The 288,358-nt window shown below is 45.3% G+C and overlaps 1 protein-coding gene across 1 annotated transcript; it reads left to right on the top strand.

Annotated features, from left to right (window-relative positions):
- Positions 1-92,758: 92,758 nt before the first annotated feature.
- IGF1 (insulin like growth factor 1) lies at positions 92,759-262,511 on the top strand. Its single transcript, XM_075344715.1, has 4 exons — positions 92,759-93,282; positions 105,068-105,224; positions 242,119-242,300; positions 254,939-262,511. The coding sequence occupies exons 1-4, from the start codon at positions 93,220-93,222 to the stop codon at positions 254,996-254,998; spliced, it is 462 nt and encodes a 153-aa protein (XP_075200830.1). The 5' UTR covers positions 92,759-93,219; the 3' UTR covers positions 254,999-262,511.
- The last annotated feature ends 25,847 nt before the right edge of the window (positions 262,512-288,358 follow it).

Genomic DNA, 288,358 nt, shown 5'->3' with positions numbered 1-288,358 from the left:
ATAAAGGATCCATTCAAAAGCAAATACAATAGGCCACAGATCTCTGCAACAATATGGAAGGGGAATATGCCAATGAGCAGGGCACCCAACAGAGGATTCAAATAAACAAAAGTCCCCATTAAATCCATATAATGGTGAAAGTCACAGAAAGGGGAAATATGAAATCCACAGAGGTTATGTCCACAGAAAAAAGACCTCCCAGAACAAGGATTGACTCAGAAGAGCCCTGGGGAGAAGATCAGGGTACACAAAGGAATAAAAGTGTGACGCCCCTGGACTATTCAGGTTGTCACAGGGTACTGCACGCTCTTTCTCTTCAGTGCAGTATTCAACCCCCCATGGTTCTGGGTCTCTATTCTGCAGTGTTGCCTCCATCAGCATTCACAAATCCTAGATACACTTTGCGCCACACCTGTCAGGCACACCAGTGGGCTGCTTAAGCAGGAATAGGGCCGCCCACCTAGGGGTCAGACAGGGAGGTGGGAGGTGTCAAGGTCAGTCAGTGGAGGAGAGTTGTTGAGTAGCCCTCGAGCTGTGAGGAGCTCTGATGAAGCTGGGAGTTGGAGCTCCCAGGGGAGAGGAAAACTAGGTTTCAGACGGGGGTCTGGACCTCCCCCAGTCGCAGGGGATTGAGCCTAGGTGCCTGGGACCTTTCAAAGAGGATGGTCAGCAGCCTGGTCCTATCACTGGTCTGGGACCGAAGGCACAACGGGGTATACGGACCCTAGGTTGGGGAGAAGCTTCAGGCAACCTGGCAATTAACCTGAGGAAAACAGGGCCTTTATGGACTGTTCCCACTAGCTCCAGAATTGAGGCACTAGCGCAAGGAGGGGGTTAGGGCTTTCCTAGCAAGCAGCCAACTGAAATCCCAAGAGTGAGCCCATAAAGCAGGCTCCTTCACTTAGCCACAGTGGGGAGCTCCAAGCTACCGGACCACAATGGACACTCAAAAATCTAGTGCCAGTAGACAGGTTACAGACCACCAGCAGCACTGCAGGGGACGGGACCCGGACGAGCTCCCCTTGAGAGGCAGCGGCATTCAGAGACTTGGTTTACCCTGTTGTCAGCACCTGCTTCATTGCTGAGTGAGTACTCGACTGACCCTTGCACTGTGTCCCCGCAACACCATCCAGAGTCCCGGGGCATACCCCTAGCCGTGGAGGGCAACATCACCTAGCTGCCACACTCCATCACCCCGGGTACTCCCAATGGCAGCGGCGGTACTCCCAATTACCGCACATCACGGGTGGTGTCATGAACTATACCAAATTCCCTGTAAATATGCCCTTTACATTTGAGTGTGCCCCCTAAGCCCCCGGGTCCGGAGACCCTCGAGCCATGAACGGACACTACCACCGGATCCGAGCAGTTCATTCCGCTGCTGGGGCAGCACAAAAGAACACACAACCAATTGAGAGACAATCTGAAGATCAAAGGTAGTACCCCTATGCACGTTTCGCGTTTGCTTCTTCCCCCTTTCTTTAGCCTTGGCAGCTAAACATCTCAAGCAAGGAAACACCATTTCCACACTGGCACAGCACTATCTTACCCATCATGGCAGCAAAATTGGTGATACAACTGTGGTGGGATTGGATAGAGTTTTGAGCAACATTAGGGTGTACCCCCATCCCGGCCCTTTTAAGAACTGAATCGTGGTGGATCTTCCAATTGGATTCTGTAATGCCCAATGGTATTATTGAAAATCTGCTCTTTACAGGCCACTATAAAACCTGATGCTGTGGTGGCCTGGAACGAAACTTGGGGTCACTATGTGGTCCATAATTACATTATGTATATATTAATGCGAGTTTGTAAACTTGTCATTTTCACTTTTCCATTGCTCTTTCTCTCTGTTTTGTGCCTTGTTGTATTGTATATTTAATATGACTATTTCAATATGTGATATGTTGTAATTGCAGAGCTATTCAAATATTGTGACCATGTTTGTTATTGTTCTAACCAGAGCCCTGAGTACATTAAAATATATTTTTAGATCTTATTTGGCAGTGAGGAACCCAATTGATGTGCACATCTCCTTGCTGGCTTTCTGACCTACCGGTATGTGTCCATGGAGATGCTGAACGCTAAATGACGCTGATAATTGCCTTGCACTCCCTGAATTGCAGGATGGGGCTTGACGTAATTTTCGGTCAGATGATCGAATGTGACAGCGGTGCGCTCCATTATGGTATGCACGCTGTGAATTATGGTTCCAGGATGAGAGTTCTAGGTTACGTCATTTCCGTTCACATGACCAGATCAATGCGTTCCATTGTGGAGCGCACACTACAGCATGATTTCAATAGGACATGGGATTTGCAGGTGACGTTAATATTTCCATCTGGACCTCTGAGTGGTTCCTCACAGCATGTGTATGTAATTAATGAGTAGTTTACCACATATATATATGCCTGGATACTTGGTTTATGTTAGTACATTCCTGATGAAGCCACATAAGGTGGCGTAACGCGTGAGGAGGGCATGCGCATCCACATCACCTCCTGAGCAATTTAGATTATGGTATTTTTGATATGACTGCATTCAATACTGTCATTTATGTGTACCCTTTGGCTGTACTATCTTGTTAGCCTGTACCTTTTATTACTTGTTACTGAGGTTTAGGTGTTTATGTGCATTTTGATCACCTTTTGCATTCAACAAGGTTTCTGTTGTCCTCTATTTATATTCTGGATTTCCAGTGCATTTATGGTTAAGCTGTGCCCTATTGTCCCATAAATTCTGCGTGTTTGTTTCACATGTGTATGGGTGGGGGCACACTTCCATTTAATCAGGGTGGTGCCGTATCTAACAGGTTGTGTTTCACTGGGTTACTCACATCACCGCAGGGGAGAAATTTTAGACCAGGACTGACCTATTGAGTCTCGTTTTCTCAACAAAGCTCCATAGGTTAGATTTCTGATTCAGGGGACGTCGTGGCACCAGTACACCATGGATTATGTTGGAGCTTCGTGGAGTTTTAAAAAATAATAAATTGGTGAATGAGGCATTGTTTGTGGGAGACTTTATGTTGCTATTTTTCAGGGTGGAAATGGCCAAATAAACATGGACCTTCTCAGCCTCATATTATCAGCATACAGTTGTCTGATTTACCTTGGCTTATGATCAAAACTAGGAGGGGGACACCACAGTATTTTGGGGGTTGATGTCAGCTGTGTCAAGCCCAGTGAATAGTAATGGAGAGGTGTCTATCAGACACCCCTATTACTAACCCAGTAGGTGTAAAGTGAAAAAACTCACACACTGGAAAAAAATAGTTTATTTGAATAAAGACTCCCCCACACTATCCCTCAGTTACCAATTTATTATCAAAAATGTTAACACAAAGTTCTACCATATACCAAATACAGCGCCAGGACTTGTGATCAGTAATGCGGGTGTCTGATAAATGTCGCTCCATTACTAACCCTGGGATTGATGTCTGCTGACTTTACAGAGCTAACATCAACCCCCCAAAATATTACCCCGATTGCCACGGCAGCAGGGCAATCAGGAAGAGCCAGAATTGCTGCATATAATATGATGTGCCAATTCTCGGGCAGCTGTAGGCTGATATTTTTAGGCTGGGAAGGACCAAATGACCATGGAGCTTCTCCATCTCATAATATCAGCTCCCAGCTGTCTGATTTACCTTGGCTGGTGATCAAAAATAGGGGGGACTCCATGTCAATTTTTATATTAATTATATATTTACACACTATGAAGAAAAAGACATGGATCGCACATCCCAAAAATACAATGATCTAAAGCCGCTAGGCAAAAAATTAAATAGAACATGAGGTTCTTTTGTTACCATTCAGATCAGATTGTATTAAGCCCACTGCCACGTCACGGCAAACCTCTTGAGTGGGTCCCTAACCTGACCTTTTTGTGCGGCACTGTGCACTGACCACCGACGCAGCGACAAAGCGCCAGCAGGGCGGGCGACCTGGTGCCTCACAGCACCCATGCTGCAAGGCGAAGCCCCCAAGGCTCCAGGCCGCGCCGCCCCACTGATGCGACACCACCACAACAGCAGCCACCACACAGCACCAACACACAGTGAGAGGAGCTGTGCACTCACCTCCCACTGGCTCCCATATGTGGACTGGGAGCAAAAAGAAGGCTGACCCCTCTTGCAGTCTCCTGCTGATTAAAATCACCTGTGCCAAATGGGGAGAGTGCAGATTCAAGCAAAAAAAGAGAGGGATAGAATGTTGTATAACACACTATGAAGAAAAAGACATGGATCACACATCCCAAAAATACAATGATCTAAAGCCGCTAGGCAAAAAATTAAATAGAACATGAGGTTCTTTTGTTACCATTCTGATCAGATTGCATTAAGCCCACTGCCACGTCACGGCAAACCTCTTGAGTGGGTCCCTAACCTGACCTTTTTGTGCGGCACTGTGCACTGACCACGGCCGCAGCGACAAAGCGCCAGCAGGGTGGGCGACCTGGTGCCTCACAGCACCCATGCTGCAAGGCGAAGCCCCCAAGGCTCCAGGCCGCGCCGCCTCACTGACACGACACCACCACAACAGCAGCCACCACACAGCACCAGCACACAGTGAGAGGAGCTGTGCACTTGTCGCGGGCGGGGAGGAGGGTGTCGGCACACTACGCTCACCCCTTCTGCTCGGGTCCGGCGGCTGCCGCTCAGTGGTGGCTCGAGCTGTGGGCCGGATCCCGGGGGTTCTCGAGCGGCACTCCTCGCCCGTGAGTGAAAGGGGGGTTGTTGGGTGTGGGGATAGTTTATTGTCCGTGACGCCACCCACGGTTGTGGTGATTTCACCACCGCTGCTCAATATGGGGATCCCGGGGATGGTGATGCGGAGCAGCCAGGTGTTGCGTTGCCCCTCCGTGGGTACTGGTTGGTGATCCCGGGGCCCAGTGATGAGATGGGAGATGCAGGGCCTGGTGGGCGCAGGGACGCGGGGGCAGCGCTGTGCCTTGCGGCACTGTGGTACTCACTCAGCCTGAGACGTTGACACAGTTTTACGGTAAACCACACGGCTGGAAAGATGGTTCCCACGGACGGCTGCACTTGCTCTCCCAGTAGGTAACGGTGATGTCCCTCTGACCTGCACCTGATGTTTCTAAGTTGGTAGCGATGGGTCCCCACCGGTAACCCGCTCCCCGGCTTCAAGCTGGACCGGAGGAGCTCTACTTTGCCCGCAGACGCTGGCCCTGAGGAACTGGTGCCTTGGCGGTGGCGGTGTTCCTCCTTAATGGTTGGACTGTTGCCTTCAATCGGGACTTGGTTGTTGGGGGATCTACGTCCCCTTCACTGACGGATTCGGCAAATTATGGTGACTCCTAGCCTTGCCGGGGTCCGAGAGGCCCCTGCCCTGGTGCTGACTGTCCTTTGCACGCTGCTCCAGACCGCCGGGTCACTACCCGTCCGCGGTCTTTCCAGGAACTCCCGAACAGTCACCCCTCTGGACAGTCACCGTCGTTGCTGACCTTGCTGACCCGGTCCTGCACACAGCTGGACTAACTTCAGGCTTTCGACTCTCTTTCTTTCCTGTCACCACTCTTGCTTTCCTCCTTTACCACTTTACTTCCTTCACTTCAATCAAGCCCTGCCTGGGCTAAACTAGCTGTTTACTCAAGCTCTTCCCTGAGCTTTCTCTCCTTCCACTTCTCCCTCCAAACTCTAACTGCCTGGTTTCTCCCGCCTCCAGAGCTGTGAACTCCTCGGTGGGCGGAGCCAACCACCTGGCCCACCCCCTGGTGTGAATCATCAGCCTCTGGAGGAAGGCAACAAGGATTTTTGGTTAGCTTTGGTGTTCCTGACTGGGATGTAGGGTGTGTTGGTGTGTGACCTGTGACCCCTGGCTTGCCCAGGGCGTCACACACTCACCTCCCACTGGCTCCCATATGTGGACTGGGAGCAAAAAGAAGGCTGACCCCTCTTGCAGTCTCCTGCTGATTAAAATCACCTGTGCCAAATGGGGAGAGTGCAGATCCAAGCAAAAAAAGAGAGGGATAGAATGTTGTATAACACACAATGAAGAAAAAGACATGAATCGCATATCCCAAAAATACAATGATCTAAAGCCGCTAGGCAAAAAATTAAATAGAACATTAGGTTCTTTTGTTACCATTCTGATCAGATTGTATTAAGCCCACTGCCACGTCACGGTAAACCTCTTGAGTGGGTCCCTAACCTGACCTTTTTGTGCGGCACTGTGCACTGACCACCGCCACAGCGACAAAGCGCCAGCAGGGCGGGCGACCTGGTGCCTCACAGCACCCATGCTGCAAGGCGAAGCCCCCAAGGCTCCAGGCCGCGCCGCCCTACTGACACGACACCACCACAACAGCAGCCACCACACAGCACCAGCACACAGTGAGAGGAGCTGTGCACTCACCTCCCACTGGCTCCCATATGTGGACTGGGAGCAAAAAGAAGGCTGACCCCTCTTGCAGTCTCCTGCTGATTAAAATCACCTGTGCCAAATGGAGAGAGTGCAGATCCAAGCAAAAAAAGAGAGGGATAGAATGTTGTATAACACACAATGAAGAAAAAGACATGAATCGCACATCCCAAAAATACAATGATCTAAAGCCGTTAGGCAAAAAATTAAATAGAACATGAGGTTCTTTTGTTACCATTCTGATCAGATTGTATTAAGCCCACTGCCACGTCACGGCAAACCTCTTGAGTGGGTCCCTAACCTGACCTTTTTGTGCGGCACTGTGCACTGACCACCGCCGCAGCGACAAAGCGCCAGCAGGGCGGGCGACCTGGTGCCTCACAGCACCCATGCTGCAAGGCGAAGCCCCCAAGGCTCCAGGCCGCGCCGCCCTACTGACACGACACCACCACAACAGCAGCCACCACACAGCACCAGCACACAGTGAGAGGAGCTGTGCACTCACCTCCCACTGGCTCCCATATGTGGACTGGGAGCAAAAAGAAGGCTGACCCCTCTTGCAGTCTCCTGCTGATTAAAATCACCTGTGCCAAATGGAGAGAGTGCAGATCCAAGCAAAAAAAGAGAGGGATAGAATGTTGTATAACACACAATGAAGAAAAAGACATGAATCGCACATCCCAAAAATACAATGATCTAAAGCCGTTAGGCAAAAAATTAAATAGAACATGAGGTTCTTTTGTTACCATTCTGATCAGATTGTATTAAGCCCACTGCCACGTCACGGCAAACCTCTTGAGTGGGTCCCTAACCTGACCTTTTTGTGCGGCACTGTGCACTGACCACCGCCGCAGCGACAAAGCGCCAGCAGGGCGGGCGACCTGGTGCCTCACAGCACCCATGCTGCAAGGCGAAGCCCCCAAGGCTCCAGGCCGTGCCGCCCCACTGACACGACACCACCACAACAGCAGCCACCACACAGCACCAGCACACAGTGAGAGGAGCTGTGCACTCACCTCCCACTGGCTCCCATATGTGGACTGGGAGCAAAAAGAAGGCTGACCCCTCTTGCAGTCTCCTACTGATTAAAATCACCTGTGCCAAATGGGGAGAGTGCAGATCCAAGCAAAAAAAGAGAGGGATAGAATGTTGTATAACACACTATGAAGAAAAAGACATGGATCGCACATCCCAAAAATACAATCATCTAAAGCCGCTAGGCAAAAAATTAAATAGAACATGAGGTTCGTTTGTTACCATTCTGATCAGATTGTATTAAGCCCACTGCCACGTCACGGCAAACCTCTTGAGTGGGAAGAGCCAGAATTGCTGCATATAATATGATGTGCCAATTCTCGGGCAGCTGTAGGCTGATATTTTTAGGCTGGGAAGGACCAAATGACCATGGAGCTTCTCCATCTCATAATATCAGCTCCCAGCTGCCTGATTTACCTTGGCTGGTGATCAAAAATAGGGGGGACTCCATGTCAATTTTTATATTAATTATATATTTATTTACTTCCCATCAGCAACCTGGAAGTCCATGCATCTTCCCCATGCTGTTCCTATTAAATTTAAATGTTGTTTTAATTAATTTCAGTGAAGCTAAGTCTGCCGGAAAAATGTGTTCCCCATTGACTTCCATTATACTCGTTACTCAAGTCGAGCCCATACTAGCTTCCGACCTACTTGATTCAAGTAATGAGCATTCGAGCAGTTTAGTACTCACTCATCACTATTGATGAAAATGCACCAGAAATTTTTAACTTTCAAACCTGTGCCATTGTTTTGTCTCCAAAAATAAGGGTATAATTTTTGGATGGCTAAAACAGTATAGAACTCCTGCTTAATGATCAGCGAACCCCCCGATGTTCGTGTTCGGGAGCCTGGCCTGAACGTTTCGTAAAGTTCGAGTTCGGGTGCAGAGATAACGCAAATGTTTACCGAATGTGGACTTTACAATTATGTGAAGGGGTGGGGGAACTGTAAAATAAAGAATACAGTTAATAATAAACATTGTCATTATACTTACAGGTCTCGTAAGACGTCCTGCAGACTCTGTCTCCCGTCCACTTCTGCTTCCGAGTCAATCATCGCTGTGCCCTCCCGGTAACCACCGCTGACGATAGGACCTTCCATGACGTAATAGCCATGTGACCAGTTACGTGTGAATGTTATATTATCTTATTGGCTACAGACTGGTCACATGACTATGACATCATATAAGGTCCTGCAGTGTCAGTGTCTCGGTGCTCGCTGGTACTCTGTGCTCAACCGAGCATCTCAGTACTCGGTATACTCGCCGAGCGATGAATACCGCCGAGATGCTCAGACACATTCTTGACTCCCCCTCCCTGTATGTTGGTTCTCTTGACAGAGTCAGCCCACATGCAGGGATTGGCTGCCACACACTAATGCCACAGCCGGTGAATAGCGGCACCGGGAATCAGGTGATCGGAGATCACCGTTGTTATAGTAACCCGCTCGTTAGGCTACTATAGCAGCGGTGGGAGCGGTGACATCACCGCTTAGCAACCCGCAGCCTCTGATCACTCATTGAGTGATTAGACAGTGTGGAGAGCAGAAGCGTTCTTCCTCCCCCTGTGCTATGTGATAGAACAGAGCTGCATAGGTTGAAAAAGACAGAAGACAGAAGACCAGGATCATGGAGATGTTGAGAGGGAGTAATAAAGATGGAGTCCCTAAGTGTATCTGTGTATTTATTTCTAATAAATATTTTTCTCTGTGTGCTATCTTTTTTATCCCTTTATTGGAGATTCTTAATGGCTGGTCAAACTTGGCCTGACATTAAAATCTCTGGCTTAATACTAGCTGGTAAAACAAAGCTCGTATTAACCCCTTATTATCCAGCCAGGGCCGCTGAAGAGTTGGATACAGCGACAGAAGATGGCGCTTCTATGAAAGCACCATTTTCTGTGGTGACTACAGACTGCAATTCGCAGAGGGGGTGCCTAGAAAGCTTGGGCCAACCTGCACTAGGATTCCAATCCCCAGCTGCCTAGTTGTACCTGGCTGGACACAAAAATTGGGTGAAGCTCACATCGTTTTTTTTTTTTAATTATTTCATGAAATTCATGAAATAATTAAAAAAAGGCTTCCCTATGTTTTGGTTCCCAGCCAGGTACAAATAGGCAGCTGGGGGTTGGGGGCAGCCTATCCCTGCCTGCTGTACCTGGCTAGTATACAAAAACATGACGAAGCCTACGTCATTTTTTTTTTTTTTTTTTCGTTTTTTTGCACGAAGCTTAAAAAAAAAGGCTTCCCGGGATTTTCCATTACCAGTGAAGGTAACACCAAGCACTGGGGATTAGCAGCCAGTAGCTGCTTGGATTACCCTTAGCTAGCAATAGAAAATGCAGCGGGAGCCCACACATTTTCTGTGTTGGGTCTGTGATTGCCTGACATCACAGTACTGTAAAAATAAATAAATCATTTAAAAAAAAAGACATTGTGCTCGATGGTATTTTTGATTCTCAGCGCAGATAAAGCGGACGGCTACGGGCTGCCACCCCCACCCCCATCTGCCTGGCTTTACCTGACTGCCGATCAAAATACAGGGAAGCCCATTATTTTTTTTCTATTTAAGATAATAATTTAAAAAAAATGCATGGGCTCCTGCCATAATTTGATCGCCAGTCAGGTAAAGCTAGGTAGCTGGGGGATGGGAATCTCGGCAGCCCGCAGCTGCCCCTGGAATTTGCGCATTATTTCTTAGCGCCATTTACAGGCGCATTACCCAGCTCGTCCAGTGGCCCTAATGCGGTGGCACGCTGGGTAATAAAGGGGTTAATACCAGCTTTGTGTTCTCAGAGGGTACTAAACCCGAAATTCATGGTGTCGCGCCAAATGAGACATGACCACCATGAATTTCTGGTAATCAGTAAAAAACACAATACAGAGAATTTTTTTTTATTAGAAATAAAACAAAAGAGATATTTAGAGACTCAATCTTTATTATAAAAAATCCTTAGTCCGACGTAATCCACTGGGACAGCAATGTCAACTCTGCTTCATCACTGTGCACAGACACAGTCTATACAGAATGAGAATCAAAGAGACCCATGTCAGCTCTGCTACATCACTCTGCACAGAGCGATGAAGCAGGCTGACAGTGAGGGAATGATTTCACTTGCGTCTCGCATTGCATCACCCCAGTCTCCCGACAGCAGTGCCTCAGCTGCATGGAAATAAATGCAGGAGATTGTGCGCCGCGATGCAATGCGATAGCATCATGGCGCATCAGGATCTTTGATGACGTCATAGTCGTGTGACCAGTCTGTAGCCAATGAGGAAATACAACATTCACACGTGACTGGTCACATGGATATGACGTCACGGAAGGTCCTGTAACTCAATGCTGGGTACCGGATGGTACAGCAATGATTGGACAGACGCGGAAGCGGTCAGAAGACAGAGTCTCCAGGACGCGTCACTAGACTTGTAAGTGTAACGCCCTGCAACTGGGTCGTTACAGGGTATTAAATGTTACCCCATTTTTTCCCGGGCAGGAGGAGTGAAGTCCACACACTCACTCACATCACACTGGCAGGAAGGAGTTAATAGCTTTTGCAGCATGTAGTTTTTAGCCTCATGACTCATTTTGTTTCCTTAATGAGCAGGTGGCTGCACAGGGCAGGTTTCCATGACAACCCAAGGGGAGGGGGGCCTGAATAGGAGTGAGTTTAGTGCAGAACACACAGAAAGTTTAGCAGAACGTTAGAGGCTGCAAGAGAGTGCAGACTTACACTAGACAGCTCCTGTTGAGGAGATGCCATGAGACCAGGGCTGATAACATCTGAGGAAGGGAATGGAGCTGAGGACTGGGGATCTCTGGAGAATGTTGTACCCAGTGGCGGTTTGGTGTTACACTACCGGGATGAGAGAGACAGAGAGGCGGCGAGTTCCCAAAATGCTCTATGCCACGGGGACTGCACTAACGCACACGGAAGGCAGAGACCCCCAGATCACCTCACCGGACCCCCCTTTCCTCCTACCTGCCCGGGACCGACCAAAGGCCACAGGCGGCGAGGACTAGCACCTGGGTGCAATGTGGAACGGACTGTAAATAAAGAGAAACTGGATCCCGCACTCCGTGACTGGTGTGAGTAGATGCCGCCACCCTGTGCCCCCGGTGTCCCTGAGGACTGTTGCCCTGGGTCTCACTAACCTCCCGGGGCTGCCCCGCTCCACCCGTGGGGAGCGATTTCATCCAGCTGCCTGTAACACCTGCCCCGGAGAGAGACTGTGCAGTGGCGGCTGAACATCTGGTCGCAAACCACGGGTGGCGCTGCAAGCATACCCCATCCCTGTTCCGTACCGTTTCCTGAGGGAGAGTGGTGGCAGAGGAGGCCGAGACCGCAGTGGCCGCCGTGAACGATGGCGTGATCCCCAGGAACCCCGTCACCCTCCTTCCTTCCCCCCTTGTCACACCGGACTGACTGTAGGACTTTTCCCTTTTATTGAAACCCGCCGGGGTGACGGAAGCCGGGTCGGGCCACTCACAGCCTGATCCCGAATACCAGTGGCCCGGTGACCGTGCCAGCCCTGCAGGCCCTGGCGCGGGCGTTTCATAAGTATGGTCATAATGTTTTTTAATAATTTGCTTTTTTTACAGCCCCTGGACCCGAACTGGACCTGAACTGTAACATGAGCTTCCCAGGAAACCTCATGATCTGGATCGTGTGCACAAACACCATGTGTTCGGTACAAAACCCGAACTTTACAGTTTTTGTTTGCCAATCCCTACGTTACCTGCTTAGTCTCTTTATTAAATGGATAATTTTTGGACAGCTTATGAAAAAGTGATCGCTTCTTCATTTAGCACAGTGCAAAAGCTCTTTATATTCCGTGAACAGGGATAATGTTTGTATCCAACTATGTAAAAATGCCATGGCTTCTTCTGCGCCTCCAAAAGGATAATTTTTAGTCACTTTATACAATTTATTTATAGTCTTAAAAGTCTGATACTGCAGTATTTGTTAAGTATACTCTTTGTTACCTTTTATTTTTATTGCCAACTGTTTTTAAAATAAGGAAAGAAGTCGAGATTAGCAACAGGATTCTTGTTTGGATAGTGAAGAACAAAAATCTCTTTAACAACCTGTCCAAAAAGGATACCTTTTTGAGAGCAGCAAGATGTATGCTGTTTGGAAAGTGAAAAAGCAATGGCTGGTTTATTTACTCTGTATAGGGTAAGATTTCTATCAGCAGTCCGGTACTATTGTAGAACACAGTGGATAGTCAGGGGGTATGTGAAAGTCTATCAGCAGCAGCCGCTCAAGCAATAGCTCTGAAAATAGGACTCTTTTTTGGCCTAAAACACACTTCCGCAAAAAAAACGTCTGTGTGACACGGTCCGTTTTTCGGGTCTGTGTTCCGTTTTTTTGGGGCGTTTCTCCGGTACGTATGGCATCCGTGTGATGGCGTATGCGAGCCGTGTGAACGTGTAAAATGCCCGTGTTTGTGTCTAAAATGCCCGTGTATGTGTACGTGGAATGTCCGTGTGGAATGTCCGTTTGTGTGTTGCACAATGTCGTTGATACATGTCGGCTGACAGCAGACAGAGTTGCGCGATGAGAATGAACTCGGGTGAACTTCACCCGACTTCATTGTCATGCCGCGGCTCTGTCTGTGTGTTGCGCACTGATTAGCGGTCACCTGTGAAGGATTCACCAGTGACCGCTAATCCCCCGAGTGACTGAAGTGAGCAGCCCTCTCTCATACTTACCGCTCCCCGATCACCAGCGCGGCGAGGAACAGCTGTGCAGAGAATACGCGGAAACAATTACTTTGAATATGCCGGCCGCTCATTAATCAATCTCGTATTCCCTGCTTTCCCCACCCACAGACGCCTGTGATTGGTTGCAGTCAGACACGCCCCCCACGCTGAGTGACAGCTGTCTCACTGCACCCAATCACAGCAGCCGGTGGGCGTGTCTATACGGTGGGCCGCTCCTGTCACCTCCACGCAGCTAATGAAGGGAATAGCGCGATCAGCTGTATTCAGCGTTGGCCGCGAGTAACCTCAGTGGCAGCTCAGCTGATCCCGCTATTCCCTTCATTAGCTGCGTGGAGGTGACAGGAGCGGCTGTGTCTTCTGCAGCTCCGGTCACCGTCATGCAGCACAGCTGGAAGCGACGCTGGACCATCCTGGAGTACGCCGGACATGGAGGGCTTTTTCGGGCTTATTAAAGTGGTGAACAAGGGTATATGTTTGTGTTTTTTTTTTCTAATAAAGGATTGTTCGGGTGTGTGTGTTTATTTACTGTAATTTACAGATTAATCATAGAAGGTATCTCGGGGAGACGCCTGACATGATTAATCTAGGACTTATTGGCAGCTATGGGCTGCCAAAAACTCCTTATTACCCCGATTTGCCAACGCACCAGGGCAAATCGGGAAGAGCCGGGTACAGTCCCAGAACTGTCGCATCTAATGTATGCACAGCTGTTCCTCGCCGCGCTGGTGATCGGGGAGCAGTATGAGCCGGGGGAAGAGAAAAACCGAGCGCCAATGTAAGTATGACTGAGAACAGCAGGAAAAAAGGTAAGTATACTGACTTTAATTTAAAAAAAACAAAAAATAAGATCGCTAGTGTAAAAACGCACACGCACGAAACGTGCTGAACACGGACATACTCCGTGTGCGGTACGTACAGGCACGGACCCATAGACTAAAGCGGGTCCGTGCCTGCGTGCTGCCGGCCAAAAATGGACATGTCATCCGTGTAGAAAAGCGCACACACGTACTTACCACACGGTCACACTTTCCGTGTGATTTTACGTGTGTGTGGTGTGCCATCTACCATTGAATAACATGGGTCTCCGTGTGTTCGTGTCTCCGGTACGTGCAAATACATACCGCACACGTACAAATTAAACGGATGTGTGTTGCGGGTCTTTAAAAGACTTGATGACAACACACCCTTCTACCCGTTCAAAATTGTGCCACTATGTTATCTCGAAAAATGAGTGTATAATTTTTGGATGGCTAAAGAGATCATTACTTCTTCACATTCAAAACAATATAGCTTACCTGTTTGTTTTCTCCTTATTAAAGGGATAATTTTGGACAACTTATAAAAAGTGATCACTTCTTCATTTAGCAAAGTTCTTTCTACTCTCCAAACATCAATAATTGTTGCACCTAACCATGTGAAAGTGCTATGTCTTCTTCTGTTTACATCACATGCAACAAATTCATCTGCACCCCAAAAAGCGATAATTTTTAGACAGCTTATACAATTTATTTAGCCTAAAATTCTGATATTGCAGTGTGCTGTTAAGTATACTGTTGGTTACCTATGGTTGCCATCTGATTTTCCCTTGCCTGATTTGTGGATGCTATGTGGCTGAGTCTGCTTTACAGAGCTCAAAAAATAGTTAAATTGGCTCCAAGGGGAACTCACAGTGTTCTACACCTATTTTCAAGGCAAATAGGGTTTTTTTAGTTAGGTAATTTGTGCACATTTTTTTTGCCGTGTATCAAAGATTTTGGAGAAGTATGGCAACATTGACAAAATTGAATTTTTTTCTTTTTTTTTAAACACAAACTTTATTCCAGTTTTTATAATCATTACATCAGGTTAAACAATATTACATTAAATGGTTCATCTTTCCATTACGCCCACATTCAGCTAGACCCCTCCTTTCTTTAATCCCAATTTATCCCCATTTCAGACTTGAGAAAACACATAACTCCTCTACCTTTTGTCCCCATATATTCGCCACCTTTCTCTGAAACGATCATCCCACCCTGCCAACGTGACTCTGCTGTAGATTCAATCGCAACATACCCAATGTACCCTGAATATCTTCCAGTAGATACCATTCCGTGTTGATGAAGGGAGATACTATTTTTCTTATTTCTGCGACCCCACATTGTCGTACTATGAATTCCTCCATTTGTTAAAAAATGTTCTCGTCAGCTCATCCTTATTCCTTTTTGCTTCCAGCTGCTCAATTCTGAGCAGCACTTTAATCTGCCCCAGCACATCCTCCTCCGTTGGGACACTACCCTCGAGCCATTTGCGCAGTAGGGCCTTTTTACCGATCATAACTATGCTGTGAAACAATCTTGGTATTGTGGTCCCCTGTTTATCTCCTCCTTCCTCCCTTCCATATATATCGTATAATGGAAAATCCATATCAATGGATCCATTTTCATTTCTACTCCACAGGTATGCATTGTAAGTGCCCGCATCCTTTCCCAGAATTTTTGGCTTTCTGGGCACTGCCAGATCCCATGAAATAGATCAGTTTTTGGCCTTTTACATTTAGGGCAATGATCCAGATTGTTCACCTTCTGTCTGTTTGGGATGTTATAACCATATACTGCTCTATGTATTAACCTAAATTGTGTGTCCCTCCATCCCTCATTGACCACTTCTTTCCTCATTTTCATCCACCCCTGCAGTATATTATCCCCTGCTTCTGCGTCTTCCAGTGACAAAATTGAATTTTAAAAAATCCTCTTAAATCTATTGACTACTAAAACGAGCATTTCTCATCATCATCTTTGACATGTGTGAGTATCCCTTGAAAAACAAAATTGCTTTGAATTATTCATGTGTGCTTTCTTTATTCTATGTAACTTTAAAAGTCTATTGACAACCTACCATACTCAGGTTGGAGTGCACAGGCCGTCGGAGTCAGGAGGTGGGCACAGAAGCTGGTAGAAGAGCTGGGTGGCAGAGCGATGAGTATGTCTGTGTCCCTGCCGGTTAGTGCAGGAATGCCAGTTTTACACATGTCCTCATCATTTCCTGGCTCAACAACTGCAATATCCTCCATTGAGGCCTCCCAACTAAAGGCCACTTTACACCTGTGGTTGCAGTGAAATCATCTGTCAGTGCCGGCTCCCTGCTCTCTGCACACATAGCCAGACTACACATCGGGTAATTAACCCGATGTGTACTGTGGCTAGGAGTGCAGGGAACAGGGAGTCGGCACTGGCAGCGTGAGAGTGGCGGATGCTGGTAACGAAGGTAAATATCGGGTAACCAAGGTAAGGGCTTCTTGGTTACCCGATGTTTACCGTGGTTACCAGCGTCCGCAGAAGCTGGCTCCTGCTGCCTGCACACGTACAGTTAGGTCCAGAAATATTTGGACAGTGACACAATTTTCGCGAGTTGGGCTCTGCATGCCACCACATTGGATTTGAAATGAAACCTCTACAACAGAATTCAAGTGCAGATTGTAACGTTTAATTTGAAGGTTTGAACAAAAATATCTGATAGAAATTGTAGGAATTGTACACATTTCTTTACAAACGCTCCACATTTTAGGAGGTCAAAAGTAATTGGACAAATAAACCAAACCCAAAAAAAATTTTTAGTTTCAATATTTTGTTGCGAATCCTTTGGAGGCAATCACTGCCTTAAGTCTGGAACCCATGGACATCACCAAACGCTGGGTTTCCTCCTTCTTAATGCTTTGCCAGGCCTTTACAGCCGCAGCCTTCAGGTCTTGCTTGTTTGTGGGTCTTTCCGTCTTAAGTCTGGATTTGAGCAAGTGAAATGTATGCTCAATTGGGTTAAGATCTGGTGATTGACTTGGCCATTGCAGAATGTTCCACTTTTTTGCACTCATGAACTCTTGGGTAGCTTTGGCTGTATGCTTTGGGTCATTGTCCATCTGTACTATGAAGCGCCGTCCGATCAACTTTGCGGCATTTGGCTGAATCTGGGCTGAAAGTATATCCCTGTACACTTCAGAATTCATCCGGCTACTCTTGTCTGCTGTTATGTCATCAATAAACACAAGTGACCCAGTGCCATTGAAAGCCATGCATGCCCATGCCATCATGTTGCCTCCACCATGTTTTACAGAGGATGTGGTGTGCCTTGGATCATGTGCCGTTCCCTTTCTTCTCCAAACTTTTTTCTTCCCATCATTCTGGTACAGGTTGATCTTGGTCTCATCTGTCCATAGAATACCTTTCCAGAACTGAGCTGGCTTCATGAGGTGTTTTTCAGCAAATTTAACTCTGGCCTGTCTATTTTTGGAATTGATGAATGGTTTGCATCTAGATGTGAACCCTTTGTATTTACTTTCATGGAGTCTTCTCTTTACTGTTGACTTAGAGACAGATACACCTACTTCACTGAGAGTGTTCTGGACTTCAGTTGATGTTGTGAACGGGTTCTTCTTCACCAAAGAAAGTATGCGGCGATCATCCACCACTGTTGTCATCCGTGGACGCCCAGGCCTTTTTGAGTTCCCAAGCTCACCAGTCAATTCCTTTTTTCTCAGAATGTACCCGACTGTTGATTTTGCTACTCCAAGCATGTCTGCTATCTCTCTGATGGATTTTTTCTTTTTTTTCAGCCTCAGGATGTTCTGCTTCACCTCAATTGAGAGTTCCTTAGACCGCATGTTGTCTGGTCACAGCAACGGCTTCCAAATGCAAAACCACACACCTGTAATCAACCCCAGACCTTTTAACTACTTCATTGATTACAGGTTAACGAGGGAGACGCCTTCAGAGTTAATTGCAGCCCTTAGAGTCCCTTGTCCAATTACTTTTGGTCCCTTGAAAAAGAGGAGGCTATGCATTACAGAGCTATGATTCCTAAACCCTTTCTCCGATTTAGATGTGAAAACTCTCATATTGCAGCTGGGAGTGTGCACTTTCAGCCTATATTATATATATATAATTGTATTTCTGAACATGTTTTTGTAAACAGCTAAAATAACAAAACTTGTGTCACTGTCCAAATATTTCTGGACCTAAGTGTAGCAGAGTACACATCGGGTAATTAACCCGATGTGTACAGTCATGGCCAAAAGTTTTGAGAATGCTACAAATATTAATTTTTACAAAGTCTACTGCTTAAGTTTTTCTAATGGCAATTTGCATATACTCCAGAATGTCATAAAGACTGATCAGCTTAACAGCAATTACTTGCAAAGTCAATATTGGCTAAGAAAATGAACTTTAACCTCCAAAACACATTTCAACATCATTGCATTCCTGCCTTAAAAGGAGCAGCTAACATTGTTTTAGTGATTGTTCCATTAATAACAGGTGTAGGTGTTGATGAGGACAGGGCTGGCGATCAATTAGTCATGACTAAGAAAGATTGACACCACTGGACACTTTAAAAGGAGGCTGGTGCTTGGTATCATTGTTTCTCTTCAGTTAACCATGGTTATCTCTAAAGAAACACGTGCAGCCATCATTGCTCTGCACAAAAATGGCCCAACAGGGAAGAGTATCGCAGCTACAAAGATTGCACCTCAGTCAACAATCTATCGCATCATCAAGAACTTCAAGGAGAGAGCTTCCATAGTTGCCAAAAAGGCTCCTGAGCGCCCAAGAAGGACCAGCAAACGCCAGGACCATATCTTAAAACTGTTTCAGCTGCGGGATCGGACTACCAGCAGTGCCGAGCTAGCTCAGCAATGGCAGCAGGCTGGTGTGAGTGCTTCTGCACACACTGTGAGGTGGAGACTCTTTGAGCAAGGCCTGGTTTAAAGGAGGGCAGCAAAGAAGCCACTTCTCTCCAGAAAAAACATCAGGGACCGACTGATATTCTGCAAAAGGTACAGGGAGTGGACTGCTGAGGACTGGGGTAAAGTCATTTTCTCAGATGAATCCCCTTTTCGATTGTTTGGGACATCTGGAAAACAGCTTATTAGGAGAAGAAGAGGTGAGCGCTACCACCAGTCTTGTCTCATGCCAACTGTTAAGCATCCTGAAACGATTCATGTGTGGGGTTGCTTCTCAGCCAAGGGAATCGGCTCACTCACAGTCGTGCCTAAAAAAACAGCCATGAATAAAGAATGGTACCAGAATGTCCTCCAAGAGCAACTTCTCCCAACTGTCCAAGAGCAGTTTGGTGCCCAAAAATGCCTTTTCCAGCATGATGGAGCATGTTGCCATAAAGCAAAGGTGATCACTAAATGGCTCATGGAACAAAACATAGAGATTTTGGGTCCATGGCCTGGAAACTCCCCAGATCTTAATCCCATTGAGAACTTGTGGGCAATCATCAAGAGACGGGTGGACAAACAAAAACCAACAAATTCTGGCAAAATGCAAGCATTGCTTATGCAAGAATGGACAGCTATCAGTCAGGATTTGGTCCAGAAGTTGATTGAGAGCATGCCAGGGAGAATTGCAGAGGTCCTGAAGAAGAAGGGTCAACACTGCAAATATTGACTTGCTGCATTAACTCATTCTAATTGTCAATATAACCTTTGGGTACTCATAATATGATTGCAATTATATTTCTGTATGTGATGTAAACATCAGACAAACACAATTAAAAACCAGAGGGCAACAGATCATGTGAAAATATAATTTTGGTGTCATTCTCAAAACTTTTGTCCATGACTGTACTGTGGCTAGGTGTGCAGGGAGCCAGCGCTAAGCATGTGCGCTGGTAACCAAGGTAAATATCGGGTTGGTTACCCGATATTTACCTTAGTTACCAAGCGCAGCATTACTTCCACGCGGCGCTGCTGGCTGGGGGCTGGTCACTGGTGAGATCTGCCTGTGTGACAGCTCACCAGCAACCCGTGTAGCGACGCTCCAGCGATCCCTGCCAGGTCAGGTTACTGGTGTGATTGCTGGAGCGTCGCTTAGTATGACATCTCACCAGCAACCTCCTAGCAACTTACCAGCGATCCCTATCAGGTTGTATCGTTGTTGGGATCGCTGGTAAGTTGTTTAGTGTGACTGGGCCTTTACAGACCGTGCTGTTGATACCTAAAAAATCTATTCTCTTTTAGAGAAATACTGCTCTTAGCTGCTTATGTAGTGCCCCATGGGGCCTAAGGGGTTACTCGTTACTGGGCTAGTGGTTTTGTGGGGTTGCTGCTGTGACTGGCCTGACCCAGCTCTGTGGCCCCGTCGGCTACATGTAAAACAACAGGCGCAAGATGTCCGGTGTAAAGGGGGATGGAAGGAGGGTGAAGGGTCCTTGGGAAGCGTGTCACCGGTTGCAGTGGCGACAGGGATCTCGGCCTCCTCTGATGCCAACACTTCCTGCGACTTTTCCTCTCCCAGGAGCAGTATTGGATGGGGATGGGGGATGCTTTGCTTGGATGTGGTGCGCATCAAGGGATTAGCTGCCACTGCGAAATGTTGCTCTCTCTGGGGCTGGTGTTGACGCAGCTCAGGTAGTCCAGCTCCCCACAGGTGAAGGACAGTGGCGACCGGGGAATGGGGCTGTTGGCGCCGAAGCGGTAATAACAGGTCTAGGCAGCAGCTGTGGGTCCATGTCTTTTACTTACAGTTCGTTAAAAGGCTGCCCTCGGGGTAGCGGTCACCACCATGCTGGGCCCCTGCCGATCCACCTCTGCCCTAGTTTCAGTGTGAAAGCACCTGGTTTCCTGATTGTGTAACTTGATATGAACACAGGATGTTAGGCAAGTGTAAAGCTCAAAACACCAGTGGTTAACTCCCTCTTTCCTGGATAAGTACAGCATTCTAAATCAGATGCAGTACCCTGTGGCGACTGAGGCCTCAGGAGTGTCACATTTAGATAATTTAAAATGTGCAAGGCCTGCAGTAAGGTACATGGAAGTGGATGTACTGCTGATGATAGTGCACACAGACGCCATGGTCACGAGCCAAGGCAAACTGTGCCTGCTGTGAGAGCACAATGAACATACTTGTCATCTAGACCTGTCTTACTTTGCAGGGAGGTGCGGATACCAATGTTCAAGTTAGAACAGTGCGAGCTGGTTGTGGGCTGAATGGCAGATGATGCTTCAACTCTTCCAGTTTACTAGCACCACCATGTCTTCCCCATGATCCAGGCTGACTTGTCAAGAGTCTGGACCACCTAATCCTCACCCTGATCCTCATTACTCCCACCACGGTGAGTCCCAGGAGACAAAGTGATCCCACAGTTGGACACTCTGAGGAGCTCTTTACCTTTCCATTGGATTCTTCTGGTCTCTCATTGTGTAGGTGTTAAGAGGCACATGAGGAGATCATGTGCGTGATACCCAAATATTTTAGGAGCCACAGTCTGAAGAATCAACAGTGGGGAAAGGCAATTACTGTCTCAAGAGGTAGTTAATGATAAGACACAGTTGCCAACAAGTCATATTAAGTCTACAAGTCAGGAGGAAGACCGAAGTTTGAAAGTGGAAGACAAGGTGGTGGACCAATAAGTCACTGATCCAACCTGGCAAAGTATTCAGAGTGAGGACAGCAGTGCAGAGGGGTAGGGATCTGTAGCACTGCAACAAGTGGCAAGAGGCAGTGGGGGGGGCTAAAGGAATAAGGCGAACAACTGTTCCCCAGAGCACCCGCACACTGCAAGATCCCAGGTTAAGGATTAGGTGTTCCCCAGTCTGCCATTTTTTTTCCAGAAAGTACAGAAGACAAGATAATGGTTGTCACGCTTCCCGGTCCTCTGGTCCCGTTCTCCGGTCCCCGTGGCCCGCTCCCCGCTCCCCGGCGGCGTCCCCTGCTCACCACTCCGGTCCAGGCCTCCTCTTCCCCGCCTGCGGCCTCCATGCGTCCAGCTCCCCGCTCCCGGCGCTCCTCTGCGACGTGGGACTCCCAGCCGGGCGCTCCTGCTTCCTCCTCACCGCTTCCTGGACTGGCTTCTGCCACACGGGCCTCGCGCATGCGCATTAGGGCGCGCGCGCGGTCATTGACCCTTTCTTAAAGGGCCAGCATCCAGAAACAGGATATTGCATAGACAGGTACAGGGTATATTAGGTTTCTCTTTCCTGGTGGGCGGGGCCTGTTCTACGTGTTTAGCAAGCTAGTGTTCAGGTCCCCATATTGCTTTGCCCTGTGCTTTGCCTTGTATTAACCCTGTCCTGTCTCATAGAGCCTGTCCTGCCACGCCAGTCGCTCCGAACCAAGTCCATCCCTGGACCCTGACGGTGACTTCGGCGGATGTCCCACCACCTCTGCAGCTCCGCCAGTCTCCAGTCTCTGGCTCCGTTCGGTGACCCGTTCCATCGCTCAGCAGGTTCCGGATCCCGCCTGACCCTACAACCCGGCCTCGGACCCTGAGCCTCGTCACCCGGACTACCGTCCAGAACTCCGTGGGTTCAGCATCATCCACCTTTCCTGCTCCTCTACGGACTGTCCAGCTACCTATAGTGCTTCGGCTGCAATGCATCAGGACCCTCTGGCGGGGGTGACCGGCCTGGCTGCCTCCTCAGGGGAAATCGGTGTACGGTACAGTGCTTCCACCACCCGGACGTAACAGGCCATGGATCCCGCCAAAGCACTAGCGGCCTTGCAGCAGGAACTCACACGCCAGCGCGAGACCCAGACCCGCATGCTGAACTTCATGTCTTCTGTGGATACCCGCCTGAACACGCTACAAGCGACGGCCACATCCTTGGCATCTCAGGTTTCCACTGTACAATCCACGGCCACAGCTCCCGTGGCAGCCTCCTCGGATGCTTCCAGACTTCGTTTGGCCTCACCACCCCGGTACGCCGGAGATCCCAAGACCTGCAGGGGATTCATCAATCAATGCTCTCTCCATTTCAAGCTGCTGCCGCACCTTTTTGCCTCTGACCAAGCCAAGGTCGCGTTCATGATGTCCCATCTAGAGGGAGAGGCACTGGCCTGGATGAACCCCTTGTGGGAGAAGGAGGATCCGGTAACCACCAACATCCAGGAATTCCTGCAGGCATTTCGTGGCACCTTTGACGAGCCCGGACACACCTCCGCGTCTGCCTCATCCCTCCTCCGGCTACGTCAGGGGACTCTGACGGTGGGCCAATATGCCATTCGTTTTCGCACCTTGGCTTCGGAACTCGGGTGGAACAATGAGCCCCTAACCGCCGCCTTCTGGGAGGGACTCTCGGGTCGTATTAAAGATGAGCTGGCTGGTCGTGACGTGCCGTCCACCCTGGATGCCCTGATTGCCCTAGCGACTCGAGTGGATCTTCGCTTTCAGGAACGATCCAAAGAAGTGTCCCGCGAGAGGCGTCCGATACGGCACTCCTCCCCACCACAGAAGTCCATCGCTCCCCAGTTGGCGTCACCTGGCGCGTCTACCTCCGAGCCCATGCAGATTGACCGCCTGAAGCAGTCGGAACAACGCCGAGCAGAACGACTAGCAAAGGGTCTCTGCTTCTACTGCGGTGATGGCACACACCTGCTACGCTCTTGTCCCGAGAAGCCGGGAAACTCCAAAGCCTAGGCTTGGTAGGAGAGGCCACCCTAGGTGCTGGGACTCCGACTCCGTTACCTGGACTATTCAAATCACTACAGAAGAGACCCGGTTCACGGCAGAGGCGTATCTCGATTCCGGAGCAGCAGGCAACTTCATCCAGTAGACCACGGTGGATAAGTACCAGGTGCCTGTCCTCCCACTAGAGAAACCGCTGGTGATCGCCTCTGTTGATGGGAAACCCCTCTCTGACACCGTCTCACTGATCACCAAGCCTGTGGAAGTACGGATCGGTGCTCTGCACACCGAGAAGATCACCTTCTACGTCCTCCCGCGCATGTCTCATCAGATCCTGCTGGGACTTCCATGGTTACGGACACACGAACCATCGGTCAGCTGGAGTACAGGTGAAATCACCCGATGGGGCTCCTCGTGTCACGAGAGATGTCTGAAATCCATCCAGCCCGTCCGACGCCCTCCGGTTCCAGAGTCTTGTGAGGTAGCGCGGTCGGCTGCGCAGCAGAAGACACGGGATCCAGGCATTAAAGTTCATAGCACACGGTGTTTAATCTCCAAACAAAAGTTCACAGCAATATACATGTCCCTCCAGCAGAGAACCCAGGGAGTTGTGAGGCCTCCCCCACACCCGACACACCTGCCTCTCGTTCCTGTTCCCATTTAACCCTTCCTTCAGCCTGTAGGGAAACAGCATTAACCCTAGAGTGGATTTACTTTCTATCATGGAGTGAGCACAACCGGGGCGAGACATACCGGCCGTCATAGATAACCCCGGTCACAGTCTCACATACCCCCCCCCTCAGTTCAAGCGTGCGGGGTTGAACTCCCGCCATCAAACACGGGCCGCGGGACAAGGCATCGGCGTTGCCCTGCAACCTACCGGCCCGGTGTTCAACCGTAAACCGGAAGTTCTGCAGAGAAAGGAACCACCGGGTAACCCGGGCATTCCGTTCCTTGGCGGACCTCATCCAGACCAGTGGAGAGTGATCCGTCACCAAGCGAAACTGCCGTCCCAGCAGGTAATAGCGTAGGGACTCCAAGGCCCACTTGATCGCCAGGCACTCCTTCTCCACTACGCTATAATTCCGCTCGGGAGGGGTGAGCTTCCTACTTAAGAAGGTGACGGGGTGTTCCTCCCCCTGAACCACCTGAGACAGCACTGCCCCCAGGCCGACCTCAGAGGCGTCAGTCTGTACTATGAACTCCTTCCGGAAATCAGGGTTTACAAGAACGGGCTGTCCACACAGGACCCCCTTCAGGGCCCGGAAGGAATCCTCGGCCTGCGGAGTCCAGCGCACCATGACGGACTTCTTGCCTTTGAGAAGGTCCGTCAAGGGGGCTGATAGGCCCGCAAAATCCTTTACAAACCTCCTGTAGTACCCCACGATACCCAGGAAGGCCCTAACCTGCTTCGTGGTCAGGGGTCTAGGCCACTTCTGGATCGCCTCAACCTTGTTAATTTGGGGCTTAATCACTCCTTGGCCTATCACGTAGCCCAAGTAGCGGGCTTCCGTGAGTCCCAACGCACATTTCTTGGGATTGGCTGTCAATCCGGCTATTCGAAGCGCGTCGACCACCGCTTGTACCTGTTCCAAGTGGGTCTGCCAATCGGAGCTGTAAATAATGATGTCATCCAGGTACGCTGATGCATACGCCTGGTGGGGTTCCAGCACCAAGTCCATCAACCTCTGGAACGTGGCCGGAGCGCCATGTAACCCAAAAGGCAAGACAACATAGTGGAAGAGACCCTCCGGCGTAACAAAAGCGGTTTTCTCCTTGGCGGACTCCGTCAGTGGCACCTGCCAGTACCCCTTGGTCAGGTCGAGCGTGGTAAAATATCGCGCCTGTCCCAGCCTATCAATCAGCTCATCCACCCGCGGCATGGGGTAGAGATCGAACTTGGATATTTCGTTCAATCTCCTAAAGTCATTGCAGAACCTTAAGGAGCCATCGGGTTTTGGTATTAGGACAATCGGACTAGCCCATTCACTCCGGGATTTTTCGATGACCCCCAGGCGTAACATTGTCTTTACTTCCTCCGATATGGCTTGTCGTCGAGCCTCCGGTACCCGGTATGACTTCAGGCGTACCTTCAGGTGGGGCTCGGTGACAATATCATGTCGTATCAGACTGGTCCTACCGGGCAGCTCGGAGAAGACGTCGGGGTTCTGCTGAACCAACCGTCTGGCCTCTCGCCTCTGAGTCTTGGTGAGGGCTTCTCCAATCCTTACTTCCGGTTCGTCCTCTCCGGAGGTCACTGGAGCCGGAGGTGAACGACCCGAAGAGGAGGGAGATGGGGAAAAAACAGCCATCAGGCTTTCCCGTTCCTGCCACGGTTTTAATAGGTTGACATGGTATATTTGTTCAGGTTTCCGCCTACCGGGCTGCAATACTTTATAGTTGACCACCCCGACTCTTTCCTTTATCTCGTAGGGGCCTTGCCACTGAGCCAGGAATTTACTCTCCGCCGTGGGGATTAATACCAACACCCGATCCCCGGGTTTAAAGGTCCGCACGGTGGCTTGTCTATTGTAGCGGCCGCTTTGCGCGGCCTGAGCCTCCTGTAAATGCTCCTTCACAATTGGCATGACCGCGCTTATGCGGTTCTGCATTCCTAAAATGTGCTCAATCACACTTTTATGGGGGGTGGGTTCTTGCTCCCATGTTTCCTTTGCCAGGTCCAACAATCCCCGGGGATGTCGCCCGTATAACAATTCAAAAGGCGAAAACCCCGTGGATGCCTGTGGCACCTCTCGTATGGCAAACATCAAATAGGGAAGCATCATATCCCAGTCTTTTCCGTCTCTGGAGATCACCCTTTTTAGCATGGTTTTCAGGGTTTTATTGAATCGTTCTACTAACCCATCCGTCTGAGGATGATACACAGACGTACGCAACTGCTTGATCTGGAGTAGCCGGCATAGTTCTTTGGTCACTTTAGACATGAATGGAGTCCCCTGATCCGTAAGGATCTCCTTGGGCAACCCCACCCGGCAGAACACAGCAAACAACTCCCGAGCTATAAGCTTTGCTGCAGTATGTCTGAGAGGTATCGCCTCTGGATACCGGGTGGCATAGTCAACGATCACTAGGATGTGTTGGTGCCCTCGAGCAGACTTTACGAGGGGCCCCACCAGATCCATCCCTATCCGTTCAAAAGGGACTTCTATAATGGGTAACGGCACCAACGGACTGCGAAAGTGGGCCAGGGGTGCGGTAAGCTGACACTCCGGGCAGGTTTCGCAGAACCGTTTTACCTCCCCAAAGACCCCGGGCCAATAGAACCTTTGCAATATTCGCTCCTGCGTTTTCTTGACCCCTAAGTGGCCACTCATCAGGTGTTTATGAGCCAAGTCGAGGACCCGCCGGCGATACGGCTGGGGCACCACCAACTGCTCTACCCCCACGCCCCGTATTTCATCTACCCGGTAGAGTAAATCCTGTTTAAGAGCGAAATGGGGGTACCTTACCTGGGCACCGGGCAGCTGTGCCACCCCGTCAACTACTGTCACCTGACTCCGGGCATGTATTAATGTAGGGTCCTGGAGTTGGGCTGTCCCAAACGTATCCGGGGACGCTTCCAACTCCGGGATGGGCTCGACCATTTCAGCCTCTCCTGCCAATACCTCTAGGGGTGACCTATCGGGTTCACACTCTGTCCCTATCATGGGGACCCCTACGGCAGGCGTCCCGGATTCAGGATTGTAGGGCTCAGGTCCCGGACTGTCCAATACCTGAAGAGACTTAGGAGGCCCCTTCCATAGAGTCCAAAAATACGGTAGATCCCTTCCTAGGATCACATCATAGGGAAGAGAGTTCATAAGTCCCACCTCATGCTGCAACTGACCGCAAGGTGCTGTGATGGTGACAATCCCCGTGGGATAGTCTCGGCGGTCCCCATGTATGCAAACCACCCCCACGGTACGTCCTGTGGCCTTTACTTTAGCCCTCAAGGTGGACCGCACAAGGGTCACTAAGCTCCCGGAATCCAACAATCCTGTAACCGGACATCCATTCACCTGTATTTGGCACAAGTGGGGCTCAGTCTCTGGGGGAACCAGGTCAGCGGTATACACCACCTGAGCATACATTGAACCCCGCCGGGTAACCCCACAATCCATGGGCTCCGTGGTGAGTGGACACTGGGCTTCCATATGTCCCACCCGCTGGCACCGCCAACATCTAATGGGGACGGAAACCCCCTTGACGGGTTGTCGTTTAGGGTACAGAACTTTCCGGACCTCCGGGACGGCGGCCACGGCCTCAGACGGGACGGTAGTGGACTCCTGCACCGGTGTCGGCGGTGGGTCCTTGGCCCTAGGTTTGGAGGGGCCGGACCGACGGGCGGCACGCAAAGTCTCAGTGTCCCGTATCAAGTCCTGCGTAGCCACATGCCGCTCTACCAGGGACACTAATTGGTCCAGGGTACTCGGGTCACCCTGTCCCACCCACCGTTGAACGGTGACGGGTAAAGTGCGCACAAAACGATCAACTACTACCCTTTCCACCATTTGCGCCGGGCTCAGAGTGTCAGGCTGCAACCACTTTTTTACAAGATGTAATAAGTCATAGGCTTGGGAGCGTACGGGTTTGGCTTCCTCATAGAACCACTGATTTACCCGCTGAGCCCGTACATAGGTATTCACCCCCAACCGAGCCAGTATTTCGGCTTTCAGGGTCACATAGTCAATGGCGTCCTCGGTACAGAGGTCCAGGTACGCTTTTTGGGGTTCCCCCGTCAGATAGGGCGACAATACCTCAGCCCACTGGGGGATCGGCAGCTTTTCCCACTCGGCCACCCGCTCAAACACTGCCAGGAACGCTTCCACATCATCCCCCGGAGTCATTTTTTGTAACGCTTGTCTCACCGCTTTCCGGACGCTGCCGTCGTCACCCGATCCCGGGGTTGTTGCTGCCGGTCCGGCACGGATTGACTTGGCCAGGAGAACCATCTGTTCTTGGTGCCTTTTTTCCTGCAATTTCAAGGATTGCTGGTGCTGTTGCCGCTGTTCATCAGCTTGTTGCCGCTGTGCATCAACTTGTTGCTGCTGTTGCTCCAACGTCTGGAGCAGGTGGGTATTCACCTGTTGTTGCTGTGCAGTAGCCTGAGCCAAATGCTTTAGTATTTCCTCCATGGCGTCGCTGGGTTTGGGCCGTAGTATAGCTGCTTGAATCCAGGACATGTGCTACCGGGTCACCAGACAAGGAAGCTACACCTCACCGGGCTGGCATGCCCGCCGATTCTCCACCATATGTGAGGTAGCGCGGTCGGCTGCGCAGCAGAAGACACGGGATCCAGGCATTAAAGTTCATAGCACACGGTGTTTAATCTCCAAACAAAAGTTCACAGCAATATACATGTCCCTCCAGCAGAGAACCCAGGGAGTTGTGAGGCCTCCCCCACACCCGACACACCTGCCTCTCGTTCCTGTTCCCATTTAACCCTTCCTTCAGCCTGTAGGGAAACAGCATTAACCCTAGAGTGGATTTACTTTCTATCATGGAGTGAGCACAACCGGGGCGAGACATACCGGCCGTCATAGATAACCCCGGTCACAGTCTCACAGTCTCTACCAGGACTGCCTTCTGCCTACAGGTCCTTCACGGACGTGTTTGATAAAAAGGAGTCAGAGGTACTACCGCCTCATCGTCCCTACGACTGTGCCATCGAGTTACTGCCAGGAACTACGCCTCCTCGAGGACGGATATACCCCTTGTCCCCTGCTGAAACACGAGCTATGTCTGCCTATATCACCGAGAGCCTAGCTAAGGGGTTCATTCGGAGGTCCTCGTCCCCTGCCGGAGCAGGGTTTTTCTTCGTCAAGAAGAAGGAAGGTGATCTGCGCCCTTGCATTGACTACCGGGGATTAAACCAGATCACCGTAAAGAACAAATACCCTCTGCCGCTTATCCCCGAACTATTCGATCGGCTCCGAGGAGCCCGTGTATTCACCAAGTTGGACCTCCATTGGGGCCTATAACCTGGTTCGCATTCGCTCTGGAGACGAATGGAAAACCGCATTCAACACTCGGGATGGGCACTACGAGTATTGTGTCATGCCCTTTGGTCTGTGTAATGCTCCGGCAGTCTTCCAAGAACTGGTGAACGACGTGTTCAGAGATCTCCTCTATGTCTGTGTCGTGGTGTATCTGGACGACATCCTGGTCTTCTCTTCGGATCTACAAACCCACCGAGAGAACGTGCAGCTAGTCCTCCAGAGGCTTAGAGAGAATCGTCTGTACGCCAAGTACGAGAAATGCATCTTTAAAAAATCGTCTCTTCCCTTCCTGGGTTATGTAATCTCGGACACTGGCCTGCAGATGGACCCAGAGAAAGTGTCTGCCATCATCAACTGGCCTCCTCTTTCCGGACTGAAGGCTATCCAACGCTTTCTCGGCTTTGCGAACTACTACTGTCAATTCATCCCGCATTTCTCTGCCTTGGCTGCACCTATCTCTGCCTTGACTAAGAAAGGAGCTAATCCTAAGGACTGGTCCCCGGCGGCCGATGCCGCGTTCTGCTCCTTGAAACAGGCGTTTGCTTCTTCCCCGGTTCTCCATCGCCCTGAATTGAACCGACAGTTCACCTTAGAGGTGGATGCCTCCTCCTCAGGAGCCGGGGCAGTGTTGATGCAGAACTCCCCCTCCGGAAAGATGGTCACTTGTGGATTCTTCTCCAAGAGCTTCTCGGCACCCGAACGCAACTACACCATTGGGGATCGGGAGCTACTGGCCGTGAAGCTGGCCTTGGAGGAATGGCGCTACCTCTTGGAGGGAGCTGTATACCCTGTAATCATATACACGGACCACAAGAATCTGGAGTACCTGCGGTCTGCCCAAAGACTGAATCCACGACAAGCCCGCTGGTCCTTGTTCTTTGCTCGATTTGATTTCCAACTCCATTTTCGTCCTGCGGATAAGAACGTGCGGGCAGACGCTCTGTCCAGATCCTTCGTGCCCGTGGAGTTGGAGGAGGAGACATACCAGCCCATCATCAACCCCAGTAAAGTCGTTCCGGTGACTCCTGTCGCTCTAACTCAGATACCCCCTGGGAAAACCTATGTCTCAGATACTGACAGACAGAGAGTTCTGCACTGGGGTCATGCTTCTAAGATCGCCGGCCATGCTGGTCAGAAGAAGACTTGGAGTACGATTGTCCATCACTACTGGTGGCCGTCCCTCCGTAAAGACGTCGCAACCTTCGTCTCAGCCTATCCATCCTGTGCCCGGAACAAGATACCCAAGCACCTACCCTATGGACGTCTTCTGCCTTTGCCCATTCCTTCCATTCCGTGGCAACATATCGCAATGGACTTCATTACGGACTTACCCTTATCCTCCGGACATACGGTCATATGGGTTGTGGTGGATCGCTTCTCAAAGATGGCCCACTTCGTTCCCATGGCAGGGCTGCCCTCTGCCCAGGAGCTAGCTGACTCCTTCATACAGCACATATTCCGATTGCATGGCTTCCCCGCACACATTGTGTCTGACAGAGGAACTCAGTTTACCTTGCGCTTCTGGAGGGCTCTCTGCAAATATCTGGGAGTGACTCTGGACTTTTCTTCAGCCTACCATCCTCAGTCGAATGGCCAAGTGGAACGGGTCAATCAGATCCTGACCTCCTTCCTGCGCCACTACGTCAACATCCATCATGACGATTGGTCCACGCTCCTACCTTGGGCTGAATTCTCTCATAACCAGCACATCAGTGAGTCCACCTCCAGCTCTCCCTTTCAGATCGTTTACGCACTGCAGCCTTCTGTCCCGTTGCCAGTATCCTCGGCTTCCGACGTCCCCGCAGCAGATGCTCTGGTTTGGGACTTTTCAGCTATATGGAACTCTGTCAAGTCGTCCCTAGAACGTGCTTCATTGCGGATGAAGAGACATGCGGACAAGAGGCGCCTGGATCCCCCGTGTTTCTCCCCAGGTGATCTGGTCTGGCTTTCATCCAGATATGTCCGATTGAAGTTACCCTCGTACAAGTTGGGTCCTCGCTACATCGGGCCGTTTAAGATCATCAGCAAGATCAATGCAGTCTCCTACAAGCTGCAGCTCCTGGCCACGATGCGGATACCCAACTCCTTCCATGTCTCCTTACTCAAGCCTGTTGTCCTTGGTCCCTTCTCCGCTGAGGTCGGTACTGCTCCCCCTCCTATTGCTGACGATGACATCTATGCGGTAAGGGATATCGTGGCCATGAAGACCGTGCGAGGTCGGCAATACTTCCTGGTAGACTGGGCGGGTTATGGTCCTGAGGAGCGGTCCTGGGAGCCCCGGGAGAATGTTGGCACTCCTCTGATTCGTGCCTTCCTGTCCCGCTTGCGGGGAGGGGGGCGTGGGGGAGGGGGTACTGTCACGCTTCCCGGTCCTCTGGTCCCATTCTCCGGTCCCCGTGGCCCGCTCCCCGCTCCCCGGCGGCGTCCCCTGCTCACCACTCCGGTCCAGGCCTCCTCTTCCCCGCCTGCGGCCTCCATGCGTCCAGCTCCCCGCTCCCGGCGCTCCTCTGCGACGTGGGACTCCCAGCCGGGCGCTCCTGCTTCCTCCTCACCGCTTCCTGGACTGGCTTCTGGCACACGGGCCTCGCGCATGCGCATTAGGGCGCGCGCGTGGTCATTGACCCTTTCTTAAAGGGCCAGCACCCAGAAACAGGATATTGCATAGACAGGTACAGGGTATATTAGGTTTCTCTTTCCTGGTGGGCGGGGCCTGTTCTATGTGTTTAGCAAGCTAGTGTTCAGGTCCCCATATTGCTTTGCCCTGTGCTTTGCCTTGTATTATCCCTGTCCTGTCTCATAGAGCCTGTCCTGCCACGCCAGTCGCTCCGAACCAAGTCCATCCCTGGACCCTGACGGTGACTTCGGCGGATGTCCCACCACCTCTGCAGCTCCGCCAGTCTCCAGTCTCTGGCTCCGTTCGGTGACCCGTTCCATCGCTCAGCAGGTTCCGGATCCCGCCTGACCCTACAACCCGGCCTCGGACCCTGAGCCTCGTCACCCGGACTACCGTCCAGAACTCCGTGGGTTCAGCATCATCCACCTTTCCTGCTCCTCTACGGACTGTCCAGCTACCTATAGTGCTTCGGCTGCCGTGCATCAGGACCCTCTGGCGGGGTGACCGGCCTGGCTGCCTCCTCAGGGGAAATCGGTGTACGGTCCAGTGCTTCCACCACCCGGACGTAACAATGGTCATATGCAAACTTGTGCCATATGAAGCTCAGCAGGGAAGAGACAAAAACAAGCTTGAACACAACCAGCATGTTCAGGCACATGTCTTTCAAGCACTCAACTAAGTGGACTGGGTCCACAATCGTCTGTAGGTGACCCCACTGCCTCTTTCCCTGTGCTATGTGCTGATCAATCCCTTGTCCAGGACGCAGGCATGGATGGCTCCCGCCATGAAACTGTCTTTGCAAATTCACAAATACCATCATGTCCACTTCCTTGTCCCAGCATAGTGTCAAGCTGTCTCTACCCCAGTCATTGGAAAGCAAGCAGAATAACGCAGCCACCATCCCACAGGCCGAAATAGTAAACAGCCACATTTCCAGACTGCTTGCTCTGGAAATTTTGCCATTTAGGCTTGCAGATACTGAGGATTTCTGCAAGCTGATGGTAGCTTTGTACTCAGTCCCCAGCTGCCACTATTTCTTTCAGTGTGCCATCCTCGCTTTATGCAAGCATGTGTTACATAACATCACCCGTACCCTCTGAAACACAGTTACTGGGAAGGTAAACTTAACCACTGATACATGCCTAAATACGTGTGGCCAGGAAATCTATATTTCACTGACGGCACACTGGATGAACCTTGTAGAGGCGGGAAACAAGTTGGAGCCTGAGACGGCACACACTTTACCAACACCTTGAATTGCAGGCCATCAGGGTTTCATCCACCTCCTACACCTGTTCCTGCACCCCCCTCCTCCTCTTCCATCTTTTCCTCATCCATCATCTCCTAATTGTCATTCCTATCAGTAGCAAGGTAGAAGCACTGCAGTACTGTCTTAGTGAAGTGCAAGAGACTCTGCTGAAACTCATATCTTTAAGTGACAACCATCACACTGCTGCAGAGTTGCTGAAAGGTCTCATAGACTAGACAGATCTGTGACTCTTTCTGCTGAATCTCCAATCAGGAATAATAGTCGACGGCCATGCTGAACTAATTGTGCCTGCCCTCGTCAGATCACAGACGTTACTTAGTTAGAGACCTGGCAAGTACCAGCATGGGAGTCAGGCTGAGAATCCCCGATTCCATCGACTCGTCGACGGCCATGCTGAACTCATTTTGTGTGATAATAGCTTTAACCTGGTGGTGGCTCTGAAGCTTAGGAAACTGACACACATACCTTGTCTGGCACACGTGTTCAACTTAGTGGTTCAGCACTTTCTGAAAACTTGCCCAGATTTGCCTGACTTACTTGTGAAGGTGCGCCACATGTGTGCCCACTCCACAAGTCAGTTACAGTTCTGGCATTTCTGCAGCAATGCTTGGAAGTGCCCGTGCACTGACTGATTTGCGACCTGCCCACACTCTGGAACTCAACATTACATACTTTATGTTGGCAAGGCTTTTTGAGCAGTAGAGACCCGTAGTTGAATATCAGCTTCAACATGCCCAATGGTATTCTGGAATCAACCAAGATGGTGAGCGGTGATGACGCTGTAATCAGAGTAACCATCTTACGTCTGTGTCTACTGAAACCCATGCTGTTCACAATGAAAAAAAGCAATACTACACGAAGATGCCCTCAGTTGTCTGTCAGTAGTTCAATATCAATCATTAGTGATATAAAAGGTCTCATTATAGTCAGCCTAGCACAGAATGTGGTATTTATACACATATTATTTACAAGCTCAATGCAAAATTTCTTTTGTCCTGTATACATGGTGGGCCATAAGTATGGATACACCCTGATAAAAATGGAAGTGGTTGCTGATATCACCTTATTGTTTGTGGGATATTAGTACATGGGAGGGGACAAACATTTGAGGCCGAGTGACTCCCATGGCGGCCATCTGCAAAGCTGCCATTTTGAATTCAACTTTACTTTTTTCAATGGGAAGGGGGTCATGTGACAAATCAAACACAGAGAATTGCACAAGAAAAACAGTGGTGCGCTCATTTTTAATGTGAAACAAACCTAACAAGGATGGCACCACCTTTAAATGATTATGATGATAGAAGCATTCTCCCACCCATGGAAAACCATGAAGACAAAAAACCAAAGCATGGGAGTATATGGGCACAGCTTATCCATTCATCCACTGGAAAAATCCAAAATATATAAAAGAGGACAATGGAAATCCTAGTTGTATGCAAATTGTGAGCAAATTTTAATAGCGCAGAATAATGTTAAAAACACATACAAATGAGAGAGACCTAAAAAGAGAGGTCCACCCATGTACAAAAATTGCACAAAACCCCTGAACCTCAAAAAGTGAAAATGTAGAAATATAACACAGGCTCATAGAATTGCAATACCAAAAAACATTACATGAGCGCATAATAAAGTCACAATTATATGACTAACAATCATATTAAAAGGTACAAAGCAATAAAAGCCTGTATATAATACCCAAAAGTATAAATTATGGAGGAGGTAATGTAGGTGCGCCTGCCCTTGACACAACTAGAGCAATACCACAGATCCATGATCCAGGATATGGGGCACCTGAAACAACGGATACAGGAGGCCTGTGGTAGCATTTATTCTGCAGTATTGTGCTCGGTGTGTCAAGAGTGGGAGAAGAGAATCACGTTGACAATTCAACACAATGGACAGCTGTCAGGGCAGGGAGGACTGGTAGGCCCAGGAGGTGGATCCACTGGACCATGCACCCCACCGGAAGTCAGGGTACACGGCAGCCGGAGCACTGGCGAGGCAGGGACAGGTATAACCAGGTCACCAGGGTCACGGAGTACTTTAAGACGGTACAGAATGCTGGTACAGGTAACAGGACACGGTACAAGGGGACCTGAGCACCTAGCTCAAAAGACAAGCTTCAGGACACGTTGATCAGGCGCCGCCCACATGGAAAGGCAAGTCTTATATACCCAGCACAGTCTCATGTCATTTCCTGCTTCAGGTGTGCTGGGCCTATAAGACCAGGAGAATGGGCGCGGCCTGATCCTATACAGAGGCACTAGTCAGAGTCAGAATCCTGAGACCAGGAACAGAACACAGGAGAGCACGAGCGGGGGCGGTAGCTGTGACCGGAGGACACGTGGACCGGATCAGTGGGTACGGAGCGGTGGTGCGATGCAGGTACGACTGGATCAGTGTGTACGGAGCGGTGGTGCGATGCAGGAACCGGGTCAGTGGGTAAGGAGGGCTGCCGGGACACCGGGAGCGTGACAGTACCCCCCCTTGAAGCCCCCCTCCCCGCGGCCGGGACATGTAGGCGCGCCGAAGAGGGGCAGCAACGTACTTCCGGGACAACCAGGACCGGGCCTCAGGACCGCAATCCACCCAATCGACCAGGAAGGACTGCTTACCCCAGACCATTTTCATGGCCACTATGTCCCGTATCGGAGAACCCAAGTCAGCGGCAATGGAGGCAACGGAAAGGGGAGGACAGTCAGAAGCAGGACTGGAGTCTTGGACGGCCGGATCGGGCGTCTCGGACTGGGTACAGGACATTGTCTCATCCTCAGTAGCCGGTGACATCGAAGTCTCAATAGCCAGGGACGGTGGATCGATGCTAGACTGCGTCGTTTCTTCTTCAGGACCCGGTGGTACCAAAGACTCAGGCAACAGGAGTTGTGGTACGACGCTGGACTGCGTCGTCTCCTCTTCTTGTTCTGGTGGCACCACAGGTACAAGAGACAGGAGTTGTGGTACGGCGCTGGACTGCGTCGTCGCCTCTTCTTCCTGCGGCATAACAGGCTCAGGTGCCAGGGGCCGAGGAACAGACTGTAGACAGTTATCATGGCACAAGGGACTCCAGCGAGTGATTGCGCCAGAGCGCCAACTGATGTCAGGGTCATGGAGTTGTAGCCAGGGCAGACCCAGCAGGAGTGCGGGAGTCATTCTCGGGATGACGTACAAAGCAATAGTCTCAGTGTGCAGGGCACCAACACAGAGTCTCACGGGTTCGGTGGTGTACCGGTCGGGTTCGTATAGCGGTTTTCCGTCCACGGAGGCGAACCAAAGGGGTTTAGCAAGCAGGGTGACCGGTATTCGATAACGGTCCACTGTAGCTTGTAGAATGAAATTACCCGCTGCTCCCGAATCAATGTGAGCCTCTGCCGTGAACTGGGTCTTCTTGGTCGTGACCTGGACAGTCTGTGTAACCGGGACTGAAGGGATTCCGGTACCAAGGGTGGCGGTTCCCACCATCCCTTGGACTTGGGGTCTACCTGGTCTCTCCGGGCAAGAACGAAGCAGATGTGTACCGCTTCCACAATAGAAACACAGGCCCCGGGCAAGTCGCTCTGCTCGGCGTTGTTCAGCTTGGCTCAGTCGGTCGATTTGCATGGGTTCGGAAGCAGAATCGCAGGACGGCAATGGCGGGGGAACGGTAGACCTCTGCGGAAGGAAGATGTGACGGATTGGTTGTTTCTCCCGGGATACTTCCTTGGTTCGCTCTTGAAAACGGAGATCAATCCGGGTAGCCAGTGATACCAAAGCATCCAAGGTACGGGGAACATCACGACCGGCTAATTCGTCCTTGATGCGACCGGAGAGCCCCTCCCAAAAGGCGGCAGTCAATGCCTCGTTGTTCCAGCCTAGCTCAGAGGCAAGCGTGCGGAACTGGATGGCGTACTGGCCCACCGTCAGGGTTCCTTGGCGTAGCCGGAGGAGCGAGGAGGTAACCACGGTGGTGCGTCCCGGTTCATCAAAGGTACTTCGAAAAGCCTGAAGGAATTCCCGGATGTCGGTCGTCACCGGATCCTCGTTCTCCCACAACGGATTTATCCAGGCCAACGCTTCGTCTTCCAGGTGTGACATAACAAAGGCTATCTTGGCTTGGTCGGAAGCAAAGAGGTGCGGGAGTAATATGAAGTGCAGCGAGCACTGGTTCAGGAAACCGCGGCAGGACTTGGGATCCCCTGCATAGCGAGGCGGAGCAGCGAGGCAAAGTTGCGAGGCCGTGGAGGAAACTGGTTCAGACCTGAAGACTGGTTGCTGCGTGGACTCAGACGAGGCGGCGGTCTGCAGCGTATATAACCGGTGGTCCACGGACGCCAGGAATTTCAGCATCCGGTTCAGGGTTTCACGCTGTTGTGCCAGCTCCTGGCGCAGCTCAGCCAGCTCGGATGTTTGCGCTCCAGCGGGATCCATGGCCTGATCAATCTGTCAGGGCAGGGAGGACTGGTAGGCCCAGGAGGTGGATCCACTGGACCATGCACCCCACCGGAAGGCAGGGTACACGGCAGCCGGAGCACTGGCGAGGCAGGGACAGGTATAACCAGGTCACCAGGGTCACGGAGTACTTTAAGACGGTACAGAATGCTGGTACAGGTAACAGGACACGGTACAAGGGGACCTGAGCACCTAGCTCAAAAGACAAGCTTCAGGACACGTTGATCAGGCGCCGCCCACATGGAAAGGCAAGTCTTATATACCCAGCACAGCCTCATGTCATTTCCTGCTTCAGGTGTGCTGGGCCTATAAGACCAGGAGAATGGGTGCGGCCTGGTCCTATACAGAGGCACTAGTCAGAGTCAGAATCCTGAGACCAGGAACAGAACACAGGAGAGCACGAGCGGGGGCGGTAGCCGTGACCGGAGGACACGTGGACCGGATCAGTGAGTACGGAGCGGTGGTGCGATGCAGGTACAACTGCATCAGTGGGTACGGAGTGGTGGTGCGATGCAGGTACGACTGGATCAGTGTGTATGGAGCGGTGGTGCGATGCAGGAACCGGGTCAGTGGGTAAGGAGGGCTGCCGGGACACCGGGAGCGTGACAACAGCACATTGAGCAGATCCTTTAGTGGGTTACTGTAACTCCATGTCACGAATGTGTCAATAACTCAATAATGAATGAAGCTATGTTAAAAATGAGCACACCATTGTTTATCTTGTGCAATTCTCTATATGTTTGATGTGTCACATGACCCCCTTCCCATTGAAAAAAATTGAAGTTGAATTCAAAATGGCGGCTTTGCAGATGACCGTCACCCAGCCTCAAATGTTTTATCCCTCCCATGTACTAATATGCCACAAACGGTAAGGTGATATCAGCAACCACTTCCATTTTATCAGTGTATCGATACTTATGGCCCACCCTGTATTATAAAAATGATATGCTGTATAGAATATACTGTAAAAATCTCTACCACAACTAAATGATCAGATTGTGATGATGTTTGTGTGAAATATATGTAAAAACTTTGCCCTGAACTTTAGAGGGGACGAACTGCGTCCCAACTGAATCAACATAAAGACTGTGTTTCTGCCCAGTATTGCATTAAATAAACGTTTAACGTATTTCACAAAATGTTCATGTTCCGTAGAAACAAATATCTCATGTCATTAAAGCAAATACCAGCCTCTAATTCAGTTGCATTTCAAAACATAATTCTTTTCCTTCTGAAATGTGTCAAAATGGTTGTTGCATCGTTCAATAATAAAACCCCCAGGAAATGTTTTTCCAAGGACAAGGAAGCAAACCAGATGAAAAAGAAAATAAAGGAAATTTGCAAAGGTTTGCAGTATTTGGCCTTTTGTTAATGTAGACTGTGTTTTTATGTCTGATGTGTCTTTCCACAGTCTTATATGGCTTATGAAATAGCCAGTCTGCATAAACATCCATAGTGAGTGTCACAATAGAAGTCCAAGCATCTTGAATATTCACCTTCTGTAAACTCTACTAGACAAATGCCTAATCTTCCCTACAACTTTAAGCTTGAAGGGGTTATCCGGGACTTTTCTTTTTTTCCAATATGCCTAATCACTAACGGGCAGGTAGCCGCTATCTACCCACCTATTGTGCCTGGTGCCCTTCTCGTCCGGTACAGAGCGGTCTAACAGCGATTCAATACCTTCTGTTGAAGTCACGTAGACAGAGCGGCAGCTTCTTTTTTGCATGGTTCAGTTGACGGGATGGCTGAATGGCAGATGATGCTTCAACTCTTCCAGCACCACCATGTCTTCCCCATGATCCAGGCTGACTTGTCAAGAGTCTGGACCACCTAATCCTCACCCTGATCCTCATTACTCCCACCACGGTGAGTCATAGGAGACAAAGTGATCCCACAGTTGGACACTCTGAGGAGCTCTTTACCTTTCCATTGGATTCTTCTGGTCTCTCATTGTGTAGGTGTTAAGAGGCACATGAGGAGATCATGTGCGTGATACCCAAATATTTTAGGAGCCACAGTCTGAAGAATCAACAGTGGGGAAAGGCAATTACTGTCTCAAGAGGTGGATAATGATAAGACACAGTTGCCAACAAGTCATATTAAGTCTACAAGTCAGGAGGAAGACCGAAGTTTGAAAGTGGAAGACAAGGTGGTGGACCAATAATGACCACTGATCCAACCTGGCAAAGTATTCAGAGTGAGGACAGCAGTGCAGAGGGGTAGGGATCTGTAGCACCGCAACAAGTGGCAAGAGGCAGTGGGGGGGCGCTAAAGGAATAAGGCGGACAACTGTTCCCCAGAGCACCCGCACACTGCAAGATCCCAGGTTAAGGATTAGGTGTTCCCCAGTCTGCCATTTTTTATCCAGAAAGTACAGAAGACAAGATAATGGTCATATTCAAACTTGTGCCATATGAAGCTCAGCAGGGAAGAGACAAAAACAAGCTTGAACACAACCAGCATGTTCAAGCACATGTCTTTCAAGCACTCAACTAAGTGGACTGAAGACATGGGTCCACAATCGTCTGTAGGTGACCCCACTGCCTCTATCCCTGTGCTATGTGCTGATCAATCCCTTGTCCAGGAGGCAGGCATGGATGGCTCCCGCCATGAAACTGTCTTTGCAAATTCACAAATACCATCATGTCCACTTCCTTGTCCCAGCATAGTGTCAAGCTGTCTCTACCCCAGTCGTTGGAAAGCAAGCAGAAAAACGCAGCCACCATCCCACAGGCCGAAATAGTAAACAGCCACATTTCCAGACTGCTTGCTCTGGAAATTTTGCCACTATTTCTCTCAGTGTGTCATCCTCGCTTTATGCAAGCATGTGTTACATAACATCACCTTCCCTGAAACACAGTTACTGGGAAGGTAAACTTAACCACTGATACATGCCTAAATACGTGTGGCCAGGAAATCTATATTTCACTGATGGCACACTGGATGAACCTTGTAGAGGCGGGAAACAAGTTGGAGCCTGAGACGGCACACACTTTACCAACACCTAGAATTGCAGGCCATTCAATACCTTCTGTTGAAGTCACGTATATGGGAGAGAAAAGGCGCAATAGGGTCTTACCCGATATATTGGGCAAAATCATAAAGAAGTGATGCACTCACCTGATCGGGTTGTGCCAGTCACAACTCCTTTAACAGCAAAAGTGAGCGCCCAAGCGGTCCAGCAGCAGCCCTGTTACACAAGTGGAACATCAAAGGAAAAACTGGAGAAAACAGGTTTTTTGCCGCGCTTGAAGACCACAGACATTGATGTCAGAACAGATGATTCTTTTATTATTTCATTCCTACGCGTTTCGGAGACCCCAACTGTCTCCTTCTTCAGGGTAAAGAACTTTACAGAGGCCAAGGAAGAGTCCTTTTAAGAAGCAATGAAAAGGGGAGGGAAGACAAAGAAAGGAAATCCCTGCCTATGACGTCAGCTCACCATGTGCTGCAGAGCGATGACTCACAGCCACATGGAGTTGAGCCTCATCATAGTCACATTGAAAGAAACATATATTACATATAAATCTAAAGTAGCATCAAAAAGACTGTCAAAAAGTGCCAAAAATAGCTTATAAAAATAATGGAAATAATGAAAATATTCATATTCATATGAATCTATGCAAATACATATACACATAAAAATGCAAGGAAACTAAGACATATATTAATATAAACCCAAAAAGGAACTGTGAAAATCACTAGCTGCTTTACAGTCATTACCATGACTGAAAAGACATGCACTGTATATGGTGACAGTGTGTATACCTGCAGGCTAAATTATTATAATCTCCATTTGTTAATATTATTATTCTTATTATTATTTTTATTATTTTAATCGTAGGATTTTGATAAGACAAAGAAGCATTTACAAAAAAGGGTGATAAAGTGTGTATTTCGGACATTACTAGATGAATCTTAAAGATCAAAAAAGAAGAAATCAAAAAATAGTATTGTGCGCATGCGTGAAGATAGAGAAGATTGCCATGGAAGGTGAAGTGAGTTCAAGCCGTGGGAAAAAAGGCAGGGCGCAAGCGCGCTGCACATGGAAAGAAGCAGTATCTTCACAAGGAGGTCAGATGAGTTCAGAAGCGTGGGAACTGCCTGTAGCGCGCGTGCGCACACATATCGTAGTTCCACAGCAAACTGAAGGGAAAAAAAGGGGGGGTTTACACATAATCGTGCCATAAAAATCGTGCCATAAAAAAAGTGAATAACATAATGGTAGGGAATAATTGGAACGGGCCCTTGCCCGACCGTGCTGAAAGTAGAACAATTAGAAAAAAAGAGAAGAGAGAGAGGGTGCATTTGAACTTTGAACAAGGGAAAGAACATTACAAGTGACAAAAAAAGAAGATGAATATACAAAGAATCAATCTTTGTTTAACAAACACAGTGGGAGGATGACAAGAAGGGGAGGGGGTATAAAAATAGGAACGCGCGGTGATGCCTAAAGAAACCCGATGCTGAAAACCAGTAGAATAACATGAAAAAATATATATATATACATTTACCAGTATATGGAACTATAAAATAAGGTATTTATAACATTGATGTCTGCATTTATGAGCAAAGGGGGAAGGGACGCGGATTAAAAACCATATATATTTTGTTAAAAACATCTGAAATAGAAATATATATTAAAAAATATATTAAAAAATATATAAAAATATATATAAAAAATATATAAATATATATAATAAAATATAGAAAAAATTTCCAATAAACATATATACCGTATATAAATTTATAAAATATTTATTTATTTAGAAAAATAAAAATAAAAATATAAAACACTGAATTGCAGACATAAAAGTTACCGGACAACATACAACAAATTCGCCTAAAAATTAATAAAATTAAAAAAATTAAAAAAATTAATTAATAAAATAAATCAGTGACTTCATTAAGACCAAAGGGTTTAAGAGTATTCAACCTGTGTATCCAATAGGACTCCTTTCTGCTGAGAGTTTCTGCCCTATTGTTAGTACTAGAAGGGACTTGCTCTATGGGTGTAATTTTAAAATCTAAATTTTTATTATGTACAAGCGTGCAGTGTTTGGACAACCCATGTTTTAGGAAGCCAGTTCTGATATTAAAACGATGGGAATTTAATCTGTTGTGGAGCTCCTGACTGGTTCTACCCACGTACTGCTTCCCGCAAACACAATCCACCAGATACACTACATGATCAGACTGACATGTTAAATGGTCTTTTATTTGAAAGAACTCAGTGATTCCTGGAGCACTAACCTGTTTTCTCCAGTTTTTCCTTTGTTGAAGTCACGTAGACAGAGCGGCAGCTTCTTTTTTGCATGGTTCAGTTGACGGGATGTGAATGCCAAAGTCATACTGACTTACAGCTGCATAACTGCAGGAAGCCGACTGTCAAGCAGTATGATGGCAGCATCCACACCCTATTCACAGAGCACCTGAAAGAAGAAGAGGTGCTCTGTTGACATAGAGCAGCTGAGTCGCCAACAGGAGCGGTCCGTGACCACTCTGAACCGGCCCAAGCCCAACAGGCAGGTAGTTGCCTCTATTAGCTACCAACTGCCTCTTATTTGTTAGAAACATTAGAAAAATGATAATAACAATGGAAAACCTCTTTAAAGGCAATGCATAAGATATAGGATTCCTTTCTACAAAGTATTGTAGGACACAGTATATAAAGGCAAATACAAGGTAAAGCCTAGACATTACAATATATACACAAAAAGGCAAATATACACATTATCAATTGATAAGACAGGGCATGTGAGGTCAATACATAGCGCTGGGAATGAAAGGCACATTGGACAGAAGGCAGGCACCTGACAAAGTGCAAGTACAACAGCAGTAAGTAGAGACATTTTTGTTAAATTAGACATTAATGCTAGAAAAAGAAGACCCTGTCACCTCTGATCAGTAAAATGCAATGTAGTTATTACTGCTATACTTAGGCAACTAGACAAGATTTCACAGAGTAGCTCAGAATTGGGTAGAGTGCTATGTCGCCTGTGGACAGGTGAGATTGAGTACAACTATTAAGGGGAAAGGTAACAGGTCAACAGAAATGTCTCTATACCCTCACCTATGTACAGTAACAAGAGTTTAAAACGCTCTACTCTCCAGTGGGAAGTCATGAGATTACTGTTTCTCCAATCCATCTGAGCAGAAACTCCATAGATTGACCTATGACAAGCTTATTGCATGTAGCACTCTCCTGTACCAATCAATCTCTGTTAGCTAACAAATGATGGTACAGAAAGCAGAGAACAATACTTTTTCTGACCATCAATCAAGGCTTGTTAAATAATGACCAAAAACCAGGAAAATTAATGTGTTTTCTTCATAAATGGTCAATATTCTTTGGTTTTCCTTGTATGTAATTTTTCATTTTAAATGATAAAGTTGTCACCTACATGGCCATTTATCTGCAAACTAAAAAAGTGATGAGGACCATGGCATAAAAACTCTAAATTCCATGAGCTTCAGCACTTATAGCTAAATATATTTTTGGTTGATAAACAATAAACATGCAACAGTACACTAAATTCTATATAGATTAACAGGTTGGTACTTCAGCCACTGCCTACTAAACACTACTATATTTGACCTATGTAGGATGAGCAAACCCAAATCATAAAGTTTGGTGCTCATACCAGACACCAGGTGTCCGCAGCTCAAACTCAAACACATTTTTTTAAAAAGTCTTTGTTCGAGTTTGGAGTGTTGTTCGTATGCTAATAAAGTTTGTTGAAAGGCTACAGAGTAGTCAATTATCAAGCTTTATTGCATGGAGAAGAAGCCTGTATGCTGCAGTGATCAAAATAAAGACATTTAAAAAAAATTACTTGGGGGCCTGCCTATTTATTGATAACCAACACAGGTAAAGAAGGCAACTGAGGGCTGCAGCCATCAGTTGTCTGCTTTACCTTGGCTGGTTATAAAAATTAGAGCGGATCCCACTCCATTTTTTAAAATTATTTATTTAAATTATTTTTAAAAACAGCTTGGTTCCGTGTCCCCTAATTTTGATAACCAATCAAGGTACAACAGACAATTGGGGTCTGATTTTATCAGGCTGGGAAGGTCCATGGTTATTTGGCCCTTCCCAGTCTAAAAATAGCAGCGTGCAGCCGTCCCAAAAGTGCTGCATCCATTAGATGCACCAATTCTGGCGATTAGCCCCACTTTTCCTGGTTGCTCTGGTGCAGTGGCAATAAGGTTAATACTTTTGGGGTTGATGTCAGCTGTGAACTGACATCTGGCATCATGCTCAGGGGTTAGTAATGGATAGGCATTAGTGATGAGCGAGCATGCTTGTCACTACTCGGTACTCGCACGAGTATCACTGTACTCGGGCTGCTCGGCGGGGACCGAGTAATCTCGCGATACTCGTGCTTTACTCGTGGTCTTCATTTCTGCATGTTGGCGCTCTTTTGAGAGCCAGCCCTCATGCAGGGATTGGCTGGCAGACCACTGCAATGCCACAGCCCTGTTAGTTGTGGAATTGCAGTGATTGGCCGGCCTGCACAGCGTCACCGAGCCTTTATATAGGCCGGCGCGCTGTGCTCTGCTCACAGCTATTCTGACAGTGAGTGTAGGGAGAGTGTCGCTGATTCAGGGAAAGCTTTGCGGCCCTTTATAGCTTTTTCAGTTGCAGGGCTGCAAACAGTGTGACCAAAAGTCCTTCTCAGGACTATTCTAGTTGTATACAGGCAGGCAGGGTATAGCCAGGTCGGCGTACAGTAGCAGAGTCCTTCTCAGGACTATTGTTGCTATATACAGGCAGGGTATAGCCAGGTCTGAATACAGGCTAGTGACCAAAAGAGTCCTTGTCAGGACTATTGTAGCAGTATACAGGCAGGCAGGCAGGCAGGGTAGTGGTGACCGTATACCAGCCTTCATATCTGGGGCTGGTGTACACAGTGTAAAACAGTCCAGATAGTGTCTGACTTGTCTGTACTGTAATTGTCGCTCCCCAAAAAAACCTGTTAGGTTATTATTGCGTCCGTGCTTGGTTTTTAAAACCGCACGTGTGTGCCTGTTGGTGGCAGCGTACAGGTGCACTGGTGTGCGTTTTTACCAAACTATTATATAACGCACAAGTGTAGTGTATAATACACGTCAGTCAGCAGTGGCTGATAGTGTCAGAGTTCTTAATTTTTGCTCCTAAAACCTGTGTTAGGTTATTATTGCGTCCGTGCTTGGTTTTTAAAACCGCACGTGTGTGCCTGTTGGTGGCAGCGTACAGGTGCACTGGTGTGCGTTTTTACCAAACTATTATATAACGCACAAGTGTAGTGTATAATACACGTCAGTCAGCAGTGGCTGATAGTGTCAGAGTTCTTAATTTTTGCTCCTAAAACCTGTGTTAGGTTATTATTGCGTCCGTGCTTGGTTTTTAAAACCGCACGTGTGTGCCTGTTGGTGGCAGCGTACAGGTGCACTGGTGTGCGTTTTTACCAAACTATTATATAACGTACAAGTGTAGTGTATAATACACGTCAGTCAGCAGTGGCTGATAGTGTCAGAGTTCTTAATTTTTGCTCCTAAAACCTGTGTTAGGTTCTTAGTGCGTCCGTGCTTGCATTTAAAAACCGCACGTGTGTGCCTGTCGGTGGCAGCGTACAGGTGCACTTGTGTGCAATTTCCAGAAACTTTGATATAACGCACAAGTAGTGAATATACACGTCAGCAGTGCACAGCATTGCAAAATGCGCAAGGGCATTGGCAAGGAACAAGGAAGTGGACGTGATGGTGGTGCAGGCAGAGGCCGAGGTCGTGGGCAAGCTCTAATTTCGCCACAACAAAGGGCCACATCTAGTCGCTCGCACGTCCTGTCCCAAATTCTTGGGGACCGCAGCAGTACACCGCTCTTGAACCAAGACCAGTGTCAACAGGTTGTTAGTTGGATAGCGGATAATGCTTCCAGTCAGATTGGCACCACCACAAACACTCTGTCTTCCACACGGTCAAGTGTCAGTAGCCGTGATACTGCACCGCACATTTCTGAACCTGATCCTCCTTCCTACCACCAGGCTGAGTACACGTCCTCCTCGGACATTAATGATCCCACACTTGGACACTCGGAAGAGCTGTTCACGTTTCCATTCACACATTCTGGCCTCTCGCCAGCTCATATTGAAGTGGGTCATGAGGAGATCGTCTGTACAGATGGCCAAATATTTGAGCAGCCACGTTCTCACGAAGTTGGCAACGTGTCTCAACAAGTGGTGGACGATGATGAGACACAATTGTCAGCAAGTCAGGAGGAGGAGCAGGGTGCGGAAGAGGAAGACGACGTGGTGGATGATCCAGTAACTGACCCAACCTGGCAGGAGGATATGCAGAGCGAGGACAGCAGTGCACAGGGGGAGGGAGGCGTAGCATCACAACAGGCAGTAAGAAGCAGGGTGGTGGCCCCAGGCAGAAGTCAGGCAACCGTTCCCCGGAACAACACGACGACACAAGGTGCCTGTACAAATGTTAGGTCTTCACGAGTCTGGCAGTTTTTTAAGTTGGATCCAGATGATTCAAAAAAGGCCATTTGCAACACCTGCCGTGCCAGCATCAGCAGGGGTACCAAAACTAGCAGCCTGACCACCACCAGCATGATCAGGCACATGTCAGCCAAGCACCCGACTTTGTGGGAAGTACAACAGAGTCGAGGAGCAGTGCTTGCTGATGTCACTGCTACGTCTTCGCTGGTTGTGCATGCGAGCCAATCCTCTGTCCATGCTGCCTGCGAACAAGCCTCCTCCACTCCTGCACCTGCAGTTGCCTACGCAGAAAGAACACCATCATCAAGCACGTCCTTGTCCCAGCGCAGCGTTCAGTTATCCATTCAGCAAACCTTTGAACGCAGGCGCAAATACACTGCCAACACCCCACATGCCACAGTTCTAAATGCTAACATTTCGCGACTGCTTGCGCTGGAAATGTTGCCTTTTAGGCTGGTGGAGACAGAAGCATTCCGTGACCTGATGGCGGCAGCTGTCCCACGTTACTCGGTCCCCAGCCGCCACTATTTCTCCCGGTGTGCCGTCCCCGCGTTGCATAACCACGTGTCACAAAACATCACACGTGCCCTGAACAACGCTGTTTCACCCAAGGTCCACCTAACCACAGACACGTGGACAAGTGCTTGTGGGCAAGGCCGCTACATCTCGTTGACGGCACACTGGGTTAATATTGTGGAAGCTGGGACCCAGTCTGAGCGAGGGACGGAACACGTCCTTCCCACACCAAGGTTTGCAGGCCCTACCTCAGTCAGTGTTTCACCCACACTCTACAGCTCCGGAATGTCATGCTCTTCAGCCTCCTCCTCCTCCTGCGCATCCTCATCCACTGTGCCCTCCACACCAGTCACAAGCTGGAAGCACTGCAGCACTGCCTCGGCGAAGCGGCAACAGGCTGTGCTGAAGCTAATCTGCATAGGTGACAAACCCCACAATGCAGAAGAGCTGTGGACAGCTCTGAAACAGCAGGCAGATCACTGGCTCACACCTCTGAACCTAAAGCCAGGAAAGGTCGTTTGTGACAATGGCCGGAACCTGGTGGCGGCTTTGAGGCGAGGCCAGCTGACACATGTTCCATGCGTGGCCCATGTGCTCAACCTCGTGGTTCAGCGGTTTATAAAGTCATACCCAGAGCTGTCTGATCTGCTGGTAAAAGTTCGCCGCCTGTCTGCACATTTTCGAAAGTCACCTACTGCTTCAGCCGGCCTTGCCGGCTTTCAGCGCCGTTTGCATCTTCCGGCTCACAGACTGGTGTGTGATGTCCCCACGCGTTGGAATTCAACTCTGCACATGTTGGTCAGGATATGTGAGCAGAAGAGGGCAGTTGTTGAGTACCTGCATCACCTAAGCCGTCGGGAAATGGGTCAAACTCCACACATAACACCTGAGGAGTGGAGATGGATGTCAGACCTATGTACCATCCTCCAAAACTTTGAGGACTCCACCAAGATGGTGAGTGGTGATGACGCCATTATTAGCGTCACCATACCGCTACTCTGCCTTCTAAAACGGTCCCTGCTGAAAAACAAACATGATGCATTGCAGGCGGAGCGCGATGAGTTGCAGCAAGAAACAGTAGTGGGTGTGGGTGATAACACACAGCCCAGCCTCGTCTCATCACAACGTGCAGTGGAGGACTATGACGAGGAGGAGGATGAAGACATGGAGCAACTCTCCGGCCAAATTGAGGATATGACATGCACACCAGTCATATCCTCGATTCAGCGTGGCTGGCCAGAGGACAGGGTAGATGAGGAGGAGGAGGAGGAGGAGGAGGAGGAGGAGGACAGCATGTTCAGTCATCTTGTTGGTCAGGCTACTGAAGTCCTGGCTGTTAAGAGTCTGGCGCACATGGCTGACTTTATGGTAAGCTGCCTGTCTCGTGACCCTCGCGTTAAGAACATCTTGGCCGACAATCATTACTGGTTGGTAACACTGTTAGACCCACGCTACAAGGAGAACTTTTTGTCTCTTATTCCCGTGGAGGAGAGGTCAACCAAAATGCAGCAGTTTCGGAAGGCCATACTCACGGAAGTAGGCAAAGCATTCCCCTCACAAAACGCTAGCGGCATAGGTCAGGAATCAGTGGACAACCGAGGCGTACAGCCGAGAGAGGCACAAGTCCAATCCGCCAGAGGTAGGGGAACAGTCTTTAAGATGTGGGACAGTTTTCTCAGCCCCTCACGTACCACAGCCCCTGAGGTGCGGGGTAGTGCCACAAGAAATCCTAAGTTTGCCCAGATGCTGAAGGAGTACCTTGCAGATCGAACAACTGTACTCCGACATTCCTCTGTGCCTTACAATTATTGGGTATCCAAGCTGGACACGTGGCATGAATTGGCTCTCTACGCCTTGGAAGTCCTGGCCTGCCCTGCTGCTAGCGTTTTGTCAGAGCGTGTTTTTAGTGCCGCAGGTGGAATCATTACAGATAAACGCACCCGCCTGTCAACTGAAAATGCTGACAGGCTGACTCTGATAAAGATGAACAAGGGTTGGATTGGGCCAGACTTCACCACACCACCAGCAAATGAGAGCGGAATTTAAAGTTTGCCATGTACCTCCACTCACCCATGGGTACACTTCTCGACTTTGGATAATCGCTGGACTGCTCCTCCTTCTCCTCATGCGCCATCATGATGACCGTTACAATAGTTAGGTCTTTGTTTCAGGTATACCCCCAGTGGTAAATTTTTTCGCCCATTCTTTGCAGAATGGACATTACAACGACAGGAGACCCGCTCCTTTGCAATGGGAACAATGTTTTGAGGCCCTCATGCACGTCTCTACCCAGGGACAACGTGGAGCCTCCCAATTTTTGGCTGCCCTGCCTAAGGGCTATACTGAAATACACCCACTTCCTTAAAATGGACACTTAATGTTTTGAGGCCCTCATGCACGTCTCTACCCAGGGACAATGTGGAGCCTCCCAATTTTTGGCTGCCCTGCCTAAGGGCTATACTGAAATAGACCCACTTCCTTAAAATGGACACTTAATGTTTTGAGGCCCTCATGCACGTCTCTACCCAGGGACAATGTGGAGCCTCCCAATTTTTGGCTGCCCTGCCTAAGGGCTATACTGAAATACACCCACTTCCTTAAAATGGACACTTAATGTTTTGAGGCCATCATGCACGTCTCTACCCAGGGACAACGTGGAGCCTCCCAATTTTTGGCTGCCCTGGCAAAGGGCTATACTGAAATAGACCCACTTCCTTACAATGGGCACTTCAGGTTTAAAGGCCATCATGCACGTCTCTATCCAGGGACAATGTGGAGCCTCCCAATTTTTGGCTGCCCTGCCTAAGGGCTATACTATAATACACCCACTTCCTGACAATGGACACTTAATGTTTTGAGGCCCTCATGCACGTCTGTATGCAGGGGCATTGGTGAACCTCACAATTTTGGACTGCCCTGGCAAAGGAAAATACTACAAAGACTCACTTCCTCAAAATGGGCACATTAGACTCAAGAGGCCTTCATGTACGTCTCTTCTCAGGGACATCGGAGTGCCACACAATGTTTTCACTTAAAATCTTTCATGTATTAATCTCAAAAAGTAACATACACCAGATCTATCTCACTATTGGGTATGTGCCCTTAACATTTCCGCCATGAAAAATCATTTTGGGGTCATTTTGGAAGGTTTTCTGGTGAGTCCGTAAAAATGGCGTAAAACGCGGACAAAATTGTTCACAGCTGTGACTTTTGAGTGATAAATGCTTCAAGGGGTCTTCCCCATGCTGTTGCCATGTCATTTGAGCACTCTTCTGAGACTTTTGTGCCATTTTTAGGGTTTCTCCATGCTGCCGGGAGGTCATTTCACAAAAATACTCGGGTCTCCCATAGGATAACATTGGGCTCGTTGCTCGGGCCGAGTACACGAGTATCTTGGGAGGCTCGGCCCGAGCTTTTTAGTACTCGCTCACCACTAATAGGCATCTATCAGACACCCTCAATACTAACCCAGCAAGTATACAGTTAAAAAACACACATACCGAAAAAATAGTTTATGTAAATAAAGATTCCATACATGCACAATTACACCATTGGATTAAGTCAGAACTTTGAGAAATTATTTTCAGTTAATACATTGGTGAATGAGGGAGTGTGGGGGAGTCTATATTCATGAATGGATTACATTGAAACTTTGAGGATTTCTTTTTCATGAACAAATTGGTGAACAAGGAGTGTGGGGGAGTTTTTATTCAAAAACTATATTTTTCCAGTGTGTGTGTTTTTTAACTCTACACTTGCTGAGTTAGCAATCGGGGTGTCAGATAAATGCCTATCCATAGTAATACCCCGATTGCCACCACACCAGGCTAATTGGGAATGACGAGCAGAGTGCTAGAATTGGCGCATCTTATGGATGCACTACTTCTGGGACGGCTGTGAACTGTTATTTTTAAGCTGAGAAGGGCAAAATAACCATGACCCTTCCCAGCCTGATAATCGCAGCCCCCAGCTGGCTGCTTTACCTTGGCTGGTTATCAAAAATAGGGGAGACCTCACACCATTTTTTAAAATTATTTAAATAAATATTTAAAAAAACAAACGGTGTGGGGCTCCCTCTATATTTCACAACCAGCCAAGGTAAAGCAGACAGTTGATGGCTACAGCCCACAGTTCTCTGCTTTACCTGTGTTGGTTATCAAAAATAGGTGGGTCCCCACATGATATTTTTTATGTTATTTTTTTCTTTATTTATTCCCTATTCAAATTTCATTGCAGGGCAATTGTCCTGCTCTTACCTCCATTCGGTTCCTTTTGCAGCACTCTAGCCCTTATTATGACTATTGTACAGCACCAAAGTTCAAGTTCTCATTGACTTATATGGGGTTAGGGTCCAGGGTCAAGTTCAGGTCAGGTTCAGGTCTCAAACTGAGCTTTAACTAAACTCTGTTTAAAACCGGGGAACCAAACTTCCACAGGTCTGCTCAGCCCTAGAAATGAGCAAACTTTAAAGTTCAGTGTTAGTACTGAATACATACTGTACAAAAAAAAACAGTGTTCAAGTTTAGAGTTAGGTTGCTTTTTCAATGCTAACCACTCAATCGAGCATTGGTGTGCTCATATATGTGCAGTGCTTGGCCCATTGCTAGCCGCTTGCAGTGTTTGAATGGCTCTCACTGGGGATAAAATCAGCAATATCGATTTAGTGAACAATGAAAAACTCCACCTTCCCTCCCCTGGAAGTGCTCTGTTTATGGCTGGCTGGCTATATGTGGGTGGAGAGCCAAACTGCCCAATCAATAACTTCCATTGATGTTCAGGTCAAGTCCGAGTCTGGAACAGAACTTGATCTAAAGTCTAGCTGAACCTGCCAAACCAAATTTTCATGGCTCCGCTCACCTCTACTCATTTTTATACCTCACCTCAGTAATAACCAACTTTGATTTCTATTAGATTGTGTCACACGCAGTTTTGCTCAAAACTCGTTATGACGGCATCAGACTCTGTGCACACTACAGATTCCAACCCTCCACCCTATGGTTTCTCCGGTGTTTCTGTTACACAGACAGGCTCGGGCATCGACCAGCTGTGTGCTCATTCATGGTCAGACTAGCAATAATTAACCTTTGTTAGCCTGCTGTTTACCTCTGGGATCACATGTTGCTGGAAACCTATCACATTTTTGCTCTTCATCTTTTTAATATGGTGGAATCTGTCTTCCCACGCTGACTATATTTTACTGCTGTGTTGGTCTATATGCTGTTGTGTCCCAGGCCTGCTGGTGACTATATGGCTTGGTACTTGGAGTTGTGGAGATCTCCCATCATCTTGTTGTTTCCCCCCTGCTCTTATTTTCCTTTTTCCCTATTTTTCTTACCTCTTATTGTCTTATACCTCTGTGTGAGCATTATGTGAGGTTTGGTTCCCCTGTTTGTCTATCTCTGTTGGTTTAATCACACTCCTGTTCCAGCTCTCCCCTGTGGTAGAGGGGAGGGGGTATAACATCACGACTGGTCAGGAGAAGGACCAGGAAGGCGGTTCAGAAATCCTCACCTTCAGAGGTAACTCTGAGATCAGGGCTAGCTAGAGTCCCCTTAGCCTAAGGGCCAGTCTAGGAGCCCCTGTCCTCAGCTTTCTCCATAACATCCATGACCGTTTGATGCTCAAGTCAAATCCAATAGTGCCACAGTGAGTGTTTATATAGAGATCTCTTTTTTTCTTATACTTAGAAACTTTTCTATATAATATATAAAATGTACAATACACAACTGGAACTAAATTTTTTCCATATCTGAACACAGCCTTAAAATAAATGGAAGAAAAAGTCTTAAAAAAGTATTTCTTAGATAGTCACTGTTGCTGTGTTTTATTCGCAAACCATGTTTCTACCTCTATACGATTTAGTAGGAAACTCTGGTTTCAGCCCTTTTAGTTCCTGAAGTTTTGCACTACATTAGCAGGAAACAGCCACAAAAAGCAACTATGATTAATCAAATTTATCCCATTTGCTGCTTAGATTTGCAATTAACATTACTCGAGCTCTACCCATGCTATTACATATTACATTTCCAGAGTTCAAAGTTATGTTTTAGCCATTTGGAAGTGAATATTAAATAAGTGATTCAAACTGAATAATGCACTTTAGCTCCTCCGAGAGACAGAAAACATAAGTGGTTTTCCAGTGACAATGCTAAAGTTGAACATGCCAGTATGTGTTGATTAAGAATTCACTGCCTAGATCCCGAAAGATTGAGATGTGAGAAATCTTTACAGTTAGTCTGAAAAACAGCATGTTTCATATCTGTCTGAAGTTTGTAATGAGTCAATAGTCAGCAGGGGTGCCAGACTATGGACTTAATCCAACATTCTTCCAGTAGACATATGTCCAGTCTGCACAGCTCTTTTTCATGGTCAAAGAATTCTGTTACGTTAGCTTCTTCCTTGTGATACAGTTTATTAGGCTATGTGCCCACAGGACAATGTACCCGTGGATATATCCGCAGGTACGCCCGCAGGTTTCCCGCAGCAGCTCCCCGGAATCTGCAGCTATTCATAGCTGCAGATTCCAGCAAAATATCTGCAATTAGCCCTTCATATTCCACAGTTAACAACTAGGTTGCCAAATTTAAAACAGGCCACTTCATCACCAATGATGAGGAACGTCCTGCACGACCGAGAGTGGTTGTTGTTCCGGAGATCGTCGATGCTGTGCACAACCTCATACTGGAGAATCGACAAATTTCAGCTAAAGCAATAGCAGACATCATGGGGCTTTCCCATGAACGTGTTTGTGTCATTATCCATGAAGCTATCTGCAAAGTGGGTCCCCAAATGTTTGACAACAGATCAGAGAAGCATGCAATTGAAAACTTCCCAGTCCATTTGTCAGGGTTTCCAGACTAATAAGAACTTAATGGATCGACTAGTCACTATGGATGATACCTGATTTATTTGTATGACCCTGAAAACAAGTAGCAGTCAAAGGAATGGAGCCACAGTGGTTCTCCTCATCCAAAGAAGTTCAGGGTGCAAAAATCAGCCAATAAGGTGATGGCATCTGTGTTCTGGGATAAGGAGGGCATGCTGCAAGTGGACTACCTTAAAAAAGGTTCCACCATCAATGCAAGGCATTACATTGAACTTTTGGACCAACTGAGGTCAGCTCTGAAGGCCAAAAGGTGCGGAAAGCTGCCCAAAGGATTCTTGTTCCTGCAAGACAACGCCTCTGCTCACACTGCACAAGTCACCACAGCAAAACTGGCAGAGATGGGCTTCCAATTTGTTGACCACCCACCTTATTTACCAGATCTAGCTCCCTCCAACTATCATCTGTTTACAAACCTGAAGAAATACCTCAAGGGTACAAAATTTCACACCATTTCTGATGCCATGGCTGCTACGGATGAAGGAGTTTGAGTCACAGCCGAAATCCTTCTTTTTGCTAGGCTTACAGAGCTTGGAATACCAATGTAAGAAGTGTGTTGACATCAGTGGAGAGTATATGGAATAAATTTAAAGTTTCATCATCCTATCTCATTTCTTTCTGGGTAAAGCCAAAGACTTATCAGCAGGCCCTTGTAGAGTACACAGAATGTATATTGGAAAGCATACGGTAAATTCCTAAAGAAGAGCCTGTCTGTATGAATGTCACAAAATATCAGAATTCTGCCAACAGAGGTTGAAAAGCCACTGTAATGGATATCTAAAGCCAATTGGCTAAAAGGTATATAGAATACAAATACTTTAGATTTTGATGAATGCATATCCAGTATTGGCCACGATTGATTGTCTGTAGGAAAAATAACAATAAGGGCTTGTTCAGGAAAAATAAATCTTAAACGTCCACTTGCTGTCCATACACAAAACTGATAGCATACAGACAGCACACTGACCAATGCAGGTCAATGGGGTAATTCAAATGCAGTGGCATAACTAGAGTCTGATGGACCCCAGTGCAAAATTTAGACCTTGTCCCCCACTTCCTCCACATGTTTGTCAGATGTATGAGCTCTTATAGTCTTCTTAATCTTATAAAGACATGTATCGCCTCCCACTTCATTATGTAGTAATATCCCCCACCCTGAATTAATGTCCTCCATCCTGGGCCCCTTCCTGGTAAATATGTTCCCCTTTCTGCCTCTAAGGCATAAAGAAATTCTTCTTATCTTCCACTCCCACACGCATATGTGATGCCCTGGACTAGCCAGGTAGTCACATACTTAACAACATACACACACCCCCACCCTAGGCAGTTACAAAAGTCAGACGAAAACCCTTGTTGCCTCCTTCCAGGGTCTGATGTCCACACCAGGTGGGGCGGAGCCAGGCAGTTGGCCCCACCCACCGAGGAGTTCACAGGCCTGGAGGCGGGAAAAGTGTCAATCAGTTCTGGAGGTGAAAGTGAGAGGAGTAAACACTTGAGGTGTCTGGGTAAGAGCCCAGGCACTGACAGCAAGGTTGGCAGACGGTGGTGGCCATCTGCAGGAGTTGGTGGAACTCCGCAGAGCCGTAAGGACCGGGGTCGGGCGTAGGCCCACCGGTACCGGACCGGTGAACGGAGTGAAGCTAAGCACACAGGCAGGGCCATCGGACCCCGACCAGGCTTGGAGCCGCCGTCAATAGTCAAATCCAAAAGGGACAGGAACCCCAGGGGTTTCCTAACAACCAAGTCCCGATTGAAGGCAACAGTCCACCCAGAGAGGATATACAGAAACTGCCACAGGCTAGAGATCCAAGGGCCAGCGCCTGCGGGCAAAATGGGCTCCTACGGCACCAATACACTACCGAATTCGGACTACCGAACCACAGGAGTCAGAACATTCTAAAAGGTGCAGGGAAAGACAGCCACCATCAGCCGTCCGGGGAGAGCACAACAACAACACTGCAGCCGGCTGCGGGACCCATCCATCCGGCTGCTTTTGGTTTACCAATGACTCTGTCAGTGATTGTCTGAGTGAGTACACCAGTGCCGTCCGGCACCGCGCCACGCTGTCCCTGCAACCCTGCACCCCAGCCATCCAGCCTCCCCGTTACACCACCGGGCCCCGGGATCACCAACCCCCCTACCCACGGAGGGGACAACATCCTAGCTGCACCCTACCATCTCTCCCGGGATCCCCGTTACCAGCAGCGGTGGTTCCATCATCACCACGTCCCGTGGGTGGCGTCACGAACAATCTCCCTAAACATACCACCCCCCTTTTCACTCACGGGTGAGGAGCGCTGCTCGAGTCCCCGGGTTCGGTCCACCGCTCGAGCCACCAAGCAGCAGCAGCAGAAGCCCCGGACCCGAGCGTGGCGAGTGCGTCCCCTCCGCCCACGACAACTTGGCCTCACGAACAGGAGAGAACCAATCTACTTACCAGTAGAAGTGCGCCTTGCAGTCCCCGCCGGCGGCGTCCGGCCGAAAAATTTGAAGCGCCGCCATCTTTGGCGCGATGATTTCCCGCTCAAGCGTCTTCCCCGAGCAGGGAAGGCGCGAAAGCGACGCCCCGCCCCCAAAGAGGAAGTGCTAGAAAGAACCAAGGCTGGACGGGAAAAAGATGTCTGCGCCCGTTGGAGGAGTGGCGGTCGCAGCCGCAGCAGCGCCCGCAGATGGAAACGAGGTAGCCCGTGCTCCGGCCGCAAGAGCGGGGGAGGCCACGGGTCCAGCGGTCGCCCATTATCGTTCTCCCTGCCCTACGTGCCCGGTACTACCTGGCTGCCGCAGTACGATGGGAAGCCTGATTCTTTGCAGGTGTTCCGGAAAAAGATTAGCCCGGTCCTCGATTTATATCCCTTGACTGACAGGCAACCAGCATCAGTAGTGCTAGGGCAGCTAACCGGCGCGGCTGAGCAGGAGACGGAGACCTGGACCGACGCGGACCGAGCCTCAATGACTACCATTTGTGAGAAACTCCAAATCGCTTTTGAGACCCGCACGGAAGCGGAATTGCGGATGCAGTTTTATCAGTGTCGACAGCGGCCTGCGGATAATATAAGAGACTATGCCCTGCGCCTGCAAACAGCCCTCCGTACGCTGAAGCGGTTGGACACTATTAACGATGCGGACAGCAATAAGATGCTAGTAGAACAATTCCTGCAAGGGCTGGGGTCTGTGGAAGACCGCAAGCAGCTACGGCTGTGGGCCCTGGAACACCCCGATCTGGACTTTGCAGTATTGAAGGAGCGGGCCATCAAGGCCCTGCAGGCCCCAACGCCAGATGCTCTTGAAGCGGCCCCATGGCCGGCTGAAACCGCTCCCATCACGGTGGCACCTCCTCTCCCGCCTCTACCGGCCCCTGCAGCGCCCGTCGGGATGATGGAGGAGCTAGCTGCCCAGGTCCGCCGCATGGATGGAGACCTAGCCAAGATCCTCGCCGCACTCCAGCTTCCGACGAGAGTCAAGCCCCCAGGGAGGATCCAGCTTGCCGACAGCCCAGAGGACGTCCCCTGGATACAGCGGAGAAGGACCAATGACTCACGGTATGGGCCTCCTATTTGTTACAGGTGCAGCAAGCCTGGCCACTACCCTAGGCGATGCCCGTTAAACGAGCAACCCCTGGGGCCAAGGGCCAATCCTCAGGAGTAGACACCAACGGCCCCCCCGATTGGCAAGACCGGTACGTCGGAGCTCGCCCCATCATCCCTCTGGCAGTGGATGGCATCCCGCTCATGGCCCTCTTGGACACTGGATCACAGGTAACCACTATACCATACACACTGTACCAGCAGTATTTGGACACTGGATCACAGGTAACCACTATACCATATACACTGTACCAGCAGTATTGGGGTACTGATGAACTTGCCCCCTCTGATGATAGCCTGAACCTTGTCGCAGCCAATGGACTCCCTCTAACCCAAGTGGGATACAAACAAGTGACCCTGACCGTGGGACGTGCGGAGTTAAAGGATCAAGGGATGATTGTGGTGATGAATGAACCCAGTGAGCATACCCCGAAAGTAATCTTAGGGACCAATGTGATGGAGCATTGTATGAGTGAGGTGCTGAGTCTGTTGCAGCAGTTGGCCGCCACAGCAGGAGGAGGCCGACAGAGAGCTGTGCAGCGTGAGATCCGGGCCCTTCTATATTGGCAGCAAATGAACTCGACTGGTGGAGAGATTGGTGGAGTAAGGGTGATGGATGTGACCCCCTTGGTAGTGCCACCCCGAAGTGAGATGATGATTTGGTTCAGGGCAGCAGTAGGCCCCCAGGGGCGCGACTACTCGGAGTTGGTGGAACCCACGCCTTCTGAACACTGGCCCACGGTGATGGCGGCCCGAGGGGTGGTTGACGTCAAAAAGGGGAGAGTGCCTGTAAGAGTGCTTAATTGTGGAGAGGAGGAAGTTAGGCTTCCCTGTTACGCTACCCTTGCCAAGTTTCCTACCCTAGACCCTAACACCATTCACGAAACCGCCCCTCCTACCTCAGCATCCCCTGCCAGTAGCCATATACCCCCTGAACAGTTAGAGGAGTGGTGCCAGCAGGGGCGGACTGGCCCACCAGGAGGTCAGGAGAACCCCCGGTGGGCCCCTGCTATTGATGGCCACGCCCCTTAGGCCCCGCCCCCCTATACCACCTGGGCCCCTATGGATATGTGTGAGAGCCCCTCCCCCAGCCGGTAATTTCACTAATCATATCGGCACATTACCGATATGATTAGTGACAATCCCATTCCCTCTGCAGCGGCAAGCAGGAAGAGCGATCTCTCTGCTCTGCCTGCTGTCACTGTCGCTCTGACTTCTCTGCGCAACGACACTGCAGAAGGAGGCAGTCTCAGAGCGATGACTGCTTCCTTCCTGTGCAGGTGCTGGCAGCATCGCACTGCGGAGGACGGACCCGGCGTCGCCCCAGGCCAGGCTGCAGGAGCAGCAGCACATGAGTATAGAAGGCGGGTGCCCCGGGGGGCGAACAGGGGCCCCGGGGGAGGTGCGGGCGCCCAGGGGAGCGAGCAGGGGCACAGGGGAGTGAACAGGGGCCCAGGGGAGCAGGCAGAAGCCCCGGGGGGGGCTGGGGCCCAGGGGAGCGAGCGGGGGCCCAGGGGAGTGAACAGGGGCCCCGTGAAGGGGTGCGGGGGCCCAGGGGAGCGAGCAGGGGCCCCGGGAAGGGGTGCCGGGGGGCTTTTAACCTTACCAGTCACCTGCCTGGGGCCAGCACCAGGCCAGGGGTCCCCAGATAGTGCTGCAGCCGTCTCCACAATCCCATCCAGGGGTGGGATTCAGCCGGTTCTGTCCGGTTCAGTAGAACCGGTTGTTAAAATAGCAGCCGGTTCCTCGAACTGGCAATAAACGGCTCCTGTGATCCGGTTCTCTGTATTAATTTATGTTGGTAACCATGATGTACTGGGTACGTCATGGTTCCCTGGTACTTAAGGACCCATGACGTACCCAGTGCGTGATTGGGAAATCGCGGTCCCGGAGCCCCGGTGGCTGCTATGGGTTTGCAAAAACCTTAAATTCGGGGAGGAGGGGACCTCAGGAGAGGTGGTGCCTCCTCCCCGGACCTACAGAGGCTGTAATTGGCTGAATGGCGTTCGTCAACCAATCACAGCCACTGTAATGTTTAGCCATTGAAAATGGCTGAAACATTGAAATCCAGCCGGTGCTATAGCACCGATCATTGGCTGGAGCTGAGTGACCTCTGTTTCACCCTTCCCCTGCTTTGATTGGAGAGACCGGCCTTGTGACCGATCTCTCCAATCACCGTGGATCTGGGGCCGGTGACCGCTCCCCTCACCTTCACTCCGTCCGTGGAAGGCAGCTGAGGAAAGCGATCACTGTGTGTGCCCCATCAGTAAGTTATAGCCGCCGCTGATGCCCCCTTTCTGCCGCCGCCACTGCCCCCTTTCTGACGCCGCCGCCCCCTTTCTGCCGCCGCCACCACTGCCCCCTTTCTGCCGCCGCCACTGCCCTCTTTCTGCCGCCGCTACCTCTGCCACTGCCCCCTTTCTGCCGCCGCCGCCACTGCCGCTGCCCCCTTTCTGCCGCCGCCTTTCAGCCGCCACCCTCTTCTATCTGCTGCCCCCCCTCCATTCACCACCTGACCTGCTGCCCACTCTGTCCCATCCTCTTCATCTGCTGCCCCCTCTCACCCTCCTCCATCTGCTGCCTCCTCCATCTGCTGCCTTCTCCATCTGCTGCCTCCTCCATCTGCTGTCTCCTCCATCTGCTGTGATCCTGCTACCTAGATCCATCCCGTAAGGTAGCTATCCCCAATCTCACTTCCCCCTTCCTCCGTCGCACCTGCATCCATTGCACCCTCTCCCATCCTCCGCTGCTCCTCCATCTACCTCTGCCCTCTCCCATCTGCTGCGCCTTCTCCCATCCTCCACCGCTCCTGCATCTGCTGCGCCTTCTCCCATCCTCCACCGCTCCTGCATCTGCTGCGCCTTCTCCCATCCTCTGCCGCTCCTGCATCTGCTGCGCCTTCTCCCATCCTCCTGCCCTCCTGCATCCGCTGCGCCTTCACCCATCCTCCGCCGCTCCTCCATCTGCCGCTGCCCTCTCCCATCCGCTGCGCCCTCTCCCATCCTCCGCTGTGCCTGCATCCGCTGCGCCCTCTCCCATCCTCCGCAGCGCCTGCATCTGCTGCGTCCTCTCCCATCCTCCGCCGCTCCCCCATCCGCTGCGCCCTTTCCCATCCTTGGCCGCTCCTTCATCAGCCGCTCCTCCATCCGCCGCTGCCCTCTCCCATCTGCCGCTCCTCCATCCGCGCTGGTATTCAGATGTATGCGTGTCTTTCAGGCGCGCATACATTTGTACAGTGCTGCTCAGCCCCGCACCACGACGGGACATCATCACAGGGGCCGGAGCTGCAGAGGAGGAGGACGCGACAGGACTGAGGCAGAGGAGCACGCCTGAGTCATATTGCAAAGGATTGTTGAAAATCCACTTGTGACTTTTAGGATCGCTACTTCCAATAGGTGGCGCTGTGTTAGAGTTTGTCTCCTTTACTGGAGAGACAATTTGAATATTTCTTAGAGGGGCGTGGCAGCTATAAGTCCCCTTAACTGGCAGCCAGACTGGCTTGCAAAGTCTCCTTAAGGAGAATAGTGTTCCCCCGTGGTCCCCACATAGCTTTCTCATGAGCCAGATCAGACACCCCCATACTTTGCACTGACGAGGGGCAAGCACTCTGAAACACCGTGTCTGCAAATTGGGATTCTGATCTGGCTTATATATCCTGAGTCATATTGCAAAGGATTGTTGAAAATCCACTTGTGACTTTTAGGATCGCTACTTCCAATAGGTGGCGCTGTGCTAGAGTTTGTCTCCTTTACTGGAGAGACAATTTGAATATTTCTTAGAGGGGCGTGGCAGCTATAAGTCCCCTTACCTGGCAGCCAGACTGGCTTGCAAAGTCTCCTTAAGGAGAATAGTGTTCCCCCGTGGTCCCCACATAGCTTTCTTATGAGCCAGATCAGACACCCCCATACTTTGCATTGATGAGGGGCAAGCACCCTGAAACACCGTGTCTGCAAATTGGGATTCTGATCTGGCTTATATATTCTGAGTCATATTGCAAAGGATTGTTGAAAATCCACTTGTGACTTTTAGGATCGCTACTTCCAATAGGTGGCGCTGTGCTAGAGTTTGTCTCCTTTACTGGAGAGACAATTTGAATATTTCTTAGAGGGGCGTGGCAGCTATAAGTCCCCTTACCTGGCAGCCAGACTGGCTTGCAAAGTCTCCTTAAGGAGAATAGTGTTTCCCCGTGGTCCCCACATAGCTTTCTCATGAGCCAGATCAGACACCCCCAAACTTTGCACTGACGAGGGGCAAGCACCCTGAAACACCGTGTCTGCAAATTGGGATTCTGATCTGGCTTATATATCCTGAGTCATATTGCAAAGGATTGTTGAAAATCCACTTGTGACTTTTAGGATCACTACTTCCAATAAGTGGTGCTGTGCTAGAGTTTGTCTCCTTTACTGGAGAGACAATTTGAATATTTCTTAGAGGGGCATGGCAGCTATAAGTCCCCTTACCTGGCAGCCAGACTGGCTTGCAAAGTCTCCTTAAGGAGAATAGTGTTCCCCCGTGGTCCCCACATAGCTTTCTCATGAGCCAGATCAGACACCCCCATACTTTGCACTGACGAGGGGCAAGCACCCTGAAACACCGTGTCTGCAAATTGGGATTCTGATCTGGCTTATATATCCTGAGTCATATTGCAAAGGATTGTTGAAAATCCACTTGTGACTTTTAGGATCGCTACTTCCAATAGGTGGCGCTGTGCTAGAGTTTGTCTCCTTTACTGGAGAGACAATTTGAATATTTCTTAGAGGGGCGTGGCAGCTATAAGTCCCCTTACCTGGCAGCCAGACTGGCTTGCAAAGTCTCCTTAAGGAGAATAGTGTTTCCCCGTGGTCCCCACATAGCTTTCTCATGAGCCAGATCAGACACCCCCAAACTTTGCACTGACGAGGGGCAAGCACCCTGAAACACCGTGTCTGCAAATTGGGATTCTGATCTGGCTTATATATCCTGAGTCATATTGCAAAGGATTGTTGAAAATCCACTTGTGACTTTTAGGATCACTACTTCCAATAAGTGGTGCTGTGCTAGAGTTTGTCTCCTTTACTGGAGAGACAATTTGAATATTTCTTAGAGGGGCATGGCAGCTATAAGTCCCCTTACCTGGCAGCCAGACTGGCTTGCAAAGTCTCCTTAAGGAGAATAGTGTTCCCCCGTGGTCCCCACATAGCTTTCTCATGAGCCAGATCAGACACCCCCATACTTTGCACTGACGAGGGGCAAGCACCCTGAAACACCGTGTCTGCAAATTGGGATTCTGATCTGGCTTATATATCCTGAGTCATATTGCAAAGGATTGTTGAAAATCCACTTGTGACTTTTAGGATCGCTACTTCCAATAGGTGGCGCTGTGCTAGAGTTTGTCTCCTTTACTGGAGAGACAATTTGAATATTTCTTAGAGGGGCGTGGCAGCTATAAGTCCCCTTACCTGGCAGCCAGACTGGCTTGCAAAGTCTCCTTAAGGAGAATAGTGTTCCCCCGTGGTCCCCACATAGCTTTCTTATGAGCCAGATCAGACACCCCCATACTTTGCATTGATGAGGGGCAAGCACCCTGAAACACCGTGTCTGCAAATTGGGATTCTGATCTGGCTTATATATTCTGAGTCATATTGCAAAGGATTGTTGAAAATCCACTTGTGACTTTTAGGATCGCTACTTCCAATAGGTGGCGCTGTGCTAGAGTTTGTCTCCTTTACTGGAGAGACAATTTGAATATTTCTTAGAGGGGCGTGGCAGCTATAAGTCCCCTTACCTGGCAGCCAGACTGGCTTGCAAAGTCTCCTTAAGGAGAATAGTGTTCCCCCGTGGTCCCCACATAGCTTTCTCATGAGCCAGATCAGACACCCCCATACTTTGCACTGACGAGGGGCAAGCACCCTGAAACACCGTGTCTGCAAATTGGGATTCTGATCTGGCTTATATATCCTGAGTCATATTGCAAAGGATTGTTGAAAATCCACTTGTGACTTTTAGGATCGCTACTTCCAATAAGTGGTGCTGTGCTAGAGTTTGTCTCCTTTACTGGAGAGACAATTTGAATATTTCTTAGAGGGGCATGGCAGCTATAAGTCCCCTTACCTGGCAGCCAGACTGGCTTGCAAAGTCTCCTTAAGGAGAATAGTGTTCCCCCGTGGTCCCCACATAGCTTTCTCATGAGCCAGATCAGACACCCCCATACTTTGCACTGACGAGGGGCAAGCACCCTGAAACACCGTGTCTGCAAATTGGGATTCTGATCTGGCTTATATATCCTGAGTCATATTGCAAAGGATTGTTGAAAATCCACTTGTGACTTTTAGGATCGCTACTTCCAATAGGTGGCGCTGTGCTAGAGTTTGTCTCCTTTACTGGAGAGACAATTTGAATATTTCTTAGAGGGGCGTGGCAGCTATAAGTCCCCTTACCTGGCAGCCAGACTGGCTTGCAAAGTCTCCTTAAGGAGAATAGTGTTCCCCCGTGGTCCCCACATAGCTTTCTCATGAGCCAGCTCAGACACCCCGATACTTTGCACTGACGAGGGGCAAGCACCCTGAAACACCGTGTCTGCAAATTGGCACTCTGATCTGGCTTATATATCCTGAGTCATATTGCAAAGGATTGTTGAAAATCCACTTGTGACTTTTAGGATCGCTACTTCCAATAGGTGGCGCTGTGCTAGAGTTTGTCTCCTTTACTGGAGAGACAATTTGAATATTTCTTAGAGGGGCGTGGCAGCTATAAGTCCTCTTATCTGGCAGCCAGACTGACTTGCAAAGTCTCCTTAAGGAGAATAGTGTTCCCCCGTGGTCCCCACATAGCTTTCTCATGAGCCAGATCAGACACCCCCATACTTTGCACTGACGAGGGGCAAGCACCCTGAAACACCGTGTCTGCAAATTGGGATTCTGATCTGGCTTATATATCCTGAGTCATATTGCAAAGGATTGTTGAAAATCCACTTGTGACTTTTAGGATTGCTACTTCCAATAGGTGGCGCTGTGCTAGAGTTTGTCTCCTTTACTGGAGAGACAATTTGAATATTTCTTAGAGGGGCGTGGCAGCTATAAGTCCCCTTACCTGGCAGCCAGACTGGCTTGCAAAGTCTCCTTAAGGAGAATAGTGTTCCCCCGTGGTCCCCACATAGCTTTCTCATGAGCCAGATCAGACACCCCCATACTTTGCACTGACGAGGGGCAAGCACCCTGAAACACCGTGTCTGCAAATTGGGATTCTGATCTGGCTTATATATCCTGAGTCATATTGCAAAGGATTGTTGAAAATCCACTTGTGACTTTTAGGATCGCTACTTCCAATAGGTGGCGCTGTGCTAGAGTTTGTCTCCTTTACTGGAGAGACAATTTGAATATTTCTTAGAGGGGCGTGGCAGCTATAAGTCCCCTTACCTGGCAGCCAGACTGGCTTGCAAAGTCTCCTTAAGGAGAATAGTGTTCCCCCGTGGTCCCCACATAGCTTTCTCATGAGCCAGATCAGACCCCCCCATACTTTGCACTGACGAGGGGCAAGCACCCTGAAACACCATGTTTGCAAATTGGGATTCTGATCTGGCTTATATATCCTGAGTCGTATTGCAAAGGATTGTTGAAAATCCACTTGTGACTTTTAGGATCGCTACTTCCAATAGGTGGCGCTGTGCTAGAGTTTATCTCCTTTACTGGAGAGACAATTTGAATATTTCTTAGAGGGGCGTGGCAGCTATAAGTCCCCTTACCTGGCAGCCAGACTGGCTTGCAAAGTCTCCTTAAGGAGAATAGTGTTCCCCCGTGGTCCCCACATAGCTTTCTCATGAGCCAGATCAGACACCCCCATACTTTGCACTGATGAGGGGCAAGCACCCTGAAACACCGTGTCTGCAAATTGGGATTCTGATCTGGCTTATAAATCCTGAGTCATATTGCAAAGGATTGTTGAAAATCCACTTGTGACTTTTAGGATCGCTACTTCCAATAGGTGGCGCTGTGCTAGAGTTTGTCTCCTTTACTGGAGAGACAATTTGAATATTTCTTAGAGGGGCGTGGCAGCTATAAGTCCCCTTTCCTGGCAGCCAGACTGGCTTGCAAAGTCTCCTTAAGGAGAATAGTTTTCCTCCGTGGTCCCCACATAGCTTTCTCATGTGCCAGATCAGACACCCCCATACTTTGCACTGACGAGGGGCAAGCACCCTGAAACACCGTGTCTGAAAATTGGGATTCTGATCTGGCTTACATATCCTGAGTCATATTGCAAAGGATTGTTGAAAATCCACTTGTGACTTTTAGCATCGCTACTTCCAATAGGTGGCGCTGTGCTAGAGTTTGTCTCCTTTACTGGAGAGACAATTTGAATATTTCTTAGAGGGGCGTGGCAGCTATAAGTCCCCTTACCTGGCAGCCAGACTGGCTTGCAAAGTCTCCTTAAGGAGAATAGTGTTCCCCCGTGGTCCCCACATAGCTTTCTCATGAGCCAGATCAGACACCCCCATACTTTGCACTGATGGGGGGCAAGCACCCTGAAACACCGTGTCTGCAAATTGGGATTCTGATCTGGCTTATATATCCTGAGTCATATTGCAAAGGATTGTTGAAAATCCACTTGTGACTTTTAGGAACGCTACTTCCAATAGGTGGCGCTGTGCTAGAGTTTGTCTCCTTTACTGGAGAGACAATTTGAATATGTGTTGGTAGTATGTTATCTGGTCATAGTGTCGCGTATTTCTCCCTTGTATGTGGTATTATTCGGTCACTTTGTGGTCTGGTCACGGTGTGGTGGTATTTCTCCCTTGTATGTGGCTGTATTTGGTCACTGTTTGGTGGTAATATGTTGTCTGGTCATGGTGTGATGGTATTTCTCCTTGTATGTGGTTGTATTCTGTCACTATGTGGTGGTAATATGTTGTCTGGTCACGGTGTGGCGGTATTTTCCCTTTGTATATGGTATTATTGGTTTTGGTATAGTGGATTGTGTTGTGTATGGGGGTTACTTTTTCTCTCTATAAAGGGGAGATTATTTCCAGTAGAAATTAAATACTTAAACATTTAACCCCTCCCTGTCCTGTGACTATTACACTGCAGTAAATATACACTTACAGAGGTTCTCCAGTGAAAACAAGTAATCTCCTTTACTAAGGCCACGTGCACATGTTGAGTATTCAGTGAGTATTTTACCTCTGTATTTGAAGCCAAAACCAGGAGCGGTAAAATCAGAGAAAGTGTAATAGAAACACGGGCACCACTTCTGTATTTATCACCCACTCCTGGATTTGGCTACAAATACTGATGTAAGATACTGACCAAATACTGAAAGTGTGAACGTGGCCTAAGGATAAGTGATAACTTATTCATCAGTGGGGTCTGATTGCTGGGACCTGCACCGATCGTGCAACTTTTATCCCCCATTACACTGGAGCTCGTGTCCGACTCGACCCCTGATCCATTCAGTCCCTCAGTGGCTGTGAGCGCTGTGCTTGTTATTATCTGGCTGCGCCACAGAGGAAGAATGGAGCTGTGGTCACACATGCCACCCCACAGAGGATAAATGGAGCTGCGGTCACACACCCCACCCCACAGAGGATGATTGGATCTGCGGTCACACACTCCACCTGCCGCTGCAAAAAGTTCCCCAATCTTCCTATCGGTGTGGTTTCCACTGGTCTGGTTCCACCGATCAATAAGTTATCACCAACCTACCCTGTGGATCGGTGATAACTTGTTTTCACCAAAGACCCCATTACTGCAAACAACTATAATTGTACATCCCAGTTATGGTGCACAATATAGATGTGCAGGAGCCGCCTGTGTATACAGTCAAAGCAACACAATAACAGGGATAACGCTAATGGGTGTTTATATTTAGCTGTAGGGTGGGCCCCTGGAGTCAATTCCCCTGGTGGGCCCCAGACATCCCAGTCCGCCCCTGGGTGCCAGGAACTACACGTAGGCACTGACGCCACACCCACGCATCACAAAGAGGGGGTATACAGGGTGGTGCAAGAGTATGAACAGGTTTTCAGCAAGCACCCATTAGATTTCGGGAGGATTAAGGGGGTTCAACACCATATACCTACAGGCGTACATCCACCCATTAAAGAAAGATATAGACCCATCCCACCACCACATTATCAATGCGTCAAAGACATGTTGAGGAACATGAAGGAGGCAGGGGTCATTCGGGATAGTTGTTGTCCCTGGGCAGCCCCACTGGTGCTGGTAAGGAAGAAGGACGGCACCATGAGAATGTGTGTGGATTACCAGAAGATCAACCAGATCACGCATAAAGATGCCTATCCTCTCCCCCGTATCGAAGAGTCGCTAGCTGCGCTGAGAACTGCTAACTTCTTCTCTACCCTTGACCTTACCAGTGGGTACTGGCAGGTAGCGGTCACACCAGAGGACCGTGAGAAGACTGCATTCGCCATTCCCATGGGACTCTGCGAGTTTAACAGCATGCCGTTCGGGCTGTGCAATGCCCCTGGAACCTTCCAACGGCTCATGGAGTGTTGCCTGGGACATCTCAATTTCGAAACGGTCCTGCTGTACCTGGATGATGTGATCGTATACTCCCAGACGTATGAGGCCCACCTGGAACATCTGGCTGAAGTGCTCGCATCCCTAGCCAAGTATGGGATGAAACTGAAGCCCTCCAAGTGCCACCTACTGAAGTCATGAGTACAGTACCTCGAACACGTGATGAGCGCCAAAGGTGTCGCCCCAGATCCAGAGAAGATCACTGCTATCCAGGACTGGCCGAGACCGTCCACAGTGAGGGAGGTGAGACAGTTCCTGGGCCTGGTGGGCTACTACCGTCGCTTCATCAAGGGGTACACGAAGATGGCTGCCCCCATGCAAGACCTCCTTGTGGGACAGACTAAGGGTGGCAGGTCCCCTGGATCTCCGTTTGTGTGGGAGAAGAAGCATGAGGAGTCCTTTCACCAGTTGAAGACGGCCTTGACAGGAGAGGAAATCTTGGCGTACCCTAATTACAGCCTCCCGTTCATCCTCTACACCGATGCCAGCAATGTGGGCTTCGGAGCGGTCCTGTCCCAGGTCCAGGACGGGCGAGAAAAGGTGATCGCCTATGCCTACAGAAAACTCTGGCCCACGGAAAGGAGCCCCGAAAATTACAGCTCCTTCAAGCTTGAACTCCTGGCCCTGGTATGGGCAATCACTGAGAGGTTCCGACATTATCTCACAGCGGCAAAATTCACGGCTTACACGGACAATAATCCGTTGACTCACCTGGACACGGCCAAACTGGGCGCCCTGGAACAGCGGTGGGTGGCCAGGTTATCTAATTATGACTTCACTATCAAATACAGTGCTGGCCGCAAGAACACCAACGTGGATGCGTTGTCTCGGATGCCCCACCTACCGGATGGGGGGTCAGAAGACGATGACCTCGAAGAAATTGAGTTGCCCACGTTCCATCGGCCACCGGTCGAAAAATGACATGTCAAACGATAGGAGGCAAACCTGGACCCGCTACCCAGTCAGGGATGGCGGGAAGCCCAAGACCAAGTGCCTGCTGTCCAGTTGGTCAAGATCATGATTGACCAAGGTTCCTCCGGAATGGATCTGGCAGCGCCCCCTGAGGCCCAGCGGTTGTGGAAGGAACGAGCCCAGCTGTACCTGCACGAGGGGAAGCTGTATCGAGGGCTGATCAACCCGAAGACTCACGAGAAGGTTCGTCAGCTGGTGGTCCCTCAGGCCAGCGTGCCCAAAGTTCTACGGGCATATCACGATGGCGCTGGGCATTTCGGCTGGAAGAAGCTGGAGATGTTGTTGAGAGAGCGGTTCTATTGGAGTGGGATGCGAGAATCTGTGGAGGCTTGGTGCCGAGAGTGCGGCCCCTGTGCGCTGAGAAGAAAGGATGAAGTCAGCCAGAGAGCCCCTCTACAGCCGATCATCACCCATCAACCGCTGGAGTTGGTTGTCTTGGACCGCGTGAAGCTTACACCCAGCCGGAATGGGTATACCTATGCCTTGACCATCGTGGACCACTACTCCAGGTTCATGGTGGTTGTTCCAGTCAAGGATTTGACCGGCCGTACCGCAGCCAGGGCATTCCAGGCCTACTTCTGTCGACCGCACGGATACCCGGAGAGGGTACTCACGGACCAGGGTTCAGCCTTTGAAGTGGAGGTGTTTCAAGAATTCTGCCAATTGTATGGTTGTAAGAAGATCAGGACCATGCCATACCATGCCCAAACTAATGGGATGTGCGAAAAGATGAACCATCTGGTCCTAGACCTCCTCAAGGTGATACCGTTGGAAGAGCGGAACCTGTGGCCAGAAAAGCTGCCCGACCTGGTCGACATGTACAACAACATCCCCAGTAGTTCTACCAAGTGCACCCCGGCGTATCTGATGAGAGCCCGACCGGGCCGGCTGCCGGTTGACCTAGAAATGAGCCTGGAAGCTCCTGAGGCCCTCCCTTCGACTGCTGGCTTGGATACTCGGCGGCATGTCCAATACCGACAAGTCCAGGAGTATGTGGAGAGGAACCTCGGTCAGAGCCAAGAGAAACAAACGCAACGCTTCAATAAGCGAGCGTCAGCTGTCCCCTTTGAGCCGGGAGAACTCGTGCTGAAACGGAAGAGATGGACCCATAAGCTGGATGACCAGTGGGAAAGGACCCCGTATGTCATACAGCCCACTGAATGGGAGAATGAGAAGGCTTATCTGATCAGTCGCGACCAGGGGAGGACTGCTACTACGGTTTCCAGGGACCACCTGAAGAAATGTCTTCACCCCTTGAGGGTGACAACCGAAGTTCCGGTCCCGATGCCGAGCGGGAAAAAGGAGAAGAGGGTGATCCACACAGTGATGGGCGATTTTCCAGCAGACTGGCCTATGCAAAACGGTGCGGTGATTGTTCCGGTGATAATGTTCCCACAACACGTGGAAGAAATGGAGACGGAAACGCCCGCCAGTGAGCCACTCAAACAGGCGCCCAGGGACTCACCTCTACCCCCTCCCCTTTGGTCTCCACCCGCCATACCTGTCATAAGGGAAGAGGGACCGACTGTCTCCTCTGTACCCTTGCCCTCCACTGATGACATTGGGCCCAGAAGGTCCACACTCCCCAACCTAGAGCGACCCCCACTTAGGTACAGGGAAACTACCATTTAGAGGTGCCGTATGTTAATCGTGTAAATAGCTGAATGAATGAATGAATACAAATCAAACCGAGTTTTCATCTGATTGTCGACAGTGATTATTCCGGCCGTTGCCGGCAAGTTGTCCCCGGAGGGACTCTATGTGTTTACCGCCCACATGAGAAACTGCTCATGAATATGGCCGAGAACTGGCAGGCCACCCACAAATTTGTGGGCCTGTAAATAGTTTTGTGGGCCGTTTTCCATCCGTGCCGCCTCTGGAGAGGCAGATTGGAGGAAGGGCCCGCAGCAGAGCAGGCTAGGGCCCGGCCACCACCAGGACCGGTGGCCATCCTCCGGGGGTCAGGGGTCCCCCTGGACGTGGGGTCCCCTGAAGTGACAGCCGGGTGCGAGACACCGTACCCGTTCCCGCTCGGGTAACCTGGACCAGGACTGGGGTAAAGGGGTGCTGCCCCTTTCTTAGGGGCAGCATCAAGGATCAGGTTATTTGGGTGGGGGAGCGGTTGACCACGAACCCGTCCGTTTAATAAAAATGTTCAATATTTGAAACGTTAAAGCACTGCACCTCCCGTAAGGGAAGACTTGAAAATATACGTATGTTGAATGTTTTCATATGTTAATTTATCTTTTACAGTTTGAAAAATAAAACCGGTGATGGACGGGCAGCCTGCGGACGGTCTGCATTTTACCAAGGGGGAGTGTGTCACATACATAACAACATACACACAGCCCCCAACCTAGGCAGTTACAACAGTCAGACGAAAACCCTTGTTGCCTCCCTCCAGGGTTTGATGTCCACACCAGGTGGGGTGGGGCCAGGTGGGAGTTCACAGGCCTGGAGGCGGGAAAAGTGTCAGATCAGTTCTGGAGGTGAAAGTGAGAGGAGTAAGCACTTGAGGTGTCTGGGTAGGAGCCCAGGCACTGACAGTAAGGTTGGCAGATGGTGGTGGCCGTCTGCAGGAGTTGGTGGAACTCTGCAGAGCCGTAAGGCAACAGTCCATCCAGAGAGTATACAGCCACCACCACAGGCTAGAGATCCAAGGGCCAGCGCCTGCGGGCAAAACGGGCTCCTACGGCACCTATGCGCCGGGGAGTGGACTACCGGTGGACAACCACAGGAGTCAGAACATTCTAAAAGGTGCAGGGAAAGACAGCCACCATCAGCCGTCCGAACTGTCGAGCTTTTAGCAAAAAGCTTGAGTTCGAGCTCGAGCTCGAACACCCCCCAAAATCACTCGAACATGAAATAGGCAAACCTCAAACATCGCTCAACTCTACTAATGAGGGCATACACTAGTGTTTTTGCAGATTCTTGGTCAAGGTATGTATGGATCTGGGAAATATTTTTGAGTTGGAGTTGGCAGGCGATAGAAACTGCTTGGATATGTGGCTTGAACTAAAGAGCAGAATAAAGGGTTACCCCTAGGCAGCGAACATGCCAGACTGGGGAGAATGAGCAGCCATTGACTTTGATGGATAGGTCAGGTGGAGTGGTAGAGTGAGGTGGAGGAAAGATGATGAATTCTGTTTTTTCAATTTTCAGTTTTATTAATCGATCATAAAAAAATAATGAAATAGCAGAGAGATATTGTGGGATTTTGGTTAGTAAGGAGCTAATGTTAGGACCAGAGAGGTAGATCTGTGTATCTATGAGCTGTCCCAAGCCAAAAGTGTCAATGGTGAACAACAGGAGTCCAAGAACTAAACCTTGGGGAACACCAATAGATAGAAGACGAGATAATGAGGTGATGTGAGAGAGAGAGACACTGAAAATCTGGTTCGTTATATGTATATATTGATCCGGGATAGGGCCAAATCTGTGATACCAAGAGATATTGGCAAATGTGCCAGTACAACGCTTTTCAGCTTTCTAGAAGCCTTCACCAGGTATATAAAATCAAATACGAAACATAAAGATGTATGTAAGGTTAAACCAAGAACATGTTTTGCCTTTTTATATGTATCTCCTTCACTAATGGTAGAAGGGAGAAGATGTGGATGGGTGGGGTGAAAACAGGAAGGGTGGAGGGATAACTGGATTCTACTACAACAAGAATGATTTTTCTACAAGAATGATTTTTCTACAACAATGATTGTAATAGATTTTATTTATTAAGTTAAACCAGGCGAAACACTGTTTAGCCTGGTTTAACCTAATTAATAAATAATTTAAAAAAAAAAACACAGCGTGGGGTGCCCCATTTTTGATAACCAGCCAATGTAAGACAGACAGCTGTGGGCTGGTATTATCAGACTTGGAAGGTCCATGGTTATTAGGCCCCTTCTAGCCTATAAAATAGCGGACGCAGATGTCCCAGAATTAGCACATCACATTAGATAAGCCAATTCTGGCGTTTCACCTTGTCTCTTGTCGCAATCAGGGTAAATTTTGGGAGGGGTTAATATCTGCTATGAATTGTCAGCTGAGATTAAGGCCAGAGATTAGTAATGGAGTAGTGTCTATGATACACAACCATTACCAACCCAGTAAGTGCAAAGTTAAAAAAAAACACACAGGCAAAAATAGTGTGACGCCCTGGACTAGCCAGTTAGTCACAGATAGCGCCCCGCACAACACCAGTCCCACATTAGGTAACACGAGCCAAACACATAAACCCTATGACTCTGGCCGTACACCTACCTACCAACCCCCTACATAGCGCCAGCATCTTTTCAGAGCGAAGTGACCCTGGGTCCGGAGGCGCTCGAGCCACCCACCAACGAGCCCGGATCCGAGCGGCTCGGCTGCGGCCGAGCGCGGGGCAGTACACATCGACTCTTCTGGCGTTATGAACAGGATACGTACCTAATCACTTACCTAGTGAAGTGCGCCTTAAAGTTGAAGTCAGCGGTGACCCGTTGAAAATTTTCAGAATCCTCCATCTTTTGGCGCGAAGATTCCCGCCAGAGTCTTCTTGTCCACAGAAAGAGCACGAAAAGCCGAAGCCCCACCCCCTGGGAACACGGCCGTGCAGCAAAGCGCGCGGTCGGAAAGCGAAACTGCCCAGCAGAAAAAGGGAGTGCCGCAAAAAGACCAAGGGGGAGGCGGGTGAAGATTCAGCGATATGTGACCGAGCTGATAAAGGGCAGGGACTCCAGGACCCTGCCACACTTCTGGTTCCTGGACCCCGTGAAGGCACAATGGCTGACCCGTCCCGCAAGCCCGCAACACCAGAGCCCGCACCCGGAACAGCACTGAGGGTGGAAGCCCGGACGACATTGATGTGCCGCCGTCTGCAGGCCCAGGTGCACTTCCTGATGGAGTGGTGGGTGGCCGAGATGGAGGAGATAGCCATGCGGGTACGTGAAGTGGAGGCAATTTTGGAGGAGCGGGTTAGCGACCCATGCCCCAGTGTCCCCGAGGGACCGGCTGACGTGGCTGAGGGACCCTGGTCTGCCCCTGCCCTCTATGTTGCCTCCCTCACCGCCCATAGCGGCGGCCGCCGCTCCCCGCTCGGTCTGCTGCCCCCGACACTGGCAGCGGAGCCCGGATAATCCTCCCGTGAGGACCTGCTCGTGGAAGCAGCCCGAGGACGGCCAGTCACCCGGTCAGCGCCCATCCCACTCCTGTGGAAGATTCATCCCCGGAAGATGCCTGTTCCCAGTGTGGACCCGCCAGTGCCGGAGGTGGCCGTGCCCAAAGAGATCCAGGCCCCGGCAGTCCGCCTGGCCAAGATGTAGGTGGATGCAGACCGGAAGAGGGCCCAGCAGGTAAAGCTGGCCACTCCCACAAACCAGGCCTTGGCTGAGGCGTCGCAGGGTTGCCGCTGCAAGGCAGCACAGCAGGCCATGTGACAGCAGAGTTCCCCAGTCCAGAAGGTGCCGGTCGTAGCCGGCACGTGGGAGCACCGGCTGGGCCCGAACCCTGCGCAAAGGGAGCAGGCAGACGCTCCATATTGGGAATGGCAGCAGCGCCAGCTGGGTCGGGAGATCGCGGCACGAGAGCAGCAGAAGGCAGAGGTGCTGGCCCGGACCATCAGGGAGAGGGAGAATCTTCACAGTGCCAATTATCGGGTACGGGACCTGACCTACGAAGGCCAAGATCGGCAGTTTGACCACCGGCGTGGATGGGGGTTAATCTTTGAACCGGGCCTGGAGGCAGAGATATTCGTTTCCCGGTTGGACATCAACTCTCACCTTCCGATGGGTCACCCGGACCGTGACCTGGAGCCCGGGGAGCTGGTGAGCTACACCCGGCATTGCGGGGAGAGGGGTTGGTTCACCCTTGACGTGAAGAGGAGGGTGAGCCGCAGTACCCAGTCCCCACCCCCGCCATACAGTGCCGATGAAGAAAAGTGTTAAGGTAGCGGTTCCCGGCTACCATACTGCCCGTCCCCATTGGGACTTTGTTGATTTTCCTGTTATAGCCCGTTTTATATGAACAAGGCCGAGAACTTGCAGGCCACCCAATAACTTTTGGGCTTGTAAATAATCCCGGACCACCCTTTTAGGTCCTACAGTCTCCGGAGAGGCTGGTTGGAGGAAGGGCCTGCAGCAGAGGAGGCCGAGGTCCCGTCACCATAGCAACCGGTGACTACCCTCCAGGTCAGGAGTCCCCTGGACGTGGGGCCTCTGAGAGACTGCCAGGTATGGAACTTTGTACCCAGCCCGTTTGGGCAACTCCCGGACCCGTTCCTGTTTCCTGGACTGGGGAAAAGGGGTGCTGACCTGTTTTTAGAGGCAGCATCAAGGTTCAGGTTTGTTTGCAACGTTTAAGCAGAATGCCTCCCATCAAGGGAAGAACCAAAAAGCCTTCATAATTGTACATATGTTAGTATACTTGTAATGTCTCTTTTATCTTTTCCAGTTCAGAAGTATAAACGGTGGTGGTTGGACAGCCCACGGACGGTCTGTAGTTAACCAAGGGGGAGTGTGACGCCCTGGACTAGCCAGGTAGTCACAGATAGCGCCCCGCACAACACCAGTCCCACATTAGGTAACACCAGCCAAACACATAAACCCTAGTCACCTCCTTCAGAGCTTAATGGACACACCAGGGGGGCGGAGCCAGGCAATTGGCACACCCACCGAGGAGTTCAGAGGGCCTGAGGCAGGAAAAGCAGGGGAGTTGAGTTCAAGTGGAAGTGGAGTGAGGAGTGAAGTGCAGCAGGCCTGTGGTGACAGGTCTGCAGCGGAAACTGACAGGTGCCAGGGTCGTAGCCCTAGTACCTCGGCTAGGAGGCAGACGGTGACCTAGCCTGCAGGAGCCGGGAAGACGGCTAGGTGGAACCGTGGTGGACCGGGACAGGGTAGTGGCCCGCCGGTACCGACCCGGGGAACCGACTGGAAACCGGAGCACTCAGGGGGGTACTCAGACCCTGAAACAAGGTCCAGAAGCCACTGGACTGAGTTAATTCACTGATTGAGGTCTGGACTATAGGTACTTTCCCACCCAAGTCCCGACTGAAGACAACAGCCCACCAAGGGGAATAGAAAGCCACCGCACAGGCAGAGAGATCCCACGGGCCAGCGTCTGCGGGCAAACGGGCTTTCCCAACAAACATACAGCCAGGGAGCGGCCTCCCGTTGCTGAAGCGAAGGCAGTCTACATACACACTACACAGTGCAGGAGAAAGGCAAAGACCACCGAACCGGGTGGGGGACCAGACGCAGTCGGCTGCGGGCACCGACCACCATCAACTTTGTTTACCAGAGACTTGTGTGTGTCAATCACAGTGAGTACCACAGTGCCATCCGGCCGCGCACCTCCTTGCACCGCCCAGCTCCCCCCAACGGGTCCCGGGGCCATCATCCCTGCGGAGGGGTTAACACGGAGGGGTTAACATCTTGCTGCATAACCATCTCCCCCGGGTGCCCTGTAACTGCAGCAGTGGTGTCTACACCTTCCCCACATCCCGTGGGTGGTGTCACGAACTTAAACACGACTCCGGCCGTACACCTACCTACCAACCCCCTACGTAGCGCCAGCATCCTTTCAGAGCGAAGTGACCCTGGGTCCGGAGGCGCTCGAGCCACCCCCCAAGGAGCCCGGATCCGAGCGGTTCGGCTGCGGCCGAGTGCGGGGCGGTACAATAGTGTATTTGAATAAAGACTCCCACACATTTTCCCATGCCCACCAATTTATTTTGAAAAAGACATGAAGATCCAATGCAATACATATTCTCATTCAGAGAACAAGGCTCTATAGGTCTCTCCAGGTCAGTCGTAGACTCGGAGTTTCTCATGAACTGTGATGTCAGTTACCCAGGAAAGTCACCGCTAGGGATGAGCGAACCCTCTGTGGCTCGGCTCGCCGGGCCAAGCAATGGGTGCGCTCACAAATCTTTATCAAACCTAGCCTGAACCTTTATCCGAGCCTTTATAGCTTTAACTCGGATGACCTTCTGACGACAGCCCTGCGATACCCAGTAGCGTTGGTGTCATGGGGGTGTCATCAGGAGGTCATCAGAGTTCATTAGATATTCCGATGACCTCCTGACATCACTGAACACTCACTGCTGGATACTCACCTGTCTCCGGTGATGCTGTCCCCAGCGATGCTGTTGCTGCCGAGTCCACGACTACTACATCTGCTATTGTAACATCTAAAGACCAGTGGCTAGAAGGACCTTTGCTGCCTTTATTCCTATATGACCAGAAAGAGCGGGGCCTGCGCTAACATAGCTAGTACGATGAAGCAACATTACTTTTTTAAGTCCTCGTGGGCATCGAGTGGATTATAATAGAAGCGAAGGTTTGGGGGAAAGACCCCCAAACGATGGTTGCAGGTGGGGCGAAGCCGCCTTTACATGATTATAATGGATGGGAGGAAACATCACAAAGTCCACCAACAAAGCTAGTCACGCCCACTAACCAAGCTGCTCACGCCTAAGATCCTTCTAGACACTGGGATTTAGGCTATGTGCCCACATAACGTTTTTATGTACACAAAAAAGCATGTTTTCTCAGGAACAAAGCTACTGAAAAAATTAGCTTTTTTCATGTGTTTTTGCATTTTTTCATGCTTTTTTCATGCTTTTTGTGCTTTTTTTGTCATGGCAATCATGTGAGGTTCAGGCACTGTAACCCCGCTATTGACACCGGGACCCAGCTCTCTCTGCTCGGAGCGGTGCCCGCACTGCTACCGGTGGTTTAACCCCCTGAATGATGCGATCAATGCGATCACAGCATTCAGGAGGCAGGGAGAGGAATCGTTTACCGCCGGTGTAAAAGCAATTCACCTTGTGACGTCCCTCAGGTTACCTGCAGTCACAGGTGAATGTCGAGTTGTGACTGTAACTAATGTGTCGCCCAGGGTTATGGGGTACTCGGTCCCGGGCAGTGTATAACTGGGGAATGTCACTGGTGGCCATTGCCCGGTCACGTGCCCTATGTGCTTTTTGAAAAGGGGAATATTTACAGGGGATTAGAATAATGTTCACACGTGACGCCACTTGCGGTGTTGCGGCTATGTAGATGGAGCTGCATATTGTTCACTACTGGGGCTGGTGTTAATGGCAGGTTATGTGACGGGTGTCGGAAGAAGGTAGGCCACACAAGGGTTTCAGTGCAACTGGTTCTTTACTCACTTTCTGGTGGTAACTGGTCACCCGAGGCCAGCTGGTTTCACCTTCAGGTCCCCTTTGTTCCAGTGCCTGTTTTGCTACCTGGTGGCTTCTTCCCCTGCACCTGTCTTTTGTTTGGTGGGTCCCCGTGGCATAGAGCAGCTGAGGGTCACCTCCTGGTGGTTTTTCTACTGCAGTCCGTATGATGGTAGCATGAATCCTGTTGGGTTGGAGTCTCTGGTCCTGTCCCCGGTTCTCCCTTTTCTACTGAGTCCCGAATTTCAAGGTCAGTGAGGTCCTTGATGGTCTCTAAACTGTGCAGGTGTTATCAGGCCTGTCTGGAGCTTCTTCCTGACCTAGGGTCCTGTACCCCATTGGTGCATAGTTCCGGGAGTACTTCACCGTACTCCACCAGCAACTAACCGCCTGGGCCCTCAGATTACTGTTCACTTCCGGTCAGTTCGTCTGCTACCTTTCACAGTTGACTCTGCACTCTCCTCTGTCTAACTCTCCACTGTCTGCCCCTCCCACCTGGTTGTCTAGTGGACTGGAGTGGCTCCACCTCTAGGTGGCCATCCATTGGTCCAACTCTAGCCTTGTACCATTCTATGAGGGATAATTGAGGAAAAAAACTGGGATTTTCTGGAGTGTTTGTGTGTTACCGGTACTGGTCTTCTGGGTCCCTAGGGGGTAGGCCCTGCACCTGGTGAGGATGCAGTACCTTGCAGCTCCCTGATGGCTTCAGGGGCGCTACACTAACATGAGTGACCTCACTGCTGATTGCCGCTCACGCTTTGCTTGCAGTTACAGCGTTTGGTCATTTTCCATGATAGCGCGCTGTAATTTCAGATGTAGCAGAGTTGAATCATAGTGGGACCTCGTGTGGATTTTGTCAGACCTTCAAGGATGTTTGTGGGGTTAATAAAGTGGCGAAAGAGAGTATTATTTTTCTTTTATTTCAAATAAAGGATTTTTCCAGTGTTTATGTTTATTTACTTTCACTTACAGATTAGTGATGGGGAGGTGTCATAGATGCCTGCCATTACTAATCTAGATCTAGACCTTAGTGACAGCTGTGGGCTGTTATTAACCACTTATGCACGAAAAAGCTGTGGAAAGATAAGGCGCAATAGGGTCTTACCCGATATGACAAATGGTGGTGAATGTCAAAAGGAACACTCACCTGGTAGGGTTGTGTCAGTCACAACCCTTTTGAAAGCATGTAGATAACGTGGAAGCCAGCGGTACCGCAGCAAGGAGTAGTTTCAAACAGCAGGAGAAAAGCAGGTTTTGAATACCGCTCCAAACCACAGGAGTCCAGGTGAAGATAGTAAAACTCTTTTCTTTATTTTCACAGGTCTACGCGTTTCAAGGACATATCCGTCCTCTTCCTCAGGACAAATGTGCAGAGAATACTATCAAATTCTCTGCACATTTGTCCTGAGGAAGAGGACGGATATGTCCTTGAAACGCGTAGACCTGTGAAAATAAAGAAAACATTAACCACTTATATTACCCCGATTGCCACCGCACCAGGGCAAGTGGAAGAGCCGGGTAAAGCGCCGGGCTTGTCATCGGGCTTGTTAGCTTGGCGTTCCAATAACCATGGTCTGAGAATACCAGCCCCCAGCCGTTGGGCTTTATTATGGCTGGGTATCAAAATTAAGATGGACTGCAAGCTATTTTTTTAATTATTTATTTAAGTAATTTTAAAAAAAGTCACATGTGGTTACTTTTATTTTGATATGCAACCAAAATAAGCACACGGCTGGGGGCTGCAGCCTGTATTCGTGGCTTTATCTGTGCTGGTATCAATACAGGGGGACCCTACATCAATTGTTTTATTTATTTTATTCCATGATATAGACCCAGAGACAGTGCCTGTGATTACAACCAATCACAGATGCTGTCTGGGGGCAGGGTCTGACTGCAGCCAATCATATACACCGGTGGGCAGGGAAAGCAGTGAATAATCATTAGAGATAATTGTTGGATCTGGAAGTTATGCTGCAGTAGCGGGTACTTGGCAAGTATGTACTGCTTTAACCCTTTTGCTTCCTTTTTTTTTTTTACAGTGACTAATCACAGCCATGCCAAGACTTGACATGGCTGTGATGGGCCGGGAGAGGATGGTTTTTGCCATCCGATCATTTACTGATCCTTGGCAAGATCTTTTGCGGTAAATGGTTGGATGTCCAATCCTGATTTGGCCAAAGATCGCATGATTTTAACATTTTCCGATCTTTGCCGATCAGAATCTCTTATCTCTACTGCAGGGAACCCCAGAGATGTAAAAAAATCACATAAAAACGCACAAAAAAGCAACATGGGTATTACACATTTTTTTCCAGCGTTTTACACTGACTCCATTGAAATCAACTGGGGAAAAAAGCAGGAAAAATCACTAAAACAATTGACATGCTGCTTCTTTTTTCAGCAACAAACAAGCAAGGAAAAAAGAAGCAACATAGGCACAGCAAGTCATGATTCTCATAGACTTTGCAGTGATGATTTTTCCTTGCTTTTATTGATTAAAAAAAGCAAGGAAAAACACTAGAAAAAATGCAAAAAAAAATGCCCTGTTGGCACAAAGCCTTAGCCACAACTCATCTGCTACATCTGACAATCATAGTGAGCAGCCATATAGCATGACTGCCAGCTGTGAGGTTCAGGCCGCGACTCAAGTGAGCTGCGTGTTAAGCAATGACGTCACTCAGGTTAGCCATGGCCACAGCTGGAGTGGCCATGATGTCTGTTGTGAATTTCCTGGGAGTATTTCTGGGCTCCCTCTGGTGGCTAGTGCTGGTGGTGAGTCTGCATCTGTTGCTCAGACAGGTGTGAAAGATGATTGCTGTGCCAGGAAAGCCAATGAAGTCCAGCCTGGGGGAATATAGGAGGGCAGTTTCTGTCTAGCCTTTGCCAGTGATAATTGTTTCTGCTCCAGGAAAGATGTCCTGAAGTTTGTCCTCCTGCCTTTAGGCTTTTTTGCCTTTCCATGTGGGATTGTTTTTTTCTTTCTTCTGCTCCTTTTTTGGATTCTCCAGGAATGATTTCTACAGCAATTGTTTCATTCCTTTGCATCAGTTTTGTTGCTCAGTCATCCAGAGTCTGCAACAATGCCTCATAAGTATTTTGTTTTTTCTTCCTGAGATTAATTCGTTCTCATTCATTTTTCTGTCTTTTTGTTTGCAATTAATGGAAATTGTGTAATCTCAGTGATTTTCCTTGTGAGGGTTCATTCTCTTAAGCCTGCTTTACACGTTGCAATTTCGCATACGATTTCGTATGTGATCTGCAACGCCCCCATCGTATTTGTGGCACGTTCAATTTGTTGAACGTGCCGCACATATGAGTAACCCCCGTCACACGTACTTACATTCCATACGACCTCGATGTGGGCGGCGAACGTCCACTTCATGGAGTGGGAGGGACCTTCGGCGTCACATCGACGTCACGCGGCAGGCGGACAATAGAAGCGGAGGGGCGGAGCTGAGCGGGATGTAAACATCCCGCCCACCTCCTTCCTTCCGCATTGTGGGCCGGGAGCCGCAGGACGCTGGTAAGATCTGTTCATCATTCCCGGGGTGTCACACACTGCGATGTGTGCTACCCCGGGTACGATGAACAATCTGACGTGCAATTCTAGAGACAGGTACGATGTGTATGCGATGAACGTTTTAACGTTCAATCGCAATCGCACGTACCTGTCACACACTGCAATGTAACTTACAATGCCGGATGTGCGTCACTTACGACGTGACCCCGCCGACACATCGTAAGATATATTGCAGCGTGTAAAGCAGTCTTTAGTCTGGGCTTGGTTTAGGCTGAATTGTACTTATGGGCGTTTCTGCTTAACCTATGACGTCTATTCCTAATTCAATGTTTGAGAAAATTCTCTTTTGTTTCTTGCATGGGAATAAGCGCTCTTTCTGGACTATTTTTTGAGGACGATTTATTCCCAGCAAGAATGGAGTTTTTACTCCCAGTCTGATTAGGAGTTTATATTTACACAAGAGTTCCTGATATAGTGGGAGGAAGATCATGTGATCTTTAAAGCATTTTTGATTATCATGTGGTGGTATTTTTTCAGGGTTTTCACTGGCTGCAACCAGTAATATTTTCTATCCTTTTTGTATCTAGCTAGCAGGGCCTCACTTTGCTTAACCCTATACTAACCATCTGTATGCTGTCTTTTTCCTTACATCACCATTTTTATATGTTGGGGGCTTTTTCTATCCTTTTTGGGCTGCTCTAAGGCAAATCAGGATTCCTCATTCCATCTTTGAGGCTAGTTAGTTCTCCGGCGGTGATGAGGCATCTAGGTTGGTTAGGAACACTCCACCACTCCTTCTAGTTGTGTTGTGCAGTTAGTAGATTGCAGCCAGCTAAGCTTCCAACTACTCTTGTGCATTATTTTCTACCTCTTATGGGATTTTTGCAAGATTATTTGCAGTAGTCTCCTGATCATAACACATCACCACTGATCGCGCGGCTCACTTCAGTCGCTGCCTGAACCTCACAGCGGGCAGTCATGCTCTATGACCACTCGCTGTGATTGTCAGATGTAGGAGTGCTGGAAGCGCCGTGGGACCTTGTGTGGATTACGTCAGAGCTGGAGGGGTGTTTTGGGGGTTAATAAAGTGGTGAAAGAGGGTGCTTTTTTGTGTTTTATTTCAAACTAGCTTTAGTACCTGGGCATTGCTCAGGATAGTAACTGTCTCTCTGTCTCTCTTCGAGTTTCTGTCTGTGTCTGTCTGTCTCTGTGTGTCTGTCTCTGTCTGTCTGTATCAGTTTCTCTGTCTGTCTCTGTATCAGTCTCTCTGTCTGTCTCTCTCTTTCTCTGTGTCTATCTGTGTTTGTCTTTCTCTATCTGTCTGTCAGTCTCTTTCCCCATCTGTCTCTTTCCCCGTCTGTCTCTTTCCCCATCTGTCTTCTTTCCCCGTCTGTCTCTGTCCCCGTCTGTCTCTGTCTCTTTCCCTGTCTCTTTACTTGTTTCTGTTTCTTTCCCTGTCTAGTTACTTGTCTCTATCTCTTTCCTTGTCTCTTTCCTTGTCTCTGTCTCTTTCCCATCTGTCTCTTTCCCAGTCTGTCTCTTTCCCTGTCTCTTTCCTTGTCTCTGTCTCTTTCCTTGTCTCTTTCCCTGTCTGGCTGTCTTTTTCTCTGTCTGTCTCTCTGTCTGTCTCTTTACCTGCCTACCTGTGTCTTTCCCTGTCTGTATGTGTCTGTCTCTCTGTCTGTCTCTTTCCCTGTCTGGCTGTCTGTGTCTGTCTGCCTCTGTCTATCTCTTTGACTGTCTGTCTCTCTGTCTGTCTCTTTCCCTGTCTGCCTGTGTCTGTCTGCCTCTGTCTGTCTCTTTGACTGTCTGTCTCTCTCTCTCTGGCTCTTTCTGTCTCTCTCTACCCGTCTCCCCACCGACATCTTATTACCTCACACATAAGCTTCTTATACTAACAATTAATTTTGTTCCTATAGCAACCACTCACAGCTCCTATTAATAACCTAATAGCTCACAGCTCCATTGACTTTAATGGAGGCAGGATTTTTGGAGAGTAACTGTAAAGCGCGAGGTTAAATTTTCCCATCCAAACATAGTCTATGACGTTCCCTAAGTCACATGGAGTGTCTGTGCAACATTTCTTGATTGTAAATGCGACAGTGCGGATTCCTTTAGTGGACATACATACATACATACATATATGCATACATACACACATACACTCAACTTTATATATTAGACAAAACATTTTTTGGATGTTTGTGTTTATTTCTTTTTATTTACTTTATTAGTGATGGAATGTCCCATAAATGCCTGCCATTACTAATCTAGTGCTTAGTGTTAGGTGAGGGCTGACATTAACTCCTTATTACCCGGCTGCCACTGCACCAGGGCAAGCGAGGAGAGCCGGGTAAAGTGTTAGGACTATCGCATCGAATGGATGCGGCAATTCTGGGTGGCTGCAGGCTGATATTTTTATGCTGGAGGACAGCCTAATAACCATAGGCTTCCCCAATCTGAGAATACCAGACCCCAGCTGGAGAGGCTTTATCTTTGCTGGGTATTAAAATTGGGGGGACTGCACTCCATTTTTTAAAAACTATTTAATTATTTTACTGTGCGATATAGACCCGCCCAATGGTGTCTGTGATTGCTTGCAGTTAAACAGCTGTCACTCAGCATGGGCGTGTCTGATGTCAACAAATCACAAACACTGGTGAGCGGGGAAAGTAGTGAATATGTATGAGCCTAATGAGCAGCCTGGAAAGAAAAATGAGAGGCCATGGGAGCAGTTTGACAGCCGCCCCAGTAATTCGTTAAGTATGAACTACTATTATTCCTTTGCGCTGGATTCCAAATGTATTTTTGGAAACATGGTGTTTGTGGAAAAACCGAACCGAATGCTGACTTTTAAGTGTAATGCTTGTGTTTGCCAAGTCCGAATAAAAAAGCTCAGGCTCGTACCGAACCTGAGTTTGGCGAGGCTTTATCGAACAGATTTGCTCATCTCAGTCACTCTGCATGAGAAATTGCGTGTCTAGTGCTGACTGGGAGTGACCTCTGGAGTCACTCCCAGTCAGCACTTGATCTGCAGGTCAGGAGTTTGTGTGAGATTTTCCAGGTAAGGCACTGACCCGGAATATCTCAGTCACTGAGTTACTGATGTCTGACGATGACCTGGAGTGATTTATGAAGCCTCCACAGGTTGGAGTTTGAATTAAGGGGATGTCATGGGATCACTACACAATGGATTATACTGGACCTTCATGTTTTTTTATCTGTTTGCTTGTTTCTTAAATAAATTGGTGAATGATGGAAAGTGTGGGAGATTCTTTATTGAAATAAACTATTTTTCCTGCCTGTGTGGTTTTTTTTTTATTTTACACTTACTGGTTTAGTAGTTGTCATGCATTTCCCAAGTCCAGACTCATTAGGTGTCATGGCAGCATCAGGCTCTATTCATGCTGCAGAGCCTGAAAGGCAACCTGATGTCTCCTAGTTGTTCAGCCAGAGCTGGGTTTCGGCTGTTTCCTATGCACTGTTCTACAGTCCTGCAGGAGTTAATTCCTGCTGACTTAAGGAACGCTGCTAGGAGCTTAGGTTGCTGATTACCAATCACAGCCATCTCCTTCCTATATAAGATTCTGGACCTTGCGTTGCTACTCAGAGCCGATAATAGCTTCAGCATAGCTCCAGTGTTTCCAGTCTTGGTGGGGATCCAGTTCATGGTAATCTGTGATTGCTATTTTGAGTGGTGTGGAAGTTTCCCTGTTGTGTGTTTTCGTCCTTCCTTTTTCTTTTTTCCCCTGTACACGTATAGTTTCTCCTTTGTGTTTGAGTGCAGTGTATACAAGTTTTCTTCCTCCCTTGTCCATGTCGTTTCTATAGCCATGTAGTTTTGTAGCCTACCTACATTCAATCCAGAATGTAGGTAGGCTGTCTCACTGAACTGGGTAACTCCATAAGACATGGACATGGATAGACTCAATGGGGAGAGGTGTTGCTCTCGCCCAGGTTATCTTCTCAAACAAATCCTAGGCATGGGACATGAGCGGATAAAGAGTTCCTTACTTTCACAGTAGAAACACAGTCCCTTGGCATGACAATATTCTTGTCATTGTTCGAACAGAGTGACACAATCAACCTGCATCAGTTCTGGAGCAGTAGTGAGTGCTGGAGACTGGGAAGTCAATGAACTCTGGAGGGATGAAGGGACGTTGCCAGGCATATCGGTCTCTTTCATGTGTAGGTTCTCTGGACCATTCCTGGAACCTGAGATCAACTCCATTTGCCAAGGAAATTAGATCATTCAGAGATGCAGGGAAATCACGACCAGCCAGTTCATCCTTAATCCTCCTGGACAGACCCTCCAAAAAGGTGGCTACTACATATTTGACCACAGTCTGAATACTCTGCCGCAGCTGCAGAGGGCAGGTTGCTGCAGAGGCAATACGTCCTGGCTCAGCAAAGACCTTGCAAAAAGCACCCAGGAATACTTGGATGTCTGAGTTAACAGAATCTCCTCTGTGGCTGACCTAGGTAACAGCTACTCCACCTAGGTGGGACATTAACAATGCATTTTTAGTCCAGTCACAAGAAAACTGGGGGACCAGCAGTTGAAAGTGCAGTGGGCACTGGTTGATGAACCCTCGGTATTGGATTGGGTTACCATCAAATCGTGGTGTGGCAGACATAAGAGAACTGGATGCAGAAGGTATTCAGGCAGTGTCTTCAGGCAGACATTTATCGTCCATAAGTGGGTCAGGATTTGACCTTGCTGTTTTCACATGTAAGACAGCTCACAGTAAGGTTTGGACAGGGGCAAAGTGACAGAGTCAATGGGATCCATGGCCTTAGCAATCTGTTACGATCAGAGCAGCGGTGACTGTTAAGGCCAAGACGGGGTGTGAAACCAAGGGTCCATGGAGCCTGGGATTACCCTGGAGGGGCATGACTAAGTGGGTACCTGGTCTTCTCTAGAGCCTCTGGTGGTGAGGTTAGGTTTGTGCTGCAGGTAACCGCTAGGTGCCAGTCCAAGGAAGTTCCTGGGTCTGCAGTAAGCTGACCTGAACAGCACCAGGCAAGATGGAGTTGGAGCTATAAGTTGGAGTTGGAGTTCAGCCACAGGCTGAACAGGTTTGGGTACAGGAGCAAGGTTCAGACAGGATCGGTTCAGGTTCAGGTGCAGACAGGACAATTTGTATTGACAGGACGGGTTCAGGACTAGATGGCTGGTACAGACAAGACAGGTTCAGGTTCTGGTTGAGGTTCAAACAGGACAGCTGGTACAAACAGGACAGGTTCAGGACAGGACAGCTGGTACAGATAGGACGGGTTCATCACAGGATGGCTGGAACAGAAAGGACAGGTTCAGAACAGGATGGCTGGTACAGACAGGATGGGTTATGGTTCTGGCTAAGGTTCAGACAGGACAGCAAGTACAGACAGGATGGGTTCAGGTTCTGGTTTGGGTTCAAACTGTACAGCTAGTACAGACAGGACGGGTTCAGGACAGCTGCTACAGATAGGACAGGTTCAGAACAGGATGGCTGGTACTGTCAGGATGCATTCAGGTTCTGGCTCAGATTCAGACAGGATGGCTGGTACAGACAGGACAGGTTCAGATTCACAAGGCAAGTCAGCAATTGCAGATAGGTTTAGGGACACTGGAATGGGTTCAGGTACACAAGCAGGTTCTTGTTCAGGAACTAAATGGGTTCAGATACACATGGAAGTTCTGGTTCAGGAACTAAATGGGTTCAGATACATATGGAGATTCTGATACAGGAACAGGGCCCTGATGACATAGCTAGTAGACTGACGACACACTAGGTACAAATGTTGCTCTGGAAAATCTCTATAGTGGATGCCATAAATACATAGTGCCAGCTATAGGTTGGGACACGTCTGGAGTGCACACACTGTCCCTTTAATAAGCGGGGAGCGCACATGACCAGGAGACATGCGAGATGTGAGCAAGCCCTGTGAGGTGAAAGCTGGAGTAGATACTAAAGCAGGGGCTGGAGAAACAAGGGGGGGCCGCAGTGGTAAGTATTTTGGCGTCCCTGCTGGGAGGAGCTAGCTGGGCAGTGCATGGACACCGGAGTTACATAAGGTGAGTGTAAGGATTTTTTTTATTTTTTTAACCTTTTGCTGGCTTTCGCAACTGTCAATTTGATGAATCTGTGTGGAAGCAAGTTACAAAAAATCTGCATTTTGAAAATTGCAAATTTCCTAAAATTCAAGTAAAAGTCAATTCCACTCAAATTTATCCCGAACGATGCCAGTGTTCACAAACAATGACTTCTGGAAGTACTCCTAATCCCATGCAGAGATTTGATAACCAAATTATGCTTGTTTTAATACAGTGATGCCTGAGAGCTTGTATATCACACGCATCCAATATTGACCGTCGACATTGTTCTATGTGTACTTGCATTTCTCCAGAATCTCTAAATCTTTTGATAATATTTGCTGCTTTAGTTGACATCCCAAAAGCAGAGCTTTTCATCCGCTCTTTTCGGTAGACAGGGCAGGACAGCCGATGTCATGCTGATTGTTAGGCAGCGGGGAGCCCATTGTCAATCAACATGTTGTTGGCTGTACTGCCCTGTCTACAGAGCAGAGTAGAAAAGAAGCCTCCACTCTTTTGACGAAGCCGTTGAATCACAGACAGGCGAGGTCCGTCCCTCTACTGTACCAGTGAAGAATGGAAATTTGTAAAACCACTTGTTATATTAGTTCTGTTGAGATCTTTACATTGTTCTTGTTTCATTAGCTTAGTCCAAACAGCAGAAAGTTTCTAATTTCTAGTTATTAGATTTTGCCTATAAACCTAATTTTCAATAGGCATTTGGAGTGCAACTTTATGGTATCTCTATACAAGTGGTCCCCAACCTTTCTGACCTTGAGAGCCACATTCAGCTCTGAGAGAGAGTCGCCAGCCACATCCAGCTTTTGCCCCCTGACAGTAGTGACATCTACAGCCCCATTAACCAAGTATAATGACAGCCAAAGCTTTTCCAAAGAAATCACAGAGACAGTATGTCAAGAATCAGGGGCTTCGTACTCTACCCCCTTTCCAATATGCTCTTCTGTGTGGGGCTACTCACAAAAGTCACCATCTGGAGACCTATTCTTCATAGCCATTTGCTAAACCTGGCATTAATGTACCAAGTTGAAAGACTGCTGTGAGCCACACATCAAGGTCCCGTGAGCCTCATTTGACTCCTGAACCACAGGTTGGGGGACCCTGCTCTATATGAAAATATGTTTCAGATTTATTCTACTACAAGTATTGCTTTTATAGGAGAATATCTCTGCAATACAGCAATCCTCTGATGTATCTCAGATTTATACACTATCTGACAAAATAGATCTCTGTATGTCTTCGTATAAAAATCTACGACCTTCAAATATCCTGTATAGGAGCCCTTTACTGTACCTCCATATAGTGCTGATTTTATATGCCATGCTTTTGTGGCGCTCCTGAAGCTTCTGTCACCACAGGGTACTGCACCTTGGCTGAGATGAGGTATTCATCCCGGGTATGGAGGAGGTCATTGTCGGTAACCACCACAATCCACACAACTCACAATCAGTTGCCCTCCCACTGGGACTGGGTTAGGGTAGGGACCAAGGGGTGGGCCTTACGAGGTATGAGACCTCCTGCCCACTAGTTCAGCAACCTGGGGGGTGGAGCTAGACAATGTTGAGCAAGGCGACACACACACACACACAGACAGAAATAGACAAACGGTAAACAACTGAGGAGGGGAGAGAAGATGGTCGCTAAGGAGAGAGCTGCGCCATAGCTCTCTCAGGACCGAGCGCAGAAAGCAACGTGTGGATTCTTAGGCTGGGTGGGTACTTCAAGTCCCATGAGCAGAATCCGCCAGACAGGAGATTGCAAGTCTCCTGGCCCACACAAAGTGCCTGGGACACAGCAGCATACTAGAGCCAGAAGTTGTAACCAAAGAGCGGAACTAGTAATAGACTCGCACTGCTTGCCATACGGGCAAGAAAGGAGCCAATGCAAGGCAGAGGGTCTCAGTGTAGCTTCAAGCCACAGGGACCCGCACATCACAGCGCAAGGAGGACGGCCTCACAGAGAGAAACATCGGCTCTGACCTCTGAACTATTCAGAATCGGCTGGAGCCCATGACAGCGGGACCCGGCACTCCAGAGGCAGTGATACGTCAGTGAGTAAAGAACTTTGACTGCAACCCCTGTGTTGTCCAATCCTTCCCGCGCCCTTCCCTCGCCAAAGCTGCACAGCAGCAGGAGACGACTACTCCCAACATCCCTGGGGCCTGAGCTCTGCCTGTGGAGAGCTGCGCCAACCAAGCTGCGCTACCATCTGCCCCAGAGGGTACCTCCAGCAGCGGCGGCTCCTATGTAAGCCGCAAACCACAGGTGGAATCACAAACACACTGTCTACTCCCCTGTAAATAACCCCTCTATCTTTATTGACACCGCCGGGCTCACGGAACAGGGCCTAGCCGCTGTGACATACCACTCCCTTCACCGGCCCGATGACGAGTAACCCATCCTCCAGACACCATGGGCACGTCACTTTAGCATGCTCAGCATATATGAAGGTATTTTCTTCAATGGAAGAATACATATCTAAAATACTCTTTTGCATCTTTTATGCCAACAACTATACAACTGAATGATTGTTGTAGGGGTACTTGTTAGGATAGGTCTGCTTTTGGATTACAGATGCTTGTATGGACAGAGACTGTACAACTGAAGGATTGTTATATGGGTACTTGATAGGATAGGTCTGCTTTTGGATTACAGATGCTTGTATGGACAGGGACTGTACAACTGAATGATTGTTATATGGGTACTTGATAGGATAGGTCTGCTTTTGGATTACAGATGCTTGTATGGACAGGGACTGTACAGCTGAATGATTGTTATATGGGTACTTGATAGGATAGGTCTGCTTTTTTATTACAGATACTTGTATGGACAGGGACTATACAACTGAATGATTGTTATACGAGTACTTGATAGGATAGGTCTGCTTTTTTATTACAGATACTTATATGGACAGAGACTGTACAACTGAAGGATTGTTATACGGGTCCTTGATAGGATAGGTCTGCTTTTGGATTACAGATACTTGTATGGACAGGGACTGTACTACTGAATGATTGTTATAGGGGTACTTGTTAGGATAGGTCTGCTTTTGGATTACAGATACTTGTATGGACAGGGACTGTACTACTGAATGATTGTTATAGGGGTACTTTGTTAGGATAGGTCTGCTTTTGGATTACAGATACTTGTATGGACAGACACTGTACAGCTGAATGATTGTTATGTGGTACTTGATAGGACATGGCTACTTTTGGTTTACAGATATTGTATATACTAATACTATACATAAAAAAATCTGGGAAAAATAATCAACACAAACATGGTTTTTAAGATGCAAGTTTATCCAAACCATATCAAAGAAATAAAAAATGAGGAGTAATATAAAGTATATCCTATCCTAACAATTATTTTTTCTTCATTTTCCTTCACATTTTAAGAGTATAAATGGATGTGACTACTATTAAAAAAAACATTGCCTTGATGTATCGTAGACTCATTTCTTCATTGTCAAGTCTTTTTAATATTCCACGCATGCAGCTTCATCAGCGTTATTACTTCTGGAAATAGAACCCACATGACGCTGTTGAGAAAAGATTTTCATGTTCATTCTACTATTCAGTCGCACTTTCTATGTATATATAGGGTTAATCTTCTGCATCCTAACCAAAGGTCACCCATGCCTTTAACTAGCAACCATTAGGACAAAGGTAAAAGCCATAGCGCATAGCTATAAAATTATATAACGCAAAGGTTAAACATTGAATACTGCTAAGTGCTGTACTATATAAATAGAAAAAAAAACAGCTGACTTGAGCTTTGAATGCGGATTCTCGGGGGATTGGAATGACATCATCGCCTGTGATCACATACTGACAACCAGCTGCTATTATTTAAATGATCCCTTTATTGTTGTTTTATATACAATTCAGGATCAATGTTTGTCAAACGTTTACTATTTCTTGGAATACTTTCTACATTTCCCGTGGCAAGTTATGTGATTTCATATGGTAACCTATTAGGGTTGTTTATAAAAATAGAGAAAAAAAAAAAAAAATAACATCTGTCATGTCTATAAAAGGTCTACTGTATCATATTGCATATTGCAATAAAAATAAGTCATCATATTTTCCTGCTTGAACTTTTATCACTGCGTACGTCAAACAGCCTGCGCTGATTGCTTGCAGGATTCTACCTACATCATGCAGGCTTCATAGGAAAAAGATGTGAGACATGCACAGCAGCAGACTCCCGCCTGCCATTCTTTTTTTTTTTTTCTTCACTATGTCACCAAAGTGAATTCCTTTAAGTAAAAATAAATATGCTTTGTGATCCAGTCCTGCAGCGCTAAGGTATGATGATGTTATTTGTCAGGCAGCCCAAAAAAAGTCTTTGCTCCAAAAACTTGCCAGAAGAGGGAGAGAGAGAGAGAAAACACAACTGTTCTCCCAGCTGTTTCCTGTCTACAGTGTGTAAATGTAGATAAATGTGAGGATTTTCTGTAAATCCTTCTTCTGTTTGCTAAATCTGACTGTCACTGCTAAAATCAGAGCAGATCCTACGCAATGGAGTAAAGTCCTAATATTCAAATGTGACATAGCTTTGAATATCTCTGGATTTCTTCTTTTTTTTTTCTTCTTCTTTTTCTTGTTATCAGCTAGCAATCTCATTTGCAGACCCTGTACCTAAAAGAAGCTATGGAAAAAAACAACTCTTTCTCATCACAATTATTAAAGTGCTACTTTTGTGATATCTTAAAGGTAACTCATTTCTTATTTCATATGCTTGTATGTTACTATTCTGATGATTCCCTGTGCCTCTTTTATTTCTTAGAATGCTAGAACATTTTTCCCATCTGTCATAGAGCAGTGAATCTGCAGTTTTTCAAAATGCTGAATGTGCATTTTTGTGTATAGGACTTTTTTCTCTAAATTTTAATGCAAAAATGCTAATAAGATGGTCTGTGTATACATTCACATAGTTATGTGCAGCCTGGGATTATTTGGAAACTCAATGATCTGAATGCTTTGTTGCATGACTTTTTAGAGAGTAATGGTATATACCCCTGCATGAAATTTATTGTCTGGATAGTTTCTTATTGGATTGATTGTCAATGGATTAACTCATTGATATTGGAAGGATGTTTATAGGTAAACTTTCTATTTTTTTATGATATTGTGTTGTTTATATTATATTTTAGTTGTTTATTTTACTATTATCAACATATTATTGGAAATGATACTTCTGTTGCTTATTTTACTATTATGAACCTTTTATGTTATACTTCTGCTGCATATTATACTATTATGAACACTTTATATTACTTATTATACTATTATGAACACCTTATATTATACTTCTGTTGCTTATTATACTATGACAAACCTTTTATATTATACTTGTGTTGCTTATTTTACGATTATGAACTTTTTATATTATACTTCTGTTGCTTTTTATACTATTATGAACATTTTATATTATACTTCTATTGCTTATTATACTATTATCAACATTTTATATTGCTTATTATACTATTATGAACACTTTATATTATACTTCTATTGCTTATTATACTATTATGAACATTTTATATTATACTTCTGTTGCTTATTATACTATTATGAACATTTTATATTATACTTATGTTGCTTATTATACTATTATGAACATTTTATATTATACTTATGTTGCTCATTATACTATTATGAACATTTTATATTATACTTCTGATGTTTATAGTACTTCTATGAACATTTTGAATGATACTTTGTGATTTATTTTACTATTATGGACCTATTATTCCACCTGTTTTTTCTATGAGTAGAGGACATATACTGAGTTTACATTAGCTGTTCTCTTCGTGCAGATTAGTTATTCTTCAGTACAATTTCTTTATAATGGTCATCATTTAATTTCCTTCAATTATATTTTTCTATCTCTTTTATACTACTAAGAGATATAATGTTATATTGGGTGCCTGATGAATAATATGCTATATTATTATGCTCTCAGGATTTATTTCCACACCATTGATATCCTTTTTGTTTGAAACATTCAGTCTTATTTGGTCATGGTGGTTATACTGACCTTTTTTGCAGTTGTTGGCCAGTCTTCAAGTTTCCTTTCTCAGCATAAAAAGTTTCTTAGGATTGTTTTTTTTTATATATAACTTGGAATGAGCTAATGCCATTGGATCAGCCACTGCAAACGTTCACTTTAGGCCCAATCCATAAAACATGCAATTGGTTGCCCAATTTTAATTTATTTGTTTTAGGCAGAGAAAAAAAGTGACAAACATATTGTAACAATCATTATGATAATCTCTTTGTTGGCTGCTAGTTTTCTGTATTATTCTGTTTATTCATCTGAATTGAGGTTGAAATGATCTTGGCTAGAATGTGAGTTCAAGATGTTAGTGTGATAGCCTCTGGAAGAAAAAAAGTCTTCCATGCCTAATGGTTCGTTCAATAAATGTGTTCATTTTATGGCTTAAAAGGTAGAGAAATATCAAGGTATGGCTTAACTACTAAATGAATGGATATTTAGGAAATCGCAGTAAATCAACTGTCATTTGGGGGGGCATAAACTATGTTACCATAGTGTGGAAAAAAGAGAAGCCAGTTCTTTTTAATAGCCAAATCATCTATTGTTAACTAACATTTCAGTACCCTTCTATTGATAACAACCCTTTGAGTAGCCTTCTATTGATAACTACCCTTTAAGTACCCATCTATTGATAACTACCCTTTGAGTACCCTTCCATTGATAACTACCCTTTGAGTACCCTTTTATTGATAACTACCCTTTGAGAACCCTTCTATTGATAACTACCCTTTGAGTACCCTTCTATTGATAACTACCCCTTGAGTACCCTTCTATTGATAACTACCCTTTGAGTACCCTTCTATTGATAATTATCCTTTGAGAACCCTTCTATTGATAGCTACTCTTTGAGTACCCTTCTATTGATAACTACCCTTTGAGTACTCTTCTATTGATAACTATCCTTTGAGAAACCTTCTACTGATAGCTACTCTTTGAGTAGCCTTCTATTGATAACTACCCTTTGAGTACCCTTCTTTTGATAACTACCCTTTGAGTACCCTTCTATTGATAACTACCCTTTGAGTACTCTTCTATTGATAACTACCCTTTGAGAACACATCTATTGATAACTACCCTTTGAGTACTCTTCTATTGATAATTACCCTTTGAGTATCCTTCTATTGATAATTACCCTTTGAGTACCCTTCTATTGATAACTACCCTTTGAGTACCCTTCTATTGATAACTACCCTTTGAGAACACATCTATTGATAACTACCCTTTGAGTACTCTTCAATTGATAACTACCCTTTGAGTACTCTTCTATTGATAACTACCCTTTGAGTACTCTTCTATTGATAACTACCCTTTGAGTACCCTTCTATTGATAACTACTCTTAAAAGTAAAGACACCAAAACTTTTACATTATAGGAAACTTTGGTATTAGGAGTATTAAATTACACTGGTTAAAGTTGGGCTGGGTAATATAAGTCTAGAATGTAGACACTGAGCTTTTTTCTTTCTTTTGGCAGGAGTTTTAGCAGACAGGGATACAAGTAATTGTGTGGCCATCATCTTTTATTTATCAAAGCCAACATGTCTGACAAGTTAACCATGTTATTTGACATTTGGCTGTAGAGAAATTAAGCCATAATGCTTACACGTAGTTAAAGAGCCATTTTCCCAAATTGAGCTCCATCACTGGTGTGGTAAATCTAAAGATATTACAAGTATTCCAACATGACTCATTTCAACCAAAAAAAAACACATATTTCCTTATTGTAGTAAAACTTGTTGAATTACTCACTCAAAGGTTTTTATTAAAATTTTATATTTTACCCTCTCATATTTCATTGATCATTGGGTCACGCCCCTCACCCTTTTATACCACAAGCTCAGGACTCTAAGTTAAGGAGAAGAATTGACAGTGATACTGGAATGCATTAAAAACTTTGTCACAAGGCTATGAATGAAAAGGTAAGGACATAGTGCTAAAAAATATTCAAGAAGGTCTTCAAAATCATTTAGAAAGTTAAATCATTTGGGAAAATCATTTGTAAATAGAGGCAAATCGTTGAGTTCTAGCCTACATGATTCAAATTGGCATATATGTTCTTAGACCAAAAGTGGGCAAAGCCAATCCTTAGTAACAATAGAATTTGAGACTTAATAAAAGTTTGCGCTCAAGTCAATTATTAAAATTCATCCAGTAAAGTAATTTTAGTATGTTTTTCTTCTAATTTTCTAATTTTCAATTTTAAATCAAACATTTTATACCCTTTTAAAGTGGCCTTCCATAAATTCTGTAAGCAATGGAGTATTTAACCAGTACAATTACATGGGAGAATTTTTCACATGATAGCAACATGCGTCCTGGCAACAATGGCTGCCTACTTAGCTTATTGACCACAACATTCTTTCATTCTTTCCAAAGTCCTATGTACAATCTATAGAATTTAATATATATATATATATATATATATATATATATATATATATATATATATAACCTGTATATGTTATCAAGAACAGAAGATCAACCCTAAATAGCTTAAAGAAAATCCAGCTTTCTCTTGCCCTATTAACTCAAGACCAGCCTGACTGGATATGGCAATAGCTGGCAGCACCAACATTTCTTTTCTAGCTCAATGTTAGTATAGTGGTGCTTGAAAGTTTGTGAACTTTCAGAATTTTACATTTTTTTCCTGTAAATTTAATTTAATACTACATAAGGTTATCATAACAAACCTAAATATAGATAGAGAGAAGACAATCAAACAAATGAGCCATTTGTCATTTTTTTTACTGAGGAAAATCATACAATATCACCTATCTGTGACAGGCAAAAGTATAAGAACCTTTTACTTCAGTGTCAGGAGTAACCTCCATCTGCAACAATAACTTCATCTAAACAATTCCTGTAATTGTTGACTAGTTTTTCCCATCAACTTGTAGCAATTTTAGCCCACTACTCCTTAAAAACAGCTTCAGCTTTCCTATATTTGTAGGCCTTCACCAATTAACTGCTCACTTCAGGATAATGGGATGTAGGTTGGGGGAGTTTGCGTCAGGTATGGTGGTGATAAGGTAGTAGTGGGGTCATTGCAGGCTGTCAAGTTTCTTGAAGGGTTTTCAGGTTGTATTTGACGCTTCCAATACTCTGCAAAAGTCTTGGAGGCACTTGGATGAGGAACATATAAGTGTGGAGGAAAGAAGGAGGTCTTGGGAGGACCAGAGATTATGTCTTGGAGTAAAACAGGAGATTATTTTGGAGATATATGGAGGAGACAGATTATGGACAGCTTTGTAGGTCAGTGTTCGTAATTTGAATTGCATACGCTGGCAAATTGGGAGCCAATAAAGGAATTTGCAGAGATGAAAAGTAGAGCTGTAGCACTGAGAGAGGTGAGTTAGTCAGACAGGAGAGTTAAGGATGGTATGGAAAGTAACACAAGTATTTGCAATGAGGTCACAGAGGAAAACGTTGCAGTAGTCAAGGTGGGAGAACATAATGGCATCCAGTAGCTTTTTCTTAGATTGAGAGTTGAGGAAGGGTCAGATTCTGAACATATTTTTGTGCTAGTGGCAGCAGGAGGTGGTGAGAGCTTGGATATGCAGTTTGAAGGACAAGGCAGTGTCAAGGGTTACTATGAGGCAGTGGACTTAGGGTATTGGGGAAAGAGTAGTGTCATTTATTCTCATGGATAAAAGATATGATAAAAGATCTTTAGAAATACTTTTTCTGAAGATCTCTTTATCTATGCTAGTGTATACAGGGATGGTTAGGCAGGGATTAGCAATATGCACCCAGAACTGCTCGTGGTTCTGGGTGCATATTGCACCTGACAGGTTCCCTTTAAGTTATGATGGGGAGGACGGTTATGGGGGAAGAGCTATGGTCTGTTATATGGAGGGCTTGTGGTGATTGAGCATAAAAGACTTGCCTCCTTTAGTCGATCTCATCTTATCTTGTGCAGCAAAGTCTTCTGCAGAGATGAGGGAGGTCGGAGGGGGCAGTGGTGGGCGGAAAAGTGCGTTAAAAGTGATGAATAACTAAAGACTATACAAATGTTTTCAAGTAATCCAGTTTAGTAGAAGTGAGGGCTGATCAAAATGTGAACATTGCTTTTTTGAATGCAGTTAAGTCATTTTGCAAGTTTATTTTCTTCCAGAGCCACTCATACATGCTAGACACTCACCCAAGCTTTTTAGTGAAGTTATTGCGCAAGGCTTGTCTATTGATTCATCACTCTCTGCCATGCACAAGAGGAGCGACCAAGTCAATAGCTGATGTGAGCATGGCATCTTAGAAAACACTGGCACAATCTGTGTCATGGAGTGAAGAAATGCAGGACAGTGGTAGAATAGAGTCAGAGAATGTGTGACTGTCTAGATGTGTGAGGTTTCTGCAAGGGTGCACTAGTTGTGGACATGGGGGAGAGGTGAGGAGTCCAGGGATGAGAAGGTCAGTAGATAGTGGTCACATAGGAGCAGAGGGGAGGTTATGAGGTTAGATATGAAGCAAAGGTGGCTGAAGATAAGGTCTAATGTATCCAAGCAAAGAAACAAAGGCGGCATCTCACCATGAGGTTTTTCAGCTTTATTCAAAGCATGTGAATTACAGCATGTGGGGGAGAGGGGTGTGCGGGAACGGCAAGCGAACGACGGCTGTTTCGCGCTGCAACAAGCGCTTTGACTAGTCAAAGCGCTTGTTACAGCGTGAAACGGCTGTCGTCCACTTGCCGTTCCCGCACACCTCTCTCCCCCACATGCTGTAATTCACATGCTTTGAATAAAGCTGAAAAACCTCATGGTGAGATGCCGCCTTTCTTCCTTTGCTTGGATTCTTCAGAACAGTGACTGTGCTGCAGGCTGAGCACCACCTGGAGTTACTAATCTAATCCATTGACGGCTACATACCAGGTCTCTAAGCACAGCTCCACTCCACAGTCTTTGCGCTGCAGTGCCCGATTTTTTTCTTCCTTTTTTTGTAAGGTCTAATGTATGTTCTTCTTTGTGGCTGAGGAGGACCACTGAATAAAACCAAAAGATGAAGGGAGGGACAGGAGTTTAGAGGCTGCTGAATGGCAGGTGTCAGTGGGTATGTTGAAGTCACCCATGATCATGGTGAGAATTTCAGCAGAGATAAAGTGTAGAAGACTAGTGGAGAATTAGACATTAAAGGCTGTGGCTGGACCCAGTGGTTAGTGTATGATGGGCCCTTGGTGGTTGGAGGGAGAGTAAATATGGACTCAATGCACTTTAAAAGAAAGGAGGATAAGGGAGGTTAGAAGTGGGACTGGATTGAAGCTGTAGTTGTTATAAATAAGAGGACTCACTCCTCCACTCTGTTTATTTCCAGTGCAAGGTGTGTGGCGAACTGAAGGTCAACGTAACACAACGCAGCAGGGGACACTGTATTGGAGTTTGCCTGCCATGTTTAATTGAGGCACAGGAAGGATAGATTGTGAGAGATAAAGAGGTTTTGAATGACTTGCAGTTTATTGCATACAAAACGGGCATTCAGAGTGCTCCAGAGAGAGGGATCAGCGAGTGGGTGATCAAGGAATGGGTTTTATGTTGGAGACATTTTGGTATTTTCTAGTAGGTGGGGAGCAATAAGTGGGAAAGTTAATAGGGAGTATCAATTGTGGAGGGCCGGGATTGGGAGATTTATTGCCAACAGTAAGGAGAAGCAGAGAGACAGAGAAGAGGTGGGAGAAGGAGAGTAGCTAGCATGTTTAGTGTTTAAGTAGGAGAGTTCTGAGGTTTAGGAGCAGGTCAGAAGATGAGGTCAGGTGGAGAGGTAAGAGGGAAGGTGAGATATTATATGGTTTAAGAGTATCTCGGTTTGGCAATAGTGAAGGAAAGTAAGGATTAGTGAAGCAAAGACTATTAGTGCAAATGTGACCATGGTGAAAGAGGAAGTTTGAAAAAATGCAAAGGGAAGTGCAGTTAATAAACAAAGGTAGCTCTTATTTTCTGATCACTTCTATGACATTTCTGGTGTATTTCTGCTGTACACTTATAAACCACCCTTATTGAGCTGCACACGCAGACCACAGTCGTAGACCTGATCCACCAGAGGGATACAGCTTTAATTGCAAATCAAAGATGCCAGGTGTGAACAGAAAGAAGGAGTCACAGGAAGACTGGTCAGTCAATTAAAAAAATGGGATGAATTAACAGAGTAGTTAATAAGAAAAGGTTACTATTACACAGTAGGAAATGGAAACAGGAAACATACTTACAACAGACATACACAGGTGTGAATAGTTATCAATGTACAGTATAGGAAAGATGATATTGTAGTCAGGAAACAAACCCACAACAGACATACGCAGGTGTGAATAGGTCTTAACCTAGATGAGTTGATAGATGTTTCTGCTTGAGACAACTGCGGAGATGGTGTCTGCACTTGCCTCCCCCAATCTTCACTACCACTCATGATATAGAATTTATGACATCCAATCCCATTAGAAAGTTTTACCACTGCATACATTTATTACCTATCCAGAGTATGACAACTGTATTATTGCAAAAGTTTGCCATTTGGCATCCCCATTAATTCTGAGACTAGGGGTATCGACATGCTCTGTGTGAATGGAATAGTAGTGCACGTACATGATCACCGTTCCATTTAATATTTTAGGACAAAGGCCTGTGAGAGAATACAATCCATTTTGTATACTCAAAGAAACCATCTTGTCTTATAACTGAATGATGACATAGGGCTCAGCTAACACTGATGGGCGGGAAGTTTCATATTTCTATATACACCCTTGCAGCTCTTATTGGTGCATAGTTCAAAGGAGTTATTTCTTTGTTTGGGGTACTATATAAACTGGTCACATGATGTAATAAAGCAGAACCTTTCAGTACACCACAAAGCATGTGTGCTGCAATGATTTCCCGAGCGCTCGTAAAACAAATCTTATTAATTTGGAGTTCAAGAGACATAGAAGGAGTGTATTACAGTCACAGGCCTCTTTCAGACATCTGTGTTGCACATACCCGTTATAATTGCTGGTGCCATATACATGTAGAAATGATAAGCTGGATACCTCATACTTTATAAAGCAAACCCACAATAATATCTTAGGAATAGCGAATAGGGTCAAGGAGATGTGCAGAAATCCAACAATTGGAATAAAGACTCCTAAAACTTAACTTTTACTAAAGTGAAAGCTTAAAAGTGACAAACAGTCACATAAAAACGTGAACAAAAAAAAAAACACATGCCTGCTGGGTCACAAAGATCAAACGGGCCCAGCACCCATGTGCAGCACAAATAGAAACAAATCCCTGAGACAGTTTCAGGAGCAATACAAAGTTTCTCAACAATCTCAAAGTATTCCCATATTATCCCGTAAGGGGAACCGCCCACCCAAAGGGAAAATCGGGATTATTATAAGGGAAAAATAGTGAGACCAGATTTTAACCAATCAGAACCACTGAACATCATATGCACAATATGACAATCCGTGTGAAAGATATGGTAAGATCTCACCAGAAGATAGGCTCATCTATTGATTCCCATCACAGGATATTCAAGCATGGTCAACCTTCCTCTTTTTTAGTCGCCACCTTCCTCCTGTTTATTCAAACATGGATGGAATAGTACTGCATGTACGTGATCACCGTTCCATTCAATACTCTAGGACAAAGGCCTGTGAGAGAATACAATCCATTTTGTATTCTCAAAGAAACCATCTTGTCTTACAACTGAATGACGACATAGGGCTCAGCTAACGCTGATGGGCGGGAAGTTTCACATTTCTCTACACACCCTTGCGGCTCTTATTGGTGCATAATTCAGAGGAGTTATTTCTTTGTTTGGGGTACTATATAAACTGGTCACATGATGTAATAAAGCAGAAACTTTCAGTACACCACAAAGCGTGTGTGCTGCAATGATTTCCCGAGCACTCGTAAAACAAATCTTATTAATTTGGAGTTCAAGAGACATAGAAGGAGTGTATTTCACTCACAGGCCTCTTTCAGAGGTCTGTGTTGCACATACCCGTTATAATTGCTGGTGCCATTTACATGTCAAGATTTTTTCACAGCCCTGTGTCCATGCAAAACTCATGGAGATATGTTTATTTCTTTCCGGTATCACAGATAAAAAGGGCCAATAGAAGTCTATGGGTCTACAGTATATAGTGTGTCTACAGACGTGTATATTACCTATTCTGTGATAGGATTATGAATAATGCATGTTGTAAGATTGATTTAGGGACTGGCATATATAAACCCAATTTCTAAAAGGTTTTTGCTGAGTAAAATGTAAAGAGAAAAAATATACAATGATTTGGAAACCTCTTATAGTCATATTTTAGCCAAAACAGAACATAGAACACAGATCAGAAGATGAAAGTTAGTCATTTTTCCATTTCATTTGATAAAGCTAACTCATTTAGAAATTGATGGCAGCAACACAACTCAAATGAAGTTTCACAAGGTTAACAAAATGCTGGAAAATTAAATGGTACTAATGAAAAAAAAACTGGACGGTCAATTTTCAAGTAAGGCACATAACTGTGCATAAAAAGAGCATGTTAAAAAGGCAGAGTCTCTCAGAAGCAAGGATGGTCAGAGGCTCACCAATCTTTGAACAACTGTGTCGAACTGTTGTGGAACAATTTCACAAAAACATTTCTCAATGTAAAATTGCAAAGACTTTGAATATCCTCTCACCTACAGTGTCAGAAAAAGATGTTAAGATTCTGGCAAAATCCATGCTCACAAGGGAAAAAGCTGATGGTTGATATGAGATTCTTGTGATCTACGAGCCCTATAGCCATACTGCATTAAAAACATAATCCAGTCATGTAAATAAGGGAATGGGCTCAGCAATACTTCCCACAAATTATTGTTTGTGAACACTGTTACACAGCTGTCCCTGGTGCACTAAACTTTATTGTGCTCCACATTGGGCTTTGCAAGTAACCCAGCATGCTCTCATATGTTGAGCTTCCAAGGACACACCTCTGTCTTGGTATTAAAACTTCAGTGTTCCTAGGACTTTTGGATTGTTTCTTCACAGCAACCCGTCGGCGGTTCTCAGGATATCTCCTATATGCCTTTACCTACTAGTACCTCTACAACTTGTGTATGGCGTCCAGTGGCACAGCTACCTAGTTGCTTGCAGTTTCCAGTATCGTACAAGCTGCCCGCGGTTTCAAGATGTTTTCTTGACTGTCTTTGGTTTCCATTTCTACAGCTACCTACTTGCCTGCAGTATGTCAATTCTCTGCCTTCGGTTTCCAATAACTCTGCTATCTGTGTCCTGCTTGCTTCACTTGTCTGCTGCACCGATGCCCATGCTCCCTGTGCCCACCCAGATCTTGGGCTTAGAGGACATACCTCAGCTAGTTAGTGAGAGGCTAATACACTCTTTGTCGTGCAATCTACAAATGCAAGCCGATACTCTATCATGTGAAAGAGAAATATATCCACACAGTCCAGAAACTCTGTTATCTATTCTGGGTCAAAGCTCATTTACAATGGACTGGAGCAAAATGGAAAAATTTCATATGGTTAGATGAATCAAAATTGGAAATTCTGTATGGTAGCCACAGACTCTGTGTTCTGCAGACTCAAAAGGAGAGGGCCCATCCAGCTTCTTCTCAGCACAGTTCAAAAGTCTTCATCTCTGATACTAAGGAGTTGTGTTAGTGCTTATAATATGCGCACCTTATACATAATTTCTGAGCATTATACAGTGGTTTTAGAACAACATATGCTCAAATCCAGACAATGACTCTTTCAGGGAAGACCTTGTTTATTTCAGTAAGACAATGCTAAACGACACATTGCATCCATCACAACAGCATTCAGGTGATGAACTGACCACATGCAGTCCAGACCTTTCACCAACTGAAAACATGTGGCACATTATGAGACAAAAAAATCTGGCAAAAAATAACCAAGACTGTTGAGCAACCAGATCCTATATCAGACAAGAATGGGACAACATTTCTCCCCCAAAGTCTAGCAATTGGTCTCCTTACTATCCAGATGTTTACAGACTATTGTAAAAAGGAGAGGGGATGCTACACAATGACAGCCATAACCTTGCCATAACTTTTTTGAGATACAGTATATTGCTGCCATGAATTTTTAAATTAGTTCATTTTTTTCAGTTAAAATAAAAATATGTCTAACTTTAAACCTCTCCTATGTGTCCTATGTTCTGTTGTGAATACAATATGGCTAGAAGAGATTTCCAAGTTATTGCATCCTTGTTTCCTTTACATTTTATACACAGTCTACACTTTTGGGGGACTTGGAGTTGTATAAACATATACTACTTAGTAGACATTTCTGGTACAACTGGCAGATTTATATACCCAAGTTCTATAAAATAACCTACTCAGTAATATTGGTCTTATATTGATATCAGGCACTGTACACATATTTCTCAAACATACTATGGTAAAGTATAGTATAGTATATATCCTTAACTAATGTTATGTCATTTTTTAATTTCACAGGTCAAGATGCATACTATGTCCTATCTTCATCTATTTTACCTGGGTATATGTCTACTCACTTTAACCCATTCAGCCACTGCGGGCCAAGAAACACTCTGTGGTGCTGAGTTAGTGGATGCTCTTCAGTTTGTGTGTGGAGACAGGGGTTTCTTTTTCAGTAAGTTATTCTATTTCTGTTTTTAATTTTATTGATTACTTATCTTTTAATGTCAGAAGATTATACATGTGTCATGCTGTTGTGCATTCCAGGAATTAGTTACAAAGCTCATTTTCCTACACATCAGAGGTACTGTATACGTAGCGTATCACAGATCGGAAATTCCTATGTACACTGGAGATCAAAATTAGAGAACAATCTATGGTCACTTGATTTTTTTCAGAAATAATGTAATCTACATTGATCAGCATTTGAAGGTTTTTGTAAGGGGTGCACCATGCCATTAGAGCAGTGTTTTACAAAATATCCAATGTTTATCAACACAAAACCTTTATTTTGCCCAAAACGTGATGATCATAATTAGAGAACAGCAATGACTGTAGCACAGAGAAAGATTATAAGTAAATTTTCTGAAGATAACAACAGTCACCAATCAATAGGCAGTGTACAGGCCTTTGCTTTGAATGACTTCAGCACATCTGCCGGCCACAGGACATTAGTCTCACACTGCTCTGGTGTGATTTTGGTCCACTCTTCTTTCAGTCTCTTTCACAGTTCTTTGACTGTTGTGAGTTTCTTGGCCATAACTTTGTCACCAAGGATTTTCCAGAAGTTTTCTATTGGGTTTAGATCAGGACTCTGGGCTGGCCATTTCATTGTTTCAATGTTTTCTGTTTCAAGAAACTGTTTTACCTGTTTTGTTGAGTAACAGGTGTCTTTGTCCTGCATGAAAATTGCTGGCTGATTTAGTGATGAACCCAAGTAAGGAACCACGTGTTGTTAAAGAAGGTTCTGATACACACTTGCTTTCAGTCTACCATGTATGAGAGGTCCATTTTCTCTGGCAGAAAAAAACATTCCCCAAAACCATGATACTTCCTCCACCACCTTTCACGGATTTCTTTGCACACTTTGGGTTCATTCTTTCACCAGTTTGTTGATGAACATAATGTTTCCCATCAGACCCAAATAAAGTAAACTTGCTTTCATCACTAAAATGAAGTGTGGATCACTTCTCTGTCCACACAACATGCTCCTCACCAAAGGTGAATCTAGAATTTGATTATTTCTGCTAATGAAAGGTTTGGTCACTGCAGAGTGGGCTTTCAGTCCAAATGCTCTTAAATGTTGTGACACTGTATGACGAGATAGATCCTTACCCTGTTCAGTGCTGAACTGGCAAGCAATCCCAGCTACAGTGTTGAAACGATTACCCATGGAGATTCTCCACATTATCCTGTCCTCTCTTGCATTTGTCTTTAGAGGGCGACCAGCTTTCTTGGGGAACTTGAAAGAATTTGTGATGTTGTAAAGACACAATATTCTCAAAATCACAGACATGGAAAGACCAACTTCTCTTGCAATGGCTGATAGACTGACCCCTTTGACCTTCATCTGGACAACCTGCTGCCGGAGGGTTTTGGTTACTTTGGAACGACACACCATTTTGCAAAGTCAGGGGAACCTGGAAAGTTAGGCTGCCAGTTAAATAGGGTTTGTCTGATAATTAAGGAAATTAGCACCAGGTGCCAGATTAAAGGTACCGTCACACTTAGTGACGCTCCAGTGATCCCACCAGCGATCTGACCTGGCAGGGATCGCTGGAGCGTCACTACATGGTCGCTGGTGAGCTGTCAAACAGGCAGATCTCCACAGCGATCAGAGATCAGCCGCCAGCCACCAGCGACCCGTGTAACGACGTTGTGCTTGGTAACCATAGTTACCCGATGTGTACCTTGGCTACGTGTGCAGGGAGCAGGGAGCCGGCTTCTAGAAGCTGTGGACGTTGGTAACCAAGGTAAATATCGGGTAACCAAGCAAAGCCTTTGCTTGGTTACCCGATGTATACCTTGGTTACCAGCGTCTGCAGAAGACGGCTCCCTGCACATTCAGATCGTTGCTCTCTCGCTGTCAAACACAGCGATGTGTGCTTCACAGCCGGAGAGCAACGACCAAAAAATGATCCAGGACATTCAGCAATGACCGGCGACCTCACAGCAGGGGCCAGGTTGTTGCTGTATGTCACACACAGCGTCATCGCTAGCAAGATTGCTGTTGCGTCACAAAAACTGTGACTCAGCAGCAATGTCGCTAGCAATGTCGCTTAGTGAGTCGTGGCCTTAACACCAATAACTTGCAGATATCTGAAAGTGTTCTCTAATTTTTATCAGTGTTCTTTTTCATTTAACTCATTTACATTTTTAGTATGTGCTTTACAATAAATTCAATTTATGGAATAAGCTTAAAATACTGCGAGTTTACTCATGTTAGGATATAATCACTTAAGACTACACCATAAATGCAACTTAGGAAATTGTGTGGTGTTCTCTAATTTTGATCTCCAGTGTATGTCTAACTGGTATCTATATACATATTGTTCTTAAAGCCTAAATAGATCAAATCTCTTAGATGTTTCGTTATGTCTTCCTGGTTTTAACCTTCAGATTTTTGTTTTCTATCTCTGCACATATCTTTTATTAATAAAGTTCTTTGCCTGCTTGAATATCTTTCTTAGTCTTTTACTGATGCTGTTTGCATCCTGCTTGTTACTTTTTGATTTTGTCATTCTTCTTTCTTTGATGATCTTTTGGGTCTATTCTTTTAGCCATGGCTGGGTTCTCTTCTACCTCTCGTTTATTGTCTTTCTGGCTTCTTCAGTAATAATAGTCCTTATCTATGTCCATAATTCCTCAGGCTTTCTTTCATCCTTGTCCAGTGATAGAAATCAGTTATGCAAACTGTTAATATAAAACTTCAGGTTTGTTGGTCAAATCTAAGTTGGAAATAACCTGTTGTCGAGTCATGATCAGTTCCTCTGTCAGCTTATGACTTTGTTTTTGTGGTAATGATCAACTACCTCCATTTTTGGTAAACACATATGTAGTCAATCTGATTCTTATAGGCCCCATTCGGTGTTGTCCATGTGTAGAGTCTTAATTTGTGATTTTGGAAAAAGGTGATTATGACAGACAGTTGATTTGTCTTACAAAAATCAATGAATCCTCTTCAAGCCTTGTTTAGTTTGCCAGGTCCAACGTTTCCAACAACGATTCCATGTTTGCTGTGACCCACTTTGTCATTCGTCTCCTATGATAATGAGTAAGTCTTGTTTTGGCATCTTGTCAAATTCTTCTTGAATTTGGTCATAGAACAGTTGAACGTTTTCCTCCACAGTATCTTTTTCATACTTGAGACACCAGGGATGTTGAGATAAGTAAAAACTGCTCATACTGAAGTCCATCTTTCTAATATAATACTAAATATGCCAGAGTGCTGAGCTAAGAAGATAAGAAGCTGCTCAAACTACTGTAAATCATGTATTTCTGATTTAGTACTAGCGATAAGAGGGGTCCTGAGGTACGAAGAGGCTGCTCAAGCTGCTGTCCACACTGTCTATCTGATCTAATGCTGGAGATAACAGGGTTGATGAGGTAAAAAGAGGCTGCTCACACTGCTGTCCAGCTGGTCTTTCTGAAAGCTCATCAGTTGCTGTAACGTAGAGATAGCTTGATAGTATGTTGTAAAGGTTATGGTGGAGCTTTGTACTGCACTGCATGTGTTTATGTGCTTACTTCTTATTATATTAACATTCTGAGATAGGCTTGTGTAAGTGTAACAAGACAGCATCCTTTTTAAGCGGTTATCTTGTACTATTTTTTTTCCCTTTAGGCCTAAAGGCCCCGTCACACTAAGCAACATCGCTAGCAACATCGCTGCTAACGAACAACTTTTGTGACGTTGCTAGCGATGTTGCTGTGTGTGACATCCAGCAACAACCTGGCCCCTGCTGTGAGGTCGTTGGTTGTTGCTGAATGTCCTGGGCCATTTTTTAGTTGTTGCTGTCCCGCTGTGAAGCACAGATCGCTGTGTGTGACAGCGAGACAGCAACAACTAATGTGCAGGCAGCAGGAGCCGGCTTCTGCGGAGGCTGGTAACCACAGTAAACATCGGGTAACCAAGAAGCCCTGTCCTTGGTTACCCGATATTTACCTTCGTTACCAGCCTACGCAGCTCTCACTGTCAGTGCCGGCTCCTGCTCTGTGCACATTTAGCTGCAGCACACATCGGGTAATTAACCCGATGTGTGCTGTAACTAGGAGAGCAGGGAGCCAGCGCTAAGCATTGTGCGCTGCTCCCTGCTCTGTGCACATGTAGCTGCAGCACACTTGGGTAATTAACCCCATGTGTGCTGTAACTAGGAGAGCAGGGAGCCAGCGCTAAGCGGTGTGCGCTGCTCCCTGCTCTCTGCACGTGTAGCTGCGTGCACTGGTAACCAAGGTAAATATCGGGTTGGTTACCCGATATTTACCTTAGTTACCAAGCGCAGCATCTTCCACACGGCGCTGCTGGCTGGGGGCTGGGACACTGGTTGCTGGTGAGCTCACCAGCAACTCGTGTAGCCACGCTCCAGCGATCCCTGCCAGGTCAGGTTGCTGGTGGGATCGCTGGAGCGTCGCAGTGTGACATCTCACCAGCAACCTCCTAGCAACTTACCAGCGATCCCTATCGTTGTTGGGATCGCTGGTAAGTTGCTTAGTGTGACTGGACCTTAAGAACTAACAGTCAGGTACCATCCTGTTCTGCCCTGCGCCAGCTAACAGTAGCGGACCACTCCTGACAGCAATTCTGCTGCTTCATTTGACCTCACATGAACAGACCTGCTCTTGCTCTTTTGGTCTGCTCTGTGGACAGAGCGTGACTGGCAACCTCATGCTGATTGACAACCAGCTCCCTGCAGTGAGGCATCAGGGAGCCAGCTGTCAATCTGTTTGACATCGCAGTAATACCCCCTCTACACAGCAGAGCGTAAGATAATCAGCTGATTTGTTGATGTGAAATCAGCAGAAGTAGGGGTATCGCCAGCAGAAGCATTCTGTGTCCGCTCTGAGCCAGCAGAGATCAGCGCTGTGCAGAACAGGAGATAATTAGCAACTACCTGCCTTTTAGTTCTTAGCCAAAGGAAATAAAATTAAATAGACCCAGATAACCCATTTAATGAATGATAATGAACTCCTTTAAGATAGTTTGCTGAAGACGTTATATCTAAGCATTCATGCACAAAGGTACAGAGTATGTACAGCAACACTGTACAGAGGCACATGCCTTTTTAAGCATAGCAATTCAGGCTCCACTGGGCATAGTATCTACAGATATATTTTTCTGAAGAATTCCAAGTAGCACATCGTAAACTCACATGCATTCTGGAGACAATGACTATTTCAGCATTATGTCTGCGGAGCTCATAAGCCCGCTGGAATGTCACAGGCACTTGTGGTGCAAAGAGAAAATGTTTATTGTTCTCCCGCAATGAGGCACAGTAATCTTGGCGGTTACTGTCAATTTAAGTGATACAAAGCGTAAAAGATACAGTCTCTAAAGAGATGAAGAGGGTTCATGGTTATTCCAAATTAGATAATACTCTTGAAAAATAGAATTATTGGAGGAAACTGACACAATTCTTGTGGTATGATGATCAGGAAGATGACTGTTGGCTCTTTCCAAAACCTTCTATATAGTATCAGCCCAGCAACATTGGGCCCACCAGAGGACTTGATGCTCAGCCCCCACCTATACAAAACCAATGCATTATCATGAAACCAGTTTTTGAGCCAGGGATCATTTCTGTCAGGCACTGGGCTTTCCTGTTCGATCGGTCATCATATGTGATGTGTATACTTGTGATTAAATTCAAATTATTCTGCTTCTCTGAATGCTAATATTAAAACCGAAAGAGGCGTCAATCAGCATATGGCCAGATGTGTACAAATCACATATGAGATATCATGTGACAACTTATCGAATCGGCAAGCAGAGCCAAATCCTAAGGGTAAGCACACACAGGGAGAAAAACGGAGCAAGTGGAATGCGATAAAAAATCGCGTTCCACACGGACCAAGTTTACTCTATGGGCCCGTGAGCGATTTTTTTTTTTTCTCAGCCCTAATCGGACAGAGAAAACAATCACAGCATGCTGTGAGTAGAATCTGATTCGTTTTCACTCACACTCATACAAGTCTATGGGTGCGAGAGAAACACCGCATTGCATTTGCATTACACCGGCGTAACGCGAGTGCAGTGCGAGAATCGCAGCAGCTGACATGGAGAGATGGGAAGATTACTCCTTCCCTCTCCTCCCCAGCGCCCACCCCCCTCCTCCGTGACTGTGCTGTGATCGTAGCATTGCAACACAGTGGCATGACACTTGTATAACACTCGGCTTGCAACAGAGCGGGAGCAGAGTGTAATGCGATTGACTGGCAATAAAGCCCATGTGTCCCCAGCCTAACAGTGAGAATACTCCACATTGTTAAGATTTGGCATGATACTGTGCCTAAAGGCTACTTTACACGCTGCGATATCGGTCCCGATATCGCTAGCGTGGGTACCCGCCCTCATCTGTTGTGCGATACGGGCAAATCGCTGCCCGTGCCGCACAACATCGCCCAGATCTGTCACACATACTTACCTGCCCGGCGATGTCGCTGTGACCGGCGAACCGCCTCCTTTCTAAGGGGGCGGTCCGTGCGGCGTCACAGCGACGTCACTGAGCGGCCGCCCAATAGAAGCGGAGGGGCGGAGATGAGTGGCCGGAACATCCCGCCCACCTCCTTCCTTCCTCATAGCGGCTGGGAGGCAGGTAAGGAGAGGTTCCTCGTTCCTGCGGCGTCACACATAGCGATGTGTGCTGCCGCAGGAGCGACGAACTACATCGTTACTGCTGCAGTAACGATAATCGAGAATGGACCCCCATGTCACCGATGAGCGATTTTGCACGTTTTTGCAACGATGCAAAATCGCTCATCGGTGTCACACGCAGCAACATCGCTAATGCGGCCGGATGTGCGTCACAAATTCCGTGACCCCAACGACTCCGCATTAGCAATGTCGCAGCGTGTAAAGCCCCCTTAAGGCCCCCTTCACATGCACGTCTCTCCGGTACATGTTAGGTCCGTTTCTGCACGTACCGGAGACACGGGCACACGTAGACCCATTAAAACCAATGGGTCTACGCACACGTGCATGTTTTACCATGGAACGTGTGTACGTGTGGAGCATATGCGTGTCCATGTGTTCCACACGGAGACATGTCCACGTTTTCTCCGGCATCACGGGTGTCACACGGCCCGCATACGGACCACACGGATGTAGTGTGGATGCGGTCCCGTGTGACACGCGCCAGAGAAAACTCACGTGTCAGAGAAAAAAATAACAAATCTTTACTCACCTTCTCCAGCCCTCCTGTCTCTGCTGCTGCTGTCACTTGCTGCCGACCGCCGCTCATTATGCTCATTTAATATTCACTTCACTGCGGCCGGAAGCAGCAGCAGCGGGGAGTCGGCAGAGCTGGAGACCGAAGTTCAGCACCACGGACAGCGACGCCAGGGACAGGTGAGCAGAAAGTTTCCGTTCTCCGTGTGTTATCACGGAAAACACACGGAGAACACACATAGTGCCATAAACACGTCTCACGGAGGGGAAAACGCACCTTTGACACGTCCGTGAAACACGTGCGTGATTTTCGCGGACGTGTGAAGGGGGCCTGAAGAAGATTAGCCCTGGCCTAGAAAACCCTTTTGATGAAGATGCAAAACAACAGATTGGTGAGAGGTGTGCTGTGAATCTCCATAAATGTTCACATTCGACCTTTGCAAAAGGCTATTACAGCTGATCATTAGGGGTGCTGGATGTCAGACCCCCACTAATCTGATATCAGTGACCTAGAAGAGGGATATGTCATTAATGTAATTCTTACAAGGAAGTTTTACCTACTACGATGTTGATTTCATGGCTCCATTTGATTATGATGCCAAAAAAAGTCCTCCCCCCACATAGAGCATGATATGCCACATTAAATTTGCCCTAACAAAGTACAAGTACAAAAAGGTGACCCCCAGAGTGACACCAGCAAAACATGTAATCTTTGCTCAGTTCCCTATGCAATGTGATTACCCCACAGCTCCTCTAAATACAGTATGGAAGTGAGACAGGTCCCTATATACAGTATGATCCCGCTACAGATCCACTATATAAAGTATGGGGACCCCATAATTTCCCTATTTGCAATTTGATGATCCAATAGCTTACCTATATGCATTATGAGGGAATCATAAATCCCCTATACACAGCTCCCTACTTACAGTATAATGCCACCCCCTTGTCTTTTATACAGTAGGATAGCCTCACCAGTTTACCTGTAGAGTATGATGTTTCCCACAGCACTTATGTATGTAGTATGGGCATTCCACAGCTCCCTTTATACAGTTTGATGTCCCCACCGCTCCTTATATACAGTGTGAAGGTCCTACAGCTCTCTATATATAGTATAATGTTTCACATCTCCCTGTATGATGGCTCCACAGCTCACCTGTATACAGTATGGGAGTCCACAACTCCCTATATACAGTATGATGTCCCCACAGCTTCCAAATATGCATTATAGAGGCACTACAGTCACCTTGGGAGGCGGGTCGGATATACGTCACTGTACGTGTGTTTTTTAGAGGTTCCGGCACCACTATTAAAAGGCGCCTTTTTCAAAAATATGCACACACGTCCCCTGAAGAAGTGGGAAACGCGCGTCGGGATAGCGGACGGTCACGCCAATTACTAAGACAGGTCAGTGTATCTCTACATCACCGTGGGCTGCATCAGCCCTTCAGGGGAAGTAATGGTTGGAGGAGGAGACGCTCGGTCACTGGGGGTCATTTCACCTGTAATGTAATTATTTAGGTCTCACTTGTATTTTAAGTGGCATCAGTCTGACTGGGTCAGGTAGAACCCTTGCAATTGTGAAAATCAGGATATCGATGCTAGTGAGAATTATAATAGCGGTCTAATTTTGATATTAGCCATACAAGTTTTTTCCTCCAGGGGTTGTTGCAGTAATCACAGGTGAAGCTGAATAATAGCTACTAGTTATTGAAGATGCAACCATGTTTAGACGGCAATGTAGAGTTAACTGGTATAATATGGGTATGTTGACATGTCCAGTGTGATAATTTTGAGATCTCTTGCTTGACACATGTAATTGTTAATACATTTTTTATATGAGTAAATAAAGTTTAGCTTTTTAGGTTAAACACCGTCCCTAATGGTTCTTGTGGCTATAAAGTGTTTCTGGTGTTAAACCTGAGTATGAGGGTCATAGATTTAGGACAAATGACGCATATAGCTCTCTATATATAGTATAATGTTTCACATCTCCCTGTATGATGGCTCCACAGCTCACCTGTATACAGTATGGGAGTCCACAACTCCCTATATACAGTATGATGTCCCCACAGCTTCCAAATATGCATTATAGAGGCACTACAGTCCTTTGTATATAGTATAATGTCCACACAGTTCCCCAATATATAGTATGTGGTACCACAGTGACCCGATATACAGTATGGGGGTTACAAAGCTCCCCTACATGGAGTAAAAAGCCCCCACAAGTAATGATTGACAAAATATTTAAAATAAATTACTCACATTGCCTTGTTCTTCAGACATGCTGTTGGTGCTGGTCTATGTATGGTGTGCTCTGTGGCTCAGTACAGTAGGCGCAATTTTGTGATGTCATCTCACTTGTCTTATCCAGTCTCAGACGTACGTGCTAAATGATAGATGAGGGAGCCATTAGCTCTATTCACCATTGTATTCAACAGTATCTGCATTCTCACAGTGCAGATACTGTTGAAATCCAGATGGTGATGGTGACAGCACCAGCCTGTCATTTAGCAGTGGATGTTCCTGAACTAACAGGGCTCTTAGCACCCATAAGGTCAGCTGCTACTGTCGCGGGCGGAGGAGGGAACGCTGCGCTCTCCCACTGCTTGGGTCCGGCTGCTGCTGCCGCTGCTCTGTGGTGGCTCGAGCGGTGGGCCGGATCCCGGGGACTCGAGCGGCGTTCCTCGCCCGTGAGTGAAAAGGGGGGTTTGATTGGATGGTGGGGATTGGATTATTGTCCGTGACGCCACCCACGGTTGTGGTGAAGTTAGTGACACCACTGCTGCTCTGGACGGGGATCCCGGGAGCGGTGACAGGGAGCAGCTTTGATGTTAGTTCTCTCCTCCGTGGGTAGGGGGTTGGTTGTCCCGGGGCCCGGTGATGGGGTAGGGATGGATGACAGGCGGGTTACAGGGCCTGGTGAGGTGCAGGGTCGCGGGGGCAGCGCTGTGCCGCACGGCACGGTGGTACTCACTCAGCCAATGATGAGGACACAGTTCTCGGTAAAACACACGGCTGGATGGACGGGTCCCACAGACGGCTGCGGTGTTTCTCCTCCCGGCAGGTTGAGGGTGACTGCCTTTCCCTGCACCTATATACGGTAGATGGTTCCAATGGGTTCCCACCGGTAACCCGCTCCCCAGCTTGGATATCGGCTGGAGGAGCCCCTTCTGCCCGCAGGCTCTGGCCCTGGGAAACGGTTACCATGGCTGTGGCGGTGTCTCCCTCTCTTGGTTGGACTGTTGCCTTCTGTCGGGACTTGGCTACTGGGAAACCCAGGAGGTTCCCTTCACTAACGAATTCGGCAAATTCACGGCGACTCCTAGCCTTGCCGGGGTCCGTAAGCCCCTGCCAGATGGTGCTGGCTTCTCTTTGCGTACCGGTCCGGTACCGCCGGGCCACCGTCCATCCACGGTCCTTACGGTTGACTCCGATAGGCCACTCCTGCAGACGGTCACCACCGTCTGCCAACCTTGCTGTACCGCCCGGGCCACACACCCGGACACTGTCAGTTAGTTGCTCCACTACCACTCTCCTTCCTTCCACTTTCACCTCCAAAGCTAAACTGTTTACTTTTCCCAACTCCAGGACTGTGAACTCCTCGGTGGGTGGGGCCAACTGCCTGGCCCACCCCCTGGTGTGAACATCAGCCCCTGGAGGAAGGCAAGGCAAGGGTTTTGTGTCTGACTTCGGTGTGCCTGACCGCGAGTGTGGGGTGTGTGGGTGTTGTGCTCTGTGGCCCCTGGCTTGTCCAGGGCGCCACACTACGAACACCCCAGAAAAAAGATCCAAGAGCCCACTAATGGATTTTTCAATGTACCAGTTTGACCCTGCTTCTATGCCACTATGGCTCTAAGGCCTCGATTCCACTTGCTTTTTGCACAGACAAGTGCAAGCCAATAAAACATCGGACTGCACTTGCACCAGTGCAAAATTATGGGGCAGTGTCCATCTTCAATTAATTTTTCATGCCATGTCGGCATGAGAAATGAATTGCAGTATGCTGCATTTGGCAGCAAGTCTCAGTTCACACGCACCCATACAAGTCTATGGGTGTATGTGAAACATCTCACTGCACTCGCAATGTCATCTAACTGCAGTGCGATGTACGCAGAGACAGGCCGGGAGGAGAGGGAGAAAGTGCTCCCTCCCTCTTTTCTACAGCTGTGATCCAATCATAAGATCGGATCATAGTTGCATGACCCTTGGCTCACACTCACAGCAGGGGGGCATTGGCTCTTGCGTCGGAAGCTATGCGCAAGTGGAACCGAGGCCTAAGGGAGGCTATAGCACACTCCAACTTGATGCTCTTCGCGAGATTGCAAGAGACTAGTTTTTAGTGTTGTCTGAGTGCATTGGCATCTGACCACATACAGTATAATGCTTTAATTCATTCTCTGAGTGACACCCATGAGGGCTTTCAGGTCCAAAATATGTCTACTCTTAACCTCTCTCTGATACTGTTCTCGTATGATGGTTGGACCAGTTTCACTTCTTCCTTAATAATAACTGGTACAGGGCAAGTAATAGTCTCCCTTTGACTAAGATCTAGTCCTGATGTATGCAATTTCTGTTTGCTGTTCCTGGTGTTATCAACTAACACAGGTAGTTTAGACAGTAGTTTGGCCAATAAATAAGCCAGGGGATTCCCAGACTCTAGAAATTCATGGGATAAGTAGTATAGTATTTAACAATATAAGATCATCTTATATCAGACACAATAACCTATGTAACAATGTCAAATGCATTATAGCGCAGTGCAAAACATACTGTGCAGGTTCCCAACACCAAAAGAAATGTTGGTTCAACCAGAGCTGACCTAACTTTACAATAAGTTTCAAAGCATAAGCGTTCTCTATAATATGAAAACCTTTACACATATGCCTTTGTATACCTCACACCAGTTTAGTAACATATTGAACCATGAGCCTTTGTTAGATATGCAACTTTTCTATGATTGCAGTTTTTCCATACAGTATATACAGTGCGTCCACCAATATCTTGTCCACCGCCATTAACATGAGAACGGCGGCTGCTATAGGCATAGAAGTGGTGTCTAGGTATAGTAAAGTAGCCATGCGCTACGCAATGAAAGCAACTATAGCGCCACCTGGTGGAAAACAACGGCGTTAGCATTTTTATCTCAAAAACGGAACGAGATAGAGAATAAAAGTGAATTAAAAAATTGTAGGGCATCATCAATTCAATAAGAATCGACACCTTGCATACAGAAATGCTATGATATTAAACCCATGACCCCCCCAAATATTGAATGCTGGTCAAGCATATGGCACTCATTTAACTTTGATGCTCAAAGTGGCCACCGTCAGCTGCAATGCACATCTGGACTCTGCACAGCATACTGTATCTTTCTCCACTTTGTGCAATATGGTAGGTGACACATTTGCACAAGCATCTGTAATACGTCGTCGTAGGTCCTGCAATGTTGGTGGAGAGGTCGCATACACCTGCTGTTTGATATGACTTCACAAAAAGAAGTCCAATGGGCTCAGGTCAAGTGAGCGTGGAGGCCACTCCACGCAGCCACCATGCCCAATGACTTGTAGGAAGGTCTCCATGAGGTATTGACTCGCCCACCCCAGGGCTATGGGACACCCGGTGCCGGGCCGGACTAGTCCGGGGGTCGTCAGTGGTGGCGGGGCCCGACTCCGTCCCCTGGTGGGGTCAATAAATATGGCTGGTGACTTGGGGTGAATAAAGTTTATATTGGTCGTGACGCCACCTGTGGTTTGCGGCTATTAAGCCGCCGCTGCTGTAGGAGGCCTCCGGGGTGATGGAATGGCAGCAATGGTGGTACTGCTCCCCACAGGTGGAGCGGTGCCCCGGGGACACTGTTGGTGCCTGTGAAAGTCTATGGTGTAAGGTGTAGTGCAGGGCCGACAGGCGGTGAAAGGACCGGACACAAACAACAGTCTCTTTACCTTCTCCTCTTTTACTTTGCAAACGGTTAGTCCTGGGAGACCGTTACAGGTGGTAGAGGGCTCTGGCCGGCCTGGAAGTAACTGAGGTATCTTTTTGGCCAGATGAGTATGAGGCCTACTCCTGTTCTTTCCTTACTGTTATAGGACCCTGCTCTCTGGATTGGCAATGGCCCTCTTGCTGCTGGGACCGGTGGTTCGTCCCTTTTTCTGTGTGGTAGGCTGCGCAGGCCCTCTCTGGTGCTTCTCTGCTGGAGTCCACACCAGGCCCTTGGGATGCAGCTGTACCTTCAGATTGCTTCTGGGCCAGGGGGCTTGCAGCTCTCCTGCCCTCCGGATTCGGCTACCAGGGAAGGATTTTACACCCTGGCAACCACAGACTTCGATGTCCGAGTCTCTTCTGTGCCTCTCTGCTCCTCCTGCTTCACTGGGCCAAGCTACTCCAGCTCCAGGCCCCAATCCGCAGGACAGCACTACTCTGCGTCTGCTCTCTCAGCTTTCTCTCTACAGACTGAACGCTAACTCCTCCCTCAGGTCAGACTTAAGGAATGCTCCCTGGAACTCCAGGTTCAGAGCTCCCCCTGCTGGCCTGAGGGAGAAACTGCGTTGGATGTTGAACTTACTGGCCAATAGACCTCCCAATTACCTCCAGGCTCAGCATTAACCCTTTGGAGGGGCAATGCTGTTGTGGCGACCAGGTCCTGGGGCGCCACAGTATCGCTTCATATCCGCAGCCTTGTGAGTTTTACTCATTCTAATCATAGCATTTCTGTATGCAAGGTGTCGATTCGTATTGAATTGATGATGCCCTACAACTTTGTAATTCACTTTTTTTCTCTATCTCGTTCCGTTTTCGAGATCAAAATGCTAACTCCATTATTTTCCACCAGGTGGCACTTCTATGACCATAACTGCCACCGTTCTCAAGGTTATGGCGGTGGACAGGATATGGGTGGACAAACTGTGTGTATATGTATGTATATATATATATATATATACTAGCTGTACTACCCGAGTTTATAACTGCTGTTAACAAAATAGAATGTATTAACAAAAATGTATTTTGCACACAAAAACCACAAAACAAATAGATATAAATGTAATTATGTTTGCTCCCCCTCTGTATATATCTCACTGTGTCTCTCTCTCTATCTCTTTGTCTGTCTGTCTCTGACTGTCTTTGTCTCTTTCTCTGTCTGTCTCAATCTCTTTCCCTGTCTGTCTATTTATCTCTTTCCCTGTTTGTCTATCTATCTCTGTCACTTTCCCTGTCTGTGTCTTTCCCTGACTGTCTCTTTTCCTCTCTTTCCCTGTCTGCCTCTTTCCCTCTCTTTCCCTGTCTGTCTCTTTCCCTCTTTCCCTCTGTCTCTTTCCCCGTTTCTGTCTTTTTGTCTGTCTCTTTACCTGTCTTTGTCTGTCTCTTACTCTGTCTGTCTCTTTCCCTCTCTTTTCCTGTCTGTCTGTTTCCCTGTGTCCGTCTCTGTCTCTTTGTCTGTGTCTGTCTCTTCACCTGTCTGTGTCTGTCTCTTAACCTGTCTCTCTCTATTCCTCTCTTTCCCTGTCAGTCTGTCTCTTTGTCTGTGTCTGTTTCTTTGTGTCTGTCTCTTACCCTGTCTATGTCTGTTTCTTACCTTGTCTGTGTCTGCCTCTTTCCCTGTCTATGTCTGCCTCTTTCCCTGGCTGCATTGTGACACGCCAACATTCCATTTAAGGGCCTGGCTGCGCATTCTTCTGAAGTTCTGGCTGCACTGTGCCTCCCAGCTCCATTCGCTTTAATGGAGGCAGGTTTTATGGTGAATAACTGTGAAGCGAAGGGTTAAAATTTCCCCTCAAAACATAGCCTATGACACTCTCGGGGTCCAGAAGTGTGAGTGTGCAAAATTTTGTGGCTGTAACTGCGACGGTGCGGATGCCAATCCCGGACATACACACACACACACACACACACATACATACACACATTTAGCTTTATATATTAGATATAACATTTTTGATTACTCATGACTGAATTCAATGTTACTTGAATGGCAGCAAAGCAGCTGTGTGAAAAATCATGCTAAGCTATAACCTTTGTGTCTATATTTTAGCAAACTGCATCGCTGACATGTCTCAGGATTCCTATTCCAGCAGAGTGAAGGCAGATAGACGTAACGTACATGACTGAGGCAGTGATAGATCCAGGAAAGGGTTAAGGAGTAAGGGATGGGGGTTTTTACCTAAGGAATGTGGTGGTGGGCGAGCAGGAGGAGAGATGGGGGCAGGGGCCATATAAGAAATAGGTCCCATGTTAAGGTGTCATTCCTTTGTCCTGGACTTAAAGACTGAACAACAAGCAGTATGGATGCCTTGCTGAAGAGCGTTCAGGCCGCGGCTTTGACATGTAGGCCCGAATGGATTCAGGCCCAGCTAGACGAATTGCTGAAGAATGCCCGGGATACAGCATCTGTCCCTTCTGAACTTTCTGAACATCAAACTCTAAGAAGATCAAGACCTCCTGAGAGACTAACTTCTGAAATGGCCAATAGGACTCACAATAGGATCATAAGTCCTTCCGTTACTTCTAGGAAAAGAGCAAAGCGTAGCACGGCCTCTGATCCTGCTTACAAACCAGGAAGGAAACTACAGTACAAGAATAACAAAGGACAGAGAAAAGAGCCCGACCATCTAACCAGAGAGACACCAAGAAGTGCAAGGAGAAAGTCCAGCTCTACTGAGGTGCCAGCCAGAGAAGCAGCCACACAGGCTACAACTGACGTGACCACAGCCCACGATGGATCCTTAGAACTTCCTCAACAAACTTTGTATCATTCTAGAGGACATCATACGGCCTTACCCCAGGAAATAAACCAACACGGGGGGACGGGCTTAGGACACACAACATTTCCGGATCCGGGTTCTCATTACACGAGGAGTGGCAGGAATCCAAAAAGACAACTGCGCAAAAGTACTTTAACCAGACAAAGACTTCTTCGGCCGGCTCTGGATACGAGTCCGGCAAGAAACCTACAGCTACAAGACTCAGCAGAGATTCCAGACAATGACTATGACACAGATAACGACTGCCCACTAGAGGGCAGCAGCACGCAGCACTTCAATAATGGAGGGGCTGTAGAGACTATAACTAATACGTCACGGACGGCTGGTCAACCTAGGACGCAGCCAGGTATTGGTGAGAACACTTTTTCTTGTCCTATATCTAGTGTAACAACACCTGTAATGAATCCAGTGGGCGCAGTTTGGGGTGCAGTTCCCGGCAATGTAGGATGGGATCTTAATTCAGTAGTACAGCAATTAGTGTCCGGGGTTAAGGAGGCTTTGAGTCAGTCTAGCTTACCCATAACTTCTTCTCCTATTGCTGCATGGTGTGGAAAGGGTCGCCGGACATCGGAGGTGGTAAGTCAGTCGTGTGCTGATCCAGACACACAGGAGGACGCAGTAATTTCACAAGGGGTTACATTATCTGATGCAGCAAAAGGAGAATTATATGTATGTTTTGAGGGTCCTCTAGGAATTCATTTGAAACAGGAGGTTAAGCGCCAAGGGATTCGTTGGGATCACAAAGATATTAGTTTATGGATGCGTCTCATGACAGCGTGGGGTTAATCAGCCCTTTCAGGGCTATGTCGGCAGATCATCAGCAATCGGATTGTCGGCAGCAAACAGAAAAGGTTGCTGCTGGCAGTTCAATGATAGCCAGTGCAGATTCGGAAACACATGCAGGTACAAACATGAATGCAGCTTCTGTAGTGGAAACCATAGCCTATCAAAATGCTTTACACGAAATAAAACCCCAACAGCAGAGATTAACCAAAAAGGGGGAAACCCCAATTAGACTCGGGGAGATGGTGGGCTATCTAAGCAGGTACCCAGACAGAAAAGCAGCACAATTGCTGGGGGAGGGTTTCTCAGAAGGTTTTAAGATCCCATCTACTTCAGGCCCATTAACCTGTTCTCGTAACCTTGCTTCAGCTTATACATATTCTCACATTGTCTCCACAAAACTAAACAAAGAAATTGACCTGGGCCGCATGGCAGGCCCATTCCCCAAAATGCCAATAGAAAACTTAAGGGTCTCTCCATTGGGGGTGGTCCCAAAGAAGGAACCCAATAAGTTTAGGCTGATCCATCATCTGTCCTTCCCTCATGGAAGCTCAGTTAATGATGGAATCGATCAGGAACTTTGCACAGTCTCGTATACTTCATTTGATACAGCGATTGCATGGGTTCAGAAGTACGGCAGAGGAGCTTTAATGGCAAAAACAGACATTGAAGCTGCCTTTAGACTCTTACCAGTCCATCCAGAAAGCTTCCATCTCTTGGGTTGTCAGTGGCAGGGAAGGTTTTATGTAGACTTGTGTTTACCGATGGGCTGCTCCATCTCATGCTCCTTGTTTGAATCATTTAGCACATTTTTGGAGTGGGTAGTAAAGAAGGAAGCCGGCGTGCGTTCTGTCCTGCATTATCTAGATGATTTCCTATGTATTGGTCCACCAAAGTCATTTGTTTGTGCTTCATTATTGGCAGCGATTCAGTCGGTTTTTAAGTGTTTTGGAGTACCGTTAGCATCAGATAAAACAGAAGGCCCGTCTACACTTATCAAGTTTTTAGGAATTTTGATTGACAGTGAAGCAATGGAGTGCAGATTACCGGATGACAAGGTCAGTGATCTGCTGGAGGCAGTCAGAGAAGCTAGATCCCACCGTAAGATCAGATTAAAGGATCTACAATCGCTGTTAGGGAAAATGAACTTTGCGTGTCGCATTATTCCAATGGGTAGAGTTTTTTGTAGGCGCCTAGCTGCAGCTACCTCAGGCATAACCTTTCCACATCACTTTGTGCGGCTGGCTAGAACATTAAAGGACGATCTGGCGGTATGGGAACAGTTCTTAATGGAGTTTAATGGGAGGTCATTGTGGATCAGACCACCGGTTTCAAATTTTGATCTAGACATCCACACTGATGCAGCGGGGTCAACTGGTTTTGGTGCATATTGTTCGGGACAGTGGTGTGCAGATAGGTGGCCAGAGAGTTGGAGAAACAATGGGTTAACACGAAACTTAGTACTCCTTGAATTGTTCCCCATAGTGGTTGCTTGTGAAATTTGGTACAATATTTTCCAAAACCGAAAAGTGAGATTTCATTGTGATAACTTGGGAGTTGTAGAAGTCATCAACAAACAATCAGCGTCTTCCCTGCCTGTTGTTACGTTGCTGCGTCATCTAGTGCTGCGCTGTTTAAAGTCAAATTGTCAGATTACAGCTGTGCATGTCCCCGGTGTTTGCAATTCTGTGGCTGATGCTCTGTCTCGTTTTCAGTGGGACAGATTCCGTTCGTTAGCCCCGATGGCAGAGGTACAAGGCAAGAAGTGTCCGGATTTTCTGTGGTCACTGCCAGTGACACTGCATACGCTCTGATAGAACGGTCTTTGGGTGTAAGCACATGGCAGAGGTACCAGTCAGCATGGAGGGAATGGGAAGACTTGTGTGCTCTAGTGGGACATGATGCCAGGTTACATGACAATGTTTCCTTGTTGTTATTTTACATTAGCAGGGCCTTTGTGGATGGTACTTCATTGTCCAGTATTGATAGTAAAATGTCTGGATTAGCTTTTTGGTTTAAGTTGCACGACTTCACTGATTACACAAAGCATTTTTTAGTTAAGCAGGCCCTAAAGGGTTACAGGAAAAGTTGTAAGAAGACCAGAGATAAACGGCGTCCGATTTCTTTCCAGTTATTGCAGCAGATACTGAGTGTACTAGGCCGAGTCTGTAGCAGTCCCTTTGAAGTGTTTCTCTTTAGTTGTGCATTCACACTGGCCTTTTTTGGCGCTTTTAGAATCAGCGAGTTGGTGGCGAGTAGCTCCACCAGAAGTGGGGGTCTACAAGCTGAGGACATGCATCAGTACACAGACAGATTGGAATGTTTTCTGGCAAAGTCAAAAACTGATCAACAGGGTAGAGGAAAATGGATCCCATTGTTTCCTTTAAGCGGGTCCAGGGCCTGCCCGGTCATCTGTTTTAGAAACTATGTCTCAAGAAGGCCAAATATCCAAGGTTCATTACTAATTCATGAGGATTGTAAGTCATTGTCACAATTTCAATTCACAGCAGTTCTTAAAAAATGCCTGACAATATTGGGAGAGTCTCCAAATGCATTCACTTCACACTCATTTAGGATAGGAGCAGCCACAGAAGCTGCTAGATGGGGCTTAGAGCCTGACATAGTTAAAAAAATCGGGAGATGGGAATCGAGCAGATTTAAGAGTTACATTCGATTACATTTATTATAAATGGCGTACATGTATATATATGTGTACATTGTGGTAATCTTATAGTAGTTGTGTCTTCATTTAGACAATTGTGTGATAAGTGTGTTTTTGTTTTTTGTTTTAGCTGAACAGCAATGCCTGGTTTGGATCATGGGACATTCATTTGTTTTTTGGGGGGCCTTACGTGCAGCAGTCAGGCCTAATGGCAAACAGTTGGGGTTGCCCAGTTCCTTGGCACGGGTGACATGGATAGGAAAGAGGGGAATGCAGTGGCATCAGCTGTTAAAAGAAATCCAGTATCATGTGGAGTTCTACCGCCCCCCGGACGTCTTACTTATCCATTTAGGTGGTAATGATTTAGCAATAAGAACATCAAGACATTTAGTTAGGAACATAAAGCTTGATATGTTGAATTTATGGAGGTCTTACCCAGAAACAGTGGGGGTCTGGTCGGATATAGTAGCTAGACAAATGTGGAGAACAGCGCGATCAGTGGCTCGCATCAATAATACAAGGATAAAGGTTAATAAAAAAATAACAAAATTTGTGTTGGAAAACGGAGGGGTGGCCATACGTCACCAGATGCTGGAAAATACAAAGGAACATTTTTGGAGAGATGATAAGGTACATCTTAATGACATTGGCATTGATATATGGATGTTGGGAATACAAGAAGGAGTAGAACGAGCCATTAAGTTGTGGAGGAACTCACTCTTGTAAGGTGTCACAAGAGCGAGTCTTGGCGGGATGTGGTTGTTTAAACCCCCTCTTTGTTGGTTGGAGAATTATGTTTTTAATGGGGTCCCTGGGCCAGAGCTCAGCGGACAGTGGAATATGGGTCCCTGGGGAGGAGCTCAGTGGACAGTGGAATAGATGGGTCCCTGGGGAGGAGCTCAGCGGACACAAGGAAAATGATCAAGGGGTATACCCAGATTCCCCCTTGAGCTAGGTGTACACGGCGGAGGGGGATATGGGGCTGGGATTTATAACAACCACATCTCTGGGCCGATAATCTTGTTTTTTCTTATTGATGTTTTTTCTTATTAAAATAAAGGGCTGCTGTGGCCAAAATTTTAATCCATGTCACGCAGTGTGTGGTGTCTTATTTATTAGATTACCAGGAGCGCAATTCACTAGTCCATCAGTCAAGCAGAGTGAAGGCAGATAGACGTAACGTACATGACTGAGGCAGTGATAGATCCAGGAAAGGGTTAAGGAGTAAGGGATGGGGGTTTTTACCTAAGGAATGTGGTGGTGGGCGAGCAGGAGGAGAGATGGGGGCAGGGGCCATATAAGAAATAGGTCCCATGTTAAGGTGTCATTCCTTTGTCCTGGACTTAAAGACTGAACAAGCAGTTGTCCCACCCACCCTCCCTATAATAAAGGGAAATGTATCAATATCAGGACTTTGCAACACTGTCAATATTCTAACAATGTTATTGGTATTCAACATCATCGGTATTTTATCAACATTATTAGTATTGTATCGTATTGTATCAATTGTTATCAGTAATGTATCCAAATTGACAATGTCATATCAACATATTAATATTGTATTAACATTTTAATATTGTATGTTACAGCAGCATTTGGCGGCGGCGGGATGTGGTTGTTTAAACCCCCTCTTTGTTGGTTGGAGAATTATGTTTTTAATGGGGTCCCTGGGCCAGAGCTCAGCGGACAGTGGAATATGGGTCCCTGGGGAGGAGCTCAGTGGACAGTGGAATAGATGGGTCCCTGGGGAGGAGCTCAGCGGACACAAGGAAAATGATCAAGGGGTATACCCAGATTCCCCCTTGAGCTAGGTGTACACGGCGGAGGGGGATATGGGGCTGGGATTTATAACAACCACATCTCTGGGCCGATAATCTTGTTTTTTCTTATTGATGTTTTTTCTTATTAAAATAAAGGGCTGCTGTGGCCAAAATTTTAATCCATGTCACGCAGTGTGTGGTGTCTTATTTATTAGATTACCAGGAGCGCAATTCACTAGTCCATCAGTCATGACTTTGTAGTATAGCCAGGAAATCTGCATTTTACAGCTCTGTTCAGAAACTATAAACATCTTTAAAGAATGTAATGGGTCATAAAACTGTGACCATACACAAGAAATGTAAGATGTCATTTCAACAAACTATGGTATTAAATTGTATGTAAGTCACCATAGATGCTGAGTATTACTTCTTTTGCATTACATTTTGAAACGAAAAATACTCTACTTTTAAGAAAAAGTCACTATGTCTTGGCTCTTAGCTGAAATGGGGATGTCAATGTGATGCTTGTTGCTAAGGAAAACCAGGGAAGAGCTACAATGGAAGGCCCTGGTGATAGTGAGACAAAAGCTGTGTCACCTACTAACACTCACCTGAGTTTGATCCCTGCACTCCATAATATTCCAAGATGGGTCCTTCCCCTGTGTACCGTCACATGCCTAGCCCCCAGTTGGCCCTTAACTCACTGTGTATGCCAGTTAAACACTAGTCTCACTACTGCAATAAAACAACACAAGGAAAGTAAGACATTTGGGTGGGAAAAGACACCAGAAATAGCACTCCATGGCTTCTCTAGCAGGAACCTTCTCAGCTGAAAAAGAAACAAACACTTCAGCTTCTCCACAGACAGGATCCTACAAGGGGGTCAGTATAGAGGATCTATAACTGGCATGGAGTGAAGCAAGGAGTGGGTAAATATAACGTAAGGGAATGATGATAAAATGCTGCAGCTGTGATTAAGGCTATGAGTAATCTCAGCCAGAAGGAAAAGGTTCCTTAACCCCTTCCGCATTAAATGAAAGTAAATCCACTCCAATACAGGATAACAGTCAAGTGGGCTCAAGAGGACCGGCGATCAATTTAGTATTAAGACCTGCTGATCTTAGATCCCTCAGAGGTAACCTGTGGATGTGACTCACTCTTGACAGTCAATCAGGAAGGAATGGGTGTTCTAAGAGCCTGAACACCATAGCCCCCGATTCATTATTTGCAAGTGGTTAAAATCACTTTTCTTCTTTTGTCTTGTGGTAGTTACTAATACTTTTTTACATAAGATACGCAGAAAGGTTTCAGCTCACCGTGATACTTTATGTCCTCTGCTACTTGAAGCACAAAAGGTTCCATCTGCCACAGCTGAGAGAAAATTGATCAAGGAAAAAGGGAATCCAGCTTCACAGACATGCAGACTTCTTTATTTGTATGTACGTAACACACAGAATATAAGATTTTAATTTTATGTTGGTATATGTTATAGCATCTGCCATCAAAGATACTAACATACACAAACATTAAATTTTCATCTTATGTCCTGTGTGTTATATACATTCAAATAAAGAAGTCTACTTGTCCGAGGAGCTGGAGTTCCTTTCTTCCATCAATGTTTTTTGCTTCAAATTCTTCAAAAAGGCAAATGTGGTTCATGAAATTGGCGGAAAATAAATAATACAATAATTTTCTTTCACTGTTTTTTGAAACTTTGAATACCAAACCTTTGAAAAGTCACACATCTACTGAAAAATGTGGCAAATTTAAAACTCCTCTAGAAACCTTACTTAACAGGGACTGCATCTTTCCTTGATTTGGCGCCAACTCCACATTTCTTCTAATGTTGTGAGCTTTTATATTTTACTGCCATGCCACAGCGATCATCTGACTAGGTATCTTCCTTAAACTCTTCTCCTGAAAAAATAGCTCTGTTATTCATTGGGTTCCTAATGAGTCATTAGTAATGACTTTTTTGGCCAGCAGAGGGCAATGTTCTTCCAGCCCTTCTAGGATTGATTGGATGCGAAGGCTGTCGTTTTGACTTCCTTACATATAAACAGCTGCAAGTCAAGCATTAGCCCCCAAAATTGATCTTTTTTGTCCATTTTTAAAATTAAAAAAGCCTAAAATATCTGCTAGTCCAGTATCTTATTAGACAGGCTATTGGTTATCAACAGTTAACATTGGTTTACGTATAGCCAGAGATCTGTATGCTGAGGTCACTTGGACATTAGTAGGGCTGAGTTTACATTAAAGAGCTTGTTTTTCCAGGCAATTAGTAACTTTGTAATATTGCAATTTTTGGTGAATTGAGTCTAGAAAAAAATGGACAAAGCAGGATCATTTGGATTTCAAAATGTATGGTGCTTGGGCATTGTCCTGTACCTGCAGAAGGAAATATTCTCTCATTTGTAGGCTTACAATGCCTCCTTTGCATATACCTTTTACATAAACCAATAAAATCTGAAATCATACTTTTACATTTATGACACAAGTGGCAAGGAATGTTCTTTTCAGTTGTTCTTTGCATTTTAAAGGGGTTTTTCCTAGTTAATTAAAAACCTGACCAAGTCCACCTATTCAGCTAAAATAAGAAAATGTGTACTTACTTATCCAATTCATCCAAGCACAAAACCACTGAGGCTAGTGATTGCCTGTAAACTCCTTACAGGCAAAGAAAAGAAAAATGAATCATAAGTAATCTACCACAATGAAATGATATAATAGACCTGGCATGTGTATTTTGGATCCTATATACATGTCATGGTGAAGGGAGCCTTCAATGTGTATTCTAATAGACGGAATGTTGTATACATGTATGCGAATACCCGCAGAGACAAAAATATACATACAAAGCATACACCGAAAACAGATATATCAATGCCGCTTGATCTGTGCTATACTTGTGGTTTCTGGTCATTATAGTTACACGTGTGTTTATGGAAAAATGATTTCATTGCATTGTTTGTTTTGTAACTGTGGATTATGGATTTATTTTTTCTGCATTAGCACTTCAAAAATCTGACAGCACAGATGACATGTCTGATTTTGAATTATACAGAATGAGGTCATGTGGAAGATATTCCCTATTATGACTGTTATCAGGAGGAGGAAGGCAGTTGGGTCATAACTGATTGAAGCCTGCCTTGCTTTTATGTGGAGGAGAGGGCTGTCACTGTGTAGTAGATGGTCAGGAGACCCCCCCACTCTTATTAAGTGTTGTATTAAAGTGTATTCCATAATGTATGTTTGGGGCTACTTTAAAGTGCGAGCTATACGAGTCATACATGTATTATGGTTATATGTATTGGAACAGAAGGAAGGTTTGTTAGTGCAGGAAGAGTACTATGCAGGTGCTGGCAAGCACAGAAATAGATACTGTTGGTAACAATGCCCCCTGCTCCAGGTGAGATGGATTGACCGACGCTTCCCCTCCTTGAGATTGTGTATGGTTTAACGCAGACATAAAAAGTGCAGGAAAGTGTCTGTGAGGCAGTGAGACACTGACTTAGGGAGATTCAGGAAGTGGTTGTGCCACAGGTGGAGAGAAAAAGCCAAGATGTTACGTGAGGAGAAAACCCGAAGGATTGCTTATTCGGTATCAAACCCAGGAAAAAACGTCACCTGGGTGAGCCGAGCTGCCCTGTGACCCAAAAGAAGAAAATCTGCCTCTGTTCGGCCCAAAAAAGTGCACACCAACAGACTTCATACCTTGAGAGAGGACTGGTTCCCCGGACGGTACCGTGAGTTTGAACTTGTGTGCACTGGTTATGCTTTAGTGCAGGCCTCCATCGTTAGAGTGTGATGTCCATATGGTCCCATTAGTGAAGGCCAGTTAGGATAGAATAGTATAGTATAAGTGTGTATTTTCTGCAGTTTGTACTGTTTTCCTTTGCACTAGTTGGTGCAACAGTTGGAGTTTGCTCCAGGTAAATCGCTCAAATTGTGTATTGTTGCCTGTTCCAGAATACCCTTTTTCCCTGCTGCCTAGTAGCCCTAATGGGTTATCCACCACAATAAATTACCCTGTTTGGTTTGTAAACACATCTGGGACCGTTACTTACTCTGCACCGCGGTGCTCCCTCGGTCATTGCTTTAACTGTGCTGATATTTTTGGTTGTTGAGTAGGTAAATCCTTCTTACAAAACAATTCTAGCATCCCAGTATGTATGTGTAGCACCCAGGGAGCAGGAGGTCATCAGGCACGGGGAATCTTGTACCTGAGTTACTCATCACCGGGCTGGCGTGATGATCCGAGATGTCGCGGTGGCCTGCCTGGCTTCGTGCCCCGAGTTGTACACCAATAAGGAGGGAAGATGATGGGGTAGTAATAGGATGAATGTCGTGACGCCACCTTTGGTATGCGGCCAGGGGTTTAGCCGCCACTGCTGTCACTGTCTTCCGGGGCAGATGGTAGTAGCAGCCAGAGATGGTATTACTCCCCACAGGTGGAGTAGGCCCCGGGGAGGATGATGACAGAGGTAGTGATGGCGTTTGGCGCCGAGGTGCGGGGAGGTGGTGCTGGTAATCAAGAGACAGAGTCTATTGCTGCGGTTCCAGGTGTCTTTACTCACTCTTTGTGCTGTGCCGCTCGCCCGGTTAGTACTGGTCACCCGCTGTGATGGGCTCCGTTGACCCCGGATAAGTTAGGAGAAGTCACCGGTGTTTGAAAGAAGAAGAAAGTCCTTTTTTAGAGTTGCCCTTTTAACTGTGAGGCACCTTGGCTGAGTGTTACGCTCCTAGCCCCAGGCCCTGTGAAGAGAAGAAGGAAGTCATGGTGTCCCAGAACTGGTGTCATGGGTAGACTGTCTAGTGATTATGTGAGTTTGCTCCTTTTTCTACCTCAAGTGGAACCCGCCCCCCAGCTGGTTGTTCTAGTAACCGGGGAATTCCCATGCTTCGTGATGGCCAACCCCCTGCCTACCCTAGCACAACTCCCCAGAGAGAAGGTTCCTAAGCTTTATGTAAGGTGTGAATGTGGAAAACCGGTGATGACCCCCTCCTTACCTCAAGGCGAATACTGCAACTTAAGTGAGCTGCAATACTCTGTGGTGACTGAAGCCTCAGGGGCGCCACACATGCCTGTGAAAGAAAGAACTCAATTTTACAAATGTGAGTCTGTAAATGCTCTTAAGCTTAACATCAGTCAAAATGAACTCAGAAGTTTGAATATTTTTCTTTTAAAGACTAAATGGGGCACGCTTGACCACTGATGGACAAAGACAAAAGATCAATATATGGGCTTTTTGCAGCCCAATAACTCATCATCATGAATAATTCCACCTGATTTGGAGGCGGTAATGGCCCTCTAAAGTCTTGGGCCCAAATGGCCACCCCTGTGCTTGACAACCAGAGAAGTTGAATCATCGGAAATGTGGTAAATGCCTTTGTTCCTGGTTCAACAAAATGGTGCCCCCCAATCTGCGTCTCACAGCCACAGTGAATGTAAAGTTGTATTTATATGTGCAGCTCTCTCTCTATTCATGTTTATGGGAGTTCCAAAAATAGCTGACCACATTTGCTTGGCTGTTTTTGGAACTTCAGTAGTTATGATTTGAGATAGACCTGCCTAAGTTAGGCCACTTTTCCATTCACAGTGGCTATTAGATGATGCCGTTTTCTGAAATAGGTGAGGGTCCTAGAAATGGAAGACACAGATCAGATAATAAAATGACCGAGATCAGAGTACTCTTGCTATTCAAGACACAAAAAAAAGTTTAATGGAAATGCAAGAAAAAGATTTGTTTAGTTATATATAAAACAGGTCATACCAATAACATTTCCATTGCTGAACAAAACATGCCTGCCAACTAGGGTAATTTAGAAGAAAAAAAATATTCATGTGCCAAATCATATTTCTTAATAACCAAATTCCTTTCAGAGAATTATGTCATTTAATGGGATATATTAACCTAGGTCTGCCAAAGCTGTGATGCTAGAAGCAGATACAGTCATGGCCGAAAGTGCTGGCACCCTTGACATTGTTCCAGAAAATGAAGTATTTCTACCAGAAAATTATTACAATTACACATGTTTTGTCATACACATGTTCATTTCCTTTGTGTCTATTGGAAAAAAAACATAGGGGAATAAAAGGCAAATTGGACATAATTTCACACAAAACTCCAAAAATGGCCTGGACACAATAGTTGGTACCCTATGATTGATTAAAAATAATCCGGAATACACTCTTTAAGGCAGATGTAGCAGTTCAGGTAGAGAAGGGTGGACCCCTAACAGTAGATAAATTAAATTCACCGCACACTCTTGAATGGATGCAAATATATATACATATATATATATTTATTTATTTTTTTTTTTTTTTCATTTTGATACACTATGTCCTTAATAGATAAACAATAGGGATGATCGAATACCTCAAATATTCGGCTTCGCGAATTTCCGATGAATAGGTCGCCGCTATGCGAATATTCGATGCGCAATGTAAGTCTATAGGAAGCCCGAATAGTTCTGAATAGTTGTTATCCGGGTTTCCCATAGACTTACATTGCGCATCGAATATTCACGAATAGTCGAATAGCGGCGACCTATTCGGCAAATATTCGCGAAGCTGAATATTTGAGGTATTTGATCATCCCTAATAAACAAGTGTAATTTTTATGCAGGAGACCAAAATTATATAACATTTTGATGCTCCCGAGTCTTTTACATAGTCTCAGGACAAAATGGTGAGTGTGCATAAGCTGTGATACAGCTGTGAGGATAGTAACAGCTATACAGTGTTGCTTGGTTGCAAACCCTTAGGAATAAAAAACTGCAAGCAATTACTTCCTATCATCATGAACAAGCTTCTTACACCTCTCATCTGGAATTTTGGACCACTCTTCTTTTGTAAACTGCTCCAGATCTAAAGGGTACCTTCTCCCAACAGCAATTTTAAGATCTCTCCACAGGTGTTCAATGGGATTTAGATTTGGACTCATTGCTGGCCAATGCAGAATTCTGTAGCACTTTTCCATCCATTTCTGGGTGCTTATTGAAGCATATTTGGGGTCATTGTTGTGGAACCGAGGGGTTACTCCCAGGATACAGCTGGTCACGAACGAGGAACGAAACCAGACTAGGTTTAAACGCAAACGTTTCATAATCTGATAAAGGCAACAGGGATGCAAAGCAAAATAAAGCAAATATAAACACAGAAATGTACAGGCACCCGGTTACTGAACCGGGATCAGCGTGCTGGGCTAAGGACTGAATCCAAAAGAACAGGAACCAACAAGAACAGTTTACCTAAACAGGAACTTCTGGAAACACTACAAGTGTAAATCACTGGATGTATGAAGGAGCTGTCCCTGGACCAGCACACCTATTAAGGCTAGTTTCACACTTGCGTTGAACGGTATCCGTTGCATTGCGTTGTGTGACAGATGCAATGGATGTGTTGCATATAGTGGCACAACGGATGCAACGGATGCTGCAAAACAACGGAATCCGTTTTGATTTTTTTTTTTTTTCACAGTTTTACCGGCGGCAGACTATTGTGAACGATCAGCTGATCGCTCCCAGTAGCCGGACGCTGGGTGATCAGCTGATCGCTCCCTGCAGACGGCCGCCGGGTGATCAGCTGATCGCTCCCAGTAGCCGGCCGCTAGGTGATCAGCTGATCGCTCCCTTCAGCCGGCCGCCGGGTGATCAGCTGATCGCTCCCAGTAGCCGGCCGCCGGGTGATCAGCTGATCACTCCCTGCAGCCGGCCGCCGGGTGATCAGCTAATCGCTCCCAGTAGCCGGCCGCTAGGTGATCAGCTGAGCGCTGTCACTTGCCGGTGCCCGGTCATGCCGGCGGGCGGGCGCTCAGCTGAGCGCTGTCACTTGCCGGCGGCCGGGCGCTCAGCTGAACGTTCGGCCACCGCGAGCCAAAATAAAGTTTGTGTTTTAAAAAAAAAAAAAAAGAGCATGTGCAGTGAAATCCAGAGGATTCCGCTGCTCAAAACAACGTTACATGCTGCGTTCCTCCCGCTGGGCGGAAGCAACGGAGCGTCGCCCAGTGGAAGCAACGCAGGTCCTTTTGGTACAATCCGTCAACCATACAAGTCTATGGGAAACAGCGGAATCCGTTAACGGATTCCGCTGTTTTCCAAAAGGGCGGATTGTAACGGAAGGAAAACAACGCAAGTGTGAAAGTACCCTAACAATCTTAGCAGAAACTCTAATTCCTCTCCCTTCCCCTACATATATAAGCAACACAGGAAAGTACCCCAGAGTTAACCACTTGGTATCAGAGATACACAAACAGTACTGGAGCAATTGCGGCTGCATAGTATATATTAGAGCTGCTCTGGCGCCAAAACCAGTATTGAGTCAGTGTGCACACTTGTCCACAAAAACAAAAAGATATAGGCAGGCCTGAGCTCAAGACTTTCTGTTACGCGTATTTATCTCCATGGGGTCTCTGGAAAAAGGGATTTCTGTTCCGTGTCCGGCTCTGCAACAGTTCTGTATGGCACTGACAATCACCAGGGGCAGTTCTCCTAAGGGCTGAAGTCACAATCTGAAAGCATGGCCTCAGATGAAGTTCACCTCCGGGTTCTCTTCGGCAGCCATTGTCTTTCTCTGGACACCATTTATATCCACTCACAAGCAGCTGAGTGGACTCTGCTCACACAGCAGTCAGCAGCCTCTCTCTCCCTTACACCAGGTCTGCAAGCACCGAACAGGACACAGGCAGCCACTTCTCTCGTCAGTCTCTTCCCTCTGAGTCTCTCCCCTCCTTCTTCTTTCAGGCCTAACAAACCTCCCTCTGGTGGCTGGGCAGAGAGATTGCTCCTGGCTCATCAGGATTATCAGCCCTCTCATATAACACTGCAGCTGACTCACCAGGAGGAGGAATTACGACTGACCCATCAGTCCTCTCACATTGTCTTGCTGGAAGACCCATGACCTAGGAATACAAACCCAGTTTTCTGATACTGGGTACTTTGGTACTCTTCAGATTTCATGATGCCTTGCATACAATCAAGGCTCCCGGCGCTAGGCGCAGCAAAGCAACCTCAAAACATCTTTGAACCTCCACCATATTTGACTGTAATTATTGTGTTCTTTTCTTTGTAGGCCTCATTCTGTTTTCAGTAAATTGTAGTGTGTCGCCCCCACGTCAGTAGCAGCCGGGCTGCTCAGTTCCGGATCCGCAGTGTGGCTTGAGGGTTTCTCCGGACTCAGGGGTCACGCGGACACTCCAAATGAAAGGGGACGTATTTGTACGGGATTTGCCGTATTCAATCTGTGACACCACTCACGGTGTGTGGTGAAATGTGGCACCACTGCTGCTGTTGTGGGGCACACAGGGGTGATAGAATGGCAGCTGGTTGTTAACCCCTCCATGGGTAGGGATGGTTTCCCTGGGGCCGGTGACTTGGTGCAGGGGGCGGTGATGGCAAGGGCCGGCGCGCCTGGTCAGACCAGGGAGTCTCAGTTTACTCACGATTAAATAAATCAGACAAGTCCAATGGTTAACCAAGGTGCTGGTGGCCGGCCGCCACGGCCGGGTGTACTCTGGTCCCTCACTCGGGGTGATGGTCTGTTTCACTTTCCTTTGCACTGTGTTGTGAGATGGTGGATTTCCCGGTGTGGAACACGGGAGTCCACTCCCGGTACTTCTGTTGGGAGCCGTGCCCACTGACACTGACCCGTGGGATCTACCGGGCCCTGGCGGATGCCCTATCCCTCTCTGTGGGTGGTTGTCTGCTTTTGGGATTTTGGTTGGGACACGACCTGTAATCCTGCCCTCAATTGGTTAATTAGCTAGGCCGTTGGTTCCGATCCTGGCTTCAGGGTCCAAGTTCCGGGTCGGGTCTCTGGTGTTGGTACCGGTGGGCTCCAAACTTGCCCCGGTCCACCTCGGATCTCCGGCTGCCATCTTCCCGTCTCCTGTCAGACACGGACCACCGTCTGCCAACTAGCTACTAAACCGGGGCTCCAACCCCGGCGCCTCTGCTCTTAGACTGCACTTTCTCCACCTGCTCCTCTCTACTCAGCTCCACTGAACTGCACTTTAACTTAGACTTCAACTTAGACTTCTCCTTTTCCCACCCCGGGTTCTCTAGACCCCTAGGTGGGCGTTCGCCATCCACCTGGTCCCGCCCACTGGTGTGCCTTTCCTACCCTGGGGGGGTGACTAGGATTTGGTTGGCAAGGTTTAATCCTGTGAGGGAAGGTGTTGTGCAGGGGCCTATTTGTGTGACTACCTGGTTTTGCCAGTGAGTCACAGTAGAATGATGTGTTTTACGAAAAAGATCTTTCCACGATGCTTTCCCAAAAGGATTTTGGATTACTCATATACATTTAGGTAAACTGCAGTCTGGGCTTTTTTATGTCTCTGTATCAACAGTGGGGTCCTCCTGGATCTCCTACCATAGTATTTCATCTCATTCAAATGTCGAAGGATAGTTTGCACTGACAGTGATGCACACGGAGCCTGCAGGACAGCTTGAATTTCTTTGGATCTTGATTTGAGCTGCTTAACCACCATCTGCACTATCCTACATTACAACCATTTACCAATTTTTCTCTGCCGTCCAGTGACATTAGCTACAGTGCCATGGGTTGTAAAGTTCTTGATTATGATGAGCACCATGGACAAAGGAACATCAAGATTGCTGGAGATTGTTGATATTTTTAAACAATTTTGTGTTCTCAACGCAGACAGTTTTCTTCTCCTCTTCCTGTTCTCCATGCTTTGTGTGGCACACACAGACACACATTGCAAAGATTGAGTTAACTTCTCCCCTTTTTATCTGCCTTCAGGAGTGATTGTCATATTGTCCACACCAGTTATTTGCTACAGGTGAGCTTGAATAAGCATGAGATGCTTGAAACAAAGTTGTATACCAACAGTTTTGGAAAGGTGCCAACAATTTTGTTCAGTCCATTTATGGGGTCTTGTGTGAAATTATGTCCATCTTTTTTTTTCCATTTTTTGGGGGTTGTTCCAATATACACAAAGGAAATAAACATGTGTATGACACAACATGTGTAACTGCAATAATGGTCTCGGAGAAATACTTTTGAAACTTTTCAAGGGGGCCAATACTTTTAGCCATGACTGTATATGAGAGTGAGGAAAGAAGATAAAATGGGGGATTTTAGAAATCTAACCACATTTGTTTATAGGAATAGTTAGATAAAATGTTCTTGTAGATATCTATTTTCATTCTTGAGACCTTCCTTTGTGTAATTGGGCCCAGGTATGCCTGAAGGGGCTTTCCCCCAAACTATTTCCCCAAACTTGAATGCATACAAATGTGCAAAAGTCTAGGAATGCTCGAAGATTAAGATTTATCTTCACAAGAACAAAGGGGCCTAAGACAATCAGTGAAAAACAACCCAGTAATGTTGCCGCTCCTCCACCAAGCTTTACAGTTGGCACAATGCTGTCAGGTAGATGACGTTTTTCTGGTATTCACCAAACCCAGCCTTGTCCATCAGACTGCCAAAAACAGACACATGATTAGTAGATATGAATTAATAAGCACATTACACAAAAGGATAGAAAAAGACCTAAATCTGGTCATGATTGTACTATTGCAACACTGAACAACATTGAAAATAGAAGTGGTAGTCTAATGTTGTGAATAATATTCCAAAAGTCAAGTGCTGGGGAGATGATGGACCTGCAGAGTCAGTGTGATTGTAAATTGATACACTACAGTAACAGCATTTTTTTATTCTTTACATACTGCAAACAAGGAGGGAAGTTTAATGTCGCATTGTCTTAATTTTGCAACAAAAGAAAAATCTTGAAACCAAGGCTTGTGTGTCAGAGAAAGTCTGTATTTTGGCTTGTGAGAAAGGAAAGCTATTTTTTTTTCGAAAAAATAAATCTACACTCCAAAAATACATATACAACTATCTATCTCACAAAGTGGCCATGTTGCAAAACAAAAAAAAATAAATTTTTTACACACTTCCTACAATAGTTGACCTTTCATTAAATTAGCCTATAAAGTCTGTTATTGCAATTTACTGTTAAATAGGCTGTTGGTTACTACCTTTTATCATTCATCTTCTTCTAGACACATAAGTTGAGGTTACTTGAACGTAGCCCCAATGGGGACAGTGTTGCCAATGTATGTAAAGCGCTGTGGAATTAATAGCGCTATATAAATGAATAAAATTAATTAATTATTAATAAGGTTATGAGATCTCACATTGTTATATACCTATTTTCTGGGCAACTAGAGGCTTTGCAGTGTAGGGATTCCAGGAGGAATTTATTCACTACTAACACCTGGAAAAATTTGGCAAAGCTCGCAAATGAAAATTTCCGATTTGTGGTGATTGATCATTCCTCAGAACTCTTTTTCACTGCTCCAGGGTGGTGGTTGCATGCTTTAAACCTTTCTGATGCTTGGAACACAATTTTTTGGCTGATTTTATGGAGGTTTTGAATGTTGAGTCAGCAGAGCAGTGGTGACTTTTATGCACCATGCGCCTCAGCACTCAGCAACTATGCTTTGTAAATTGATATGGTCTCCACTTAATTTCTCAGTTTCTGTGGTTCCTAAACAATTCTACTTTTCAGTAATACCATTTACATTTGTTGATGAAATATTTAGGAGGGAAGAAATGTCATGACCTGACCAGTTACTCAGGACCAGACTGATACCAGTGAGCTCTTTAGAACAAGCCATACTTTCACACATATTAGAAAAGGCCGACTACACAGTTGGTGGCAGGGTTTTATCCACCTATAGCAATGGGATTGAACAAAATACCTGAATTTTATGATTAGGAGGTGTGCCCCTATAGTGTTGTACTGGACCACACATAATCTTGTGGAGCATCTTCTTTAGGCCGAGGCCACACAAGGTTATGAGCTAGTCTTCCTTTGCATGACACTCAGCTCACGCTCAAAAAGCACAGCGGGAGCCGAGTGTCATGTGAGGGTCATGCGACTGTGGACCGATCGTGCGATCAGACCACAGCTGCAGAGGGGGGGCCGGCGCTGAGGAGGGGAGGGCCAGCACTGTGGAGGAGAGGGAGGGATTTATCTCCCTATCTCCTCTATTGCTGGTTGATGCGAGAATCGCATTGCTCTCACGTTACGGCGGTGTAACGCGATAGCAATGCGATGTTTCTCTTGCCCCATAGAGTTGCATGGGTGCGAGTGGAACAGGATCGCATCTAACTTGCAGCATGCAGCGACTGTTTTCTCGGTCCGAATAGGACCGAGAAAATAATCGCACATGGGAGCTGGCACATAGAGTAACATTGGTCTGAGTGGAATGCGATTTTTTTTATCGCATTCCACTCGCACCGTTTTTCTTGCCATGTGTCCTATGCCTCAATACCAAATTGAGTTGATCTTGCAATGTGAATGCTATTTTCATCAAAGTTCTGTCCTATTGTATATCAATTTTGAATGTCAATACCAAATTTTGGATACTTATGCGGGCGACACATGAGACGATCTATCGTGCGATGCATCGTCGGGGTCACGGTTTTCGTGACGCACATCCGGCATCGTTTGCGACGTCGTTTCGTGTGACACCTCTGAGCGCCACAGAATCGGTCACAAATCGTGAGTCGTGTACACGTCGCTTATTTTTAAAAAATCGTTTATTTTTCATGGCGCCGGTTGTTCATCGTACTCAGGGCAGCACATTGCTCCGTGTGACACCCCGAGAACGATGAACACAGCTTACCTGCGTCCCGCGGCATCTGCCGGCTATCCGGAAGGAAGGAGGTGGGCAGGATGTTTTACGTCCCGCTCATCTCCGCCCCTCCGCTTCTATTGGCCGGCGGCTGTGTGACGTCGCTGTGACGCCGAACGTCCCTCCCCCTTCAGGAAGAGGATGGTCACCGCCCACAGCGAGGTCGCTCAGCAGGTAAGTACATGTGACGGCGGGTTAACGACTTTGTGCGACACGGGCAGTGATTTGTCCGTGACGCACAAACAATGGGGGCGGGAACGATCGCTCGTGCGATCGCACGATAGATCGTACCGTGTGACGCCCGCATTAGGTTCAATTACTAAATCTAGATGTATCCCTACAAGCACTTCAAAAGACCATATTATAATACAAAATATTCCATCTTTATTAACATGATTAAAAAACATGTACACAAAAGACACAAAGACATGATAAAAGACTTTTTTGAACAAAGGTGTAGAAAGAGGAGTCTATCAAAAAGGCATGATTTTAACAATTTCATTCATAGTACCATTTAGTATGTTGAAACCATCATTTATTCTCCCCTGTATACTGGGGTGAGTTTGTGCAAAAGGGTCTACGTGCAATTCTCCTTGCATAAAATCTATAGGTAATAGTAATGAAATTTTATACTGAAAATAGCAAGTGAAGTAAACCTCATATGATGCATAAAAAATCTGCATGTAAATACAATTCAAAATACTCTGGTTTATAAGCAAAATGCATTTGTCCCATTACATATAGGTCTATCATTCATGTTTTGCAAAAGAGCACTGTAAAGTGGACACAGCAATAAAGTATGTTGCAAAGATTTCAGATCTCACAGGAGGGGAGATCCGATAGCATTTCACAAACCAGCATTTCAAGGTCCATATGGACAAAACATGCAGAGAGATGGTATAGTTACCTAATGGATAGAGCCTCCCTCACACCACTCCAACGATCGTTTCACGTATCTTCGTCAGGGAGTCCCTGACGAAGATACGTGAAACGATCGTTGGAGTGGTGTGAGGGAGGCTCTATCCATTAGGTAACTATACCATCTCTCTGCATGTTTTGTCCATATGGACCTTGAAATGCTGGTTTGTGAAATGCTATCGGATCTCCCCTCCTGTGAGATCTGAAATCTTTGCAACATACTTTATTGCTGTGTCCACTTTACAGTGCTCTTTTGCAAAACATGAATGATAGACCTATATGTAATGGGACAAATGCATTTTGCTTATAAACCAGAGTATTTTGAATTGTATTTACATGCAGATTTTTTATGCATCATATGAGGTTTACTTCACTTGCTATTTTCAGTATAAAATTTCATTACTATTACCTATAGATTTTATGCAAGGAGAATTGCACGTAGACCCTTTTGCACAAACTCACCCCAGTATACAGGGGAGAATAAATGATGGTTTCAACATACTAAATGGTACTATGAATGAAATTGTTAAAATCATGCCTTTTTGATAGACTCCTCTTTCTACACCTTTGTTCAAAAAAGTCTTTTATCATGTCTTTGTGTCTTTTGTGTACATGTTTTTTAATCATGTTAATAAAGATGGAATATTTTGTATTATAATATGGTCTTTTGAAGTGCTTGTAGGGATACATTTAGTGACGCTTTAAAGACCACCGTAAAGAAGTTTTTTTTGAGTATTGATAACTTCCTTGTGAGTAAATAAATCTAGATGTAGTAGGCATTAAACCAAGAGCCAATGGTAACTGCTCTATTAATGTTACGGATCTATGAAATTTTGGCTACATAACTGTATATATAGACACATATCCTATGGATGTTGAACTGTGTGGCTTGGACATCGAAATAAAAGACAAATATTAGCACAACAAGCAATCAACACTTTGGATGTGTCATTAAACATCTTAACAAGATTCAATATAAGTCATCGACTATTTTCTAGAAGGTTTGACCACCAAAATGCCTTAAATACATAGCCCTGGTTTTGGACATATTGGTCTATCTGTTCACTAAAAGTATATACTTTGGGCAATTTTTCGATCAAAAGCTGGGCTCATGTACCAGCTGAAATCACTTCCAGTTCCAATGTCATGCTAAATTGAGTGGAAAATACTGCTCAGAATGATTACTTGACATGGTTATTTAAACTACTGTCAGTTTTATTCAGATTTAACGCATTGTTTAGTCTCTCATTGGCAAAACTCATCTAAAGAAGCACTTGGCAAGCTTGGAAATGATTCTTGGCACATTGACTACTTTTACTTTTCCTTAGACCTAAAATACCAAGAAAAACCCTTGAATTACTTGAATCCTGGCAGATGATGTTGAGCAATTAAGAAAGAAAGTTTTTCATATGATCTTATACCCTGGTCTGACATTATTAATTGCTTTGTGATTTTTGATTAGCCGTTTTAATCAGTGGGCCAAGTCATATGGTTGACAGAGACCACACAGCCTTTTAATTAAAATCATTTGCCGCTGTGATCGTACATATAAGAGAGTGACCTGTACTGTGAAGGGTTTGGTGGAAAGGGCTCAATATTCCACATGTTGGAAGGATACACAAATAAAGTGAACCCTGTGTTTCAATCCCCTTTGTACATGCTGTAATTCATGACACGCAGAACCATATATCAAAAAGACTGAGGCAACAAGAATTAAGTTCCTCTTAAGTACTTTCCAGGGAACATTTGAAATAATTTTTCATGCTGTCATTCTTTCCTGGAATGTGAGAACTTTAGTAAGGACTAATATGAAGTAAAGCAGTCTTGAACACATTTTGCTCGAGAGTTGCTGACTTAAGACTCAAGTTCTTTATTAAAGTGACACTAGACATTTAGATATTTTATGTTTGCAGTCACTTTACATATAGTCAGCTCGATATTCTTTCCTAAAAGCCACTACCACAATCTTTAAGGTAGTCATGGCAAAAGATATCGCTATTAGGGATGATCGAATACTGCAAATATTCGGCTTCGGAAATATTTTCAGAATACCTCGCCGCTATTCAACTATTCAAAGCGCATTGTAAGTCTATGGGAAGCCCAAATAGTACCGAATAGTTCTTATTCGGGTTTCCCATAGACTTACATTGTGCATCGAATATTCGCAAATAGTCGAATAATCGAAGTATTCGATCATCCCTAATCACTTTAACTTAAAGAGTTTGTCTACTACTAGAACAACCCTTTCTGATTCCACATGTTTCTACACGTAACATAATAAAACCTATACTTGTCTCCTGTACCGACACTGTTCAAGCAGTGCCAGGGCTCACGTGGAGTTGTGACGTTACTCTAGCCTCACATCAAATTGTTAAAGGGGCTGTTGGGTGCCTTGGTAGTCGCAACAGAAACCACTGTTTGACTGCAGTGGAGCCCTGTGGTATTTCTCTGCACCACGATCTCCTCTTTAGTGCAACACAGCAATATGCATTCTTTCTCCTCATGCGACACAAAGACTAACACTGTCACAGGTCTCTAAAACAAAACTTCCTTACTTGCAATCTTCAGAAACAATTCTTTATCACGCTTTAGGTGGGCACATGCTTGTTCCCCAAAGAGGTTACCACTAGCAACAGATAATATGTATTCTTTGCTGTCCGACTGCTTCCCTGGTACTCGGGCTTCCGTAGAGCTTCTGAGTCCCTCATTCCCTCATTTAGCTTCATTGTACACAGCAGAATCACACAGTTATTCCGGTCACCCCTCATCCCATCTACAGGGATTTAGCTGGAAGCTATTGACTGGGCCCTCTTTGACAACACTCGTCTGCCCGGTTTTGTCAGGACCTATTCTTTTCTAAAGAGCCCACTGATTTTCCACTGATTGAGGGAATTTATTGGGTATTCGCCAGGGTACGGCCACTACCAGGGCCACACAGACTTGACCCACACCTTAGGATGCAGTTAGAACAGTCCTCTGCTCGCTAGGACCCTACGTGTCCAGCACTCGGATTTGACCCAGAAGGTCAACCAAATTAAAGTTAATGGAGTTTTCCTCTCAGCACATCTGCCTCAGATGTGGCTTGTTACTCTCCTGTAGGGACTCTCCTGCTACTTCCTTTCTTCCTATCCTTTTTACTACCTAAGCTACTCCCCCAACCTGAGAATACCAGGGAAGCAGTTTACACACCATGGCCACCTAGTGACCATTTAAATACACTACACCATTATATTAACTTCAAACATTACATTTTACACATAGTGGATTTGCGGTCTGGGGCGACTGAGCCTTACACTTACAATCAGTGTCGGCTTCTTTCTCCCCACCTTCAGACTAAATGAGTTAAGAAACAGGAGGTGAGTGCTGCGGCTGTGCTCACTTCCTGTTGATTGCTCATTTGGTCTGAAGGTGAGGAGGAGGAAGTTGGCGCTGATTGTACATGGGGCTCACATGACGTCACATCACTGCACCGCGATGCCCTAAAAATGCTGGAAGGGCGCCATTACAGGAGGTGAGTATAGGCTTTATTATTTTACCTGGGGAAAGCATGTGGAATCCTAGTAGTGGACAACCCCTTTAAGACTACTATTGCATCACAGTATGAGATGTTTCAGCAGTTAGGCCTATTTAGTGAAATCACTTACCATAACCTGCACTCTGTTAAAATATATAGAAACCTGTATGCATTTTTGGCTAAAAATCATTTTTACAATTGGGTTACATTAAAAATGTTGATTTTACAGGTAACAAAATTAGTTAACAGAGATCCTGTCAATGAGCTTGTTAATACAAAACAGTTTATAACTCATATCTCCTCTCTTCTCTGCTGTTCTCAGTTGATTTATAACCACATGAGAGTTAATATGTAGTAATCTATCAAGAGGAGCTCTGAAGAACAAATATAAGAGTTTTTAACTTAGCTGACATTACAAGCTCGCTTATGAATTCTTGGTTAGCTCTTTCTGCAGCTAGCAATAGACAATACAGCAAAGTGGAAGAATGCTAATGGTTCACAATTTATAAATCCAATAGCAAAACAAGATTTTTAGCTAAAAATACATGCAATTATGTTTTTTAAAAAGAATTACAACAATATCCATATAATTTATTTTCTGAAGCCATAAAGAGGGTTTAAATAAGTAGATAAGAAATGTATTTTAATACATGAACAAAAGACAGCTCAAAGGTTAAGTGTTACTCCTTAGCACAGGCTTTAAGTTAATGAACCCATAGCTAACCTGTCTGTTTCAGAAGAGCCATAAAAAGAAACTTATAGAGCAATGAAAAGGGCACAGTAGTAGTAAGCTCATGGCGATCTCACGAGTCACACACAATCTGATCAAAACGTCTAATGTGACTCCCTGGCAAAACCAGGTTGTCACAGAGCATGCACAAATCTTCCAGGTGCAGGCCTCCATCCTCCTTGGCATACCAACACAACACCACATATAGGTAACATCAGCCAGAAAAGCCTAGTCACCCCCCCTTGGACAATAGGGACACACCAGTGGGCGGGACCAGGCGGATGGAGACGCCCACCTAGGGGTCCTGAGTTGTCAGGGGAGGGAACAAGTGAGTGAGTGTGGAGACTGAGTTGAGTCTGGACAGAGGAAGGGAGAGGAGTGGAAAGTGACAGGGTAGTCAGGGGTCGGAGCCCCTGGACTACCAGACTACCTGAGCTGACTAGGTGGCAGACGGCAGAGCAGGGCCGCAGGCGACGTAGATCCGGTCGCGGGAGACCTTAAGTGGACCGGGGCAGGGTTGTAGCCTGCCAGTGCCAACAGCGAGGATCCGGTCAGGAGGCCGTGCACAGTTGGGGTACCTGGACCCCAGGGCAAGGACTGCTTCAAGCACCTTACCGATTAGCCAGCAGGGGACAAGGTTACAGATCTTGTCCCACGAGTAGCCCAGAGAGTGAAACGGAAGCCCAACGAGGGGGATAGGGTTTCCGCCAGAGCCCACAGAGATCCCATGGGTCAGTTTTCAAGGGCAAGAGCTCCCAACACACAGAATCACAGGTTGCGGACTTCTCATGATTTATGCGGATTAAGTCACCACACAAGAAACTACAAGTGCAGGAGGAAAGGCCCCTGCCCTGTCAGCCCGTGTGCGGGACCAAGCACACCCCTCCATAGGCTCACGGTATCTGGCCTTTGTTTACAATACGGACTTTGTGTGTTTTTATTACCACAGTGAGTACACCGGTACCATCCGGTTCCTTCCTAGAGACTGTTCCTTGCACCCTCACTATCCTCAGCGCCCCGGGACTAAACCTCCCCTACCCGTGGAGGGGATTCCACCTTGCTGCCCGGCTCAATCAGCCCCGGGCACCCCCATACCAAGGCAGCGGCAGTGTCACCAACCACCACCGCAACCCACGGGTGGCGTCACTGACAAACTCTTCCCCTGTAAATACCCCCTTTTTTATTGTTGTGGGCGACGGGCCGCTGCACGAGCCCCGGATCTGGCTGCCACTCGAGCCCTAGTCGCGATCCCGGATCTGAGCTCCTCGGGTAGCCTTCCCTGACGTGGTCAGTCCCTGCTCGCGACACTAACATGTCATTATGTTGTGCTAGAAAGTGCAATTATTGTGATATAAATTCATGGGTAACAGCTCTGGTTGACATTCCTGCAGTCAGCATGTCAATTGCACGCTCCCTCAAAACTTGTGGCATTATGCTATGTGATAAAACTGCACATTTTAGAGTGGCCTTTTATTGTGGCCAGCCTAAGGCACACCTGTGCAATAATTATTCTGTTTAATCAGCTTCTTGATATGCTACACCTGTGAGGTGCATGGATTATGTTGGCAAAGGAGAAGTGTTCACTAACATAGATTTAGACAAATTTGTGAATAATATTTGAGAGAAAAAGGCCTTTTGTGTCTATAGATAAAGTCTTCGATCTTTGAATTCGGCTCATGAGAAAAGGGAGCAAAAACAAAAGTGTTGTGTTTATATGTATGTTCAGTGTAAATAGTAATCTTTCTAGACTACTCTGGTTTCTTCATCAGGCATAGTAGACCAGAGTAGCCTGGAAAGCTTGCTATTTATTACAATCTTTTCAGTTCGCCATTAAACGCTATCAACCACTAAGGACAGTCAAATTTTCATATTTTTCTTTCTACAGGTTAACATAGTACACAGATATATTTTTCTTGTCTTGATTGAACACTTAGATAATGCCTATCATACAGTCCAGAATTGTAGACTCCAATTCTTTAGGCTCTGGGCATGAAAACCCCTTGAATTTTTTTCTGACACTTGTGTCTAGAAATAGCTCTTTCTCTTTTTCATATCCACTACCATGCCATGACATGAGTCAGCTAGCCAATTGTGACTGAATTCACTGTGATACTCTAGTCATGCATCACTGGAGTGCTGCATAAGCTTATGTTGCTTATGTTTAACCCTAGAACGCGCAAGCAATTCAATCTACCATAGAAAACAAATGACCTAGCAAGTCTGCGAGGCCCCAGGTATGCGTTCTAGGGTTAATGTATCATTCCCACTAAACTTTTTATTACCTAAGGCTACATGCGCACGCTGCTTTTTTTCCTGCTTTTTTGCTGCTTTTTTGGCTGCAGTTTTGTCAGCTGAACTTTCTGCCATCTGACTTCCCAGCAAAGTCTATGAGAAGTCAGATTTGTCATGCGCACACTGCAGTTTATTTGTCAGCGTTTTTTTTGTCAAAAGTTTGTGACAAAAAAAATGCAGCATGTTCATTCTTTCCTGCGTTTTTGTCAACATTTGTCACCCATTGAAATCAATGAGGGCATCAAAAACGCAGGAAAAATGCATGCTAATCACAAGTGGTGCATTTTACCTGCCTTTTACCTGCGTTTTTGCTAGCAAAAACGCAGGTGATTTGTCAGGAAGTGAGGTCAGGCAAGTGGTCCCGTCCCGTCCTCCATGTGTTCCCCGAAGTACCGCTGTCCCCAGGGGAGATGATGTGGAGGACGGGACTATCAGCAGCGGCAGCGAGAGGGGGATGGACATTGTCAGCTGAAAACATTGATTTTTCCCTCTCGCTGCTGCCGCCGCTGATAGTCCCGTCCTCCACGTGTTCCCCGAAGTACCACTGTCCCCAGCGTGCACGCACAGGGGAGATGATGTGGAGGACGGGACTATCAGCAGCGGCAGCAGCGAGAGGGAAAAATCAATGTTTTCAGCTGACAATGTCCATCCCTCTCTCTGCCGCCGCTGATAGTCCCGTCCTCCACATCATCTCCCCTGTGCGTGCACGCTGGGGACAGTGATACTTCGGGGAACACGTGGAGGACGGGACTATCAGCGGCAGCAGCGAGAGGGAAAAATCAATGTTTTCAGCTGCCAACGTCCATCCCCCTCTCGCTGCTGCCGCCGCTGATAGTCCAGTCCTCCACGTGTTCCCCGAAGTACCGCGGTCCCCAGCGTGCACGCACAGGGGAGATGATGGACCCCTCTCACTGCCACCACCGCCGCCGCTGAAAGTCCCGTCCTCCACGCTCCTGCCGCCGGCTCCACGCTCCTGCCGGCTCCACGCTCCTGCCGGCTCCACGCTCCTGTCACAGCTCCACGCTCCTGTCACAGCTCCACGCTCCTGACGGCTCCACGCTCCTGCCGGCTCCACGCTCCTGTCACAGCTCCACGCTCCTGCCGGCTCCACGCTCCTGTCACAGCTCCACGCTCCTGTCACAGCTCCACCCTCCTGCCGGCTCCACGCTCCTGCCGGCTCCACGCTCCTGTCACAGCTCCACGCTCCTGCCGGCTGCACGCTCCTGTCACAGCTCCACGCTCCTGTCACAGCTCCACGCTCCTGTCACAGCTCCACGCTCCTGCCGGCTCCACGCTCCTGTCACAGCTCCACGCTCCTGCCAGCTCCACGCTCCTGTCACAGCTCCACGCTCCTGTCACAGCTCCACGCTCCTGTCACAGCTCCACGCTCCTGCCGGCTCCACGCTCCTGCCGGCTCCACGCTGTAGCGCGATCAGCTGAGCTGTCACTGAGGTTACTCGCGGCCACCGCTGGATTCAGCGGTGGCCGCGGGTAACCTCGGTGACAGCTCAGCTGATCGCGCGGCTGTCTTCATTAGCTGCATGGAGGTGACCGGAGCGGCGGTGTCTGCTGCTTCTCCGGTCACCTCCATGCAGCAGAGCTGGATTACGCCGGACATGGAGGGTTTGTCGGGGGTTAATAAATTGGTAATGAGGGAATGTGTTTGTGTTTTTTATTTCTAATAAAGGATTTTTCGGGTGTGTGTTTATTTACTGTAATTTACAGATTAATCATGGAGGGTGTCTCATAGACGCCTGACATGATTAATCTAGGACTTATTGGCAGCTATGGGCTGCCAATAACTCCTTATTACCCCGATTTGCCAACGCACCAGGGCAAATCGGGAAGAGCCGGGTACAGTCCCAGAACTGTCGCATCTAATGTATGCGGCAATTCTGGGCGGCTGCTGACTGATATTGTTAGGCTGGGGGGCCCCCCATAACGTGGGGCTCCCCATCCTGAGAATACCAGCCTTCAGCCGTATGGCTTTATCTGGCTGGCAGTAAAATTGGGGGGGACCGCACGCCGTTTTTTTTAATTATTTATTTATTTCTAATTTTTTTTTTTTCCAATTCAACAAGCTTTATGGGCTTGTTTGAACTGAAAAATACATGAAACAATTGTTGACAAAACTGCAGCCAAAAACGCACCAAAAAAGCAGCAAAAATGCACCAAAAAAGCACCTACATTTTTTGTGACATTTCCAGGCTCTCTCTGACAAGGTGCAGTTTTGGCTGCAGTTTTGGCTGCAGTTTTGGCTGCAGTTTGTGAACACGAAAAAGAAGCAGCGTGCGCATGTAGCTTAAACCTATGCAAATGGACATGTAGTCTATTGTAAATAAAGTAATATACTCATCGATTGCTCAATTGCTGACTTCCTCAGTTCACAGCCTATTTAGCATCCAAACCAGACCCAATAATCTTAAATATTCTATATTGTATTGAATCAAAGAATCATAGAATGATACAGTTGGAAGGAGCCTCAAGGGCCATCGGGTCCAACCACCTGCGAGTGCAGGTTTTCCTAAATCATTCTAGCTATATGTTTATCCAGTTTCCGCTTGAAGATTTCCATTGATGGAGAGCTCACTATATCCCGTGGTAGCCTGTTCCACTCTCTGACTGCCCTCACTGTCAGAAAATGTCTAATCTGAATCTCCTTCCTTTTAGTTTCATCCCATTGCTTCTTGTACTTCCTTGTGCTAATGAGAATAGGGTAGATCCCGCCACACTGTGACTACCTTTCAGATATTTGTAGACGGCTATTAAATCTTCTCTCAGCTTTCTCTTTTGCAAACTAAAGTTTTCTAGTTCTTTTAGTCGGTCGTCATAGGACACAGCTTGCAGACCTTTTATCATCTTGGTTGCTCTTCTCTGGACTTGCTCCAATCTATCGATGTCTTTCTTGAATTGGGGAGCCCAGAACGGTACACAGTATTCCAGGTGGGATCTGACCAGGCAGAGTATAGAGGAATAATTACTTCTATTGATCTAGATTCAATGCTTGTCTTGATACATCACTGAATTTTGTTGGCCTTTTTAGCTGCAGCTCCACACTGTTGGCTCATGTTGAATCTGAGATCTACTATTTTGCCCAGTATTGTATTGTTTCCTTATGTAAAATCTTGTAGATTTTTATAAACACTGCCTATTCTTTTGGGTTAAATATATAAAATGTAATAGTTTTGCTCCTGTCGCTCTATAACATAAAACCTCGAATCTCATGTTACTTGTCCAACCGGCCTGACAAACAATTGGTAGTGGCAACATGTATTTTTGATATCCTTCATACTATACTATTATACTACTAATTTTTGATCCCCTTGTGATTTTAGCTAAACAACAGCAACAAAAATGAATGTGTGACATCACCAAACCTGTATAAGATTGAAAAAAGAATCTAGCATATTTCCTCAAAACCATACCACCCTTGTCAATTGACACTGGCAGAGCTTAGCCTCACTGAATGCTTGATGAATTAGAAAAGGGGGTTCTCCTAGTGGAATCCAATTCTAACCCCAAGCCTTAATGATAAGAGTTTGGTAAGCTAAGTGAGGCACTGGGTAGAGATGAACTAACCAGAGGTTCAGTGTTCCGTGTTCGTACCAAACACAGACTTGAGGTTCATAGTTTGGGTGCTTTACATATCAGCACCACGCACGTGAGGATAGCTGTGCTTGGGTACACTTGTTCCTCAGCCCGGTGTGAGCCACTTGCAGTGTTTGAATGGCTCCCACTGGGGGTAACAACAGCATGATGGAAAAACCCCATCCACCTACCCCCAGAAAGGATCTGTTTATGGCTGGCTGCATGTGGGCGGAGACCCAACTGCCCAATTAGTGAATTCCTTCGAGGTTCAGGTCAAGTCCAGGTCCCAAACCAAACTTTATCTAAAGTCTGGATGAAGCTGTTGAACTGAACTTCCATAGGTTTACACATCTCAAATGCTGTGCCATAGGTCATGACATTACTTTGGGTGGCCCTATACCTACAGAACGTTTAGGACTGGCATAAACATATTTTTAACCATGATATAGATTCTATGACTAGTGAATGAAAGGCTATCATAGATACAGTTTACTGTATACTACACAGCCAGCTACAGACATAAGTCTGTTCATTCAGCTGTAGTAGAAACCTTAGTACAAGTCTGAATTCTCAAAGCTGGTGTCTACTTTTATCTGTTTCCACTTCAACTTAGTCTTCAAGTCACCAAAATCATCAGAAATCATATATGGCTGCACTCACTAAGGTCCCAAAACTTTGGCATTATGACAATTGGGAATTTTAGTTAGAATATAAATGGTTTAGTTTCACTACTTTAATATTATTCAAGCATACCACAAGAGTGAACAAGACAAATGTTAATTGGTAGTGAAGGCCATATGTATGTTCCTTGACACATACTGAATGAGTTATTTTTATATATCTTTTAGCTTCCAAAAAGGTTTTTAGGAATTGCTTGGAAACCCAATATAGTAATTATAAAACTACTTGCAATAAGGCTGAAAAACCAGTTGGCAGTGAAAAAATACTTCTTATATCCAATTTCTTTATTTTAAAAAATTGACGTAGTTTTGATATAAATTAATTTTTCTTGGCCCAGGAATTTGGTCCTATTCCCTATGAAATTGTACCTTACACTGGTGCCAAAATAAAGGAAAAAATGGCATTGTATGATTCCCTCCATGTACAAGAAAACATTTATTTTTACCCCACAATAGTTTCTGCTGTATTGTACTTTATTATTTTTTAATTAAATACGTTGTAAAAGTTTTCCACAGTAGTTAGTGCACGTTGTATTTACTTTGCCAACAAAAGAATATTAAAATGTTGCTGCTCATTGCAGAGTTTATAGTGAGCATCCCCTTAGGCATTAAAGGAATTGTATAGTCTTTGCTACATTTCTTATATTCTATTTCAAAAACTTTCCCTCAGTACACAGCAGTTGAATTTGTTAAAATGCGTCTGACCTTACGACTTAAAGCTCAAGCAGGAAAGAAGTGATGTGTTTTCTTCACATCAGAATTTTTAATTCTGTTCATCTGCTTCACCATAGGAATAGAAGAACAAAATTGAACCAAATTTCACCAGCAGCTCTGGCCTCCACATCTTCAGCGCCCATCCCATTACTTTGGTACATGCTATCTATTCTGATGAAGGCCTACTGGCCGAAACATCAAAAATTTGTATAGTGGATGCATTAGTGAAGTACAGTCTATTTTTCTTCACTTCTATGGAATGGCAAGTTTCTATTGCTATACATCGGATTTGGATCCTACTTGAGCACTCATTATTTCACTACGGGAGTGCCACACATCCTCATAGTTAAAAAATCGATAGAAGAGTCAGATCTGTCATGTGATGGGCACCAGTTGGCCAACAGATCCTAAGAACTATAATAGGCCCATTCAGGTTACTGTGACGGTGATCTTCATTTTATTGGACTGATTGGCTAAATTGGCAATTAAAGCTCTGAACGCAGGATGTGCACTAAGGCGGGCTTTGCACGCTGTGACATCGGTAACAATGTGTTACTGACGCTGCAGCGATAGTCCCCGCCCCCGTCGCAGGTACGATATCTTGTGATTGCTGCCGTAGCGAACATTATCGCTACGGCAGTTTCACATGCACTCACCTGCCCTGCAACGTCGCTCTGGCCGGCAACCCGCCTCCTTACTAAGGGGGCGGGTCGTGCGGCATAATAGCAACGTCACACGGCAGGCAGCCAATAGAAGTGAAGGGGCGGAGATGAGCCCACCTCCTTCCTTCCTTTTATTGTCGGGGTCACGCTGTTAGTGACGCACATCCAGCGTCATTAACGATATTGCAGAATTGCAAATGCACACAGGAACACAGACCTTAATTTCTGGAGACATGTCCTGTAGTCCGATGAAACTAAAATTGAACTGTTTGGCGATAATGACCATCGTTATATTTTGGATGAAAAAGGGAGAAGCTTTGAAGCCTAAGAACACCATCCCAACCATGAAACACGGGGGTGGCAGCATCATGTTGTGGGGTTCTTTTGCTGCAGGAGGGACTGGTGCACTTTACATAATAGATGGCATCTTGAGGAAAGAAGATTATGTGGCAATACTGAAGCAACATCTCAAGACATCAGCCAGGAACTTAAAGCTTGGGGGAAATGGGTCTTCCAAATGGACAATGACCTGAAGCATACTGCCAAACTGGTTACAAAATGGCTTATGGATAACAAAGTCAATGTTTTGGAGTGGCCATCAGAAAGCCCTGATCTCAATCCTATTGAAATTTTATGGGCAATGCTGAAAAGGCCAGTGCAAGCAAGGCGACCTACAAACATGGCTCAGATACACCAGTTATGTCAGGAGGAATGGGCCCAAATTCCTACCAAGCTTGTGGACGGATATCCAAAATGTTTGACCCAAGTCATACAGTTTAAGGGCAATGGTACCAAATACTAATGAAATGTATGTGAACTTTTGACTTTGCAGAAAGTAATAAAAATGCCTTAAATCATTCTCTCTCTCATTATTCTGGCATTTAGCAAATATCAATAATTTTAGTTCCTAATTGACCTAATTTGGTTTTAGTTCCTAATTGACCTAAAACGGGAAAGATTTATTCTGATTTCATGTAAGATAGTGAGAAAAACTTGCAGATGTGTCTTTTTAGAAAGTGTATGTAAGCTTCTGGCTTCAATTGTATGTACAGTCATATGAAAATGTTTGGGCACCCCTATTAATGTTAACCTTTTTTCTTGATAACAATTTGGGTTTTTGCAACAGCTATTTCGGTTTCATATATCTAATAACTGATGGACTGAGTAATATTTCTGGATTGAAATGAGGTTTATTGTACTAACAGAAAATGTGCAATCCGCATTTAATCAAAATTTGACCGGTGCAAAAGTATGGACAACTCAACATAAAAGTGACATTAATATTTTGTAGATCCTCCTTTTGCAAAAATAACAGCCTCTAGTCGCTTCCTGTAGCTTTTAATGAGTTCCTGGATCCTGGATGAAGGTATATTTGACCATTCCTGTTTACAAAACAATTCCAGTTCAGTTAAGTTTGATGGTCGCCGAGCATGGACAGCCCGCTTCAAATCATCCCACAGATTTTCAATGATATTCAGGTCTGGGGACTGGGATGGCCATTCCAGAACATTGTAATTGTTCCTCTGCATGAATGCCTGAGTAGATTTTTGAGCGATGTTTTGGATCATTGTCTTGCTGAAATATCCATCCCCTGCGTAACTTCAACTTCGTCACTGATTCTTGCACATTATTGGCAAGAATCTGCTGATACTGAGTTGAATCCATGCGATCCTCAACTTTAACAAGATTCCTGGTGCCGGCATTGGCCACGCAGCCCCAAAGCATGATGGAACCTCCACCAAATTTTACTGTGGGTAGCAAGTGCTTTTCTTGGCATGCTGTGTTTTTTTGCCTCCATGCATAACGCCTTTTTGTATGACCAAACAACTCAATCTTTGTTTCATCAGTCCACGGGACCTTCTTCCAAAATGTAACTGGCTTGTCCAAATGTGCTTTTGCACATATAGGGGTGCCCAAACTTTTTCATATGGCGGTATATATATATATATATATATATATATATATATATATATATATATATATAAAACATGTCATTTCAACTGAAAATAGATGAATTAATTCAACTGGAATTGAATTGTACTTGAATTTTATAAACATTTGTATTCTCCAGAAAACAGATTTTTTTTGGGGGGTAAATTGCTTCACCAAAATTGTTGCCAGCTGTGTGTTTGCTGAAAGGTAGAAGCCAGAAAAAGGTTAAAAACAAACCATAATACTCAACTCTTTGCTAACCTGTCCCAGCAACCCCACTGCCTCTACTGCCTGTTGCCCACCATCTGGTCCTCAGGGTCTCTTCTTTCTACAGCAGCACACCAGTGTCTACACTGTAGAACAGGACATTTGTCGAGAACCAAGCTTCAAGGGTTACAGTGCATCATAGCGTCATCATTAGAGTTGAGCGCGGTTCACGGTTCGCGGTTCTCCAGTTCGCGGTTCGAGTGATTTTGGGTGCTGCTCTAGATCGAACTAGAACTCGAGCTTTTTTGCTAATATTCGATAGTTCTAGATACGTTCGAGAACGGTTCTAGCAGCAAAAAGCAGAGCTTTTTACAGCTACAGTGTGCAGGAGCCATCGCTGGCAGCCTGCCACAAGCTGGTAACCAAGATAAACATCGGGTATCCAAGCAAAGCGCTTTGGTTAGTAACCCGATGTTTATCCTAGTTACGTGCAGGAAGCCCACACTTCCCCGCTCAGCTCACTCCGCCCCCTCCTGCCCGCGGCATGTACACACACACACACACACACACACTCTGCACACACACTCTGCACACACACTCTGCACACATGGTCCCGCTCAGCTTACCTGCGGTGATGAAGTCCCGCCATCCCGACCTCAGCGCTGTCACTGTCCTCCATGGCCGCCGCTTGTCACATCACCTTCTCTCGCTTCCGACCCGAGACTGACTAGCGATGACGTCACGGGCCTCTCGCGATACTTGGCTGTGAAGGCGGCGGTCATTGAACTCAGTGACAGGTGCTGTCAGTGTGCTGGAGATCAGCGCAGGTAATGTACCTCGCTGACAGCAGCACTTGTCATGCCCTGCAGTGACCTGGGCTGACCCATTGATGTTAGCTCAGGTCACTGCACTGCTCTCCCAGCCAATGGGGAACATTCTGCTCTTCATTGACTGGGACAGTGTGGATCGTCATGGCAACCCCTTGGATTACACCAGACCTGGATTTGTTTTTCTTTCTAATAAATTGGTTAAAGAGGGAATGTTTTGGGGAGTGTTTTTTCAAATAAAAATGTGTTTGTCGTCTATTTTTTTTTATTACTGACTGGGTTGGTGATGTTGGGTATCTGATAGACGCCTGACCTCACCAACCCCAGGGCTTGATGCCAGGTGACATTACACATCTGGTATTAACCCCATATATTACCCCGTTTGCCACCGCACCAGGGCGCGGGATGAGCTGGGGCGAAGCACCAGGATTGGCGCATCTAATGGGTGCGCCACTTCTGGGGCAGCTGCGGCCTGCTATTTTTAGGCTGGGGAGAGTCCAATAACCATGGACCTCCCTAGTCTGAGAATATCAGACCCCAGCTGTCTGCTTTACCTTGGCTGGTGATCCAATTTTGGGGGGACCCCTACGTGGTTTTTTTTTTTAATTATTTATTTAATTTAAAATAACAGCGTGGGGTGCCCTCAGTTTTGGATTACCAGCCAAGGTGAGGTTGCCAGCTGTGGTCTGCAGGCTGCAGCCATCTGCTTTACCCTAGCTGGCTACAAAAATAGGGGGAACCCTACGTCATTTTTTTTTTCATTTTTTTGGCTAAATACAAAGCTAAGCACCCCTTAGTGCCACATGAAAGGCACCAAAGGGTGCAAAATTACAAAATGCAGGAGAGTGGGACATTATGTGTCTTTCTGCCATTTTAATGACAGAAAAGACTGATATGAAGTGCACAAGCACAGGAAAATCACCAGAGCGCTCTACGCTGTGAAAAGCAGTAGAAAATGGCACTGGAGTGAACATGTGACCGCCTCATGTAGGATGAAGCTATGGATCCTGGGTAAATTTATGCATTTACCCTCCTTCAGTTTTTTTGCAGTACACAAAAAAAACGGAAGGCACACGGATGACAAACAGATGACATACGGACCGTCTACGGAACGGAAACGGATGCCACACGGATGCACCCGTGAAAAAAAACGGACTGTTTTTTGCAGACCGCAAAAATGGATCAGTCGTGTTAATGTAGCCGTATTCTGATCTGCCGTTTATAAACAGCAGGCAGAAATACGTGAATAACGCCCCCCAGCGCCAGAAAATCTCCGGGGTTTCAGGGCTAGCTGAGACCCTGGAGATCATGATTCAGGATGGTTTTTCTGGTCCCCGCTCACGTGATCACAGGTATACACCGTACACCGATGATCACGTTACAGTAAATGACAGCGCCGGTAAAAAATTATTTATCTCCCATCTGGCATGAACAAACACTTCTTCTCCACTTTGTGAGGTAGCACGGTCGGCTGCGCAGCAGAAGACACGGGATCCAGGCATCAAGGTTCACAGCACACGGTTTTAATGTCCAAAACAAAAGTCCATAACACAATACAGGTGCCTCTCCAGCAGAAAACTCAGGGAGTTCTGTTCACTTCCCCACACCCGGCACACCTGCCCTTGTTCCTGATTCTATTTAACCCTTCCTTCAGTCTGTAGGGAAACAGCATTAACCCTATAGTGGGTTCACTTTCTATCATGGAGTGAGCACAACCTGGGTGAGACATACCGGCCGTCATAGATAACCCCGGTCACAGTCTCACATACCCCCCCCCCTCAGTTCAAGCGCGCGGGGTTGAACTCCAGCCATCAAACACGGCCCGCGGGACAAGGCATCGGCGTTGCCCTGCAACCTACCGGCCCGGTGTTCAACCGTAAACCGGAAGTTCTGCAGAGAAAGGAACCACCGGGTAACCCGGGCATTCCGTTCCTTGGCGGACCTCATCCAGACCAGTGGAGAGTGATCCGTCACCAAGCGAAACTGCCGTCCCAGCAGGTAATAGCGTAGGGACTCCAAGGCCCACTTGATCGCCAGGCACTCCTTCTCCACTACGCTATAATTCCGCTCGGGAGGGGTGAGCTTCCTACTCAAGAAGGTGACGGGGTGTTCCTCCCCCTGAACCACCTGAGACAGTACTGCCCCCAGGCCGACCTCCGAGGCGTCAGTCTGTACAATGAACTCCTTCCGGAAATCAGGGTGTACCAGAACGGGCTGTCCGCACAGAGCCTCCTTCAGGGCCCGGAAGGAGTCCTCGGCCTGCGGAGTCCAGCGCACCATGACGGACTTCTTGCCTTTGAGAAGGTCCGTCAAGGGGGCTGATAGTCCCGCAAAATCCTTTACAAACCTCCTGTAGTACCCCACGATACCCAGGAAGGCCCTAACCTGCTTCGTGGTCAGGGGTCTAGGCCACTTCTGGATCGCCTCAACCTTGTTAATTTGGGGCTTAATCACTCCTTGGCCTATCACGTAGCCCAAGTAGCGGGCTTCCGTGAGTCCCAATGCACATTTCTTGGGATTGGCTGTCAGTCCGGCTGTTCGAAGCGCGTCCACCACCGCTTGTACCTGTTCCAAGTGGGTCTGCCACTCGGAGCTGTAAATAATGATGTCATCAAGGTACGCTGATGCATACGCCTGGTGGGGTTCCAGCACTAAGTCCATCAACCTCTGGAACGTGGCTGGAGCGCCATGTAACCCAAAAGGCAAGACAACATAGTGGAAGAGACCCTCCGGCGTAACAAAAGCGGTTTTCTCCTTGGCGGACTCCGTCAGTGGCACCTGCCAGTACCCCTTGGTCAGGTAGAGCGTGGTAAAATACCGCGCCTGTCCCAGCCTATCAATCAGCTCATCCACTCTGGGCATGGGGTAGAGATCGAACTTGGATATTTCGTTCAATCTCCTAAAGTCATTGCAGAACCTTAAGGAGCCATCGGGTTTTGGTATTAGGACGATCGGACTAGCCCATTCACTCCGGGATTTTTCGATGACCCCCAGGCGTAACATTGTCTTTACTTCCTCCGATATGGCTTGTCGTCGAGCCTCCGGTACCCGGTATGACTTCAGGCGTACCTTCAGGTGGGGCTCGGTGACAATATCATGTCGTATCAGACTGGTCCTACCGGGCAGCTCGGAGAAGACATCGGGGTTCTGCTGAACCAACCGTCTGGCCTCTCGCCTCTGAGTCTTGGTGAGGGCTTCTCCAATCCTTACTTCCGGTTCGTCCTCTCCGGAGGTCGCTGGAGCCGGAGGTGAAGGACCCGAAGGGGAGGGAGATGGGGAAAAAACAGCCATCAGGCTTTCCCGTTCCTGCCAGGGTTTTAATAGGTTGACATGGTATATTTGTTCAGGTTTCCGCCTACCGGGCTGCAATACTTTATAGTTAACCACCCCGACTCTTTCCTTTATCTCGTAGGGGCCTTGCCACTGAGCCAGGAATTTACTCTCCGCCGTGGGGATTAATACCAACACCCGATCCCCGGGTTTAAAGGTCCGCACGGTGGCTTGTCTATTGTAGCGGCCGCTTTGCGCGGCCTGAGCCTCCTGTAAATGCTCCTTCACAATTGGCATGACCGCGCTTATGCGGTTCTGCATACCCAAAATGTGTTCAATCACACTTTTATGGGGGGTGGGCTCTTGCTCCCATGTTTCCTTTGCCAGGTCCAACAATCCCCGGGGATGTCGCCCGTATAACAACTCAAAAGGCGAAAACCCCGTGGATGCCTGTGGCACCTCACGGATGGCAAACATCAAATAGGGAAGCATCATATCCCAGTCTTTCCCGTCTTTTGAAATCACCCTTTTTAGCATGGTTTTCAGGGTTTTATTGAAACGCTCCACTAAACCGTCCGTTTGAGGATGGTACACAGACGTACGCAACTGCTTGATCTGGAGTAGCCGGCATAGCTCTTTGGTCACTTTAGACATGAATGGGGTCCCCTGATCCGTAAGGATCTCCTTGGGCAACCCCACCCGGCAGAACACAGCAAACAACTCCCGAGCTATAAGCTTTGCTGCAGTATGTCTGAGAGGTATCGCCTCGGGATACCGGGTGGCATAGTCAACGATCACTAGGATGTGTTGGTGCCCTCGAGCGGACTTTACGAGGGGCCCCACCAGATCCATCCCTATCCGTTCAAAAGGGACTTCTATAATGGGTAACGGTACCAACGGACTGCGAAAATGGGTCAGGGGTGCGGTAAGCTGACACTCCGGGCAGGTTTCGCAGAACCGTTTTACCTCCCCAAAGACTCCGGGCCAATAGAACCTTTGCAATATTCGCTCCTGCGTTTTCTTGACCCCCAGGTGGCCACTCATCAGGTGTTTATGAGCCAAGTCGAGGACCCGCCGACGATGCGGCTGGGGCACCACCAACTGCTCTACCCCCACGCCCCGTATTTCATCTACCCGGTAGAGTAAATCCTGCTTAAGAGCGAAATGGGGGTACCTTACCTGGGCACCGGGCAGCTGTGCCACCCCGTCAATTACTGTCACCTGACTCCGGGCATGTATTAATGTAGGGTCCTGGAGTTGGGCAGTCCCAAACGTATCCGGGGACGCCTCCAACTCCGGGATGGGTTCGACCGTCTCAGCCTCTCCTGCCAATACCTCTAGGGGCGACCTATCGGGTTCACATTCTGTCCCTATCATGGGGACCCCTACGGCAGGTGTCCCGGATTCAGGATTGTAGGGCTCAGGTCCCGGACTGACCAATATCTGAGGAGACTTAGGGGGTCCCTTCCATAAAGTCCAAAAATAGGGCAGATCCCTTCCTAGGATCACGTCATAAGGAAGAGTGTTAAGAAGTCCCACCTCATGTTGCACCTGACCGCAAGGTGCTGTGATGGTGACAATCCCCGTGGGATAGTCTCGGCGGTCCCCATGTATGCAAACCACCCCCACGGTACGTCCTGTGGCCTTTACTTTAGCCCTCAAGGTGGATCGCACAAGGGTCACTATGCTTCCGGAATCCAACAATCCTGTAACCGGACATCCATTCACCTGTATTTGGCACAAGTGGGGCTCCGTCTCTGGGGAGACCAGGTCAGCGGTACACACCACCTGAGCATACATTGAACCCCGCCGGGTAACCCCACAATCCATGGGCTCCGTGGTGAGTGGACACTGGGCTTCCATATGTCCCACCCGCTGGCACCGCCAACATCTAAGGGGGACGGAAACCCCCTTGACGGGTTGTCGTTTAGGGTACAGAACCTTCCGGACCTCAGGATTGGCGGCCGCGGCCTCAGGCGGGACGGTAGGGGACTCCTGCACCGTTGTCGGCGGTGGGTCCTTGGCCCTAGGCTTGGAGGGGCCGGACCGACGGGCGGTACGCCAAGTCTCAGTGTCCCGTATCAAGTCCTGCGTAGCCACATGCCGCTCTACCAGGGACACTAACTGGTCCAGGGTACTCGGGTCACCCTGTCCTACCCACCGGTGACGGGTAAAGTGCGCACAAAACGATCCACTACTACCCTTTCCACCATCTGCGCCGGGCTCAGAGTGTCAGGCTGCAACCATTTTTTTACAAGATGCAACAAGTCATAGGCCTGGGAGCGTACGGGTTTGGCTTCCTCATAGAACCACTGATTTACCCGCTGAGCCCGTACATAGGTATTCACCCCCAACCGTGCCAGTATTTCGGCTTTTAGGGTCACATAGTCAATGGCGTCCTCGGTACCGAGGTCCAGGTACGCTTTTTGGGGTTCCCCCGTCAGATAGGGTGACAATACCTCAGCCCACTGGGGGGTCGGCAGCTTTTCCCGCTCGGCCACCCGCTCAAACACCGCCAGGAACGCTTCCACATCGTCCCCCGGGGTCATCTTTTGCAACGCTTGTCTCACCGCTTTCCGGACGCTGCCGTCATCACCCGGTCCCGGGGTTGTTGCTGCCGGTCCGGCACGGATCGACTTGGCCAGGAGAACCATCTGTTCTTGGTGCCTTTTTTCCTGCAATTGCAAGGCTTGCTGCTGACGTGCATTGGCCTGCTCCATCTGTTCTTGGTGCCTTTTGTCCTGCACTTGCAAGGATTGCTGCTGACGTGCATTGGCCTGATCCATCTGTTCTTGGAATTTTTTTTCCTGCACTTGCAAGGATTGGAGCAGGTGTGCATTGGTCTGTTGTTGATGTGCATTAGCCTGTTGTTGCTGTGCATTAGCCTGAGCCAAATGCTTTAGTATGTCCTCCATGGCGTCGCCTGGTTTGGGCTGTAGTATAGCCGCTCGAATCCAGGACATGTGCTGCTGGGTCACCAGGGATGGATGCTACACCTCACCGGCTGTGATGCCCGCCGATTCTCCACCATATGTGAGGTAGCACGGTCGGCTGCGCAGCAGAAGACACGGGATCCAGGCATCAAGGTTCACAGCACACGGTTTTAATGTCCAAAACAAAAGTCCATAACACAATACAGGTGCCTCTCCAGCAGAAAACTCAGGGAGTTCTGTTCACTTCCCCACACCCGGCACACCTGCCCTTGTTCCTGATTCTATTTAACCCTTCCTTCAGTCTGTAGGGAAACAGCATTAACCCTATAGTGGGTTCACTTTCTATCATGGAGTGAGCACAACCTGGGTGAGACATACCGGCCGTCATAGATAACCCCGGTCACAGTCTCACAACTTCTTCTCCACTTCTCCACTTCTTCTCCACTTTTTCTCCACTTTTTCTCCACTTTTTCTCCATTTTTTCTCCACTTTTTCTCCATTTTTTCTCCACTTTTTCTCCACTTTTTCTCCACTTTTTCTCCACTTCTTCTCCACTTCTCCACTTCTTCTCCACTTTTTCTCCACTTTTTCTCCACTTTTTCTCCATTTTTTCTCCACTTTTTCTCCACTTTTTCTCTACTTTTTCTCCAATTTTTCTCCATTTTTTTCTCCATTTTTTCTCCAGTTTTTCTCAACTTTTTCTCCACTTTTTCTCCATTTTTTCTCCACTTTTTCTCCACTTTTTCTCCACTTTTTCTCCATTTTTCTCCACTTTTTCTCCACTTCTTCTCCACTTTTTCTCCATTTTTTTCTCCATTTTTTCTCTACTTTTTCTCCACCTTTTCTCCACTTTTTCTCCACTTCTCCACTTTTTCTCCACATTTTCTCCACTTTTTCTCCATTTTTTGTCCACTTTTTCTCCACTTTTTCTCCATTTTTTTCTCCATTTTTTCTCCACTTTTTCTCCACTTTTTCACCACTTTTTCTCCACTTTTTCTCCATGTTTTCTCCACTTTTTCTCTATTTTTTTCTCCACTTTTTCTCCACTTTTTCTCCACTTTTTCTCCATTTTTTTCTCCACTTTTTCTCCACTTTTTCTCCATTTTTTTCTCCATTTTTTCTCCACTTTTTCTCCACTTTTTCTCCACTTTTTCTCCACTTTTTCTCCGTTCTTTTTCTATGGTCGGTCTACCCATTAGCTCTGCCATGCATACTGTAGCTCTACACCTACTGCACATGTTACTTTATGATTGACATCTCTTTCGTACCAGAGCTGTCTAAGCCTACTCTGACCCCATATTTGTCATTACTATATTGTCCTTGTACTGTATTATGACATTTGTATCATGTGTTTCATTTCTTGCTGTGTTGCAATTTTTTTGCTGCATCCCAATTGTACCTCTACATTGTTCGAGTTTATGTTATTGTTCTCTCACTCTTATGTAATACTGATTATTGTCATTTTTCATGATTACATGCAGATAAGTCCAATCTGACGACGGCTCAGGCCGAAACGTCATTTGTAACTTGTTTTGGACAAAAACATATATGCTTATGAAAAAAAAAATTTTCTTAATACGGACCAATAAAGAGTGATTTTGCATTACTATCCGTTGTGACTTACTGACTTAGTCTGGGAGATTTAGAGTGCCGAGGTTACTCACTAATTTTATCTATTATTACCTCTGAGCACCTATATACCAGTGAGCAGAGCTTCCTCTACAGTAGTTCTCCTGATTAGGCATGCCCTTACCTCATGAGCAGGGCATTGCAGCTTTGGTAGCAACCATTACGACATGGACTCTGCTGCTGTGGACCCGGGGAGAGTGAGTGCAGATTCATTGCACCCACACTCCTCACATGAAGGGTCCGCACTCCTAGAAAATGGGGGATACGTTCCCTGAGTGTCTCCCCCCCATATTCTAGACGGTCCAGAGTCGTCGTGGGACCCCTTTATTTTTTTTCTTATAATAAATTGGTGGAAGAGGAAATGTTTTGGGGACTGTTTTTTCAAATAAATTTCTTTTGTCGATTTTTTTTTTTTGTTAGTACTGACAGTTTATGATGTTGGGTATCTAATAGACGCAATGACATCACAAACTGCTGGGCTTGATCTCAGGTGACTTTACAGCTAGTATCAACCCGATTTATTACCCCGTTTGCCACTGCACCAGGGCACGGGCTGAACTGGGGTGAAGCGCCAGGATTGGCGCATCTAGTGGATGCGCCACGTCTGGGGTGCCTGCGGCCTGCTATTTTTAGGCTGTGAAGGCCCAATAACTATGGACCTTCCCACCCTGAGAATACCAGACCACAGCTGTCCGCTTTACCTTGGCTGGTGATCCAATTTGGGGGGGACCCTACTTTTATTGTGTAATTATTAATATTTATAAAATAATTATAAAAAAGAGCCTGAGGGGACCTCCACATTGGATCCCCAACCACGGAAAAGCTGCCAGCTGTGGTTTTCAGGCTACAGCCGTCTGCTTTACCCTAGCTGGCTATCAAAAATGGGGGGACCCAACGTCATTTTTTTTTTTAACTATTTTTTAAATAGAAAAAATTAATGGGCTTCCCTGTATTTTGATTGCCAACCAAGGTAACGGCAGGCAGATGGGGGTGGCAACCCATAGCTGTCTGCTTTATCGGCGCTGAGAATCAAAAATACCGCGGAGCGCTACGTCATTTTTTTAAAGATTTATTTTTACAGCACTGTGATGTCCAGCAATCAAAATACAGGGAAGCCCAGGGAATTAAAAAAAATATATATGGGCTGCTGCTGCATTTTTTGTATTGCTAGCTAAGGGTAATCCAAGCAGCTACTGGCTGCTAACCCCCACTGCTTGGTGTTACCTTCACTGGCAATGGAAAATCCAGGGAAGCATTTTATATTTTTTTTGCTACAAAAAAAGGACGTGAGCTTCGCCATATTTTTGTATGCTAGCCAGGTATAGCAAGCAGGTGCTGGAAGAGTTGGATACAGCGCCAGAAGATGACGCTTCTATGAAAATGCCATTTTCTGAGGCGGCTGCAGACTGCAATTCGCAGTAGTGGGGCCCAGAAAGCTCAGGCCAACCTGTGCTGCGGATTCCAATCCACAGCTGCCTATTTGTACCTGGCTGGACACAAAAATGGGGCGAAGCCTACGTCATTTGTTTTCTAATTATTTCATGAAATTCATGAAATAATAAAAAAAGGGCTTCCCTTTATTTTTGGTTCCCAGCCGGGTACAAATAGGCAACTGGGGGTTGGGGGCAGCCGTACCTGCCTGCTGTACCTGGCTAGCATACAAAAATATGGCGAAGCCCACATAATTTTTTCAGGGGGCAAAAAACTTCTGCATACAGTCCTGGATGGAGTATGCTGAGCCTTGTAGTTCTGCAGCTGCTGTCTGTCTGTATGGAGAAGAGCAGACAGCAGCTGCAGAACTACAAGGCTCAGCATACTCCATCCAGGACTGTATGCAGAAGCTTTTGGCCCACCAAAAAAATGACGTGGGCTTCGCCATATTTTTGTATGCTAGCCAGGTACAGCAGGCAGCCACGGGCTGCCTCCAACCCCCAGTTGCCTATTTGTACCCGGCTGGGAACCAAAAATATAGGGAAGCCCGTTTTTTTTAATTATTTCACTTATTTCATGAAATAATTAAAAAACAAATGACGTGGGCTTCGCCCCATTTTTGTGTCCAGTCAGGTACAACTAGGCAGCTGGGGATTGGAATCCGCAGCACAGGTTAGCCCGAGGTTTCTGGGCGCCTCTGCTGCGAATTTCAGTCCGCAGCCATCCCAGAAAATGGCGCTCTCATAGAAGCGCCATCATCTGGCGCTGTATCCAACTCTTCCAACAGCCCTGGAGCCGGGTGGCTTGTTGGGTAATCATGAGTTAATACTGGCTTTGTTTTACTAGCCAGTATTAAGCCAGAGATTCTTAATGTCAGGCACGTTTGACCCGGCCATTAAGAATCTCCAATAAAGGGTTAAAAAAAAGACACCACACAGAGAAAAAATACTTTAATAGAAATAAATACACAGACACATTAGAGACTCCATCTTTATTACCCCTTGTCAGCCCTCCACGATCCTGCTCTTCTGTCTTTCTCGTTCAACAAATGCAGCTCTGCTACATCACTGCTGCATGGGGGAAGACGCTGCTTCCCGTGGACCATTCACTCCGTGAAAGCTGCACGAGAAGCAGCGTGCAGCCTTCACTCCGTGAGTGATCAGTGCTGCTGGCTGTCAGCGGTAACGTTGACAGACGCGTTACCATAGCAACGGTGCTCCCGGAGCCGCGGTTAGCGGTGACGTCACCGCTAACTGCGTTGCTATGGCAACGGTGATCTCCGTTAATGACCGGCTGTGTCAGCCGGTCCCTAACGGAACGGGGAGTCGACCGTGTGCTAGAGCATGTCGCCGGTACACGGCGATACACAAATGTGCACCGTGTACCGGAGAGATGCACTCGCAGGTCCTACATGACACGTCATAGTCATGTGACCAGTCTGTAGCCAATGAGATAATAGCCACGTGACTGGTCACATGGCTATTTTGACGTCACGATAGGTCCTGCATCTCTGCTGGCAGTGCCGGTCACCGGGAGGATTCAGCGATCATCGGATGGAATAGCGGCAGGAGACAGAGTGCAGGAGGGATCGCGGGGACCGGTAAGTGTTATGGCAATGTTTAGTAACTGTATGTGTACATTTATAATGCATTTTTATGTGTTTGTGATTGCCTCCCATTATAGCCTATTAGTTCGAGTTCGGTTCGTCGAACGTTCGACGAACCGAACTTGAACCGACCTCGAGCCGAACCGCAACCGGTTCGCTCATCTCTAGTCATCATGACGACACAGTATGCTGTTGCCTGGTCATGGCCAGAAGTACTTTTTCAGATTGAAGACACCAGGCCTCACAGGTTATAGCTCATAATGTCATGATGTGTGTTAACCTCTGAGGCCTTATCATAGCTGAAGGGCCTGTTGTATAGTCAAGACCCCGGCATGTATATGCAGAAAGAAGATGCCCTGAGGACAAGTTGGGTGGTTGTCAGGCACCAGAACCAGCAGGGTGCCAGAACAGATGAGTGATGAGATGAGTTTCACGGTTTTTTTACATGAAATGTTTATTTTGCTTTGGAATCTGGAGAGACGGCAGAGCATAATAAGGAACATTCAATTTGCGGTAAATAACTTTGCTGTAAATCGAATTTCCTAGCAAAATCCACACTTTTCGGTAAAATTGATTCTCGCCAGATCCGCTCATCTGTAATAGTAAATATTGTTCTTGTCCCTCGAAGACTAGTCTGACAAAAGGTTAGGACCCCCTTTATGAGCCTATACAGAGATCTGCTTTGTGACAATGACTCTTCTTGTGATGGATCGTGTTTAGGGATGATCAAATACTTCGATTATCCGGCTTCACGAATATTTTCCGAATACTTCGCCACTATTCGACTATTCGATGTGCAATGTAAGTCTATGGGAAGCCCGAATAGTTGTTATTCAGGTTTCCCATAGACTTACATTATGCAACGAATATTCGCGAATAGTCGAATAGCGGCGAGGTATTCGGAAAATATTCACAAAGCCGAATAATCGAAGTATTCGATCATCCCTAATCATGTTCTATAAACTACATTATCTGAATGTATTACTAATTTTTTTCCGGCAGTGAATACGACATGGTTAAAGTCTGGCTGGCTGCAGCATCCCCTGCCAATACTAGCTGTATGCCGGTGGTGCCAGAAGCTGATTGCAGCTACAAACACAAAGTGGTTGTCTCTGATGAGATGTGGTATATTGAGTATGTATTTATATACAGTATATAAATAAATGCTCTATTAATGGATGAATGCCATCATCTAGATTACTCGCAATTGTAATCTCAGTTCCCATTTGACAGGTATGTTAACCTTTTTTGTAAAATCAGATTTAAAGAATTTATTTGTAGACATAAGTAAATATGACTTGAAATATGACATAAGTTACTAACTCATTATAGCACTCATTATAGCACACCCCGTCTGGTACCTTGATACGTGTGGACGGAAGCACCAGCTGAGAATTTCTGTATTAGAGTATTAAACTGTGGGAAAATTCAGCGAAGGGCTGAAAACGTATCAGTGTATCCTCAGCAAACGATTTAACAAGCTGGGTGAAGACATTTACAGCACAGAACTCCCTTATGTCAAACTGCTGATTGAAAATTCAGATTCGGATGTATTTATAGACAAGCACTGATCCATAGCTGGAAAACATTATTTTTAGTATATGTGCATGATAATTCCTAGTAACTGTGTCTGTGTGGATGTCAATTTTTAACAAGTGGTAGTGCCGGTCTGCCATCTTACGACCGCAGCTTCTGACTGACCGGAAGTCAGAGGTAATGGATACAAGCTCTCACTGTAAGTCTATGAGAGCCTCGTTCTTGCTCTCATAGACTTACATTTAGTTGTGACTTCTGGAACGCCCAGCAAATATTGGAGGAATCTGACAGCTCATAAACTGTTGGAGATTGACAGGAGCGGCACCAATAAAAGATGAAAGTCGGCAACTGGTAAGTATGAGACAAAGGGGTACTTTGCACGCTGCGACATCGCTAGCCGATGCTTGCGATGCCGAGCGCGATAGTCCCCGCCCCCGTCACACATGCGATATCTTGTGATAGCTGCCATAGCGAACATTATCGCTACGGCAGCTTCACACGCACTTACCTGCCCTGCGACATCGCTCTGGCTGGCGATCCGCCTCCTTCGTAAGGGGGCGGGTCGTGCAGCGTCACAGCGACATCACATGGTAGGCGGCCAATAGAAGCGGAGGGGCGGAGATGAGCGGGACGTAAACATCCCGCCCACCTCCTTCCTTCCGCATAGCCGGTGGAGGCAGGTAAGGAGATGTTCCTCGCTCCTGCGGCTTCACACACAGCGATGTGTGCTGCCCCAGGAACGAGGAACAACATCGTATCTCCTATTGGTACGACATTAGGAAAATGTCCGACGCTATACAGATCACCGATTTACGACGCTTTTGCGATCGTTTATCGGCGCATCTAGGCTTTACACGTTGCGACGTCGTTACCGGCGCCAGATGTGCGTCACTTTCGATTTGACCCCGACGATATCGTAGTAGCGATGTTGCAACGTGCAAAGTACCCCTAAGTGCAGGGAATTTAAATTAGTGGCACCAAATTGTAAAATAGGTACTAGAGTGGTTCTTTAAATAGGACATTCTAACGAAACAAAAATGCATTAATTAAATGTCACTAATAGGTCATTATTCTCCAAAATAAGTATTCAAATTGAGTTGAAACAGTACATACATACAATATATGAGTACACCCTCATTTGTATACGCACCTACAATTTATGAGTACACCCACATTTTAGAGCCACCTACAATATATGAGTACACCCAGCTTTGTAGACCCACCTTCGTCCACTTAAGACTTGTTATATAAAACCATCCCAATATAACATATCCCACTTCAGTACCCATGCTAGTGCTCCATCGCTGTATACCTTTAACATTATATTGAGGCGTATGGAGGGTTTTTGTTTTTTTGTTGCTGCATGTATGAATTTGAATAAAACAAGGCAAAAGTCATCTGACGCACATCATAGAAAGATATTCTTCACTAGTAGTATAGCGTCCATGAGAATATAGAAACGTACTTAGAGTATCACATCCGGTGGGACACAGAATGCCAATAAAACCCAGGGGGTCCTTACAAATTTAGCCATACAGTCTCCATTCACATGGAGCTTAAAAAATCCCTGGAGATTTAAGACCTATATGAAACTGATGGGGTCTTTATTGGGTTAAATGACAGCAGCTTCTTTATAGTGCAAAAACAATACCGTCTATAGTCAACTGGGCCACGGACCAATTCTACAGCAATAGTACCACGATGTCTGTGAATTTCTTAATTAGCTTACTAGTATTTCAGTAGCAACAAAGCATCACATCTACATTTTCTATAGTCCTGCAATGTACCTTATGCTTACTGGGTAAATTGGTGTGTTATTTATAGGGACATGTCATTAAAGCATGATTATTAGGGATGATCGACTATCACAAATATTCGGCAATATTCGGCTTTGCGAATATCTGACTAAGAGGTCGCCGCTATGCGAATATTCGATGCGCAATGTAAGTCAATGGGAAGCCCGAATAGTTGCTATTCGGCAACTATTCGGGTTTCCCATAGACTTACATAGCACATCGAATATTCGCAAATAGTCGAATAGCGGCGACCTATTCGGCGAATATGGGCATTGCCGAATATTTGAGGTATTCGATCATCCCTAATGATTACCAATCATGTCACCCAAGCACAAATTTCATAAAGCTCTACTGTGGTACTTTTTTTCCCCCAAAAAAGTTATATTGAACTCTGTAACTGTATGTCTCTGTAAGTTTAGAAGTAGTCAACCGGTGAAGCCCTTGCCATTGATAGAGTTTCCTATCGGACTTTCCAGGGTGTACCTTTCCAGCCATAAATTAATCCATATACAAAGACAAATGATGAGCATTGGAATCTGAACATCTTTAAAGAGTTATAGACATAACCTCTTGTATTACGTCAAACTCCACACTCAGGGGAGAGGTCTGCAGCTCTGGAGAAAGCAGAAATCATAATCCTGACAAAGGCATTATTTATGTCTTCAGCGAGGACTCACAGCCCACCACAGGTTCGAACACTCCAATGATGCAAATCACTCGCAAACTTTATGAGCAGAATTCTCAGCTGTGTCAAAAAGGACATCGCAAACCTGCTCTAATTTGTTTGGCAAACTAAGTGAGAGTTTTATAGATCTATTTAATCTGGAACTGATAAAACATCAGGACCTGTGTTTTTGGAACAGCAGGGGAATAGATATTTACTTGGCAATTCATGACTGAGTTTCTTAATCCTGCTGAGCAAGTTTCGCAGACATGATTTAAGCATTCGGGACCATTTAAAACCAACATTCAGGACTATAACGCATTTAGCTTCAGGGCAGAGATGTTCATATTCCAAAAGTGATGTTGAGCAATAGAAGCAGGACCAAGGGCCATTTGTTCTTTAGGAAGTAGGTGCAACCGGTATATATGCATATTTGGTTAAATTATAAAGATATTATTTAATTGTTTACTGATGTGAGCGAAATTCACTTCTTCTATGCCTTGCAAACAACAAATGAATAAGATTTGTTTTCCGAGAGCTCATAAATCAGAACAGCACGGCCTTGCATGGTGTTGGACTTCTTTAAATAGGATCGAAGACAAAGGAAAAGTTCCTTCTGAACTATGAACCAATAGGATCTTTTGGGGTGTAAAAACAAATGTGAATCTTCCCCACCCATGAATATCACAGAAACAAAATGGATTTTGTTTCCTCACTGTCACAGGTGTGTCTGGGTTGACACAGTCATGTGGTTTCTGGTAATAGAAGGTCACAGCATTTGACTGAACAAAATGCTCCCAGACTTTCTATTATTCCTGGTGTAGGAATTCATTGTATTAATTAGCTTTCCTGCTGGGTTTTCATCTCTTCCCCTTTAGGACCCAGCAGATCCCTCCTTTCATCCAGCTGCTGATATCAGTATTCTCCATGTGCTTAAATATCCCCATCTTCCCTGGACTTGTGCTGGTGATATAATTCAGTTCACTCAAGCTCTGGTTGCAAGCAGTTGGCTTATACTTCTCTGTGGTATTACTGCTGAAACTTTTCTGAACTTCTACTTGAGTCATCTGCAGATACGTTGTTCATGGATTTTCCACTGTATGTCCTCCTTGTGTCTTCTGTAGTGTTTAGTGAGGTTAACGAAGAGCTCATCCCACCCGTTCCCTATTTAGGCTCCAATTCTAGGGAAACCTAGGGTCAGGTATCCGCCTCTGCACATAGGTGTGGAACCTATTTAGGGTGGTGAGGAACAACGGGGACCAGTTGTAAGTTTGGTCAAGGGTCACCATTTTCCCCTTCCCTAGACACACGGTTTCCCTTCCCTTTCACCGTTCACTTGGTACTTCCCCTTGCCTATCGTGATATTCACACTGATTACTCAAAAATTTATTTTGTGACATTTCAATCATGTGTCCTAGAAAATTGATCAGTGGCAATCCTTTTGCTAGTATGAAGAACAAGTTACTGTCAGATTCAACCATCTTTGAATAGTGGCATTGTATTTTACTAAGCCCCAACAAAACAAGGTCTTTTGAAGATACTGCAGGTTATTTTTAGAGGGCCATTGATTCCATAGTGCTGTACATGAGAAGGGATTACATATAGAATACAAATTACATGAACAAACTTATAGTGACAGACTAATACAGAGGGGAGAGAGCCAGGTCCTTGCAGGTTTACAGTCTACAGGGTAATTTGGAAAAAGATAATAGGCTGAGGGTTGAGGCAGCTCCAGTGCTGGTGAGGTGGCAGTGGGGTCATTGCAGGCTGTAAGCTTTCTTGAAGAGATGGGTTTTCAAGCTTCAAATTCTTCCTGAAATTTCCGAATGTGGTGGATATCGGACACGTTGGGGTACAGAGTTCCAGAGGATGGGGATAAATCTTGGAGATAATTGGTTGAGGAACATACAAATGTGGTGGAGAGAACAAGGTCATGGGAGGACTGGAGATTGCATGGTGGAAGGTATCAGGAGATTAGTTCGGAGATAAATGGAGGAGACAAATTGTGGACGGCTTTGTAGGTTAATGTTAACATGTTGACCTGAATTCCTTTGGGAATTGGGAGACAATGAAGGGATTTGCAGAGGGGAGAAGCAGAGTAGTGAGGAGAGAGGTGGGTTAGTCAGGCAGCAGAGTTAAGGCTGCTTTACACCAGACAATCTATCTTGCGATAGATCGTCGGGGTCACGGTTTTTCTGACGCACATCCGGCATCGCTGGTGATGCCGGCCTGTGTGACACCTCCTAGCGACGCAGTATCGCTCACAAATCGTGAGTCGTGTACTGGTCGCTAGGTTCCATAATATCGTTTAATTTAGTTCATCGTTTCCGTGGTAGCACACGCCACTCCATGTGACATGATGAACAGCAGCTCATCTGCGTCACGCGGCCGCCGCCGGCTATGTGAAGGAAAGAGGTGGGCGGGATGTTTACGTCCCGCTCATCTCCGCCTCTCCGCTTCCATTGGCCGGGGGCCGTGTGATATCGCTGTGACGACAAACATCCCTCCCACTCCAGGAACTGGACGTTCGCCGCCCACAGTGTGGTCGCACGAGAGGTAAGTACGTGTGACGGGGGTTACCGACTTTGTGCGACACGGGCAGCGATTTACCCGTGACGCAAAAAGGACGGGGGCGGGTACGATCGATTGTGAAATTGCACAATCGGTCGTACCGTGGAAAGCAGCCTTTAGGCCTAAGACACATGGCATGAAAATCGGACCAAGTGGAATATGATAAAACATCGCATTCCACTCGGACCAATATTAGCCTATGTATGAGCACCTCTGAGCGATTATTTTCTCGGCCCCAATCGGACCGAGAAAACAATCGCAGCATGCTGCAATTGTAATGCATGACTCCTTCTCTCGCACCCATTCAAGTCTATGAGGTGTGACAATATGGGCCCCGAGGGTATGGGGGCCCATACGTCAGGTAGCGGAATTAAAGCACGCTGGATCAATTTGCCACTTTAACAGCCCATACGGTTTATTAACAGCTCCATAAACCATACTAGGTCACACAACAAAGATGCCATTCCTTGGCTTTCTCCTCAAAGACCAATACATAAAAGTCCACACACTGTTGGATTTCCACACAGGTGTCCCTGACCCTTGTCAGTATTCAGACACCGGTTTCAGTCCTGGTTACCTTCCTCTGAAGGTTGCTAGTGTCCTTACCAGGTTCCCCCTGGCTGCTTACACATGGACTTAAGGTACCGTCACACTAAGCAACATCGCTAGCAACATCGCTGCTAAGACACAACTTGCTAGCGATGTTGCTGTGTGTGACATCCAGCAACAACCTGGCCCCTGCTGTGAGGTCATTGGTTGTTGCTGAATGTCCTGGGCCATTTTTTAGTTGTTGCTCTCCCACTGTGAAGCACACATCGCTGTGTGTGACAGCGACAGAGCAACAACTGAATGCGCAGGCAGCAGGAGCCGGCTTCTGCGGACGCTGGTAACCACGGTAAACATCGGGTAACCAAGAAACCCTTACCTTGGTTACCCGATATTTACCTTCGTTACCAGCGGCCGCCGCTCTCAGCTGTCAGTGCCAACTCCTGCTCCTTGCACACATAGACAGACTACACATCGGGTAATTAACCCGATGTGTACTGTGGCTAGGAATGCAGGGAGCAGGAGCCGGCACTAACAGCTGAGAGCGGCGGACGCTGGTAACGAAGGAAAATATCGGGTAACCAAGGTAAGGGCTTCTTGGTTACCCGCTGTTTACCGTGGTTACCAGCATCCGCAGAAGCCAGCTCCTGCTGCCTGCACATGTAGCAGAGTACACATTGGGTAATTAACCCAATGTGTACTGTGGCTAGGTGTGCAGGGAGCCAGCGCTAAGCGGTGTGCGATGGTAACCAAGGTAAATATCGGGTTGGTTACCCGATATTTACCTTAGTTACCAAGCGCAGCATGCTTCCACGTGTAGCGACGCTCCAGCGATCCCTGCCAGGTCAGGTTGCTGGTGGGATCGCTGGAGCGTCGCTTAGTGTGACATCTCACCAGCGACCTCCTAGCAACTTACCAGCGATCCCTATCAAGTTGTATCGTTGTTGGGATCGCTGGTAAGTTGTTTAGTGTGACTGGGCCTTTATACCTTCTCCAGAAGGTCTCCTGCAGAGCAAACACCCTGCTTCTGCTCTCACCCTCTGCAGCACACACACTGACAGTCTCCCCTAGACTGCACTAGACACTCTCCCTACGGTTCAGAAAGACAGGATTGATTTAACCCGTGGAGCCACACCCACAGGTGGTAAGGAGTGTTTAATCAGTCTCACACACTCTTCCATGACTCTGTATGTAATGCAATTCTGTGGAACCACAGGTCCCAGCCAATATTCACATTGCAGAGCACCAATGCTTCTGCAAACCATATCGGCCATTTATAGTGCAGCCAGTTTATGCCTCACAGGGGCAAGAGAAAGATCGCACTGCACTCGCGGTACACTAGTGTACCGCGAGTGCAGGGCGAGAATCGCAATAGCCGGCTACGGAGGAGAGAGGGAGATAAATCCCTCCCTCACCTCCTCCGTGCCGGCCTGCCCCTCTTCAGCACTGGCCCTCCCCTCCTCAATGCCGGCCCGCCCCCCGCAGCTGAGGTCCGATCGCATGATCGGACCTCAGTCGCAGTGACACTCGCATGACACTCCCTCTCCCTCTGTGCTGCCAGCGTGAGCCGAGTGTCATGCGAGGATCGCATTAGACCCCGTGTGGCCCCGGCCTTATGGACAGACTGGAGAGGTGTGAGACTCTTAGCAGAAAGGCCACAAAGGTGGATGATGCATTAGTCAAATCGGGAAATGACGAGGGCATGCACTACAAATTTTATTTATCTAAGTTCATTTGCAGTCAATAAATATACACTTATAGAAAATTCTAAGTTGATTGAAGGAGGTTTTATGTTCAGGTTCTCATCTCTTGGCCAGGGATGACAGCAGTTACAAAGAAAGTCTCTCACTTTTGGGGATCTGTGGAATCCTTTATTTCCCATTGTATCGCAGCAGGGTACATGAACAATTACTGCCAGCTTGTTCCACAGATTAGAGCTGATTGCTGTGAAAGCTTTGGTTACATAGAAATCTAATCTATTTTAACAGATTAAATGCATTTTTAATAGAGATTATATTTTAGACATGGCACCTATTCTACTTACCAAAAACGACAATAAGATTGTCTAAAGTAAATATTTTCAGTGCCGGGCACTATATGCTTATTCTTTTTTAAGTCTATTTTAAAAAGACTTCAGTGAAAGTAAAACTTTTATAAAAACAGATTCAAACTAGAAGGTCAGAGGGAAATGAGAAAGTGCATCCAGGAACCATCTTGAGCCTTGAATTTGTGCCCAGATTTTATAAGTACACTTCTTGCTATAACTGTGGCCATAGTGTTTGTTAAGTTTTGTTTCCTTGGAGGTCAAATCAGCTGTACTAAGTTATGTAAGCGTCTATTTATATGACTGAATTCCGATTAGTGATCTGCAAGCAACTCCTTTCTTTACCATTACTTTACTTTTAATAGATGCAATGTGCATCTAGGCGAAAGTACAAACCCAATTGTTTTCATGTGCTGATAATACTATGCTTCTATTGGATAATGCATAGAAAATGAATTCATACTTATTTGCCAAACTGATACAATAGTGATGTCAGTTTTAGTAGAATGTAAAGTCTTGGACTGTTTTTTATTTCACCGATACATTTAATTACTTCAGTTTTATGATAGGCCTCACTAGTGCTCTGCTTCAATCTGCCTCACTAGTGCTCTGCTTCAATCTGCCTCACTGTCCTGCTTTATCGTTTGTCTCACTAGTACCCTGTTTGACAGTCTACCTTACTAGTGTCCTGCTTTGTGGTCTGCCTCACTAGTGCCCTGCTTGGTGGTCTGCCTCACTAGTGCCCTACTTGGTGGTCTGCCTCACTAGTCTCCTGCTTGGTGGTCTGCCTCATTAGTGTCCTGCTTGGTGGTCTGTCTCACTAGTGCCCTGCTTGGTGGTCTGCCTCAGTAGTGCCCTGCTTGGTGGTCTGCCTCACTAGTGTGCTGCTTGGTGGTTTGTCTCACTAGTCTCCTGCTTGGTGGCCTGCTTACTAGTGCCCTGATGGGTGTTCTGCCTCCCTAGTGCCCTGCTGGGTTGTCTGCCTCACTAGTGTCCTGCTGAGTAGTCTGCCTTACTAGTGCCCTATTTGGTGGTCTGCTTCACTAGTCTCCTGCTTGGTGGTCTGCCTCACTAGTCCCCTGCTTGGTGGTCTGCCTCATTAGTGTCCTGCTTGGTGGTCTGTCTCACTAGTGCCCTGCTTAGTGGTTTGTCTCACTAGTGCCCTGCTTGGTGGTCTGCCTCACTAGTGCCCTGCTTGTTGGTCTGCCTCGGTAGTGCCCTACTTGGTGGTCTGCCTCACTAGTCTCCTGCTTGATGGTCTGTCTCACTAGTCTCCTGCTTGGTGGTCTGCCTCACTAGTGCCCTGCTTGGTGGTCTGCCTGACTAGTCTCCTGCTGGGTAGTCTGCCTCACTAGTGTCCTGCTGAGTAGTCTGCCTCACTAGTGCCCTAGTTGGTGGTCTGCCTCACTAGTCTCCTGCTTGGTGGTCTGCCTCACTAGTGTCCTGCTCGGTGGTTTGTCTCACTAGTGCCCTGCTTGATAGTCTGCCTCACTAGTGCCCTGCTTGGTGGTCTGCCTCACTAGTGTCCTGCTTGGTGGTCTGCCTCAGTAGTCTCCTGCTTGGTGGTCTGCCTCATTAGTGTCCTGCTTGGTGGTCTGTCTCACTAGTGCCCTGCTTGGTGGTCTGCCTCAGTAGTGCCCTGCTTGGTGGTCTGCCTCACTAGTGTGCTGCTTGGTGGTTTGTCTCACTAGTCTCCTGCTTGGTGGCCTGCCTTGCTAGTGCCCTGATGGGTGTTCTGCCTCCCTAGTGCCCTGCTGGGTTGTCTGCCTCACTAGTGTCCTGCTGAGTAGTCTGCCTTACTAGTGCCCTATTTGGTGGTCTGCTTCACTAGTCTCCTGCTTGGTGGTCTGCCTCACTAGTCCCCTGCTTGGTGGTCTGCCTCATTAGTGTCCTGCTTGGTGGTCTGTCTCACTAGTGCCCTGCTTAGTGGTTTGTCTCGGTAGTGCCCTACTTGGTGGTCTGCCTCACTAGTCTCCTGCTTGATGGTCTGTCTCACTAGTCTCCTGCTTGGTGGTCTGCCTCACTAGTGCCCTGCTTGGTGGTCTGCCTGACTAGTCTCCTGCTGGGTAGTCTGCCTCACTAGTGTCCTGCTGAGTAGTCTGCCTCACTAGTGCCCTAGTTGGTGGTCTGCCTCAGTAGTGCCCTACTTGGTGGTCTGCCTTACTAGTCTCCTGCTTAGTGGTCTGCCTCACTAGTGTCCTGCTCGGTGGTCTGTCTCACTAGTGCCCTACTTGATAGTCTGCCTCACTAGTGCCCTGCTTGGTGGTCTGCCTCACTAGTGTCCTGCTTGGTGGTCTGCCTCAGTAGTGCCCTACTTGGTGGTCTGCCTTACTAGTCTCCTGCTTGGTGGTCTGCCTCACTAGTGTTCTGCTTGGTGGTCTGTCTCACTAGACTCCTGCTTGGTGGTCTGCCTCACTAGTGTCCTGCTTGGTGGTCTGCCTCAGTAGTGCCCTACTTGGTGGTCTGCCTTACTAATCTCCTGCTTAGTGGTCTGCCTCACTAGTGTCCTGCTCGGTGGTCTGTCTCACTAGTGCCCTACTTGATAGTCTGCCTCACTAGTGCCCTGCTTGGTGGTCTGCCTCACTAGTGTCCTGCTTGGTGGTCTGCCTCAGTAGTGCCCTACTTGGTGGTCTGCCTTACTAGTCTCCTGCTTGGTGGTCTGCCTCACTAGTGTTCTGCTTGGTGGTCTGTCTCACTAGACTCCTGCTTGGTGGTCTGCCTCACTAGTGCCCTGCTGGGTGGCCTGCCTCACTAGTACCCTGCTGGGTGGTCTGCCTCAATAGTGTCCTGCTCGGTGGTCTGTCTCACTAGTGCCCTGCTTGTTTGGTCTCTCAGTTTTGTTACATAGTTACGTAGGTTGAAAAAAGACCTAGGTCCATCTAGTTCAACCTTCCTCCACCAGTTCTACATTTGGTCACTAAGTCATTTATAACCAACAATGTTGTATATACTGAGGAAATCATCCAGCCCTTTTTTAAAAGCTATTACAATATCTGCCATTACTACCTCTTGTGGTAGGACATTCCACAGTCTGACTGCTCTAACTGTAAAGAACCCCTTCCTATTTAGCTGTCGGAATCGCTTTTTTTCCACTCGCAGTGAGTGCCCCCTGGTCCTTAGTATTGTCTTTGGAAGAAATAAGTCATGTGCCAGTCCTTTATATTGACCACACATGTATTTATACAGATAAATGAGATCTCCTCTGAGACGGTTTTTTTCTAAGCTAAACATATCTAACTTTTTCAACCTCTCATCATACGGGAGGCCTTCCATTCCTTGTAGTAGTCTAGTTAGCCGCCTTTGAACTGACTCTAAGGGGTACTTTACACGATGCGACATCGCTAACGATTTATTGTCGGGGTTATGGTGTTTGTGACGCACATCCGGCATCGTTAGCGACATCGCAGCGTGTGATACGTACGTGCGACCTACAACGATCGCAAAAGTGGTAAAAATCGTTGATGTTAGAGAGGTCGTCCAAACACCAAATATCGTTGTCTGGTGAGTAGCGAGGTTGTTCCTCGTTCTTGCGGCATCCCACATCGCTATGTGTGACACCGCAGGAGCGACAAACATCTCCTTACCTGCCGTCCACTGGCAGTGAGGAAGGAAGGAGGTGGGCGGCATGTTCCAGCTGCTCATCTCCGCCCCTCCTCTGCTATTGGACGGCTGCCGTGTGACGTTACTGTGACGCCGCACAAACTGCCCCCTTAGAAAGGAGGCAGTTCGCTGGTCACAGCGACGTCGCTAGACAGGTAAGTGCGTGTGACGGGTGTAAGCGAGGTTGTGCATCACCAGCAGCGATTTGCTCGTGACGCACAACCGACGGGGGCCGGTATGCTCTCTAGCGATATCGGTGCCAATATTGCAGTGTGTTAAGTACCCCTAACTTCTGAATGTCCTTTTTAAAATGTGGAGCCCAAAACTGGATCCCATATTCCAGATGTGGCCTTAGAAATGATTTATAGAGGGGTAACAATACGTTGGGATCACGGGATCTAATCTCTCTTCTTATACACCCTAAAATCTTGTTTGCTTTAGCAGCTGCTGCCTGACATTGAGTGCTGCTGCTCAGCTTATTTGTAATGAGAATACCCAAGTCCTTCTCCTGTTCTGTAGTCCCGAGTTTACTTCCATTTAATGTATACGCAGTTATAGGATTACTCCGTCCTAGGTGCATTAATTTACATTTATCAACATTAAATCTCATTTGCCAAGTATCTGCCCATTCTGACATCTTATCCATATCTTTTTGTAATATTGTACTATCAAGGTCAGTTTTTAATATCCTACATAGTTTGGTGTCATCAGCAAAGACTGACACTTTACTAACAATCCCATCCACAAGGTCATTAATAAAGAGATTAAACAGAATCGGTCCTAGCACAGATCCCTTCGGCACCCCACTGCTGACTATAGCACCATTTGGAGTGCCTTCTGTATGTCTCTCTAGGATACAGTAAATTCATACCTCTATGATAAGTTATTTTAATATCCCCTTTTGCAGAAAGAAAGTCCCTCACCCAAGAAAAGAGCATAAAGTTGGTAAGGACGTATTACATGGATGACCCTTCATGTGAATGTCTGCTATAAAATACTAAAAAGTAGACATTTTTGGCTGGCGACAAACTTGGGTTGGTTGTAGAGATGATTTTGTAAATTAAAAGGATACTGTGATCTATAAATTCCATGGAATGGCCTAATCTCACAGCGAAATTCAGCACATTTATTACAGTTTAAACAAGAAATTCCCCACTTTTCTAGCTGCCCTGCTACATTATATACAAATGGTAGAGACAAGATGTAGCGATGAATTCTAAAACAATTGAATTCCATCTGTTGAATTCTTAATCAACAGCTACTTCATGAGCAAGTTATTTTCATCCGTATACTTGCTGCTTATTTTTATATCCATTCTTTTTTTCCAAGAGATATATTTTGCTTGGCATAGGGGAATTCGTGACTCACAGCATGAAGAGATTCAGCGGAAAGCTACTGAAAATGGACTTTATTCCCTTGAGAGTATGCAGTGAAACATGATATTGACATTAAACCGCTTCTCCCTTATGAAATGCTGAGTGCTATCAGCTGGTGCTCGCATACTGCAGCATTCCTTCTTTCCAAAAATGTTACCATGTGCACTCTGCAGGTGACACTTCTGGTTGCTGTCATGTTTCCGAGGTGTTTAAAATCCATCTACCCTTTTACAATTATTCCTGTCAGTGGTGTGTTTTCATCCTCAAAGAGAGACAGGAAATCCCTATTGTGTCATCTTCCATACTTTCCATCAGTAACGCTGTAGATGGAATGCGACATTAAGACTTCCAGGCAGAAAAACTCTTGCTTTTGCATCTTTCTTAGAATTTGAGTGCTAAATTTCAAGTTTTTCCTTTAAGAAAAGATACAAAAAACATTTGTGATGTCAATCTATAAGGAATTGCTTACAGGCTTTCTCCCACAATTATATATTAGATGTTATCTGTTATATCTGGCAAAACATAACATTTTGTATAGCTAAGAAAAGCATGTTTGTCTAGACATTGTTGATACTTTACCCACCATCCAAAGCCTTCTTTCAAGATAATCACGAAATGGACTTGATTCCTTATTTACAGGTTTTTTTAAGTCACCTTTCTTTTTGACTTGGTTTTCACTGATATTTTTTGGGCCAACTTCATCAAAATGTTGAGAATTGGCTGTGGGGACAATTAAGCGCAAATTGGCAGACAAGTGTAGGTGAAGCAGTAGTCTTGACCTGATGCGGTTGTGTGAGACGCAAGACTAATAGAGTTTCAGAATGATGGTTCCCAGTTGGTGGCAGAACCAAGGTAATAATCGAGTAGGAGTTGCGGGTATGCTATGCTGCTTGTTGTGAATGTTAGTTATGTTTTGGCTGCTGGGAGGCTCCCTCTAGTGGCCAGGAATGGTTTGGACTTGGACCAGGTGTGTTGTGCAGTGGGTGTTTCCTTTGCTAACTCTCTGCTTATTTAAATCCTGGTCTGATTGCAGGCTGTTGCCGGATGTCAGTTGTTCTTTGTATCTCCAGCCTGCTTAATTCTGCTCTACACCACATCTTACCCAGATAAGTGCTTGCTCTTTATTTATTGTCTGGTTCTTTTGTTTATCTGGGTTTGTCATTTGCTGTGGTTGGTTTCAGTTTATTCGCTTGCAGGGATTTTCCCCCTCAGTGGATTGTTGGGGAACTCCCTGCAGTTCTGTGTGGAGTATAGCTCCTTTGGGTCCATGTGTTTGTGGCTTGTTGACTTTGTTATGATTCTTGTTTTCTGTTCATTGGTATGACAAGGGCACCTGGTATAGGACGGAGTTCAGATCGTGCGATCTGAGGGCCTTTTTGTACTATCAGGAAGTTGGTATTTTGCAGGGTTTTTCTCTGGCCACCATCAGTCCCTTTCCTGTCCTTTCCTATTTTAGTCAACGGGGGCCTCACCTTTTGCTAATCCTGTCATCTACCTGTGTATTGTGTTTTTCCTATATCACCGCAGTCTTTGAATGTGGGGGGCTAGCTATTCTTGTCTATTTTCTGAGGCAGAGAGTTATTCATCTTTCCTTCCTTTAGGATAGTTAGTTCTCCGGCTGGGTTCGCGGTGCAGAGGATGTTAGTTCACCCCTCGGCTACTTCTAGTTGTGATGGTTAGTAAGGGGATGGCGGCCAGTTTAGTTGCCAATGCTCTTGTCACCTTTTGCCAATGATTTGTGGTGGTCTTCCATGGTTCCGGATCATAACAGCTGCTGGTTGTATATTCAAAGAAGTTTCAATACATAAGATATGTCAAAAACAGTGTGGTTTAGTCTTGATGCGTTTCAGAGTAGTTAGATGTCTTCATCAGGAGTCCCAAATATTTTCATATCCCGTTTATTGAAACTTCTTTGAATATACAACCAGCAGGATATCCACATCTCCTTGTAGTCACATTCATCAAAAAGCTATTCCAAATTGCTCAAAGGCCAAATTTGTCTTTTTTCTGTTTTTACTTGGTTTTGTGACATCTTAGCAGAAAAGAAGTTATATATAGCTATAATAATTATCATACATAAAATTGCTCCAGGGGGGAATGGAGTTGCAACATTTTAAAAAGTTGCATTTCATGAATCAGTCCACAACTGGGAAAAGTCACATTGACATTAAAATTAGAAAACGAAATCGCAGTTCACTTATTGCGGCTTCTCTGTATCGTGGGTACCGGGGAGGGGCGGCAGCAGTGGTGGAGCGGTGTCACAGGAGGTAGGGGCGGTGGTGGATCAGGGCAATACTGTGGGTGGTGCAGTGGGTGTCCCAGATGCTCGCTGTGGGCACTGGCAGGAACATCCAGAAGCTTTCAGTGGCACAGGCTTCAAAGATATGCGTGTTGGCGCGAGTGGAGTTGAGCTATCGGTGGCTCAGTGATGAACCGAGATCTCATATGCGCACGCACCACCTCCAGGTGCCATTGTCCTTAAGTCCACTGCTGGGAGACCATGGGCCGGAGGCAGCACGTGCGCAGATGAGATCTTGAGTCAAGAGCTCAATCTGCGCATGCACTGACTCCAGGCATCATTATTTGAAGCCCGCACCACTAATATTTTCAAGATGGCCCCTGCCTCACCTTCTGCAGTGCAGAGCATAGTCTGCAGCATTGTCCCTGCCTCTTGTCATCATTCTCCACCACCCACCAGTAAGCTAGATTCGCCTTATAAGATGCACCCCTTATTTTCCTCCAAACTTTTGGATGGAAAAGTGCATCTTATAATCCAAAAAATACATGTAAATAATAAACAAAATATAGCACCTCAACATTGCAGAACATAACTCATGCGATATGTGAGGGATCACATCTTTCCTCTGTCATGTATAATTGGGTAAATGAAATAAGAAGTTCAAATGCTGAGCTGCAAAAATTAAGGAAATTCTTTTCAGTGACTTTATTTCTACGCGTTTCGGAAAATCTTTCTCCTTCTTTAGGAAAACATCACAAGACAGAGATTTCTCTGAAATCCATAGAAATAAAGTCACTGAAAAGAATCCTCTGGATTGTTCCTTACATTGGCACACAGCGTTTGACCCCTTCTTATGCGATTTATCTGGTTCCACGTGTGTGTCTAATGGATGTGACTCTCACAACTCCTCAATGTGAGCATCCTCAGTGTTGTTCTTCCATAACACCCTTCAGGTAAGGCCCTATTTCTGCTCCTTTTGTCTTCCAGTTTATTTATACATACAATTGGAGAAACACTTAGATGAAGCATGATCCATGATAGCACAATAGAACTTGTACCTTAGATTGGCCTTCAAAACCATCATCCATGACAGCCATGACAATTTCGAAAAGGAGACCAATTTGTTAATATGACATGGACCCAAAAAAAGAGATTATTAGACAGTTTTCTTTTATTGAAGAGATACTGTGGATTCACTGACCATACCATAACGTTTCGACAGTTGGCATCATTGCACTGGTTGTAGTTTTTCAGCTGTTGCTTTAATTTTGCCAGTTGTAGCGGTTGAGCTTTTGGCACAATAATTTCCTCACACATCTTTATCCTTGCTACAGCCTTTAAGTATTACAAATATTATTAGTCTTGTCAGCTTTATGACTATAAATTCATATTTTATTATAAAACTTTTTCTTGGTTGGAAAACAAATCATAAAGCAAGCCAAGCATGGACTCTGATGAACGTGCATTTTTGCTACAGAACTAAAGAGGTCAAGTAAGCTACAGTTACTGTTTATTTCTTCGGAGAATTGCGTAACTTTCTTAATATTTCATTGCCCATAAACTATGTAATCTGGGGCATTCTGATTATAAATTTCATGGTTTGTAGGCTTCCAACAGTCAATTTTCCATTAAAACATTCATAAATCATCTATAAAGAAGTATATATAGCTACATAGATATAGCTAGAGAGATATAGATAAAGACGTTTTCGAGTAGAATTCAATTTCACTCGAAAATATTTGCCCAAGTCATATATTTTGTTGGGGGTTCACAAGTAAAAAGCCAAAAACCTCCAAAAATTGAACGTAAGCAGAACTCCGATGGAAATAAGTGATTAAGGAGGACTTTTTTTCCCCAGATACATGCAACATTTCAACTTCTCCTTTGTAGCCTGTCTCAAGATGAACAGATATATCAGAAAGGAATTGAACTCTACTCGAATTTTACAAAGATTTGCACTTGCTAAAAACAACCCACGTTTTACACATTTTTTCAAGTTATACCCACAAACCTAAAGGTATTTTATTGGGATTTTATGTGATATACCTACACAACGTAGTAAGTATTTGTGAAGTATAAATAAAATAATACATGGTTTTCTAAATATTTTAGAAAACCCCTAAATAAAATCCTGATGTCAAGCTGCCACCAGGGGGAGCCAGAGCTCTGCAGCAGAGACACTACACAGAGCAACGAGAACCAGGAAGTAAATACACAGCGTTCTCAGACACTGCCTCACAGCACAGCTGAGAAGCAGAACTGCAGGGCATGCGAGGAATAGTCAGGCAGCCTGGGTCAAAAACCATATGGGCAGAAGCAGGACCGGAGCGGAGTCAAAGTCAGGCCAAGGTCAATACCGGAGGAAGCAACCGAGTGGGGAAATAGGAGAGGGGACAGAGGACAGGAGGGACGACCAGGGGACGGAACACTGACAAGGGCATGGGGGCACAGGAACAGACAGATCAGGATATCACTCACAGGACCAGCAATCACAGGCAAAGCAGAGCTAAGCTTATAGCTGGCGCTGGTTCACTGGAAATGTCAGCTTTTAAGGCATCTAGGGTCCGGATGTGAGGCCCGAGAGAAGGATCCGCCCCCTAGCCATGTGGACGGGGAGGCGAACCATGACACCTGAGTGATTAATTGCCTCCAGAAATCACCTAATTAGTAAATTGAGTCTTCCTATGTATAATTTATTCTCAGTGTAACTACAGCTGTTCTTTGAAGGCCTCAGAGATTTGTTTGAGAACATTTTGGATCAAACAGCATCATGAAAACCAGGGAACACACCAGACAGGTTAGCGATAAAGTTGTGCAGAACAGTAAAGCAGCGTTAGGTTAAAAAAAATACCCAAGCTCTGAACATGTCACAGAGCACTGATCAATCCATCAATCAAAAAACATTGCGCTGGATCCTAGAAACAGTGGCGAGAGGTTTGTATATTACCACACTCGCCCTGAATTACATGCATGTACACATACATTTAAGGAATAAGAACGTCTACTAGGAAAGCTTTTTTAAAGATTCCCCATTGGCTATAGCTCATAAAAAGACAACTTTTCCTAAATTTGTCATAATGACATCTTCCATGTCACATGGTCAACATGAGCTTGTCTGTACAAACATGAACATTGACCCCAATCAGTTCCACTGGAGGGGCCACAGCACAGAAGATTCAAGATGCAGAAACTTTGGATCAAAGTGAACAATTTTTTTAAATGCAAAGGATGAGGCACTCAAATAGACAACATTTTTGGTATTTTCTATGGGCTTTTATACCCCTAAAAAAAGCATATTCTATTTAGCCCATTGGGATAAAGCAGCAAAGATGAATGCCTTAGCTGTTCTTTGCTGCTGGGATCTCATTGTGATTTATTGGTGAAGTCACTGATAAAGTTTGTAAGAGCTACAGTATCTTATGTTTTGCAGGTGACTCCAAATTGTTTCCAGTGTTAATGAAAACCTGTCAGCACAATTTTGTAATGTAATGTATTCAGCACCATGGCTGTAATGGTGCTGTCATACTGATGAAATTGATACCTTTGGTGAAGAAATCCACTTTGTGGTTCTTCTTTAATCACCATTTGAAGTTTTCTGATAAATTTTGCTGTACAGGGGCTGGACTGTACATTGGGTCTTCTCCTCCCTGTCTGTGATTCTCTTGCCCCTCCGCCAGCCTCTGGTCTGTGAATGACAAATCAATGCTGAGATTTCAAACAGATGAGGCATGTCATTCACAGTCTGGATGCAGATGGAGGGGCTGGGCTGTACACTTGATCTTCTCTTTCCTGTCTGTCATTCCCCAGGCTCTCTTCTTTTGGTTTTACAGGTGACTGATAGGATTTTAAACAGAGGAGGCAGGTCATTCACTGTCTGGAGGAAGGTGGAGGGGCCGGGGAATCACAGACAGGGAGGAGAAGAGCCACAGAGTACAGACTGGCCCCTGGGCACCGATATCTATTTAGCCAATAACTTCAAATACAAGCAACAAAGTGGATTTCTACACCAAAGATATCAATTTAATCAGTATTACAATGCCATCACAGACATGGTGTGGTATTCATTACAAAACAGGTTCTCTTTAAACATTTCAACATAAGTGACAGTTCTTACTTAAGTGGAATGTATCTAACATTAGCTTATTAATAAACAGAGTTTAGTATTGCTGACATTATTAACATGTCAAATTCTCTGCAAATCACACAGTGAAATCAAGGAACTTTTACCGGAACGTTAAGCAGGGCCCTTAGGCGGGAAGTGCATTCACGTATGAAGCTCGAGCGCAGTATCAGATTTGCTAAATTTATAATTCATTGAAATCAAATTAGACCACGCTGTAGACATTGACAAGCATGGCCAAACCACGGCTGACTTGAATTGTATAAATACAACTGATCATGGGGACCGCTCTATTTCTTGCACACGATATTATTTATAAATCCAGAATGTTACCATGGAGGAAAGTGTTTGGTAAATACAAGCAGAAATTGTTTCCACCGTCTCAAATAGTTTTTTTTATAATAGTTGGATTATATTTAATATGTATTTACTCTACGTGTGTAACTATGTAGCAGTTTAGGAAAACAACATAAACTTAAGCAGGTTGTTTATAGGATGCGTTCCTTGCTGTATATAGCTTTCTACATTTCCTGAAGCTTCATGCTTGAGTGATGCAGAGTATTGAATGCATAAGGACGGGCACAGGGCGAGTAAAAATAATACGATCTGGACATTGTCCAACATCAATTTATGTAAAGATGATAAACTTCATCCATAAAATCTCAGGATGGACCTCACAATGTAACACTATGTTCAAGACTTGGCAGGCATTGTGCTAGACATATGATATCAAAGATTATCAATTGGATAAAAGCCAACCAAGAAAATGACTGCCTCTGTCTTTAGAAAAGCAGCACAAGGGTACGTAATATTTTGCTTATAATTGACACAGTTGGCTATAGAGACAAAGTTATTTCAGCGTAAATATTTAATATAAACAGTTGCACTAAGAGATTTTAATTCAAAATACTTTAACAACTCTTAGGGCGGCTTTGCACGTTGCAACATCGCACGCGCAATGTCGGTGGGGTCATATCGAAAGTGACGCACATCCGGTGTCACTTTCGACATCGTTGTGTGCAAATTCTAGATGATACGATTAACGAGCGCAAAAGCGTCGTTATCGTATCATCGGTGAAGGCTCCGACTTTTCCATAATTTTGCTGCCTCGACAGGTACGATGCTGTTCCTCGTTCCTGCGGCAGCACACATCGCTGTGTGTTATGCCGCAGGAGCGAGGAACATCTCCTACCTGCCGCCGGCGGCTCTACGGAAGGAAAGAGGTGGGCAGGATGTTTACATCCTGCTCATCTCCGCCCCTCCGCCGCTATTGGCCGCCTGCCGTGTGACGTCACTATGACGCCGCACGACCCGCCCCCTTAGGAAGGAGGCGGGTCGCCGGCCAGAGCGACGGTCGCAGGGCATTTGAGTGCATGTGAAGCTAGCATAGCGATAATTTTCGCTACGCCAGCTATCACAAGATATCGTACCTGCGACGGGGCGGGGACTATCGCGTGCGACATTGCAGCATCGGCTTGCGATGTCGCAACGTGCAAAGCCCGCCTTAAGGGTGCTTTACACGCTGCAACATCGCTAGCGATTGCTAGCGATGTTGCGAGCGATAGCACCAGCCCCCGTCGTTGGTGCGATATGTGGTGATCGCTGCCGTAGCGAACAATATCGCTACGGCAGCATCACACGCACATACCTGTTCTGCGACGTCGCTGTTGCTGCCGAACAATCCCTCCTTCAAGGGGGGGGTGCGTTCGGCGTCACAGCGATGCCACACGGCAGGCGTTCAATAGAATAGGGGGTGCGGAGATGAGCGTCCGGAACATGCCGCCCTCCTCCTTCCGTCCTCATTGCTGGTGGACGCAGGTAAGGAGATGTTTGTCGCTCCTGCAGTGTCACACATAGCGATGTGTGATGCCACAGGAACGACGAACAACCAGCGGCATGCACCATCACCGATATTATGAAAAGGAGCGACGTGTCAACGATCAACGATTTTTGCGATCGTTGATCGTCGCTCCTAGCAGTCACACGCTGCGATATCGCTAACGACGCCGGATATGCGTCACAAACACTGTGACCCCGACGATATATTGTTAGCGATGTCGCAGCATGTAAAGCACCCTTTAGAGTTTGTTCACATGTTGCATTTTGTTTGCAGCATTTTTAACTCATTTTTTCCACGCATTTGTTCCACAGAAAAAAGTGACGTGTTGCATTACCAGCAAATCTCACGCATGAGCTGCTTATTTTTTCCCTCATGAATGTGAACCTTTAAGGAGTTTTTCAAATCTGTAGCATGTCAATTCTTTCAGTCTGAAGTCGACACATGCACAGAATAAGCTATCAGCTCAATCACAAGCCGAGATCTCATCTACAGTCATGGCCAAAAGTTTTGAGAATGCTACAAATATTAATTTTTACAAAGTCTACTGCTTAAGTTTTTCTAATGGCAATTTGCATATACTCCAGAATGTCATAAAGAGTGATCAGCTTAACAGCAATTACTTGCAAAGTCAATATTGGCTAAGAAAATGAACTTTAACCCCCAAAACACATTTCAACATCATTGCATTCCTGCCTTAAAAGGAGCAGCTAACATTGTTTTAGTGATTGTTCCATTAACACAGGGTGTTGATGAGGACAGGGCTGGCGATCAATCAGTCATGATTAAGTAAGAATGACACCACTGGACACTTTAAAAGGAGGCTGGTGCTTGGTATCATTGTTTCTCTTCAGTTAACCATGGTTATCTCTAAAGAAACACGTGCAGCCATCATTGCTCTGCAAAAATGGCCTAACAGGGAAGAGTATCGCTGCAACAAAGATTGCACCTCAGTCAACGATCTATCGCATCATCAAGAACTTCAAGGAGAGAGCTTCCATTGTTGCCTAAAAGGCTCCAGGGCACCCAAGAAGGACCAGCAAACGCCAGGACCGTATCTTTAAACTGTTTCAGCTGCGGAATCGGACTACTAGCAGTGCCGAGCTAGCTCAGCAATGGCAGCAGGCTGGTGTGAGTGCTTCTGCACGCGCTGTGAGGCGGAGACTGCTTGAGCAAGGCCTGGTTTCAAGGAGGGCAGCAAAGAAGCCACTTCTCTCCAGAAAAAACATCAGGGACCGACTGATATTCTGCAAAAGGTATAGGGAGTGGACTGCTGAGGACTGGGGTAAAGTCATTTTCTCAGATGAATCCCCCTTTCGATTGTTTGGGACATCTGGAAAACAGCTTATTAGGAGAAGAAGAGGTGAGCGCTACCACCAGTCTTGTCTCATGCCAACTGTTAAGCATCCTGAAACGATTCATGTGTGGGGTTGCTTCTCAGCCAAGGGAATCAGCTCACTCACAGTCTTGCCCAAAAACATAGCCATGAATAAAGAATGGTACCAGAATGTCCTCCAAGAGCAACTTCTCCCAACTGTCCAAGAGCAGTTTGGCGCCCAACAATGCCTTTTCCAGCATGATGGAGCACCTTGCCATAAAGCAAAGGTGATCACTAAATGGCTCATGGAACAAAACATAGAGATTTTGGGTCCATGGCCTGGAAACTCCCCAGATCTTAATCCCATTGAGAACTTGTGGGCAATCATCAAGAGACAGGTGGACAAACAAAAACCAACAAATTCTGGCAAAATGCAAGCATTGCTTATGCAAGAATGGACAGCTATCAGTCAGGATTTGATCCAGAAGTTGATTGAGAGCATGCCAGCGAGAATTGCAGAGGTCCTGAAGAAGAAGGGTCAACACTGAAAATATTTACTTGCTGCATTAACTCATTCTAACTGTCAATATAACCTTTTGGTACTAATAATATGATTGCAATTGTATTTCTGTATGTGATGTAAACATCAGACAAACACACTTAAAAACCAGAGGGCAACAGATCATGTGAAAATATAATTTTGGTGTCATTCTCAAAACTTTTGGCCATGACTGTACGCACGCGACACCTCTGGGCGCCATTTTCCTGCTGGGAGATCAGTGGGTCAGAGGCGGCGCATGCGCAGATGAGATCTTGAGCTGAGAGCTACATCTGCACATGCACTGACTCCTTGCGCCATTATTTGAAGCCAGTACCGCCGACAATCAGGAAGGCGGCCCCTGCCTCACTGGCTGCAGTGCAGCAGAGCCCACAGCGTAGCCCAGCGCTCAGCACAGACTGCAGCATCACCCATGCCTCCTGTGGCCCCTTCCCAGCATCCTCCCCCCAGTAAGCTACATTTGGCTTATAAGACGCACTCCTCATTTTCCCCAAAAATTTTTGGGAAGATAAGTGCATTTTATAATCCGAAAAATCCGGTAAATTCCTGGACCCCCACTGATCCTGAGATTGAATAGACTGCAGCCCAGGTTTAGCTCTGCACTTCTATCAAAGTTTCATAGTGTATAAGATCTTCAGGGAACTTCTCTCTGGCTCTATTCCTTCGATAGACTAAATAGCAGGTGAGAGCAAGCTTTCTGTGCATTAGATTTAAATCTATGATGTATGAATTAACTTTTTTTTAATCATAAATAAGAATTTTGATAGCACAATTTATTAAAGGGAGTCTGTCAAAAGAACTGTGCCATCTAATCTGAGAGCAGCATAATGTATAGACAGAGACCCTCAATTCAACAATGTGTCAGTTACTGCTCTACTTGTACTTTTGATTTTATCACTGTTTTATCAGCAGGAGATTATCACTAGAGGACTTGTAAACCTGCTGCCATGTAGTCCTCCATATTCATAATCTCTGTATAATCCCACCCTAACCGCTGATTGGCAGCTTTCTGCTTATACACAGTCTACATACAGAGCTGCCAATCAGTGATGTGGGTGGAGTTATACAGGGCTCATCATTCAGAGAACTAGTATCTGCAGCAGATTAAACTGTGATTTTATCAAACATCTCACCTTGACTAAGGAGGGCTTTACACGCTGCGACATCACTAGCAATTGCTAGAGATATCGAGCGCGATAGCACCCGCCGCCGTCGCACATGCGATATCTGGTGAACGCTGCCGTAGCGAACATTATCGCTACGGCAGCTTCACACGCACATACCTGGTCGGAGACGTCGCTGTGAGCGCCGAACAATCCCTCCTTCAAGGTGGAGGTGGGTTCGGCGTCATAGCGATGTCACCGCGACGTCACTAAGCAGCTGGCCAATAGAATCGGAGGGGCGGAGATGAGTGGGACATAATATCCCGCCCACCTTCTTCCTTCCGCATTGCCGGTGGATGCAGGTAAGGAGATGTCCGTCGTTCCTGTGGTGTCACACACAGCGATGTGTGTTGCTGCAGGAACGACAAACAACATCATATCTGCAGCAGTAACGACATTATGGAAATAAACGACGTGACACAGATCAGCGATTTTTTACGCTTTTGCACTCATTCATCATCGCACCTAGGATTTACATGTTGCTATGTCACTACCGGCGTGGGATGTGCGTCACTAATGACGTGACCCCGACAATATATCGGTAGTGATGTCGCAACGTGTAAAGCCCGCCTAAGTGCCCGCCGCAAGGTGAGATGCCAGGTGCCACTCCCACGGCAGTCGTCCAGGGCTGTGGCAGCTGAGCAGGCCAGGGTGACAGCCGGACTGTTAAAGCAGAATCATAGAGCAGGGACCTGAACAGGAACGGGCAGGGTAAGCACCAGCAGACATCAGGTACAAGGCCCCATGAGTAGGTCCTCAGGCATAGGTCATGGACATCGGGTCAGGCTCCAGACATCGGGCAGAGGTCATCAAACACCAGACATCAAGCACAGCAGGCACGGACCACAATAGGGCTGTGCAGGCACAGGACCACAGCAGAGTGATGTCAGCACAGCAGGTACATCCAGATTTCAGGTTACATAAAACACAACTTAATTCACAGAACATAGAAGGACTTTGGGTACATCACACAGCAGGATATCAGGTAACACAGCAGGGCTTCAGGTACATCACACGGCAGTATATCAGGGTACATCACAAGGCAGGATATCAGGGTACATCACAAGGCAGGATATCAGGGTACATCACACAGCAGGATATCGGGGTACATCACATGGCAGGATAACAGGGTATATCACACGGCAAGAACACAAATACAAGACACAGGACAAGGCTGGAGTCCAGGGGAAATGCCAGTAACCAGATACGCCGGTCCCTGAATATGCACATATCTGAAGACCCGAGACAATGGTTAACCAGACTGCAAACAGGATACCAGCTTCAGACAGGTGACCGGACTCAGGGAGTATACTGGACTCAGGAACAGAAGACACCAGCCCTTCAGGAAACACATATCAAGACACATACAAAAATGATACAAAAATGCTCTGCCCCTTCTATCAGGGGGAGGAGCCTGTAATAGCTGGTGCCTCCCAGCAATAGGCTGGGGACACCTTAGCAAGGTGCTCATGTACCGCCCCACGCTCGGCTGCAGCCGAGCCGCTCGGATCCGGGCTCGTTGGTGGGTGGCTCAAGCGCCTCCGGACCCGGGGTCACTTCGCTCTGAAAGGGGGATGCTGGCGCTTTTGGTGGGGGTTAGGTATGTGCACGGCAGGAGCCGCGCTTGAGTTCGTGACGCCACCCACGGGATGTGGTGAAGGTAGACACCACCGCTGCAGTTACGGGGCACCCGGGGGAGATGTTATGCAGCAAGTTGTTAACCCCTCCGTGGGCAGGGATGGTGGCCCCGGGACCCGTTGGGGGTAGCTGGGTGGTGCAGGGCGGTGCACGGCCGGATGGCACTGTTGTACTCACTGTTATTGACACACACCAGTCTCTGGTAAACCAAGTTGATGGTGGTCGGTGCCCGCAGCCGGCTGCGTCTGGTCCCCCACCCAGTTCGGGGGTCTTGGCCTTTCTCCTGCACCGTGTTGTGTACTTGGGCTGCCTGTGCTTCAGCAACAGGAGTCCGATCCCCGACTTTGTAGATGCCGGGAGAGCCCTTTTCCCGCAGACGCTGTCCCGTGGGATCTCTCTGCCTGTGCGGTGGCTTTCTATCCACTCGTTGGGCTATTGTCTTCAGTAGGGACTTGGGTGGGAAAGGACCTATAGTCCAGACCGCAATCAGTGAATTAAGTCAGTCCAGTGGATTCTGGACATCGTTTCAGGGTCTGAGTACCCCCTGTGTGCTCCGGTTTCCGAGTCGGTTCCCCGGGTCGGTACCGGCGGGCTACTACCCTGTCCCAGTCCATCACGGTTCCACTGGGCCGTCTTCCCGGCTCCTGCAGGCTAAGGCCACCGTTTGCCTCCTAGCCAAAGGTGCCCGGGCTCCAACCCCGGCACATGTCAGACTCCTCTCTCTACTCACTGACTACCAAACTAAAACTAGACTGTTTCCTGCCTCAGGCCCTCTGAACTCCTTGGTGGGCGTGGCCAACCACCTGGCTCCTCCCCCTGGTATGTCCATCAAGCACTGAGAGAGGTGACTAGGGTTTAATGGTTGGCTGATGACACCTTTTTGGGGGACAGGTGTAGTGCGGGGTCTATCTGTGACTACCTGCCTAGTCCAGGGCATCACACTCACATCTCCCTATAAAAGATGAGGAAGTGTGCGTGCGCAGCCTCTAGGCTGGAGAGCAGGAAGCCCCATACAACATGTGCAGAGTCTGCAGCCTAGGTGGGAGCAGAGCCGACCAAATCACGTGGGCATCCACCGGGTACAACAGCTGGAGACTGCACTTATACGCGGACGGCAGAGAAGAGGGAAGCAGGTACAGTGCACAAGGTACAGAGGGGTGCCGGCATCCCTAGTATGCCGGCATGACAGTGATACAGTTAGGTCCAGAAATATTTGGACAGTGACACAAGTTTTGTTATTTTAGCTGTTTACAAAAACATGTTCAGAAATACAATTATATATATAATATGGGCTGAAAGTGCACACTCCCAGCTGCAATATGAGAGTTTTCACATCCAAATTGGAGAAAGGGTTTAGGAATCATAGCTCTGTAATGCATAGCCTCCTCTTTCTCAAGGGACCAAAAGTAATTGGACAAGGGACTCTAAGGGCTGCAATTAACTCTGAAGGCGTCTCCCTCGTTAACCTGTAATCAATGAAGTAGTTAAAAGGTCTGGGGTTGATTACAGGGGTGTGGTTTTGCATTTGGAACCTGTTGCTGTGACCAGACAACATGCGGTCTAAGGAACTCTCAATTGAGGTGAAGCAGAACATCCTGAGGCTGAAAAAAAAGAAAAAATCCATCAGAGAGATAGCAGACATGCTTGGAGTAGCAAAATCAACAGTCGGGTACATTCTGAGAAAAAAGGAATTGACTGGTGAGCTTGGGAACGCAAAAAGGCCTGGGCGTCCACGGATGACAACAGTGGTGGATGATCGTCGCATACTATCTTTGGTGAAGAAGAACCCGTTTACAACATGAACTGAAGTCCAGAACACTCTCAGTGAAGTAGGTGTATCTGTCTCTAAGTCAACAGTAAAGAGAAGACTCCATGAAAGTAAATACAAAGGGTTCACATCTAGATGCAAACCATTCATCAATTCCAAAAATAGACAGGCCAGAGTTAAATTTGCTGAAAAACACCTCATGAAGCCAGTTCAGTTCTGGAAAAGTATTCTATGGACAGATTAGACAAAGATCAACCTGTACCAGAATGATGGGAAGAAAAAAGTTTGGAGAAGAAAGGGAACGGCACATGATCCAAGGCACACCACATCCTCTGTAAAACATGGTGGAGGCAACGTGATGGCATGGGCATGCATGGCTTTCAACTGCACTGGGTCACTTGTGTTTATTGATGACATAACAGCAGACAAGAGTAGCCGGATGAATTCTGAAGTGTACCGGGATATACTTTCAGCCCAGATTCAGCCAAATGCCGCAAAGTTGATCGGACGGCGCTTCATAGTACAGATGGACAATGAACCCAAGCATACAGCCAAAGCTACCCAGGAGTTCATGAGTGCAAAAAAGTGGAACATTCTGCAATGGTCAAGTCAATTACCAGATCTTAACCCAATTGAGCATGCATTTTACTTGCTCAAATCCAGACTTAAGACGGAAAGACCCACAAACAAGCAAGACCTGAAGGCTGCGGCTGTAAAGGCCTGGCAAAGCATTAAGAAGGAGGAAACCCAGCGTTTGGTGATGTCCATGGGTTCCAGACTTAAGGCAGTGATTGCCTCCAAAGGATTCGCAACAAAATATTGAAAATAAAAATATTTTGTTTGGGTTTGGTTTATTTGTCCAATTACTTTTGACCTCCTAAAATGTGGAGTGTTTGTAAAGAAATGTGTACAATTCCTACAATTTCTATCAGATATTTTTGTTCAAACCTTCAAATTAAACGTTACAATCTGCACTTGAATTCTGTTGTAGAGATTTCATTTCAAATCCAATGTGGTGGCATGCAGAGCCCAACTCGCGAAAATTGTGTCACTGTCCAAATATTTCTGGACCTAACTGTACATCCTTGAAATCAGGGTCTCTGCCGCTATATAATGCTGCTCTCAGATGGGGCACCTTAAACCTGATTTCATTTACACTCTAATCAATTTAAGGTCCTCTTGTATCAGAAATTCCCTCCAGATGGTAGTTTATCATATACAGACTATCACACATCATTGCGCTACCCACCTGATATTAATAAGCCCCTCAAACTCAACTTAAAGTGATTATCCAGGTTTGGTACGAAAGTCTGCAGTCCCTCTACCTGACTGCAGACTTGTGAATTCTGCACTGCATACTCCCAGCCACATGCCGAATAGAGATCCATGGCCTCTTTCAATTCACTTGTGTTAAGCGAGGCTGCACACATCTAGTTGGAATGTGGCCATAAGTATGTATATCACCCACTCCCAATGCTAGCATTGTGAACCCAGACATCACATGCACTGTGCACTGTAAGGATTCACAAGTCTGCAGTCACCAAGAATGGTCACAGACTTCCGTGCTAAGCCTGGTGGATGCTGTAGAGTCATGAAATAACTCTTCCAAGTGAAGAAGCTAATGATAAAAAAGATAATGTAGAAGGTCAAAAAAGGTTATATAAAGAAATTGTTCTTATAAATATATCTATACTTTAAATCATATTATTAATTTACTAATAGTGACCACTCATAGCCATTTTCCTTCCAGAATGCAACTCTTTTCCTATCTTCTGATGTACATACTTGACCTTACTTAGATACCGGAACACTGCTCTTTTCCTATCTCCTGATGTACAGGGCTGACCCTACTTAGATACCAGAATACTACTCTTTTCCTATCTCCTGATGTACAGGGCTGACCCTTCTTAGATACCGGAATACTACTCTTTTCCTATCTCCTGATGTATAGGGATGACCCTACTTAGATCCCGGAATACTACTCTATCTATCTCCTGATGTATAAGGCTGACTCTACTTAGATACCGGAATACTACTCTTTTATTATCTCCTGAGTCCTGATGTACAGGGCTGACTCTACTTAGATACCGGAATACTACTCTTTTCCTATCTCCTGATGTACAGGGCTGACTCTACTTAGATACCGGAATACTACTCTTTTCCTATCTCCTGATGTACAGGGCTGACCCTTCTTAGATACCGGAATACTACTTTTTTCCTATCTCCTGATGTACAGGGCTGACTCTACTTAGATTCCGGAATACTACTCTTTTCCTATCTCCTGATGTACAGGACTGACCCTTCTTAGATACCGGAATACTACTCTTTTCCTATCTCCTGATGTACAGGGCTGACTCTACTTGGACACCAGAATACTACTCTTTTCCTATCTCCTGATGTACAGGGCTGACCCTTCTTAGATACCGGAATACTACTCTTTTCCTATCTCCTGATGTACAGGGCTGACTCTACTTGGACACCAGAATACTACTCTTTTCCTATCTCCTGATGTACAGGGCTGACCCTTCTTAGATACCGGAATACTACTCTTTTCCTATCTCCTGATGTACAGGGCTGACCCATCTTAGATACCGGAATACTACTCTTTTCCTATCTCCTGATGCACAGGGCTGACCCTACTTAGATAGCCAACATAGCTCCCAACTGTGCTTCGCAATAGCTGAGCAATGCGCATTTTGATATAGCTGTCAAATGTGAAGCCTACTTTCTGACAGTAAATCTGTGTAAATTACAATTTAATATCGGACGTCCACAGCCAAGAGGGAAAATCTACCAATATGTTTGTCATGGAGATTGATAACAAAACAAATACATTTGCATGCTGTCAGCATACATTTGATAATCAGCTCTTCATGTCTACATAAATAAGTGGTGTTGGGCATTGGCATCCTGTAAGGATGAAACCAGATTGGGTGTATCGTATGTCAGCCATGTGAAGCCCCAACATGAATTCCCCCTTGTATTAGGAGTCTTAGGAGGGGCTGCTTTGACTTGTGCTTTTTAAACTAACAAAAGATAATAGGAAAGCGAGGGGATTTGAGAGATGTAAAAAGAGCCAAGCATTTGACGTAGCCCAGTAATAAAGTTTAACCACACAAGGAAAAAATCAGATCAGTCTTAGTCAGGGATAAGTTCTTTAATATTTAATTGCAGGGAAACACACTTTAAAAAGGCTTTGCAGAACACACATGCTTTGCGGGCCTGGGCTTCCATCTACAAGTGTGCATTCTTTGGACCCTTCCCAATATGTACTTGAATATCAGACAACAGCAAGAAATGGGAGGATAGCTAATTTAAGGATTGAAGAAATGACCTTGTGTTTATAGCGAAAGGTACAAAGCTGCCAGAGATGCAAAAGGGCAATTCCTCCTAAAGCTTTTGAGTTTATATTAAAAATGAAATATAAATTGTTATGATAATCCTCGATGATTAAATCGTATAGCTTCTCCACAACAGATAGTTTATTGGCATCCATCCATAACATCTGCAGAAAATCTAAGGGTCGAGGCTCAGATTCCTGGCAATAGTGACTCATCTTTTTTTTTCTGCTGTGATAGACTAAAAAAGATTTTTTGCTCAGCTTTATAGAAAAGTTATGTGAATGTGGATGACACACTATATATTTATGTACACACACACATATATATATATATATATTTATATATATATATATAGATAAATACAGTTATGTCCAGAAATATTTGGACAGTGACACAATTTTGGCGAGTTGGGCTCTGCATGCCACCACATTGGATTTGAAATGAAACCTCTACAACAGAATTCAAGTGCAGATTGTAACGTTTAATTTGAAGGTTTGAACAAAAATATCTGATAGAAATTGTAGGAATTGTACACATTTCTTTACAAACACTCCACATTTTAGGAGGTCAAAAGTAATTGGACAAATAAACCAAACCCAAACAAAATATTTTTATTTTCAATATTTTGTTGCGAATCCTTTGGAGGCAATCACTGCCTTAAGTCTGGAACCCATGGACATCACCAAACGCTGGGTTTCCTCCTTCTTAATGCTTTGCCAGACCTTTACAGCCGCAGCCTTCAGGTCTTGCTTGTTTGTGGGTCTTTCCGTCTTAAGTCCGGATTTGAGCAAGTAAAATGCATGCTCAATTGGGTTAAGATCTGGTGATTGACTTGACCATTGCAGAATGTTCCACTTTTTTGCACTCATGAACTCCTGGGTAGCTTTGGCTGTATGCTTGGGGTCATTGTCCATCTGTACTATGAAGCGCCGTCCGATCAACTTTGCGGCATTTGGCTGAATCTGGACTGAAAGTATATCCCGGTACACTTCAGAATTCATCCGGCTACTCTTGTCTGCTGTTATGTCATCAATAAACACAAGTGACCCAGTGCCATTGAAAGCCATGCATGCCCATGCCATCACGTTGCCTCCACCATGTTTTACAGAGGATGTGGTGTGCCTTGGATCATGTGCCATTCCCTTTCTTCTCCAAACTTTTTTCTTCCCATCATTCTGGTACAGGTTGATCTTTGTCTCATCTGTCCATAGAATACTTTTCCAGAACTGAGCTGGCTTCATGAGGTGTTTTTCAGCAAATTTATCTCTGGCCTGTCTATTTTTGGAATTGATGAATGGTTTGCATCTAGATGTGAACCCTTTGTATTTACTTTCATGGAGTCTTCTCTTTACTGTTGACTTGGAGACAGATACACCTACTTCACTGAGAGTGTTCTGGACTTCAGTTGATGTTGTAAACGGGTTCTTCTTCACCAAAGAAAGTATGCGGCGATCATCCACCACTGTTGTCATCCGTGGACGCCCAGGCCTTTTTGAGTTCCCAAGCTCACCAGTCAATTCCTTTTTTCTCAGAATGTACCCGACTGTTGATTTTGCTACTCCAAGCATGTCTGCTATCTCTCTGATGGATTTTTTCTTTTTTTTCAGCCTCAGGATGTTCTGCTTCACCTCAATTGAGAGTTCCCTAGACCGCATGTTGTCTGGTCACAGCAACAGCTTCCAAATGCAAAACCACACACCTGTAATCAACCCCAGACCTTTTAACTACTTCATTGATTACAGGTTAACGAGGGAGACGCCTTCAGAGTTAATTCCAGCCCTTAGAGTCCCTTGTCCAATTACTTTTGGTCCCTTGAGAAAGAGGAGGCTATGCATTACAGAGCTATGATTCCTAAACCCTTTCTCCGATTTGGATGTGAAAACTCTCATATTGCAGCTGGGAGTGTGCACTTTCAGCCCATATTATATATATAATTGTATTTCTGAACATGTTTTTGTAAACAGCTAAAATAACAAAACTTGTGTCACTGTCCAAATATTTCTAGACCTAACGGTATATATATATATATATATATATATATATAAATATATATACTATATATATTTTTATATATATATATAGATATATATTTATATCTATATATATATCTATATAAATATTTTATCTATATATATATATATATAAAAATATATACTATATATTTATATATATATATATATATATATATATATATATAGATAGATATATACAGTGCCTACAAGTAATATTCAACCCCCTGCAGATTTAGCAGGTTTGATAAGATGCAAATAAGTTAGAGCCTGCAAACTTCAAACCAGAGCAGGATTTATTAACAGATGCATAAATCTTACAAACCAACAAGTTATGTTGCTCAGTTAAATTTTAATAAATTTTCAACATAAAAGTGTGGGTCAATTATTATTCAACCCCTAGGTTTAATATTTTGTGGAATAACCCTTGTTTGCAATTACAGCTAATAATCGTCTTTTATAAGACCTGATCAGGCCGGCACAGGTCTCTGGAGTTATCTTGGCCCACTCCTCCATGCAGATCTTCTCCAAGTTATCTAGGTTCTTTGGGTGTCTCATGTGGACTTTAATCTTGCGCTCCTTCCACAAGTTTTCAATTGGGTTAAGGTCAGGAGACTGACTAGGCCACTGCAACACCTTGATTTTTTCCCTCTTGAACCAGGCCTTGGTTTTCTTGGCTGTGTGCTTTGGGTCATTGTCTTGTTGGAAGATGAAATGACGACCCATCTTAAGATCCTTGATGGAGGAGCGCAGGTTCTTGGCCAAAATCTCCAGGTAGGCCGTGCTATCCATCTTCCCATGGATGCAGACCAGATGGCCAGGCCCCTTGGCTGAGAAACAGCCCCACAGCATGATGCTGCCACCACCATGCTTGATTGTAGGGATGGTATTCTTGGGGTCGTATGCAGTGCCATCCAGTCTCCAAACGTCACGTGTGTGGTTGGCACCAAAGATCTCGATCTTGGTCTCATCAGACCAGAGAACCTTGAACCAGTCTGTCTCAGAGTCCTCCAAGTGATCATGAGAAAACTGTAGACGAGCCTTGACATGACGCTTTGAAAGTAAAGGTACCTTACGGGCTCGTCTGGAACGGAGACCATTGCGGTGGAGTATGTTACTTATGGTATTGACTGAAACCAATGTCCCCACTGCCATGAGATCTTCCCGGAGCTCCTTCCTTGTTGTCCTTGGGTTAGCCTTGACTCTTCGGACAAGCCTGGCCTCGGCACGGGTGGAAACTTTCAAAGGCTGTCCAGGCCGTGGAAGGCTAACAGTAGTTCCATAAGCCTTCCACTTCCGGATGATGCTCCCAACAGTGGAGACAGGTAGGCCCAACTCCTTGGAAAGGGTTTTGTACCCCTTGCCAGCCTTGTGACCCTCCACGATCTTGTCTCTGATGGCCTTGTAATGCTCCTTTGTCTTTCCCATGTTGACCAAGTATGAGTGCTGTTCACAAGTTTGGGGAGGGTCTTAATTAGTCAGAAAAGGCTGGAAAAAGAGATAATTAATACAAACATGTGAAGCTCATTGTTCTTTGTGCCTGAAATACTTCTTAATACTTTAGGGGAACCAAACAGAATTCTGGTGGTTTGAGGGGTTGAATAATAAATTACCCTCTGAATAAACTTTTCACAATTTAAAAAAAAAAAAAAAAGAAATAACATTATTTTTTGCTGCAGTTCTTTTCACACTTCCAGGCTGATCTACAGTCCAAATGTCACAATGCCAAGTTAATTCCGAATGTGTAAACCTGCTAAATCTGCAGGGGGTTGAATACTACTTGTAGGCACTGCATTTATATCTATATCTATATATATATATATATATATATATATATATATATATACTGTAGATATATAAATATTATATATATATATAAATATATATATATATATATATACAGTTAGGTCCAGAAATATTTGGACAGTGACACAATTTTCGCGAGTTGGGCTCTGCATGCCACCACATTGGATTTGAAATGAAATCTCTACAACAGAATTCAAGTGCAGATTGTAACGTTTAATTTGAAGGTTTGAACAAAAATATCTGATTTGTAGGAATTGTACACATTTCTTTACAAACACTCCACATTTTAGGAGGTCAAAAGTAATTGGACAAATAAACCAAACCCAAACAAAATATTTTTATTTTCAATATTTTGTTGCCAATCCTTTGGAGGCAATCACTGCCTTAAGTCTGGAACCCATGGACATCACCAAACGCTGGGTTTCTGTTATGGTGGCCTGTCTGATAATAACCTAAAGGAGTATCAGACAGTCAGGGTCCACCGTGCAAAGACTCTGCTGCAGACTATGGCAGAGTGCAATACCTCTGTTAACTCACAGAAGGATATAATAAATAAGTAAAGCAATTCCTCCCTTACTTGGAGGGTGTGTGGAATGATCTCTGTTAATAATCACAGAGACAAAGGCAATGTGTGCGAAATGGCACCTACCTAGGTCCGCTCTTCTAGTGGTGCAAAAGAGACGAACAGCAGCGTAAGCCGCACAAAGCTCCTACCTCTGTTCGCTCCCCTAGTGTGCGAGGATACGAACAACTGCCAGACGCAGTATAAGGAACGTTACCCTAGCGGCAACGTCCACCTACGAGTCGAATCACAAGGCCCAGCCAGACCATGTGCCTCAGGCACCTGCCTATGTCCGCTCCTCTAAGAGGTAAGGATACGGACAGCAGCCGAAGCTGTAAGGTATAAGAACGCTACCCTGCCGGTAGCGCTCACCTAGCATAGACAGAGGAATGTCTAGAGGAACGCGCACAGAGCGTCTACTCTTATGCATGAACCAAGAGGACTGAGCGCCATGCGGCGTGTGTCAGGGTCTTATATAGACTCTGTGCCTCATCCAAGATGGAGGACACCAGAGCCAATCCGCTGCCAGAACGACAGGAGTGACGTCATGCTGGCCTATCACCGAGCAAGGCGTCACAAGCACATGACCAGCGACCAATCAGCATAGAAGGTGTCAGAGACATGTGACCTCGTGTCAGCGATGATGTCACCCGCACATGTGCAATGGCTCCAAGATAGGACTTAGTCTCCGGCGCTCGCACATGTGCAGTAGCAAGAAATCTGGACTTAGTCTCCAGCGCTCGCACATGTGCAGTAGCAAGAAATCTGGACTTAGTCTCCAGCGCTCCCACATGTGCAGTAGCAAGAAATCTGGACATAGTCTCCAGTGCTCGCAGCAACCGTAACAGTTTCCTCCTTCTTAATGCTTTGCCAGGCCTTTACAGCCGCAGCCTTCAGGTCTTGCTTGTTTGTGGGTCTTTCCGTCTTAAGTCTGGATTTGAGCAAGTGAAATGCATGCTCAATTGGGTTAAGATCTGGTGATTGACTTGGCCATTGCAGAATGTTCCACTTTTTTGCACTCATGAACTCCTGGGTAGCTTTGGCTGTATGCTTGGGGTCATTGTCCATCTGTACTATGAAGCGCCGTCCGATCAACTTTGCAGCATTTGGCTGAATCTGGGCTGAAAGTATATCCCGGTACACTTCAGAATTCATCTGGCTACTCTTGTCTGCTGTTATGTCATCAATAAACACAAGTGACCCAGTGCCATTGAAAGCCATGCATGCCCATGCCATCACGTTGCCTCCACCATGTTTTACAGAGGATGTGGTGTGCCTTGGATCATGTGCCGTTCCCTTTCTTCTCCAAACTTTTTTCTTCCCATCATTCTGGTACAGGTTGATCTTTGTCTCATCTGTCCATAGAATACTTTTCCAGAACTGAGCTGGCTTCATGAGGTGTTTTTCAGCAAATTTATCTCTGGCCTGTCTATTTTTGGAATTGATGAATGGTTTGCATCTAGATGTGAACCCTTTGTATTTACTTTCATGGAGTCTTCTCTTTACTGTTGACTTAGAGACAGATACACCTACTTCACTGAGAGTGTTCTGGACTTCAGTTTATGTTGTGAACGGGTTCTTCTTCACCAAAGAAAGTATGCGGCGATCATCCACCACTGTTGTCATCTGTGGACGCCCAGGCCTTTTTGAGTTCCCAAGCTGACCAGTCAATTCCTTTTTTCTCAGAATGTACCCGACTGTTGATTTTGCTACTCCAAGCATGTCTGCTATCTCTCTGATGGATTTTTTCTTTTTTTCAGCCTCAGGATGTTCTGCTTCACCTCAATTGAGAGTTCCTTAGACCGCATGTTGTCTGGTCACAGCAACAACTTCCAAATGCAAAAGCACACACCTGTAATCAACCCCAGACCTTTTAACTACTTCATTGATTACAGGTTAACGAGGGAGACGCCTTCAGAGTTAATTGCAGCCCTTAGTGTCCCTTGTCCAATTACTTTTGGTCCCTTGAAAAAGAGGAGGCTATGTATTACAGAGCTATGATTCCTAAACCCTTTCTCCGATTTGGATGTGAAAACTCTCATATTGCAGCTGGGAGTGTGCACTTTCAGTCCATATTATATATATAATTGTATTTCTGAACATGTTTTTGTAAACAGCTAAAATAACAAAATTTGTGTCACTGTCCAAATATTTCTGGACCTAACTGTATATATATATATATATATATATATATATATATATATATATATATATAAATCATCCACCTTACACATGCAATCTGAAGTACCCTTTTTTTAAGATAATTATATCTACCAAGCTAATTTTAAGTATATATGGCTAAATTTATGGTTGTGTTCACATTTTCCTTGTGTTCTGGTCGAGTAGTCTACAGCTCTATGCTACGCATTTAGCCACTAGATCTCCAACCAAATTTGACATTTGACACCGTTATGCGAGGAATCAAACCATGGCAATATTCTGAGTGGAGATTTACATGACATAAGTTTTTTTCTAAGGCTTTAACTAATAACAACAGAACTATCACAGGGACAAGGATAATTTGCCTGAATGCAATAATTTCCTATCAAGTATTTATTACAAATCATTTTCTTAGGGCCCATTCACTTTGCGCTATTTCCTACGTTCACTGGTCCGTCAGAGCCTCTGTCCGAACCCCCTGGTTTTGGACACATGCACCGATGGGGTCATTGACTGTAATGCTGCAGACGGAGTCACCGTGTACTCTGTTGCGCATCATTTTTGGGCATACATGCTTTCTGCAGGCAGACACCAACACATTGTAGACTGTTTCTGGGTGTTGACCTGCAGAAAGCGTATACGCCCAAAAATGGTGCACAACAGAGGACACGGTGACTTCATCTGCACCATTATAGTCAAAGGCCCCATTGGCGCATGGGTCCGAAACCTGTTTTGCAGGGGGGGGGGGTTCAAAGAGAAGCCCCGCCTTGACCAGTGAATGTAGGTAATAATGCAGTGTGACAGTGGCCTTATTCAAGTACCCACATACCCGCTGTTACCATCAGTTTGGCATTTAGATGGTAATAACCAGATTAAGAGAAAGGTAATGTCAATGGCACCAGTTGATTGTTTTGGGGATGGTAGACTGCATAATTATAATTAGTTATTAATTATTATGAATTGTTACTAATTATTAATTGCAACCCTTCACAAATTCATGATAGGTAGAGGAATTCATGTTTAGTAGGTTAGTGCTCTGGTCTACTGGCCATAGTACGAATGTGGCCATAGTTTTGCTTTATTTCTTTGTGACAGCAGGGAAATAATTTTTTTTAGAAAATAATCTTGCATTAATAAATTACTTTTATTTTACCAATGAGTTTTTGATATGGGCACAGTTTTTGACACCTTCTGAATTTCTCCACGGACTAGGCATTAGTGTTTTTAGACGACTGATCATACTTTGCTGAAGGTAATCACATTGCTGCTACTTTGGCAGGAACTTCCACTAATGGTTACAGGAACTGTAAATGAATTTTCATTATCCACCGTGTCTCTATAATACTATTACAAATCCTGCAGAACAGTAGGACCAGCTAAGTAACATGCTTATGTCATTAGTATCTTGTTATTATAACTATATTAGAATGGAGGAGCTGTCAAAAATCCATTGTGAAAATAAGCAGTCTTCTGCATTCTCCATTAGATTGCTTTCAGGTTTGCTTAATGCATTTAACAATTACAGTGTATAATAATGCCAGTGACTGTTCAGATTGAATGAACTTTTTTTCAAAAAGGAAATCTATTTTTTTTCTAACCTAAAATCTTAGAGCCATAATGCACTGTATTCTCATTAAGCAGAGACAGTTTTCCCAGAGAACGTACAGTAATAATAGAAATGACACAGGAATGAGACTGACTGACGTCACAATCATAAAAGGGGACATAACTGAGGTCTATGAAATTAACACAACATATATTGGTGACATCTGTCAGCCAAAGTACTCTTTTCCCAACATGATCAAGAATTTAAAAAAACATGAGTCCTCCCTTCACAAAAATGATTGTACAAGGAAAACAATGAACTGATAGTCGGTTGTGACAAACAATCACACTGTCTCTGACTGACACTGATTTCATTGATTTTTTATTGTTAGAATATTGTGTTGACTTGCTGCTGCTTTCTATCGCATTACCAATTAAGTAAGAAAATGTGTAATTGTAATTGAAATGCAGCGGGACAAATGGCACTACATCACTGATGATTCACACTAAGGCGGGCTTTGCACACTACGACATCGCAGGTGCGATGTCGGTGGGGTCAAATTGAAAATGACGTACTTCCAGCATCGCATGCGACATCGTAGTGTGTAAAGGCTCGATGATACGATTAACGAGCGCAAAAGCGTCGTAATCGTATCATCGGTGCAGCGTCGGCGTAATCCATGATTACGCTGACGCAACGGTCCGATGTTGTTCCTCGTTCCTGCGGCAGCACACATCGCTGTGTGTGAAGCCGCAGGAGCGAGGAACATCTCCTACCGGCGTCACTGCGGCTTCCGTAGGATATGCGGAAGGAAGGAGTGGGCGGGATGTAAAGCTCATCTCCGCCCCTCCGCTCCTATTGGCCGCCTGCCGTGTGACGTCGCAGTGACGCCATACGACCCGCCCCCTTAATAAGGAGGCGGGTCACCGGCAAGAGCGACGGTCGCAGGACAGGTGAGTCCATGTGAAGCTGCCGTAGCGATAATGTTCGCTACGGCAGCTATCACAAGGATATCGCAGTTGCGATGGGGGCGGGGACTATCGCGCTCGGCATGGCAGCATCGGCTTGCGATGTCGTAGTGTGCAAAGTGCCCCTTAGGCTGAGTTCACATGTCTGTTGTCATCCATTAGAATGGATCCTGTGAAGATCCGTTGGGAAACTGATTTCTGCTGGATCCGATTTTTAACATCGGAGTCTACGGAGGACTGATCCATTAACGGATTGCTATTTATCTTCAGTTTATAATGGATCCGATAAGAAAATAACAGATCTGTTACAAATGCAAGTATAACTGATGGCTAAATAGTAGAGTTGATCAAATCCGCCAAAATTCGGGACCGGCGGATCACTGCCAGATTGAAAAAAAAATTCAGGATCCGCTCCGGATTCCGGTGCCTATGTAAGTCTATGGGGACCAGAATCTGGAGATTAAAAACGATTGTGGAAGGGATAGGGGGTAGGAGCATGCGGTGTACTCACCCAACGCTGTGTCAAGGTAGCAAACTCCTTCCAGGTCACGCTTTTCCCTTCCGGAGCCAACAATTCAATAGTCATTGTTTTGCCTGTCCCCCCGGCGTGTGTAATTGGTTGCAGCTAGACGCGCCCCCACCCTGAGTGGCAACAACATGTCAGCTGACTGCAATCAATCGCAGGCGGCAGGATGGCCGGTGGGCGGGGAAAACAGTGCAAGTGTCTGCGAGTCAGTTTGGTGAACGTGCATGTGTTTCAGAAACACATGCACATTCCTGTCAGAAGTGTGCGGCTGTGGTGGTGATGCACTGTCAGACTCGTAAGAGTCTGCGCTTTCTGAACATGAGCGTACATGTACACAGAAATGTGACGCCCTGGACTAGCCAGGTAGTCACAGATAGAGCCCCGCACAACACCTATCCCCTAAAAAGGTGTCATCAGCCAACCATTAAAACCTAGTCACCCCCCTCAGGGCTTGATGGGCACACCAGGGGGCAGAGCCAGGCGGTTGGCCCCGCCCACCGAGGAGTCTAGCGAGTCTGAGGCGGGAAACGTAGCCTGTCGGTTAGTGGAGGTGAAGTAGAGTGGAAGCAGGCCTGTGCACAGGTCTGCAGCAGTCTGACAGGTGCCAGGGTTGGAGCCCGGGCACCTTTGGCTAGGAGGCATACAGTGGCCTCAGCCTGCAGGAGCCGTGTACGTTACTAATTGTGAGTACAACAGTGCCCTCTGGCCGCGCACCTCCCTGCACCGCCCAACTACCTCACCAACGGATCTCGGGGCCACCATCCCTGCCCACGGAGGGGTTAACAACTTGCTGCATAACATCTCCCCCGGGTGCCCCCGTAACTGCAGCGGTGGTGCCTACCTTCACCATATCCCGTGGGTGGCGTCACGAACTCAAACACGGCTCCGGCCGTACACCTACGTCCCCCTAAAAGCACCAGCCCCCCTTTCAGATCGAAGTGGACCATGGGGCCCCCGGGTCCGGGGACGCTCAAGCCACCCACCAGCAAGCCCGAATACGAGCGGCTCGGTTGCCACCGAGTACGGGGCGGTACAGATGCACTCTCCTGTCAGAAGTGTACTCGGCTGTGCCGGTGATGCGATGTCAGACTCGAACAAGTCTGACATGACATCACCCGGCACCGCCTGCCGCTCTCTGAACATGAGCGTGCATGTACCTAGAAACACATGCATGCTCCTGTCTGAAGTGTGCGCGGCTGTGACGGTGATGCGTTGTCAGATTCGTACAAGTCTGACATGACATCAGCCGGCACAGCCTGTGTTCTCTGAGCATGAGCGTGCATGTAGACAGAAACACATGCACACTCCTGTCAAAAGTGTTTGCGGCTGTGCCCATGATGTGGCTTTTTTTTATTATTGAAATAAATTTAAAAAAAAACAACGTGCGGTCCCCCCTAATTTTGATAGCCAGCCATGATAAAGCCGGTTGGGGGCTGGTATTCCAGCCCTCAGCTGTCCGGTATTGCCGCATCTATTAGATGTGACAATCCTGGTGCTTTACCGGCTCTTCTCGATCGCCCTGGAGTGGTGGCAATCGGGGTAATAAGGGGTTAATTGCAGCACACAGCTGCTACTAAACCCTAGGTTAGTAATGGCATCCTTTAGTTGGAACAAAGTACAAAATGCACCCTCCTTCACCTCTATATTAACCCCGAACACCCTGCAGCTCCGGCGTAATCCACACGAGGTCCCATGCCTATTCAGCTCTGCTACATAACACAGCCAGCGGCCATAGAGCACGACCGCAGGCTGTGCAGCAATGACTGAGCCACGATGACTGCATGGCAGGCAGATACTGTCACAGGCAGAGGGCGCGGTTGCCGGCAACCAATCACAGATGAGAGGATGGCCGGTGGGTGGTTAAAACACAGAAAGCTGTGTGTATACGATGCACAGTACAGGAAGTGAATGCGCGACCCGGAAGCAGTGTGCCTCCATGACACCAAGTCTCGGTAAGTATGAAACGCTTTTTTATTTCTGTTTTTCTTTATTTTTCAATTATTTTCCCCATTGCCGGATCCGGATCTTGCACCCGGAATTCCGGATCCGGATTCGGCACCCGGAAATTTTTGAAACCGCGCGGATCCGGACTTTTACAGTTCGGATCCGCTTAGCCCTACTAAATAGCAATCTGATAATAGATCCATCCTCCATAGGTTCTTATGTTTAAAAACGGATTCGGCAGACATTAGTTTTTAACAACGGACAATTGTGTTTGCACAACTTTTTTGCCAACAAATCTCTGACGAATCCGTGCTAACGGATCATTGCAGGATATGTGAACACAGCCTATAGGGTGCTTTACACGCTGCGACATCGCTAGCGATATATCATCGGGTCATGTCGTTAGTGACGCACATCCGGTGCCGTTAGCAACATCGCCGCATGTGACACCAAGGAGTGACGATCAACGATCGCAAAAATGTCAAAAATTGTTGATCGTTGACACGTCGCTCCTTTACATAATATCGTTGGTGGTGCATGCCGCTGGTTGTTCATCGTTCCTGAGGCATCACACATCGCTATGTGTGACACCACAGGAACGACGAACATCTCCTTACCTGCGTCCACCGGAAATGAGGAAGGAAGGAGGTGGGCGGGATGTTCCGGCTGCTCATCTCCGCCCCTTCTCTGCTATTGGGCGGCCGCTTAGTGACGCCGCAGTGACGTCGCTATGACGCCGAACGCACCTCCCCCTTGAAGGAGGTCACGGCAACGTCGCTGAAAAGGTATGTGCGTGTGACGCTGCTGTAGCGATAATGTTCGCTACGGCAGCGATCACCAAATGTCGTACGAACGACGGGGGCGGGTGCTATCGCGCACGACATCGCTAGCTATCGTTAGCGATGTTGCAGCGTGTAAAACACCCATAAGTTTGTCACTGCTGCTGCTGGCCCCTTTCTCTTATCTCTCTTTCCCCATCAATTGAATCTCTTTAGCAGTCATGGACTACTCAACCCATCTTCAGTACTGCAGTTGTACAATACATTTCTGGTTGGCCAATGTTTTAGGACATTCTCTTCATATCTCTTTTGCTGGTTTGTGAGCTCTAATACCCTTTCAGTATCCTAAATAACCCTAAATGGCTGCTGCATTTCCTGCTTGGGATTTTATACAGGCTATCTCCTGAGTCCTGACTGACTCTGTATACTATGTGATCTAGTAATAACTGCAGGGCATCATGGAGAATGAACTAATAGGGATCAATCCAGCTACATGGGTATAATTACTGAAGATTTATTCAATCATATCAAAATTAATGAGCCATCCAATATAGTCCAATATTGAAACACCAATACATTTATGGTATATAGTTTATGGTGTGTGTATAGCATCCTAAATCATAGACTCCTACGGGGAATCCCACGCACTCACATGTGAGGTCTTGTGAGCTTTCTGCAGCTGATTATTCCTTTTGTAGTGAGGAAAATGAAAGTTAGCATGTTTTGGATTATTTGCGCATAACGAAGAACAAATTGCTCAAATTCCCTTGGACCTGAGTATTTCATAAAATACAACACAAAGTCTATTCACAATAAATCTATTCTCTCATCTCAACTTATAAAAATTATTCATCCTAAGGGCGGAGTCAAACTGACATATAACAAGGATGACGATGGTATTGCAATACACAGACTGCCGGCGGCTCTCCTGACCTGAGCGTGAGAACATGTTTTTTTATGCAGCTGTCACTCTCGGATCAGAAGAGCTGGCGTCCAGTCTGAGCATCTCGATACAATCCTCGTCTAACTTAAGCCTGCTTTACACGTTACGATTAAGCATACGATATCGTATTCGATCGTAACCGCCCCCATCGTATGTGCAGCATGTTCAATTTGTTGAACGTGTTGCACAAACGATTATTTACTGTCACAGGTACATACCCTTCCATACGACCTTGATGTGGGCGGCGAACGTCCACTTACTGGAGTGGGAGGGACGTTCGGCGTCACATCGACGTCACGCGGCAGCCGGCCAATAGAAGCGGAGGGGTGGAGATGAGCAGGACATAAACATCCCGCCCACCTCCTTCCTTCCGCTTTGCCGGAGGGAGCCGCGGGACGCAGGTAAGATCTGTTCATCGTTCCCGGGGTGTCACGCACTGCGATGTGTGGTACCTCGGAAACATTGAACAACCTCACGTTCAATTTTTAGCAATTGAATGACGTGCATGCGATGCACGTTTTAACATTCAATCGCAATCGGGAGTAGCTGTCACATGCTACAATATAACTTACGATGCCGGATGTCCGTCACTTACGACGTGACCCCGCCGACACATTGTAAGATATATTGTAGCGTGTAAAGCCCGCTTTAGATCTGTTCATCGTTCCTGGGGTGTCACACACTGCGATGTGTGCTACCTCGGGAACATTGAACAACCTGACGTTCAATTTTTAGGAATTGAACGACGTGCGTGCGATGAACGTTTTAACGTTCAATCGCAATCGCACGTAGCTGTTACACACTACAATGTACCTTACGATGCCGGATGTGCGTCACTTACGACATGACCCCGCCGACACATCGTAAGATATATTGTAGTGTGTAAAGCCCACTTAAAGCCCGCTTTATACGACCGTCTCACTGCATTTTAATGGTGTTGTCCAGTGGCAGAGGTAAAAAGGGCGCGTAGCAGTATCAAATGTACCTAAGCCCTGGTGTCTGATGGCTGTAGTTGTATGTATATTATGTAGAGTCCTTGTACCTAGCTGGGGATTTACTTGATGCTCAGCTAACAGGTTTTAGATGAATGTTACTGCTGGTCATTGGTGTAAAGAGAGTCAGAGTCTCAGTTACAGATTTTGAACTTGGGCTAAGACAATGACAGAGTTAATAGAGAAATTTAGCAACTGGATACACAGACACAAACAAATACGATATAGCAGCAGTGTAAATATCTATTCAAGAAATCAAATAAGGAACATTGTAGTAGGACATTGACGATACACAGCAAGCCATAACATGCATGTATAAGCAGCTGTATTTAGGTAAGGAATTTGCTGGGAATCACTAGAGAAGAGCTTGTTAACACACTTTACAGGAAACAATAAAAAAAGCCAAAACCAAACCGCAATGCCGATCAAATATAAGAAAATAACATAACACAATTTTCTCAGATTTAACACCATTACATAACATAACATGGTGCTGGATCACTTCATTTCTGAATATCTGAAATTTCTCAATAAACCACTTCCCACCGGGATGACAAGGACAATGGGGCTGTACTAACAAAATTCCTGGCACAAGTGAAGAAACTAAAGCCAAGAAGAGATACTTCTGCATTTTCAATACAATTACAACGCAGACAAAACATGTGACTACCATAATCTTAAAAAAAAAATAAAGTTAGCCCATTCATCTCAGAAATGAATGCCTTGCATTATTGAAAGGCCCACAGTCTTTAATAAAACTCTTGCGTTGTCAGACTGTCTATATGCAGAGGCACACCGTCCATAGTGACAGATAAGGGAGGGCCTGTGCCAAACGGTATTGGGCCCCCCCACAGCCCAGATTTCAATGGTGTATGATACTGTTCAAAAGAATGGTGGAGAAAAGACCCGTCGTCCCCTATCATAGTGTGTATAGGGGGCTATGGTTCCATTATACTCTGTGTAGGGGTGCTATGGAGTCATCATACTAAGTATAATGGAGTCATCATACTAAGTATAGGATTTTATGGGTCCATTATATTGGATATACATGGTCTGTAGGGACATCATATTGTGTATAAGGGGTGTAGGGGCATCATGCTGCATATAGGGTAACTGTCAGGCCATCGTACTACAGCTAAAGGATTGTGAGGCAATTATACGTTGTGGGGGAACTATATGGTAATCATATTGTTTTGGGGCTTCATATTTTACTGGGCTCATTCTTATGACATTATACTGTGCTTGTGGGGGCAAACTCAGTGTGGGGGTATCATACTACAGTGGGGGTGGGGGCTTTTATGGGGCATCAAATTGTATGGGGACCATGACAGGGATACGATGGGGGGTGAAAATACTAAGGGCCTTCAGTAGAAGCTTTATAACTGTTCATGTGCGGCATTACATTTCTGTCTCACTGTCTATAAAAGGTGAGAAGTATAACTTTTTGTGACTGCATTTTTCCCTTGACTTCACCTACTCTGTATGGGGGAGGGATTAGAACGTTTGCTATAAGGTCCCATGATATATATGCATGCCATTGTTTTTTAAGCTTACTATGTTTTTTTATGCTTACTATGAGCTGCTGCACATTTACATTTAAACATTTACAGTCGTGGCCAAAATTGTAGGCACTCTTGAAATTCTTTTAGAAAGTGAAGTATTTCGCCCAGAAAATTATTGCAAATACACATGTTTTTTTTTCCTTTTGTGTGTATTGAAACAACACAAAAACTGAAAACAAGGCAAATTGGACATAATTTCATACAAAACCACCAAAATTGGCTGGACTAATTTTTTGGCAGCTTTCCAAAATTGTGGGTAAACTAAACAACATTGTTTCAAGCATGTGAACTAAAGGTCCAGTCACACTAAGCAACTTACCAGCGATCCCAACAACGATAGGGATCGCTGGTAAGTTGCTAGGAGGTTGCTGGTGAGCTGTCACACTGCGACGCTCCAGCGATCCCACCAGCAACCTGACCTGGCAGGGATCGCTGGAGCGTGGCTACACGAGTTGCTGGTGAGCTCACCAGCAACCAGTGACCAGCCCCCAGTCTCCTAGTTACAGCACACATCAGGTTAATTAACCCGATGTGTGCTGCAGCTAAATGTGCACAGAGCAGGGAGCAGCGCACACTGCTTAGTGCTGGCTCCTTGCTCTCCTAGTTACAGCACACATCGGGTTAATTGCCTGATGTGTGCTGCAGCTATCTGTGCACAGAGCAGGAGCCGGCAGCACAGGCAGTGAGAGCGGAGGAGTCTGGTATCAAAGGTAAATATCGGGTAACCAAGGACAGGGCTTCTTGGTTACCCGATGTTTACATTAGTTACCAGCCTCAGCAGAAGCCGGCTCCTGCTCACTGCACATTAGTTGTTGCTGTCTCGCTGTCACACACAGCGATCTGTGCTTCACAGCAGGACAGCAACAACTAAAAAATGGCCCAGGACATTCAGCAACAACCAACGACCTCACAGCAGGGGCCAGGTTGTTGCTGGATGTCACACACAGCAACATCGCTAGCAACGTCACAAAAGTTGTTCGTTACCAGCGATGTTGCTAGCGATGTTGCTTAGTGTGACGGGGCCTTAACAGGTGTGGACAGTATGAAAATCACACCTGAAACCAGATAAAAAGGGGAGATGTTGACTCAATCTTTGCATTGTTTGTCTGTGTGCTACACTAAGCATGGAAAATAGAAAGAGAACTGTCTGATTTTTGGGAACCAAAAATGCTGAAAAATATCAACAATCTCAAGGTTACAAGTCCATCTTGTCCATCTCCAGAGATCTTGATGTTCCTTTATCAGCAGTACATAACAGAATCAAGAATTTTACAAGCCATGGGACCATAGCTAATCTCCATAGACATGAATGGCAGAGAAGAATTCATGAAAGGTTGCAACGCAGGATAGTGTGAATGGTGAATAAGCAGCCCCAATCAAGTTTCAAAGAAATTCAAGCTGTCCTGCAGGCTCATGGTTCAGCAGTGTCAGCTCAAACTATTTGTTGACATGTAAATTAAATGAAATGCTATGGCAGGAAACCCAGGAGGACTCCACTATTGATACAGACATAAAAAGAAAGCTAGACTGCAGTTTGCCAAATGTAGGTAAGTAAGCCCAAATCATTCTGGGAAAGCATCTTGTGGACAGATGAGATCAATATAGAGCTTTTAGATAAAGCACATGATTCTACTCTTTGCCAAAAAAACAGAAAAGATGCCTACAATTAAAATAACACAGTACCTACGGTCAAATATGGTGGAGGTTCAATTATGTTTTGGGGTTGTTTTGTGGCCACTGGCATTGAATGTCTTGACTGTATTCAATGCATCATGAAATCTGAAGATTACCAAAGGATTTTGGGTCACAAAGTAGTGCCCAGTATAAGAAAGCTGGGATTGCATCCTAGGTCATGGGTCTTCTAGCAGGTCAATGACCCCAAACATACTTAAAGAAGCACCAGAAATGGATGGAGACAAAACACTAAATTGTTCTGAAGTGACCAACAATGAGTCCGGATCTAAATCCCATGGAACAACTGGAGAGATCTTAAAATTGCTGTTGGGAGAAGGCACATTTCAAGTATGAGATCTGGAGCAGTTTGTAAAAGAAAAGTGGTCCAAAATTCCAGTTGAGAGGTGTAAGAAGTTTGTTGATTGTTATAGGAAGCGATTGATTGCAGTTATTTATTCCAAAGGGTGTGCAACTAAATATTAACAAAAGGGTGCCAGTAATTTTGTGCAGCCCATTTTGAGTTTTGTTTGAAATGATGTCTAATTTGTTGTTTTTTTGTGTTGTTCCAACACACACAAAAATAAACGTGTGTAATTGCAATAATTTTGGGGCAGAAATACTTCATTTTCTAGAACAATATCAAGGGTGGCAACACTTTTGGCTATGACTGTAAATCTAAAATTATTTTACTACTTGACCATTGCATATTGTTCTTGTCTATTTTGCGCAAAATTGGAGCCATTTTAGAAATTATTTTTCAATGCGTACCTATTGTTTCAGATTACTATACTGATAAAGCTGCCAATTATTTTTAATTATTAGATAACTTGCACCCTGTATTTTTAACCATATTTTCCCTATACAGGCTCAAATATATTTTCAGTTGTTTACAACCGACTAAGTAGAGGCTATCTTCTATGTCTCCCATAAACAGTTCACACAAGGAGATGGATTTTCTTCTTTAATTGTAGCACATGTTCAGGAGCACCAGTAGCATGGAGGACATTATATAGCAGTATTGAGCCTTGTTGCTGTGAATCCAGCCCTACAGGGAAGTAAATTGCTTCTTGCTCTTCTTTGTCTCTACCGATCTTTCATTTTGCTGACTGCTCCCCACTTCTACTCCTCCTTTATTCTCCATAGAGTAAAACTGGGGTGTAACATGATGTCTTAAGGGTGCTTTACACGAGACGAGCTATCGTGCGATGCATCTTCGGGTCACGGTTTTCGTGATGCACATCCAACATCGTTCACGACGTCGTCTCGTGTAACACCTCCGAGCGATGCAGTATCGCTCACAAATCGTGAGTCGTGTACTCGTCGCTCAGTTTCAAAATATTGTTTATTTAAAATGGCGCCGGTTGTTCATCGTACCCGGGGCAGCACACATCGCTCCGTGTGACACCCCTGGAACGATGAACACAGCTTACCTGCGTCCCGCAGCACCCGCCGGCTATGCGGAAGGAAGGAGGTGGGCGGGATGTTTACGTCCCGCTCATCTCCGTTCCTCCGCTTCTATTGGCTGGCCGCTGTGTGATGTCGCTGTAACGCCGAACATCCCTCCCCCTTCAGGAAGAGGATGTTCACCGCCCACAGAGACATCACTTAGCAGGTAAGTACATGTGACGGGGATTTGACGACTTTGTGCGACACGGGCAGCGATTTGCCCGTGATGCACAAACGACGGGGGCGGGGTACGATCGATCGTGAAATCGCACAATCGGTCGTCTCGTGTAAAGCAGGCTTTACTGTCTGGGCAGTCAATCTGACTCAAAGGATTTGTGCTGGGTTTTTTTCAGAGAGGATTGTGAGGGGGGAGGGGAAGAACTGTCTTTTAGGCCTCTTTCACACGTCTGTGAAAAACCACGCAAGTTTGTCACGGACGTGTCAAAGGTGCGTAATGCCCTCCGTGAGCCATGTTTATGGCACATGTGTGTTCTCCGTGTGTTATCTGTGATAACACACGGAGAATGTGAACTTTCTACACACCTGTCCCTGGCTTCACTGTCTGTGGTGCTGTTCTTCAGTCTCCAGTCCTGTCGACTCCCCGCTGCTTCCGGCCGCAGTGAAGTGAATATGCAATGAGCATAATGAGTGGCAGTTGGAAGTAAGTGACAGCAGCGGCAGAGATAACAGGGCTGGAGAAGGTGAGTAAAGTTTTTTTTTTTTCTCGCAGATGCGTGTTTTCTCTGGTGTGTGTCACATGGAACACATCCGTGTGATCCGTTTGCATTCCATGTGACACCCGTGATGCCGGAGAGAAAACGGACATGTCTACGTATGTCATACGTGTGCCCGTGTGCTCCACATGTACACATGGTCCATGGCAGAATACGCACGTGAGCGCAGTCCCATTGATTTTAATGGGTCTACGTGTGCCCGTGTCTCCGGTACGCGAGGAAACGGACCAAACACGTACCGGAGACACGGACGTGTGGAAGAGGCCTTAGATAGAGAATCATATTTCTCTGCTAAGGCATATCACAGTTTCTTATATTCACTTGTACAATTGATTTATGTAATGTTTGTTGAACAAAAGGGATTTTTTTAACCTATGCAATTTTTTTTTATTTTTTAAATCAGGCATGAACTGAGTATTACATGTGCGCAGGGGTGTAATTAGAAAAGACTGGGGCAAATAGCACACTCTTCAACAACCCCTACTTAATGAGGTGGTCCAGGTTTTTTATGAAAGTCTGCAATCCCTCTGTTCTTATGGGATAATCTGGATAAGATTTGTGTGAATTTTGTTAAAGGGAATAAGTCCATAGGTTTTTGCTACCCCATCTGACAGCATTGGTTAACCAAACATGGTAAATAAGGGATCCCTCATCCCATCTGAGAGCAGCATAATGTATGGGCAAAGACCCCGATTCCATTGATGTGTCACTTACTGGGCTGCTTGCTGTCATTTTAATACAATTGTAGTGACCCAGAGTAGACACTACTAGAATGTCTCCTGGTGGGTCATGTGTTTTTCTATAATGTTGGACATTATCTGTGCCTTCTGAAGCCTTGCTATGAGAGTTGTGGCATGTACACTGACCTCTGCTGGCCTTTCTAAAAACTAGCATTGCTTTAGGCCTAAAACACACTTCCGCAAAAAAAACCGTCCGTGTGACACGGTCCGTTTTTCGGGTCCGTGTTCCGTTTTTTTGGGGCGTTTCTCCGGTTTGTATGACATCCGTGTGATGGCGTATGCGAGCCGTGTGTACGTGTAAAATGTCCGTGTTTGTGTGTAAAATGCCTGTGTATGTGTACATGGAATGTCCGTGTGGAATGTCCGTTTGTGTGTTGCACAATGTCGTTGATACATGTCGGCTGACAGCAGACAGAGTTGCGCGATGAGAATGAACTCGGGTGAACTTCACCCGACTTCATTGTTATGCCGCGGCTCTGTCTGTGTGCCGCGTACTGATTAGCGGTCACCTGTGAAGGTTTCACCAGTGACCGCTAATCCCCCGAGTGGCTGAAGTGAGCAGCCCTCTCTCATACTTACCGCTCCCCGATCACCAGCGCAGCGAGGAACAGCTGTGCAGAGAATATGCAGCAACAATTACTTTGAATATTCCGGCCGGTCATTAATCAATCTCGTATTCCCTGCTTTCCCCACCCACAGACGCCTGTGATTGCTTGCAGTCAGACACGCCCCCCACGCTGAGTGACAGCTGTCTCACTGCACCCAATCACAACTGCCGGTGGGCGTGTCCATACTGTGCAGTAAAATAAATAAATAAATAATTTAAAAAAACGGCATGCGGTCCCCCCCAATTTTAATACCAGCCAGATAAAGCCATACGGCTGAAGGCTGGTATTCTCAGGATGGGGAGCCCCACGTTATGGGGAGCCCCCCAGCCTAACAATATCAGTCAGCAGCCGCCAAGAATTGCCGCATACATTATATGCGACAGTTCTGGGACTGTACCCGGCTCTTCCCGATTTGCCCTGGTGCGTTGGCAAATCGGAATAATAAGGAGGTATTGGAAGCCCATAGCTGCCAATAAGTCCTAGATTAATCATGTCAGGCGTCTCACCGAGATGCCTTCCATGATTAATCTGTAAATTACAGTAAATAAACACACACACCCGAACAATCCTTTATTAGAAATAAAAACACTAACAAATTGCATTGATCACCAATTTAATAAGCCCGAAAAAGCCCTCCATGTCCGGCGTACTCCAGGATGGTCCAGCGTCGCTTCCAGCTGTGCTGCATGAAGGTGACCGGAGCTGCAGAAGACACCGCCACTCCTGTCAGCTCCACGCAGCTAATGAAGGGAATAGCGCGATCAGCTGTATTCAGCGTTGGCCGCGAGTAACCTTAGTGACAGCTCAGCTGAACGCGCTATTCCCTTCATTAGCTGCGTGGAGCTGACAGGAGCAGCGGTGTCTTCTGCAGCTCCGGTCACCTTCATGCAGCAGAGCTGGAAGCGACGCTGGACCATCCTGGAATACGCCGGACATGGAGGGCTTTTTCGGGCTTATTAAATTGGTGAACAAGGCAATTAGTTAGTTTTTTTTTTCTAATAAAGGATTGTTCGGGTGTGTGTGTTTATTTACTGTAATTTACAGATTAATCATGGAAGGCATCTCGGGGAGACGCCTGACATGATTAATCTAGGACTTATTGGCAGCTATGGGCTTCCAATAACTCCTTATTACCCCGATTTGCCAACACACCAGGGCAAATCGGGAAGAGCCGGGTACAGTCCCAGAACTGTCGCATATAATATATGCGGCAATTCTTGGCGGCTGCTGACTGATATTGTTAGGCTGGGAGGCTCCCCATAACGTGGGGCTCCCCATCCTGAGAATACCAGCTTTCAGCCGTATGGCTTTATCTGGCCGGTATTAAAATTGGGTGAGACCGCATGCCGTTTTTTTTAATTATTTATTTATTTATTTTACTGCACAGTATAGACACGCCCACCGGCTGCTGTGATTGGGTGCAGTGAGACAGCTGTCACTCAGCATGGGGGGCGTGTCTGACTGCAACCAATCACAGGCGTCTGTGGGTGGGGAAAGCAGGGAATACGAGATTGATTAATGAGCGGCCGGCATATTCAAAGTAATTCTTGCCGCGTATTCTCTGCACAGCTGTTCCTCGCCGCGCTGGTGATCGGGGAGCGGTATGAGCCGGAGGAAGAAAAAAAACGAGCGCCAATGTAAGTATGACTGAGAACAGCAGGAAAAAAGGTAAGTATACTGACTTTAATTTAAAAAAAAACAAAAAATAAGATCGCTAGTGTAAAAACGCACACGCACGAAATGTGCTGAACACGGACATACTCCGTTTGCGGTACGTGCAGGCATGGACCCATAGACTAAAGCGGGTCCGTGCCTGCGTGCTGCCGGCCAAAAACGGACATGTCGTCCGTGTAGAAAAGCGCACACACGTACTTACCACACGGTCACATGTTCCGTGTGATTTTACGTGTGTGTGCCATCTACCATTGAATAACATGGGTCTCCGTGTGTACGTGTCTCCGGTACGTGCAAATACGTACCGCACACGTACAAATTAAACAGATGTGTGTTGCGGGTCTTATATGGTAAAGGAAGTGATGCAGCAGTGGGGACATTTCCGGGTACTTTTCTGACAGGAAAAAAAAGAAAGATGTCTGTGGCTCAGGACTCAGGAGGTGAGGATTGAGTTTGGAGGGAGAGGTGTATGATCACTGGAGTCGGAGCGTTTACTTTCAGTCACTTATATCCTCAAATGACTGTGTCTGGTAAGGAGAAGTAAACTCTCTGTGGAAAGGAAAAAAATGGAACTACTCCATATAACCTGCAGTGATGACAATGCACGCTGTAAGCCGCTCCATATAACCTCTCTTGGTTCATGAAACTTATGGTGTCTATGTTTCTTGTGGGGCTGCATTCACCCCAGCTACTACTTCAGGCCATATGATCAAAGTGTCTGCGCATGCTAGGAACCACGGGAAAGTCAAACCAGATCAGGGAGATTAGCCACTACACATATCTGGACTACTTAATCAGCCCCTGCGACCACCTACTTACCTTCCCCTACTACTGTATTCCTTTTTACATTTGTCTACCAACCTGTGGATTGCCGGAGCCGTCGGAGGCACCATGACATGATTAAGCTCTGAGTTCTGCATTCCTGTTTCAGATTGTGGCATAATCAGTATTTTATCTGCTGCAGATCTACCCGTTCTCTGAATGCTGACCTCTGTATAACCCTGCCCACACCACTGATTGGCAGTTTTCTGCTCATATACATTGTACACAGAAGGTTGCCAATTAGTAGTGGAGGAGGGGCTATATAGACCTCATGAATATGCTTGACTTCCTGGCAGTAGGTTTACAAGTCTTCTAATGATAATCTCCTGCTGATTAAACAGTGATTTTATCAAAACTACAATAAACAGCCTTAGGGGTGCTTCACACATAGCGAGCTCACTGCCGAGATCGCTGCTGAGTCACGCTTTTTGTGACGCAGCAGTGACCTCATTAGCGATCTCGCTGTGTGTGACACTGAGCAGCGATTTGGCCCCTGCTGCGAGATCGCTGCTCGTTACACACAGCCCTGGTTCGTTTTCTTCAAAGCCGCTCTCCTGCTGTGACACACAGATCGCTGTGTGTGACAGCAAGAGAGCGACAAATGAAGCGAGCAGGGAGCAGGAGCCAGCGTCTGACAGCTGAGGTAAGCTGTATCCAAGATAAACATCGGGTAACCAAGGTGGTTACCCGATATTTACCTTAGTTACCAGCCTCTGCAGCTCTCACGCTGCCTGTGCTGCCGGCTCCGGCTCTCTGCACATGTAGCTGCTGTACACATCGGGTTAATTAACCCGATGTGTACAGCAGCTAGGAGAGCAAGGAGCCAGCGCTAAGCAGTGTGCGCGGCTCCCTGCTCTCTGCACATGTAGCTGCATTACACATCGGGTTAATTAACCCGATGTGTACTGTAGCTAGGAGAGCAAGGAGCCAGCGCTCAGTGTGCGCGGCTCCCTGCTCCCTGCTCACACTGGTAACTAATGTAAACATCGGGTAACCATACCCGATGTTTACCTTAGTTACCAGTCTCCGCAGCTTCCAGACAGCGGCTCCGTGCAAGCGCAGCGTCGCTTGCACGTCGCTGCTGGCTGGGGGCTGTTCACTGGTCGCTGGTGAGATCTGCCTGTTTGACAGCTCACCAGCGACCATGTAGCGATGCAGCAGCGATCCTGACCAGGTCAGATCACTGGTCGGATCGCTGCTGCATCGCTAAGTGTGAAGGTACCCTTAGTACGTAACACATCACTGGAATCAAGATCTCTGCCCCTACGTTATGCTGCTCTCAGATTAGGTGGCAAACACCTGTTAAAAGATTCTCTTTTATGGCCTAGGTGGATCTAAAAAGCAATATATCAGTCATTAGTCTTGTCTTTGGCAAGATTTTTAGACATACTAGATGTACACCATGTCATTTGGAATACTTAACCCCATTTTATTACTATGTGTATGTAGGAGTATAATAATATTCTGTTAATATATTATTTTCTGTACTATTCAGACTTGGACATTTGCACAAGCTGTATATATACAGTCACATTACAGCCTGTGCACGGTTGTTTAAAAATAAAGTGTAAACTAAGCAGAAAAAAATGCTATCTAATTATCTTATCTCAGACCTTGAAAAATTTAGTCTGTTTCCTAGAAAAAAGATTTTGTCATACAAAGCATTTTTGTTGCCAATGAAAATTTCTTGGCTGTTGATCCCACGTTCTACCCTGGAATCTGACCTGGGCTACAAAATAATGCTGCGCTAGCGAGGCTCTCGCCCTCTAGAGCACAATGTCTCTGTAGCTGAACACCTCCATAGGCAGGCTCCGTATCACACATCTGTCATGTACTGCTCACCTTGTTTCATGTAATTACTTAAGAATGCCAGTTCATTTATATTGATTGGTTAATACCTATACCTAGCTGAAATTGCAGGAGTCTAGCGACATACTTATCCATGAGAAATTTCCAGCTTTTGCTTGATTTTTAAAAGGGAACCTGTCACCAGTTTTTGACCCTATGAACAAATGCAACCACCTTAAACTGTTCCTTTGAGGCATTCCACAAATGTGTCTATCAGCGCCTGACTCCCCATTTATAGCCCCAACATCTTGCAACTGTGCAATAGCCTTGCCCACCCATGTAGGCACACTCCACTCTGCCCTACTGTGGTCAGAACATAGAACATCACTGCGCTAGCACCAAAATCAGGATGACATCACAATGATATTGCTTGGCGCTTGCACAATGATGTTCTATACTCTGTAGGGCAGAGCAGTGTGTGTCTGCACGGGCCGGGGACACTACTTCGCAGGCACTAGATCTTGGTTCACTATGTGGATGACGCAGAATGTGTCATCCATATCACTCAAGGCAGAAGGACGCAATTCAGAGTAGAGAGGAAAAACATATGTCACAGTGAGGACACCTGTCGGAATGGACCACACTGATTTACATACTATGCTGGAGCATATCAAATGGTATTTTTGGGGAGTATATAAGGGGAGTAAGGCGCTGATGGATTTGAAAATTGCAGCAAAGAAACAGTTACAGGTGGTGACATTTGTTCATAGGGTCAAAAACTGGTGACAGGTTCTCTTTAAATCATTCTTAGGTGCTGTAGAGCCAATGATTTCCTTGGTACTCCACACATGTTTACTGGACGTGACCTCTCCTGAGAAGAACCCCTCCAAAATGTCTGCTTTGGTTTCTGATAAACTATGTACCTCCCACATACCACCAACCTGGTGACCTATGATAGACCTGGACATGGGGTGTGCCTTCAGGATCCAAAGAATTATGAAATGTCATCTTTCCTCATATCTCCGCCTATGAGTGTTCCATGCAGAAGATATTATCATCATGTTTCATATTATGATTTTATCTATCCAAATCTAGGAAACATGATGTGTCTATTGTCCTCCAGCAGCTTGTTATTAATTATGCGCTGATATGCACATCCCACAATTAAGGCAAAATATGTGTTACATGCGTCCCGCTGTCCTGAGGCCAGAAATATGCCTGCCATATTTATGGGAGCTACGTACACTCCAATTTAATAATTTTTACCCGGGTGCCGGTCTGTCTCCAGGTCCCCTTTAAAACTTCTCTGTGCATAGCAATTACCTGTTCACTTCCCTAGCTAAATTACTTTTGTCACCATAGGGTCTTGCTGTGGTCAGCGCAAATGTTGTGAAAGGGTTAATACTTAACAGATAATCAGAAAGATGAGACTCAGGGAAACACTACTGTCCGGTCGGTATAGCAGAGGTTGTCCAATGCCCTACCACCCCTAAAGACGTCATGCCTTTTATGCAACCCCTGGCAAACATTATGGACTCACCTGGCTCTGAGGATGTTCATTCAGTCGTTTACTTTTATTTAAAAAAAAAAAGCAGATCACAGACATGGCACAAAAAACGTCATTTCAAATGGCAACCTTCTGGCTTTAAGAAACACTAAAAAAAATCATGAAAACATAATGTGCTAGCCAGTAGCGGTTACTTTTCAAGGCCAAATGGGGAAAAAATTATGGAATCACTCAATTATGAGGGAAAAAATGATGGAATCATGAAAAACAAGCAAAAGAACAATCCAATATATCACTAGTATTTTGTTGCACCACCTCTGGCTTTTATAACAGCTTGCAGTCTTGGAGGCATGGACTTGATGAGTGACGTACAGTACTGTTCATCAATCTGGCTCCAACTTGCTCTGATTGCTGTTGCCAGATCAGCTTTGCAGGTTGGAGCTTTGTCATGGACCATTTTCTTCAACTTCCACCAAAGATTTTCAATTGGATTGAGATTAGGACAATTTGCAGGCCATGTCATTGACCTTATGTGTCTTCTTTCAAGGAATGTTTTCACAGTTTTTGCTCTATGGCAGGATGCATTATCATCTTGATAAATGATTTCATCATCCCCAAACACCCTTTCAATTGATGGGATAAGAGGAGTGTCCAAAATTTCAATGTAAGCTGGGGCATTTATTGAAGGTGTAATGACAGCCATATCCCCAGTGACGTTACCTGACATGCAGCCCCATATCATCAATGACTGTGGAAATTTACATATTCTCTTCAGGCAGTCATCTTTTATTTTTTTAGCTTTTCTGTATGTAAATCCCATTTCCTTTAGGCGGTTTCTTACAGTCACAGACATTGACTACAGTTTCCTCCCATTCGTTCCTCATTTGTTTTGTTGTGCATTTCCTGTTTTGGAGACATATTGCTTTAAGTTTCCGATCTTGACGCTTTGATGTCTTCCTTGGTCTACCATTATGTTTGCCTTTAACAACCTTCCCATGTTGTTTGTATTTGGTCCAGATTTTAGACACAGCTGACTGTGAACAACCAATATCTTTTGCAACATTGCGTGATGATTTACCCTCTTTTAAGAGTTTGATAATCCTCTCCTTCGTTTTAATTGACGTCTCTCGTGTTGGAGCCATGATTCATCTCAGTCCACTTGGTGCAACAGCTCTCCAAGGTGTGATCACTCCTTTTTAGATGCAGACTAACGAGCAGATCTTATTTGATGCAGGTTTTAGTTTTGGGAATGAAAATTTACAGGGTGATTCCATAAATTTTTCTTCATAATTGAGTGATTCCAAAAATTTTTCCCCCTGTTTGGTTTTGAAAAGTAACCGTTACTGGCTGCACATTATGTTTTCATGATTTTTTTAGTGTTTCTTAAAGCCAGAAAATTGCCATTTGAAATGACTTTAGTTTTGTGCCATGTCTGTGATCTGCTTTTCTTAAACAAAAGTAAACAACTGAATGAACATCAGCCAGGTGAGTCCATAATTTTTACCAGGGGTTGTATGTGTGATTAAGAGGAATGTTATTGACTTGTGTGTTTTCAGGTGTAATGTTGGTAATGTGGAAATGTCAAAAAGCTGTCATGTGAGTTTTGTCGCAGTACTGTCAGCTACCACTAGATGGCAATGAACTCCTTAGCAGGGAAGGAGGGCTCAGTTAGAAGGTATAGTGGCAGGACTGATAGGGGTAGCTGAATAGGTCTGGCCCACAGTGAAGGGATATAGTGGAAGGCATTTCCTGCTTTTGGTCAGATAGCGAAAAGTGAGTAGTGAACGATGAACTAAACTGAGCAGACTGTAGCAGTGTTGTGTGAAAGAGAACAGACACAAGACTGAGCAGGACAGAGAAACTAGGTGACCAGGAATACAGCTGGTAGCAGGGAGGCTACAGTGAGGTGGAACGAGGGATCAGAAAGCACCCCCTCCTCAAGTGGCTATCGTGAATGGTGCAGACAGTCAGCGGAGTCAGTGTTGACTGACAGGGCCACTGACAGAAAGAAGACTCTATGAGTTATCCTGGGAAAGTAGCGCAGCCCCCCTGGAGACAGCACAGTGCTTAACAGCAATGCACCAAGCCCTCATCCTCTTTGGTAGCCAGAGGGACTCTGTCTGCAGCCGGAATAGGAGAGCCTTAATGTGTAGATAAGAAATTGCCTGTTGAAGAATGTAGTGTTAAGCTTGTGAATATTAACTGGAAACGTTATTTAAGGATCTGTGCGCACTGGGAAAATGTGTTTCTTAAGTAAAAAACGCACCCTTTGGCAGAATTCCGCATGTGCGGCAAAAAACACACCAGAAACACACCCAAAATCAGCATGTGGTTTTACCACGGTTTGTTGCGGTTTTGTTGCGGTTTTTCCACAGGTTGGCTGAAGTCCGGAATGTCCACCTGCAACCAGGTACCACCTCCATACCCACTTCACACACCACTCTTCCCCCTGTGTCTGTAGCATACCGGGACGGGCTGAGGACTACAACTCTCGCCCACGACTACCGCACTGGCTATGTTACATAGCCATAATGGGTTCAGAGGCGAAAGTTGCTCCAAAACCCTGGCACATGGTCTCAAAGGCAACTCTACCCATTTTTAAATTTGGTATGTAAGACCCTTTTACAGATTCTCTATTTTTACCCCTCATCTAAGCTTTCTGGACTGGATTCCAGTGAGAATAATGTGGAAGATTGAGTTAAGTGATTTTTTTTTTTTGTTACACATTATTAATATTCAATGCTCTATGTTATTTTTTCCATTATGCTTTGACTTTTTGATTGTATATTTTTAATTATATTATCTGTACATGATTATGTGGGGAGCTATCTTCCTCCAAACTTGAGTTGACAGTCAAAGACATGCATTCTCGAAACTATACAAGTTATAGGAAACAATAAACTGCAGATGTTCATTGCCTTCGATGGGACGTTTCTAGTCATGTTCTGCCATCTGTGGAGTGGTCACGGAGCAGAGAGGGAGGTGAACTTTGTCTATCAACTATTATGGTGATCATCATGAGATGAATGCTTAAAAACTATCTTTCCATAACTCAATGTATAAACCTAATATCAGTCTATGTGGCAAGGGGGACATAAAAAAGAACCCACAAAATACTTTAAAATAATGAATAACATAAATTGATGTAAAGAATAATCATTTTCCTATCATTGACTATATGCTTACAACATTGCTCTTCACACAGGAATTGATTTGGTCACTTCTTTCTAAGTGCTGAAAAGTATATTAGTTAGTAATGAGAAGTGCACTTTACATAGATCATATTCTGATTTGCGAAGATGGCTTTTAGGTTAAAAAGCTGTCTCTTAATTGAACATCTGTTCATTGAATAAAAAACCAGGGCCAATTAGTGAGTCATGTATTCTTTAGCCTGGATATCCTTTAAACGTGACCTGTTACTGACCTGATGTAATAAACTTACTGTTTTGTCTGGGATTTTGATGAGATGCTGATTTTGATTTGCCTGCGCTACATTAATCTACTGGAAAACTTTTCAGTTGTTGTTTGCGTTGTTTACAGTTTTGAAACATTTAAAACAGGGCTGCACAACATTTTTTGGTACAAGGGCCAAATTGCCATTCTGAATAAATCCCAAAGGTCACAAAAATATTTGAAGGGGTACTAACATGAATACATCATCAGAACCACCATCAGTGCATTAATACTTCACCAAAAGCACGTTTTCAGGGTTTGGAGAGATTCTGCTCAGTTTCTGCTCCAAAATTATCAGTATGAACACACGCTAACTTAAAATGTTTTGGAGCAGAATGTCACCAAAGTCTTACGCATAAAAACAATTAAAACATAAACATTTGAGAATAATTAAGGATTGCTGCAAATGTGTAAGATCAGATGAACTGTCATTACATCAATGCAACACCAGAATCACCATCAGTACACGATGCAGCACTGGAGCACCATAAGTACATGAGTGCAGCGCCAGAAGCACTGTCAATACATAAATGCAGTATTAGAACCACTGTCAGTATATTAGTGTGAAGCCAGAACCATCATCAGTACATTAATGCAGCATCAGAACCACCATTGGTACTAGAATTCAGCACATGAATGCAAAGCCAGAAGAACCGTCAGTACATGAATACAGAACCACTGTCAGTATATGAATGAAGCTCCAGAACCACCATTAGTACATGTATACAGCACCAAGCATAGAGCAGCGATCAATAGTAATGTCATATCAGCCCCATACATGTACTGCTTGTACCTACAATTCCCAGTATGTCCTTAGCAATGGTAAAGAGATGCTGGGAGTTGTTGCTAAAAGCCAAAATCAGACTGTGGACCATACAGGAACCACAGTACTGATGAGATGTAGTTAGTATCACAAATAAACATTTACATGCAGATACCTTATAGATGACATCTTCACTAATTGAAGTTGTTTCCATCCTTTTGTCTCCATGTATTATAGCCATTATGAAATCTCATGAACAGAGCTACCTCTTCTCCATTTTCATCAGCACATCTCGACATGGTGCACTTAAAAAAAAAGAGTATCATTATACTGCCCCATAAATAAATATATCTCCCATGCTGCACCACTGAATAAATAATTGCCCCTCACTGTGCTTCCTGCATAAAATATCCCCCACACTGACCCGCTCCATAATATAACTTTATCTATATTGTCTCCTACACTACACCTCTCCATAGTGTCCCCCACACTGAGCGTGTCCATAATATTCCCCTCCCCCCACAGCCCCTCTCCATAATGTCCCCCCCACTACCCCACTATGAGACTCTCCATACCATCACCACCCCCGTCCCTCCCCTATTCATAATACTCCCCTCACATTGCCCTTCTCTATAAAGTCCCTCTGCCCCTCGCTATACTGTGTCTTCTTTAACAGTCTCCCCTCCCCCACATTGTGGCTTATCAGGAACCCTAATCCTCCTCCTCCCACCTCCTAATAATTACACATTTAATCTTCAGCACTGAGCATTTACCGCAGCCAGCCATGTCATATTCCTATGTGGCACCACTAGCAGCTTGATGATGTTAGCAACAGGTAGACCTCAATATGCTGCTGCACATCGGCATTGGGGCTGACTGAAGTTCCTCTGCCTCAGTCACTGTGCCACAGTGTTCAAATGTATTTGCATCTAAAAGCGGCAAATATATTTGAATATAGGAAGAAGGGAGCACAGTCTGCAGGACAGGTTCATGGGCAGCAGAAAATCCTCTGGAGGTCAATATGTGGCCTGCGGGCCATCTGTTGTGCAAGCCTGATTTAGAAGGTGAGAAGGTAAGCTTAATTCCCAGCCTCCAGCAGACAGCAAAGAGTTCACTCAGTTATATTAGTTGGCTAGTGTGGTGTTTTATGCCTGAGCTGGACATAATTGTTGGAAACATCAGGCACTTTGTGTATTAGGTCCATCAGCTATTGCTGAACAGAGCAATGCTGCAGTCAACATTTTATGCCCCCAAGGACCTGAACCAGTTCGGCACTATGCTGGATGGCATAAATAATCTTGTAGAAAATAATGGATCAATTCTAGTATCATACATTTGCTAGGAATGTATGAGTAAATGTCAACAGTTACTACAATGACACATATCAATATCACTGTTACATTGTTGGATGACAGGCCAATGACGATGTCACATGTACTGAAACGATAAGTAACAAGCTGGGGCTTACACAATAAAATCAGATAAAACAAAAATGTGAAACATTAAGCAATAGATCACATAATAGATCGCATAGAGCCATCACTGCTGGAGGCAGTTACCATTGGGTAACCTAAACTTAAAATGTGATTGCAAAGATGAAGTCTGCAGAGATTGGGTATAATCAGAGATGAGCTGATCGATCCACGGAGAATCAAATTCGAGTTGTATTTCATGAAATTCATGGTTCAATGCGAAATTGAACATTTTGAGATAAAACTCGCAGTTAAAAAAACTTGACAGTAACCATTTCCCACACTGTTAAAGCATAAGAGAGCAGGTTAATATCATTCTACGTTGCATTTCCCCATAATTCTCTGCAGCTATGACATGTTATGGATTATCATATATTGTAAAGTTGTGTTCACTTGGTACCTCTCTATCTTATAAAATGTATGCTCTTATGGTCAACGGGGTCCTATCTCTCTTCTATAAAGTGTAAGCTCTTGTGATCAGAGTGGTTCTCGCTCTCTCTTCAGTAGAGTATAGGCTCTAATGGTCATCAGGTTTCCTTTCACTGTTGTTTAGAGTGTAAGCTCTTATGGTCAGTAGGTTCCTCTCTCTCTCCTGTAGAATGTAAGCTCTTATGGTCAGCAGGGTCCTCACTCTCTCTTGTACAATTTAAACTGTATGGTCAGCAAGATCCTATCTTTTTCTCCTGTAGATTGTAATCTATTATGTTCATCAGGGTCCTTTCTCTATCTATCTCCTGTAGAGTATCAGCTCTAATGGTTGGCTGGGTCCTCTCTCTCTTGTAGAGTGTAAGCTGTTATGGAGAGCAGGGTCCTCTCTATCTTTCTCTCTACTGTAGAATGTAAGCTCTTATGGTCGGTGGGGTTCTCTCTCCCTCTATCTCATGTAGAGTATAAACTCTAATTGCCAGCGAGATCTTCTCACTCTCCTGTAGAGTGTAAGCTCTTATTGTCCGCCAGGTCCTCTCTATTTTTCACTCTTTACTGTAGAATGTAAGCTCTTATGGCCAGTGGGGTTCTCTCTCTATCTTCTGTAGACTGTAAGCTCTAATTGTCAGTGTGATCTTCTCTCTCCTGTAAGTGTAGATTTCTTGTCCATCATCTGTAGAAGAGGCTTCTTTTGGTACGACAGCCATGCAGACCAAATTTATGCAGCATGTGGCATATGATCTGAGCACAGACAGGATGACCCCCAACTCCTTTAACCTCTGCAGTAATGCTAGCAGCCTCTATACTTCTATTTTGAAAAGACAACCTTTGGATATGATGCTGAGCACGTGCACTCAACTTCTTTGGTTGACCATGGCGAGGTATGTTCTGGGAGGAACCTCTCTTGTTAAACCGCTGTATGGTCTTGGTCACCATGCTGCAGCTCAGTTTCACGGTGGTGGCAATCTTCTCATAGCCTAGGCCAGTCATGGCGAACCTTTTACAGGCCGAGTGCCCAAACTGTAGCCCTAAACCCATTTTTTTTTCCGAAGTACCAACCAATCCTATTATATAAAGAATTGATTGTAACCTTACCTTTGCCGTCTTCTCCTCAGTAGGGGACATCACACTCATGCTTACCACACACTGAAGCCGAGCCCCTGCCCTTTCCAGACACAGCAGTTGGATTGATCTTTCTGGAAAAAATTGCAGCATATTAGACAGAGTTTAGCCTGGAATGCAATCAGATTTCACCCTGTAATCCACATCTACATTTCAAAGTCTGAACACCCTGAAATCCCGTAAAGACGTACGAGTTTCCCCCTCCCCTTCATTGTGTAGTTCTGTCCCCCTTCCTGGCCACTTCCTGGTAAACATGTCCCCCATCCTGATATATATATTTCCTACATTCTGGTATATTTGTCCCCATCATGGCCCCATCCTGGTAAATGTCCTCCACTCTGGTAAATGCACCCCATCATTGTAAATGTATCCCATCCTGGCATGTTCCCCCATGCTGTTAAATGACCCCATCCTGGTAAATGTACCTCATCCAGGCATGTGGCCTTATCCTGGTAAATGTCCCCTTTCCTGGTAAATGTCTCCTTTCCTGGTAATTGTACCCCTTCCTGCTAAATGTTCCCCATCCTGGCATTTGTCCTCATCCTGGCATGTTCATGTACCCCCATCCTGTCATATTTCCCTCCATCCTGGTAAATGTATCCTCCATCCTGGTAAATGTACCCCTTACTGGCATGTTCCCCTTCCTGTTAAATCTACCCCATCCTGGCATGTTTCCCCCCATCCTTGCAGTCATGTTTCCCCCCAACCTTGCAGCCATGTTTCCCCCCATCCTTGCAGCCATGTTTCCCCCCATCCTTGCAGCCATGTTTCCCCCCACCGTTGCAGTCATGTTTACCCCCATCCTTGCAGTCATGTTTACCCCCATCCTTGCAGTCATGTTTACCCCCATCCTTGCAGTCATGTTTACCCCCATCCTTGCAGCCATGTTTCCCCCCATCCTTGCAGCCATGTTTCCCCCCATCCTTGCAGCCATGTTTCCCCCCATCCTTGCAGCCATGTTTCCCCCCATCCTTGCAGTCAAGTTTCCCCCCATCCTTGCAGTCATGTTTCCCCCCATCTTTGCAGTCATGTTTCCCCCCATCCTTGCAGTCATGTTTCCCCCATCCTTGCACGTTTCCCCCATCTTTGCAGCCATGTATGCCCCGTGCTCTGTTTGCCCCGGGCTCTGTTTGCTTGCCCCCGTGCTCTGTTGGTTTGCCCCCGTGCTCCGTCGGTTTGCCCCCGTGCTCCTATGTTTGCTCCCCATGTGTCCCCCGTGCGCTCCATGTTTCCCCATGCTTGCTCTGTCCCCTGTGCTCCCATGTTTCCCCTGTGCGCTCCATGTTCCCCCGGTGCTGGCTCTGTCCCCTGTGCTCCCATGTTCCCCCCTGCGCTCCATGTTCCCCCGGTGCTGGCTCTGTCCCCTGTGCTTCCATGTTCCCCCGTGCACTCCATGTTCCCCCGGTGCTGGCTCTGTCCCATGTGCTTCCATGTTCCCCCGGTGCTGGCTCTGTCCCCTGTGCTCCCATGTTCCCCCGTGCGCTCCATGTTGCCCCGGTGCTGGCTCTGTCCCCTGTGCTCCCATGTTCCCCCGTGTGCTCCATGTTGCCCCGGTGCTGGCTCTGTCCCCTGTGCTCCCATGTTCCCCCGTGCGCTCCATGTTCCCCCAGTGCTGGCTGTCCCCTGTGTTTCCATGTTCCCCCGTTGCTGGCTCTGTCCCCTGTGTTCCCTCTGTCCCCTGTGCTTCCATGTTCCCCCGGTGCTGGCTCTGTCCCCTGTGCTTCCATGTTCCCCCGGTGCTGGCTCTGTCCCCTGTGCTTCCATGTTGCCCTGTGCGCTCCATGTTCCCCCGGTGCTGGCTCTGTCCCCTGTGCTTCCATGTTCCCCCGTGCGCTCCATGTTCCCCCGGTGCTGGCTCTGTCCCATGTGCTTCCATGTTCCCCCGGTGCTGGCTCTGTCCCCTGTGCTCCCATGTTCCCCCGTGCGCTCCATGTTCCCCCGGTGCTGGCTCTGTCCCCTGTGCTCCCATGTTCCCCCGTGCGCTCCATGTTGCCCGGTGCTGGCTCTGTCCCCTGTGCTCCCATGTTCCCCCGTGCGCTCCATGTTCCCCCGGTGCTGGCTGTCCCCTGTGTTTCCATGTTTCCCCGTTGCTGGCTCTGTCCCCTGTGCTCCCATGTTCCCCCGGTGCTGGCTCTGTCCCCTGTGCTTCCATGTTCCCCCGGTGCTGGCTCTGTCCCCTGTGCTTCCATGTTCCCCCGGTGCTGGCTCTGTCCCCTGTGCTCCCATGTTCCCCCGGTGCTAGCTCTGTCCCCTGTGCTCCCATGTTCCCCCGTGCGCTCCATGTTCCCCCGGTGCTGGCTCTGTCCCCTGTGCTTCCATGTTCCCCCGGTGCTGGCTCTGTCCCATGTGCTTCCATGTTCCCCCGGTGCTAGCTCTGTCCCCTGTGCTTCCATGTTCCCCCGGTGCTGGCTCTGCCCCCTGTGCTTCCATGTTCCCCCGTGCGCTCCATGTTCCCCCGGTGCTGGCTCTGTCCCCTGTGCTTCCATGTTCCCCCGTGCACTCCATGTTCCCCCGGTGCTGGCTCTGTCCCCTGTGCTTCCATGTTCCCCAGTGCGCTCTATGTTCCCCCGGTGCTGGCTCTGTCCCCTGTGCTTCCATGTTCCCCCGGTGCTGGCTCTGTCCCCTGTGCTCCCATGTTCCCCCGTGCACTCCATGTTCCCCCGTGCGCTCCATGTTCCCCCGCGCGCTCCATGTTCCCCCGTGAGCTCCATGTTCCCCCGGTGCTGGCTCTGTCCCCCACACCTTGGCACAGCCGCACACCGCTTAAAAATAAAAAAAAAAAAAACTCACCTTGCAACACCCGCGCCATCGCTGCGTCCTCAGTTCAGTTCCCGCGCGGCCACAAGACACCGGCACCGCCTCCTGACGCTCCTCCGTCTCCTAGGCAACAGGCCTGCGGCCCAGGAGAGGAGGCGTGTCAGAAGGAGCAGAGATGTCCTCTGCTAAACACCAATTTGCACTGTCGGCGCGACCACACCGATAGTGTAAATTGGTGCAGTGTGGCGACAGCGCGCGTGCCAACAAAAAGGGCTCTGCGTGGCCAGTCTGGCACGCGTGCCATAGGTTCGTCATTCGCCTAGGCCATCTTTATGTCGAGCAACAATTATTTTGGATGGTGAATCTATCATAAATTAATATACACACTGTGCGCTTACTCTATGACTTCTCTGACAGAAAAAAGAAAAATTGTAACAAAGTAACCAAAGCAACCACATTTTTCACATGTATAATTTATAGCATATACCAAATATTAAATAGTACTGTAAAGTTACCAGAGAAGCAAAAGCAGTATTAAATATTTAATTACTCTTGTCACTTGCATTCTCGGAAGTGCTGATAGTTTTGTCACCTTATGTTGTAGTAACTGGAGCATAAAGGTTTTGTTTCATTATTTATCATGCGTAATCCACAGCTGATTTTCAGTAAGTAATAAGGACAAAATGAGAATAATAAAAATGCACAATCAAAGGACAAAATACAAATATTTATTATCCAATGTTTATTTCTGTTCATAAGAACGCAAACGAGTATTCTTGACCATTGATCTGAGTAAATATACCTCTGATAAATCAACTAACAATCAAAATGTTTGTTCAAATGCTAATTGGATTATCTGGGCATGACCATCATCATTTTTAAACAGAACATTTCCCTGTGCATGGAATATGACACTGTGTATGATATATGTAGACAGAGCAAATGTATTACCAGTCTCTCTGTCTCCATAAGGTTTTATGGTATTTGTGTGCATAGCATGATATGTTTTATACAAATAATTATTCTCAACTTGGAGAGTTATGTTAGGCACAACTCCTGTGTGCCTTAAAGGGAACAAATGCTATTAACTTGCAGATATGGGGTTAATCTGCAAGAATAGCATTTGGAACCTGCTTGGCGCCAGCATTTCAAACTCCGCTATCAGGACAAAATGAATTTTAATCCTCCGGCAGTGTTAGGGTTTCAGTCATCGAGGTGGCGCAAGTGCAAGTACAGCTGTAACAGCGCCACCCACCCTTACACTGACTGACAGCCTCCTCTAATGCTGAGCTGCTGTCAGTTAGTGCTGCTCACAATAGACAGAGCAGTGACTCAACCCATGCCAGCGCCGCCCCGATGACTGAAATCCAAACAGTGCCCAAAGGATTAAAGTTCATGACAGCGGGGTTCAAATTGCAGGCACTGAGCAGATTCCAACTGCTGCTAACATTCAGATTAGCCCCGTATCTGTAGGCTAACAGTCTTTTTCACAAGACTATTTCCCTTTCTAACCTACTGCTGCACCGTGTACCAGACGGAGACCCTTCCACAAACGAATTGGAGAGAAATGGATTTTCCACTGTTGATATGCTACACCCACTGGAGAAATTAATTCTTCAGATATGATAATAGAGAATAAGACTTTTATTGTTGATACGTTTCATAATTGGATTGGCGACCTTTTCACGACCAAAATCCAGGGCCTGATTCATCAAAACCTTTATGCCAGAAAACTGGCATAAAAGTTACAAGTTTATAGTCGACCGGGATTTTTGGCATTTTCACGCTAAATTAGATTAGCTCCTCCCAAATTGGCAAAGCTGGGGCAGAGCCAGGGTTTGGCCACAATTTTCATCGAATTCATCAAAAATTACAAAATTTTGTACTCCAGAAATGATACTTAGTTCCTAAACTGAGTAGTATTTCTGGAGTGGCACACAAAGGTGTACGCCACATAGGAGATACGGCACATGTAATGTATACCGGCAAGATTGGCATAGTGAGAGTGTGGGAGTTAAACCAGTCTGATGAATTTGCCTCATAGCTTTTTACACCTTAAGTATGCCACTGACAATAGTATTTTTTTTCTCCTCCCCTTAGACGCATTGGGATGGCATCACTAAGGTTGTCAGTTTCGGTAACTCACATGTCAATGAAATGTAAGCAATACCTATATAATATACAGTGCTCATCATAAATAAATATACCCCATGGAAAAGCAAAGTAACAAATCAACAATTTCCAAACTTTGAACAAAGTTTCATGGATCATTTTTCTATTTCATAACATGAAAGTAATGTTAATAATATGACTTGCATTACAAAATATTCAGTGTTACTGAATTTAGTTGATTCATTAATGAATACACCCCACGTGAAAAATAACTACCGTACATCTAGTATTTTGTGAGATCTCTATAATTTTTAAGGGCAGCACCAAGTCTTCTAGGCATGAAATAAACACGTTGGTGACATATTGCAACATATATCTATTTCTATTCTTCAAGAACAACTTCCTTTAAAGCCTGGATGCTGGATGGAGAGTGATGCTCAACGTGTCTCTTCAGAATTTCCCATAGGTGTTTCAGTTGGGTTCGATAAGGAGACATATTTGGCCTCTGAATCACTTTCACCCTGCTCTTTAGAAATGCAATAGAAGTGTATTTTGGATCATTGTCATGTTGGATTACCCATGGAGATTCTCCGCATTATCCTGTCTTCTCTTGCATTTGTCTTTCGAGGGCGACCAGCCTTCTTAGGTGACTTGAAAGAGTTTGTCATGTTGTAAAGATGCAATATTCTCTAAATCACAGACTCAGAGACACCAACTTTTTTTGCTGTGGCTGATAGGGTCACTCCTTTGGCCTTCATCTGGACAACCTGCTGCTGGAGGGTTTCAGTCACTTTAGAACGGCACACTATTTGAGCAAAGTCAGTGCAAACTGGAAAGTTAGGCTGCCAGTTACATAGGGTTTGTCAGCTAATTAAGAAAATTAGCACTAGGTACCAGAGTAACACCAATAACTTGCAGGTATCTGAAAGTGTTCTCTAGTTTTGATCAGTGTTCTTTTTCATTTATCTCATTTACATTTTTAATGTGCTTTACAATAAATTTAATTTATGAAATAAGCTTAAAATACTGCTGGTTTACTCATGTTAAGTTATAATCACATAGAACTACACAACGAGTTTAACATTTACGAAATTGTGTGTTGTTCTCTAATTTTGATCTCTAGTGTACAGTCATATGAAAAAGTTTGGGCACCCCTATCAATGTTAACCTTTTTTCTTTATAACAATTTGGGTTTTTCCAACAGCTATTTCAGTTTCATATATCTAATAACTGATGGACTCAGTAATATTTCTGGATTGAAATGAGTTTTATTGTACTAACAGAAAATGTGCAATCCGCATTTAAACAAAATTTGACCGGTGCAAAAGTATGGGCACCTCAACATAAAAGTGACATTAATATTTTGTAGATCCTCCTTTTGCAACAATAACATCTTCTAGTCGCTTCCTGTAGCTTTTAATGAGTTCCTGGATCCTGGATGAAGGTATATTTGACCATTCCTGTTTACAAAACAATTTCAGTTCAGTTAAGTTTGATGGTCGCCGAGCATGGACAGCACGCTTCAAATCATCCCACAGATTTTCAATGATATTCAGGTCTGGGGACTGGGATGGCCATTCCAGAACATTGTAATTGTTCCTCTGCATGAATGCCTGAGTAGATTTGGAGCGGTGTTTTGGATCATTGTCTTACTGAAATATCCATCCCCTGCGTAACTTCAACTTCGTCACTGATTCTTGCACATTATTGTCAAGAATCTGCTGATACTGAGTTGAATCCATGCGACCCTCAACTTTAACAAGATTCCCGGTGCCGGCATTGGCCACACAGCCCCAAAGCATGATGGAACCTCCACCAAATTTTACTGTGGGTAGCAAGTGCTTTTCTTGGAATGCCATGTTTTTTTGCCTCCATGCATAACGCCTTTTTGTATGACCAAACAACTCAATCTTTGTTTCATCCGTCCACAGGACCTTCTTCCAAAATGGAACTGGCTTGTCCAAATGTGCTTTTGCATACCTCAGGCGACTCTGTTTGTGGCGTGCTTGCAGAAACGGCTTCTTTCGCATCACTCTCCCATACAGCTTCTCCTTGTGCAAAGTGCGCTGTATTGTTGACCGATGCACATTGACACCATCTGCAGCAAGATGATGCTGCAGGTCTTTGGAGGTGGTCTGTGGATTGTCCTTGACTGTTCTCACCTTTCTTCTTCTCTGCCTTTCTGATATTTTTCTTGGCCTGCCACTTCTGGGCTTAACAAGAACTGTACCTGTGTTCTTCCATTTCCTTACTATGTTCCTCACAGTGGAAACTGACAGTTTGAATCTCTGAGACAACTTTTTGTATCCTTCCCCTGAACAACTATGTTAAATAATCTTTGTTTTCAGATCATTTGAAAGTTGTTTTGAGGAGCCAATGATGCCACTCTTCATAGGAGATTCAAATAGGAGAACAACTTGCAAGTGGCCACCTTAAATACCTTTTCTCATGATTGGATACACCTGCCTATGAAGTTCAAAGCTCAATGAGGTTACAAAACCAATTTAGTGCTTTAGTAAGTCAGTAAAAAGTAGTTAGGAGTGTTCAAATCAAGAAATTGATAAGGTTGCCCATACTTTTGCACCGGTCAAATTTTGTTTAAGTGCGGACTACACATTTTCTGTTAGTACAATAAACCTCATTTCAATCCAGAAATATTACTGAGTCCATCAGTTATTAGATATATGAAACTGAAATAGCTGTTGCAAAAACCCAAATTGTTATAAAGAAAAAAGGTTAACATTAATAGGGGTGCCCAAACTTTTTCATATGACTGTATATGTAGAACCTATTTGGATTGAACAGTTTGTGTCTGTAGCCTGTACAATCTTTATAGCCATAATCAAACCTGGTTTATTCCATTATTTTCTACAATGGAGTTACAATAAGGTCTTAAATCTGTCTTGGTTGTAGGTTAGGAAGCGCGGTAGCTGCCATGTAACACTATTCAATCCAAATATTGTTGCCAGAAAGTAGCTATGGTGTTCTTCTGCTTTTTTTAATTTACATTCCATGTCTAGTAAAGATAAGTTGTCAATGTTTTACCACTTTTTTACCTGATTGTTTCAACCTATTGTTGGCAGCAGTTAGAATAATAAATAGGTTGTACAGAAATAGAAAAAGATGGATGCCTTCTTCTCCAAACAGTCGTTGGATTAGGTCTCGTAGGGCAGCCTAGCTCTACTTAGCTACAGTAACACACAACTGTTGGACGATATATTGGAGTAAGTCTAGAGAAGAGCAACGAAGATGGTAGAAGGTCTGCAAACCATGTTCTATGAAGAACAGCTAAAAGAACTAGGCATGTTTAGTTTGAAAAAGAGAAGGCTGATCGGAGACTTAATAGCGGTCTACAAATATCTGAAAGGTAGTCACAGTACAGAGAGAACTACCCTATTCTCATTAGCACAAGGAAGTACAGGAAGCAATGGGAGGAAGCTTAAAGGAAGGAGATTCAGAATAGACATTAAGAAAAACTTTCTGACAGTGAGGGCAATCAGGGAGTGGAAGAGGCTACCACCAGAGGTAGTGAGCTCTCCATCAATGGAAATCTTCAAGTGGAAACTGGATAAACATATAGCTGGGATGATTTAGGAAACCCTGCACTCGCAGGGGGTTGGACTCGAAGGCCCTTGAGGTCCCTTCCAACTCTATCATTCTATGATTCTATGACAGGAGAGTTGCAGATTTTGGTTTTAGCAGCTATGTTTTACTAATCCTGGATAGCCACGTTGACCCAAATCTGTAGGTAAATCAGAAAGTAGCTACAAAGTGTGTCCTAGAACACAAAAGAACAGTCGCACACTTCAATTGTGAAGTTTTCTTCTTTTATTAAACCAGGTATATAAAAAATAAAAAATAGCAGCCACAGTGTTGGTGGAAATAGGGGGAGAGGGTACAGACAGGAGCACTGAGCCGGATGACAGCCATTTTGCACCGATTGATGCTTCTATGGGTCCACCTCTAAACTGACTTGCTCAATACACATAAATACCAGCACTATGGATAAGCCCATTAACTTCATGTTTAACTCTCTACACTACTTTAATAATCCAGCTATCATTGTCATACCTTCTATAATTCTACCATTATTTTTCCTTTAGGTAAACCAGTGGGGTATGGATACAGCAGTCGACGTTCACATCATAGAGGAATAGTGGATGAGTGCTGCTTCCAAAGCTGTGATCTACGGAGGTTAGAGATGTACTGTGCTCCTGCCAAACCAGTGAAATCAGCACGGTCCGTGCGTGCTCAACGCCATACTGATATGCCAAAAGCCCAAAAGGTAATCTAGCATTATAATAGGCTGTAAACAATTATGGTAAATGTAGTTATGTTTTCAAAATAAATTGTATATTGTACTTAATAGAAAACTATAATGACTGATTAAGCAGGTTTTTGTACCCAAGGTCATGTGTACAAATATTTAGTCTTACCGTAGATGTCGATGAGGGTTTGATTCCGCTTAATGCCTGTAGAGGAAAGTTTAAAGGGAACTTGTCACCATGAAATTGTAGTCCAATCTGCAGGCATCATGTTATATTGCCAGAAAAGATAAGTAGATAAATACCAGTATATAGATTTGTGAGAAAAGATTCAGTATAGCCTAAAGGTGGCTTTACACACTGCAACATCGCAAACGACATTGGTGTAACGTCACCGGTTTTGTGACGTTATAGCGACCTCCCCAGCGACATTGCAGTGTGTGAAACACATCAGCGACCTGGCCCCTGCTGTGAAGTTCCTGATCGCTACAAATCGTTCAGGACCATTCCTAGGTCCTTTGTTTCCCGCTGTGCAGCAAAGTCTCAGTGTGTAAAGGGGACTTTACAGCGACTTTGTTAGCAACTTCCCTTTCAAAAAGCTGCTTTACCTGCAACACACATCCGTTTAAAACATGCGTGTTTGGTCCGTTTCCATACATACCGGAGATACGACCAAACGTGCACATATGTTTTTTTATGTTTAAAGGCACACGTGCGTGTTATTTGATCTTCCGAGAAATGTCCGTGTGTGATGCAAAATGTCGTTACTACATGTCGGAAGACAGAGTAGCGGGATGAGAATGAACTCGGGTGAACTTCACCCGACTTCATTGTCATGCCGCGGCTCTGTTTGTGTGCCGTGTACTGATTAGCGGTCACCTGTGAAGGATTCACCGGTGACCGCTAATCCCCCGAGTGACTGAAGTGTCCCCCCCTCTCTCATACTCACCGATCCCCGATCACCGGCGCTGCACGGCGTTCACACTGCTCCGGCGGCATTTTCTAATTTGAAAAAGCCGGCCGCTCATTAAACAATCTCGTATTCCCTGCTTTCCCCGCCCACCGGCCCCTATGATTGGTTGCAGTGAGACACGCCCCCACGCTGAGTGACAGGTGTCTCACTGCACCCAATCACAGCAGCCGGTGGGCGTGTCACTATGGAGTATAGAAATAAATAAATAAATAATTAAAAAAAACGGCATGCGGTTCCCCCCAAATTTAATACCAGCCAGATAAAGCCATACGGCTGAAGGCTGGTATTCTCAGGATGGGGAGCTCCACGTTATGGGGAGCCCCCCAGCCTAACAATATCAGTCAGCAGCCGCCCAGAATGGCCGCATACATTAGATGTGACTGGTCTGGGACAGTACCCGGCTCTTCCCGATTTGCCCTGGTGCGTTGGCAAATCGGGGTAATAAGGAGTTATTGGCAGCCCATAGCTGCCAATAAGTCCTAGATTAATCATGTCAGGCGTCTCCCCGAGATACCTTCCATGATTAATCTGTAAATTACAGTAAATAAACACACACAACTGAAAAATCCTTTATTAGAAATAAAAAACACAAACACAATCCCTGGTTCACCACTTTAATCAGCCCCAAAAAGCCCTCCATGTCCGGCGGAATCCAGGATGGTCCAGCGTCGCTTTCAGCTGTGCTGCATGGAGGTGACCGGAGCAGCAGAAGAAACCACCGCTCCTGTCACCTCCACGCAGCAAATGAAGAGAGCCGCGTGATCGGCTGAGCTGTCACTGAGGTTATCTGGATCTAGCGGTGTATCCAGCGGTGGCCGCGGGTAACCTCAGTGACAGCTCAGCTGATCGCGCTACTCACCGCCACTCCGGTCAGCTCCACGCAGCAACTGAGGTTAGTATCGCGATCAGCTGAGCTGTCACTGAGGTTACTCGCGGCCACCGCTGCATCCACCGCTAGATCCAGGTAACCTCAGTGACAGCTCAGCCGATCACGCGGCTATCTTCATTTGCTGCGTGGAGGTGACAGGAGCGGCGGTTTCTTCTGCTGCTCCGGTCACCTCCATGCAGCACAGCTGGAAGCGACGCTGGACCATCCTGGATTCCGCCGGACATGGAGGGCTTTTTGGGGCTGATTAAAGTGGTGAACCAGGGAATGTGTTTGTGTTTTTTATTTCTAATAAAGGATTTTTCAGTTGTGTGTGTTTATTTACTGTAATTTACAGATTAATCATGGAAGGTATCTCGGGGAGACGCCTGACATGATTAATCTAGGACTTATTGGCAGCTATGGGCTGCCAATAACTCCTTATTACCCCGATTTGCCAACGCACCAGGGCAAATCGGGAAGAGCCGGGTACTGTCCCAGAACAGTCGCATCTAATGTATGCGGCCATTCTGGACGGCTGCTGACTGATATTGTTAGGCTGGGGGGCTCCCCATAACGTGGAGATCCCCATCCTGAGAATACCAGCCTTCAGCCGTTTGGCTTTATATGGCTGGTATTAAATTTGGGGGGAACCGCACGCCGGTTTTTTAAATTTATTTATTTATTTCTATACTCCATAGTGACACGCCCACCGGCTGCTGTGATTGGGTGCAGTGAGACACCTGTCACTCAGCGTGGGGGCGTGTCTCACTGCAACCAATCATAGGCGCCGGTGGGCGGGGAAAGCAGGGAATATGAGATTGTTTAATGAGCGGCCGGCTTTTTCAAATTAGAAAAAGCCGCCGGAGCAGTGTGAACGCCTTGCAGCGCCGGTGATCGGGGATCTGTGAGTATGAAAGAGGGGGGGACACTTCAGTCACTCGGGGGATTAGCGGTCACCAGTGAATCCTTCACAGGTGACCGCTAATCAGTACACGGCACACAGACAGAGCCGCGGCATGACAATGAAGTCGGGTGAAGTTCACCCGAGTTCATTCTCGTCGCGCTACTCTGTCTGCTGTCTGCCAACAGTTTTCACGGTGGTTTTCACGGTTTTCACGGATGTGTGTTTTAGGTCTGACAACGTCCCCAATGACTAGCTAGGTCGTTCTGCAGGTCCGGATCGCTGTTGCGTCGTTGGCCAGGTCTGCCTGTTTGACAGCTCCCCAGAGACTTTGTAGCGATCCCGGCCAGGTTGGGATCGCTGGTGGGATCGCTAGAAAGTCTCAGTGTGTAAAGGGGCCTTAATATTTTAATAGCTTAATCCTCTGCTATTTCTGGTATCTTGGGTGCAGTGGGCGGTCTTATCAGTGACTGATAGCTTTTATTTTATAAGTGTGCATGCAGAATAACTATCAGTCACTGATAGGACCGCCCACTGGACTGAAGATCCCAAGGAGTGCAGAGGATTAAATGATGAAAACATGGGTTGTACTGAATCTTTTCCTGCAAAAGTATATATTAATCTAATCAGTGTATCCTGCTCTACAACATGATGCTTGCAGTTTGGACTGCATTTTCACGGGGACAAGTTCCCATTAAAATTTCAAGACCACATGTAGGCAGGTAAGAAGTGTGATGGGTTCGAGTGATGTTGTGCGCCACGGGCAGTGATTTGCCCATGACGCACAACCGACAGGGGTGGGTACGCACGCTAGACATCTCACTAGAGAGATCGCAGCATGTAAAACGGCCTTAAGGTGTTTGGAGCTGTGTGCAGACTGACCCAGTGGACAGAATTGGCTGAAAATTGGTATATATGCTAGTCAAGACATGGGGAAACGGAAGGCATCTTAAAAAAAATTTTTAAACCAAAACTCCCCACCAGATGAAAAGGTGGCGCTTTACAGCAAGCGCGCTTTGCAACTCAGTCTACAAGATACCTGTCTCTTTGCCGGATCGCGTGCTGTTAGTGCGGTTGTTTTATGAGAATGCCAGGAATGCTACAACTGCACTGAGAGACTATTGTCGTTTCAAAGACCTTCACACACGTAGAGTTCCAATGGCTGTCAATTCACTGAGACAGATGATGACAAGTTTTGGGGTAATAGGGTTACTGAGTGTTCAGCCAGGACACGGGCAATGACCGGTAAGCAGAGAGGTTGTGGAGGACATTGCCACTGCCATCGTGAAACAGGGCACAAAAAACCCTGCCGGAAACAGCAGTGCTCGCAGTGTTTCCAGGCAATTGGGCCTCCCATACAGCACAGTGTGGAAAGTTCTCCAAAAAGTCTTGCGGGCATACTCGTACAAAATTAGCCATCATCAACGTCTTCCTTGTGAAAATGATACCCGCATGACATTTGCATTCATGTTTCTGGCGAGAGTGGAAGTGGATGGCAATTGGCAATGGAATGTTCTCTGGTGCGACAAAGCGCATTTTTACCTAAATGGAACGGTGAAAGCACAAAACTGTCACATATGGGCTACCAAAGATCCGCATGCGGTCAAGGGGGTTCCACTGCAAATGTAATCATTTGGTGTGGCTTCACCTCATCATTCATCCTTGGACCATTCTTTTACGAACAAATGAGGCCAACTGGGGTTGCTACCTGTTCCGTGACAGCAGCAAGATACCAGACAATGCTAGAAACAGTGGTCGTTCCGCAACTCCAAAAGTGGCAGTATCTACAGACGACCACCTTCATGCATGCTGGAGCACCTCCTCACATCGCAAAACATGTGAAGAACGTTCTGCATGCACATTTTCCTGATGATAGGATTTTGAGCTGCTCCTTCCCTAATGCATGGCCACTGCGTTCTCCTGATCTCAATCCTTGTGATTTTTCGTTGTGGGGACACTTGAAAGAACATGTTTATCAGGGAAATGTCAACACCCTGGCTGACCTCAAATACCGCATCAGTTTGTAAGTGTGCAACATCCCACCAGACATGTTATACGCAAGTGTCGAGCATATTCTGCATAGGATGAACATGATTACCATGCATGATGGCGGCCATATTGAACAGTTATGCTAGTCTGTGGAACAATTGTGACATCTGCAATTATCAGCACACGGTTTTTGGGCTGTTCACTCACTGTACAGCGCCACCTGTAGTGGAGTTTTGATATAAAAAAATGTTAAGATTCCTTCCATTTCCCCATGCCTTGAATAGCATACATAACAATTGTCAGCCAATTCTGTCCACTGGGGGAGAGTCTGCACACGGCTCCAAACACAATAGGTTATTTTATGGCCACCCTGTATATATATGTACCGCCACCGTGCGAGCAGCCGGGCTGCTGCTGCCGCTCGGATCCGGATCCGCGGTGGCTCGAGGGGTCTCCGGACCCGGGGGCCGTGCGGCCACTCGATTAAAAGAAGGGGGGGAGATATGTACAGGTGGATTTTGGAAAGTTCGTGACGCCACCCATGGGGCGTGATAATGTGAGGGACCACCGCTGCCATTGGGGAGCCCGGTGACGATGGTGTGGCAGCCTGTTTTTTAACCCCTCCATGGTTAGGGGGTTTGTGTCCCGGGGCCCGTTGGTGATGGATGGTGATCGGGTGCCGTTGGGGGATAGGTACATGGGGGTTTCCATTTTACTCACTCAGTCCCAGAATAACCACACCGACAGCTTGTAAACCAAAGGTCTGAGCACCACCGTAGTCTGTGGGGAGCACGCCTGGATCCGTGCCCCTGGTGTTGTTGTTGGTCTGTGGCCCTATCCCTGGCACCTTAGTCTCGATTTGACCCGTTGATATGAAACTATTCAGGTCCCGCTCACCCGTATGGCTAACGGAGTGAGCTTGCTCTCAGAGTTCACGCGTAGGATTTCTTTGGACTGTAGTGGGAAAGTCCTATCCCATCGGTGCGTTAATACCCTGATTTTGGAGCGGGTGTGGGATGACACTTGAAGTGTTCACCGCTGTCGGGTAAATTACCGGAAAGCGTGAAGCTACTTTCTGGCCTGGGGTCCACATACCCCGTCGTGCCCTGGCCCCAGCCCGGTGATAGCTCAAGGCCACCGGCTGCCCTCCTCGGCAGTCCGTGCCCCTTGATACTGTCCCCTGCGACTGGGTTCCAGCTCCTACCAGGCCCAGACCAACGTCTGCCACCTAGTATACAGGAGCTCTCCTCCGTGGCCTCTCCTCACGAGAGCCACTTCACCTCCTGTCTGGTTCACTCTCAACTCTCACTGTCCTCACTTTCTCCTCACCAACCCCCCATGTGGTCGGCCCTATTCCCTTCAGGGCCCCCAATGGAGTGTCTGGTAGGTCAAAGTGGGAAGTGTTCCTAAGATTTTGATTGGACTAGCTGTTAAGAAAACCAGAGGACTGGGATCCGTTAACCAAGGAGGGTGGATACTGTGCGGGAGGGAAGATCGCACAATACCCTGTGACGACCTGATAGGCCAGGGCGTCATATATATATACATATATATATATATATATATATATATATATATATATATATATATGTATATATTTATATATATATATATACAGTACAGACCAAACGTTTGGACACACCTTCTCATTCAATGAGTTTTCTTTATTTTCATGACTCTGAAAATTGTAGATTCACATTGAAGGCATCAAAACTATGAATTAAAACATGTGGAATGAAATACTTAAAAAAGTGTGAAACAACTGAAAATATGTCTTATATTCTAGGTTCTTCAAAGTAGCCACCTTTTGCTTTGATTACTGCTTTGCACACTCTTGGCATTCTCTTGATGAGCTTCAAGAGGTAGTCACCGGAAATGGTTTTCCAACAGTCTTGAAGGAGTTCCCAGAGATGCTTAGCACTTGTTAGCCCTTTTGCCTTCACTCTGCAGTCCAGCTCACCCCAAACTATCTCAATTGGGTTCAGGTCTGGTGACTGTGGAGACCAGGTCATCTGGCGTAGCATCCCATCACTCTCTTTCTTAGTCAAATAGCCCTTACACAACCTGGAAGTGTGTTTGGGGTCAATGTCCTGTTGAAAAATAAATGATGGTCCAACTAAACGCAAACCGGATGGAATAGCACGCCGCTGCAAGATGCTGTGGTAGGCATGCTGGTTCTGTATGCCTTCAATTTTGAATAAATCCCCAACAGTGTCACCAGCAAAGCACCCCCACACCATCACACCTCCTCCTCCATGCTTCACGGTGGGAACTAGCCATGTAGAGTCCATCCGTTCACCTTTTTTACAAAGACACGGTGGTTGGATCCAAAGATCTCAAATCTGGACTCATCAGACCAAAGCACAGATTTCTACTGGTCTAATGTCCATTCCTTGTGTTCTTTAGCCCAAACAAGTCTCTTCTTCTTGTTGCCTGTCCTTAGCAGTGGTTTCCTAGCAGCTATTTTACCATGAAGGCCTGCTGCACAAAGTCTCCTCTTACCAGTTGTTCTAGAGATGAGAAGGTGTGTCCAAACTTTTGGTCTGTACTGTATTTATATATATATATATATATATATATATATATATACACACATATGTATGTTGTAAGCGAGCGCGAGCCATTATGTTGGAGGTCTGTGACTTTATACCAGCATTAATTTACTAGACAGAACTCCATGCAGCATTTAATTCAATATTACAGTAAGTTGCTAAACCTCTTTGTAAATTTAATTATCCCCCAGAAAGTATAAAGTAATATGTCGTATGACTTTATTTTGCTTCCTTCTCTTCCAAGCACCACGCTAAATTGCTGCACATGTTGCAGTTTCAAGGTCCAGTTTATGCTCCTTTAGAAATCTCTTTCAACTGCTGCTCAGGAAAGATCCACTATATTCAGTCAGTGTGCAAGAAGATCCCTGTGTGAGTTCCAGGGCTGGAAACAGAGTAGGGGAATTTCCTTACACAGACTGTTTCAATATAGTGTACAGATGTTTGCTGAGCACCAATTGAATAAAGTTTCTAAAGGAGCAAGTACTGGACATTAAAGCAGCACTGGTGCATAGCGTTTGTAAGACAAGTAAGCAAAATAAGGTACTGAAGTATATTGATACTAGTTAGAATAAAAAAATAATTATCTTTCAATGCCTAGATGTTAATTAAAGAAAAAGTTTATTCTTTAAAGGGAACCTGTCACCATGAAAATGCATATCAATCTACAGGCATCATGGTATAGAGCAGGGGGGAGCAGAACAGATTGCTACATAGTTTTGTGAGAAACAATTCATTATAATCTCATTTTATCATTTGAACTTCTGCTCTTTCTACAATTTTCAATCCAGTGGGTGGTCCTATCAGTGATTGACAGCTATCTATATATGCACAGTTAGGGTACCGTCTCACTAAATGATGTACCAGCGATTCCGACCACGATACGACCTGGTCAGAATCGCTGGTGCGTCGCTACATGGTCGCTGGTGAGCTGTCAATCAGGCATCGACTCGTGTAGCGATGCTGCGCTTGGTAACCAGGGTAAATAGCGGGTAACTAAGCAAAGCGCTTTGCTTGGTTGCCTGATATTTACCCTGGTTACCAGCGTATACCGCTTACAGGCTGCCAGCGCTGGCTCCCTGTATACGTAGCTAGGGTACACATCGGGTTACTAAGCAAAGCGCTTTGCTTAGTTATCCGATATTTACCCTGGCTATGTGTGCAGGGAGCCAGCGCTAAGCGGTGTACGATGGTAACCAGGGTAAATATCGGGTAACCAAGCAAAGCGCTTTGCTTAGTTATCCGATATTTACCCTGGTTACCAGCGTATGCTGCTTACACAGAGCCGGTGCTCGTTGGTCTCCCACTGTCAAACACACCAATATGTGCTGCACAGCGGGAGACCAACGAGCAAAAAATGAACCAGAACAGTGTGTAACGATCAGCGATTTCACAGCAGGGGCCAGGTCGCTGCTTAGTGTCACACACAGTGAGATCGCTGATGAGGTCATTGGTACGTCACAAAACCTGTGACTCAGCTATGTGAGAAGTACCCCTTAGTGATTGAAAGTTTTTTGGTATAAGTGTGCATATAGAGATAGCTGTCAATCACTGATAAGGCCGCCCACTGAACCCAAAATACCCCCCAAAAAACAGAGGATTAAATTATATAATCACATGTTATACAGAATCTTGTCTCACAAAACTATACATCAATCTGCTCAGCTCTCCCTGCTCTATAATATGGTGCCTGCAGATTAGAATTCATTTTCATGATGACAGGTTCCCTTTAACACAATAGCACACTGTTATTTATTTGAAAGTCAACATTTTTTTGAGCAGAATAAAAAGATTACACACATGAATAATTATCACTGCATCAAATTAAAGAGGTTATCCACTACTTTTACATTGATGGTCTATGTTTAGGATAGGTCTGATCAATGTCTGATCGGCTGGTATCCAACACCCCAAACCCCTGCCAATCAGCTGCTCTCGGGTGTGGCGGCAGCAGGCAGCTGGAAAATGCTCAGTTCTGGAGCTGCTCCATCTTCTGATATCGGCCACGGCCAGGTACTGCACACCCGCCTCCCATTCAAATCAATAGAAGGAGGATGTGCAGTACTGGCTGTGGCCACTATCAGAAGATGGAAGAGTTCCAAAACTGAGCATTTCTGGCCACATGCTAACACAGCACTGAGGACAGCTAATCAGGTGCATAGTGCCGTGCCCCAGCCGATCACACATTGATTATATAAGGATAAGGCTGCACATCAAACTTAGATAATGGTATAATGCCTCAAGCATATGAAAAAATATTGAAATATACAATGAAAAATGCTACTTGCTAATTTGAACATGTGAATAATGAAATGCATACCTGCCATGAATATTAGGAAAAAGGAGATATTTAGCAATAGCATTGATCAATGTAACTGAGCCCCAAGACCTCGTCAAGGTATATCTCTATATTGGGGTCCCTAGCTCTGTGACCCTAACTGTGTGTCATCTTATTGCAATTAAAAACTGCTGTGGGTGGAGAGGGGTAACTAAGGACTTTCTTATATAGGAGATGGAAAAAACATGGCCGAAAGGGGCGGAGCTGTGTTCACATTCAGAAAAAAACTACATATAACTGAATAGGATAACTGAAGTGAGCACTAATATATATATATATTATGAGTGCAAGCCAAAAAATACATACTACATAAGGATAAGGCTGCACATCAAACTTAGATAATGGTATAATGCCTCAAGCATATGGAAAAATATTGGAATATACAATGAAAAATGCTACTTGCTAATTTAAACATGTGAATAATGAAATGCATACCTGCCATGAATATTATAAAAAAGGAGATATTTAGCAATCACATTGATCAATGTAACTGAGCCCCAAGACCTCGTCAAGGTATATCTCTATATTGGGGTCCCTAGCTCTGTGACCCTAACTGTGTGTCATCTCATTGCAATTAAAAACTGCTGTGGGTGGAGAGGGGTAACTAAGGACTTTCTTATATAGGAGATGGAAAAAACATGGCCGAAAGGGGCGGAGCTGTGTTCACATTCAGAAAAAAACTACATATAACTGAATAGGATAACTGAAGTGAGCACTAATATATATATATATATATATATATATATATATATTATGAGTGCAAGCCAAAAAATACATACTATATAAGGATAAGGCTGCACATCAAACTTAGATAATGGTATAATGCCTCAAGCATATGGAAAAATATTGGAATATACAATGAAACATGTTACTTGCTAATTTGAACATGTGAATAATGAATATTATATATATATATATATATATATATATATATATATATATATGAATAATATATAGTATGTATTTTTTGGCTTGCACTCATAATATATATATTAGTGCTCACTTCAGTTATCCTATTCAGTTATATGTAGTTTTTTTCTGAATGTGAACACAGCTCCGCCCCTTTCGGCCATGTTTTTTCCATCTCCTATATAAGAAAGTCCTTAGTTACCCCTCTCCACCCACAGCAGTTTTTAATTGCAATGAGATGACACACAGTTAGGGTCACAGAGGTAGGGACCCCAATATAGAGATATACCTTGACGAGGTCTTGGGGCTCAGTTACATTGATCAATGCGATTGCTAAATATCTCCTTTTTCCTAATATTCATGGCAGGTATGCATTTCATTATTCACATGTTCAAATTAGCAAGTAGCATTTTTCATTGTATATTCCAATATTTTTCCATATGCTTGAGGCATTATACCATTATCTAAGTTTGATGTGCAGCCTTATCCTTATATAGTATGTATTTTTTGGCTTGCATTCATAATATATATATATATTAGTGCTCACTTCAGTTATCCTATTCAGTTCGATCACACATTGATGACCTATCCTAAGGGAAAGCCATGAATGTAAATGTAGTGGATAACCTCTTTAAGATTCTGGATGCGGGAAATGATTCATTAGGAGGAAAAGCTCATGATATAGTAGGAGAAAGGGAAGTATACGAAGTTTGGAAGAAGTAAGGAGTGAATCTTTTCTTTATAATGAAAAATCCTGTTTTGACTTTTCTATACAATTTTTCTTTATTGTATTTCTCTTGCTCACGTTTTGTGCCCATAGATGTACCTATGTATCACACATTTAGCTACTTTGAACTAAAAATCAAATATAAAAACAAACTAGGCCCAATTCATCAAAACCAACGTTATTCATGCAAGTCTAGATGAGGGGGCATGCTGGAGTCAGACGCTCCTGATTTCCTTTTCATGAATCTGGAGCGTCTGACACCATGGCCTTACCCCTGTGATCTACGACTACTCTCTAGTTATATCTATATTGTTTCTGAGGCATCCTCAATATTCTATCCTCTGCGGCCTTGCCTCTGTGACCTACGACTACACTTCAGTTACATCCATATTGTTTTTGAGGCTCCTTAATATTCTATCCTTTGTGGCCTTGCCTCTGTGACCTACGACTATTCTTCACTTTATGGCCACATTTGGATTATGGATGCACCAGTGATAATCTTAGTTATTTATCTTCATAGGCACATACTTTTTCAATCTTCCCTTTGGCATTCCCTGTCCCATACAGGTTTATGTATCTGGGCTTTATTCCTATTCTTAATATATACAATTAATATCTCTTTGTGGATTATCAGTGGTGCATCCATTTCCAATCCTTCTTCAGAAACTCTTTCCCCTGAATCAGTATCATCTCCACACAACTAAAGGGGACCTTGGGGATTTTTCATACATCCCTTCATTGCTATTTTTGAATCGCAACTTTACAGGTCATTCTTGTGATGTTTTGGGTATACTCCATGATATGAGACCTATTTTGACCATTATGTGCCTTTGGCCCTATTATAACTAATAACTATTGGTCTCTTATCTTCATATCTTTTTGGTTGGGTTTTACATATTGAAGCCACCTACCTGGTTCATATAAAATTCTTAATTATTTTGGTAGTATTACATGAGTGGTGGCATGGTTTTGTTATTTCAAATGTGTTCCTTACCATATCTACGTTTTATCCATCCATACCTCTGTGACTTCATTTTTTTCATTCTCTTTGCAAATTTTTTGATCAATTGACTGTTTTGATACTAAATATTTTAAGAATATTTTTCAATAAAATTTACTTTGTTTGCAATTATTTTTGTGCCATTTTTCTTCTTTTTGTCTCCTTGTTTACAATGTCTTGTTTTGAAGTTGGCACCCCTCCTGTGGGAACCTGTGGAGTGTATCCCTCAGTGTATACGGTAATTAATTTAGCCATGTATTTATTGTTTACAAGCGTCTGACAAGAAGTCTAACTCCAGTCAGATGCTGGAGTGAGATTTCTGGCCTATGGAACACCACAGCTCATCATGAATTAGATTATGGTGTGATATTTGTGTGTAAATTGATGTCTCTTTATGCTTACAGGAAGTACATCTGAAGAATGCAAGTAGAGGGAACACAGGAAGCCGAAGCTTCAGGATATAATGCTATTGCCGCTTAAAATCTTGAAGAATGAATGTGCCATCTGCAGGATACATCACTGAAATGCAACGCAATCAGATAAAACAGGGAAAGACTTCACTTCTCTCAATCAATGGGCATTCTTCCTTCGTGAAATGCAAAAACACATTCCAATATTATGTATTCCAAACAGAATCATGACAACTCACTTAGCTGATCCTTTACTGTGTAATCTTTCACCTGTTTTACATGTCCTGCGCATTTAACATTTCTGTTAATAGCCTGTGTCCCTTAGAGGTCCAAAAATAAATGGCCTTTTTGATGGCTCCAATTGCACTATACTTAACCAATGTTCTACGGGTGCTGGAAGAATGACCCAGACGTGTCTAAGAGAGTTCTTTCTTACATTTGCACTTCTCTTCATGGGCTGTTTTTTTATCCAGCATCCAATGACATTGTTTGCCTGCCCTTCTGTATTTGCACAGTTTAGCTTTTCAGTATCAGAAAATGTTTTATTTCTATCCTTATGTCCATGAATCCCATCATCTCAATATATGCAGTTTGTGGCTTAGGTTTTACATTTCACTACGGCTTAATTCATTCACCTTTTGCTAATTATGGTATGATACAACAGTTAAACACGTGTCTAAGCTCATAAACATCACAAATCACTCTAGGTAACAAGCTAATTAATTGTCCAACAGTATACATTTGTGCTCAATCCATACAATATCTGTATATCACTAATGCACATATATCATTTGGTACGTAGAGCTGTAAAATAGTACAATGGTGCTACCGTATGTTGTAGTGAGTGTTGTGTAATGATCTGGCCAATAATGTTAACTGGTAAAAGCAAACTCATTTCTTGAGAACAACCTGGGGCCTTATTGTAAATGTTAATATCTTTTTATTGAGTTTTACCTTCTAATTGTTCTGAACTTGAAAGAAAGATAGAAATGTGAACAAATGTATTTATTATTGGGAAGTTAGAGGTTGATAATTAAGAAAGTGAGTGTTAGTCTGTCTGAGTAGGCCGGCAATCACGCAATGAATGGGCAAACACCTAATGAATGGGCAAAACACTTATTCATTGGATGTGATCATTTTAAGGCAAGATGTAAATTATCGTTCTCAGCAGCACATCATCCCCTGTAAAAAGATTGTGTGCTGCCGAGAACATGATGTTCTATGCGCACACAATTGTATTAATGATCATTCTGTGCACATGGATATGCTGTTGGACTGTCTATAAAGGCCACTAAACAACCACTGATGAACTTCCAATTAGCTGATCATTGGTCGTTTAACTACATCTGGATGTCCGCCTCCAATAGGTGTATACTCCCGAAAATGGTGCATGACAGAGCACAGGGTGACTCTATCTGCACCTTTACATGTCGGCGCATACGTCAGAAACCTGTTTTGCGGGGGGTTCGGACGGAAGCCCCGACGGGACCACTGAATGGGGAGAGGAACACAGTGTGAAAGAGGCCTAAGACATGAGAGTCCTTTTATTTCCACATTTCTGAAATACTAGTTCCTCATTCATTATCTACATACTGTGCTATCTACTTATATAAGTTATTTTATATTAAATTGGTTATAAAAACTCATAACTAATTGGACCCGGCTTAAAGGGATTGTCCGATACTAGGACAACCCGTTCTGATTCCACATATTTCCCCCAATTAAAATAATGAAGACTATATTCATCTCTCGTATCAGTGCTGTTCCAGCTGTGTTCGGGCTTGCGGTGCCGGGCTTCACATGGGGTTTTGATGTCGCGCTAGCCTCCGATCTAATTAACGCTGGTTTCCTTCTCCTCGCCTGCAGACCAAACGAGTTAATCACCAGGAAATGAGTACAGTAGCTGCACTCACTTCCTGTTGATTGCTTGTTTGGTCAGAAGGCAGGAAGAAGGAAGCTCATGTGACATCACAACCCCAAGTGAGCCCCAGCACCGTGAACTCAGACACCACTGGAAGGGCGCCGACATGGGAGGTGAGTATAGGCTTTATTATTTTACCTGTGGGAAACATGTGAAATCAGAAGAGGTTGTCCTAGTAATGGACAACCCCTTTAAGAAAACCCTTTTACCAAAAAGGGACACATTGGCCATCTGTCGTTAGCCACAGCAGGATACAAGCACTATTGCATGCAGGCATTTCAGAAAGCAGGATACCCCACCTATGATAAGATTGATAGAGTCATAAACTTTGGTTTAACCCCTTTTCTTCTCCAGGCATTGGCCACACTTTAAGATAGTAGCACATAAATTGTCAGTTTCACAATTTACAAAAATAAAGTAGCAAACATTGATCCTATGTGCTAATATACTGGAAAGGCTTTCATATTTTTAGCCCCTTGTAGACAAGGTGTTTGCCATGTGTAGAGTTTGATAATAGGGCTGTGTTATTTCCAAAACCACACGATGTATAGGAATATTATACTAGCAGATACAAAATATGCTCGTCTTGTCTGAACCCCCTTTCCTTGAACAGATTGAAAGGCAATTTTTCAGTATCCAAAATGAAAATGTGTTAATAGCCGCTAATTCATACCAAATGGAAAGAGCTTTTCTCCAAGAGGGTCCTGTCATAGTTTTAAAATGATTGCTTCAGTCATCTCCCAGTAAAGAAACTGTATACCATTTAACAGTTTTGTTGTGTTTAATTTGTACAGCAGATGTCAAAAAGTAGCAATCCCTTGAGTCAATCTACGTCAATTCATTGAATCATGACCCCCATTCCATATGTTGCTTGAAAAGGAGGTTTATTCAATTTATGGGAAAGGAAAAGCCTGTTTCCTTAAATGAATAAAAGTATTTTTAAAAGTTAATAATTCTACCATAAATGAAGAGTATAATTGAAATTGATCCTGGCAAGCCATAAAACAAAGACTTTTCTGTCTTACACTAGTTACTGTGTTGACTCAATAAAGGAAAGTGCAAGATAGAAACCAAGAAAAAATCTGCAGTGCTATATGAGAGGTGGTTTGCTTATTCATTTATCTTATTTCAACAGCAGTATATACATATTGATAGCTAAATGTCTATATCACACAATAATAGGTTGTTGAGTAAAATGTGTTTTTATTCCTAGACAGGTGTCTCTACATATTGAAATCTTTCCGAGACCTTTTCAAGTCAACATGAGATTCCTGGATACTACTGATTAGTGATGAGTGAGCATTACCATGTTCTGGTGCTTGATACTCGTAGTGACTAGTGATGAGCGAGTACTACAATGTTCGGGTGCTTGGTTCCTCATAACGAGTAGGGATGAGCAAGCACTACCATGCTCGGGTGCTGTGTACTCGTAACGACTTGGGATGAGCGACCACTACCATGCTTGAGAGCTCTGTACTCGTAACGACTAGGAATGAGTAAGCACTACCATGCTCAGGTGCTTGGTACTCGTAACTTCTAGTGATGAGCGAGCACTACCATGTTCGGGTGCTTGTACTTATAACAAGTAGTGATGAGTGAGCACTACCATGATCGGGTGCTCAGTACTCATAACGACTAGTGATGAGCGAGCACTACCATGCTCGGGAGCTGAGTACTCATAACTTCTAGTGATGAGCGAACACTACCATGCTCGGGTGCTCGGTACTCATAATGATAATTTGGACTCACAGATGGGCTCGTCTCATGTACCGAGTATTATAGATGTCAATGAGGATCTTCCGGAAAAATACTTGAGTTTCCAATTGACTTTCATTATTCTCGGTACACGAGTTGCGCCCATCAGTGCATCCAAATCCTCAGTACCGAGCACTCATGCATGATAGTGCTCGCTTATCACTACTACTGATATAATTTTCGGGCTCCTTCAAACACCAGGGCTTGATATAACTGCAACCTCTGAACTTACAGCTAATTTTTATACTATTTTATACTATTATATGTAATAGTAGTCTCTATATTCAAAGCATTTTTTTTAATCTGAGTTTGACAAAAAAGCGATAAGTGATGTCTGTAGTGTTCTGCATTAAAATTTCAGGGGAATTAATTGATAACTTACATTTATTCAAACTTTGTGCAAAAAATTATTTTCCTCTACAAATTTTTGCATCATCATAACAATTTAGTTTAGTTAATGAAGTCAATAATAATGGACCAACTTTGCGAAAAGGACACTTTATTACATTAAGTCATAGAAAGTCTAAAGCATACTGTGAGAGGACAGAGCCCAAATGAATTTGGCTGTCTGTCAAAGTCACCATACATACAACAGCCAAACTTACTAAGAATAACTACCGTAGTTAACATCAGCAAATGTAAATCTTGTTCTACTCTTTGTAATATAGAAACTTATCATAACTAAAAATTGTCAATCAGCTGCTTACTATAGGTCACTTATTCTTAAGCTTCATTGATATGGTAGAACTGAGTTACTTTGATGGCAGAGTTTCATATTACAGCGCTGTAGGCATGCCATGTGCCACATGATGCTAGCGTAACATGCTTTATGATTGACCATGTCATGATTGTCCGTGCAAGTGACCGAATTCTAAAGGGTACTTTACACGCTGCAATATTGGTACCGATATCGCTAGCGAGCGTACCCGCCCCCATCGGTTGTGCGTCACAAGCAAATCCCTGCCTGTGGCACACAACATCGCTAACACCCGTCACATGGACTTACCTTCTCTGCGATGTCGCTCTGGCCGGCGATCCGCCTCCTTTCTAAGGGGGCAGTTCGTGCAGCGTCACAGCGACGTCACACGGCAGCCGTCCAATAGCAGAGGAGGGGCGGAGATGAGCGTCCGGAACATGCCGCCCATCTCCTTCCTTCCTCATTGCCGGTGGACTCAGGTAAGGAGATGTTCGTCGTTCCTGCAGTGTCACACATAGCGATGTGTACTGCCGCAGGAACGACGAACTACATCGTACCTGCAGCAGCAACAATATTAAGGAAATGAACGACGTGTCAATGAGCAACGATTTTTCACGTTTTTGCGCTCGTTGATCGTTGCTCATTGGTGTCACACGCTGCGATGTCGCTAACAGCGCTGGATGTGCGTCACTAACGACGTGACCCTGACGATATATTGTTAGCAATGTCGCAGCGTGTAAAGCACCCTTAAGTCTATATTTAGCACTTTTGGTGATCTAGAAGTATAATGATGTTCCCTTGGTAATAAGCATTGGGTCTAATTGGCTTGGACCATGCATTTCACGTAATTAAAGGGGTGGTTTCATCTTAGAAAATGGGTTGATTGCAAAATTTTTGTAAAAAAACACAAATTTTAAATTAAAAATTCTCTTACTTCCCTAGCAAGGAGGGATTTTTAATTCTATTGCGTACTGCTAATTGTCGAGGTTTTATAGGTAAGAAGTGCGCGCTCCTCAATGCTTTATGTACCCAAGCAATTCTCCTAAGAGGCAAACCTGTTTCTGAGAGGGCACAGTTTGGACCAACAGTGCAACCATGCCACTGATCCAAAATGTTCTGGGGTGCATTGTCTCTAGCAAGAAGGAAGCTAAGAGGCAGTGGAGCTGTGTGCTCCTGAAGGCAAAAAATAATATAACCTCTATAAAGAGGATCTTTCAGAAAATTGTTCCATGTTGAACCTTGCACACGATGTAAGGGTAGTTGCACAGGGGAATATTTTTTTTTTTATTTTTGCATCTCCATTGCAAAGAAATTAACAATCAAATTATTTGGCACCTAATCAGTTAACTTTTACGTCCAAGTAGATGTTAGCCGATAGTTTTCTCTGAAGGCGTGTACTTTTCCATTATGATGCTGACCAGTCACAAACAAGCAGGCAGCAACACTCAGGAGCCCCCACCATGGCTCAGTGCAGGTTTCTCTATATGTGAGATATAAGGATACAGCCCTGATCTCTTGGTCTGCCTGCTTATGATTGGTCAGCACAATAAAGGGAAAACTACACGCCCCCAGTGAAAACTTTCTGATAACACCCCCTTGGGCTTAAAAGTTAACTCATTAGGTGAGAAATACTTTGATTGCTAATTTCTCTGCAACGGAGAGACGAAAATATTTTATTCCACTCTCCAGCCACTATTACATCATGTCCACTTCAACATAAAAAAATTGTTAGAGGTCCTACTTCTCAATCCAACTCCAATGGAAATCAAAACTTTTTGGTGTTAACAGTAGGTAATATAAAACCTCTCATCGGCAGTGGCTCCCTTTCTTCCTGACTATTAGAAATACTGTAAATAGAAGAAAGGATCTGAAAAAAGATAATAACGTAGCAGTCGCACATTATTTGAATATTGGAATGAAAATCGTATATAGGCCTTCAACAAAATGTTTGTAGGGATTGTACCAGTTACCAGTACTACTGCAGGCACGCACATGAATTGATAGCTTAGTAGGACCATTTATATTGTTCTTCTCATCATGACTAGTCAGGAAAATGGGATTTGAGTCTATAGACAACTAAATATAACAACACTTAATGCACAGCAAGAGCTGAACCCATCCAAATGTAGAATTATAAGTTAGGATTTATCATCAAATTTCACAACAAACTGTATATATTAGTAAACAGATCTCTTAGACCTCATGTGGCTGGTGTACTTACTTTTAAAAAAATCCATATCGGTATGAATGTATAATCTTTTCAGGAGGTTTTCCAACCTGATATTAACATAAATTAGAGCTGAAGTCACAAAATGTTAATAAAATGCATATGCTATAATATAAGAATTCTACTTGTATGTTCACAATAATTACTCCAGTGTCATCAGGTCTACTAGATTTATTTAATAATGTATGCAGTGTCATTGTGAAAACTGGTGACCGATCTTTAATCCAGATATATGCTAGATCACTTACAGAACACTTCTATTGCATTGCATAATATACATTGATATGTAGCATATTTGCTTTTACCAGTTACATATTGGGCCAGGAGTGGTAAAGTGGTGCTATTGTTTTTTTTTAAATGAAGTACTTGACTAAAATATAAAAATAAAGCATATAAAATATATATTTTTAAACAAAAAAAAACCTGACAATCCTTGTGTAAATAGATTACTTATTGAATTGTTTGTTTTTTTTCAATGTCGATATATCTTGAATTTTGTGCCATCTGAAATTTTAATAATGTCATCGTAATATGTCAGCTGGAGCCAAAGCTTTACTAGGTTCCGAATGTTTAAAATACATGGACTTTAATGTCTACTAATAATAAGACCAAAAGCTGTGCAAACTGATATTTTGCCATTGTTGGTGATGTTTTATTTTTTTATATAGTGCTGACCAAGCTTCCTGCACTTTATAAGATATATTTTGAATATTATGTAAGTTTATGGCAGACTGGTAAAGTGAAAAATACAGACGACATCAGTCTTCTGTTAGTTGTCTTGTATAACCCCTCGGATGCCTGGAAAGACCACAAGACAAACGTTTTACTGCATTTTAGGTTGCATTATACATATAATAATATGGATCTGAGTGATCGTATAGAAATTGCCATGGCTGGATTAAATTAAAATTTCAAGAAAATTGTTGATTTTACACCTTGATGTCAATAAAGGGGTTTATCGTCTTCATATCGATGATCTTTCGTGGCTGCATCCGTAGAGTATTCATTCGCTCAAAGCCGAGCATGTTTTCTGAAAATGTTCTCACGCTGGGCTTGACTTGTGTAGAGCCGCCAAGCTCTCCACTAATGTGTTGACTCTAGGCTGTAGAGTTCCTCATTCATACTGCTTGACAAACAAAGTGACTCTAAAATCAGAAAGTAAGGATGTTTAGCAAGTCTTAAGCCATGCCCGACTATAACACAAGGGACATATTAAAAAATCATCAAGTGAAAATATCCTTTAAACATGTATTAATTAGTATACATCAATTTGGCATACACTTATTCACAAAAAAATTGACAATTGTGCAAATATTTTTTGCCCAATATTGTAAATCTGTTGTAATATTCTCAAATGTAAAGCTTTCACAACCAAGAAGCCAGCATATATTATCCACCTTATGTAATATCTGCATAATCTTATATGACAAGTGGGTCATGTCATTGCCACCTTCCTGACTGTACCAGTCCCCAACCCTTCTGACCTTGAGAGCCACATTCAGGTCTGAAAGAGTGTCGTGAGTCACATCCAGCACTATGAGAAGCTCACGAGCCACATCCAGCTCCTGCCACCCTCAGTAGTGACACCCAGAGCCTCCAATAATGGTATAATGACTGCCAAAGCTTTTCCACGGAAATCACACCAAGGCAGTATACCAAGATCCAGACCTTCCTACCCTACCTCATTCAGATCTGCTCTTCTACGTGGAGCGTCTCACAAAAGATACCATTTGGACATCCACTCTTCATAGGTGTTAGTTACACCTAGTGCTTATGCACCAAGCTGGAAGACTGCACAAATTACAGGCCCGTGAGCCACATGTGCCTGCTGAGCCTCAGGTTGGGAAGCCCTGTTCTAGAGCTAGAAACTTGGGAGTCAGGCCTGTCTGTTATCAGAGGGAAGTAACTGAATGAAATATTAAATAGCAACCAATAAACATATTAGTTGATTTTAGCTGAAGAGCTTCACAAAAAATGTATTATTCATTGAAAAGTTTACTTAAAGAGAACATGTCAGCACGATTTTGTAATGTTCAATAAAGACATGGCTGTAATGGTGCTGTAATACTGATTAAATTTATACCTTTTGTGAAGAAATATTCTTTGTTGCTCTTCTTTATTCGCCATTTGTTTTCTGTGAATTAGATTCTTCTCCTCCCTGTCTGTGATTCCCTGACCCCTCCAGCTGCTTCCAGCCTCTGAATGACCAGCCTCCTCTGCTTGAAAACCTAGCAATGATTTGTCATTCACAGACCAGAGGCAGACGGTAAGGGTACCGTCTCACTAAATGACGTGCCAGTGATTCCGACCACGACATGACCTGGTCAGGATCACTGGGGCGTCACTACATGGTCGCTGGTGGGCTGTCAATCAGGCAGATCTCACCAGCGACCAGTGACCAGCCACCAGCCCGCAGCGACTCGTGGAAACGATGCTGCGCTTGGTAACCCAGGTAAATATCGGGTAACTAAGCAAAATGCTTTGCTTGGTTACCCGATATTTACCCTGGTTACCAGCGCACACCGCTTAGCGCTGGCTCCCTGCACTCGTAGCCAGGGTACACATCGGGTTACTAAGCAAAGCGCTTCTCTTAGTTACCCAATGTGTACTCTGGCTACGTGTGCAGGGAGCCAGCACTGGCAGCCTGAGAGCGGCGTACGCTAGTAACCAAGGTAAATATCGGGTAACCAAGCAAAGTGCTTCACTTAGTTACCCGATGTGTACCTTGGTTACCAGCGTCCGCAGCTTCCAGACGCCGGCTCCCTGCTCCCTGCACATTCAAATCGTTGCTCTCTCGCTGTCAAACACAGCGATGTGTGCTTCACGGCAAAAGAGCAACATCCAAAAAATGAACCAGCACTGTGTGTAACAATCAGCGATTTCACAGCAGGGGCCAGGTCGCTGCTTAGTGTCACACACAGCGAGATCACTGATGAGGTCACTGGTACGTCACAATAACCGTGACTCAGCAGCGATCTCGCTAGCGATCTCGCTATGTGAGAAGTACCCCTAAGGCTTGGGAACCACAGGCAGGGAGAAAAAAACCCTAATTAGTAGAAAGCATCAAACACTGATTACAGAAGAACAACATAGAGGTTTTCTTCACCAAAGGTATCAATTGAATCAGTATAAGCCACATTACAGCCATGTGTTTATTTTACATTATTAAATAATACCGACAAGTTCTCTTTAAGTGAAAATTTGGGAAAACCCTAATATTATATCCCATCCCACCTCCTCCCCAACCTCACCACTATCCTTATTCCCGCCTTATCCCATCTCTTCAACCTATCTCTAACAACTGGTACCTTCCCTTCTGCCTTTAAGCATGCAACAGTCACACCTATCCTAAAGAAACCTTCCCTCGACCCAACCTCTACTACCAGCTATCGACCCATATCGCTACTCCCACTTGCCTCAAAACTCCTGGAACAGCACGTCCATGCTGAACTTTCCTCCCACCTCTCCTCTAACTCTCTCTTTGACAACCTACAGTCCGGCTTCCGTCCACATCATTCCACTGAAACTGCCCTGACTAAAATCACAAATGACTTACTTACCGCCAAAGCTAACAACCACTTCTCTGTACTCCTACTTCTAGACCTATCCTCAGCCTTTGACACTGTTGACCACTCCCTGCTACTACAGATCCTCTCTTCCCTTGGTGTCAGAGACCTCGCTCTCTCTTGGATCTCTTCATACCTCTCCAACCGCACTTTTAGTGTCTCCCATTCCCACACAACCTCTTCATCCCGTTCTCTCTCTGTTGGTGTCCCTCAAGGCTCTGTCCTGGGACCCTTACTTTTTTCTATCTATACATTTGGCCTGGGACAACTCATAAAGTCCCATGGCTTCCAGTACCACCTATATGCCGATGACACTCAGATCTACCTCTCTGGTCCAGATGTCACATCTCTGCTGTCCAGAATCCCAGAGTGCCTATCTGCTATATCTTCCTTCTTTTCCTCTCGCTTCCTAAAGCTCAATATGGCCAAAACTGAACTGATCATCTTTCCTCCATCTCCCCTGCACTCTCCACCTGATCTATCCATTACAATTAATAACATCACGCTCTCCCCAGCACCCAAAGTTCGGTGCCTCGGAGTGACCTTTGACTCTGCCCTGTCCTTCATACCGCACATCCAATCCCTCACCACCTCCTGCCGTTTTCAACTCAAAAATATCTCCAGAATCCGCCCTTTTCTCAATCCCCAATCTACAAAAATTCTAGTGCACGCCCTCATAATCTCCCGCATCGACTACTGCAACATCCTCCTCTGTGGTCTCCCTGCTAACACACTCGCCCCTCTCCAGTCCATCCTTAACTCTGCTGCCCGACTGATCCACCTCTCTCCTCAATACCACCCCGCTTCTCCTCTCTGCAAGTCCTTCCACTGGCTCCCAATCTTCCACCGTATCCAATTCAAATTACTAACACTGACCTACAAAGCTATCCATAATCTGTCTCCTCCATATATCTCTGAACTAATCTCTCGCTACACTCCAAAACGTAACCTCCGGTCCTCCCAAGATCTCCTTCTATCCTCCTCTCTCATTCGCTCCTCATGCAACCGACTCCAAGACTTCTCCCGAGCATCCCCAGTCTCCTGGAACTCACTGCCTCAACACGTCAGACTATCTACTACACTTGCAAACTTCAAACGGACCCTGAAAACTCATCTGTTCAGAAATGCCTATAATCTACAATGACCTCACCGCCCCACCACCGTGCGGAGCTGCCGCCCCACCACCGTGCGGAGCTGCCGCCCCACCACCGTGCGGAGCTGCCGCCCCACCACCGTGCGGAGCTGCCGCCCCACCACCGTGCGGAGCTGCCGCCCCACCTACACCCCACCTACTGTCTCCTCCCCAAAATCCTTTAGGATGTAAGCCCGCAAGGGCAGGGCCCTCTTCCCCCTGTGCTAGTCTGTCTATTGTAACGTGTACATGTATTCTGTATGTAACCCCCTCATGTACAGCACCATGGAATCAATGGTGCTCTATAAATAAACAATAATAATAATAATAATTATAAGGGTTTTCTTAGAAGAATTAAAGTGGGTTTTTTTTACATTTCTGGTTAGGTACACACTTTATGAAGTAGACAGTTGCAGTCAAATGTTTGGAATTTGTAGCATTTTCTTTGTATATTCAAAAAAATGACTTCTTCAAAAAGTGATTGCACAATAAAAGCTAGAAAAACTCAATAGTCACTTATGACAAGCAAGCATACTGTTTTTGATTAACGCTGATCTCATATATTTGGGCGAAAAATCAGGATATTAATAAAGAAAAAATGTGTCATTGTAATTCAAATGCAGCAGGACAGATGGCGGCTGCACCACATCACTGATCAGTCACAAAGTCTGGCACTGCTCCTGGCACCTCTCCTATCACTTTTTCAACACATTTTCTGTATTAGGGTAGGTTCAAGTGTATAAAAACTCATTCAGACTTTCATCCAGAAAACTGCAATCCATTTATAGTCCATATACAATCCATTTTTCACAGCAGAAGAAGCTATTAATAATTTACAGGACCATTTAGTTTCCTGTGCTACAGAATTGCAATATATCTGTAATAATCAGATGCTGTGGAATCCATTTTTTTCTCGCACCCATAGATTTGAATGGGTGAGTTTCATATGATTTTCCAGAGTAAAATTATGCGTGCTGCAATTTTTTTCACATGCAGATTCAGTCATTGAAAAATATTCATCTGCACTCCACCATAGAGTAACATTGGTCCAAGTGCTGTTTGATTTTTTCACAAACAACACTCGGACCAAAAATACAGTCATGTGACCGAGCCTCTATTTACAGATTACTACATTCTGCTCCTCTCACATATTGTCTGGAGTTTCTGTCCAATGTTTTATATTTTCTCTTCATATCTTTGATGAGCCATTAGTAGAGATGAATGGACTCGCAGATAACCGGGACTGGTGGATCCCTGCTCTCTGTTTTTAAAATCCGGTTCCAGTCCTGAATCCAGTCCCACTATAAGGCTATGGGGATCAGAAACCGGAGATTTAAAATGTTGATAGGAGGGATAGGAGGATAGGAGCACGCGTAGTGTACTTAAGAAGGCTCTGTAATGGCGGCAAGCTGCTTCCAGGTCGTGCATTCACTTCCGGAGCAGCTAATTAACATTTATTCAATATGCACTGCTTTCCCCACCCACTGGCGCAAGTGATTAGTTGCTGTCTGCCGCACCCCCACACTGAGTGGCAGTGTGTCTGCATGTCAGCTGACTGCTTACAATCACAGGTTCTGTGCACATCTATATCGTAGGCCGAGGTCACACTGGCATATGGCATCTAATGTAAGAGCATCAGATGTGATATGCTAATGACCATCGGCTCAGTCTCTGCTGCGAGCGTGGCCTGAGTATCATGTGACTGTAACCCGATCCTGCGAACGGATGACAGCTGCAGAGGAGAGGGAGGGATTGATTCCTCCATCTCCTCCATTGTCAATATCACACTGCGGTTGCAGTCCGATGTTTCTCTCGCATCCATAGACTTGTATAGTTGCGAGTGATAGGAGACTCGCAGACAATCACAGCATGCTGCGATTTTTTTCCTCAGTCCGTTTATGGCTGAGGAAAAACTCGCAGATCTGAGCTGCAGCATTGTCTTACATGGGGCAGAGTGCAATGCGAGATTTTCTCACTGCACTCGTGCTTGTCATACATCAGTGTGACTCTACCAGTACAGTAAAAATAAATTCAAAAATTGGTATAGGGACCCCTCATATGACGATACCCAGCCCAGACAAAGCCCACGGCTACAGGCTTTAGCCCCCAGCCCTGCAATTATCTTGGCTGTGTATCAAAATAAGAGGATGCAGAAAGCATCTTTTTTATTTCTTTATATATATTTTTTTTAAATTATTTAAATAGATCATTTTAAAAAACAGCGTGCAGTCCCCCCAATTTTGATACCCAGACAAGATTAAAGACGACAGCTGGGGGCTGGTATTCTGAGACTGGGGAGGTCCATGGTTATTTGCCATCCCCCAGCCTAAAAATAGCAACCAGCAGACACCCAGGATTGTCACATCCATTAGTCCTGTCGCTTTACCTGGCTCTTACCGATTGCCCTGGTGTGGTGGCAATTGAGGTAATAGCAGGAGATAATGGTAGCCCACATCAGCTACTAAGTCCTAGATTAGTGATGGCAGGCATCTGAGACACCCCCATCACTAATCTGTAAGTGAAAGTAGATAAGTACAGACACTGAAAAAATCCTTTATTTGGAATACAATAAACAAACACCCTCTTTCACCACTTTATTAATCCCCTAAACACCCCTGCAGGTCCAACATAATCCACACAAGGTCCCAAGGCAAATTCAGTTCTCCTACATCTCAATCTCAGCAAGCGGCTATAGAGCATGACTACCTGCTGTGAGTGCAGACAGACAATGACTGAGGCGCAATGAGTGATGATTGGTTGCAGACAGATGCTGTCAAACAGGCTGGGAGAGCATCTAACTGTAACCAATCACAGACGCCAGGCCATCCGGTGGGCGGGGAAAGCAGTGCATATGGATGAGCAATGATGAGCGGCCCAGGGAGGGTGCAGGAGCAGTGTACAGCCATGTGGGAGTAGCATATAGCCATGACGGAGCCTTGGTAAGTTTGAAGCATGCACTTCATTCTTATTTTCTTTATTTTTTCTCTGTTTCATTTTTTTTTTTAATTTCTCAAGTGTCGGATCAATGATCAAACACTTGAAATCCCGTGCCCGGCACCTGGGCACTTTTTAAACCACGCGAATCTGGACTTTTACAGTCCGGGTCCGCCCATCACTAGCCATAAGTTTTGACATCTTCTCACTATCCAAAATCACCCTAAAATGGCTGCTGCATTCCCTGCCCAAGCTAACATAGACTTATGTAGGTCATGATAGTCCCTAGGCTGCTCTATTCCATGTGATGTGAAATTAATCACAAATTCAATTTGCTTTGATTCAATTCATCCATCTCTAGAGTTGACACCCGATGAACAATATGTTGTGGGGTTTAAAAAGACAAGAAATTAAAATACTGAGCAATGAGAAGAAATTAACATTGTATTTGAGCTTTGTTCGTAGGTTTAAAAGACTCTTCTATGACTTTTCAGTAGGTCAGAAACTTTAAACTTTGATATCTCATTTATTGGTCACCTCATTTGTTCTTTTTGCAGATTTTCTATTGGATGAATTTCATTAGATCTATTGTTATTTATACCTTTGCCTTTGGGGTCACTATTTCTGGCTAGAGAATATTATCATAGATTACTCTGCAAAAAATTATTTCTCACTGCGGGCTGAAAATACATACTTTTGAATACAGAGTCCTAGGTTTCACAGATATAACTGTGCTTTCAGAACTTTTATATAAAAGTTACCAATTTAAAAGAAAAGAAAGCAAAACAATAGAATTTTTTTTTTTTCATTTTTTCACCTGCTATTATTTCACTGACAAACATATAATTTAAATACACAATCACATCCAGGAGGAGATCAAATGGAGCTAGTGGTTGTACATAAGTATTGCTTTCGCTATTCAATTAATGTAAGTTACAAAAAGAGCTATTTCATAATAGGTAGAGGTCCATACAGTCATGGCCAAAAGTGTTGGCACCCCTGAAATTGTTCCAGAAACTTAAGTATTTCTCCCATACAATTATTGCAATTACACAATTTTTTTTTACATGTTTATTTCCTTTGGGGCAATTGGAACAACACAAAAAAAAAAAAAACAAAACAAGAGAAAAAAGGCAAATTGCACATAATTTCAAGGACTACAAAAATGGGCAGGACAAAATTGTTGGCACCCTCAACTTAATATTTGGTGCACACCCTTAGAAATAAAGAACTGCAATCAATCACTTCCTATAACCATCAACAAGGTTCTTACACCTCTCAGTTGGAATTTTTGATCACACTTCTGCAAACTGCTAGAGGTCTCTCTTATTTGAAGGCGACTTCTCCCAACAGCAATTTTAAGATGCCTCCACAGATGTTCAATGGGATTTAAACTAATTGCTGGCCACTGTCTGCAGCTGGGCAATACCCTAGAAAAAGAACCAACACGCCTGAAATAGAAAAATACTGAGCCCACATGGGCTCTCCCACACTATATCAGGACTCTGGTGTTACTGGGATCCAAACAAACACTAACATAGTGGAGGGACTGAAATTAGTAACAAGCATGACAAAACAAAATACATAGCAGAATATGGAGCAAGGCACACAGACATTCCCAGCAGGGAATGATCCAACTCCATCCAGAACTCCACACAGGCAGAATCAAGAAATAAGCCTTAGTACCTTAAGCAGAAAAACAACAAGAAAGTGGAAACCACCAGCAGAGGTACAAAGACCAAACTTATCTGAAAGGAAATCTGGTAGACACAGAAGGAAGGGCTGGCTTCAGAATGTCCTTATCACACAGGAGACAACATTGAGCACCGGCAAGGAAGAAGAGAACACTACTTAGTTGTATAAGCCCAGTCAGAGTCACTTGACTGCCAATCATCCTCAGCTAAATGAGAAACTGTGGAAAAGAGAAGCGCAATAGGGTCTTACCCGGGTAATGTTTAAGGTGAAATAATGAATATCACTCACCCAGAGAGTTGTGACAGTCACAACTACTATGCAGGCAGCAAAATCCCGGCCAAAGGCAGCAGCACCCAAAATGGCTGATAACAGAGAATGGTGAAGTAGGGCTTGCACGGCCGCGCCAGTGACCACTCTGACCATAGAGAGTTAATGTTCCTTTATTTCATCTTTAGGTCGACGCGTTTCTGGAGTCTCTGCTCCCTTCCTCAGGACACACAGGAAAAAAGTACATCAAATCCGCTAGACCACGAGGACTGCAAGATCTATATACATTCCGTCATGATGACGTCAGAAACCAACCTCTTTCTTAAAAAAATCGGCGGGAAAGACACATCAAAAAAACCAAAAAACACATAACAGTGAAAATAACACGGTATAAAAAAGTGAGCAAGAAAAGAACACAATTACATATGATAATATCACCATATTATCTCATAAAATGAAATAAAATGAAGATTTGGAATAAACAGATTACTGAGATTAAAAAATGTGTGGATTACTGTGTATTAGATAAGGTACGGGAATAAAACACTAAGACTTCAGTGCCACTCCAAAGCGGCCTCGAACCCCTAGGAATATTTTCTCCTTTCTTATAGGGGTAGCCCGTCAAAGGGAGAAAACATGTCTCCACCATAGGAGTAGTGAAAACACCCTTTAAAATCAAGTGACCAGAAAGAAACACCTATATATGTGTAGCCGTGTAGGAAGATACGTACAATTACTAGTATTAACGTGACAATACTGTGTAAGTCTCAGCGTAAAATGCCTAAGACGGGGTGAAGAAAGTTCAGAGCGTGGGAAAAAAAGAGAGTGCGCATGTCAGGAAAAAAGGTCCGGAGCTTGTTAAGACGGGGTGAAGAAAGTTCAGAGCGTGGGAAAAAAAGAGAGTGCGCATGTCAGGAAAAAAGGTTAGGAGCTTGTAAGTCTTCCAAGCTCCATACAGAGAGTAGTCTGCCGGTTTCCGTAAAGACTACAGCGCCCGTTAAATAGAAACGGAAAACCAAAGGGGAATGTTATGAAGAAAAAATATATATATATAAAAAAATATATATATCTAAAAACAGTCTATGTAAATATATAACTGACAAGATGTATATAATATAAAATATCGATAAAAACTGATAAAAATCAGTGCTTTTAGAAAAAATGGCATAAAACTAGGAACATGTAACAGAAATATAAATGTATGTATAAAAAAGTTAATTATATGGGGTCAACTAATTAAAAAAGTTATTATGTATATATAGTTCAATATAAAATTCAATAAAAAATATTATTTTTATAAAAAATATATAATATATTAATGATATGAGACAGGGGGGGGGGATTTTTAATGCAGAAAAAAGCCCCAAACAAATGATTACATGGATTTTACATCATTGTATTATTATCTCAATCTCATATGTCAATCTATATTTATAGGGACATTAGTCGGGTGGAGCACTATCACCATCACCACATCAATTGTATCACGAACTCTACCCTTAGTTACGGTAGGAGGCTCATATTATACAAACAATAAATAAGACCAAAAAGTATGGTGTTCAAGAAAAAGATATGTAGCCAGTGAGGTGAAACAAGTTCAAGGCGTGGGAAAAATTTGTAGTGCGCAAGGGCAAAGCAAAGATATGCAGCTAGCGTGTTAAAACAAAAAAGCAGGCAAGGAACAATGTGGCAGTAAGCACATAGCCCCAAACCAACAGAGTAGAAACCTTATAGATCCAAAAGTGAATACACAGATCTAGAGCCAGAGAATTCAAAGTGCAATGTGCAATAATATAGGGATAATGCTCGAACAAGAAACTAACAATAATAATAAATAGATTTGATCAATATACACAAGTAGATACCGACAACTCACAAAAAACAATACTCAAAAAAATTGTATATAAATATAAAAGAGGATAAAAATATATAAATAATGGATAAAGAGTAAACCCTAATTGAAGATAATAAATAATTAATAATAATAATCGGACCAGAATAAAAGCATAAAACCAACAATAATTCTATGCAGCGGGATATGATGTTTTAACCTTTCATGAATAAATCAGTAACCTCATTTAACCCCTGTGGTTTCAAAGTATTAAGTTTGTAAATCCAAAATGTCTCTTTCTTGTTTAGTAATTCCAACCGATTGTTGACAAAGGGGGGTATCTGTTCAATGGGAGTGATTCTCAACCGTGATTTACCTTTATGTGCCAGAGTTACATGTCTGGAAAGACCATGTAACAAAAAACCTATTTTAATATTGTGTCTGTGTGAGTTAAGTCTGTTGTGGAGAGGCTGTGTCGTTCTGCCCACATACCGCTTGTCGCACTCACACTCTATTAGGTAGATCACAAAATCAGATTGGCAAGTAAGATGGCTTTTGATAGGGAATTCCGTCCCCCCCTGGAACCAACCCAAAAGAGACCCTTCTATGTTGGATGATGTTACAACAAAGACAGTTTTTCACTAGACATTTATATGCCCCCAAAGGTTTATTGGTGGAGATGACCATATCATTATTTTTGAGTCTACTGGGGGCCAAATGATTTTTTAGACTCGAGGCCCTACGGTAAGTGATTCCCGGCTTCAAGGGTAGAATCTCTTTTAAAAACGGATCATTAAGAAGGACTTTCCAGTGTTTAAGAATAATATCTTTCACTTTGCCACTGTCATCACTGTATGTCATTAGGAAGTTAGAGGAAAAAGCCATATTCTTCTCTTTATTCTCGGGATTTTTTGTCTTACCAATAAGATCAACCTGTTTGAGCATTGTATGCTTTTTTGATCACAGACAACGGATATTTTTTATCCCGAAATCTGTCTTTCAGGATCACCGCTTGTTCATGAAAATCTGAATCACGAGTGCAGTTCCTCCGCACCCTCTGGAACTGATTATTGGGGACATTTAACAACCATTTATTGTAGTGGCTACTGGTAAAATTAATATAGCCGTTGCAATCAACCTTTTTAAAAAAGGTCTTAGTATAAATCGACCCTCTTTCATGCAAAATCGTCAGATCCAGGAAATCTATCTTATCTGGCTTAATTGTGGGCGAAAAAGTAAGACCCCAATTATTGTTTTTGATGTTTTCCAAAAAGGAATGTAGGTTATTTTCTGAATTATCCCAGATTATAAATAAGTCGTCGATATATCTCTTGTATATAACCACATGCTCGTAATATTCAGAATTATATATAAATAGTAGTTCAAAAAGACCCATAAAGAGGTTAGCAAAAGTTGGTGCTACCTTCGAGCCCATCGCTGTACCACAGCATTGGTGATACATAGTATCCTGGAAAGTGAAATAATTATTCTCTAATATGAATTTCATCCCATCGTACAGGAAGTTTTTCTGCTCAAAAGGTAACCTCTCATCAATATATAGGAACTGTTTGAAACACTCAAGCCCTAAGTCGTGAGCAATATTTGTATACAAGGAGGCTATGTCCAATGACACAAACAGAAAATATTCTTTCCATTCAATGTCCTTTATGAGATTTATAGGATGTGTGGAATCTCTCAAATAACTCATCAAACTTAACACATGAACCCTCATAACACAGTCCAAATAATCAGCCAAATTTTCGGTCAAAGAACCGATCCCCGAGATGATCGGTCTTCCAGGGGGATTAACAAGGCACTTATGTATTTTCGGTAAGTGGTAATAAAATGCTATTTTCGGATTTTTAACATCTAGAAACTTGAATTCCTCCTTACTAAGGATTCCTAGTGATGCTGCCCTTTGGATGAGTGTTCGATAATTAAGCACTGCTTGCTCATATAATTTAATGTTAACGATCTCATAGTGTATAGGGTTGGACAGGTTTCTGAGAGCCTCCTGAATATATACATTCCTGTCTTGCAATACAATCCCCCCTCCTTTATCCGCATTTCTAATTATCAGATGGGGGTTGGATTTAAGGGACAGGAGGGCTTTTTTCTCCTCTCTGGTCAAATTCGGTTTAAGTGGAATGCCCCTCAAATTAAGCTTTTTTAGGTCCTCCAGTACTAGATCATTAAAAGTTTTCAAATGGTGTCCTTTGCTCTGTAGTGGGTAGAAATTAGATTTTAACCTCAAATCTGTATGTAAAAAGTCATCAGGTATCGAAGTACTATTATTAATGGGGTTAAATTTATTAATCTGAAAGTGTCGTCTCAATGTTAATTTTCTAATAAATTTTTGAAAGTCAATAAATAAATTAAAATCATTAGAATTAGCAACGGGGCAGAAGGAAAGCCCTTTACTGAGAACACTGCGTTCTCCATTGGACAGAGAATGACTGGATAGATTGAAGATTCCCAGGTTGTCATTTTTATCCTCATTATTATTTGTTAATTTTGACTTTTCTTCTCTTTTTTGTTTGACCCTAATACCTGCTCTGGTTCCTCTAAAATGTTTTTTCTTCCCCCCCCCCTTGGAGTGAGGAAATTGGTAATGTGGACCTGGGTGTTTTTTGCCACAGGTAAAAAAGGTACACAAGCATACATTTTTCGGGAATTATCAACTGTAATAGTATTAGTAGTATTATTCTCAGGGAAGTCACAAGCGGGAACCATAGGCAATAGAGGAGTGGATCCCCCTTCAGACCCCTGAGGGGTAGGCAGGAGGACATACTCATCGTGTGTGGAAAGTTCCAAGAGGTCAATAAACTCTTTATCCGACCCTCCATTGTGATCCATTAAGGGATCTGGGAGGTCCTGTTCTAGGTTCAGAATCCTATTTTTTCGGATCTTTTCGATTTGTAGCCTTAGGGCCTCTAATTGTAATCTTGTCTCAGTGAAATTCCGGGATTCAATGCTCACTCTGCCCACAACGGGGATCTCCTTGACCAAAGGGTCAGAAATCACCTTTCCTGGACTGGTGAACACGGGGGCCTCTGCACTTAAAACAGTAGAAAAAAACCTCTTCAGAGGTACATGAAACAGGTGTCTCCAGAGTGGGGGTGGACACCTGATGTACAGATTGTGATTTTATCAATTCGCTCTCATTGGAGTGCGACCCAGGCTTATTAGTGGAAATAGACCTAGATCTCTTATTGTGGAATTTACTGTTGTAGAAATTTCTATGTTGGCTGTTCGATCTCGGTCTTAGATTTATGGACCCCTTATCTGCAGTATTTTTATTGGAAGTGAAGGGTTTTTTTGTAATCATATCTTGCCTATCTCGCTGCAATTTCTTAGATTTCCTGAATATGGTATCCTGTTCTAATTGTGTGAGCTTAGTGTTGATATCAGAGTTCAAAATCCTATATTCAGGATGGAGCTCATAACGAGTGAGCTCCTTATATAGTACATTAATATTATCCGTAGCCTCTGTAGCAATAATAGTCCTTTTTTTGTAAAGGCATTGTAACATAGCCTGCATGCAATTCTTTAGAATCCCATCCCATTCTGATGTAAAAATCGGGTCTGCAGGAAATGGAGAATCGTGCGTAATCCTTAAGCCCCTCAAACTACTCCTATGGTGGAGACATGTTTTCTCCCTTTGACGGGCTACCCCTATAAGAAAGGAGAAAATATTCCTAGGGGTTTGAGGCCGCTTTGGAGTGGCACTGAAGTCTTAGTGTTTTATTCCCGTACCTTATCTAATACACAGTAATCCACACATTTTTTAATCTCAGTAATCTGTTTATTCCAAATCTTCATTTTATTTCATTTTATGAGATAATATGGTGATATTATCATATGTAATTGTGTTCTTTTCTTGCTCACTTTTTTATACCGTGTTATTTTCACTGTTATGTGTTTTTTGTTTTTTTTGATGTGTCTTTCCCGCCGATTTTTTTAAGAAAGAGGTTGGTTTCTGACGTCATCATGACGGAATGTATATAGATCTTGCAGTCCTCGTGGTCTAGCGGATTTGATGTACTTTTTTCCTGTGTGTCCTGAGGAAGGGAGCAGAGACTCCAGAAACGCGTCGACCTAAAGATGAAATAAAGGAACATTAACTCTCTGTGGTCAGAGTGGTCACTGGCGCGGCCGTGCAAGCCCTACTTCACCATTCTCTGTTATCAGCCATTTTGGGTGCTGCTGCCTTTGGCCGGGATTTTGCTGCCTGCATAGTAGTTGTGACTGTCACAACTCTCTGGGTGAGTGATATTCATTATTTCACCTTAAACATTACCCGGGTAAGACCCTATTGCGCTTCTCTTTTCCACAGTTTCTCATTTCGCTCTGTTTGGTGGTTCTGGCGTGATCAGTTCCTTTCGTCTTGTGGATAACAGCAGCAGAGGGTCAGACAAATGGATTACTTCAACCAGCGACTCACGTCCAGGGAGAAATTGATCTTACAGACAGTAGGATCTAATGAAAACCAGAATATTGACTGGGACCTCGACCTACCCAACATCTATACTGAGGAGGACACGGTGACTTTAAAAAAACTTTTTCTACGTTTGGAGGACCTTCTCAAGGAAGAATTAAGGTTTGGGCTTGATGCCAGATTTTTATCTATTTATATGGAAGAAAGATTATGCCCGAGGGGCTTAAGGATTACGCACGATTCTCCATTTCCTGCAGACCCGATTTTTACATCAGAATGGGATGGGATTCTAAAGAATTGCATGCAGGCTATGTTACAATGCCTTTACAAAAAAAGGACTATTATTGCTACAGAGGCTACGGATAATATTAATGTACTATATAAGGAGCTCACTCGTTATGAGCTCCATCCTGAATATAGGATTTTGAACTCTGATATCAACACTAAGCTCACACAATTAGAACAGGATACCATATTCAGGAAATCTAAGAAATTGCAGCGAGATAGGCAAGATATGATTACAAAAAAACCCTTCACTTCCAATAAAAATACTGCAGATAAGGGGTCCATAAATCTAAGACCGAGATCGAACAGCCAACATAGAAATTTCTACAACAGTAAATTCCACAATAAGAGATCTAGGTCTATTTCCACTAATAAGCCTGGGTCGCACTCCAATGAGAGCAAATTGATAAAATCACAATCTGTACATCAGGTGTCCACCCCCACTCTGGAGACACCTGTTTCATGTACCTCTGAAGAGGTTTTTTCTACTGTTTTAAGTGCAGAGGCCCCCGTGTTCACCAGTCCAGGAAAGGTGATTTCTGACCCTTTGGTCAAGGAGATCCCCGTTGTGGGCAGAGTGAGCATTGAATCCCGGAATTTCACTGAGACAAGATTACAATTAGAGGCCCTAAGGCTACAAATCGAAAAGATCCGAAAAAATAGGATTCTGAACCTAGAACAGGACCTCCCAGATCCCTTAATGGATCACAATGGAGGGTCGGATAAAGAGTTTATTGACCTCTTGGAACTTTCCACACACGATGAGTATGTCCTCCTGCCTACCCCTCAGGGGTCTGAAGGGGGATCCACTCCGCTATTGCCTATGATTCCCGCTTGTGACTTCCCTGAGAATAATACTACTAATACTATTACAGTTGATAATTCCCGAAAACTTTATGCTTGTGTACCTTTTTTACCTGCGGCAAAAAACACCCAGGTCCACATTACCAATTTCCTCACTCCAAGGGGGGGGGGGAAGAAAAAACATTTTAGAGGAACCAGAGCAGGTATTAGGGTCAAACAAAAAAGAGAAGAAAAGTCAAAATTAACAAATAATAATGAGGATAAAAATGACAACCTGGGAATCTTCAATCTATCCAGTCATTCTCTGAACGCAGTGTTCTCAGTAAAGGGCTTTCCTTCTGCCCCGTTGCTAATTCTAATGATTTTAATTTATTTATTGACTTTCAAAAATTTATTAGAAAATTAACATTGAGACGACACTTTCAGATTAATAAATTTAACATCATTAATAATAGTACTTCGATACCTGATGACTTTTTACATACAGATTTGAGGTTAAAATCTAATTTCTACCCACTACAGAGCAAAGGACACCATTTGAAAACTTTTAATGATCTAGTACTGGAGGACCTAAAAAAGCTTAATTTGAGGGGTATTCCACTTAAGCCGAATTTGACCAGAGAGGAGAAAAAAGCCCTCCTGTCCCTTAAATCCAACCCCCATCTGATAATTAGAAATGCGGATAAAGGAGGGGGGATTGTATTGCAAGACAGGAATGTATATATTCAGGAGGCTCTCAGAAACCTGTCCAACCCTATACACTATGAGATCGTTAACATTAAATTATATGAGCAAGCAGTGCTTAATTATCGAACACTCATCCAAAGGGCAGCATCACTAGGAATCCTTAGTAAGGAGGAATTCAAGTTTCTAGATGTTAAAAATCCGAAAATAGCATTTTATTACCACTTACCGAAAATACATAAGTGCCTTGTTAATCCCCCTGGAAGACCGATCATCTCGGGGATCGGTTCTTTGACCGAAAATTTGGCTGATTATTTGGACTGTGTTATGAGGGTTCATGTGTTAAGTTTGAGGAGTTATTTGAGAGATTCCACACATCTTATAAATCTCATAAAGGACATTGAATGGAAAGAATATTTTCTGTTTGTGTCATTGGACATAGCCTCCTTGTATACAAATATTGCTCACGACTTAGGGCTTGAGTGTTTCAAACAGTTCCTATATATTGATGAGAGGTTTCCTTTTGAGCAGAAAAACTTCCTGTACGATGGGATGAAATTCATATTAGAGAATAATTATTTCACTTTCCAGGATACTATGTATCACCAATGCTGTGGTACAGCGATGGGCTCGAAGGTAGCACCAACTTTTGCTAACCTCTTTATGGGTCTTTTTGAACTACTATTTATATATAATTCTGAATATTACGAGCATGTGGTTATATACAAGAGATATATCGACGACTTATTTATAATCTGGGATAATTCAGAAAATAACCTACATTCCTTTTTGGAAAACATCAAAAACAATAATTGGGGTCTTACTTTTTCGCCCACAATTAAGCCAGATAAGATAGATTTCCTGGATCTGACGATTTTGCATGAAAGAGGGTCGATTTATACTAAGACCTTTTTTAAAAAGGTTGATTGCAACGGCTATATTAATTTTACCAGTAGCCACTACAATAAATGGTTGTTAAATGTCCCCAATAATCAGTTCCAGAGGGTGCGGAGGAACTGCACTCGTGATTCAGATTTTCATGAACAAGCGGTGATCCTGAAAGACAGATTTCGGGATAAAAAATATCCGTTGTCTGTGATCAAAAAAGCATACAATGGTAATAGAATGCTCAAACAGGTTGATCTTATTGGTAAGACAAAAAATCCCGAGAATAAAGAGAAGAATATGGCTTTTTCCTCTAACTTCCTAATGACATACAGTGATGACAGTGGCAAAGTGAAAGATATTATTCTTAAACACTGGAAAGTCCTTCTTAATGATCCGTTTTTAAAAGAGATTCTACCCTTGAAGCCGGGAATCACTTACCGTAGGGCCTCGAGTCTAAAAAATCATTTGGCCCCCAGTAGACTCAAAAATAATGATATGGTCATCTCCACCAATAAACCTTTGGGGGCATATAAATGTCTAGTGAAAAACTGTCTTTGTTGTAACATCATCCAACATAGAAGGGTCTCTTTTGGGTTGGTTCCAGGGGGGACGGAATTCCCTATCAAAAGCCATCTTACTTGCCAATCTGATTTTGTGATCTACCTAATAGAGTGTGAGTGCGACAAGCGGTATGTGGGCAGAACGACACAGCCTCTCCACAACAGACTTAACTCACACAGACACAATATTAAAATAGGTTTTTTGTTACATGGTCTTTCCAGACATGTAACTCTGGCACATAAAGGTAAATCACGGTTGAGAATCACTCCCATTGAACAGATACCCCCCTTTGTCAACAATCGGTTGGAATTACTAAACAAGAAAGAGACATTTTGGATTTACAAACTTAATACTTTGAAACCACAGGGGTTAAATGAGGTTACTGATTTATTCATGAAAGGTTAAAACATCATATCCCGCTGCATAGAATTATTGTTGGTTTTATGCTTTTATTCTGGTCCGATTATTATTATTAATTATTTATTATCTTCAATTAGGGTTTACTCTTTATCCATTATTTATATATTTTTATCCTCTTTTATATTTATATACAATTTTTTTGAGTATTGTTTTTTGTGAGTTGTCGGTATCTACTTGTGTATATTGATCAAATCTATTTATTATTATTGTTAGTTTCTTGTTCGAGCATTATCCCTATATTATTGCACATTGCACTTTGAATTCTCTGGCTCTAGATCTGTGTATTCACTTTTGGATCTATAAGGTTTCTACTCTGTTGGTTTGGGGCTATGTGCTTACTGCCACATTGTTCCTTGCCTGCTTTTTTGTTTTAACACGCTAGCTGCATATCTTTGCTTTGCCCTTGCGCACTACAAATTTTTCCCACGCCTTGAACTTGTTTCACCTCACTGGCTACATATCTTTTTCTTGAACACCATACTTTTTGGTCTTATTTATTGTTCGTATAATATGAGCCTCCTACCGTAACTAAGGGTAGAGTTCGTGATACAATTGATGTGGTGATGGTGATAGTGCTCCACCCGACTAATGTCCCTATAAATATAGATTGACATATGAGATTGAGATAATAATACAATGATGTAATATCCATGTAATCATTTGTTTGGGGCTTTTTTCTGCATTAAAAATCCCCCCCCCCCCCCCGTCTCATATCATTAATATATTATATATTTTTTATAAAAATAATATTTTTTATTGAATTTTATATTGAACTATATATACATAATAACTTTTTTAATTAGTTGACCCCATATAATTAACTTTTTTATACATACATTTATATTTCTGTTACATGTTCCTAGTTTTATGCCATTTTTTCTAAACGCACTAATTTTTATCAGTTTTTATCGATATTTTATATTATATACATCTTGTCAGTTATATATTTACATAGACTGTTTTTAGATATATATATTTTTTTATATATATATATTTTTTCTTCATAACATTCCCCTTTGGTTTTCCGTTTCTATTTAACGGGCGCTGTAGTCTTTACGGAAACCGGCAGACTACTCTCTGTATGGAGCTTGGAAGACTTACAAGCTCCTAACCTTTTTTCCTGACATGCGCACTCTCTTTTTTTCCCACGCTCTGAACTTTCTTCACCCCGTCTTAACAAGCTCCGGACCTTTTTTCCTGACATGCGCACTCTCTTTTTTTCCCACGCTCTGAACTTTCTTCACCCCGTCTTAGGCATTTTACGCTGAGACTTACACAGTATTGTCACGTTAATACTAGTAATTGTACGTATCTTCCTACACGGCTACACATATATAGGTGTTTCTTTCTGGTCACTTGATTTTAAAGGGTGTTTTCACTACTCCTATGGTGGAGACATGTTTTCTCCCTTTGACGGGCTACCCCTATAAGAAAGGAGAAAATATTCCTAGGGGTTCGAGGCCGCTTTGGAGTGGCACTGAAGTCTTAATGTTTTTTTCCCGTACCTTATCTAATACACAGTAATCCACACATTTTTTAATTTCAGTAATCTGTTTATTCCAAATCTTCATTTTATTTCATTTTATGAGATAATATGGTGATATTATCATATGTAATTGTGTTCTTTTTTTGCTCACTTTTTTATACCGTGTTATTTTCACTGTTATGTGTTTTTTGTTTTTTTTTATGTGTCTTTCCCGCCGATTTTTTTAAGAAAGAGGTTGGTTTCTGACGTCATCATGACGGAATGTATATAGATCTTGCAGTCCTCGTGGTCTAGCGGATTTGATGTACTTTTTTCCTGTGTGTCCTGAGGAAGGGAGCAGAGACTCCAGAAACGCGTCGACCTAAAGATGAAATAAAGGAACATTAACTCTCTATGGTCAGAGTGGTCACTGGCGCGGCCGTGCAAGCCCTACTTCACCATTCTCTGTAATCATCCTCAGCTGTCTGATTTCCATTCAGCAAGCTGACTCCACTACCAGCACTGACAACAAGAGGGAGCCCCAAACTGGAATCCAATCCAAATGAATTCTAAACAGGGTTCCCATATGCCCAGGCTCCCTGTATGACCCTGAAGCAGTTTTATTTGTTTTCCCAATCAAATTTACAGCCATACATGCCACACCAATACAATGCTGGATTTTGGACATATACCTAATTAGCTTTTCTTTTTATGTCATTTTTAGGAAAGGTGTTGAAGTTTGTTAAATAAAAAAGGAAACAATGGAAATTTAACTCTGTATTAGATTTTCCCCATCTGTTTTACTAGTCCACACCTATATGGTGGCCTGCTGCCATATTTTACTTTCTGTATGTATACCTACCTACATAGCTAGCATTTCTTATCATGGCCTTTTTGACAAGGGTTGAATAATTGGGGAAATAAGATTGTCAAAAGTTAATTATGGTGTTTTACAAATTGTATGGTAAAACAAAAAGCTGCAATAGACAAGGCAGGGTAAAATTAAAAAAGATGAAGCCGTATGCCACAGCTAAGAATGTGGAAGCTGGTAAAAGCAGCAGAAGTGGCCACCATCATCATTGACATCATCCGTATGTACAACCAAACACTGGTCAAAATTGACCCCCTATGACAGCAACTCCATGTATTTGAGTCATTGTTCTGTACAGGACGGTCTGCCTGATCATAAATGACTCAAAATAATATTTGGGCTGAGTTTCATAACAAGTCTTTCAGTGCACTGTGTTATTAAATGTGCTGCTGGTTACTACGAGTCACCACCCATTTCTATAAACAGGTCACTTTGACATTACAAGGCTGTGTCTGAGCTTGAAAGGGGGGGATGCAGACCTAGGGTGTGAATGCAGTCCAGTGCCTCGGCACCATTGCTCCACCATCAATCCCAGAATCAAGGGCCTTGGAAGAGGAGGAGTCATCTCTGGACCAGGCAACGCAACTGCACAGCAAAGTGTTATTAAACATCGCACTCGAGGTCAGTTCCCCTGTGTCACCATACTCTCCAGTCTTAAGTTCGCACGTCCGAATTACAGCAGAGTCTGCGAAAATCTCTACAAACTGACAGACATGTACTGGATAGTACAGCACAGTGAATGAATGAGACTATGGCATGAAATGATGCCCTATGAGTTGTCAGGGGGTCCCTCATCACCAATAGCTGCTACTCTACCCCAACCATCAGTGCCTGCAAGTGCCAATACGTCAACCATGGCAACCAGCGCCATACCTGCTCCATCTGTGCCACCTGAAGATGTGCCAACTTCTGTTGCAAGCCTTTATGTACCACATGCTGACATCCCTGTTCAGCCTCTCCAGGCTGTAGCCCCTCTTCACCCACCTGAGAAGTCCAGAGGATATTTTCCAGTTCCAGCGCCACAAGTATGGGATGTGCATACATGCGGTCACATGCCAACTAGACATGTGTGTCCTCGCTCAATACAATGGACTAGAGTAAGGCATGTCTAGTCAGAGTGTGGCCTGAAGTATGCAAATTTCATACTTGTGGTCAGATTACAGCCTGTTCCCGAAGCCTGCCCCCGACAATCATAATGGTATGTCATGTTGCATTATTAGGATTAAATTAAATCTGCTCCAAAATCCATATCAATAACTGCTTCAAGTACTTCTTAACTACAATTCCTTTTGCTTTCAATTGTTAATCCACATTGTTTTTCAGAACGTAGTTGTCACTTCCTCATGGAATCCACATCACACTTGACATGACAGTCAAAATGCTGCTAAAAAAAAGTAGTGCAAAAATGATTAAAAATGTATCAAAACTGCTTTGTATCTGAAAGCTTTGCAAAAAAAAAAAAATACTGCATGGATTTCTTAATTGGATTTCACTTTAACACTACATTATGTTTTTCCACCTTAAAAAGAAAATCTCTGTGTGAACATACTTTAAATCACCCATAAAGAGAAGTCTGCATCGGTTAAGGCTCTAATACGTAAAAGAGAAGGCTGAAGAAATTTTTATCTAAATCCCTATCTATTTCTTGCAGTAATCTAAACTAGTTTCTAATATGGCTGCATTAAAAATTCCCTACTGTTCCCTAACTTTACTATTTGACTGCTATTACATTTTTTTCCCCCTATTTCCTCTCTGATGACTCTTTGGGAATCCTAGTGCATGTTGGGATAGTCAAACAAAGCATCATCAGAGGCCAGATGCTGCAGTCACTGCCACAGCCTCTACCCCCTCCCGGAAACAAAGCATCCTCAGTGACACTTGTTTCAGGGGCTGAGCAAGACCCTGGGCACTGCGCATTGTGTGATTTACACAATGACAGTGCACCCTATGTTGTCAGCTCAAATGACACCACATGGACACTTGATTAAATAAACCACATATGATGTATCACACGTGAAAAAATCCCTTACATAAAAAACCTTCCCAGTACGTGGATGTATAAACTGGTTCCCCTTAATCGTACTAGAGCAAAGTGGACAATGGAGGCATGGGTAAATGCTTTGCTTAGGTGTGGATAAGAAGGTCTGTCTTGATTTTATGACTGCTGACCCAATATCTGCCTTAACCAGTAGATCTTTCAGGTTAGAGGAGCGTTTGTAACAAAATAGGGGAGGGGAAGCAAATTCTGTTATCTGTGGGTAAGATTTATGTAATATCTGCCAATGCTTTAAAATAATGCCTTTTACAATAGAGTGGTAAGGATGGTACATGTTTATGCAGGTAATAAAAGGTACTTCTCTTTTTTTCTTTCGTGTCACTTGTTGGCTTTGGTGATAGGCGGAACTAACCACTGGTAAAGGGTACCGACGCTCTAGGAATTTGTCTGTCATCTCTTTGTGTCGCATTAGTCGCTGATCATGTGTAGAAACAAGCCTGGTTACTCCTTTAAGTTGGGATATGGGTAACGAGTTCTTTAGATGACGTGGATGACTGCTAGTGTAATACAATAAGCTGTTTCTGTCAGTTGGTTTCACATATAAATCAGATGTTATATTACCTAAGGAATCTACCCTGATGAGAGTATCCAAAAAACTAATGCTAGACGTGTCCATATGTTTAGTGAATGTTAGGCCTTCTATCCTTGTATTCATATGGTCAAATAAATCATTGAATACTATGTCGGGACCTGTGATGACGAAAATGTCATCTATAAATCTTTTATACATCAGGATATGATTCTGATAAGCAGGATGAGTATATACATGAACAGATTCAAAATGAGTCATAAAGATATTTGCGTACGGTGGTGCAACGTTAGAGCCTATCGATGTGCCCTTCCTCTGGATATAGAACTCGTCTTGAAACATGAAATAGTTGTAATGTAATACTATATACAACAAGTCCAAACAAAACTGTTTTTGATTAGATGAAAAATTACTATACGTATCAAGAAACCAGGTTACCGCTTGTATACCTAAGGTGTGGTCAATACTCATATATAAGGAGTTCACATCTAAAGTGGCAAGAATAGTATTTGAGGGTAGCTGGCCAACGTTTCTCAATTGATAAAGAAAGTCACTCGTATCACATAAATATGACGTCGTTTTAGATACTAAAGGTGATAATATTCGATCAAGGGTTATACTCAGTGGTGATAAAAGAGAATCTATAGAAGCCCCAATCGGGCGTCCTGGTGGATGCCATAAATCCTTGTGGACCTTAGGCAGAGTATAGAAAACAGGAATTACTGGATTAATCTTAAGGTAAGTAGCTAATTTAGAATCAATGACCTCTTTAGTGGCATAATGATGAACCTTTTCAGATATAATCATCTTAATGTCAGTCGTGGGATCTTTGGAAACAGGCGTATATGTAGTTGTATCTGTTAATTGTGTCTGAATTTCTGAAATATAGTAATTCTTATCCATCACAACGAGGGCCCCTTCTTTATCAGCAGGCTTAATTATTAGTGAGGAATTATCTCTCAATGACTTTAATGCCTGTGCCTCACCTGGAGTTAGATTAGTTTAACTCGTAAATCTCCAATTTTAACCGTGTTAATAAATGTATCAATATCCATTTGAACAAGTGAAATGTATGTTTCAACTGGGTGATATACTTTAGGTGGCATAAAACTACTTGGTGTAGTGATATTAAGACCATGGAGAGAAAAAGGGGTATTCTGTTGTGTTCCAGAAGGTACAGAGGGTACCTTATATAAAGAAGGTACAGAAGGTACATATATATGTGAAGACTCTTGAAAATGTGCTTTGAGGCGAACTGACCTGAAAAATCTGTTTAACTCCTGCTCCAATTTAAAAGTGTCAAAATGGGGTGTTGGACAAAAGGTTAATCCTTTTTGTAATATTTCCGTTTCAAATGGGGATAATGAGTAAGTGGAGATGTTAAAAATGAGGTCTGTCCTATGATAATTATGAATTTATGTACATGGTACTGATTGTATCTATTTTTTATTTTCTTTATATGTAACTTCAGTTTATGAACAAGGCATGAGCTGAAACGTTAACATTGATTAACTGATAATTACCTGCTAATAAAGCCAAAATTATTCTCATTACTCAAGAGTGCCGGAGTTACTCCTTTCTTGATTGACATTATGATGCCTCTGTCATCATCCTCGTTGCATTTTCAAATCTCGCGCCTGTGCAGTCATGTCCGCTCACGCAGGCGCAGTTCGCTCAACTATATCTCGGCAGAGCAGAAAACAAAACTGACCTCGTGCGCGCCGGTGAGATAAATGCACAGGCGTGAGATTATGATCGGTGCTGTGCATGACGTCACCAGCGTCATCCTCGTACCCGACCATAATCTCACGCCTGCACATTTAGCTCACCAGCGCGAGCGGGTGCAGTTATCTTTTCTGCTCTGCCCACGATATGGCAGAGCGAACTGCGCCTGCGCGAGCGGACATGACTGCACATGCGCAAGACTTGAAAATACAACGAGGATGATGACACGTCAATCAAGAAAGGAGGAAGGCGAACAGTGGCAGGAGGGGGGACAGGAGCAGAAAATGAGCCCGCCCATCTGAGCCACAAAGGTCATTAGCATATGTAACGGTCATGTTTTATAAAGTTATTTTTGGGGTCTGGATAGGGAGTCAGGGAACAAGGTGCACCTTCATAGAATGCAGCCAGGAGCTGCAGAAGGTGACACTTTTAGTTTAATAGTGAAAAATCTGGGAACAGGTTCCCTTTAACCATAAATAATTAGTAATTTTCATTTTGACAAAATAATCCATCATTTCAGAACAGTCGAAGCAGAAAATATTCCACATTAATTTCTAAACTTCCTGAGTTACTCTCTGCTATTAAAATGCAGATAATAATGATAACATAAAGGTAAGATATTTCTTCATTGCCTACTTGTGAACTGACCACACAATCCTGCCA

The sequence above is a fragment of the Anomaloglossus baeobatrachus genome, chromosome 4 (assembly GCF_048569485.1).
Source record: "Anomaloglossus baeobatrachus isolate aAnoBae1 chromosome 4, aAnoBae1.hap1, whole genome shotgun sequence".
NCBI lineage: Eukaryota > Metazoa > Chordata > Amphibia > Anura > Aromobatidae > Anomaloglossus > Anomaloglossus baeobatrachus.
The sequence above is the reverse complement of the archived record's forward strand: the minus strand, read 5'-3'. Positions and strand labels throughout refer to the sequence as shown.

What these genes read in the sequence shown, in the direction of transcription:
- IGF1 (XM_075344715.1), top strand. Translation starts at nt 93,220, where the DNA reads ATGGAAAAAAACAACTCTTTCTCATCACAATTATTAAAGTGCTACTTT. An exon ending in AGACAGGGGTTTCTTTTTCA is followed by an intron (nt 105,225 to 242,118) that starts GTAAGTTATTCT and finishes TTTTTCCTTTAG; the next exon opens with GTAAACCAGTGGGGTATGGA. An exon ending in ATATGCCAAAAGCCCAAAAG is followed by an intron (nt 242,301 to 254,938) that starts GTAATCTAGCAT and finishes TTATGCTTACAG; the next exon opens with GAAGTACATCTGAAGAATGC.